Genomic DNA, 288,358 nt, shown 5'->3' with positions numbered 1-288,358 from the left:
ATTGTCCCTGTCCATGGTTACTGGTCCACGCATTGGTGGTCAGGTGGACCTTGCTACTGACGGCATTTAGTAGCGCATGTTGTATTTTTCCCTCCACATGTTTTTGCAGGGCAGGGACGGCTCTCCTGCTGAAATAAAAGCGGCTCGGCACGGTGTATTGTGGGACTGCTAATGCCATCAAGTCCCGGAAGGTGTCAGTCTCCACCAGCCTGAATGACAGCATTTCAAGTGCCAGTAGCTTGGCAATGCCAGCATTCAGAGCCTGTGCTCGGGGATGGTTTGCCGAGTATGGCCGCCTTTTATCCCATGCCTGTGCTACCGATGGCTGTAGAGTAGCCTGGGAGTGTGAGGAGGACTGGGAACGTGGTGCTGTGGGTGGAAGTTCACTGGGTCTCCGGACAACAGTGCCAGAGGTTCTTCCTTGGCGATCCTGTGAGGAAGCCGAACCAGCTGTGTGTGAGCTGGAGGAAGAGGCCCCAACACGAGCTGAAGAGGTGGTAGGTGGTGCTGTACGTTGGCCTACATCTTCAGTGTGTCTGTGTAACTCCACCTCGTGCTTGGTCCACACATGTTTCCACATATTTGTGGTATTGAGGTTGCTGACATTTTTCCCTCTTTTGACTTTCTGATGACACAGCTTGCATTTGACAAAGCAAATGTCATCTGCAACTGTGTCAAAAAAGGACCACGCACTGCAAGTCTTGGGAGCGCCCGTTTTGCCTTTTGAAAGAGGAATGCTCCTACCGGGTGCCGAAGTGGAGGCTACAGGCAACCAAGTCTGCCCCCTCCCTCTCCCTCCTGTTTTGGCCGTTCGGGGAATCTCTTCCTCAGAGCTGCTCCCACCACCTTCCTGTTCCTCATGCCATGATGGGTCAAGGACCTCATCATCTACACTCCCCTCTTCAAATACCTGCTTCTCCTGGGTTGTCTCACCAGCACCGTACGCACCAGAAAGTGGTAACTGAGTCTCGTCATCATCTGATGCGTACTGAGGTGTGCTGACCATAGGCACTGGCCCACCCGCCTCTTCAGATTCCGAGGGACAAAGAAGTTGTGCATCACTGCATACTCCCTCTTCTTCACATTCTTGAATGCTGCTTGGCTGGCCCCCTCTTTCCAAGCAAACAGATTCAGAGAACAGAAGTAGAGACTGTGATGGCTCCTGTCCAGGGCTCTCTGACTGCCTAGGCAATTTGGCAGGTGGTGAAGAGACTGATGGTTGCTCTTCGGTGCTCTGTCCCTGAGAAGACGTGGAAGTCATTGAAGTCGATGCGTTAGCTGCCATCCATCCGACAGCGGCTTCAATTTGTTCCTCCCGTAGCAGTGGGGTACGGCGAGGTCCTACAAAGCTGCGCATAAAGGACTGTTGCCTGCCAAAACTGGGGGATGCTGACTCACTGGTGCCCGCAGCAGGCACAGAATCCCCACGTCCTCTCCCTGCAGAATCCCCACGTCCTCTCCCTGCAGAATCCCCAAGTCCTCTCCCTGCTGAAACTCCACGCCCACGTGCCTTATTCCCTGCCTTCTTCATCTTGCTAGACTGATAAAGATAGGCAGAAAAGTACAAAGGGGGGGCATAGTGTGCTTATTCCTGAACAGCTGGTAACAGGTATAAGAAACACTAATTTTATGAAGTGTGTGTGTGGACTACACTTTAATAGGAGCTAATGTGGCCTACACAACTGTCAAATGTAGTGTTTGGTGAACTTTATTTTGATTTTTTTTTTTGAAAAAAAACTAAAAGGATGTGACCAAAGATTTGAAAGTGATAGTATCACAAACTTTTTGGAGCTATTACAATGCAGGCAGGTAACCTACAATGCAAAAGATGAGGCTCCAAAAAAATTGGGTAATACTAATCTGGCTGCAGCTGAAGGGCACAAGCCAGAAAAAAGGCTCCGCTATCTACACCTATATAGTGTTTGCAACCAACCAATGTAGATGGATACAGATGGATGCACACTAATAGTAGAATAAAAAATTAGCTGCTATAAAAGAAAAATATGTGTGAGGCAGTGACGCACGTTGAGCGGCCTACAACCAGACGTAGCTGCAGGACACACTACTCAGCGTGAGCTGCACTCACACACAGTCAGAGACCTCTCAGACAGCCGTGAACAGTGCAGAGAAGTGGGCACTAGCACTGAAAGGCTGCAGAAAGGCTCCGCTGTCTACTACTAGTGTTTGCAACCAACGTATATGGATACGGATAGAAGCACATTAGATAGAATTTATGAAAAATAAACAGATAGAAAAGAAAAATATGTTAGAGGCAGCAGTGACGCACGCTGGGTGGCCTACAACCAGACGTGGCTGAAGGACCCACTACACAGCGTGAGCTGCACTCACACAGCCCTTGCAGACAGCTGTGAACACTGCTGCTAGGCAAATGAAAGCTACAGTGGTGGTTTATGTAGCCTGGGTAAAGCACAATATTTTTTTGAGAATCGCTATTTCTAACTGTCCCTCACAGTCTTCAACAGCAGCCTGTCCCTAACTGAATTCACAGCAGAGTGAACAGAAATGGCGGCGGCGGCTTTTATAGTGCATCATAACATCATTTCAGCAGCCAATCACAGCCATGCCAATAGTTAACATGCCTACAAGCCTAACAGGATGTGCCCACACTTCTGAGGATTCCCATTGGCTGAATCAAATCGAGCGGGCTCATAGCATTATGGGAACTTCCAATTCCGGTATTCGATATGAAAAAAGTATCGGAACTAAGTATCGGAATTCCGATACAGCTAATATCGGCCGATACCCGATACTTGCGGTATCGGAATGCTCAACACTACTCTTAGGCCTCTTTCACACATCAGGTTTTCGCCGTCAGGCGCGATCCGGCGCTTTTGACAGAAACCAGATCCGGCGAAATGCAATGCCGGATCCGGTTTCCCCCCCATTGACTTGCATTTGCGCCGGATCGCGCCGGATGGCCATGCGTTTCATCCGGTTTTCGCCGGATCCGGCAATGTGTCGCGATCCGGCGTCTGAAAAAACGGCTACTGTAACGTTTTTTGTCTCACACAATGAAAGCCTATGAGCGCCGCAATGCGCCTGATCCGGCGAAAGCCGGATCCGGTAGCCGGATCCGGTTTTTTTGGTCTGAGCATGCTCAGTAGCTCTGCCCACAAGACATATATAAAAGCAAGACAGTGGGACCCACAGCCAAACCCAACATGCCACCCAAGAAAGCAAACAAGCGCAGCAGGAGAAGGCAGGAGACCACTGCAGCACCATCAGCACCACCACCACCCCAAATGGAGCAGCAAATGGAACATGCTGAGGAGGGGAGTCCAGCAGCAGATGAGAGACGGTAATTATCAAATCCCCCATTCCTCCAAACTAGGGCCATGGAATATCAAGATATTCATTGGCCCTTTGTTTCTCTTTATTCAACAGCCGCCAAAGAGATGCAGCAGCAGCAGCAGCAGAAAAGGCATCACTGGCAGCAGCAACAGCAGCAGCAATACCCACAGCCATGGAGTCTGGCCATCAACAGGACAGCACATCTTCTTCTGGGAGCCCTCCCTCGCATCGCCAGCGTTTGACGGTAAGTTTTTATTTCCAAAATCCATCATCTCTGTAATATATGTCTATTCATTGCCTTTTATTTCAAAACAGGAATCACAAGATGAAGAGGAGCTCCCAGAAGAAGAAGGAAGGGGTGGACAGACACCTGGAGTGGGCTCACAATTGGTAAGTTTTTTGCATCAAACGCAGAAACACAACATCACACTATACACAACACATAGAAAACAATGTTCTGCAGACCACACACAGCAAACAAATGCCTACATCCAAAGACATAACATTTTTTGTTTTCTTCTGTAGTCTTCCCAATCTGGTGCTCGGCCAAGAGGTCCTCGCAGTGCCTCCCAGGGTCTTCGGCGACAGCAACGCGGCGGTCACCAGCGTGTAAGTATAAATATTTTTGCTTTGTTTTTTTGCACTTTTTATTTCATTTCTTTTGTGGAGGCTAATTATGTTATTTTTGTCTTTTTCTTTAACAGCCTTCACAGCGTGCTCCCGACTCTGATGGTGAGGATGGAGGACTCGATGTGGACCACCTCATCGATCTCGTCAGAGAAAGGGAGCCGCTCTGGAATATGGCTGACCGCCGCCACGCTGACCTTATCGTTACCCGACGACTCTGGGAGGAAATCTGTTCACTCCTTGTGGGCCGCTGGGAGGACCTCGATGTTCGGGCCCAGATTAAAGAGCGTAAGTATATACAGTACCGGTTGCTTGATGTAAACCAGTGTTTCCCGAACTCCAGTCCTCGTGGTCCCCACGGATCATGTGTTCAGTATTTCTATTTACTATGGAAATCCTGAAAACATGACCCCTGGGGACCATGAGGACTGGAGTTTGGGAAACACTGATGTTGTATACTAACCACTCCTTTCTCGTTTCAGGGAACAGAATTGTGAATCGGTGGCGGTCTGTGAGGGATCGTTTCAAGAAGGAGTTCAATAAAGAGATGCGGGCCCCGAGTGGATCTGGAGGACGCAGGAGCAAGTACAAGTACGCACAAGCCCTGTCGTTCCTCCGGGAGACAATGCTCACCAGAAGGTAAATATTACACACCACATGTGACAAAAAAATGTTTAGATGTAACTTTTTTTTTTCAGCCAGGGCCATACCATGTCACTATTTTAATTGTTTTTTTTTCTCTTTATTCCACAGCACGGTGAGCAGCACTCGGGAGCCTGCACGATTGGACCCTTCTGAGGCGATCCCTGAGGAGACCGGCACCGAGGGACACTTCGACCGCCCCGGTACATCTGCACCTTCCCAGCCTTCCCACACATTCGACCCATCTGTCCCATCCACCAGCACAGGAGCATTGTGGCCGCCTACATTACATGAAGCTGCTGGTGAGGAGATCGCTTTCCCTTTACCCCACCCTTCTGCCCCTGCCACCTCTAGTACACCTGCGGGTACTGGGCGACAGCGGCAGAGGGGTCAGGAAAAGAGTTATGCGCAAGAGTTCTTGCATCTGAATGCATCTTTCCAGAACTGTCTAAAAGTCTTGTCAGAGCAAATCTCCGCAGGCTTTCAGCAGATCAACTCCAGCATTCTGGAGGTGAAGACACTTCTGCAAACCATGCATTCAGAAGCAAGATCTTCGCCAAACCACACCTTTTTCAGGTCTGTTGTGGAGCGCATGGCAACACTATCTCCAACCCAGCAGATGCATGTAATGCATTCGTGCCACGGTGCTCTACAGCAGGTTACCTCCCAACCTCCACCTCCCACCACTGTAGTTCCTCCACCTGCACCCCCTCCAGCCACTTTCCATCCTCCCCCTCCTATTACATCTGCACCCCCTCCAGCCACTTTCCATCCTCCCCCTCCTATTACATCTGCACCCCCTCCAGCCACTTTCCATCCTCCCCCTCCTATTACATACCAGCAACCTCCCCAGTACCAGACATCTCCCCACTTCCAGCAACCTGCCCCGTACCAAACTCCTTCCCCGTACCAAACTCCTTCCCCATACCAAACTCCTTCCCCATACAACTTTCCATCAACATCATCTGCTCCTACAGTCCCTGCCCAACCCTCCACTCCACCGCCCACCACCTCTTCTGCCTCCCACATGTCCACCCATTCTGTAGCTTTTTCCACACCTTCACCTCTAACTGTTCCTTCCCCACCACGATCCCAGTCCTCTCTCCACACACCCAGTGTCGAAGTGTCCCGCAGCCCCTCCAGCAGTATTTCCACCCCACACTACACAGATTTGTAATGTGTGTTTTTTAATAAAAATGCCCATTGGGTTTAAAACCTTTATTAAAAAAGTTTTTTGCACTTTAAAAACATTTTACAAAAAAACAAAAAATTTTAAATAAAAGTTAAATTATCGTTTCACAATGGTTGTCTGTCATTTCTTTCTGCGGCGAACTATGTTTAAAAAAAAGGTTAAATACAGGGTATTTCAAAGGTAAAAAGGTATTCAAAACCAGGTATATAACTGTGGGTAAATTTTAGCTTTTTGCCACAGTTGTGTTCCTGGTTGTGTTTGAAGCAAAGTATTTCACCTAAAAAGTTGTGTTTATTGTTGGTGATTTCCTAACAATGTACACAACTTTTGTTAAAAGGTGAAATACTTTGCATAAAACACAACCAGGTACACACCTGTGGCCTAAAGCTAAAAATAGTAAGACCATGACAAGATAGCCAACTTTGGTTGGCAAAGGTATATACTGTTGGTCCAGAAGGTACACAAGTTTGGTTAGGGCACAAATCTTTCACACTCTGTCATCCTGCCAGTGTACTCTGCCTTGAGGTGACATAAAGTATAATGCAAAATTGTCCCTCATTACTGAAACCGTCACAGAACTTCTAGTGGTAATGTCATGGTAATCTTGCAAGGTGGTTTCTTCAGAGGTGTCCTCAATGGAAATGGGTTCCTTGCAGATAACAAAATTGTGGAGTACCACGCACGCTTTGATCACCTCGTCCACAGTTTCTGTCTTGAGGTTGAGCGCAGTCAATAGGACCCGCCATTTGGCTGTCAGAATACCAAAGGTACATTCAACCATTCTTCTTGCTCTTGTGAGGCGGTAATTAAAAATGCGTTTTGGTCTTGTCAATCCTCTGCTAGCGTACGGTTTCAAAAGGTGTTCTGACAGCTGGAAGGCTTCATCCCCTACACAGACAAATGGCATAGGTGGACCAGATGTTTGCGGCAGCGGTCTAGGTGGTGGGAACTGGAAGGTGTTTCCATACAGTTTACTCCCCATGGCAGACAGTTTGAAAACTTGAGAGTCATTGGAGCGGCCATAGGCCCCAATATCAACCGCAATAAATTTGTATTCCGCGTCAGCGATGGCCATGAGGACAATTGAAAAATATTTCTTGTAATTGAAATATTCCGATCCCGATCCAGCTGGCTTTACAATGTTTCCCGTCCACAGCGCCCAAGCAGTTTGGAAACTGACATATCTGTTGAAAATTGTCAGCAATTTCAATCCACCTCTCTGTTGTGGGCTCTGGTAAAAACTCTTCAGCTAAGGAGTCCCACAGTGCACGGCATGTGTACTTCACAATTCCAGATATGGTGGAAATCCCGAGTCTGTACTGGAAATGCAGTGATGAAAGGGATTCTCCAGTTGCAAGAAATCTGTGGGGAATTAAAAAACAATAAATTAGTTTTAAATCACAGCATTACATACCAAAACTGAGCTATAACACTTGGAGATACAAACTACCACCAACAAGATTGCAGTGAAAGTGTGCTCTGATGCGATCACATCCAATAAATGTGGCTTACCTTAAAGTCACCATCAGACGTTCTGCGGGTGAAACAGAGAAGCGGCAATAGGTGTCCGCTTTTCTTATGAGGTGTGCAATGCGCTCCACCAAGTAATCAAAATTCTCCATTTTCATCCGAACATATCCAAAAAATTTATCCGGGTTTCGTCGAAGGTCCATGCAGAGTGTAGAATAGACCCCACGCGTCATTCTCTTGGCTGTGATGGGTGGATCCACAAACGTCGTCTACGATGCCTGATGCGCTGCTGTCTCGCTCTCTCCTTCTCCAGAACAATCACCCTCAAACGATTCGCCTCCGCTATAAAATCCGCCAAATTCTTCAAAATATTTCCAATGACAACATCCATCTTCGCCAGTAACTTGCTCTTCTCTCCAACCTGCACTTTCTCCTCTACAACCTGTCAAAGAAGGGCTGTAGGAACATGCTATATATAGTTTTCCAGTAGCCAATCCCGTTCGGAAGGCCACAAGGGTCAATTTTAAAAACCGGATCCGGCATAATCTGTCGAAAAACGGATAGAAAAACGGATGTACCGGATGAGACGGATCCGGTTTTGTCTGTCAAGAAAAAGATGGATCCGGCAGAAAACCGGATCCGTCATATCCGGTTTTACTAAACATTTGCCGGATCCGGCGTTCCGGCACGACGCCGGATCGCGCCTGACGCCGAAAACCTGATGTGTGAAAGTAGCCTTAACCATTTAAATGCCAAATCTCTGACAGTGGAGTTGAACATACTTCAGAGATTGTGTGCAGCGGCTCACATCGGTGTCACTTCATGCAATAGCGGTGCACCGATGTGTTGCTATGTTCTCCTCTGAAGCTTGGCTATTTGCTTCATATGAGTTTCAAAGGAGACAGGGCTTTACATTATATACTGCAGTTCCATAGTATTGCAGTATGTAGTATACTGTAAGTGATTGGACGATCACAGATTCAAGTGCCCTGTGTGGGGAAGGTGACTTGACGGACATATGTGACTCGTAGTAGGAGAGGACGGTTTGTGCACCAAGAGACGGAGATTGACAGGATAGAAGGGTGACAGCTGGGAAAGGTAAATAGGAGGGTGTAGTACCAAGAAATGACCACAAGATGGCAGGAGAGAGTAGTTGAGGACTGAACAACAGCTTATGGCTCAAGAAACGCTTAGTCATGGGGGGCGGGGAGATAGGAACCCAGGAGGGGAATTCCCCAGTGAGAGAGGGGATAAATAGAACTGGTTGGGGTTCCAGACGAGTCTAGTCACGGGAGGAGCTCAGGAAAGGAAGACTCAGGACAGAAGACCGGAAACAGTGGAAGAGCTTGACCAGGGGACTGACAGAGAAGAGACAGTCAGGGGGGTGGCCCTGACCTGACGGACCGCAGGACAGACGAGACCCCGGGGGTACCGATTGGACGACGACCTCGGGCAGGTGAAGCGCTGGCGGTAGATTGGTCTAGGACAGCCCCAGCGAAAGATCCGCGAGGGACTTTACTTCGACTGGAGCAAAGGTGCAGGTACCCGGGCTTGGAGATAGAGTGCTGTAAAGAAGCTGTGGTGCATGGTTGTGGTCGTCAGGAGGACGATGAATAAAATCCGGAACTGTTACAAGCGGAATCTGTCTCCGTCTCATCTTTGCCTCATCTTGTAAGCAGCGGTCCACCCCCCAAGCCCGGCCCCTACCACACCTGCATGGACTAAAAAATAAATTAAAAGATAAAAAAAAGTTTTAAAACTTTAATATATATATATATATATATATATATATATATATATATACAGCAAAATTGTTCTTTTATTCTATAAACTTCTGACAACATGTCTCTGAATTTCCAAGCAATTGAATTTTGTATTTCTTTTCTAAAAATGAGAAATGGTCAAAATTAAATAACAGGACCAGTGCTTTCAGACCTCAAATAACGCAAAGAAAACAAGTTCATAATCATTTAAAAGCAACAATACTAATGTTTTAACTCAGGAAGAGTTCAGAAATCAGTTTTGTGGAATAACCATGATTTTTAATCACAACTTTCATGCGTCTTGGCATGCTTTCCACCAGTCTTTCACACTGCTTCTGCTGCAAAAATGTAAGCAGTTCTTCTTTGTTTGCTGGCTTGTGACTATCCATCATCCTCTTGATTACGTTCCAGAGGTTTTCAATGGGGTTCAGGTCAGGAGATTGGGCTGCCCATGACAGGGTTTTGATGTGGTGGTCTCTTGATTATTAATCACACACCGATAGAGGACAAAAGACACATAGGGTATCATGACCAGCACATGTGCATTACTAAGCCATGATGAGTATGTCTTTATAGCTTATTTGGGCTGCTTTCTATGTACATTCAGCACAGTTTTACCTTTGCGTATCCCTTTCCATGAATACCACCATTTTTTACTATGTGTCTTTTGTCCTCTATCAGTGTATGATTTATATGACTTGACCTTCTTATGGTGATGTTTTGTGGCTGTTTCAGGCGTGTCGGAACCTATGCATGCAACTTTGCATATACATTATATTGGGGTTCTTCCATGTCTGTGTCAACCACTTCCACTGCTGTAGTAAGACGTTACTGACTTGATATATTTTGGGCGAAGTGCAATAATTTATACAACAGTATAAAAGTGAGGGATTATTTTGTCATTTTAGGATTTATTTTCTGCTCTGATGCACTAATGTATTATTGACTTATTTACCCCTCAGTAGGCTATCCATTTGGATGTTATGGTCTGTGTTGGTCTGTTTTCTTCTATTGGTTCTGGGCCATTCATTCACATGATGCCTTATGTATTAATACATTAAACTCGTCTTGTTTTCTCATATGTGTCTTTTTGCTACAATAAAAGTTTAACTTTATTCTAATAGTTTTTGACTCCATTTTTCTCCTGTTTTTTATTTAAAGCTAAGGAGTCGTCTCTATTGCAAATATTATTGAGGCATATTAATGTATTTACAGGTGATGAATTGAAAATGTCTTTTTGGAGTATCTTTTTCATTGACTTCTGACCTGCCCATCCATCTTCCGTTCCTGTTTTGGATTGTTCTGTCTGGCTCTGACCTTTGGCGTGTCTCTGGCTGTGTTTTCATCTCGTCCTCTTGTTACCACGCTCCCGACTGGCTTTTTGACCTCTGGCTTGCTTCAGACCTTGCTCCTGCCTTCCCCTCTGATACTGCTTTCCCGGTTGTTGCTGATTTGGCTTGTACGACCTCTCTACTGCCGCCCAGCAGTGTTTTCTCAGCTCTACAGGTCTTTGCTTGAGGTGAGCTGCTGTTACCTCCCTTCCTCGCTCTCTGATGGTTGTCCCTGTATTGCACGACAGTTCCCTTAACTTAATATTTTCTTGTACAACATTTTGAGGCAATCACTGCAATCAAATGATTCCTGTAACTGTCAATTAAACTTCTCACAGGTATTTTGGCCCACTCCTCAAGAGCAAACTGCTCCAGTTGTCTTGTGTTTGACGGTTGCCTTTTCCAGATGTTTCAGCTCTTTCCAAAGATGCTCAATAGGATTTAGGTCAGGGCTCATAGAAGGCCATTTCAGAATAGTCCGATGTTTCCCTCTTAGCCATTCTTGGGTATTTCTAGCTGTGTGTTTTGGGTCATTATCCTGTTGCAAGACCCATGACCTGCGACTGAGACCAAGCTTTCTGACACTGGGCAGCACATTTCTCTCTAGAATCCCTTGATAGTCTTGAGATTTCATTGTATCCTGCACAGATTCTAGACACCTTGTGCCAGATGCAGCAAAGCAGCTCCAGAACATGACAGAGCCCCCAGAATGTTCCACAGTAGGGACAGTGTTCTTTTCTTGATTTCCTTCATTTTTCCATCTGTGAACATAGCGCTGATGAGCCATGGCAAAAAGTTTCATTTTTGTCTCATCTGTTCATAGAAAATTCTTCCAGAAGCTTTGTGGCCTGTCAATATGTAGTTTGGAAAATTCTAGTCTTGCCATTCTATGATTTTTTTTCAATAATGGTGTCCTCCTTGGTTGTCTTCCATGAAGTCCACTTTGGCTCATACAATGACCGATGGTGCGAACTGACACTGACGTTCCTTGAGCTTGAAGTTCACCTTTAATCTGTTTAGAAGTTTTTCTGGGCTCTTTTATTACCATTTGTATTATCCATCTCTTTGATTTGTCATCAATTTTCCTCCTGTGGTCACGTCCAGGGAAGTTAGCTACAGTCCAATGCATCTTAAATTTCTGAATAATATGTGCAACTGTAGTCACAGGAATATCAAGCTGCTTGGAGATGGTATATAACTTTTACCTTTAACATGTTTGTCTATAGATTTCTTTCTAATCTCCTGTCACAACGCTTTCCTTCGCTTCCTCTAGTCCATGTTGAGTGTGATACACACCATGTCGCCAAACAGCACAGTGAGTATCTGTAGCCCTCTATACAGGCCCATTCACTGATTCCAAGATTGTAGACACCTGTGATGATAATTAATGGACACACCTTGATTTAACATGTCCCTTTTGTACCATTATTTTCAGGGGTACCATCATTTCTGTCCAGGCCTATGTCATGAGTTTTATTTTTTTTTAAATTCTGTGGAAGCATGGTTGAAAAGCAATGTCTGACTTTCATTTGTTCATTTTCATAGAATTTTTATTTATTATTACTTTTGTCATATTCAAGTTATTTCTGTGACTATTATGGGTTTTTCTGACAACGTGTGTGCATATATACATAAAGATCACCCCTCATTCTATTTAATAGAATATTATTGCATTCATAAAAGTCCAATAAAAGTTAAATATAAAATAAATTAACTGGTAAAAAAGATTTAAAAAATTTGAAATATGAGCTTTTTTCCCGGTCACTACCATTTCTCCCTAGGAATAATGCTATTAAAACAGATCAAAACGCCATATCTATACCAAATCTAAACCAAATTAACAACAATTATATCATCAGCTCGTCACACAAAAAACATGCCCTCAGCCAGCTCAATCGGTGGAAAAATAAATAGACAAAACCCAAAAAACATGGCTAAATTGAATTTCTTCACTATTTCACCACATTTATATTTTTTTCTTGTTTTCTAATACACTGGATATTTTAAAAATGATATAATTCAAAACTAAAACTTGTGCTGCAAAAAAACAAGCTCATTATTATTTTTTATTGTAGCTCCATTTACTCCATGGCGTTTTACATGTGAGGAGGGGTGTGCATAATAAAAGTCTGGTATGTTGTGGTAGAGAGTTCCAAAGTAGGGGTGAGGCGCAGGAGAAATCTTGTATGCGATTGTAGGAAGAGGAGATAAGAGGGGAGTACAGAAGGAGATCTTGTGAGGATCGGAGGTTGCAGATCTCATATAGCTATGTTGATGGAAAAATTAAAAGTCATTGTGCATAGAGAAAGGGGAGGAAAAAACTAAAGCACAAATACGAAAATTGGCTGCAAATGGAAGAACTACGTGTTTTGTACCCGTTAGTCTCTTGAGGTTACTATGGCAGTCGTCGTAGAAAGTGAGCTTCAGATAAGACCAGGAGAAATTCTACAGACAGCAATATGTCAGTAATGTAGTATATAGTACTACTTGACTGCCAGCCTCTATGCTGTGTGACTTCAGGCAAGGGAGCAATCAGTCAAGCAGGAGGAAGCGGAAATGGGCAGGAAAAATAGCTGGCGTGACAGAAGCTCTTTAGCTTCATTTGCAAATCAATTCAAACGCTGATTTTTCAGTAATAGAGGAATGGTCTAGCCATGTATTTGCACATGTAGCTATTTCAAGGTTTAGTCCAGATATACTTTATCTGGACTAAACCTTGAAATATCTACATGTGCAAATATATCGTTTGGGAGGGGAAGGGGATGAAATTCTGTTAACAAAATTATTCTCTTTAAAGGGAATCTGTCATATTTTTTTGGCCTTTCAGCTGCCGGCATAGACATCGGGGGCTTATCTACAGCATTCTGTAATGCTGTAGATAAGCCTCCGATATAACCTGAAAGAGAAGAAAAACACGTTATATTATACTCACGGAGGTGGGCGGTCCAGTCCGATGGGTGTCGCCGTCCCATCTGGCGCCTCCCTTTTTCATGCGATGACGTCCTCTTCTCCCGTTCTGAACTGGCTCCGGCGCAGGCACATTGCTCTGCCCTGTTGAGGGCAGAGCAGAGTCCAGCAGTGCGCAGGCGTCGGGAGAGGTCTGACGCCTGCGCACTGCAGAATTCTGCTCTGCCCTCAATAGGGCAGAGCAATGCGCCTGCGCCGGAGCCATTTCAGGACAGGAAAAGAGGACATCATTGCATGAACAAGGGAGGAGTCGAACCAGACCGCAACACCCATCGGACCGGCCCGCCCACCTCGGTGAGTATAATATGATGCGTTTTTCTTCTCATTCAGGTTACATTGGGGGCTTATCTACAGCATTACAGAATGCTGTAGATAAGCCCCCAATGTCTATGCCAGCAGCTAATAGGGCAAAAAAAGGTGACAGATTCCCTTTAAGAGCTCTCTCTGGAGTGTTTCAACCCCCCCGCGCTGAACACTCAACCTTTTCTCCACAGATAATATTTTGGAAGATAAAGTTTCAAGTTGGCAGAACAATGTTGATGTCACATTAAAGAAAAAAAAAACTATGTTTGGCTGGTTTTACACTAGCGTTCGATCGCGCAGCGCATTGTGCGCTATCGGGCGCACGCGCAATGTTCCCCTATCTTTAACATGGTGATGCAGGGTCTTGCGAATGTACGTGCTCTTCAGCGTTTAGTGTGCGCTGCGCATTTTACAGGTGTGCTCCTAGACGTGCCGAACGCTGCATGTTGCATTTTTTATTCCGCCTACATACTTAAAAAAATTGCGCGTGCACGTGTGCGCTCAGTGTGCACCCAAAAATAGCATTACAGTCTATGTGATTACTGATAAGCACTTGGCACCGCGCACGTCAGCGCCTTGTGCGCGCACGCGCTTTGAGTAAACAATGTCTAGACACTTGTCTAAAACTCCCTCTAAACAAGCAACATTGTTTGGGAGGAGTGTAGATAAAAGAAGGTGTCTTCAGGGTCAGACAATTACTCTACAGACAGCCTTGCAGAGGACAGACAAAAGCCCAGAAGAGCCTTCCAAGTGTGGATTCAAGCTTCAGGAGCCAAAATGTGAGTATTCGTCAACATAATGTCTGTATGTCCTGTACAATTTTATAATGTACTAATGTTTATTTTGTTTTCTTTTCAGCATGTCTTCTTCTGGCTCAATGTCTTCGTCATCTCGGCAAGAACTGGCCCAAGCTGATCGTGAGGTAAGAATCTTGCTGCCTTTGGGTAAGTATAGCTGCCTCTAGAAATGTGTTTTAACTTTTTATTTCTTTACAGACATCGGACACGGGCAGTGAAGATGGAGTGTGTGAGCGGTTTGAGCGGGAGCAGTCTGAGCGGGAGGTTTCAGAGCAGGAGCAGCGTAGTCAAGTTGTGGCGAGGAGATGCAATGTGAGTATATAATGTGCCTTTTTTTTCTGTCTTATTTTCATCTTTTATCTTGCTTCTTCTCTGCTTCTTTTTCTATTTTTTTCATTCTCCAAAATTACAAACATTCTAATATATTTCTTTTTTTCTAGGTTCCACAACGGGATGATGAAGAAGTCTACATAGACAACGAGCACCTGATCCGCCTTGTTGAGGAGCGTATCCCGCTGTGGGACAGCCGTGACCAGCAGTACAAAGACACAGTGGTGACCCGGCAGCTACGGAATGAGGTGGCTGCAGCGATGATGGATGGCTGGGACAGTGCCTCTGCAGCTTCCAAAAGGGCATTCAGTAAGTATAAAGATGCTCTGTGATACTGCATTGATTTTTTTTGTCCTGATGGTGCTGGTGTTTTTTTGGCAAGATATATTCTTGCATTGAAAACACCAATGCCATGTGGCACACTGTGATTGATTTTGGTCTTCAACTGCAGCATTGACTTATGGTCCTGATGGTGCTGGTGTTTTTTGGGCAAGATATATTCTTGCATTAAAAACACCAATGCCATGTGACACACTGTGATTGATTTTGGTCTTCAACTGCTGCATTGATTTATGGTCCTGATGGTGCTGGTGTTTTTTTGGCAAGATATATTCTTGAAACACAACAAGAAAGCACAAAATGACAAATTTGCAAAAAATACTCTAAAAAAGTAAAAAAACATGACAGTAATCAGCAAGTGCTGTATAAAAAATACAGGGTATTTAGTCGATATGTTTTTTGCAAAAAATATATACCAAGCTGCTTCACCACGTCACAGTAACCCTTCACGAAGCAGTCCCTATCTAATGTATTTAAAACCTGAACAAGTGAACAGTGTCTAAATGAACAGGACACAGACAGGCGCCTCCTAGTATATGGGCTTGTGGTGCAAGACAGCTCATTTATGTGCATGTCACACAGGAGAGGGGTGGGGTCTCCCAAACCATGCTGAGCACGGAAAAAACGGATTAAAAACATATGTAACATGCACAAGTGTGAACAAGATATATTCTTGCATTAAAAACACCAATACCATGTGGCACACTGTGATTGATTTTGGTCTTCAACTGCTGCATTGTTTTATGGTCCTGATGGTGCTGTCGTTTTTTGGGCAAGATATATTCTTGCATTAAAAACACCAATGTCATGTGGCACACTGTGATTGATTTTGGTCTTCAACTGCTGCATTGATTGATGGTCCTCATGGTGCTGGTGCTTTTTTGGCAAGATATATTCTTGCATTAAAAACACCAATGCCACGTGGCACACTGTGATTTGATTTTGGACTTCAACTGCTGCATTGATTTATGGTCCTGATGGTGCTGGTGTTTTTTTGTCAAGATATATTCTTGCATTGAAAACACAAATGCCATGTGGCACACTGTGATTGATTTTGGTCTTCAACTGCTGCATTGATTTATGGTCCTGATGGTGCTGGAGTTTTTTTGGCAAGATATATTCTTGCCTTAAAATCACCAATGCCATGTGGCACACTGTGATTGATTTTGGTCTTCAACTGCTGCCTTGATTTATGGTCCTCATGGTGCTGGTGCTTTTATGGCAAGATATATTATAGTGAAAAGTTCAATCTGTTGTGTGTGCTGATAATTAAGTTGCCTTAAGTGCATTTTATAATTTTTTTTTTCCCAACAGTGAACAAAATACGCACACGTTGGCGCTCGATGAAGGACCACTTCAACACTGATGTTCATGCTGAGGTACAGGTTCGGAGTGGTTCAGCGGCAAGGCGCAGAAGAAAGTACCGCTACTATCGAGAGTTGGCTTTCCTGAGACCGGTCCTTGCCAGCAGAGCGTAAGTATTTTTTTTGTTTTGTTTTGCTATTACTATGTGCTTTTCAATTCAACAGGTGATGCTTCTTGTAAATACATGATACTAATGTTTTCCCTTTCTTTCCACAGCACTTGAAGCAGCACCCTGCAACCTGTCCTGGGAGCAGTTCTTCATCGATCGACCTCGGACCCGTCCCAGCCATCCGACAGCCAGGAAGCATCTTGCAGGTCAGCAACACTGACAGCTGGTGACCAGGAGGCTGGTCAGTCAGGTGTTCCCTGTCCCAGGTCTCTGTCACTTGTTATGCGGGCACTACCCACCAGCGGCAGAGGGCCTTGGACAGACCTGTCATGCCCGAGTTCATGCTCTTGAGCGAGGCCTTTAAGGGCAGCCTCAAGGCGCTGTCCGCCAGAATGGAAAGCGTTTTTTCCCTGATGGAACGTGGTTTTAACCACATGGAACACCGCTTCCACTTTGTCGACCAGCGCCTTGACCATCTGGAGGCCGACCTCAACAGACCGGAGCGCCATTTTTTCAGTAAAATTGAACAGGGCATGGCGGAACACCTTAGTCCTGAGCAACAGCTGAGTGTGTTACAGGTCTGCAACACTGCTTACTTGCAGGCTATGCAGCAGAATCGGTATGTTGAGCAGTCAGTGGTGTCATTTCCAACAGTTCCACCGCTGACTCGCTTTACCACACTACCAACTTCTGCTGCATACCACTGCACGGCCACCTGCATTCCCAGCAAAGCCGGACACCACTACACCACCCCAAGTCTGAGTGCTGCTGGACACTCCTCCTCCACCACCACTATGTCAAGCGCTGCTCCTGTATGGAGCGCCACCACCGCCAAAGCACCACCAGCTTGGAGCCAAACCACCACAGAACCTGCTTGGGCCACTGACACCACCAGTCAACACCAAAGGAGCACCGCCAGCACTCCTCAGGAACAGAGCACCGCCAGCACTCCTCAGCAACAGAGCACCGCCAGCACTCCTAAGCAACAGAGCACCGCCAGCACTCATCAGCAAAAGAGCACCGCCAGCACTCCTCATCTAAGGAGCACCGGCAGCACTCCGCATCAAAGGAGCACCACCACCACTCCTCATCAAAGGAGCACCACCACCACTCCTCATCAAAAGATAACCGCCACCAAGTCTCCTCCTCAGAGTCCCCAAAGAACTTTGGCTGAGATCCCAGACAGGCAGCCTCCTGCTCAGAGCACCGACCCAACTTTCTCCCCTTTTAGGAGCACCGCCACTGCCACTTCCAGCAGCACCGCCACTACAGAGCAGCAAAGTGGGGATCCGCATTCCCTTTTTTACAGGGCAACGCCACAGTCCACCGTCACCAGGCGGTCAACAAAAGTAAGGCATTCACAGGCTGCCAGTCAGTCCGGGCAGGATATTCCTGCGCCAAAGAAAAAGAAAAAAAAAACTTTGTTCGTCCATCCACCCTCTCCTCCTAATGTCACTCAACATGCCTCCTTGTCCATTCCAGAGCTCCCTTCCCCCAGTACTTTCGTCGCCCCTTCTCCTAGAACCCCTTCCTCAACCTCCAGTCGTTCCTCGTCTCTCCACACACCCAAAGTATCCCAAACTTCCCCCAAAGGTCATTCCTAATAAAATATTTTTTTTTTGTTTGTTACAAAATAAATGTGCACTTGTACTTTCACAAAATCTGGATTGTTTACTGTGTCTATCGCCAACTTCACACACTGCGCCGTACACACACTGCACCGTACACTTAGCGTTTTTGCCACCAGATATCTCCATTACTGACATGTTTCTTGTGTCAGTCTTGGAGATACAGTTGTGGCCAAAAGTATTGACACCCCTGCAATTCTGTCAGATAATACTCAGTTTCTTCCTGAAAATGATTGCAAACACAAATTCTTTGGTATTATTATCTTCATTTAATTTGTCTTAAATGAAAAAACACAAAAGAGAATGAAGCAAAAAGCAAAACCTTGATCATTTCACACAAAACTCCAAAAATGGGCCAGCAAAAGTATTCGCACCCTCAGCCTAATACTTGGTTGCACAACCTTTAGCCAAAATAACTGTGACCAACCGCTTCCGGTAACCATCAATGAGTTTCCTACAATGCTGTGCTAGAATTTTAGACCATTCTTCTTTGGCAAACTGCTCCAGGTCCCTGATATTTGAAGGGTGCCTTCTCCAAACTGCCATTTTTAGATCTCTCCACAGGTGTTCTATGGGATTCAGGTCTGGACTCATTGCTGGCCACCCTAGAAGTCTCCAGTGCTTTCTCTCAAACCATTTTCTAGTGCTTTTTGAAGTGTGTTTTGGGTCATTGTCCTGCTGGAAGACCCATGACTTCTGAGGGAGACCCAGCTTTCTCACGCTGGGCCCTACATTATGCTGCAAAATTTGTTGGTAGTCTTCTGACTTCATAATGCCATGCACACGGTCAAGCAGTCCAGTGCCAGAGGCAGCAAAGCAACCCTAAAACATCAGGGAACCTCAGCCATTTTTGACTGTAGGGACCGTGTTCTTTTCTTTGAATGCCTCTTTTTTTCTCCTGTAAACTCTATGTTGATGCCTTTGCCCAAAAAGCTCTACTTTTGTCTCATCTGACCAGAGAACATTCTTCCAAAACGTTTTAGGCTTTTTCAGGTAAGTTTTGGCAAACTCCAGCCTGGCTTTTTTATGTCTCGGGGTAAGAAGTGGGGCCTTCCTGGGTCTCCTACCATACAGTCCCTTTTCATTCAGACGCCGACAGATAGTATGGGTTGACACTGTTGTACCCTCGGACTGCAGGGCAGCTTGAACTTGTTTGGATGTTAGTCGAGGTTCTTTATCCAACATCCGCACAATCTTGCATTTAAATCTCTTGTTAATTTTTCTTTTCCGTCCACATCTAGGGAGGTTAGCCACAGTGACATGGGCTTTAAACTTCTTGATGACACTGTGCACGGTAGACACAGGAACATTCAGGTCTTTGGAGATGGACTTGTAGCCTTGAGATTGCTCATGCTTCCTCACAATTTGGTTTCTCAAGTCCTCAGAAAGTTCTTTGGTCTTCTTTCCTTTCTCCATGCTCAATGTGGTACACACAAGGACACAGGACAGAGGTTGAGTCAACTTTAATCCATGTCAACTGGCTGCAAGTGTGATTTAGTTATTGCCAACACCTGTTAGGTGCCACAGGTAAGTTACAGGTGCTGTTAATTACACAAATTAGAGAAGCATCACATGATTTTTCGAACAGTGCCAATACTTTTGTCCACCCTCTTTTTTATGTTTGGTGTGGAATTATATCCAATTTGGCTTTAGGACAATTCTTTTTGTGTTTTTTCATTTAAGACAAATTAAATGAAGATAATAATACCAAAGAATTTGTGTTTGCTATCATTTTCAGGAAGAGACTGAGTATTATCTGACAGAATTGCAGGGGTGTCAATACTTTTGGCCACAACTGTATGTGTTGTCAACGCAAAAAATCTACATGACTTGTCTTTTCCACAGCAATCTCTACATTCTTGTAATATTGCACGGTTCCCCAACTCTAGTCCTCATGGGCCACCAACAGATCATGTTGTATGGAATCCTCTTTTTATTTCATTACAACATGATCTGTTGGTGGACCTTGAGGAGTGGAGTTGGGGAACCCTGGTGGATCCAGTCTGTGCAATATACAAGAATGTAGAGACTGCTGTTGAAAAGACAAATCATATAGATTGGTTTAAAAAAAAACCAAACCAATCTACATGACTTGTCTTTTCCACAGCAATCTCTATATTCTTGTAATATTGCACGATTCCCCAACTCCAGTCCTCATGGGCCACCAACAGATCATGTTGTATGGAATCCTCCTTTTATTTCATTACAACATGATCTGTTGGTGGACCTTGAGGACTGAAGTTGGGGAACCTTGCTGTATCCAGTCTGTGCAATATTACACGAATGTAGAGAGTTACCTACTCAGGAGTATTAGTGAATTCATGATGTACAAAACACAGCATCATAAATTCACTGATACACCTGGCTACTTGCTAATGGTATTGGGAGTGTGAAAACAGAGAATGCACTCAGTACAGGTATCAAAACAGATTTTTTTATTAACATACCAACAACATGCAATAAAATTTTTTTACAACATTTGCTCTTGCCATTCCACCCGTCCTACAGTTGAAGTATGCCGCAAATTGGTCCCTCATTTGGCCAACTTCAAAGGATGACCTGAGAGGGTGCTGTGTAAATTCTGGCAAAGGATTATGAGCAACATCATCAAGATCAAAGTTCAGGTGCTCTCGAGAAATTACAAAATTATGTAGAACAACACAGGCCTTGACCACCTCATCCACTGTTTCCAGTTTAAGATTATTAGCTGTGCCAAGAATGCGCCATCTCGATACAAGTATACCAAAAGCACACTCTACTGTTCTCCTGGCCCTTGTCAGCCTGCAATTAAACATTCTTTTTTGTAGGTCCAAGTCCCAGCTGCAGTAGGGTTTGAGGCGGTTTTGGCACATCTGGAACGCTTCATCACCAACCATTTCAAATGGCTGTGGCGGACCTTCGGTGTTGGGAAGAGGATGTGGCATGGGGAAATCGAAGTTGTTGCCATACAACCTCCTGCCCATGTCCGATGTCTTAAAAGCCTGGGAGTCATTCCCACGGCCAAATGCCCCAATGTCCACTGCAATAAACTTACAGTCTGCATCCGCAATGGCCATCAGTACAGTAGAAAAGTACTTTTTGTAGTTATAGAACTCAGAGCCAGTTCTTTTGGGCTTGATAATCCAGATGTGTTTCCCATCCAACACTCCTAAACAGTTTGGGAAATTGCATACAGTCCAGAATCTTTCGGCGATTTCCAACCACTTTGCTGCAGTGGGCATGGGCATGAATTCAGGACAAAGAACGTTCCAGAGAGCCCGGCAGGTGTCCGCTACAATTCCAGAGAACGTGGAGATTCCAATCCGGTACTGGAAGTGCAGTGACGAGAGGGTCTCTCCAGTAGCCAGGAATCTGTAACACATAGAAAACAATAATTAATATTTGTGTATACGTAATTTATTTACACACGTTTAATTAAAACCCCCCGAAAAAAAAAAATTTTGCAGCCTTTGGTTCAATACATGCCATGAAAAAATTACCGCAGCTTTTATTAGTTAACGACATGGTAGAACTGTAATTCTGCAAGATTTGGAAGAGTACATGTCACTCACAACCAAGAAAAATCAGCAGCCATTGGTTTATGAAAACTATGTACCTTAATGTGACCAGGAGCCGTTCCTCAGGAGTAATCGCACGCCGGAGCTGCATGTCCTGTCTCCAGATGACTTCTTTTACCCGAACAAGCAAATAGTGAAAGGTTTCTTTGGTCATCCGGGTATAATCTGTAAATTTCTCCGGGTTTGCCTGGAGCTCGCTGTAGAGGGTGTGGTACGCTCCACGGCTCTCCCGAAGTTCAATAATGGGATGTATCCACATACGCCGCTGCTGCCGTCTTCGCTGCCTTTCTCTCTCTCTCTCTCTCTCTCTCTCTCTCTCTCTCCCTCTGTTCATGGCAAGCAACGGCATAAGCCTGAGCCATCCTCATGTCCAGATCCAAGTCAAAGTAAAAGCTCTTCCAGCGCAGATCCATGTTTCTCAAGTCAAATGCAAGCAAATGTGAAGAATTCAGCTGTAAAAAGGGGCTATATAAAGAATTTCCATAGACACACCCACTGCTTTCCCATTTCTTGAGTGTGTTGCAAGAATTTTCCAAGGATTTTTTCTCTAGTTTATTGCGCATAAAAAATGCAAACGCATGAAAAACGCTTACAAACGCATAAAAACGCTGCGATTTTTTGTCGTTATGCGCACAATAATGCTACAAAAAACGCAGCGTTTACAAGCGTTTGTATGCGCTTTTCACATGCGTTTCATGTGCGCTCCTAACGCAGCGCAAAAAAACGCTAGTGTGAAACTAGCCTAAATGCCATAAAAAACAGAATTTATTAACAAAATGAGACGGAGGTGAACGGGTCTTGTTGAGAAACATTTGTGTAAATAATACAAGGACATCTGATCTGCTCCCTCAGCCGCCCCCTTATCAATAGAAAGAGAGGTTATAACAGGCGAACAGCAGCTGGATGAGACGCTCTTCGTATGGTGCCTAGTGAGAAATGAGGATGACTCCTCAAGTGCTGCTATGTCTCTGCCTGTTGGGTAAGTACATGTTCATACAAGCTCTTAATGGAATATGCCAATTTGTTAATTGCATATTTAAAATATTGTTTCTGGAAAGAGATTTTTGTATTCAGGTTATCTTATTTTCCGGTTGGGTTCATCAGCCACTGGATCTCAACAGTAATAACTCCACTATCCGCTGTTATTTGTGGGGCTGTTGCTGAGCAATTACTCATGTAGCGAGCTAAAGCCTGCAAAAATATTCATAAGTATTAGGGATGAGTAAATCTGACGATATTTGAAATTGGCTTTGCTTGAATTTTGCTAGAAAATTAGGTTTACACTCAAAGCTAATCAAATATACAGTATATTATTGTGCTCTGATGTCTTTTCAGAACATAGTGAACATATATAAAAAATGTTAAAAAAAAACATTATACTCACCAAGCCCTCACCTGTCCTACTGTGCAGCCCTGAACTTCTCTTCAGTTTGGTAAGGTGTGATCTTCTGTACTTTCTGGCACCAGGCATCTTTGGCATCTTCCGACCATACCCTTGATCGGACCAAAGATAGGTGAGAGCCGGATAAGTATTAATTTTATTATTTTTTTTGTTTTTTTTCACTGTCTCTTTGAATCCAGAAAAATGTCAGATGGCTAGTGGCAATTTTGTTGGATTAGCGATTTAATGAGAATCTAATGGCTAAAAAATTCAGATTCTGATGAATCTTAAGATTTGTCTTAAAATTTAATAAATATATATTTGTGCTGTCTTTGTATGTGACGTGTTTCAGAAATAATGTTCAATTTCAAACAATAAACTTCAGGGCCTCCTAAATGATCATGATCCTCTGTACTTCTGTTGAGTGCTGTGTCCCTTCTCAATAACTCGTTCTCCTGACAGTGAGTTGGCAAATACCTGAAAGCAATAGATTGATCTCAACATGGAGAGTTATTTATTTATATGGATGAGGTGAAGACTGATAGTTTTGAATATAGTGACTGTCATCCATTATTTGACAAGTATTCATTACTATTTACAGACGCCACATTTCATTGGTAGCTCATGATTATTCTCTCCGTTGCATACTGTACATAGCAGATATGAGCATAGAATAGCTGAGCTGTACTACAACTTAGTTGTCAGAGCAATAAGGATACTGTAGGAGGAATGGGATGTTTTATTTTTTTTAGGAAAGGGTCATAGGTGCATCTGTTTTTCATGAATTAGACAGGGTCATTAGGTGTAAACATTGCTGGTATCAGTGGGATCTTCAGCAAAGCATTAGCTGAGCTTTACTTGCAACACTGATGTTAGATATTTTAATAGACAGGGTCATTAGGGGCATCTGAGCATACTTAATTTACAGCACTATGATAGGGTTCATGTAGCTGTGGGGAATCATCATAAAACGGTTATAGGATCAAATCAGTGCAGATTTAAAAATAGGTCTTATTGGCACACATGACGTGACTACAATATGATTTTGTGAATAACCCTTCAGGTGTCACGCAGAGTGTAGGAAAGACTATGTGCAACACGAAGAGATGAGGGGAAAGGAGCCCAGCACAAGGGAAGGGGGGAGTGGAGACCCCTAGCCACCTATCACCGAGCAGGAACCTTATCCTTGCCTGACCCTGGCAATAAGCCCTGCTTGGGGAAGGACAGGGTAAGCACTAGTCGATACCCAAGGACACCACGGATCTTCTCCGGATCCATCCGAAAACCTGAAGATGACAACAGGTACCCCAAAAACTGCACCTCTTGGATGGCGAAAACACATTTTTCTAGTTTGGCATATAATTTGTTATCTCTTAATATTTGCAGCACCTGTATAACATTCCCCCGGTCAGTCTCCAAATCAGGAGAGTAAACCAAAATATCATCTAGATAGACCACCACAAACCTACCCACCATATGATGGAAAATATCATTGATGAAATGCTGAAATACCACAGGTGCATGGTCAGACCGAAAGAATGATCAGACTCTCGAAATGACATTCAGGGGTATTGAACGCCTTCTTCTATTCATCTCCTTCTCTGACTCTAACCAGGTTGTAGGCCCTCATTAATTCCAAATTAGAGAACATCTTAGCTCCCACAACCTGGCTGAACAGATCAGGAATCAGAGGAAGAGGGTATGGATCTCAAATGGTAATTTGAATTAATTCCCGGAAATCTAAACAGGGACGAAGACCGCCATCGTTTTTCTTCACAAAGAAGAACCCTGCTACCACGGGCGAAGATGTGGGTCTGATGTGTACATTCTCAAGCCTCTCCGCAATGAAATCCTTCATGTCTTGTCTCTCATTACCAGAAAGATTATACAGTATGGAGTTCGGTAGTTTAGCTCTGAGGGTCAGGTTAATAGGGCAGTCATATTCACAATGAGGAGGCAAATCATGGCACCCCCTCTCAGATAAACCGTCCTTAAACCCTGACAAAAATCTGGGTAAGTTTTCTAGAGAGACTGTGGAAAGGGAAATATTTAAACAGTTCTCATGGCAGTAATCCCCCCACTCAATGATCTCCCTGGCTTGCCAATCCACCAATGGATTATGTTTCATCAACCAAGGAAGACCCAATATAATTGGGGTGGGAACACCATCCAGGACTTATTAAGGAATTATTTCAGAATGAACTGACTCCACCCTCAGTCTTATATTCTGTACAATTTGAGTGAGAGAATTTTGTACAAGTGGCGCTGAGTTGATGGCATAGATGGGAATGGGCTTAGCTAAAATACAGCAAGCCAGCCCGTGAGTTCTGGCAAACTCAGCATCAACCATGCTAACTCCAGCTCCACTGCGAACAAACACAGAAATCTCCTTGATTTTGCTCTCCAGCACCACCTCTGCTGTCAGGACAAACCAGGAACTGCAGGATGATGATAGATGCACCCCCTGATTATTCCACTCTAGACTACCAAGTATTAAACAAGTCTCCTTTTGTTTGAGCATCAAAGGACAGGCCCCAATAAAATGTCCCTTTTTTCCACAAAAAAAATCACACACTTTTTTTGTCAACATCTCGGGAAATGTACGATGCAGAGGCACCTCCTAAATGCATGGGTTCCTCCATCCGCTCCCATAGGGGTTCACCGCTAGACTACTCCCCTGGCAAAGGGGCAATAGCCTGAAAAAGTGGCTCTGGAGAACGTGGTATTATGCGTCTGTCAACACGTAACGACATAGCGGCCTCCAAGAACTCAGAGGTTTCATACACTGCCAAGGCATCTTTCAGCCTTTCAGTGAGACCCTGAAGAAATTGGCTTCTGAGAGCTGGGTCATTCGACTTAGTGTCAGTTGCCCACCTGGGAATTCGGAGCTATATGTCTCCACTGAACGATACCCCTGTTGAAGGCGACGCAACTGAACTCAGCCAAGGCGACTCGGTCAGGGTCATGATAGATAAGGGCTAGAGCCACAAAAAAAATCCCTTCATAGGCTGGAGAGAAACCAAATCCTGCGGCAAAGAAAAAGCCCAGGACTGCGGCTCTCTGTGTAGTAGAGAAATTACAACATCAACTTGTTGCTCTATTTCCAGAGGAGTGCGAACAAAGTTTAAAATAACGTTTACAAGCTTCCTTAAACTCAAAAAACTTGTCTCTTCCTCTGGAAAATGTGTCTAGGAGGGCAACCTTGGGTTCAGGTTGGACCAGCCTAACATTAGCAACTTGCAGCCGCTGTCGCAGCTGCTGAATTTCATATCGGAGGTCATTCACCTCCAAAGACAGGCAGCGTAGCTGCTTTGTCAGCCCTGCGACCGGATCCATTCCAAGGGAGAAAAGGAAAAAAAAAGCTGACCCGAAAAACACACACGTGTCAGTTTTTTTCCCCTTAAATATGCATGGCCAGTGATAATGTCACGCACAATGTAGGAAAGACTAAGTGAAACACGAAGGGATGAGCGGAAGGGAGTCCAACACTAATGAAGGGGGAGTAGAGACCCCTAGGCAGATCTAAAGTCACCCTGTCTGCCCAAAATGTCCCTATATAGGTTCTGTATCTATCACCGAGCAAGAACCTAATCCCTGCCTGACCCTGGCAATAAGCCCTGCTTAAGGAAGGACCAGATAAGCATTAAGCCCCCGTTACACACTGCGATATCGCTAGCAATATTGCTGTAAAGTCACCGATTTTGTGACGTTACAGCGATATTGCTAGCGATATCGCTGCATGTGATACTTACCTCCGACTGGCTCCCCCGCTGGTTATCGCTGATCGTGCGAGAAGCTGCTGGACCATTCCTCGTCGGTCACTTTCTGCTGCGCTTCCTGCTGTGACGACGAGCGACGCGTGGAGCCGGGCGGGAGGACGCAGGATAGCCGCGTCTGACAGGTAAGTAGCGACCCCCGTCCCCAGCGATGTCGCTGATGAGATCTGCCTGAGTGGCAGCTCACTAGCGACCACCTAGCGATTCACCAGCGATCCTGACCGCGTCATATCACTGGTCGGGATCGCTGGTGAGTCGCTAGGTGTAACGGTACCCTTAGTCGATACCCACTACTACTAAAGACAGATGAGATATACAAACAAGGGTAACAATTATCTTGAGTAGACTCAGAGATGTAACACAGACCTCCTCCAGCAACACCAAAGAGGAAGATAGCCAACTGCTATAGCTCCAAACCTCATCAGGGGGAACTGGAAATATCACCAACGATTCCCAGCAGCAGGCTGGGAGTCTATAAACACCCAGGTCCAGGTTCAATTAGAGCTGGAGAAAGATAGTCACTAGGTCAAAGAGTCAGAAGGGTTAGGAAGGTGTCTGCAGAGTCAAACACAGAGACCTTCTGCAGCTAGATGCTGTACGACTGTCTGCAGCTTCTGACATATCTGTGACATCAGGTCAATGCAGATTCTGGAAAATCAGAACTTCTGACACTATAAATCAGGTTTGGATTTATTAGAACAGTTCATTTTTAGGAATAATATTTTATTCCCTTGATTAACCCTTAATCTGCAATTTTTCAGCTCTGAGCTCTGCAGCCACCAGTGGAAGAAACGTACGTTGGTGTGTGACCTCAGATACTGAAGAACAAAAGTGCAATGATCTGGTGACCTCTTGTCATGTGGATGAGATTCTACTCACGTGTGTGAAAAAATCCAGCGCCGAGGACTGTGTGAGAGCGATTAGTGTGAGTACATCATCATGGAAGTCCACTTTAGACAATGTCTACTTGCTAGAAGGGTCCATTGACAATTAAAATGAATGGTCTGTCTGTGTGATGCAGGAAAGGACAATTCCTCCAGTGCAAAAGACCATCTTTATAGCTACTCTCCATTCTGGCCAAAGATGAAATTGGGTATATAAAAATTAGTTGTCTAAATTATTATTTTCAACTCTCCTAGAACATCTGGTAAGTTCATGGAAAAAAACTCATGAATTTCCCAGGAGAATTGGCAAATCTCACAGGCACAAGCCTAATCCCCTTAAAACTTTCTACTGTAATGTGAAATTGAGTGGAGACCTCCCTGACAATAACAATTTGAGCTGTCACCCACAAGACAATTGGCAAGTCATCATTTAGAGAGAAGATGACTACAGAATACTACCCTTTGCCATTTCTTTAGTAGATAAATACATTAACTATTCATTCATTTTGTTTCCTTGAGGAAATTGTGATTCTTTAATTATTAGAAATAAAACCTTAAATGCTCAAAAAGTGAAGATCTGATGTATCTGGTGTGTTCACTGTCTAGTTAATGATGGCCAAGAAATTAAAGAGATTTTCTGATGTAAGAAAGCTATTTAAAAATAACCTATCTAGGTAGTTTAATACAGCAGATCAGGAATATATTAGCCAAGGCACAGAATGGCTAAAAAGAGCAGCACTTATTTAATGACTGTGCAATATTTCATATATCCTCTTGGGGTGCTGCAGGAAAATCAAGCCTTTATTGTTGAATTCACCCATAAATTCACCTGATCGCTACGGATTGTTGTGGTCACCTTATAGTCGGAGACCCTCTTAACAAAAGTGAATAGAAGAAGTCAAATCATTCAGAAATCAGTAATAACCCTATTATTTTTCAGAATGGAGAAGCAGATGCCATCTCTCTGGATAGTAAAGACGTTTACAAAGCTTCATTAGATCCATTTAATTTGAAGCCCATCATGACTGAAGCTTATTCTGAGAGAGGTGAGTGATATAAACTTAGTAGTCAACTGTAATCATTGCTGTGAAATAACTACATTATTTTTATTGATATACTAGCTGAAGCGCCCGGCGTTGCCTGGGCATAGTAACCAACTGTGGTTAGTTATAACAAATTATAATGATTATATTGCACATAAAAACATTTCACATCATATATTCAACACTACAGATTTGCAACACAAATTAACTAAACGATTACCCACTTATTGATAGTATTTTATTTTCAACTCATTCAAGAGCCTTTTGATAAACAACATTTTTGGTTATTCCATTCGGTGCAAACAAGAACAGATTTTTGGCAGTTCCAACTCTTGAACAGATCACCTAAAGTTGACCTTGAGAAAAACATGGAGATTGCAAATCGATCCCTACTACTTAAATCGATCCCTACTACTTTCAAGGACTGTCCCTGAGCATTGTTAATGGACATTGCAACTAGCAGTTGAACTGGAAACTGGAGGCATTTAAAATCAAAAAACAAATTAGATGGAATTCTTGGAATGAAAATGTCCTCTCCTTTGGCACATCCTTTATCTGAGCTGTGTATCTAACTCTATCCTGTGTGATAATGTCTACTGAGCTGTGTACCTAATCCTCTCCTGTGTGATACTTTCTGCTGAGCTGTGCATCTAATCCTATCATGTGTTACTGACTGCTCAGCCGTATATCTAATCCTATCCTGTGTGATATCGTCTGCTGAGCCATGTATCTAACCCTATCCTGTGTGATACTGACTGCTGAGCCATGCACCTAATCCTATCCTGTGTGTTACTGACTGCTCAGCCGTGTATCTAATCCTATTCTGTGTGATACTGTCTGCTGAGCCGTGTATCTATTCCTATCCTGTGTGATACAGACTGCTGAGCTGTGTATCTAATCCTATCCTGTGTGATACTGACTGCTGAGCTGTGTATCTAATCTTATTCTGTGTGATACTGTCTGCTGAGCTGTGTATCTAATACTATTCTGTGTGATACTGTGTACTGAGCTGTGTATCTAATCCTATTCTGTGTGATACTGTCTGCTGAGCCGTGTATCTATTCCTATCCTGTGTGATACTGACTGCTGAGCTGTGTATCTAATCCTATCCTGTGTGATACTGACTGTTGAGCTGTGTATCTAATCCTATCCTGTGTGATACTGACTGCTGAGCTGTGTATCTAATCCTATCCTGTGTGATACTGACTGCTGAGCTGTGTATCTAATCCTATCCTGTGTGATACTGACTGCTGAGCTGTGTATCTAATCCTATCCTGTGTGATACTGACTGCTGAGCTGTGTATCTAATCCTATCCTGTGTGATACTGACTGCTGAGCTGTGTATCTAATCCTATCCTGTGTGATACTGGGCTCCCCCTGCAGTCTGTGTCAGAGGGTGGTCTGTGTAGGCACGGTAATAAATTGTTATTTCCAGTTTTACAGAAGGACGATAACACCATAGAAATGATAAGAATAATAGGCCTCAGTTACTACAACTGTCTACAAAGAAAACTTTTGCTGATAGCAACCAATCACAGCTCATTTTTCATTTTTTAAACAGCTCTGGGACAGCGTTGCAAGTTTTGAGTGGCAACTTTTGTGTTTCAACTTTTATGTGGCGAGGTTGGTGTATGTGTGGTAAAATGTGTGCTTAGGGTGGTATATGTGTTGAAGCACGTGGTAGTGTGTAGCGCATTTTGTGTGTGTGTTCATATCCCCGTGTGTGGTGAGTATCCCATGTTAGGGCCCCACCTTAGCAACTGTACGGTATATGCTCTTTGGCGCCATCGCTCTCATTCTTTAAGTCCCCCTTGTTCAAATCTGGCAGCTGTCAATTTGCCTCCAACACTATACCTTTCACTTTTTCCCCATTATGTAGAGGCAAAATTGTTTGGTGAATTGGAACGCGCGGGGTTAAAATTTTGCCTCACAACATAACCTATGACGCTCTCGGGGTCCAGACGTGCGACTGTGCAAAATTTTGTGGCTGTATCTATGACGGTGCAGATGCCAATCCCAGACATACACACTTACATACATACACACATACACACACACCCACATTCAGCTTTATATATTAGATAACTGATAAAACCAAACTGAAAAGTCAAGAGTGGCATCAAGGAGGTTTCCAGGACTCTTTAGCAGAGGTCATCAATATCAAATAACTGGCGGTCCAGCTTCTGCCTACCCCACCAATCTCACTGCGTAGTAGATGTGAATGTTACTGCAGCTCCTTTCAATGGAGTGCAGAAGAGCGTGTACAACCAGACAGGATGACAACACGATGTATGCAGTGGTGCCAGTTCCTTTGCACAGTAGGCCTCAAATCAGCTGATCGGTGGGAGAACCTACGGTATATGTGTTACTTAAGCCCTTAAGAAATGGATGATTTTTCATTTTTGTGCTTTCATCTTTTCCTCTCCCTCTTCATTCTGAGAGCTTGTTTTGTGCTGCTGGTTGCAATTTTTCACATAACCAATTATGTTAACAAATAATGTACTGGAAAATTCAAAAAACAATTCCAGAGAGGTAGTATTGCGCAAAAAAAAGCACAATTTACCTTTTGTTGTTTGTTAGATTTTTTGTGGTGTTCATAGTGCAGGAAAAATGATCTTGAAATATGATTCTGCAGGACAGTAAGATTGCGGTGACACTAAACTTGCATAGTTTTCTTATATTTAATTTAAGTGTTGAAAAAAATTCAGAATTTCGTCAAAAGAAAAATAATTGGTTCTGTGGCCCTTTTTCAAGACTTACCACTCTTTTATTTTGTATTTGATGGAGCTGTTTGAGGGCCTTTTTTTCGCAAAGGGAGACCTGGTATTTTTATTGATATTATTTTGGGATGAATCCTACATGTTCATCTTTTCTCATAGCATTCTTTGAGGAGTTGTGTCAACCAAAATACTGCAATTCTGACGTTTCTATTGTTTTACTCTACACAGTGTCTATCAATGGGGTTAATTAATTTTATATTTTGATAGATCAAACTTTTATAGATGCAGCACTACACATGTGTATCTTTTTTAAATCAATACAAGATCTTTATTTTAAATGGGGGCAAAGGAAGGGTGATTCTTTTTTTAAACCAATTATTTGTATTTTGTTTGTTAGTTCTCTTTGGGGACGTGAACCTGCAATCATCAAATCACTTGTATTATATACAGCAATATCACAGTACTGCTGTATATAGTACAAATCACAGTCCCTCATGAACACCAGCCATAGCCCAGGGGTCCCACTAGCTTATCACTTCATCAGATGCAATCTGCTAATGCCAGTCAGCTCTAGCTTTGCTGCAATTGTGATCCGAGTGTGAGTGCTCTGTGCTCCGGTCCTCTTGCATGAGAGGATCAAAGCACAGCTGCGGAGGAGTCAGAGAAAATAATTCCTCCATCTCCTCTGCTACCGGCGACCACGGGTATCGCATCAGGTGATGTTCGAGTGCAGTGCGATGTTTCACACGCACCTATAGACTTACACATGTGCGTTTGATCCGAATTTGGCATGCAACTGAAGCATGCTGTGTTTTTTTTCCTGTCCAATCACGATACGATAAGAGCAGGAGCAAAAACACCATTGAGAAGAAAGGCATAGGATTAAATTGGTACGAGTGCAATCCGATTTTTAATCCGTTTTAATCGCAAGTGGGAGTGAGCCAACAAGCTAGCATTCACAGGAATAGTGTCATGATAGGCCAGCGAGGCTTTCAGCAGATCCCCGGCCATCATGACTACCTATCAGCATCCCGTAATCTAGTTGTGGGGTACTGGCGATATGTAGATAGATAATGAAAGCTAACATTTTTTTTTTTTTAAAAAGGGTAATACAATTAAAGTTAACATAAAGGTTAAAAATTCACCACAACCCAGTTTTCTTATCTAGCATGTACTCTAAACCCAAGGCTACAGTATGTTCATTTTATGTTCAGGCCACATGTCAATGTCTCTGTCGGGGCTTCTGTTTGAAGCCCTGAAAAATTAGATCCAGACAGAACCTATGAAGGAGTTGTAAGGCAGACATACTCAGGCCCCACCATCTGGCTCTGTATTACTGTGGAGTTATTTACTTCTTACATTAGTATCATAAGAACATATTATGTAGATCCTAAAGACCAAAGAAACTTCAATCCACCACAAAACATAATCATCTCTAATATTGGAATAGTATTTATTGTCTAATCAATGTTTTTTATTTGGATAGAACAGGTACTCTTTGTATGAGGCATCGCCAGAGTGTGCTCGGAGGAAAAAAAATGAAAATAGGGGCATTTGTACCAAAATGTGATGAAAGGGGAAACTACGTTACAAAGCAGTGTCATGGCTGCACCGGTTATTGTTGGTGTCTTAATGAAAATGGTGAAGAGACTGAGGGAACAAGAACTCCACCAGGCACTAAGAGCTTAACATGTGAAGATACAGGTATTAATCCATTCCATAAGTGTTTTGACCTCATTGTCTACAATGGGTTATTTATGCCTTTGTAAGAAGGTGGCGGAGAACCTTGTTGCTTCCCCTCTCTCCTAGGTGCTGGTCCCGTGCACTTTAAGCGGTACCCAGATGGATGGTGTACCTGTATGCTAACATCATAATGTTCTGCTATTGTTCAGTATTGTGTAATGCTATGTACCACTTATGCCTTAATGTTATCTACTTGTGTTTTACACTATTAAATGTGCTGTGTATGCCATGTATTACTGTTGTGCTGTGTTTGTTATGCACATGCTAGAGGCAGGGACTGCAAAGAGTTAACGTGTGGGCTGGACTAGAAGCCAGAAAGACAGGAAGCTCCTGCTTCCAGTCAGAGCCCAGGCAGGAGTGCCTGAGGCAGGGTGTGTATCCCCGTCTGGGACAGAAAGGACCCCTGTCTGGGGCCTAGTTGCGTCCCCGCTTGGGACAGAAGGAGTCACCATCTGGGGCATATGTGCATCCCAGTCTGGGACAGAGTGAGTGCCCGTGCATGTTTACACAAGGCAGGTGCTCAGCTGCGGCTGGAAGTTTGCCGGACCCCTGGAGGGGGACAGAGACTGCTGCCCCGGACCGACGGGCAGTGAAGTTGGCACAGGACTGCGTGGTGCCCCACTGAGGACTACAAGAACTCAGAAGTTGGACTGGGGACTGTCATTGTGGACTGTGTTATGGTTGCTGCCACTGATAAGGTGATGAAGAGTAAAAGTGAAAGAGCAGAAAGTTTTACCATATTTACTGCAACTGGGTCACCCTCCCAGAGCTGTGGGGTACTCGGTACTGGGCCAGTGTCAGGGGAACGTGTCACAGCAGCGGTGACCCGGACCGTGGCCCTGGGCACCCAAGTCAATGGTGGAATGTAATGTAGTTTATGTGGAATGGAATAGTTCATGACGCCACCTGTGGTGCTCGGCAAGTGAGGTGTTAAGCCAACGCTGCAGACAGATCCTCTGGGACAGATGGTAGGATGCAACAGTGATGGTATAGCCCTCCACAGGCAGGGCTGACGTCCCAGGGCAGTGTAGTGGTAATGGTGGTGGAAAGGCGCAGGCAGTGTAAAGGCTGGTACCCAGATGTAGCGGTGCTGAGCAGGTTGGCGCAAGAATGAATGGAGGACACCGAAGCTTGCAGTTCCAAAGCTTTACTCACAGTCTGCGGTACACAAGGGTGCCTGCCTCCGGGCCGTGTCCTTCGGATCATAGACTCAGCCAACCTCCAGGCCAGATGGGAAGCTCCTCTCCAACACTCCGCCAACATGTACCTTTCCTGACTCCTCTATTGCTCCTTAAAGTGTGAAGATCTCCAGTACAGTGGTACTCTGGAGTTCCTCCTGTCAGATGTTCCTAACAATTCTACTCGTATGGCAGACAGCCGTAGCCTCTCTCGGGGACTCCTTTCTCCGGAGTCCTGGCTCTCTATTCAATTGCTGTTGTGCCCCAAGTCTTAGTTGGGAGTAGTGCATTTACAGCCAACTACTCCACCGGTGTCTGCTGCAGAACCATAAGTGTCCATACAACCTCGGGGACCGGGCCCCGGCCTTGCGCTGAGAACCTATAGGCAGGGTTCCTCTTCCAACCCATGTCTCCTCTCTGTTCTCCTACTCCTTCGTTCTGTACTGATCCTTCTCTCTCTTATGGAAGCTTAGGTTGCAGTTCTACGTCTTTCTCCTTCTGTTCCTTTCCCGTGCGGCTCAGATCACTGAGGCAGCTGCAGCACTCCTTCCTCCATCCTTTCTTCCAGGGATCCTAACTCCTGTCTGAGTGACTTCTGGTGTGAATTCATTTTCCCCTTCACTACTGAGGCCCGAGCAACTCCCTCTTCTGGTAAAGAAAGGTAGTGAGTCTGATTATCAAACACCTGAGCCTGATTATGATGACTGGCTGAGTGGAGTTACTGACTGGATATAAGGCTGCCGACGCCCTTCTGCCCTGCGGGTGATTTCTCTGTGGGATCCTTGGAGACCAGTCTGAATTCCTGCTCTTCTAAAGCTAAGTTTTCTGCTCGGCTTTTTGCATTTGTGCTTTGACTTTGTTTTGCTTTGTTTTTCTGGATTTCTGCCATTCCCTGCTGGGGTGTGCTGAATTCCTTTAGCTCTGTCTTCTGAAAATACCTGAGTGCTGATTTAGTTTTTGAAGCCTAGCTGCTTCAGGGTCTTTTTCCATATCAGCTTATTGGCTTATGTCTTTGATAGGGTTTTGGCAGATTGCAGACAGCAACCTTCCTTTCTTGTTCTGTTTAGTTAGCTTGGGCCCCATCGTTTGCTCAGCCTATCTTTCTATCTGTGTGAGTGTTTTTTCATCTTGCTTCACCGTCATTATATGTTGGGGGCTGCCTTTTACTTTGGGGTCTGCTCTGGGGCAGTTTAGATTTCCTTTTCTGTCTTTAGGCTATTTAGCTCTCCAGCCGTGATCGAGGGGTCTAGGGCATCGTAGGAACCCCCCACAGCTACTGCTAGTTGTGTTGATAGGTTCAGGGGTCTGCAATCTGATAGTTGCCAACTTCTCTGGTTTTCTGGACGTAGCTTCTATTTTTGTGTCTGCCTCCTACGGTGACTCAATCATAACAGACTTCTTACCCGCCTGACCTTCTGCCAGACTGAACCCCTCTTCCTACACTTTCCCACTCTTTTATATATCTCAACTCCACCCACCTCCCAGCACATCCAGTGTTCCATGCAGGGAACCACCAGAGGTGCTCTGCTACTCTCTAAGCACTGAGCCGCAATGTGGTTGTGCAGAACTACCCTGTTGTGTGGGGTGCGAGTGTTAGAGTGTGGAAAGGAGTTCCCACCTTACCTGGATGGTGGGGCACTACACCTTAGGAGAAGGTGCAGTACCTCTGTGGCGACCGAGCCTCAGGGGCGTCACACAACTACCTTTCCTACTTTTTTCTACCTCATTTATACTAACAATTAATAGTTTCCCTGTTGTATTATAACTGTGTTCCTGGATCCTAATTGCCTGTGCTGCAGTGACTGTGGAGAAGAGGTAAATCACCTGGGGTTGCATCTGTCCTGTTTGTATTTCATGTGCAAGGGGCCAGGGTGTTTGTGGAATGTTGCTTTAAGTAGACTCTCCCGCGACTACCACCCAGTGCCACCTTGTTACACCCTTACTTACTATAAGTTGCTATTCTTTACAATCGGGAGTCTGTTAAGTCAGATAAAATAGTAACAGAAGTCAATTTTATTAAGGTTGGGAAAAACATATTCTGCATAAAAAATAGCAAGTGGGTGTGAGTAGTCTTTTCTACAAAATTTGTTCTGCTCCATGGTTTTTGGGCGAACACATGAGAAGTTGTAAAAAGTTTTTTGTCTTAGCTGCAGTTGAAGTTTGTCCAAGCACAGTGGAGAGAGCAAAGACATACAGTGGGGAGTCAAGAGGTTTATTACTCGGAGCGAAGAGTGAATCAGCCATTAGAACATAGATTAGCCAACAACACAAGGGGAAGAAGTTGCCATACTAAAGGGAGCCTGAATCTTGTTGCCTGAGTGTAACATTTGAGGTCCATACTTTTTCTTATATCAATCATTGACTGTATCTGCTGTGAAAGAAATTCATAATTGGACTCCTTACTGAAAATTTTTATGGTTCCAAATATTCTCTGTTGGTTTTCGTATAAAATAATATTGCTCTTAAGGAGAACATATCCAGGCACAAGGAGCAGTGTTCAAAGGATGTATCTTCTCTTTACTATGCTTAGCGGAAGCTTTCTAGGTTTTAGTTCCTGTAACCAGTGCATGTGCTATTGGTAGCGTTATTAATTCTGCCTCTTCTTAAGTTTTCATGTGTATATACCTCGCCTGTTTATCACCTGAGTTGATTCTAACAATATCAGTGTATGTTTCATGTCACTTTGGATGTATTGCAATAAACTTTGCTGTCTATTTTATCTAGTGGACTTTGTACTCCATGTTTCTTGTAGGACTTATTCACTTCAATTCATTTCAATTCAAAGAAGCTTTATTGGCAGGACTAAATACACATTAGTTTTGCCAAAGCAAATGTACAGAAGGGAATGGGGATAGGGACTGTAGGGATGTTGGGTAGGGGTTGTAGGAAAGGTGGATGGTGGTAGATCCAAGATGGGGCTATAGAAGTCCATGGCATAGGGAAGGTGGATGGGGGGATGGGGGCAGATCCAGGATGGGGCTATAGAAGTCCATGGCATAAGGAAGGTAGATAGGGGGATGGGGGCAGATCCAGGATGAGGCTATAGAAGTCCATGGCATAGGGAAGGTGGATGGGGGGATGGGGCAGATCCAGGATGGGGGCCATAGAAGTCCATGGCATATTATAGTTCTCTTTCTCGCAGTCTATGACATTCGCTCACATATTGCGCTGCTATCTCCACTGCTCTCTCTTCTTCCCCCAGCAGGATATATGTTTTCTCTTCCTCCTTCATGGTGATGAAATCCGGGAAGAGATGTGAGAGTCTCCCGAAGTGAATGTCCCTCACTACTGAGTACTTGGAGCAGTGTAGCAGAAAGTGGGTCTCATCCTCCAGGGCCTCCTGGTCACAGTATTGGCACAGTCTTTCCTCCCTGGGCTTGTAGCTCTGCCTGTGTCGGCCGGATTCGACAGCCAGACTGTGGGCACTGAGTCTATACCGGCTCAGGATCTTGTGGTCTCTGGGGTCCGGGAGTTTCTCCAGTTATGGGGCCAGTCTGTAGTCTCTCTGTAGACTCCGGTACATGGTCAGTTTCTGTGAACTGATGATGTCATTCTTCCAGTCACTTACGTACCTCTCCTGGCCTTCGTCTACCATCTTCCTGATTCCGGCTTTTGTCAGGTTGCTGTGATTGGTGTTCTGGTCAGTTTGGGTTTAGGTGAGCTGTTCCGAGGGTCCTGGTTTTTCTGTTTCACCTACATGTGTCAGGGCTTTATGGTGGTGGGAGCTTGGATTGCTCCTACGTAGGTGAGCCCGGAATGACAGTGCCCTCTTTAAAACCGTTAGGTGTAGAGGGAATCTGCACAGCTCGGCCCGGCAAGCACTGTTGGAGGTGCTCCGATGGACTTGGAGAAGGTGCTTGAAGAATTCCAGTCGGAATATTTCTGTTGGGCTTGAATCCCACCTTGACCAGTCTGGGTAGGTGTGAGGACCCCAGACTTCGCTGCCATACAGGAGGATTGGGGCGATGATAGAGTCGAAGATTTTTAACCAGACCCTCACTGGTGGCTTTAGATGGTAGAGTTTCCTTCAGATGGCAAAGAAGGTTTTGCATGCCTTGTCTTTCAGGGTCTCTATGGCTTGTTTGAAGCTCCCTGACCGGTGAATCTCTAGGCCTAGGTAGGTATATTTGTTCGTTCCTGTAAGGGCGCAGTTGTTGAGGACAAATGAAGGGTGCTGGTCTGATTTTCTCTTTCTCTTCTGGAACACCATGATGTTGGTTTTCTTTAGGTTGACCGGTAGTGCCCAGGTGGAGTTGAATTTCTCTAAGATTTTCAGGTTGTCTTGGAGGCCTTTCTCGGTTGGTGACAGAAGCAGCAGGTCATCTGCATACAGCAGAAATTTCACCTGCGCGTCGTGGAGGGTGAGACCTGGTGCTGTGGAAGATTCCAGAGCGGTAGCCAGCTCGTTGATGTAAATGTTGAAGAGTGTTGGGCTTAGACTGCAGCCTTGTCTGACTCCCCGGCTCTGCTGGAAATAGGCCGTTCTTCTGCCATTCACACTCACACTGCAGAGGTTCTCGGTTTAGGAGCTTTTGATAACATCGTAGGTCTTTACTCCTATTCCGCTCTCCAGCAGTTTCAGGAATAAGCCTGGGTGCCACACCGAATCAAAGGCCTTTCTAAAGTCCACGAAACAGGCGTATATCTTCCCGTTCTTTGTATTGTGGACGTGTTTCTGAATGAGGCTGTGCAGGGTGTAGATGTGGTCAGTTGTGCGGTGGTTTGGCATGAACCCTGCTTGGCTCTTGCTGAGGACGTTGTGCTCGGTGAAGAAACTGAGGATCCTCTTGTTCAGGATGCTGTTGAACAGTTTTCACAGGTTGCTGCTGACACATATGCCTCTGTAGTTGGCTGGGTCACACCTGTCCCCATTCTTGTGGATGGGTGTGATGAGGCCTTGATTCCAGGTACGAGGGAAGTAGCCGGCATTTAGCACAATATTGAAGAGTTTAACCATTGCAGCCTGTATTTCTGGTGGGCTGTACTTCAGCATTTCTGGTAGGATTCCGTCCAGGCCACCGGCTTTTCTACATCTTAAGGAAGAGATTCTCTCTACTACTTCTTGTAATGTAATAGGTGCATCCACGGGGTTTTGGAAATTTTTTATCAATAAATATGAATATGTACTGTACAATACTGGTAATGTGTTTCTATCATTCAGTCTTCATCAAATCTTACTTATCATATATCCATTTTTAGCAAACAAATCTCCCTGCTTGAAGGAACGTCAAAAACTGCTCAGTGCTAAACCTTCACCAACAGTTTTTGTACCAGAATGTGATGAAAAGGGCAACTATCGACCTCTACAGTGCCATGGCTACTGTTGGTAACATAACATAGTAACATAGTTTTGAAGGCTGAAGGAAGACCTTATGTCCATCTAGTTCAGACTATTTTTAGTGCAGCTCTTCTGCACTGTGGTCCTGGGGAAGGCAAAAAACCCACAGAGTAGAAGCCAATTTTCTCCATAGGGAAAAAAATTCCTTCCCCTAAGCTGGGTCAACCATCTACCTATAATATTCTGTTATTCGTAACCTTCAATACTGTTACTCACAAGAAAAGCATCCATTTATTTCTTAAATTCATTCAGTGAGTTGGCCATCACCACTTCCTCAGGAAGAGAATTCCAGAGCCTCACTGCTCTTACCGTGAAGAACCCTCTTCTATGCTGGTGCAGAAATTGTCTTTCCTCCAAACGAATGCCCCCTTGTTCTTGTCACAGTCCTTGGTACAAACAGTTCATTGGAGAGATCTCTGTATTGCCCTCTGATATACTTGCACATATATATTAAGTCTCCCCTAAGTCTTCTCTTTTCTAGAGTAAATAGACCTAATTTTGATAACCTTTCTGGGTATTGTAGTGAACCAACTCCATTTATCATTTTAGTAGTCCGCCTTTGAACCCTTTCAAGTTCAGTAATGTCTTTCTTGAGCACCGGCGTCCAAAATGGCACACAATACTCCAAGTGTGGTCTGACGAGTGATTTGTACAGAGGGAGAATTATGTTTTCATCTCGTGTCCCCAGACCTCTTCTAATGCATCCCATGACCCTATTTGCTTTGGTGGCAGCTGCCTGACACTGGGCACTCCAATTTAGCTTCTTATTGACTAAGATGCCTAAGTCTTTTTCCTTGTCTGATTTCCCCAGCAGTTTCCCATTTAGTAAGTAATTATAGCATCTGTTTCTCCTTCCCATGTGCATAACCTTACACTTATCTGTGTTAAACCTCATTTGCCATTTTTCAGCCCAATTCTCCAATTTACTCAAATCTGTCTGTAGTTACAAACTGTCCTCCTTTGTGTTAACTACCTTACATAGTTTTGTATCATCTGCAAATACTGATATTTTACAGTGTAAGTGTTAGCAGCGGATTAATCAGCGTAACATCCAGAGTCAGCAACACAGAATGTAGATTTATTCATATCCAGGTTGAACAGCTTACAGCATGAAATGTGATCAGTCTGGTATCTGCTGTGGCTTGCAGCATGGGAGCATTACAACAACAAGAAGGGAAGAGAAGGAGGGGGCATCCTGTCTGTTTTTTTTTTTTTGTCACTGAACTTTGTTAACAATCTCACAATATGCACAATATATAAAACAGTACAGTAGTAGTTGTTGCAATACATACAGATCAATATGCATTATTCCAACACCCCCACTCAACAACTACTTATCCTCTTAGTCCCAATCTGCATCTACATAGCCGGTGAGTTCTAGATCTCCCGTTGCAGACAGCTTTAAATTTATATCTTGCGTTTCTTTTAAATATCGGAGAAGTCTCTTAACAGCATTCCAGTCTCTTTGGCGTGGTTTTTCCACATATCTGCAAAGGATTCCAACTGTTGTTGTGATATCCGGTCGAGTCATAGTTGATATGTATAGAAGTGCCCCCACTGCCTGACGATATTTCTCATTGTTTGGCAACAGGTCATCTTCTCCTTCCAGCTTCAGGTAGGATGGTTCCATTGGGGTTGATATACCTTTGGCGTCTGACATTCCAAACTGATTCAAAATCGAATTAATTTTTGCACTTTGGTTTAGAAGAAAACTTCCATCTTCCTCTCTCTGGATTTGGATTCCTAGATAATATCTCACATTTCCAAGGTCTTTCGTTTCAAAATGCTGGTTCAGAATTTCAGCCATTTTTCCAATTTCTGCGTCTTCCTGATGAACTACAATCACATGGTCCACATATAAGAGAATATACATCCACTTTCCATCTGTATATTTTGTGTATAAGCATGGATCCGTTTGACCTCTTTTAAAACCTTCTTCCAACAAGACCTTATTCATCTTGGTATTCCATGCTCTTGCTGAATGCTTAAGACCATAAAGGGATTTTTGTAGTTTGCAAACAAGATTCTCTTCACCCCCTTTTACATAACCTTCAGGTTGAGTCATGAATAAGTCCTCCTCAATGTCACCATTTAAAAAGGCAGTTTTTATATCCAAATGTCTGACATTCATCTTTTGTACAGCAGCTACAGCTAACAAAGCTCTGAACGTGGTCTGTTTAGCGACTGGAGCAAACGTAGCATCGTAATCTTCGTAATACTTTTGAGAATATCCTTTTGCCACCAACCTTGCTCTAAATCTGTGGACTTTACCTTCAGAGTCATATTTGGTTTTGAAGACCCACTTGCACTTGATTGCCTTTTTGCCCTGTGGCAGCTTGGTGAGTTTCCAAGTTTGAAGTTGATGAAGCGATTTGCTTTCCTCATTAGCAGCATTAATCCTCTTTGTTCTTTCATAGACAGGTAGTTCTTGTATTTCATCCCATGACTGCGGCTCTGATTCAGGTTGTGTCTTGACTATGGAGGATAGACGTTTAGCTGGTACGCCTCTGTTTGATCTTGAAGATCTCCTGATTTCAGATTCACCTGATTTTTCTGTTGTTCCTTCAGTGGTTGAAGAATCCAGCCAGACCTCTACATCCTCCTTGTTATTGTCTTGTAATTGTGACTTCAGCTGGACTACTGGCGTGATGTCACAAAACTTGGGGGACACAAAGTTCTCATCAATCACTACATCTCTACTTATTGTGACCTTGTTTGTTTCTGGGTGTAGACTCCAATAACCTTTCTGGGTTTCACTGTAGCCTACCAGGATCCCTTCCTTAGCATGAGATTCCCACTTAGTTCGCCTTTCTTTGGGAACATGTACAAGCGCTTTACTTCCGAATATTCTTATATGATGTAGCTTTGGCTTTCTGCTGTTCCATTGCTCAAACGGAGTTTTCTCTGTAGCTTTACCTGGTAGTCTGTTCTGAAGATAGAAAGCTGTCATGATTGCTTCACCCCAATATGCTGTGAGCAGATTTGCATCAAACAACATACTTCTTCCACTTTCACAGAGTGTTCGGTTCCTTCTTTCCACGACACCATTTTGCTCAGGATTGTACGGTACAGTGGTCTGAAATAGGATTCCATTTTTCTTTAAAATACTCTGTGTCTCATTACTTGTGTATTCAGTCCCATTATCTGCACGTAGAATCTTTGGCATTCTCCCAAATTTATTATATACCTCAGCTAGATATACTTCAAGTTTCTCTGGAACTTCTTTCTTGCTGTGAAGCAGATGGACAACGGTATATCTTGAATGATCATCAATAAATGTGAGAAAATATCTCTTCTTCCCAGGAGTCTGAGTGCTCATTGGACCACAGACATCTGTATGTATTAAATCTAGTGTCTGTTCTGTTCTTGTAGTACTTCTCTTAGGAAAAGCTTTTCTAGACATTTTCCCTTTGATGCAGCTAGTGCATTTCATTATCTGGTTACATAGATCAATTGTAATGTCCTCAGCTAGTTGCTTTTGAACTAACTTCGTTATTGCTTCTGGGTCTCTGTGTGCTAGGTGCCTATGCCATACATGAATGCAGTTATTGTGCCTTTCTTCCTGAGCAGTATACACACTCTTTGCATTTAAGCTGGTAAAGTTCATTTGTGATTTTTCCTTCTGCTAGTGTGTGGCCCTCTTTTGAGATGATGCAGCTATCATGATTAAATGTAACTTAATTTCCTTGTTTTGTGAGTTTCTTCACAGATAGTAAATTGCTCTCAAGACTAGGCACATAGAGCACATCTTTTACTGGAATCTTCTTGCTTTGTGTTGGTGAGATTCGACAATCAATATAACGATCTCCTATACCTTGTGAAGTCATGTACTGACCATTAGCCATAATCACTTTCTCTGACTTACTTTGGTTAAGCTTAGAAAAGAAGTCCCTGTTATTAGTCATGTGACTAGTTGCTCCAGAGTCTATACACCATGCATGCTTTGATGTATTTACACTGACAGTAAATGCAGTTTCAGTATTCACAGAATCATTTTCTGTAGACACAGCACTTTTAACCCTTTGAAGACTGCTTTGCTTTTTCAGCTGATTCATTCTAGCTTTCCAGACTCTGCAGTCGGCTTTCAAATGTCCTGATTTCTTGCAAACAAAACATTCACGTGTTTCTTTTAGATGCTTTCTGTTATCATTTAGAATTTGTGTCTGTAAAGCAGATTCTGTATCGCATGTCCTGCTGTTTACACCTTCCGCTTTCCGCTTATATTCATCTATGAGCTTCCCTCTGACATACTCCAATGTAAGCTCATCATCTGGGCGCGCATCTAGTGCTGTTACAAGTGTGTCATAGTTTTCTGGAAGACCACTAAGCAGTAATGTGGCTACATGAAAGTCCTTCAAATCTTCCCCAATGCTTCTCAGGCGTTCTACAATCTCTAGAATGCTTGTTATGTAGTCCTGCATAACCTGGCCATTCTGTAGTTTAGACTGGTACAATTTTCTCATGAGATAAAGTTTATTGCTTAAATTTATCCTCTCATGCACCTTTTGCAGCTGCTCCCACATTTCTCTTGCAGTTTCACTTTTACACACATGCACAATCTGATCATCATCTATACTGAGTGATATGGTACTTTGTGCTTTCTGATCCATCTCTATCCACTCCTGTGATACTGGGTCAGGTTTAGGCTCCTGTGTGTATTTCCACGTACCTTCTCTTATCAGCAGCATTTTCACTTTGAATTTCCAGGATTGATAATTCTGGTTAGTGAGACTTGGTACTGTAAACTTCATGGAGTTGCTGCTACTGGTGGCCATCTTTGCTGTCTTCCTTTCTGTTCTTTTCTCTGTGCTCTGGGGATCTGGGACTCTAGGACTCTGGGTCCATAACCTGTTAGCAGCGGATTAATCAGCGTAACATCCATGAAATGTGATCAGTCTGGTATCTGCTGTGGCTTGCAGCATGGGAGCATTACAACAAAAAGAAGGGAAGAGAAGGAGGGGGCATCCTGTCTGTTTTTTTTTTTTTTGTCACTGAACTTTGTTAACAATCTCACAATGTGCACAATATATAAAACAGTACAGTAGTAGTTGTTGCAATACATACAGATCAATATGCATTATTCCAACAGTAAGCCATCCACTAGATCATTAATAAATATATTAAATAGTAGGGGGCCCAATACAGAACCATGTGGTACCCCACTAGTAACCCTGGCCCAATCTGAGTATGCACCATTAATAACCACTCTTTGTATTCTATCACTAAGCCAGCTACCTACCCATCTACACACATTTTCCCCTAGCCCAAGCTTTCTCATCTTACTTACCATTCTTTTATGTGGGACAGTGTCAAATGCTTTAGAGAAGTCGAGATAAATGACATCCAATGATTCTCCTTGGTCCATTTGAGAGCTTACATCCACATAGAAGCTGATCAGGTTAGTTTGACAGGAGCGATCCTTCATAAATCCATGTTGATATGGAGTTAAACATGGTGCATGGATGAATATGGGGAAGAGATTTTTGCTACCAGAACTTTCCCTGGAAAACCTCCTAAAACATGTGGAGCTTCTGGTAAGTATCTACTCTATTGTTCCATCTCCCACAGTATATTGTAATAGTGACTCTCACCACACGGCATCACTATAATGATTTATCACTGATAATAATACATAGTGTCACTATCATTATGTAATGTCATGAAAACCCATTGTTGAGCTCCTTGTTATTATATGTTGAAATGACAGAGAACAAGGATGTAAGCTCTGACTACATCAGCTCTCATGCACCAAGAAATATTTGATGAAAGTACAGGATGAAGTTCATTTTACAATATTGTCATAAATAAATATTGTCTTCTATATTTGTTGTATCAGGTGAAATGCCCTGCTTAAAAGAACGTAATAAAGTCCTGGGTGCAGCAGAACCTTTACTCGGAGCCTTTGTACCTGACTGTGATGAAAAAGGCTACTTTAGTCCATCACAGTTCCACGGCAGCACCGGATATAGTTGGTGTGTTACCAAGAATGGTGAAGAGATAAAAGGTACAAGGACTAGACCGGGGCAGACACCCCATAAATGTGAGGTCACAGGTGAGGAACTACAGAATATGTGTCATAAGGTTGTTGCAAGTAGCACCAATTGTCATGGCCTGCTCAGAAGATCCCTGAATGCAGCACCCATAGAAGTGAGGAAGAGGTGTGGATTTCTGGATTTCTGAGGGAGTGCAGGGCGCAGGCGCGGGATTGGGATAGTATTATAATGAAGACAGAATGCTGGGATTTCTTCCAGGCACCACATGTCCCAGAGCCTGGAAGAAATCATTTGAATATAGAAAGAATATAACATTTCTCAACAACAAGACCGTTAATATCAGGCATACAGGTAGGACTACAAAGAACTGGAAGCATATAGTCCTAAATACCAAATATCTCAAGATTGCAAGATGCAAGTAAAATACACTGCTCAAAAAAATAAAGGGAACACTCCAATAACAAATCCTAGACCTGAATGAATGAAATATTCTCATTGAATACTTTGTTCTGTACAAAGTTGAATATGCTGACAGCAAAATGAGGATCTCATCTCGGTACCTAATGGCAGTCAGGCTACGTTTGGCGAGCACATGGAGGGCTGTGCGGCCCTCCAAAGAAATGCCACCCCACACCACTACTGACCCACTGCCAATCCGGCCATGATGAAGGATGTTGCAGGCAGGCTCTCCATGTCACGTCTGTCACATGTGCTCAGTGTGAACCTGCTTTCGTCTGTGAAAAGCACAGGGCGCCAGTGGAGAATTTGCCAATCCTGGTGTTCTGTGGCAAATGCCAAGCGTCCTGCATGGTGTTGGGCTGTGAGCACAACCCCCATCTGTGGACATCGGGCCCTCAGCCCATCCTCATAGAGTCGGTTTCTAACCGTTTGTGCAGACAAATGCACATTTGTGGCCTACTGGAGGTCATTTTGCAGGGCTCTGGCAGTGCTCCTCCTGTTCCTCCTTGCACAAAGGCTGAGGTAGCGGTCCTGCTGCTGGGTTGTTTCCCTCCTATGGCCCCCTTCCTGTCTCATGGTGTACTGGCCTGTCTCCTGGTAGCGGCTACAGCTTCTGTACACTACGTTGACAGACACAGCAAACCTTCTTGCCACAGCTCGCATTGGTGTACCATCCTGGATGAGTTGCACTACCTGAGCCACTTGTGTGGCTTGCAGAGTCCGTCTCATGCTACCATGATTGTGAAAGCACAACCAACATTCAAAAGTGACCAAAACATCAGCCAGTAAGCATTGGTACTGAGATGTGGTCTGTGGTCCCCACCTGCAGAACCACTCCTTTATTGAGGGTGTCTTGATAATTGCCAATAATTTCCATCTGTTGTCTATTCCATTTGCACAACAGCAAGTGAAATCGATTGTCAATCAGTGTTGCTTCCTAAGTAGACAGTTTGATTTCACAGAAGTTTGATTTACTTGGAGTTATATTCTTTTGTTTAAGTGTTCTCTTTATTTTTTTGAGAAGTGTAGTATTTTATTGGAATGAGAATGAGATTAAAAACAGGACACACAGCAAAAACAGTAATATACACGTGGCTGTAGGTGAGGATACAAAATAAATTACCCGGAGGTGTAATCCAGCAATTGAACAGATATTGCACAGAATCCTTAAAGGGAGGCACAGATTCCCTAAGGTACAGAAGTCAAATATCAAGAAATCTTGGGTCAGGTTCCGCTGCTGATGGAAAATATTGAACAATAATAACATATGGTATGAGTAACTTAAATCATATCCATATAAATATGAAGCACAGCAGAAACTGAGAGAAGATAAGCATATATATCAAACCCATTTGGTACAAAACAAGAGGGAAAAAGGCCACAGTCAAAAAGAAGAGGAAAAAAGAAACTGTCATTAGGTAAGACTTATTTCTTCTCCTAAAGTGCAGGAAAGTGTGCAGGAAAAGTGCAAGTAGTGCTTACCCATGTGGGGAAATATGCTGGATACCCATCCTGCACCGTGCCCAAACGCACGTTTCGCTCGTTGGGCTTCTTCGAGGGGGAAGTATAAGGTGGTATCAGGTGTACCTCTTCATAGTACAATGCCCAGGTGTGTGAAACTAACGCTCTGCGGTTGAATGGCGCATGAGCGATGGGAGTCCCATCGCATCAACATCACTTCCGGCCATCCAATGACGATGCGGGTCAAGGAAAGTTTCCTGTGATGTCAGTGACCCGCATCACCATTGTCTGGATGTGGATGACTTCAGCGACGCAAGCGAAAAGGAACAGCACACGCATGCGCACCCCGCCGTCGGCATTGCACAGGAGGGCAAGGGGTATGGGCAATCGTCTCCAGGAGCCGAGGAACGTGTGATCAAGAGATAGTGTGTGAGCATTAAGACAGAGGAGCGGACGGAAAAGATGAAGTGAGTATACAATAATCCAAAACAAATAAATAACAGTAACAGGGTCAGTAAGGGAGGTAAAGAGAAAAACGGAGGGTAAGGCCTCGTTCACACGTAACTTTCCGCATGTGGCTGTGCACACCATGCGAAAAGTAAGCAGAACATTTGCGGATGGTACCCATGGTCCGGAGGAGAGGAGACTGTCCTCCAGGCTTTGGGTACCATATCCCTGTAAAAAATAGAATTTAAAATAAAAAATATTGTTATTCTCACCTTCTGACGTCCCGCGCAGCCTTCCCGCCTCTCTCCACGCTCCCGGTCCCAGTAAGCCTTTGCGAGCGATGACGTCCATTCTCGCGGGATCGCGAAGTCTCGCGGTCATTCGCGCGATGTCATCGCGAATGACCGCGAAACGTCGCGAGCCCGCGAGAACTGACGTCATCGCGGTCATTCGCGCAAAGGATTACTGGGACCAGGAGCGTGGAGAGAGGCGGGAATGCTGCGCGGGACGTCGTAAGGTGATAATAACAATATTTTTTTATTATTGTTATTTTTTACATTCTATCTTTTACTATTGATGCCATATAGGCAGCCTCAATAGTAAAAAGTTGGTCACACTCGTCAAACACTACATTATGTTTAACAAGTGTGACCAACCTGTCAATTAGTTCTCCAAGCGATGCTACAGATCACTTGGAAAACGCTAGCAATTCTGCAAGCTAATTATGCTTGCAAAATGCTAGTTTTTCCATGGGAAAATCGCGGGAATTTAAAATGCGATTTTCCCACGGAATGAAATTCCGGAATTCTCGCGGTAATTTCCGTGAGAGTTCCGCTACGTGTGAACCCAGCCTAAATGTCTCTCCATAGGGCATCTATGGCCAAACACCAGGGGGCAGATTATGCAGTCTATATCTGTCTTGGTATATCTGTGCTCTGTCCTCCCTTCACATGAAAATAGTGTCCATTACGCGGCATACCTGTGGCTTCACTTTCTTCGCCATCATGGTCCTCTCTGCTTTGCTTAAGGCTCCCTATAGACGGTTCCACATGAATAGAGACACAGTCCATTTCAACTTTCAAAGGAACAACTTTACTGGTTTCTTTATACAGCACATCCATAATCTTCACAGCATTAACCACATGCTCCACATTGCACAGTTCTTTCTCTTTCCCTGCACTTTTCTCACTCCCACACAGCATGTACCCAGGTCGGACCATCTCATATGGTTCCTCAGCGTCCTCGTTGTTCAGCTCTGCTAAGGTTAGACATTCTCTAGTCTGTTTCACCCCAGACATGAGAGCATCAGCCTCCGAAGTCAGTTGCCACCTGGCGAGCGACCTGCCCTTCTGTACTGTCTCCTGTGATGACACAGCATCCTCCCAGGCCGAACTCACTGCATCTGGGAGTTCCCTCAGCCGTTTTGCCCCGGATCTGAGGGCATCAGCCCATGCGGTAAGTTGCCACCCTATAGAGCCACCTGCGTCTCCGTGTTGCCACTGTTTCTGCCTTAAGCCTCTGTTCCAAGTCTGTTGTGGTCCCCTGCTGTAAGGGCTTGCTGCTGTGAATGGCTGGGTTTCTCCCTTAAATGTTGCATGATGACTGCTATCTTTTCAGGCACGTAAGCCCTTGCAGGCAGTTTGGGCACTGTGGCCCGACTGACTCCAATCAGGAAGTCCTCCCACTCTTAGCTGCAGCTGACCCCTCCTAAGTTAACTATTTACTGCCTTTTGTATCCCTTTACATGTATGTTCTTCTTATACATAGCCTCGTCCTTAATTAAATAGTTTCTTTTATTACTAATTGAGCAACAATGTATTCCACAGCACTGTACATTTATTATCACTCATATCAGTCCTTGTGTTAAGGGCTGGCGGAACGCACCCAATAATAAAGATGGTAATAGTATTTGAGGTGCGTTCACAGCCCGGGGTCCACCGTGCAGAGGTGATAAGCTGCAGCTAAGCAATGAGGAGAGATATAAAGTATGAGAAAGCCGGACACTGGCAGGTAACCCCTGAGCCGGTGCTTGCAGAAGCAGACTCTGTCCACGGAGTCCACACCAGCCGGCGTGTCAGCGAGACCTGTTAATGTCACAGGTCACTGCTATATGTAGCACTGCTCAGAGCCAATGCAATGTCTGCCCTGGTGATATCCACCAACCAGCCTAACAATTGTGCTGGTAAGCACACGCAACAGAGCGCAGCGCTGCTCTGGCAGACACAGCTGTAGCAGCGGTACGTAAGGCCTGTACTGGCCGACACCCAAAGGCACTAGAGAATGGTGAGAGACTAGACTGTGGCGCTAAGCAGTGCTAGAACTGTGGTACTACTCTGACTCCTGAACCCTAACTCATACGTATTGTCAGAAACACCGCACTGCACTTGCTCACTGAGCAGGTGCGCGTGTCCTGAGTAAGACAAACTGTGCTCCGAGATACTGTGGAGCAGGCAGCAGCAGAGAAGATGCGTGCTTCAGACCCGCAGGACCTGAAGCATGTGACTGCTGGGGGCATGGCCTAAACTCCCGAGAGTTAGGAGCTGCAGGAAAACTCCTAGAATGGTAACTACGGAACAAAGTTACTAATAGGCATAGACAGGGAAATTATCCAGATCAGGCCGGGGTCAAAGCACGAGATAGCACGACAATTACCAAAGGGCAAGACAGAACGGATAGTCAAGACGTAGCCAAGAAGTCAGAAACCAGAGAAGCAGATATACAGTACAGAATCAACGGGCAAACTCACAACGGGGGACAGAACCGGATCAGAACCATATAAGCAAGCTATAAGACAACGAACAGGCACACAGGGGTCACAACACTCGGCCAAAGGCAAAAGTATAACTGACAGGGATTGGAGTATCTCAGGGCAATTAAAAGCTCTGCCTAAACCAAAGAGAGGCCACAATAATTAACCCCAGGTGTGCAGGTCATAGCCTGCACTGAGCTCAAGACATTAACCCCTGACGTGCAGGTCAAAACCTGCGCTGGGATCATGACACGTATCAGAGGAGGGGGAATCTTAATGAGTCAGTCACCAGAGTCATACATCCGTCATCTCACACACACTATGCGTTATAGCATCAGAGTCAATCATAGCGCATGTCGGGGCGGCCATGCAAACCTTTTATAGCCGTGTCCTTCCGGGACCCCCCTGATGGTCCAATCCGAGCTGGAGAAGGACCTGAAGATGTGACCTCCGATCTCCAATGAGAGATCGTCCCACGGGCATCTGGGGTCGTTCACTGCTAGCCAGCATGCGCTGCTATAGCTGGACCAGAGGTGGCAGCAGCAACCAAACCTACAATGCTGGTGTGAGCAGAGCGCTGGGATCGACGAATCTGCTGAGCAGGCTCCACTGCGGCCGGAGAGGAAAGGGAGACCGCCGAAGGCAAAGCTCGGGATTCCTACTGTGCAGCGACCGGAACCTGATGCCTAACATTATCCCCCCTCCTAGGGCCCCCTCCTCTCTTAGCCTCGCTACACTCAAATGCCGCAATAAGGAGCAGAGCGTGGATGTTCTCCACTGGCTCCCAGGTCCAAGCCTCTGGACCATGACCCTTCCAATCCACCAAATAAAACTTTTTGCCCCGCCTCACCTTGCATCCCACAATGGCATTGACCTCAAACTCGTCCGAAGACAGGTTTGATGTCCCAGCAGATGACTCGGAGAACCAGGACAAGTGAACAGGCTTAAGGAGGGACACGTGGAAGGTGTCACAGATAGCCAAGTGTGGTGGAAGGGCCAGGCGGTAGAACACTGGATTGATCTGCTCAAGGACCTTGAAGGGGCCAATGTAGTGGACTCGGCCAGAGAGGAATGGGAGACCGCCGAAGGCAAAGCTCAGGATTCCTGCTGTGCAGCGACAGGAACCCGACGCCTAACACCCTGTCTCCAATGACGCTCATAATTTCTTTACTTGAGGGCAGTTTCACACATCTGACATTCACGATCCGAATATGGTCCATAATATCTGAACATTCAGCAAGCGTCTACTCCAACTAATGTGTAAAAAGGAAAGATATAGAAAATCGTTTGTTCCGACAGCTGTGGGGATGTTTAACAAATGTATAAGTGTAAAGCATCCCAAGACTAAATGAAGTTCAAAGTGTATGGGGGGGAATTGGTGAGTTACAAGTACCAGTCTATCCGCATCTGCTGTCCATATAGACTTATTTTGTAAAGTGTGTATTGTTCTTGTAATGTTCTTGATCTTTGTTCTGCTGCTGTAATACTGTAATTTCCTCCGGGATCAATAAAGTTTATCTAATCTAATCTAATCTAATCTAACTGGCATATATGAACCTGGTGAATTTGATTCAGGAGACCTGCGACCAGTCCAGACATCTTTGTCCTTATTAGGACCATGATGAACGGTTGTGTGAAACAGGCCTTAGACTCTCACATACAGGCCAGTTTCATAGGAAACCAAAATCCTATAAGTATATTGTTTATGGAATGTGGGAGGAAACCAGAGAATCCAGAAGGAAACCAATACAGACACAGGAGAAAAAACTCAATGCTGATGTTAATCTTGGACAAATTAATACCTAAAACTCCAGCTCAACAGGTACTGAGGAAGCCAATTTTATAGCAACATTTCTTAGACTGTGGTTACATCTGCATTGAGGCTCCTTTACATTTGACAAAAATGAAAAACAAACGTCTCCATTCACTGCTTTTTTCTTCACCATAATTACAAACACCCCATTACTGCATGAGAGAACTCATTAGATACTTTTGGGACTTTGATATCTGTTTTATAATGGACTAGCTGAAGAGCCTGGTGTTGCCCAGCCATAGTAAACTAACTGTGGTTAGTTATAACAAATCATAATGATTATCCTCCATCCCATAGTCCAGTGCCCATATACCCATCACACATCCTCCATCCCATAGTCCAGTGCCCATATGCCCATCACACATCCTCCAACCCATAGTCCCATGCCCATATACCCATCATACATATCCTCCAGCTCATAGTCCCGTGCCCATATACCCATCACACATCCTCCATCCCATAGTTCCGAGCTGGGTGGCGCAGGAGATGTGCTGTTATGTAACCTGGCAGTGCACACAGTTCTGTATGCAGCCACTGATGATGCGATTTTCTACGACGATAACAATACAGCGTGGCAGTAATAGAGGAGGGGGTGATTCATTTCTGTCATGTGCTCTCTGTTCCTTTCTGGAAGTGCAGACAATGGCTGGGAGCTTATATTTCCAGGGATGCTAGATTTCTCCCACCTGGTCAGTGTCTGCTGAGGTGTTGTGGAGTGGGAAAACTGTGGCTCATAGCAACCAATCACAGCTCAGCTTCTTTTAAACAGCTCTGGTGAAATAAAAGATGCTTAGTGACTGGGTGGGGCTATGTGGAGTGGGCGTGGCTGATACACACACACACACACATACATACACTCATTTTTATATATATAGATAGGACTGTGTTGTAGTTTGTATTTTAAAATGAATAGTGTTTAAATGGGTATTTCTATGCAACCAGGGGTAATCTTTTTTTCAAATTTTCATGAAGATGTAAAAATAAGTATTAAAAGTTTATAACATTCTTATACATTGCTACACCATTAATTATGCATTTCAGCTCCTGTGACGCTGCACTATGCCGTTGCTGTGGTGAAAAAATCAAGTACTTTCCAGCTTGATCAATTGAAAGGCAAGAGATCTTGTCATTCTGCGGTGGGAGAGACAGCAGGTTGGGCCGCTCCTTTGAACATACTCCTTAAGAAGAAATTACTGATGTTGGAAGGACCTGAACAAAAATCAATTGAAAAAGGTACAAGAGAGTATAATTACAACAGAGAATGAGTGAAATGCTATCCTCAAAGTTTGAGTCACCGTTCTATATGTTAATAGGTAGAGATGAGCTGTTCATTCAAACTTCAAATTTGCCAAATTTTCCCCTAAATTTTAATTTGTGCAAAATCAAATTGCCATGAATTGCAATGCTGAAAATCCTCTAATTACCTGGAAAATAGGTGTATAACACCTGAGGTCTGCTAACTCAGCATTGAACTATTTGGCTAGGTTTAAAGCAAATGATAACAAGCGTTCAGTAAAAGGCTACTTAATAACTCACTGCATTATCAGACTTGTTAGCATACTTTAAATTGTATAAATGGTCCAAAAATTATCGCTTTTTGGGGGAAGATACTTGCCTTGGTGGTGTTTATACACAGGTAAACGGGAGACGCTGTGGCTTTATCACAATAACATAGTAACACAGTTTTTAAGATTGAAGGAATACTTTAAGTCCATCTACTTCAACACATATCCTAACCTAACATGCCCTAACATGCTGATCCAGAGGAAGGCAAAAAAAACCCCATGTGACAAACACTAAGATCCACATTGGTGAAAAAAATTCCTCCCCGACTCCACATACGGCAATCAGACTAGTTCCGTGGATCAACGCCCTATCAAGGAATCTTTTGTATATAACCTGTAACATTACACTTTTCAAGAAAGGCATCCAGGCCCCTCTTAAATTTTAGTAGGGAATCACTCATTACAACATCATACGGCAGACAGTTCCATAGTCTCACTGCTCTTACAGTAAAGAATTTGCATCTGAGATTATGATTAAACCTTTTTTCCTCCAGATGTAGAGGATGCCCCATTGTCCCCGTCTCAGGTCTAAGAGTATAAAGATCATTAGAAAGGTCTTTGTACTGTCCCCTCATATATTTATACATTGTAATAAGATCACCCCTTAGCCTTCGTTTTTCCAAACTAAATAACCCCAAGTGTAATAACCTGTCTTGGTATTGCAGACCCCACAATACTCTAATAACCTTGGTCACTCTTCTCTGAACCCGCTTTAGTTCAGCTATTTCTTTCTTATACACCGGAGACCAGAACTGTGTGCAGTATTCTAAGGGTGATTTCACACGACAGTGGCTCCGGTATGTATAGTGACAGTTTCCTCATGCACCGGAGACACTGACACACGTAGATCCATTCAAATGAATGGGTCTATGCATATGTCAGCGTGTTTTCACGGACCGTGTGTCCGTGTGCAAAACACGGAGACATGTCAGTGTCTGTGGGAGCACACGGTCCGCAAAACGTGCTGAACACGTGCACACGGAGAACAGTTCACACTGGCCGCCGGGGAAGAAGCGCTACGGTAAGCGCTGTTCCCCTGCGGCTGCTGCTGGACGCGGCTGTCATTCTTCTCTCCTGCTCTGCTGGCAACAGTGCGAGCAGGAGAGAATGAATGAAAGAAAACCCGATGTGGGGTATTCTCAAGCTGGTAAGGGGCCATTGATCTTGTCCCCCCAGCATAAAATACAGCAGCCCGTAGCTGCCCAGAAAAGGTATTAGATGCACCTATTCTGGAGCTTTGTCGGGTTCTTCCCACTTGCCCTGTAGCGGTGGCAAGTGGGGTTAATAAGGGGTTAATGTCACCTTTCTAATGTAAGGTGACATTAAGCCCGGGTTAGTAATGGAGAGGTGTCAATAAGACACCTACCTACTGTATTACTAATACTAGAGTTATTCAAGGGTTAAATAAACACACAATACGGACAAAGTATTTTAATGAAAGAATACACTACACAATTTTAAAATCTTTATTATACACCTAATCCCATATTAAAGCCATTGATCTCCTTTAAAAAAATAAAAAAATAACAAACCAACAATATAGCATACCTGTCCGGCACTCAGTCAAGTCCCACGGTGTAAATCCATCTGGGGGTTAATCAGTTTACAGCCGGAGCGCTGCTAATACAGCCGCTCTGACTGTAAACTAGTGGGAAATGAATGGAAGCAACGGCGGATGCTCAGTAACTAGCGATGACATCACTGCTCTTCACTGAGCCTGTGTGCGCTGCTTCCATTCATTCCCCAGTAATTTACAGTCAGAGCGGCTGTATTAGCAGCGCTCCGGCTGTAAACTGATTAACCCCCGAGATGGATTTACGCCGTAGGACTTGTCAGAGCGCCGGACAGGTATGCTATATTGTTGGTTTGTTATTTTTTTATTTTTTACAGGAGATCAATGGCTTCAATATGGGATTAGGAGTATAATAAAGATTTTAAAACTGTGTAGTGTATTCTTTCATTAAAATACTTTGTTATTAATGTGTGTGTTTATTTAACCCTTGAATATCTCTAGGATTAGTAATGGAGAGGTGTCTTATTGACACCTCTCCATTACTAGCCCGGGCTTAATGTCACCTTACAATAGCAAGGTGACATTAGCCCCTTATTAACCCCACTTGCCAACTCTACAGGGCAAGTGGGAAGAACCTGACAAAGGTCCAGAATAGGCGCATCTAATAGATGCGGGCTGCTGTTTTTAGGCTGGGGTGGGCGAAGATCAATGGCTCCTTACCAGCCTGAGAATAGCAGCCCCCAGCTCTGAGTTTTGCAAGGTTGGTTCACAAACAGAGAGGGACCCAACGTCGGATTTTCATTCATTCATTCTCTTCTGCTCACTGTTGCCGGCAGAGCAGCAGAGAATGACAGCTGCATTCAGCACCAGCCACAGGGGCACAGCACTTACTGTAGCGCTTCTTCCCAGCGGCCGTCCGTGTGGTCCTGATGCGGCACACAGTTGCCACACGTGTACCACACGGATGTACCACGTATCCACACGGACATGGATAGCTCCGGCACCGGAATTATTTGGACATGTGAGACTGCCCTAAGTGTGGTCGCACTATTGACTTGTATAGAGGTAAAATTATGTTTTACCTAACACTGGCCACTAAATGAGAGTTTGTCGTCCACCCATACACCCAGGTCTTTTTCAGTGACAGTTTTGCACAGTGTTTTACAATTAAACACATAATTATACATCTTATTTATTCTGCCCAAGTGCATGACCTTACATTTGTCCCCATTAAAGCTCATTTGCTATTTATCAGCCCGAGTTTCTAATTTACATAAATCGTCCTGTAATATAAAATTGTCCTCCTCTGTATTGATTACCCTGCAGAGTTTAGTGTCATCAATAAATAAAAAATATTTATTTGGAAAAATGTGATTATTTATTTTCACAGCTCTACATAATAAACTTCTGTGAAACACCTGGGGGTTCAAAGTGCTCATCACACATCTAAATAAGTTCCTTGAGGGGTCTAGTTTGTAAAGTGGGGTCACTTGTTCGGGATTTCCTCTGTTTAGGCACATCAGGGGCTCTCCAAATGCAGCATGGCGTCCGTTAAAGATTCCAGAAAATTTTGCATTCAAAAAGTCAAATGGCGCTCTTGCTTTTGCGATCACTGCTATGCATCCAAGCACTAGTTTGCTCTAACATATGGGATATTAGCATGCAAATGAGAAATTGCACAACAAAATGTATCGTCCATCTTCTCCTGTTACCCTTGTGAAAATAAAAAATAGGGGTCTAAATTAAAATTTTTGTGAATAAAAAGTTAAATGTTCATTTTCTTTTTCCACATTGCTTCAGTTCCTGTGAAGCACCTGAAGAGTTAATAAACTTCTTGAATGTGGCTTTGAGCACCTTGATGGGTACAGATTTTTAGAATGGTGTCAGTTTTTGGTATTTTCTGGATTATAGACCCCTCAGATTCACTTCAAATGTGATGTGGTCCCTAAAAAAATGGTTTTGTAAATTTTGTTGTAAAAATGAGAAATTGATGAACAATTTTTATTCCTTTTAACTACCCAACAAAAAAATACATTTAAAAAATTGTGCTGATATAAAGCAGACATGTGGGAAATGTTATTTATTAATTATTTTGTGTGACACCACTCTGTGATTTAAGGGCAAAAAATTAAAAGTTTGAAAATTGCAAAAAAAATTTAAAATTGTCATCAAATTTCCTATTTTTTCACAAATAAATGCAAGTCATATCGAAGAAATTTTACCACTGACATAAAGTACAATATGTCACAAAAATAATCTCAGAATCAGTGGGATTCATTGAAGCGTTCCAGAGTTATGACCTCATAAAGTGACACTGGTCAGAATGATAAATTGGGTTTAGTCATGAAGATTAAAGCAGGCTCGGGGGAGAAGGGGTTAAGATACTGTTCCTGCAGTATCTCACAGATCAATCAATTCACAGTCACACTGAGTGACCATAGAAGTACAGCTCTTCCAAATACATCACTTGAATCATTGGATTTGCATTGAGACTGAAAGTATCACACCAATTTTCAATGTGATTCAGTAAGGAAGTAGCACACTACAATCAGATCAGGCCATTTTCTATCCCTACGATCTCCTATCCATATACTGTACAAGCATAAAATGGCACTTATTAAACGGCTGACATTTTTTATAATCTAAGTCAGTTTACTTTGCATTAAAAAAAAACACAGTGGGCATGACATTTCAATAAATCTCATCCAATTTTCTGAACCTGTAAGGCTAGTTTCACACTAGCATATGGAGGAGCTGTGGAGGGATGCGGACTTCCTCCATGAAGCTCTGCCCACGGCAGCACCTCCTCTCGTCAGCTCCGCCTCCGTTGGCATGCGGCCTGCGTACCCTATCTTTAGCATCGTTTTGACGGCGCGGCGACCTGTGCCGAACGCAACGTGTTGCATTTTGGTGCTGTCACCGCATCGTCAAAACGACGCATGTGGAGGCATCTGCATACATCGGCACGGCCTGTGTACCTAATACCTAATGCTAAAGATAGGGTATGCTTGCCGCATGCCGACGGAGGTGGAGCTGACCGGAGGAGGTGCGGCAATGGGCGGAGCTTCATGGAGGAAGTCCGCATCCCTTCGCAGCTCCTCCATACGCTAGTGTGAAACTAGCTTAAGACACTATGTATCATGAGAACTAACCCTTACAGTTTGTATTTGCTGATGGAAAAGTTCTTTTTGTGGACTGATTTTCTCATTATTTTTCAATATATTTTAAGTAGTTGATCACCTTCGATCTCTACTGGTGACATAATCTCTGTAAGTTGACTGCACTCAGTTTCCACCATAGTTGCCTCAGAGATCTTCTCAGCGAGCTGTGCCCCAGGAGCCCAAGAGGCGAACCTGTGTGAGCAGTGTGCCGGTCAGGAAGATAAGTGCACACGTGGTTCTGGAGAGCCGTACTATGGGGATGAAGGCGCCTTTAGGTGAGTTACAATGTAGCGTCCTAAATTGGAAATACATGTAGGTAGCAGGTCCTCAATAATGACTGTGGGATCGAAAAAGCTGGCTAAGTGTTGTACTCCATATATTCTGTGGATAAGTGATAAAAATAGTTTTTGGAGAAGCTAACCCTTAAAGCATGACATTAAATTATAATTTTTTTTTACACATACTGTACATTTTATGCCATAAACTCTCATGTATCATATGTCATTTACTAAACATCTCCAACTTCTATAGAGATGATAGCCCTGATATGATAAAACACTTGTACATTTATTTCACCATACAGTGTGTACGGAAAGTATTCAGACCCCTTTAAATTTTTCACTCTTTGCTTCATTGCCGCCATTTGGTAAATTCAAAAAAGTTTTTTTTTTTTCTCATTAATGTACACTCTGCACCCCATCTTGACTGAAAAAAACAGAAATGTAGAAATTTTTGCAAATTTATTCAAAAAGAAAAACTGATATTCAGACCTTTTGCTCAGACACTCATATTTAAGTCACATGCTGTCCATTTCCTTGTGATCCTCCTTGAGGTGGTTCTACTCCTTCATCGGAGTCCAGCTGTGTTTAATTAAACTGATAGGACTTTATTTGTAAAGGCACACACCTATCTAAGACCTCACAGCTCACAATGCATGTCAGACCAAATGAGAATCATGAGGTCAAAGGAACTGGCCAAGGAGCTCAGAGAGAATTGTGGAAAGGCACAGAACTGGCCAAGGTTACAAAAGAATTTCTGCAGTACTCAAGGTTCCTAAGAGCACAGTGGCCTCCATAATCCTTACATGGAAGAAGTTTGGGGCCACCAGAAGTCTTCATAGACCTGGCTGTCCAGCCATACTGAGCAATCGTGGGAGAAGAGCCTTGGAGAGAGAAGTAAAGAAGAACCTCAAGATCACTGTGGCTGAGCCCCAGAGATGCTGAAGGGAGATGGGAGAAAGTTCCACAAGGTCAACTATCACTGCAGCCCTCCATCAGCGGGAGCGTGCAGCTGACACCAGGAGGGAGAGTGCGCCAGAGCGCCCGTGCAGATGCTCAGCGGGGAGCGCGGGCAGAAGACTGGGGCCGGGCAGGAGCAGCGGTGCGGGAGGCGGCGGACAGGCAGCAGAAAGGCGGGAGCCCGGGGAGCGGGACGCCCTAACAAGTGTCCAGTGTCCAGACATAGCCATAGTGTCTCCAAAAATTAGCCCAAAGGGGCATGATACCATGGTTGATGAAGGAAGAAGGGTCTCACTCTCATCACAAGTGCCTCCGATGGGAAATATTAATTAACGTAACATTGTTTTTAGCTTATTGACCAAGAGGTACATGTGGCAGAAGCAGGATTTTAAAACATGTGTAAGAAGAAGAAAAGGGGCTTGTATGGGAAGGGATGGACGTGACTGATCACCAATTTAAAAAAAAAAATAACGTTTTGGGTGACTTTAGGTTGGGATACTAGCACTCAACTTAAAGGTATTTGTAAGGCGGTTTATTGTAGTACACGAAAAAAGACGTTTCGGTCAATGTGACCTTCTTCAGAAAGGACGATGGTGCTTTAGGCATTGAGGAGAATGATCTCTCTAAGGTAATGAGCATGTCAGTATATAGGATCATTCTCCTCAATCCCTAAAGCACCATCGTCCTTTCTGATAGATGCCTATAAGCTCTACACAATCTATATACCACACTTAACTGAAGAAGGTCACATTGACCGAAACGTCTTTTTTCGTGTACTACAATAAACCGCCTTACAAATACCTTTAAGTTGAGTGCTAGGTTTATATTTGTTGCTTTAACGGTTTGGGAACCTAACCTTAGCACCATCTTGAGTTGTGCTCACGGTGTTCTTTCTTTAGGTTGGGATACTGTCATCTGGAGGTCTTAAATACTGTTGCGAAATCCAGTCCTTGTTAAATTTTGTGAGTCAGCCTGTCTGCATTCTCTGTAGTCAACCATGTGCATGTATCTGTGATGATTGCCCCAGCGGCACTGAAAACACGCTCTGACATCACACTAGTAGCAGGGCAGGCCAGCACCTCCAAGGCATATAAAGAGAGGTCTGGCCAACTATGCAGCTTGGATGCCCAGTAATTAAACGGAACTGAAGCGTCAGGAAGGACGCAGGTATGGTCACTTAGTCGTTGACCATCTTGTTCAACTTCTCCCTCCTTGACATTGTTTCTGTTCCAGCTAGTCCTTGGTGATGAGACGGTTTATTGAAGATGGCCCAGTTTGTGGACATTTTACCACCACCTCTTTTGGACCTGCTTGGCGTATCTCTCCTCATTAATGCATGCTGTTGCACAGAGCTGGTACCTCTGCTAGCAGTGGTGTCTGAGGGTGCTGTTACCATCAAATGATAGACAACGGCTTGAAATCTTGCTCCATACCCAGCTGCTGGGCACACAAATATTCCATTTTTTGATTCTGCAGCGATTTTTTTCAGCAGACATAGCATAGGGATGGTTACGCTGATAGCCTGATCACCGCTCACAAGCTTGGTGCAGTACTCCAAGTTATCAAGCACCTCACAAATATCAGTGATCCACACCCACTCGACAGTTGTTATGTGTATTGGCTGAGTCTCAGTGTGACGGGCATGTTTAAGCTGGTATTCAGCAAGTGCTCTCTGCTGCTCACTTACCCTGGCCAACATATGATATGTTGAGTTCCACCGTGTTGGCAGAATAAAGAATGGAATCTCCAGCGCTGGACTTCAGTTAAAAATACATCATTTATTGTAAATTCTTAAAATAGAACAGAAAAAAGTATGGATAAGGACATACAGGCAGATGGGGTCTCTGGTGGTCTCCAACCAACGCGTTTCGACCTAGAGGGTCTTACTCATGGTTCACACTAGACCAATACTGACGACTACAAATAGTACAAAAACTAATAAATCACAGGTGTTGGAGAAAAGAATTAATGAAAATAGGGAGTATCCCTACCAGTTAACTCTTGCAAACACTCAGCCTAATGTGGAGCTGAAACAAAAACTTGTCGGAAAAACAAAAAAAAAAAAAAAAATAAAAAAATAAAAAAATCTAATAAAAAGATATCATAAGATATTAGTTTTTGTACTATTTGTAGTCGTCAGTATTGGTCTAGTGTGAACCATGAGTAAGACCCTCTAGGTCGAAACGCGTTGGTTGGAGACCACCAGAGACCCCATCTGCCTGTATGTCCTTATCCATACTTTTTTCTGTTCTATTTTAAGAATTTACAATAAATGATGTATTTTTAACTGAAGTCCAGCGCTGGAGATTCCATTCTTTATTTTGCTTCAGTCAACACCCCTGATCAAGGTGACTCCGTGCGCAGGAGGATTATGGATCGCAACCGAGACTGGTGAGCTGACCTCCCTTCATTTTCCCTATCCTTCTATAATTATACCGTGTTGGCAGGTCGCAAATGAGTCTGTGGTTTGGCAAATGAAATTGCTTTTGAGGTGCTGCAAGACCGGCAACAGCGGTTGAGGAATGGTGGAAATGGGCGCAAATACGGCGCACCTTCTCAAGTAGGTACGGCAAGTCAGGGTATGGTTTTATAAATTTCTGCACCACTAGGTTCAGCACGTGAGCCATGCATGGCACGTGTACCAGCTTCCCGAGCGTTAAAGCCGTTACCATGCTACACCCATTGTCACAGACAACCAGACCAGGTTGGAGTTGCAGTGGGGAGAGCCACTGATCAGTCTGTTGTTTTAGTCCTTGCCACAGCTCTGCTGCAGTGTGTGGTGTTTCACCTAAGCAGATCAGCTTCAGCAGAGCGTGTTGCCGCTTTGCCGATGCGCTGCTGCCCAGCTCCCAACTTGGGAGTGATGTGGAGGGTAATTCAGCATAGGATGACGAGGAGGAGGAGGAAACGGGGAGACTAGACGTATTTGATGAGGAAACCCTGATTGAGGTTGGGCCCGTTATTCGTGGCGTGGGTAGGATATGTGATGATGGTCCAGTTTGAGACTTTGTCCCACCCTCCACCAGGTTGAGCCAGTGTGCCGTGACAGAGATGTATCGCCCCTGGCCACAAGTACTTGTCCACTTGTCTGTTGTAAGATGGACCTTCCCGGTTACGGCATTGGTGAGAGCACGCTTTAGATTGTTTAAGATGTGCTTGTGTAATGTGGGGACGGCACAATGGGAAAAATATCACCGGCTGAAAACCAAGTATCGTGGGGCAGCCACAGCCAAAAGATCACAGAACGACTGCGTCCCCACAAGCCTAAACGGCAAAATCTCCACGGCCAGCAACTTGGCAATGTGCGCATTCAGTAAATTCAGTATTTGTGCTTGTGGGTGCGTGGCTTGGTATTTACTCGTCCTTTCATACATCTGGGGCACGGACAATTGGACACTTTCCTGGGACAAACAAGTGGATGAGCTGGTTGTGGCCTGTCTGTGCAACCGCAGCTTGTGAGCAAGAGGTATGAGGTATGATGATCACCTGCTTCCTGCCCAGCAGATTGGAAAGGACGTATCAAAGGCGACATGGCAGTGGTTTGACCGGCAGTCACAGACACTGATTTGGTACTGTGAGGTAGCGCTGTCATTCAAGGTTGGAGGATACTCGCTTGGCAGCAAATAAATCACATCCGGTACGGGTTTTACATAAAACCATATCAGTCCATGAGGTTTATTATTCAGCATAAACCAAAGGAAGCACTACAAAGTTCATATCAGCATAGCACCCATTATATAGGCTATTCAGCCTCACCATTATCTCACCTGTCAGGGTTCCTTATGCGGCTTCACCATCACATACGTTAGTTCCCTCCAGGGAGCTCTCAGGCACACATCGCCAATGCTCACACAGCCGCTCCACAGGCTGTTAGCCAGGAGATCCTTCTCCTCACGGGACCTTCCAAACTGGACCAATCAGGTCCCAGCATTCACACCTTGTGACCTACCCTGGCCACCTTATATGGTCCATAGCCACGCCCACTGGGTCACATGGCTATGACCTCATCACAGGTCCTTCACACACTTACAAAGCCTTTTACTATAAGTGTTTTCAGACACACCCCTGGGTGTATTTGTAGGTAACCAGAACCTGCCCATCTCTCTAGTTACCTGAAGACTTCTCCTTTACACTTAGAAACAACACCTCAGCAATGATATTGCTGATCACACATACACAAGTCTCCATCTCAAAGCCACCCACTTTGAGATGCATAACTACCCTTCAGGATTCTGCCACTCATCCGTTCTCTTGGGACATCCACACAGTGCCCCCTAGCGGACACTGTGGTCATTACACCACAGTACCTTGTTGTTCAGCCCGCCGACTAGGGTGCTTGGCTGCCATGTGTTTCTGCATACTGGTGGTGCTTTGGTTGCCTTTGCCCTGGCCTCTGCTCAGCTTCATATGGCAGATGCTACAGATGACAACATTTGGTTCAGAAGGACTATCGGAAAAAATTTCCAGACAGCGGCTGAACGCACCCTTGCCTTGACTTGGAGCACAGAGGGATTGCTCTTGGCAACAGTTGACACACTTTGCACTCTGCTCAAACCAGTAGCCCTTCGTGCCTTTGTTGGTGCTACGTATCCACCTTCTTCCTCTGTGCTGCTGTGATGACTATGCGTGCCAATGGTCCAGGTCGGATCGTTGGTCTCATCATCGAGCACCTCGCCGTCCACGTCATCCTCCTTCCATGTTGACAGGGGCGTAACTACCAAGGTCTCAGCAGTCGCCACTGCAACCGGGCCCGGGGGGAGTCAGTGGTCCGGCAGGTCAGACCATGTTATCTCCCAACCTTCCCAATTCTCAATTCCTCCTGTCAGATGTTCCTATGAACTCTACTTGTACAGCAGACAGCTGTAGCCTGCTTCGGGGACTCCTTGCTACTAAGTCCCGGCCCACTCACGATGCTGTTGTGCCCCCAAGTCTTGTGTGGGAATAAAGTGGTGACAACTTCTATTCCTCCGGTGTCTGCTCCAGGACCATTATTATCCATACAACCTCGGGGACCGGACCCCGGCCTTGCGCTGTGAACTTGGGAAGGGTTCTCTATTCCAACCCTGATCCTTAGTCCTCCTATTCTCCTTACGTTCAGTACAAATCCTTTCCTTCTTATGGAGAGTCAGGCTTTCTATCAATGTTCCTTTCCTGTGTCAGCAGACCCAGATCACTGAGGTCGGCTGCAGCACTTCCTTCCATCCATCCCACTCAGGGGATCTTCTCTCTCTGACTTCCCTGTCAGACTGACTTAGTCAGACTCACTAAATCCTTAACTCTTCCCGCTCTTTTGAGTGCAAACTAAACTCCACCCGCCTCCCAGCACGCTTGTGTTCCAACGAGGGAGCCACCAAAGGGTGCTTTGCTACACTACTATGCTGTGTGGGATGCAGGTGTTGGAGAGTGGTCAGGTGTCTCCACCTTACCTGGATGGTGTACCACAAATCAGGAGGCGGTGCAGTACCTCTGTGGCGACTGAACCCTCAGGGGTGCCGCATAATCTCTGCAGCTGAGTCATGGCTGGAGAAGTTGCCATGGTGTTCTGGGCCAGATGGAAAAGACAGGAAAAGTGAACGATTCCATCAGAAAGAACATAAGCTGTAAGTCACCATCTATAACTGTACCTTAATCTCTCATGTGTCCTGCAGCACTGATATCTACCACTATATGGTCACCATATGGCGGTAATATCAGGGTTGCTCTTTGTGGAGTTTTTTTTCAGTTACAGCAGGGTAGTATTTGTATACTACAAATATAAAAAAACTGACCAGCACATCTAAACAGCCACAGAATAAGATGTGGTGGGCATTAAAGATACCTGGCTGGACGAAAACTATCCAAGAAAGAAAAAGAAGGTCCAGCTCCAGAAGATAAAATCCATAATTTTTATTGAATCACGCTGTGTGGAGGTTCCAGGAGAAAGGATGAATGGCAGAATATTGAATGGCCGTTTGATATCTCAAAGTGGGTGGCTTTGAGATGGAGACTTATAGGTGTGTGATCAGCAAGGACTTTGCTGAAATGCTAATTTAATATGAGAGGGAGAAGTCTCCAGGTAACTAGAGAGATGGGCGGGTCTGGTTACCTATAAACCCACCCAGAGGTGGGTCTGAAAACGCCTGTAGTAAAAGGCTGTGTGAGTGTGTGAAGGACCTGTGGTGAGGTCATAGTCACGTGACCTGGTGGGCGTGGCTATGGACCATATAATGTGGCCAGGGTAGGTCACATGTGGTGAATGCAGGGACCTGGTTGATCCAGAGCGGAAGGTCCCGTGTGCAGGATTGTCTCCTGGTGAACAGCCTGTGTGTCTGTGTGTAATGGCTGCCAGAACCTGAAAGTTCTCTGGAGGGATATGGACGTCTGCAGCATGAGTGACGGAACCATGTGGAGACCCTGACGTGGGTGACATAAATGAGGCTAAGAGAGCCTGTATGCGGGACATTGAGCAACCTGTGTGAACACTGGGTTTACAGAGAGAAGCTATAACGGACGCTCTGCTGTTTATGTGAAGTTTTGTTGATTGCTTCTATCGGTTTATGCTGCATAATAAACCACATGGACTGCTATGTTTGATGGAAAACCCGTGCCGGATGTGTTTTGTTCACTGCCAAGCGAGAATTCCCTAAGTAAATGACAGCGCTACCTCACATTTGGTGGAGAAAGCAATGGGCAATATTGTAGCCTTGTTGCTGGGAGCAACGGAAGAGGACTGCAAAGTCGGTTGCTAAGGGCAACGGTTTCCAAAAAAGCGTATGTTGCAGTGCTGGCAACACTGAGTCAGGACGGCTAACGGTTGGGGAAGCCACTGCCCGGCTGTGGTTCTGGAACCGTGGGGCGGCCTAGTGAGTAAGGCACTGTCCGAATCGGTGAGCCCAGTGCCGCCGTTTCCTCAGGAGAAAGAGACTGCTGTTTACTAGGATACCTCTGCTGTAGAGGGGTCCGAGAACCTGTGCGGCCAGCAGGTGACGGTCGTGAAAAACGTGTTTTACTGACCAGGGTCAGGGGGAAAGAATGTGTTCCTGGAGGGTTGAGTGAGCAAGGTCCTAGAGGGTCAGTGTTGGGAAGATCCCTGGAGCACGTGGTATGACCTTGGACCTGGTGAGGCGTAAGTGTTGGGCAGTCTCAGGCCGAGACGGATATCCTGAATAGCACCCGCTAAGCCCCTGGACCTGGTGAGGCTGGTGTGTTGGGAAACCCATGAAAGAGGGTTGGCTCCCTGAATAGCACCCAGTGCGCCCTTTGTGATGGGCGGTCTCAGGTGGAGACGGTGCATCCTGAATAGCACACAGACAGGACACGTGAGTTTTGTGTTGGAGTGGCCGTTGTGTTGGGAAACCCTGGGAGGAGGGTCGCTCCTTGAATAGCAGCCGGTGCACCCTGTGTGTTGGACGGTCTCAGGCGGAGACGGTACATCCTGAATAGCACACAGAAAGGACACGTGAGTTTTTGCGTTTTTGTGTGATGTTTTTTTCTTTTCTTCTTTTCTCAACTCAGCCTGCGGTGGCTCAGTGGGAGTCAAGAAGGTGACAAGCGGCTTGATGTGGCTCAGTGGGGTCACGAAGGTGACAAGCGGCTTCCGGTAACTCGGCGGGGTTACGAAGGGGACAAGCGGCTTCCGGTGGATCGGCGGGTCCACGAAGACGGCGCAGCAGGAGCTGCAGTGACTCCAGCCACTGTGTGTGAACAGCAGCCGGTGGTGTCGGTGATCGGTGACAGCAGGAGCTGTGGTGGTGCCACAAGGACTTGTGTGGTATCGTTAAGACATAAACTGTGTTGTGTGAACTGTGGTCCGAGAAGACCTGTAAAACGGACATGGGGAAATCCCGAAAGGGGACGGTGGCCCAAATCGGGGTGGTAGCCCAAAAGGGGGTGGAGTCCCAGAAGGGGGCGGTGACCCAAATTGGGGTGGTAACCCAAAAAGGGGTGGTGTCCCGGGAGGGGGTGGTAACCCAAATTGGGTTGGTTCAGGAAATGGCAGCACTGGTTGACACAGTGGGTATGTCTGCAGTACCACAGTGTATGTGTATGTCTTGGGAAGAATGTGAGATATCCTTTCCTGGTAGTAATGACGGGCCCCAGGTGTGTACCGTGATGCTGTACCAGGAAGGAGTCTCTGGTAGGCTGGACTCCAAGAGTCAGGTGACTCTGACAGAAACTCCGCTCGTTTTATCTCTGACCGAGAAAAACGTCAGAGTTCGCTGCGTCCACGGGGGCATTGTGAATTATAAGGTGGACAGAGTCCTGATTGAGATGAAAAAGGGGGAGTGCCAAGGCAGTAGGATACCACCAAACTTAGTGCATACCTTTGAGAAGCGCCGGGACTTTGTCATACTTGATGATGTGGGGGAGGAGGATAGAGACGTTTCTATTGTAGGGCTAGCAAACACTGAGACGCTGACGCCTGCTAACGTGGACAGGCCAGACGTAGGGGCGACCGGAGAAAGAATGGCGTTGGACGAATTTACTGACCTGACGTCACCTGAAGGGTATATCAGTGTGAATGAGAAGGGTGTGGTAAACAAAAAGAGCGGAGCTGACACACTGATAGAGAGTGTCTTGGGGGTTTACCGTACGGGGTGGTGTGACTGTGACGTGTTGTTGCCAGTAGCCACCACTAGAACAGAATCTAGTGCTGTGCTTACTGAAACTCGTGACAGGACTGATGGTAACCTGATCGAGAAGATAACGGGTGTAGAGACACAGTCAGAGGGTAACTGGGGGGTTCACTCGACTAACGGGACTAACCCAGGGGTACCTTTTGACGATATAATTAAAGAAGTAATGGTGCAACACATACTGGCCAAAAGAGATCTAGAGCAGGAGAAACAGTTAATAAAAGAGACAGTGAAGGAACATCTCGAACGAGAAAGTGTGATGAGACAAATGGCCGAGCACAGAGTGGAGGAGCTCGAGAAATAAGTCTTGAAGCTCAGAGGTCCCCTGTCAACGTGGCACAGCGTGAACAACACCTTAAGAGTGAAGGTGAAAGGGCTTGAGAAAGAAGTCTTAGAGCTCAGAGGTCACCTGTCAATGTGGCAAAATGTGAACAAGGCCCTTAGGGAAGAAATGGAAGAACTCAGAGGAGTAGTTAAAAGTCTTCTGCGGGAGAAATTGGACGAAGACTTACCGCGGGTGAGCGCAAGTGATAACAGGACAGAATGGCCAGTAACCCTCGTGGCAAAGGGTCATGAAGTGATCAAATCGTGTGAAGTTGGTGAGTTAAGAACAGAAGAAGACAGTCACCCGGTCGGGTCAACTGTAGTGAGGGAAGTGTCCGTGGTAAAGCTAGAGCCTTCGGTCCAGGAAGAGAGCAAGACCACAACCTTCCAGTTTGTGATTGATGTACCAGAGGACATGCAAGAAGCCTGTGCGGAGGAAGGTGTGCATGAGGCTTTCAAGGAAGCGGTCAAAGCGTGTAAGGTGCGCGGGGCACCTGAGACTCGGCAGTTGGTGATAGTATCGGACAGAGAAGATGCATCAAACCGAGTAGCTGTCCTGAAAGAGATGCATCTACAATGTCTCCACACCAAACAGCGGGTCAGGCAGAGTAATGTGAAGGCTGCTTGACGCCTAGAGTTAGCAAGGGAGGCTATGAATCAGCTGGGTTTGCGGAAAGATGTGGTGCCGGTACCCAAAGCTCTGATTGGGAGAATCATTGGAAGATCCTGGAAGGTAATGCAAGACCTTGTGAATATCTCCAGTGTGGTGAGAGTGAGGATCCCTCCTGATGATGAAGACCAAGTATCCAGTGAAGTGGGTAGGATTCCCATCCTGGTGGTTGGCTCCATGGAGAGCCTGAGAGACTTTCGGATGCTCTTGGAGTATCGAGTGGGGTACCTGCAAGAGATTGAGCAGTTGAGGCAGGACCGCCGGCGAATTAATAAAGAAGTATGGAATACCAGGTGGCGGCCGCCTGCAACCCAACAAGATGTAAGGACCCGAAGAGTTCCGCAAAGAAGTGACAGGGCAGATGGCCGAAGAATGTCAGCAAGTGGTAGTTCGACTGGCAGGATGACGTTGAGGGACCGTAGTTCCTGTGAGACCCTAAATGGGTCAGACTCGGGCCAGACAGTAGGCTCAACTAAGACTGATGACCGTACCAACCGAGGGAGCTGGTTGGGGAACGGAATAAACAGAGAGAGTAAGGTGGTGACTAGACAGTGTCTGATGATGCAGACAGACTGTAACTGGAGGACCAAAGATGAGGACCGATATTCTGACCGCTGGGGGCGGGGGAGGCCAAACTTAGAGAGGAGGCGTATGACAGATGGAAAAGGTTCTCTCGACCTGTGGGGCAAGGAGTGATGAGTGCTCGGTCTCGAGAGCCTGATGTAATGTTGTGTGTTCAACCCCACAAGTTTGAACAGAGGGGCGAGGTATGTGGTGTAGTAACTACTGTGTCCGCTAGGGGGCGCTGTGTGGAGGTTCCAGGAGAAAGGATGAATGACATAATATTGAATGGTCGTTTGGTATCTCAAAGTGGGTGACTTTGAGATGGGGACTTATAGGTGTGTGATCAGCAAGGTCTTTGCTGAGATGCTGATTTAATATGAGAGGGAGAAGTCTCCACGTAACTAGAGAGATGGGCGGGTCTGGTTACCTATAAACCCACCCAGAGGTGGGTCTGAAAATGCCTGTAGTAAAAGGCTGTGTGAGTATGTGAAGGACCTTTGGTGAGGTCATAGTCACGTGACCCAGTGGGCGTGGCTATGGACCATATAATGTGGCCAGGGAAGGTCACATGTGGTGAATGCAGGGACCTGGTTGGTCCAGAGCGGAAGGTCCCGTGCGCAGGATTGTCTCCTGGCGAACAGCCTGTGTGTGGCTGTGTGTAATGGCTGCCAGAGCCTGAAAGTTCCCTGGAGGGATATGGACGTCTGCAGCATGAGTGACGGAACCATGTGGAGACCCTGACATGGGTGAGATAAATGAGGCTAAGAGAGCCTGTATGCTGGACATTGAGCAACCTGTGTGAACACTGGGTTTACAGAGGGAAGCTATAACGGATGCTCTGCTGTTTATGTGAAGTTTTGTTGATTGCTTCTATCGGTTTATGCTACATAATAAACCGCATGGACTGCTATGTTTGATGGAAAACCCATGCCGGATGTGTTTTGTTTGCTGCCAAGCGAGAATTCCCCAAGTAAATGACAGCGCTACCTCACAGTACATTTGAATGACAATAATGGAAAGCTGTTTTAAACCTCCTAATATAGCTGAACAGGTAGATGCTGAAATGCTGGAACAATTGGAAAAGGCAGCAAATAATCATATTATGGGGGATTTTAACTATCCAGACATTCAATGTGACATAGAATTGTCTGCTTGTGTTAAAAGATGCAAGTACTTATCTGCAGTTCAGTTACCGCTCTCAGTTGGTAGATGAACCAATAAGGGGAGGTAATTTGTTGGATCTGGTCCTGCCAAATAGACCAGATACAATTTCTGATCTACAGGTTTGGGAGCATCTGGGAAACAGTGACCATGAATTGGTAAGTTTCAATGTAATACTCAATAAAACATTTCAAAGATGAAATGTAAAAACCTGGAACATTAGGAAAGCTGATTTCCACAAACTAAGGGAAGAGCGTAATCATTTTAGGTTTAGAGTCCCAACAAAGGGGTACGCATTGTCACTGGCTGTTGGACTCACATGAATTGACTAATTTGTGCGTCAAGTACCTCCACTTTTAACATGTTTTCTAGATATTTTAGCCTTTCAGAGTGCAGATTTCATTTGTTAATTACTAAGTTATGTGAGGTAGCTGATTTGTCAAAGTATATTCTTTATACCTCACTGGCACTGCCAACATGACATGCTTTCAGTACAGGTCTTCAGACCATGGAGACTAATCTGAAAGGAGAGTCCCTTTAAATGACAGATAAAATTTACAACTGTCACAATATACTGAAATGCTTATCACTATCAAGAGATTCATGGATAATATTCTTGAGTTCAGTTTTCTGCTTCATCTTATCACTTGTTTAATAGATAAGTATTGTGACCAACAGTTTTTAAACCGTAACTTATGTACTCGAGTAATGATCATATTTCACTAATCACACCCTGTTATCAGACCTTAAGCAATAACGTTAGATAGTAAATATAAAAAAAATACTTGTGAAAAATAAAGTGAATACATTTATTAACCTCTTCATCAGAGGCACCAACTTTTTTTTACCTTGTTAGTCACATTTAACTTTGACAGATGGCCGGGCACCATATTCAAAAATATAGGAGAAACATGACATGGACAGATGATACCCCAAACCTACTCATGCATCATAATGTACCTATTTTTTTTATTGATATAATTTTGGGGTAGATACATTTTTGCTCACCTCTTATTATATATTTTTTGTGTTTTTTGAAATTTTCTTTTCCTCTCTACGTTGTTTACCAATCTGATTCATTTATTTAAAATTTTCATAGAAGGGACATGTTCGAACACAGAGATATTAAATATGTGCACTGTTTTTATTTTTTTTTATTTCTCATTTTTTAATAGGTGAAAAGGAGGGTGATTTTAACTTTTATAATTTTTTTTCAAAACTTTTTTTTTCTACTTTTTACTGTATTTGTTTGTCCCCTTGGGGACTTGAACCTGCGCCCATTGCTGGCACACTGCTCCGCTCCAACCATGACTTTTATAAGCAGGTGATGGGTGATTTTTAGCAATTCTATATTTTCTTAATCAATCACTCTATTGGTATGTTTCTAATATGCATTATGTTCATCAAGCTTGACATTATTTAATGCTATTTCTGCTTTAATTTATGACAGTATCTTATACAAAGCCTTGAAAAAGCATTCATATTCAGTGATCTTTTTCACCTTTTTTCTCGTTACACTTACAAACTTACATCTATTTAATTTAGATTTTTATGATATACCAACATGTTGTGCACTCTCTTAATCTGACTTTTGAGGCAGGGCTCCCTCTGTTGGATACTACTGGTAGTGGCGCTGGTCAACATGATGTTAATCCAACAGCTGCAGAGGATGATTGGAGGAGTGGGGGTAGTGACTGGGAGTACATAAGCGAGCAGGCTTCTCTCAGTGGCTGCCGGGGATACTCTTTTCTGTGCTTAGTGAGGATATCTGTCTCCTGCCTGATCCTGCATTTTTCAGCTAAGTGTCATTTGTAAATCCTTTGCATTTGATTTTGCCTTGCTGTCAGGGGTCAGCTTGCTCCCCCAGGGGCTGCTGGCTCCTGCCCTGTATTTTTGTATCTTGTGTTTGTTTGCTCAGTCCCCTGCTGTATTAGCCTGTTGCTAGCCGCCAGTTCACACCTGAGTGCTGATATAGTGGTAGCGAGGTTGTTCAAACCTCAGTATTTTTGTACATCAGTCGTGTTGGAATTTTTAGGGGTTTTGCGTGATTGCAGACAGTGCCTTTTTTGTCCTGTCCTATCTAGTCAGTGTGGGCCCCATCATTTGCTCAGTCTATTTTCTGTCTGTGTCTGTGCTTCATCTTGTCTCACCGACAATATATGTTTGGGAGCTGTCTATTCCTTTGGGGATCTGCTCCGGGGCAGTTTAGATTTAACCTTTCTGTCTTTAGGCTTAGTTAGTCCTCCGCCTGTGACGAAGCATCTAGGGCAGCGTAGGAACGCTCCATGGCTACTGCTAGTTGTGTTAAGATCAGGGGTCTGCAATCCGCTGAGTGACCAACCTCTATGGTGTTCTGGTGGCATAGCCTATTGTGCTCTCCTCCTCGGTGACCCATTCATCACACCAACACAAAGTTGCGAAGCAAATATTTGTGAAATGTAATGAAAATAAAAATTGTGATTTGCATTTGTACTCAGCCCCCTGTAGTCTGATAGTTCTAAATAAATTACTAAGTGACTAATTACTTCCAGAAGTCACATAATTAGTAAATTAAGTCCACCTGTGTGTAATTGATTCTCAGTATACCTACAGCTGTTCTGTGAAGGCCTCACAGTTTCGTTTGAGATCATTAGTGATCAAACAGCATCATGAAAATAAAGGAACACACTAGATAGGTCAGGGATAAAGTTGTGGAGAACAGTAAAGGGGGGTTAGATTATAAAAAAAAAATAGCCCAAGCTCTGAACAACTCACGGAGCACTGTTCAATCCAGCTTTCAAAAATGCAATGAGAATGGCACAACTGAAAACCTACAAAAACATAGCATTCAACCTAAATTGACATCCCAAGCAAGGAAAACATTATTTAGGGAAGCAGCCAAGATGCCATGATCACTCTGTAGGAGCTGCTAAGATCCACAGCTCAGGTGGGAGAATCTGGCCACAGAACAGCTATTAGTTGTGTACTCCACAAATCTGGCCTTTATGGAACAGTAGTAAGAAGAAAGCCATTTTTTAAAGCAAGCCATAAGAAATCCAATTGTTAGCTTGCAAAAAGCCATATAGGGGACACAGGTAACATGTAAAAGAAGGTGCTTTGTTCAGAGAACTTTAGAGGCTAAACGCTATGCGTGGTGGAAAACAAATACTGTACATGAAATTGTCCTGGTTTGGGTGGGAGTCTTATTATTGCAACCACGAAAGGTAGCACAGGCAGGTGGCACAGTCATTGGGAAGCCAATAGTCGGTACAGAAGTGTGAGCAAGTTGCAAGATGCAGTAACGTGTCGGAAGCAGAGCAAGGGTTAACGTGTTGTTTAATTTAATAGGTATTCTCCTCGCAGGGATAAAACAGGGAAAACAGTATAAAGGAACACAGGGTACGTAACTCAGGGGAAACGGGTGGGAAGAATACGGTAGAAAGTTCAAGAATAGCAAACTTATCAGTCTGACGACTTCAGAATGTGGTTAGTTCAGAATCTGGACTTTGGCGTCAAAGCAGTGGCACGCAAGGGGTCCAGTATGGTCCTAGAAAGTATGGCATCCTGGATCCTGGCAGTGGCGGTGATTCCTTGTGGTCCGGTGTAGCCCTGGAAAAGATGACGTCTTAGCTCCTGGCGGTGACGGTGATTCCTCGTGGTCCGGTCGGTGATCAACGAGCCGGACAGAGCACAGTCTTTCCCCCTGTCAGCGTACAGAGACAACGAGCAACTTGATTCAGGTACAAAGGGATACCCCTCACAGCGGGTGTCTCAATTCTCCCATCGGTGCGTGCTCGCGCTTATGTCCTGACTGGGCGTCCTGTCACTCACGGTCAGCGATGTCAGCGGGGACCAGGTACATCGTTGTTGGCAGTCTCTGTTAGCAGCTTTTAGCCTCTGCTGGCTTAGGCCTGCTCTGGCAATTGGCTTTTCCGCAGAAACCCTGACACTGCCCTCCTGCGTGCTGCACGTTCCCGCGGCAATTAACTGATTTCCTGCACATTGTGGCCCTTTTATCTTAGCCATGCCCCCTACTCCTAGGTGCAGAGGTCGGTCCAGGGCCTTAAGCTTTCCCCCGTGAAACCTGGTTGACAGCCCTGACAGTTCCGGATGCGTAATGGAGTAGGTAGGCCTGGTCCGTGTCTTCTTACGCAAGAACAGCGGGTAGCATTGTCAGTGGGAATTCAGAGGTCAGTACAAGGACACAGCAGTATATAATGGAGGAGCAGGTTATGTTGCCAGCGGGCAGCCAGAGGGTGGTACATGGTTACAGCAGTACAATATGAAGTACCATCAGGTACAGTGAGAAAGATTGACTAAAGACCGTGAAAACAATAATGTCGCAATGCCAGGCTTTAATAGGGTGTTCAATCAGGAAATTACACAGTAGAGTCAATCAGGTACAACATTAGCAAGCACTTGTCCAGCGAGCTGAATAGCTCAAAGGAAAGAAGAACTGCTGCCCGGTGAACAGAAATTGCTAAAAAAAAGTCCTCACCATGAAACATGGTGGAGTAGCATCATGCTGTTGGGATGCTTTTCTTCAGCAGGGACAGGGTAGCTGGTTAGAGTTGATAAGAAGATGGATGGCGGTAAATACAGGGAAACCCTGGAGGAAAACGTGTTAAAGGCTGCAAAATACTTAAGACTGAGGCATAGGCATTACCTTCCAGCAGGACAACTGCCCTACATATACTACCAGAGCTACAATGGAATAGACTGTATCATTGCATAGTCATGTATTTGACTAGTCTAGTCAAAGTCCAGACCTAAATCCGATTGATAAACTGTCGCAAGACTACAAAATTGCTGTTCTCAGATGTTGTTTATCCACTCTCAGCAAAGAAAGGTGGTCCTACCAGGTATTCACTCAAGGGATCTGAATACAAATGCACATCACAATTTGCAGATTTATATTTTTAAAATCAGATATCATTTTCCTTACATGCTACAAATACTTGCTACTTTGTGGTGATATAGCACATGAAATCCAAATAATAGACATTTTAATTTGGGAGTATAATGTGGAAAAAAGCTTTGAAAAGTTGACAGGATCTGAATGCTTTTTCAAGGTACTGTATATGTTTATTTGTTATGATATTCTAAATATTTCAAATCAAACAAAGAGAGTGTATTTAGTACATAAAAATAATTTTATCCATATTATATTAAAACAGAACGTCTGGCTTCCGGGCCTGTGAAAAAAAAGGCATCCCATAACACCTTCAAATTAGTTTTTGCCTTGAACAACAACTCCCTTACAAAGTTATCTAAGTGGGCATTATGGATTTCAGTTTTTATTCTCCACATGCAGAGTTCTTTACAAATGATTGATATGGATCTACAGCCAGTGGATTTGTCAAGTAGAAATCTTTTAAGATTGTTGCTCTTTACGGTATCACCGCTCTCAGTGGACTATTTGGCTCTGTTCCCTTGTTTTATCCCTAATTTCCCCTTTGTCCTACCTTATCCAAGTTCTCCTCTACCCCTCCCCCTTTTTTCTTCCCTTTTTTCTCTTCTTTTCCCCATTATCCTGTCTAATGTTGTGTTATTATCCTTCATATAGTTTATATGGTATTTTTCATCATACTCCAATAATATTATATATATTGAATTACAGCTCATGTTATATGGTCGTATATAACCTATTCCCCTACCCTGATATTGTAAAATTATTGAAACAAAACATCAATCTTAATCATTTTACTAAAGAAAAATAAACCAGAGGCTTTGTAATAAATACATGTTAGGGGCATAATAATGGAAAAAGCTTGCATGAAATGACCACTGCTGTGTGTGTTGTCTCCACCACCCCAATGCATGTTCGATGGCTACTGATGAAGGTTACATTGAAAAGTGTGTTGGGGCGGTGGAGACAACACACACACAGCAGTGGTCGTTTCAAGTAAGTTTTTATCTTTAGTATGCTACCATGCATTTGTCTCCTGAATGTATTATGGAAGGATTGAATTACTAAGCTAGACTATGGTACATAAACCAATATCTGGAATTGTTATGAATTCTTATCAACTTGTGTATAAGTGTTTCAATGTCTCTACCTAAGGACAGCAGCCTCTGCTTTATTGGTCTTTAGTAAATTGATTAAGATTGATGTTCTGTAGAGTTGAGCGACTTTTGGTTTTTTAGGGTCGCGTTTCGTTTCGTGAAACCCGACTTTTCCAAAAGTCGGGTCGAGCAAGATCGTCTGATTATAGGGAAAAGTCGGGGTCGTCCCGAAACACAAAACCCAATGTAAGTCAATGGGGAATAAAAGTCGGCAGTGAGAGGAGGACAGGAAACACACCTACAGTGCCCATTTTAATGCCAAAAGCATCAATTCTTCTTTCTTAAGCTTGTCAACCTTAATTAACTTCATAATACAAGTTACGCACTGAAAAATGGGGGTTATTTGGCTAAAGTTGTGGGGGGGAGGGCTGGCTGCAGGTTTTCATGTGCCCTGGGCGAAAGAGCGCCCCTTTAACACATACCACAACTCATCATGCTCCGATACGGCAGAGAAATAGCGATATAGTACAATGAAAAATACCTCACTTTTTACATCTCATGACGAGGCCCATCTATTTCTCCATACAGAATCATTGGTCCCATATAATGTTTGAAACAGTATATGATGAGCTCCACATAATGCTACAGTATATGTTGGTCCCCATGGATGAAGCTCCACTGTCTTATGGGCCCAAATAATGCTCCAAACATAATGGGCCCCATTTCTAATGCTCTAGTGTATAATGGGCCCTGTAAATGCTGCTCCAGTGTCTGATGTCCACCTTTGGAATGTTCCAGTGTATGGTGGGCCCCATCTATCATTCTCCAGAGTATAGTGGTCCCCAAAAATTGCTGTCCCAACATTGAAAACAATCAAATAAGTCTCCTCGCTAGGGAATCCCTGTACTTGTCTGGACTCCTCGTCGTCCCCATCTTCCATCTCACTGCACAGTATTTCAACTTTGCAAGTGCTGTGATCCTGGGCAAGCAGGGGGGGCCCACTCGTTGGCGACGGCACTGGCACAGGGCCCCTGATAGTACGGTGGTGTGTCTGATGGCGGGTGGGCCGAACCTGCACTTTCATCTGCAGCTTCCTCTTTGTCACCGTGTAAGATGGAACTGTATATGGGAAGGGTAACCTGAGTTTCATCAGGGTCAAATTCAGGTCGTGTAGCGTGCAAGGGGAATGTAGTGGTCTGGGTCAATGTACCAGCAGATTCATCGAGCAGTGGCTGGGCAACAGTGCACTTGTGTCGCCCCCAGGAGTACGGTCGCCACAGTGGCATTACCTTCTTCCTAGGGAGTGTGATGTCATGCTTGGGAGCAACGAAGGATCTCTCTAGCAGGTTAACTGATTGGGCGGCGTTATTCCCACGAGTCATGACCCTCCAAACAGCGTTCATGAAGGCAAAGTGTTTGTTTTACGTGGGCAGTATGGTTGCAAAGCTGAACCTTAAAGGAATGTCCAGAAGGGCACCACCAGGAGTGGAGCCTACGGTTAAATTCGACTCCACCTGGGAAACCTCAACCATGCCAGCTACAGAACAGATGCACACATTGCAAGCTTAATTCCGTTAACGAACGAGACTCCGTCATGCCCCGCGGTCCGAGTCCGGCTTACTAGAGGGACACGTGAGGCTCTGGCACATGAGATTGGCCAATAACTGGTGTGTCATGCCCTTACATGTCCGTGGCTGCATGTGCGCTACACTGAAAAGGCCAGCGTTTGTCGCTTACAGGTGCAGATAACCCGTTGAACAACGTTAGTGATGGGGATCACTGATTACAATTATTACATGCGAACAATGATTTCCCAGTAAGTGCAGGTCAACCGCAGTTCTGGAATTAGGCCTAACCGTCATTCCTGAAAAAATGAAAAACTTACGTGTGCAAACCACAGATGCTGTAGCTTGCTTAACAGCTCGCCAGCCATTCTCACGCCCAGTATGGATTACACGTGATTGCACAAAGGTGAGAAAGGGTACCGTATCCCCAGATAACATGTATGGATAGCGTACACATTCAAAATATATGTCTATACATCAGGAGGCAGGCTCAGACGGTGTTAGGCCCAGTATGGATTGCACGTGATTGCACAAAGGTTAGAAAGGGTACCGTTTCCCCAGATAACATGTATGGATAGCGTACACATTCAAAATATATGTCTCAGGAGGCAGGCTCAGACGGTGTTAGGCCCAGTATGGATTGCACGTGATTGCACAAAGGTTAGAAAGGGTACCGTTTCCCCGGATAACATGTATGGATAGCGTACACATTCAAAATATATGTCTATACATCAGGAGGCAGGCTCAGACGGTGTTAGGCCCAGTATGGATTGCACATGATTGCACAAAGGTTAGAAAGGGTACCGTATCCCCAGATAACATGTATGGATAGCGTACACATTCAAAATATATGTCTCAGGAGGCAGGCTCAGACGGTGTTAGGCCCAGTATGGATTGCACGTGATTGCACAAAGGTTAGAAAGGGTACCGTATCCCCAGATAGCATGTATGGATAGCGTACACATTCAAAATATATGTCTCAGGAGGCAGGCTCAGACGGTGTTAGGCCCAGTATGGATTGCACGTGATTGCACAAAGGTTAGAAAGGGTACCGTTTCCCCGGATAACATGTATGGATAGCGTACACATTCAAAATATATGTCTATACATCAGGAGGCAGGCTCAGACGGTGTTAGGCCCAGTATGGATTGCACGTGATTGCACAAAGGTTAGAAAGGGTACCGTTTCCCCGGATAACATGTATGGATAGCGTACACATTCAAAATATATGTCTATACATCAGGAGGCAGGCTCAGACGGTATCAGGCACAGTATGGATTTGACGGCCCAGATTACACAGCGGAGGAGCAGGGAGAGGTAAAGATTGCAAATGCTGGGGCCCTGCCCAAGCAAGGGGGGCCCACTCGTGGGCGTCGGTACTGGCACTGGGCCCCTCATAGTACAGCGGTGTGTCTGACGGCGGGTGTGCACCACCACCGTCAGAGACACTTGATTGCACTATGAGGGACCCTGTGCCAGTGCCCGCGCCCAAGTGTCGGCCTACCCACCTGTCCAGGGCAACGGCACTCGCACGGGGTCGTGCGCTAGGTGGTGACCCCGGCCATGGGGGGAGGCAGCACAGTTAGGGAGTTTTAGAAAGTGGCATATGTTGATGTTGGACATTCAGCTGATGCAAAAGGCGAAATAGGTGAAGTCCCAGGAAGAGGTGGACCAAAGCAAGCCATTTTTCTGTCACCCTATGTGTCATCGGGGAAGGTGGGACAAAATCCTTGGAAACCCATGCATGGTTCATTTTAATGAAGGTTAGATCATCCACATTTTGGGTTGACAGACGGGTCCTTTTATCTGTCAGGATTGATCCAGCTGCACTGAAGACTCTTTCCGATAGCACACTTGCAGCTGGGCAAGCGAGCTCCTGTAAGGCATATTGGGGCAATTCAGGCCAGGTGTCCAGTTTAGCGGCCCAATAGTCAAAGGGGAATGACCTGTGTGGGAGAACATCGATATGGGAGGAAAAGTAGTTTGTAACCATAGTTGACAACTGCTGTCTCCTGTCACTTTCCATCGATGCAGTATTACCAGTTGTGTGAGCGGTATTTGAAAAATCAGTCCACAACATTGTCATGAAACCCCTGTCTCCAACGCCACTTCTGCTGTGTGCACCACGAACACCTCTGCCAAGCTGCCCCCGGCCCATATGGCTCGTGTGAGAACCATCACCGCTGCTGTGTGCTGGGAATGCCTCAAGCAACCGATTTACCAGAGTTGCTTGTTTATTAGCCAATATTAGGTCAAGGTTCTCCTGTGGCATGATGTTTTGTAATTTGCCTTTATAGCGTGGATCCAGGATGCTGGCCAACCAGTAGTCGTCATCGTTCATCATTTTGGCAATGCGGGGGTCCCTTTTTAGGATCTGCAAGGCATAATCTGACATGTGGGCCAATGTTACCGGTGTCAATGATGCACTGCGAGTGCTGGGTGGAGGAGCACTTTCTGGCAAATGCACATCCCTCCAGTCACGCACAAACCCTGTACCAGACCTTGCCATGCCAACATTTTCACTTGCCCCACGAGATGCATCCTCCTCCCCTAAGTAATCATCCCCATCATCATCCTCCTCCTCCTCTTCTTCCTCCACCTCGTCCAGGAGAGGTCCCTGAGCAGACAATGGCTGAATGTCATCAAGGATTCCCTCCTCCTCTTCCTCCTCATCAACATTGGCTGCAGACGCCTGCTCCTTAAGGTGCGTCAAAGTTTGCATGAGCAGACGCATAAGTGGGATGCTCATGCTTAGGATGGCGTCGTCTGCGCTTACCAGCCGTGTGCATTCCTCAAAACACTGAAGGACTTTACAAAGGTCTTTCAGCTTCGACCACTGCACACCTGTCAACTCCATGTCTGCTCTCAAAGTGCCTGGCCGTGTATCCTCCCACAAATGCATTATGGCCTGCCTCTGCTCGCACAGCCGCTCCACCATGTGCAGGGTGGAGTTCCACCTTGTTGCAATGTCGATAATGAGGCGGTGGTTGGGAAGGTGGAGCAATCGCTGCAGCTTCTGCATATGAACGGAGTGTACAGGCGACCGGCGGATGTGCGCGCACAGTCTTCGCACCTTCTGGAGCAGGGCTGTTAACTCCGGATAATTTTTGAGGAAGCACTGCACCACCAGGTTCAAGGTGTGAGCCAAGCAAGGTATGTGGCTGAGTTTTGAAAGGGCTATGGCTGCCACAAAATTACGGCCGTTATCACTAACTACCTTGCCTGCCTCAAGATGTACACTGCCCAGCCATGACTCAGTTTGTCGCTTCAAGTACTCGGCCAGCACCTCGGCGGTGTGTCTGTCGCCCAAACACATCATCTGCAACACAGCCTGCTGACGCTTTCCACTAGCTGCTCGATAGGGGGACACATCGTGTGCAACAGTGGCAGCTGCAGCTGGAGTGCTCGTACGACTGCGCTCTGTGGACGAGCTTTCGCTTCTGAAGGAGGAGGAGGGTCGAACGCCTACAGCCAACTGTTTCCTATACCGTGGGCTAGGCAGCACTGTCCCACCACCGCTGTCCCCTGTGGACCCTGCATCCACCACATTAACCCAGTGCGCAGTGATGGACACGTAACGGCCCTGGCCATGCCGACTGGACCATGCATCAGTTGTGAGGTGCACCTTTCCGCTCACTGACTGCTTGAGTGCATGGACAATGCGGTCTTTCACATGATGGTGGAGGGCTGGGATGGCTTTGCGAGAGAAGAAGTGGCGACTGGGTAGGTTATAGCGTGGTACTGCATAGGCCATGAGTTCGCGGAAAGCTGTGCTTTCCACCAACCGAAAGGGCATCATCTCAAACGAGATTAGTTTGGCAATGTGGGCGTTCAAACCCAGTGTACGCGGATGAGAGACTGAGTACTTTCTTGACCTACTCATAGTGTCTGGGAGGGTGAGCTGGACTTGAGAGCTGCATATGGTGGAAGTAGCGGTGGACAGGGCGGACTGAGAGAGGGTTGATGATGGTGATGGAGTTGGTGTTCTTTCTGATGGCCTAGAATCAGTCTTTCGTTGATATAACAGTGGGATTCCCTGACTGCTGTGGCCTTGCAACGACACCTCAACATTTGCTGCTGTGCTAACCGGTGGGCTTACAGTGGGGGAAACAATGTAGCGTTGCTGACTACCTTCGTTGTGATCAGTTGCACATGTGGCACTTGAGGTTTGGTGTTGTGTCCACGCTTGCAAGTGCATGCTGGTTAAATGTCTAAGCATGCAACTGGTATTCAAATTTTTCAGATTTTTCCCTCGGCTAAAGGTCTTTGCGCACTTCTTACAGATAACCTTGGCCTGATCATGAGGATTTTGTTCAAAAAAGTGCCACACTGCACTCTTCCTACTTTGGCAGACATTTTGCGGCCTAGCACGCTGTGATCTTTTGACCCTCTGGACAAGCTGTCCAGCAACTCTTTTGATGTTTGGAACCTGTCTTTGGAGTGCTCCGGGCCTGCCAGATAACAGCTGTTGCGATGTCGATGTCTGCTGTGGATGCTCCTCATCTGAGCTATTGGAAGCAGCACCCTCTTCCCCCAATGGATGCCAATCTGGGTCAACAACTGGGTCATCCATCAACTCCTCTTCTATGTCATGTGCACCTTCCTCTGTGTCACCGTGTATGGTGGTATAGTGTGCGGGAAGGGGCACCTGAGTCTCATCAGGGTCAGAATCTGGCTCTGTACACTGCGAGGACAATGTAGTGCTCTGAGTGAATGTACCAGCAGAATCATCCATCAGCGGCTGTGCATCAGTGCACTCCATGTCAGATTCATCTTGGCCTGGGTAATTCACCATTTCACTTGATAATCCAGGCATGGTATGTGAAAACAGCTCCATGGAGTAATCAGTAGTATGGCCTGCGTCATCCTTCAATCTTGGTTGGGGTGAAGGACACAAGGAAAGGTGTGGTTCATGAACATGAGCCTCCAATGACGACTCAGTGCTTTTACTTTTTACAACTGAAGAAGAGGAGGCGATAGAGCTGGAGGCTGAGTCAGCAATGTAAGACAAAACTTTTTCCTGATGCTCTGGCTTTAAAAGCGGTTTGCCAACTCCTAGAAAACTAAGCGTTCGAGGCCTTATGTAGCCAGACGATGACGCAGGCTCAACACCTCCTGCATTCGGTCCTATTTTGCTCTTGCAACTACCATCAGATCCACCACCAACACCATCATTACCAGCTGCCAACCCCCGCCCAATTCCACGGCCTCTTCCACCAGCCTTCCTCATTTTTGGTAGAAATGTAGACAAAATCCAACAAACTATATAGTAATGTAAAACAAGGTACAAGGTGTCTATAGGACAGGGGAGATTTTGAATTTCTGCAGACACTTGTGGACACTGGACATTTTGGATTGTGTGAGGCCCACTGATATCTGAGCGCTATGTCACAGGCTCGATGGCACAGCTGTGACCAAAGTGACTAGAGGATAAGGGAGATTTTGAATCTCTGCACACACTTTTGGACACTGGACACTTTTGGATTGTGTGAGGCCCACTGATATCTGAGCGCTATGTCACAGGCTCGATGGCACAGCTGTGACCAAAGTGACTAGAGGATAAGGGAGATTTTGAATCTCTGCACACACTTTTGGACACTGGACACTTTTGGATTGTGTGAGGCCCAATGAATATCTGAGCGCTATGTGACAGGCTCGATGGCACAGCTGTGACCAAAGTGACTAGAGGATAAGGGAGATTTTGAATCTCTGCACACACTTTTAGACACTGGACACTTTTGGATTGTGTGAGGCCCAATGAATATCTGAGCGCTATGTGACAGGCTCGATGGCACAGCTGCTGTGACCAAAGTGACTAGAGGATAAGGGAGATTTTGAATCTCTGCACACACTTTTGGACACTGGACACTTTTGGATTGTGTGAGACCCACTGATATCTGAGCGCTATGTCACAGGCTCGAAGGCACAGCTGTGACCAAAGTGACTAGAGGATAAGGGAGATTTTGAATCTCTGCACACACTTTTGGACACTGGACACTTTTGGATTGTGTGAGGCCCACTGATATCTGAGCGCTATGTCACAGGCTCGATGGCACAGCTGCTGTGACCAAAGTGACTAGAGGATAAGGGAGATTTTGAATCTCTGCACACACTTTTGGACACTGGACACTTTTGGATTGTGTGAGGCCCAATGAATATCTGAGGGCTATGTGACAGGCTCGATGGCACAGCTGTGACCAAAGTGACTAGAGGATAAGGGAGATTTTGAATCTCTGCACACACTTTTAGACACTGGACACTTTTGGATTGTGTGAGGCCCAATGAATATCTGAGCGCTATGTGACAGGCTCGATGGCACAGCTGTGACCAAAGTGACTAGAGGATAAGGGAGATTTTGAATCTCTGCACACAATTTTGGACACTGGACACTTTTGGATTGTGTGAGGCCCAATGAATATCTGAGCGCTATGTGACAGGCTCGATGGCACAGCTGTGACCAAAGTGACTAGAGGATAAGGGAGATTTTGAATCTCTGCACACACTTTTGGACACTGGACACTTTTGGATTGTGTGAGGCCCACTGATATCTGAGCGCTATGTCACAGGCTCGATGGCACAGCTGTAACCAAAGTGACTAGAGGATAAGGGATATTTTGAATCTCTGCACACACTTTTAGACACTGGACACTTTTGGATTGTGTGAGGCCCAATGAATATCTGAGCGCTATGTGACAGGCTCGATGGCACTGCTGTGACCAAAGTGACTAGAGGATAAGGGAGATTTTGAATCTCTGCACACACTTTTAGACACTGGACACTTTTGGATTGTGTGAGGCCCAATGAATATCTGAGCGCTATGTGACAGGCTCGATGGCACAGCTGTGACCAAAGTGACTAGAGGATAAGGGAGATTTTGAATCTCTGCACACACTTTTGGACACTGGACACTTTTGGATTGTGTGAGGCCCAATGAATATCTGAGCGCTATGTGACAGGCTCGATGGCACAGCTGTGACCAAAGTGACTAGAGGATAAGGGAGATTTTGAATCTCTGCACACACTTTTGGACACTGGACACTTTTGGATTGTGTGAGGCCCACTGATATCTGAGCACTATGTGACAGGCTCGATGGCACAGCTGTGACCAAAGTGACTAGAGGATAAGGGAGATTTTGAATCTCTGCACACACTTTTGGACACTGGACACTTTTGGATTGTGTGAGGCCCAATGAATATCTGAGCGCTATGTGACAGGCTCGATGGCACAGCTGTGACCAAAGTGACTAGAGGATAAGGGAGATTTTGAATCTCTGCACACACTTTTGGACACTGGACACTTTTGGATTGTGTGAGGCCCAATGAATATCTGAGCGCTATGTGACAGGCTCGATGGCACAGCTGTGACAAAAGTGACTAGAGGATAAGGGAGATTGGATTGCTTTTAAAAAAGCAGTTTGTGGAGCAGTGGGTAAACAGCAATGCCAGCCTGTCAGGAAGCCTTAAAAGGCAGCCCAACAACCAACACCACTGATACACCACAATATAGCCTCCCCTTGCACTGCACACACAGTGACTGGTGTGTTGTGCAGGCCAAATTGCTAGCAGCAGAAGCAGTTTTTTTTTTCTTCTCAGCAGGACAAAAAAAAAAAAATTGGGATTGCTTTTAAAAAAGCAGTTTGCGGAGCAGTGGGTAAACAGCAATGCAGGAATGTCAGGAAGCCTTAGAAGGCAGCCCAACAACCAACACCACTGATACACCACTATATAGCCTCCCCTTGCACTGCACACACAGTGACTGGTGTGTTGTACAGGCCAAATCGCTAGCAGCAGAAGCAGTTTTTTTGTCTTCTTCCCTGCCTAACGCTCTCCCTACAGAATCAGCAGCAACCTCTCCCTATACTGAGATCGGCAGAAGTAAGATGGCGGTCGGCGTGCACGCCCTTTTATACCCCCTGTGACGCCCACCAAAGCAAGCCAATCACTTGCATGCCCTTCTGAAAGATGGTGGTGACCCCTGCCTATGTCATCACGTTGCCCACAGTGTCCGTGGATCCTGATTGGCTGAAAAAGAGCGCAAAACAAACTTTTGAAACGCGACTTTGGCGCGTAAGTCGCCGACCTCGTGGCCGACCTCATCCTAGGGTCAGGTTTCGTTTCATGAAACCCGACTTTGCCAAAAGTCGGCGACTTTTGAAATTTTTCGACCCGTTTCGCTCAACTCTAATGTTCTGTATTAATATAAATAAAAGTTTTTTATGGGCTAAATACATTCTGTTTTCGCTTGATTTAAAATATATACAATTAATTTATTTATATAATATTTTTAAAAATATAATATAGTAGAATTACAACATTTGAAACTGATATGACATAGTTGTTATGCACAGAAATTTTATGTTTCTCTAGTGATGTCATGAAGAGACTTAAGTTAATCTTTGATTATCTGTTCTGTTTTTTTGTGACTATAGGTACTGTCACACTTAGGCCTCTTTCACACATCAGGTTTTCGCCGTCAGGCGCGATCCGGCGCTTTTGACAGAAACCGGATCCGGCGAAATGCAATGCCTGATCCGGTTTCCCCCCCATTGACTTGCATTTGCGCCGGATCGCGCCGGATGGCCATGCGTTTCATCCGGTTTTCGCCTGATCCGGCAATGTGTCGCAATGTGTCGCGATCCGGCGTCTGGAAAAAACGTCTACTGTAACGTTTTTTGTCTCCGGCGAAAAAGCCGGACACGCCGGATCCGGCGCGTCCGGCTTTTTCACACAATGAAAGCCTATGAGCGCCGCAATGCGCCGGATCCGGCGAAAGCCTGATCCGGCGGCCGGATCCGTTTTTTTGGTCTGAGCATGCTCAGTAGCTCTGCCCACAAGACATATATAAAAGCAAGACAGTGGGACCCACAGCCACACCCAACATGCCACCCAAGACAGCAACCAGGCACAGGAGAAGGCAGGAGACATCTGCAGCAGCACCATCAGCACCACCCCAATTGGAGCAGCATGCTGAACAACACAACGGGAGGGGAGTCCAGCAGCAGATGAGAGACGGTAATTATCAAATCACCCATTCCTCCAAACTAGGGCTATTGAATATCAAGATATTCATTGGCCCTTTGTTTCTCTTTATTCAACAGCCGCCCAATAGATGCAGCAGCAGCAGCAATGGCAGCAGCTGGAACACCACCCACAGGCATGGAGTGTGGCCACCAGGAAGACAGCACATCATCTTCTGGGAGCCCTCCCTCGCATCGTCAGCGTTTGACGGTAAGTTTTTATTTCCAAAATCCATCTTCTCTGTAATATATGTCTATTCATGGCCTTTTATTTCAAAACAGGAATCACAAGATGAAGAGGAGCTCCCAGAAGAAGAAGGAAGGGGTGGACAGACACCTGGAGTGGGCTCACAATTGGTAAGTTTTTTGCATCAAACGCAGAAACACAACATCACACTACACACAACACATAGAAAACAATGTTCTGCAGACCACACACAGCAAACAAATGCCTACATCCAAAGACATAACTTTTTTTGTTTTCTTCTCTAGTCTTCCCAATCTGGTGCTTGGCCAAGAGGTGCTCGCAGTGCCTCCCAGGGTCGTCGGCGACAGCAACGCGGCGGTCACCAGCGTGTAAGTATAAATATTTTTGCTTTGTTTTTTTGGCCTTTTTATTTCATTTCTTTTGTGGAGGCTAATTATGTTATTTTTGTCTTTTTCTTTAACAGCCTTCACAGCGTGCTCCCGACTCTGACGTTGAGGATGGAGGGATTGATGTGGACCGCCTCATCGATCTCGTCAGAGAAAGGGAGCCGCTCTGGAATATGGCTGACCGCCGCCACGCTGACCTGATCGTTACCCGACGACTCTGGGAGGAAATCTGTTCGCTCCTTGTGGGCCGCTGGGAGGACCTCAATGTTCGGGCCCAGATTACAGAGCGTAAGTATATACAGTACCGGTTGCTTGATTTAAACCAGTGTTTCCCGAACTCCAGTCCTCGTGGTCCCCACGGATCATGTGTTCAGGATTTCTATTTACTATGGAAATCCTGAAAACATGACCCCTGGGGACCATGAGGACTGGAGTTTGGGAAACACTGATGTTGTATACTAACCACTCCTTTCTCGTTTCAGGGAACAGAATTGTGAATCGGTGGCGGTCTGTGAGAGAACGTTTCAAGAAGGAGTTCAATAAAGAGATGCGGGCCCCGAGTGGATCTGCAGGACGCAGGAGCAAGTACAAGTACGCACAAGCCCTGTCGTTCCTCCGGGAAACAATGGTCACCAGAAGGTAAATATTACACACCACATGTGAAAAAAAATGTTAGATGTAAATTTTTTTTTCAGCCAGGGCCATACCATGTCAGTATTTTAATTGTTTTTTTTTCTCTTTATTCCACAGCACGGTGAGCAGCACTCGGGAGCCGGCACGATTGGACCCTTCTGAGGCGATCCCTGAGGAGACCGGCACCGAGGGACACTTTGACCGCCCCGGTACATCTGCACCTTCCCAGCCTTCCAACACATTCGACCCATCTGTCCCATCCACCAGCACAGGAGCATCGTGGCCGCCTACATTACATGAAGCTGCTGGTGAGGAGATCGCTTTCCCTTTACCCCACCCTTCTGCCCCTGCCACCTCTAGTACACCTGCGGGTACTGGGCGGCAGCGGCAGAGGGGTCAGGAAAAGACTTATGCGCCAGAGTTCTTGCATCTGAATGCATCTTTCCAGAACTGTCTAAAAGTCTTGCCAGAGCAAATCTCCGCAGGCTATCAACAGATCAACTCCAGCATTCTGGAGGTGAAGACACTTCTGCAAACCATGCATTCAGAAGCAAGATCTTCGCCAAACCACACCTTTTTCAGGTCTGTTGTGGAGCGCATGGAAACGCTCTCTCCTGCCCAGCAGATGCATGTAATGCATTCATGCCACGCTGCTCTCCAGCAAGTTACCTCCCAACCTCCTCCTCCTCCTCCCACCACAGTAGTTCCTCCACCTGCACCCCCTCCAGCCACTTTCCATCCTCCCCCTCCTATTACATCTACACCCCCTCCAGCCACTTTCCATCCTCCCCCTCCTATTACATCTACACCCCCTCCAGCCACTTTCCATCCTCCCCCTCCTATTACATACCATCCACCTCCAGCCACTTTCCATCCTCCCCCTCCTATTACATACCATCCACCTCCCCAGCACCATCCACCTCCCCAGCACCATCCACCTCCCCAGCACCATCCACCTCCCCAGCACCATCCACCTCCCCAGCACCAGCCACCTCCCCAGCACCAGCAACCTCCCCAGCACCAGCAACCTCACCAGTACCAGCAACCTCCACAGTACCTGCAAACTCCCCAGTACCAGCAACCTCCCCAGTACCAGACATCTCCCCACTTCCAGCAACCTGCCCCGTACCAGACATCTCCCCACTTCCAGCAACCCGCCCCGTACCAGACATCTCCCCACTTCCAGCAACCTGCCCCGTACCAGACATCTCCCCACTTCCAGCAACCTGCCCCGTACCAAACTCCTTCCCCATACAACTTGCCATCAACATCATCTGCTCCTACAGTCCCTGCCCAACCCTCCACTCCACCACCCACCACCTCTTCTGCTTCCCACATGTCCACCCATTCTGTAGTTTTTTCCACACCTTCACCTCTAACTGTTCCTTCCCCACCACGATCCCAGTCCTCTCTCCACACTCCCAGTGTCGAAGTGTCCCGCAGCCCCTACAGCAGTATTTCCACCACACACTACACAGAATTATAATGTGTGTATTTAAATAAAAATGACCAGTTTTATGGTTTCAGTTTTATAGTTTCAAATTTTTATTAAACATGTTTATTAAAATTTTAAAAAAGTTTACTAAAAAAAACATTTTTCAATAAAAGTTAAATTATTTTACACTGGTTGTCTGTCATTTCTTTCTGCGGCGAAAAAGGTTAAATACAGGGTATTTAAAAGGTGAAATGGTATTCAAAACTAGGTATATAACTGTGGGTAAATTTTAGCTTTTTGCCACAGTTGTGTTCCTGGTTGTGTTTGAAGCAAAGTATTTCACCTAAAAAGTTGTGTTTATTGTTGGTGATTTCCTAACAATGTACACAACTTTTGTTAAAAGGTGAAATACTTTGCATAAAACACAACCAGGTACACACCTGTGGCCTAAAGCTAAAAATAGAGACCATGACAAGATAGCCAACTTTGGTTGGCAAAGGTATATACTGTTGGTACAGAAGGTACACAAGTTTGGTTAGGGCACAAATCTTTCACACTCGGTCATCCTGCCAGTGTACTCTGCCTTGAGGTGACATAAAGTATAGTGCAAAATTGTCCCTCATTACTGAAACCGTCACAGAACTTCTAGTGGTAATGTCATGGTAATCTTGCAAGGTGGTTTCTTCAGAGGTGTCCTCAATGGAAATGGGTTCCTTGCATATAACAAAATTGTGGAGTACCACGCACGCTTTGATCACCTCGTCCACAGTTTCTGTCTTGAGGTTGATCGCAGTCAATAGGACCCGCCATTTGGCTGTCAGAATACCAAAGGTACATTCAACCATTCTTCTTGCTCTTGTGAGGCGGTAATTAAAAATGCGTTTTGGTCTTGTCAATCCTCTGCTAGAGTATGGTTTCAAAAGGTGTTCTGACAGCTGGAAGGCTTCATCCCCTACACAGACAAATGGCATAGGTGGACCAGATGTTTGCGGCAGCGGTCTAGGTGGTGGGAACTGGAAGGTGTTTCCATACAGTTTACGCCCCATGGCAGACAGTTTGAAAACTTGAGAGTCATTGGAGCGGCCATAGGCCCCAATATCAACCGCAATAAATTTGTATTCCGCGTCAGCGATGGCCATGAGGACAATTGAAAAATATTTCTTGTAATTGAAATATTCCGATCCAGATCCAGCTGGCTTTACAATGCGGATATGTTTCCCGTCCACAGCGCCCAAGCAGTTTGGAAACTGACATATCTGTTGAAACTTGTCAGCAATTTCAATCCACCTCTCTGTTGTGGGCTCTGGTAAAAACTCTTCAGCTAAGGAGTCCCACAGTGCACGGCATGTGTACTTCACTATTCCAGATATGGTGGAAATCCCGAGTCTGTACTGGAAATGCAGTGACGAAAGGGATTCTCCAGTTGCAAGAAATTTGTGGGGAATTAACAAACAATAAATTAGTTTTAAATCACAGCATTACATACCAAAACTGACCTAACACTTGGAGATACAAATTACCACCAACAAGATTGCAGTGAAAGTGTGCTCTGATGCGATCATATCCAATAAATGTGGCTTACCTTAAAGTCACCATCAGACGCTCTGCGGGTGAAACGGAGAAGCGGCAATAGGTGTCCGCTTTTCTTATGAGGTGTGCAATGCGCTCCACCAAGTAATCAAAATTCTCCATTTTCATCCGAACATATCCAAAAAATTTATCCGGGTTTCGTCGAAGGTCCATGCATAGTGTAGAATAGACCCCACGCGTCATTCTCTTGGCTGTGATGGGGTGGATCCACAAACGTCGTCTACGATGCCTGATGCGCTGCTGTCTCGCTCTCTCCTTCTCCAGAACAATCACCCTCAAACGATTTGCCTCCGCTGTAAAATCCGCCAAATTCTTCAAAATATTTCCAATGACAACATCCATCTTCGCCAGTAACTTGCTCTTCTCTCCAACCTGCACTTTCTCCTCTACAACCTGTCAAAGAAGGGCTGTAGGAACATGCTATATATAGTTTTCCAGTAGCCAATCCCGTTCGGAAGGCCACAAGGGTCAATTTTAAAAACCGGATCCGGCGTAATCCGTCGAAAAACGGATAGAAAAATGGATGAACCGGATGAGACGGATCCGGTTTTGTCTGTCAAGAAAAAGACGGATCCGGCAGAAAACCGGATCCGTCACATCCGGTTTTACTAAACATTTGCCGGATCCGGCGTTCCGGCATGACGCCGGATCGCGCCTGACGCCGAAAACCTGATGTGTGAAAGTAGCCTTAGCGATGTACCAGCGATCCCGACCAGCGATATGACGCTGTCAGGATCGCTGGTGCATCGCTAGGTGGTCGCTAGTGAGCTGCCACACAGGCAGATCTCTCCAGCGACATCGCTGGGGACGGGGGTCGCTACTTACCTGTCACACCAGGCGATCCTGCATCCTCCCGCCCGGCTCCACGCTCGTCGCTCGTCTCCACAGCAAGAAGCGCCGCAGGAAGCTGACGACGAGAAACAGTCCAGCCTGTTCTCGCGTGATCAGCGATAACCAGCGGGGGGAGCGGGTCGTAGGTAAGTATCAGACACAGCGATATCGCTAGCAATATCGCTATAACGTCACAAGTTATAGCGATATTGCTAGCGATATCGCTTAGTGTGACAGGCCCTTTAGTCAAGAACAGCTAGTCCTAGAGACCTGAAACATGATATAAAGCCTCCTCAAGTACCTGATAACGTTTTCAGCGGTACCATGGATATTTATATGCGTCTTTTTGATCACGCGTTATTGCACTTTTTGTTTGGCGTTATGATAATAAATCATTATTTTTTGCTTCGCTTTTTATTTTTATTTTTTAAGGGGTTCACTAAAGGGGTTAACTAATGGGACAGTTTTATAGGGTGGGATATTGCGGACGCGGCGATACCAAATATGTGTACTTTTATTGTTTTTTTTTTTTCAAAAAATGAATTTATTAGGATTTTTTTTAAATTTATTTAGCGATTTTTTTTTTTTTATAAACTATTTTTACACTTTTTTGTTTTTTTAACTTTATTACAATGTCCCAGGGGGAGACATAACTGTCATGTGACAGATCGCTGATCTGTCACATCACAGATCGCTGTGACAGATCAGTGATTTGTCACAGGCACTGCTGCAGGCTTCCTCATGCCTGCGCTCTGCGGGCAGTGGGGAAGCCAGCTCCCTGCAGGCCCCCGAAGGTCCCCGTCGCCGTATTGGATCCAGGGACCTGCAGGGAGGGAGGCCCCCGCAGCAGCGCTGCACATTGCGCTGCTGTGGGGGTCTCAGGGAAGCACGGAGGGAGCCCCCTCCCTGCCGATGCTTTCTTTAACCCCCGGTACACCACGATCATTTTTGACCGCGGCGTGCCAGGGGTTAACATGTCGGGGGTTGTCCGTGACTGCCCCTGACACATAGTGCCGGGTGTCAGCTGTGATAATCAGCTGACACCCGGCCGCGATCAGCGCAGCTGATCGCACTAGACATACTATTCCGTCCTTGGGACTTAGGTCCCAGATCACATGGACGGAATAGTACATCTAATGTAGGAAAGGGCTTAAAGAGAATCTGTCATCAGGTTTTGCTGTGAAATCTGAGGACAGCCTGATGCAGGGGTTGAGACACACATTTCAGCGATGTGTCTCTTATTAGACTGTTTGCTGTTGTTTTAACACAATTGATGTTTTTTCACCAGGAGATCATCACTGCTTGGACAACAGCTCGTGTGAGCCCCGGTTCGACCATGCCTCCTCCTCTGATAAGCAGTTCACTGTCAATAGATTATGTATATAAAGAGTCTGGTGTGGGCGCAGTTGGCTTTCTGAGCTGTTACATGCTTCATCTAAAAACTCTGATTGTGTAACAACTGCTGCACCAAGTAATTTAAGTGATATATCACTGAAATCAGGGTCTCTTTTCTGACATTTTGCTGCTCACAGATGAGGTGGCAAAAACCTGGTGACAGATTCTCTTTAGGCCCATAATGCCTAATAATGAAAAGAAAAGCAGAACACACAGTGTACCCAAAACAATCTGGCTCAGAACATCTAGATATGATTCAGTCACCTAGGAATGGAACACAAACTTCTAGACTAGGTCTCAGCTGCTATTTTTACTGTTTAGTAGCTTTCTCTCCCTTGATCACAAAAATGTTGTGACTGACAGCAATACAAAATATATAAGAAGTTAAAGGAAGACATTTCACCAGTTTGAGCATGTTAATCTGGCCACATCCCAGTATAACAGCTTCTATTCTCATATCTGTTGTGCAGATATTAACTACCAAAGTTTCAATACTAATTTTCCATCCAACTAAGGAGGCATTAGCAGAGATTTGTCTCTAGGGGTGTGTACCTTTTCTCCTGCATGACATTGTCCAATCATGGTCCGGAGGTGTTTTGCAGTGGGGAGGAAAATGCCCCCTAGAGAAGTTTAGAGCAGGTTTTCTCCTCTGAGATGTAATGACACTCAGCCATGCATCTTCCATGATCTCTACACCTGATTAAGGGTAGAACAGAACTGCATGTCAATACAAACAACTTCTGCAAGATTCATCTCACGGCAGTGAGTGTGGTAGGAGGATGAGTACAGCAGAGCTGACAGTGCCCTGAGATGAAGGGCACTAGTGACTAGCTTCTAGTGACACATATATGCAGAGATCAGGGACGGAAGCAAGGCTGAATGTCAGTACATGTCTCACTGACCTGACACCTCATGCTTATTATTCATCAACATCAACATCAAGGAGGGGAAAAAATACGCATCTTCCAGAGATGAATCTTTGCTAAAGTACCTTGATTGAAGAGGAAATTATAATCTAAACTTTACAAGCTCAAATATTGGCAACCAAGATTCAAATTAGAGGAATAAAAATGACATTGCATTCAGCTGTGCAGTCACTGTTCAATGATGTGACGAGTTTAGCATACTAAAACTGGTTATTAGATCTTGGTTAGCCAAAAGACAAACTAAAGAAGTCCCACTACTTACAGATTAAATTACTCAGCATTCTCAGCTTTATTATAAAAGAATTAGTAAAACATGTTTTAAAATCAAATCCACATATCTAAAAAAAAGTTTTTGGAAGATATCTCTCAAAATTGTAATAACTGCTTACTTGAAACAATGTGGATTCCCTTAAATAAAGAGGACCATTTCAGACCAAATAAATTCAAACAATTTAATTTTATTGAATATACAGTAATTTTCACTTTCACATGCATAGAAACCCAAATGAAAGATTACTGTTAGCATGTTTTTACATATGCAAGTAGTGGTATGTCTGTGTATAGGTGCCTGTTTCCAAATAAAACTTATACATTTTTTTTTAAGAGATCCAACATGCTATTCATGAGAAATCTATTGTAGAAACTATGTGCAAATCAGGCTGGAAAAGCTCTGGTGTGCGACAATGCAATTCCTGTGTTTCTTCCAGGTGCATTGACACGTCCTGGCATACAGGTGCATGCATAGAAATCATTGGTCCCCATAGTATAAGTTCTAATTGGACCCCAGCCAAAAAGTAATAATATTCTGCAGGCTCATAAAGGAGCATATCTCACAACTTTTCAGTCTTTATAAAGTAATGTTCCTCCTATTGAAGCCCCTAGATTCCCCTTTCATTGCCCCCATAAAGTACAATGCCAACAAAAGTATCCTCCCCAAACACAGTATGATACCCCCAAAGTGAAATCTTCCACAGTACCCTCCACACAGGGCCGGCATCAGTAATTAGCGCACCCGGGCAAGTGCCGGGGCCCTGAATAGGTTGGGGGGCCCACTCGCCATCGGGGACACCAGCGTGCTAAGGGGGCCTGGTGCCGGCGCTTGAGAGGGGGTCCCCCGCTTGTTCTGGGTCCCAGCACTTGCGATACTCACCTCTCCTTGTTCCAGCACTGCAGCGTCTTCCACATCCTCTGACTGTGATGTTCAGGTTAGAGGGCATGACGGAATCACATCTGTGCGCCCTCTGCCTGAATAGTCACAACCAGAAGTCGGTGACACTGAGGAGTCTGGAGCAGATCAGTGGCCAGCAACGAGAGGTGAGTATTTCTTTTTTCTCTTTGTTTATGTTTGGAGCAATATGTGGGGACCATCAGAAGGGACTTGTTATATATGGAGCATCTTATGGGGCCAATTCTATATGGAGCATCTTGGGGGGGCCAATTCTATGTGGAGTATCTTATGGAGCCAATTCTATATGTAGTATCTTATGGGGCCAGATACATATGGTGCATCTTATGGGGCCAGTTACATATGGAGCATCTTATGGGGCCAACTACATATGGAGCAGTATATCAGGCTAATTACATATGGAGCAGTATATGGGGCTAATTATTTTTGAAGCATTAAATGGGGCCCATTCTGTATGGAGCAATATATGGTGCCCATCAAGTACTGAAGCATTATATGGGGCCCATCATATATTGTATGAAGCATTGTATGGGGCCTATTCTGTATGGAGCATTATATGGGGCCCCAATTCTGTATGGAGCAAAATATGGGGTTACTCATTATACTGTATGGAGCATTATATGGGGCTCATTATACTGTATGGGACCCATGATATACTGTATGGAGCATTATATGGGGCCCAATATATATGGAGCAATATATGAGGCCCATCATTTACTGGAGCATTATATGGGGCCCATTCAGTTTGGAGCATTATATGGGGCACATAATATACTGTATGGAGAATAATATGGGCTCCATTACTCTGTTTGGATCAATATATGGGATTATTATACTGTATGGAGCAATATATGGCGCTGATTATACTGTATGGAATAATATATGGGGCTCATTATACTGTAGGAAGCATTATATGGAGTTCATTACACTCTATAATGCATTATATGGGGTCCATTATTCTGTATGGAGCACTATGTGGTGCCCATTATACTGTCAGGTTTCTGATCAATTGTAGAATTTACAATAGATATTACTTGTGTAATGTAAGAAGTAAGTGAAATCTTTGACATGTACTATACCTATATTTCTCTGCAGTATTTGTGCTTCATGAATTGTGGTGTGTATAAAAGGGTCCCATTGAGACTATTTTGTCCAGGGCCCACGAAAATCTGGAGCCAGCCCTGCTTCCACTGCTCTGAATGATGACCCTACTCCACCCCTGTCAACACAACGGGGCAAGTATGGTGACCCAAATACTGTATGATATTCAAATGTGATACCCACACATCCCACTATGCAATATAACTGAACCCATACAACCCCAGCACAAGCCTCCACACTGTGTAATGGCCCGAACGAGCCCTTCCAAACAGTATAATAGCCACCACATCCTTTTAAACAGCATAATGGCCCACACACAGCACTCCACATAGTATTATGGACCCACACAAACCTTCACATTGTATAATTGCTCACATACAGTGTAATGGTCCCCCACCTAGCCCTGTAAACAGTATAATGGCTCCCCAAATAGCCCTGCAAACAGTATAATGACACCCCACATCGCCCTGCAAGCAGTGTAATGAAAACCCCAACAGTATAATGGACCTTCAAACAGGCCTGAAAACTGTGCAATGGCCTACCGCATATCCCTGCAAACAGTATAATAGCCCCCACATAGCCCCTCATAAAGTATAAAGGCTCCCACATAGCCCTCCAAATCATATAATTGCCCCCATAGCCCTCAGAATAGTATAATGCCCCTCACGTAGCCTTCCATACAGTATAATGGACTCCACATAGCCTTCCATATAGTATAGAGGACTCAACATAACCCTCTATACAGTATAATGGACTCCAAATTGAATTCCCCAAAGTACAAAAGGCTCCATATTGCCTTCCTTACAGCATAATGGGCTCCAAATAGTCCTCTGTACAATATAATGGGCCCCACATTATCTTCCATATAGTATAATGGGTCCACAATGTCTTTCATACAGTATAAAGGGCTCCATATAGTCCTCCATACAGAATAATGGGCCCCACAATGCCTTAAATACAGTATAATGTGCCCCACATTGTCCTCTGTACAGTATAATGAGCCCCACATTGCCTTCCATACAATATAATTGTATAATTGGACCTACATAGCCTTCCATATAATATAATGCACGCAAACAGTTTGATGGCCGCTACAATGTTGTCATTGATTTAAAAAAGAAAAAAGAAGAATACTCACCTCACCTTGTTCCCCCACAGCTCTGGTCTCTGTAGCATGCGTTATGAAGCTCTTCACTGCCCAGGACAGTGGGTGCAATGTAGTGATGCCATCACACACACTGCGCTAAGACATCAGAGCTCAAACGCAGAAGGAAAATGATGGAAGAGGGAGCTCCCTATTTCACTATTGCTTTTAGCTGTATCAGCATCCAGAATCCCGACACAGTTGAAAGTGTGCCGCCGGGCCGTAGGTAGGGGGCCTGGTTCCCCTGCTTACAGCAAGACTCCCGGACTCAAGGGCCCCATATATGCATCTAGCTAGTTTAATAGATTATTACTGACTGACACACCAGTTCCCTACACAAAATGAATCATTTTTATTGGTGGACAAACACATATACTACCATATTTACACTCACAGACTGCAAACTCAAAATGTTGTAAAAAACTTACACTGTCACTGACAGCAAGCAAAAAATATTAAAAAAGGGTGAAGAATTGAAATGTAAAGCAAATCAGAAAATGAAATGAAGTATAATATTCATATAAGCTGGGAAATCCTCTTACAGAGCTGAAGAGGAGAAACAGCACAACCAGGAAACATTATCTACAAAAAGGAAAGAACAGCACTCAAGCCACCCAAATAACTGGTGTGAACACCATGAGATTGCTGTGGATTTGGTTTTGTGCCTCTGCTGTCTGTTTTGCTTCATCCAGTGTCAATTTTCATGGGTAAATTTTTTACAGTATTTCTAAATGTTGATGGAACCAAGAAAACTTTACAGAGTAATTTACAAAATTCATTCCAGGCACAAAGTGATTCAGACTGAGCTGGAGACGGAAGAACATGTGATGATTATTAAAAGTATGGACAAGACATTTAATGTAAGTAGTCATATTGAGAGACGTATATGAGAAGCTTTGCTGAGGTCTGATTAAAAATATATTTTCCGACAGTGATTTTCATGATTCTGGGTCTTTAACAACAATTTTTCAATTTCTTCCAAGTAGCAGTAAAATCAATCACCTAGATCTGTTTTTGTTTTTTCGTTTTTTTTTGTTTTTTTTTAGAATAATAGCTTATGTAATATTATGTTACCATTTTAGCCAAATAGCGATTATGGGGGGCTTTTTTTTTTAGCAACATTGTCCTTATAGTGTGTGAAAAAAAGTGAAATAACTTTTTTCACATTCAATATTTTTCTAAAGAAGTGAAATAAAAATCCTGAAATAAAATTTGTGCTTTTTCCCTTATTGTGAGACAATTATTATGATATATTAAATATGCTCTAGTTAAAGTCACTGTATCTGAGCCATGGCTTTGTTTGTCATTGACAGATGGTTTTTTTCAATAACATGTATGATTTTTTTGATATTGTACTTTTTACTGCTATTTTATTTTTTATGATGTGTCACTCAGCAAGTCAGAAAAGACCTCTGATTTGTTTTTAGATAATCGTTTCCTATAACTTAATTCCCCTATAATTGTAGCTTAGAAAGCAGCATCAGATTAAGAGTAAGTTAGCGCTGAAACCTGTATCTCTCAGGTCTGTGCAGACTAGTGATCTTGTCATGCAATCTTTTACCTGGCAATTTTGTGATTGCTGGAGCAATAGATGTTTCAGTAGCACCGCTGCCTCTTTATGCATAGTGCTCTTACGAATGCTGTGTCTACAAAGATAATGCAAAAATCCCTTTTATGGCTTGTTTTATTGGAGTCCGACTGCCTCCAACAGCCTGGCACCTAACCCAACCTTGCACAATCTCCTGCGTAACCCAACCTTGTACAATCTCCTGCGCAGCCATTATGGTACCTAACCCAACCTTGTACAATCTCCTAGGCAGTCATTATGGCACCTCACCCAACCTTGTACAATCTCCCATACAGCTATTATGGCATCTAACCCAACCTTGTACAATCTCCTGTGCAGACATTATTGCACCCAACCCAATCTTGTACAATCTCCCATGCAGCCATTATGGCACCTAACCCAACCTTGTACAATCTCCTGCGCAGCCATTATGGCACCTAACCCAACCTTGTACAATCTCCCATGCAGCCATTATGGCACCTCACCCAACCTTGTACAATCTCCTGCACAGCCATTATGGTACCTAACCCAACCTTGTACAATCTCCTGCGCAGCCATTATGGCACCTAACCCAACCTTGTACAATCTCCTAGGCAGTCATTATGGCACCTCACCCAACCTTGTACAATCTCCCATACAGCTATTATGGCATCTAACCCAACCTTGTACAATCTCCTGTGCAGACATTATTGCACCCAACCCAATCTTGTACAATCTCCCATGCAGCCATTATGGCACCTAACCCAACCTCGTACAATCTCCTGCGCAGCCATTATGGTACCTAACCCAACCTTGTACAATCTCCCATGCAGCCATTATGGCACCTCACCCAACCTTGTACAATCTCCTGCGCAGCCATTATGGCACCTAACCCAACCTTGTACAATCTCCCATGCAGCCAATATGGCACCTAACCCAACCTCGTACAATCTCCTGCGCAGCCATTATGGTACCTAACCCAACCTTGTACAATCTCCCATGCAGCCATTATGGCACCTAACCCATCCTTGTACAATCTCCAATGCAGCCATTATGGCACCTAACCCAACCTTGTAGAATCTCATGAGCAACCATTATGGCACTTAACCCAACCTTGTACAATCTCATGTGCAGCCATTATTATTTCGCATCACAGAAGCAGAGTACTCTGGCACTCTAGAGAAACGCCATGGCTGGCAGCAGCTCTCTCGTAGAGAACACAGATGCGCTTGTCAGAATGAGCGCTCCTGTTTATGAGAGAGCTGGGCGAGATAGCTGATACGTAAGGTGTGTGTGGGGGTCTTTAAACCACTACATTTGCTTTATCTCCACAGTTTGCAGCACTAACCTTATCGTATTTTGTATATTTTTTATAAGTTCGATTTTTGGAGCCCAGATTCATCATTGCACATTGCACCCGGGATGACCGTGGATTTCCATATTCATGCCAATCAGACTGAAACTGTACTTCATCTTTTGAATCAGCATTCTGTACCCCATGAGTAGGTGTCATTCTATGATGAGCAGATATTTCAATGTAAACATTTAATTTTGCTTATTAATTAATATGTTGTCACTCTTAAAGGGAACCTGTCACCCCCTGGACGTTTTTAAGTAAAAGAGCCATCTTCAGCAACACTAAGGCTGCACTCTGTGAAGGTGGCTCTTCCATTTCTGACCCCCAGTAACGCCAAAATATTAACTTTTATAAATAGGTCCTCATAACTGTTATGCGTCCCATAGGTATGGCGTCTTCCCTGAAGCAGCCACCTCCCCGCCGTCAATCATGTCTCTATAGCATCTGGGCCCCGCCTCCCATAGCCGTCCATCATGCCCCTGTGCTGCTGTCTGGGCACTGCCTCCCATAGCCATCAATCATGCCCCTGTGCTGCCATCTGGGCCACGCCTCCTTCTGTCTCCTATGGCGGCGCCTGCTCTGTGAAAACAGTTCTCAGGCATGCGTAGTGTGCGCTGCCCGTGAATTGACATCAGTCAATCACGCCTGCGTGTTGTGGAGGCCCCAGGTCCTGCGCCGTAGTGTGTGTGTTATGATGTATTCACACTGCGGGGCGGGATCTGGGGCCTCCACAACACGCAGGTGTGATCGCCTGATGTCAGTTCACGGGCAGCACGCACTGTGCATGCCCGAGAACTGTTTTCATAGAGCAGGAGCCACCATAGGAGACAAAAGGAGGCGTGGCCCGAACGGCAGCACAGGGGCATGATTGACATCTATGGGAGGCGTTGCCCAGACGGCAGCACAGGGGCATGATGGACGGCTATGGGAGGTGGGGTCCAGACGGCAGCACAGGGGGATGATGGACGGCTATGGAAGGCGGGGCCCAGAAGCTGCTTCAGGGGGACAGACCATGCCTATGGGACGCAAAACAGGTATGAGGACCTATTTATAAAAGTTAATATTTCTGCATTACTGGGGGTCAGAAACGGAAGAGCCACCTTCACAGCAGCCTTAATGCTGCTGAAGGTGGCTCTTTTACTTAAAAACGCCCAGGGGGGTGACAGGTTCCCTTTAAAGGGAGCGCATCAGAAGGATTTCACCCCCAAGCCTGTAGCTCTTTTAAAAATAAGTCCAGCGATATATTTGCATGGCCAGTCCGTTATTCCATTACTGAAAAATCAGAGTTTGAATGAATATGCAAATAAGGCAAAAGATCTGAAACCTCTGTCATTCCAGGTCTATTCCCTGCTCAAAGCTGCCTCCTCTGCTTGAGTGACGGCTCCTTTGCCAGAAGTCACACAGCATAGAGGCTGTCAGTCAAGCAGGAGGAAATGGTTCTGGGCGGAGAATAAAGCTGGAGTGACAGAGGTTTCAAATCTTCAGCCTTATTTGCATATTAATTAAAATGCTGATTTTTCAATAACAGAGGGAGGATTGACCATGTAAGATATTGCTGGACTTGTCTTTGAAAGAGTTACATGCAGATGACAATAGTTTTGGGGGAAATCCTGCTCACAGATTCCCTTTAAATATCCTGCATGTAGATATTCAGTGCTAGAGAGCTGAATTATAAAGGGAGGGGGGTGATTTGTTTCTTCTCTAGACTAGATCACTAAACTATAGGTTAACTTTGCCCTCCTTGTTATCTACTGCGGAACCCTATTAAAAGTTATTATTAGTAAATAATTATTTTTCTTTGTCCCTTCCAGTTTCATAATTGTGATGTTATAGGGTATATGCACACGATCCTGAGTTGCTGCGGAGTTGACGCTGCCTATTTATGCAACATTAAACACGCAACTTACAGATGTTACAGCATAGTATGCCCACTATGTGTCCACAGGTGCCTGAATCTCACCCATGGAGACAGACATGCGACATGTCTCTCCAGACCACGCATGTTAATTTCTCTTGCAGAGACGCAAGTTTCCGAAAGAGAAATTTCAGCAATAGAATGTATTGGACGCAGTGAATCAGCACAGTTCCGTGAACACATGCGATAGACGGTAGCGCTTTGGATGCAGCGAACACATGCTGCATCCAAAGCACGGCTACTTCTGGATCTTGGGCACCCAACCATAAGGTGCATACAGTTGTGCTCATAAGTTTACATACCCCGACAGAATTTTTGCTTTCTTGGCCTTTTTTGAGACCATTTGAATGATAACGCCAAAACTCTTTCTCTATTCATGGTTAGTGGTTGGGTGAAGCCATTTATTGTCAAACTTCTGTGTTTTCTCTTTTTAAATCATAATGACAACCCAAAACATCCAATGACTCTGATCAAAAGTTTACATACCCTGGTGATTTTAGCCTGATTAGGCTGGTTTCACATTAGCGCATTTTCAGCGCGCGCACGGCCGGGGGTAGCTCCGCCCCCGAGCCGGCTCTCTGCCCGGCGTGCCCGCCCCTTGCTTGTAGCGCCGCCTACTAGCGGACAGCGGCGCCTGCGATCGGCGCACCCTATCTTTAGCATAGGGTGCGCAGATCGTGCGCAGGCCGTGCGCTAGTTGCGCTTTGACCTGCGCTGCGCACTTTTGACGGTGCGCCGTGCGCGCCAAAATCCGAAAAGTTTTATTTTGGCGCGCACGGCGCACCGTCAAAAGTGCGCAGCGCAGGTCAAAGCGCAACTAGCGCACGGCCTGCGCACGATCTGCGCACCCTATGCTAAAGATAGGGTGCGCCGATCGCAGGCGCCGCTGTCCGCTAGTAGGCGGCGCTACAAGCAAGGGGCGGGCACGCCGGGCAGAGAGCCGGCTCGGGGGCGGAGCTACCCCCGGCCGTGCACGCGCTGAAAATGCGCTAATGTGAAACCAGCCTAACATGCACAGAAGTTGACACAAATGGGTTTGAATGCCTACTAAAGGTAATATCCTCACCTGTGACCTTTTTGCTTGTAATCAATGTGTGTGCATAAAAGCTGAGTGAGTTTCTGGGATCCAGACAGACTCTTGCATACAGCCATTGATGTTTCTGGATTGTGAGTCATGGGGAAAGCAAAAGAATAGTTAACGGATCTACGGGAAAAGGTAATTGAACTGTATAAAACAGGAAAGGGATACAAAAATATATCCAAGGAATTGGTCATGACAGTTAGCAGCGTTCAAACTGTGATTAACAAATGGAAAATCAGGAGCTCTGTTAAAACAAACCCAGGATCAGGTAGATCAACAAAAATTTCATCCAAAACTCCCAGGAAAATTGTTAGGGATGCAAAGAAAAACCCACAAATAAAATCAACTGAAATACTGGACTCTCTGAAAACTAGTGATATGGCTGTTACAAGATGCACAATAAGGAGGTACTTGAAGAAATATGGGCTGCATGGTCAAGTAGCCAGAAGAAAGCCATTACTGCGCAAATGCCACAAAGTATCTTGCCTATAATATGCAAAACAGCACAGAGACAAGCCTCAAAACTTCTGGAACAAGGTTATTTGGAGTGATGAGACCAAAATTGAAATTTTTGGCCACAACCATAAACGTTATACTTGGAGAGAGGTCAACAAGGCCTAAGATGAAAGGAACACCATTCCTACTGTGCAGCACGGAGGTGGATCGCTGATGTTTTGGGGATGTGTGAGTTTCAAAGGCACAGGAAACTTGGTCAAAGTTGAAGGAAAGATGAATGCAGCACGTTATCAGAAAATACTGGAGGCAAATTTGCACTCATCAGCCTGGAAGCTGTGCATGGGACGTATTTGGATGTTCCAACATGACAACGATCCAAAACACAAGGTCAAGTCGATCTGTCATTGGCTACAGCAGAACAAAGTGAAGGTTCTGGAGTGGCCATCTCAGTCTCCTGATCTTAATGTCATTAAGCCACTCTGGGGAGATCTCAAGCGCACAGTTCATGCTAGACAGCCCAGGAATTTACAGGAATTGGAGGCTTTTTGTTAATAAGAATGGGCAGCCTTTACCTTCTGAGAAAATAAAGAACCTCATCCACAACTACCACAAAGGGATTCAAGCTGTCATTGATGTTAGAGGGGGCAATACACAGTGTCATGAATTACCAGCGAGGATATATTCGTATATCCCACCACTGCCACCAATTTGTCACCTACCCGCTTCTCAGCACGTGACTTACTCCTCTCACTCAGTCCAGCACTCAGCCTCTGTTCTATGCTGCAGTGGGAGCATAAATCACACCCCAAGACAGACAACACCCACCGCTCATACTTGCTGCCATCACCCACCGAACACACAGGCGATGAGTCCCAGAAATACTATTACTATGTGCCAATCACCAGGACAAAACACTCTAAGGCTATGGATTCTTTGGAGCAACAAGGTTCAGACTTATTAAAGTTTTAAGCTTTAATATAAAAGGTTCAGTGCTTCAATAAAAAGGATATAAAAAGTGACGTATAAATATGCAACAACAGTCATATGTCTCATAGATAGTGTTAGGCGTCGTGTTCCTGTCGTTGCACAGCGGGAATCCCAAGTCTTGCCTCTGGCGGTCTCCCATTCTTCCCCAGCCGCAGAGGAGGTTGCTCAGCAGACTCAACGGTCCCAGCGCTCTGCCCAGACCAGCTCCGTGGGTTTGCTTGCTGCTGCCATCTCTGGCACAGCTTTGGCAATGCATGCTGCTCAGCAGCGAGTTTCTCCAGGGACTAAGTGTCCATGTCGTGCCCCTGAGCATGCCCGTGGAGTGATCTCCCATTGGAGATCGAAGGTCACGTGCTCAGGTCCTGCGCATGTTCGGATTGGCCCATCCGAGAAGCCAGGAAGGTCCCAGACGCGCACGGCTATAAAAGGTTCGCATGGCCGCTCGGCCATGCGCTAGGATACACTGTATTTTCAGACTATGAGGAGTGAGTGGTGTATGCACGTACGAATGTCTCTGGTGACTGACTCATTATAAAACCCCTACCCTTGGTACGCATGTGTTGTGCTGCCTAGCCTGCTAGCGCCCAGGATTAGGTGTAGGTAGGGCAGAGTCAGAGTCAGGCATTAGTCCCCATCAGTGACTCAGCACGCCTCAGTGCACGTGCTCCACACTCCGTAGCCAGCGTCTATAGCGGCGTTCGCGGCAGCGACGCCATGCGCTCAGAGGGCCTAGAGGAACTCTAACCCCGTGTCCTTGGGGAAGAGTTCTATGGCCGCTTTCTGTGCGCTTTTTGGTCGGGCTCTGTGAGCTAAACAGGCTCCGGTATTTGCGTTCAGCGGTTTTGCGGCTCTGTGAGTCAATAGAGTTCGCTCCTGTTCACACTGGGTGACGTAACCCATGTGTGACTATTTTCACGCCGCTCTATTCTTCCGCCATTACCTAGCAGCAGTGTACCACTTCTGGACGGTGGACCCCAGGCTGCAAACGCACCTACTATTATTTATAATTTGGTGCGTTCCGCCAGCCCTAACAGATAGATAGTGTCAGGTTGCAATTGGCGTCACTCCATCCAAAGAGCTGGAAGGTGTGAAATGTTATCACTTTGTGGTTCTCAGTAAAGCCCCCTGTTGAGATTGGAGACAGGAGACTGCCTTCTCAGGATAACATGAGGTCATGACCTGTGTGGAGTGCTGCAGTCTAAGGATAGATGTTAATTTACTGCTGGTCATACATGCATACGTATACATATTTCACTACACACAGTATTAAGAAATTGGCTACGTAAACTTTTGATCAGGTTCATTTGGATGTTTTGGATTGTTATTATGATTTAACCCCTTTCCGACATCAGGCGTACATATACGCCGATGTCTGACTCCCTCCCCTTGATGTGGGCTCTGGCGGTGAACCCACATCTTTCCTGGGACATGTCAACTGTTTTGGAAAGCTGACATGTGCCTGCAATAGCTGCGGGTGGAATCGTGATCTACCCGCAGCTATTAACTAGTTAAATGCCATTGTCAAACACTGACAGCGGCATTTAAATGATGCTTCTGGCAATCACCCCAGAAAAACGCACACCGGTGACCCTGTCATGTGATCACGAGTCACCGGTGTGTCGGCATGTCAACCGGAGGTCTCCTGTGGTCGGTGCTCATAGCAAGTGAGTAAATCTGGTACATAGAGGCAAACTGATCATCGCATTTATGCAGCAGTGCCGATCAGGTTTTGGCAGCTTCTAGTCTCCCATGGAGACTATTGAAGCATGCCAAAAGTAAAAAAAAAAAAATGTTTTTAAAAATATGAAAAAAAATAAAAATATAAAAGAACAAATCAACCCCCTTTCGCCCCATTCAAAAAAAATAAATAAAAATAAAATAAAACATTCATATTTACTATCGCCGCATTTAGAATCGCCCGATCTATCAATACAAAAAGGATTAATCTGATCGCTAAACGGCGTAGCGAGAAAAAAAGATCAAAAAGTCAGAACTATGTTTTTTTTTTTGGTCGCCGCGACATTGCATTAAAATGCAATAACGGGCGATCAAAAGATCTTATCTGCACCCAAATGGTATCATTAAAAGCATCAGCTCGGCACGCAAAAAATAAGCCCTCACCAACCCGAGATCACAAAAACTGGAGACGCAAAGGGTATCGGAAAATGGCACAATTTTCTTTTTTTTTTAAACAAAGTTTGGAATTTTTTTTCACCACTTAGATAAACAAAAAACCTAAACATGTTTGGTGTCTATGAACTCATAATGAACTGGAGAATCATAATGGCAGGTCAGTTTTAGCATTTAGTGAACCTAGCAAAAAAAAAAAACAAGTGTGGGATTGCACTTTTTTTGCAATTTCACCGCAGTTGGAATTTTTTTCCCGTTTTCTAGTATATGACATGGTAAAACCAATTGAGTCGTTCAAAAGTACAACTCGTCCTGCAAAAAACAAGCCCTCAAATGGTTATATCGATGGAAAAATAAAAAAGTTATGGCTCTGGGAAGAAGGGAAGCGAAAAATGAAAACGCAAAACCGAAAAAAGCTCCGGGGGTTAAGGGGTTAAAAAGAGAAAACACAGTAGTTTGACAATACATGACTTCACCCAACCACTAAGGATGAGTAGAAAAAAAGTTTTGGTGTCATCATTCATCTTGTCTGAAAAAAAGGCCAATAAAGCAAAAAATTCTGCCGGGGTGTGTAAAGTTTTGAGCATAACTGTATGTATAGAAAACAAATATTAACAGTATCTGAATTAAATGCAATGTAGGGGAATAAATTAGGCAATGACAATTGGAAAGTAACATATATCACTCATTCTTTTGTATTAGGGTTTTATTCCATGACCTCCAAGCAGGAATTGAAGCTCAGCGGGACAATTCTAGGCTTTGGACATCTGGGAAGCATAAATATAATAAGTACAATGATTGGGAAACTGTAAGAACATTAACATATTGCACATAGATGTTTGGTATCTGGCTTTGCAATGACTCAATGTTATTTATTTTTTGTGCTTATTTTAACAGTATACTGAGTAGTCCACTATCACCTTCCTCCAGCCTGTAGGCATGCGGATGTTGAAAATAGCAAATCCAGCAATACTCAACCTTCTCATGATCTTTCACTGCCTCTCCGTCGTCGCTTCCACTCATTGTGTAAAGACATCACGATTACAAGTAACCACTGCAGCCACTCACTAGACCAGGCCCCAGAATAAGTACAAGCTCCAGACAAGCCCCAAAAATAAAAGCAGTACCTCAAACCCCTTCAAAATACAGAAAAAATGAATTTAAACACTAAGAGCCCAAAATTAAAACTGACCCCAGACCAGACTCCTATAACAGTAGAGATCCCAATCCACAGCCTAGAATAAATAAAGACCCGAACACACCACATACACAGACACTTAACACACTAAATCACAAACCTGGTCAAAGTTTACAATGAAAAGTATCACCTATAAATATAAATATATATATATATATCTATATCTATATATATATACCACAGGATTGACCATTCACAACAGCGGCTGGTCATAGCTGACCTCCCCCCTCAGTCCAATCACCTGTGCACAGATCAGAGAAAACTCTCCCACAGAGGTCTATGGATCAGAACCAATCTCGTTTGGCTATGGTCTACTCCAAACACTGTTAACAGAAGCTCAGACAAAATTCTTCTTCCTCCCATAATTATGCACAAGAAATAGAATTTAATAAAATCTAAAAAAAAAAAATAATTATATTAAAAAGAATAAATATTTCACCATCTGAATTTAACTATTCAACAAATATAGGTGATGCATTTCTTTATAAGAAAAACTCCAAAAAATCAAAATATAAATTTTATGCTTAGAGCAGAATATGAGGATGCAGCGCACCACTGACAGACCATGACTATAGCTACATCAGGATTAATACTTTAAGGGGAACCTGTCACCAATTTTTAGTGTTTGAACAAATACCTCCAGCTTTTACATCTCCTGTACTGCATTCCTCAAATGTGTCTATTGTCTCCTGACACTCCCTTTATACGCACAAAAATACCTTTTAAATTGTTCCCGCAATGTAGGTAAATCAGATGTTTCGGTCCATTGGGCGTAATTGCTGTGGTGTCTATGCCTCCTCTCTGCTCCTAATGGCCATCCTCCAGCTTTGATTGATGTGGATGACATGTCCTGTGTCATCCACATAGCCCAAAGAAATCTCTTGCGCATGCGCAAGCGCAATTTGCTCTGCCTTACTACAGGCAAGACATGAAACATAACTACTCACGAGTCGAGATATGTCATTCCGGAACCAGTAGAGCAGGGCAAAGTGCACCTTCGTGAGCTGGCGATGCTACTGCACAGGTGTGTGACTTCTCTGAGCTATGTGGATGACACAGGACATGTCATCTACATCAATCAAAGCCAGAAGACGGCCATTTGGCTCAGTGGAGGCACAAACACTGCAGCAATGAAGCCCATTGGACCAAAAAATCTGATTTACATACAGCACAGGAGCATTTCAAAAGGTATTTTTGGGGTTATACAAGGAGAGTCAGGAAACAATAGACAAAATTGTGGAATGTAGTACAGGAGATGTAAAAGCTGGAGGCATTTGTTCAGACACTAAAAAGTGGTGACAGGTTCACTTTAAAGACTATGAAGATCTTTGACATACAGTGGGTATGGAAAGTATTCAGACCCCTTTACATTTTTCACTCTTTGTTTCATTTCAGCCATTTGGTAAATTCAAAAAAGTTCTTTTTTTTCTCATTAATGTACACTCTTCACCCCATCTTGACTGAATAAAACAGAAATGTAGAAATTTTTGCAAATTTATTAAAAAAGAAAAACTGAAATATCACATGGTCATAAGTATTCACACCCTTTGCTCAGACACTCATATTTAAGTCACTTGCTGTCCATTTCCTTGTGATCCTCCTTGAGATGGTTCTACTCTTTCATTGGAGTCCAGCTGTGTTTAATTAAGCTGATAGGACTTGATTTGTAAAGGCACACACCTGTCTATATAAGACCTCACAGCTCACAGTGAATGTCAGACGAAATGAGAATCATGAGGTCAAAGGAACTGGCCAAGGAGCTCCAAGACAGAATTGTGGCAAAGCACAGATCTGGCCAAGGTTACAAAAGAATTTCTGCAGTACTCAAGTTTCCTAAGAGCACAGTGGCCTCCATAATCCTTAAATGAAAGAAGTTTGGGATCACCAGAAGTCTTCCTAGACCTGGCTGTCTAACCAAACGTGGGAGAAGAGCCTTGGTGAGAGAGGTAAAGAAGAACCTCAAGATCACTGTGGCTGAGCTCCAGAGATGCAGTAGGGAGATTGGAGAAAGTTCCACAAAGTCAACTATCACTGCAGTTCTCCACCAGTCGGGCCTTTATGGCAGAGTGGCCCGACGGAAGCCCCTCCTCAGTGAAAGACACATGAAAGCCCGCGTAGAGTTTGCTAAAAAAACACATGAAGGACTCCCAGACTATGAGAAATAATGTTCTCTGGTCTGATGAGACGAAGATAGAACTTTTTGGTGATAATTCTAAGCAGTATGTGTGAAGAAACCAGGCACTGCTCATCACCTGCTCAATACAATCCCAACAGTGAAACATGGTGGTGGCAGCGTCATACTATGGGATGTTTTTCAGCAGCAGGGACAGGACAACTAGTTGCAATTGAAGGAAACATGAATGCAGCCAAGTACAGAGATATTCTGGATGAAAACCTTTTCCAGAGTGCTCTAGACCTCAGACTTGGCCGAAGGTTCACCTTCCAACAAGACAATGACCCTAAGCACACAGCTTAGGAGTGGCTTCAGAACAACTCTGTGACCATTTTTGACTGGCCCAGCCAGAGCCCTGACCTAAATCCAATTGAGCATCTCTGGAGAGACCTGAAAATGGCTGTCCACCAATGTTCACCATCCAAGCTGACGGAACTGGAGAGGATCTGCAAGGAAGTATGACAGAGGATCCCCAAATCCAGGAGTGAAAAACTTGTTGCATCATTTCAAAGAAGACTTATGGCTGTACTAGCTCAAAAGGGTGCTTCTACTCAATACTGAGCAAAGTGTCTGAATTCTTATAACCATGTAATATTTCAGTTTTTCTTTTTTAATAAATTTGCAAAAATTCCAATATTTCCATTTGTCTTTCAGTCAAGATTGGGTGCAGAATGTACATTAATGAGAAAAAAATGAACTTTTTTGAATTTACCAAATGGATGCAATGAAACAAAGAGTGAAAAATTTAAAGTGGTCTGAATACTTTCCGTACCCACTGTAGAACAAAATGTTTTACCTACAGGTATGTAAATGTTAGGCCGGGGTCATACTTGCGAGAAACTCAGACGAGTCTCGCGTCTTAATACCCGGCACTACTGCCGGCACTTGGGACCAGAGCGCTCAGCTGCATAGAAATACATGCAGCCACACACTCCGGTCCCCAGTGCCGGTGGCAGTGCAGGGTATTGAGACGCGAGACTCGTGCAAGTTTCTCGCAAATGAGACCCCGGCCTTAGATTCAGTCTGCAATCTTCACTCCTTCCTCATTTTCAGACCCCCCTGAAATGCAGTCTGCAGCCTAATGTAACTTTCAGATTTTTCTCTTACGGGAGAGTCTCTCCCTGTAATACAGACTGATGTGAGTTCTGTGAGTATCCAGAATGCTGCTGTCTTCACTTGCAGCACCAAAAAGGAGCACATTTTTAATGAAGTCTATTTAGGAAGCTTCTTAATTTGTATTTGGAACGCACATGAACAATGAAAAAAAATCTGTGCAAAGGTATGTAAGAGGAGAAAGCAGTTCGTCTGATGCAGTGAGTAACCGGGGACAGAGAAGGGTTAACAGTTTTTACTAAACAGTAGTTCACAGCAATACTCCTCGCAAGGAGGCAATGAAATAGGGTAACAGAAATATACAAAATAAACAGTGCATTTATCGGTTGAATCTCTGGCAGGGGGTAGGCTGGTATCTCTAGGCGGCGTCGCAAGCTCTGTTCCGCAAGAACGAATAGCACTGTCGCCCGACAGTGCCAAAGGATGCAGTCCTCTTTGTCTTTAATGCACTGTAGCATGAAAACAATCCTCTGGATGAATCTCACAAAAATGGTGCCGGGCACGGGCTGCAAGCACGTGCACTGTCCACAACAGTTTGCGGTCTCTCAGAGTAGTCTCTAGGCTGTGCCAATGGTATCCTAACCGAAACAACAATATCCGCTGGTTTGCTTGCAGACTGTATCTCAATAGCGTTAGGGATAATCTCTAAGTCAGCACATGGAGGCCTGGACCAGATGGTTTCTCCCTCCAGGGGGAAATCTCCCCCGCTAGCAGTGGTGACAGCCTCGATAGTTCCAGCCTTAAAGGGCACCGCACACCGCTGATTCTGTCTTGTCTCATCTTCTTACAGCCTTTAGTGATTTTGGCACATTCACTCTTTTAGCTTGCTTTATTCTACATGTGTATTAGGTTGCATTAAGAAAGTTTCCTTTATTGATGCTAAATACCTTTTTTCCTTTATATCTTTGACCCAGATTGTTCATTGGATGGACAAGATGACTACTAAGCATTCAGATCTTGTCAAACGCATTACAATTGGTAAAACCTATGAAGACCGTGCAATGTATGTTCTTATGGTGAGAAAATATTAAAAATATGACTTATTCTGGAAATTTCTATAGCCCTGTATGAAAATGGAATAACTGAGATGTCCACCTCTTACCAGCAGCTCCTTAAAGGGGGTTGCTACCTCTTTTATATTGATGGCCTATTATTAGGATAGCCATAGGCCATCAATATTTGTTCGGTTGGGGTTGCGACAACCGGCAGCTGTTACTGGTGGCAATGGCCAGAAGTTCTTGGATGCTGCTGAAACACAGCAGCTTCACCATTTCTATATTGGTCATGGCAAGGTACTGCAGATCCACCCCCAACTCAATTTGATGGAGTTGTTTTTGTTAGGCATCGGGTTCCTGTGGCTGCACAGCGGGAATCCCAAGCCTTACTTACAGTGGTCTCCCATTCCTCTCCAGCCGCAGAGGAGGTTGCTCAGCAAACTCGTCGGTCACAGCGCTCTGCCCAGACCAGCTCCGTGGGCTTGCTTGCTGCTTCCACCTCTGGCACAGCTATGGCAATGCATGCTGCTTAGCAGCGAGATTCTCCAGGGACTAAGTCCCCATGTCAGGCCACTGAGCATGCCCGTGGAGTGATCTCCCATTGGAGATCAAGGGTCACGTGCTCAGGTCCTGCTCGTGTTCGGATTGGTCCATCTGAGAAGCCAGGAAGGTCCCAGACGCTCGCGGCTATAAAAGGTTCGCATGGCTCGGACTATAAGGAGTGAGTGGTGTATGCATGTCTCTGGTGACTGACTCATTATGAAACCCCTACCCTTGGTACGCATGTGTTGTGCAGCCTAGCCTGCTAGCGCTCAGGCTTAGGCGTAGGTAGGTCAGAGTTTGAGTCAGGCATTAGCCATCATCAGTGACTCGGCACGCCTCAGTGCCCCATGCTCCACACTCCATAGTCAGCGTTTATAGTGGCGTTCATGGCAGTAACGCTGCGCGCTCAGTGGGCCTAGAAGGACTCTAGCCCCGTATCCTTGGGGTAGAGTTCTGTGGCCGCTTGCTGTGCACTCTTTGGTCGGGCTCTGTGAGTTAAACCGGCTCCGGCATCCACGTTCAGCGGCTGTGCGGCTCTGTGTATTAACAGAGTCCGCTCCTGTTCACATTGGGTGACATAACCCACGTGTGACTGTTTTTACGCCACTCAATTCTTCCGCCATTACCTAGCAGCAGTGTACCACCTCTGCCTGGTGGACCCCGGGCTGCGAACGCACCTACTATTATTTTATAATTTGGTGCATTCCGCCAGTCCTAACAGTTTTGATGAAGCTGTTGTGTTCCAGTAGCATCTGAGAACTTCCTTCCCAACAATCAGATATTAATGGTCTATCCTCAGAATAGGCAATCAATTGAAAATTAGTGACTAACCCCTCTGACTCTAGTCATCTCATACATATAGCAGATAACAGGGTTGATTTAGAGGTCAGATGCTTTTGACCATTCTAAAGGGGTTGTCCACTTTATCTTTATATTAATAAAATATGTAACATAACATAGTAACATAGTTTTGAAGGCTGAAGGAAGACCTTATGTCCATCTAGTTCAGCCTATTTTTAGTGCAGCTGTTCTGCATTGTTGATCCTGGGGAAGGCAAAAAAAACCCCCAGAGTAGAAGCCAATTTTCTCCATAGGGAAAAAAATTCCTTCCCCTAAGCTGGGTCAACCATCTACCTATAATATTCTGTTATTCGTAACCTCCTATACTGTTACTCACAAGAAAAGCATCCATTCCTTTCTTAAATTCATTCAGTGAGTTGGCCATCACCACTTCCCCAGGAAGAGAATTCCAGAGCCTCACTGCTCTTACCGTGAAGAACCCTCTTCTATGCTGGCGCAGAAATTGTCTTTCCTCCAAACGAAGAGAATGCCCCCTTGTTCTTGTCACAGTCCTTGGTACAAACAGTTCATTGGAGAGATCTCTGTATTGCCCTCTGATATACTTGTACATATATATTAAGTCTCCCCTAAGTCTTCTCTTTTCTAGAGTAAATAGACCTAATTTTGATAACCTTTCTGGGTATTGTAGTGAACCAACTCCATTTATCATTTTAGTAGCCCGCCTTTGAACCCTTTCAAGTTCAGTAATGTCTTTCTTGAGCACCGGCGTCCAAAATGACACACAATACTCCAAGTGTGGTCTTACGAGTGATTTGTACAGAGGGAGAATTATGTTTTCATCTCGTGTCCCCAGACCTCTTCTAATGCATCCCATGACCCTATTTGCTTTGGTGGCAGCTGCCTGACACTGGGCACTCCAATTTAGCTTCTTATTGACTAAGATGCCTAAGTCTTTTTCCATGTCTGATTTCCCCAGCAGTTTCCCATTTAGTAAGTAATTATAGCATCTGTTTCTCCTTCCCATGTGCATAACCTTACACTTATCTGTGTTAAACCTCATTTGCCATTTTTCAGCCCAATTCTCCAATTTACTCAAATCTGTCTGTAGTTGCAAACTGTCCTCCTTTGTGTTAACTACCTTACATAGTTTTGTATCATCTGCAAATACTGATATTTTACTGTATAAGCCATCCACTAGATCATTAATAAATATATTAAATAGTAGGGGGCCCAATACAGAACCCTGTGGTACCCCACTAGTAACCCTGGCCCAATCTGAGTATGCACCATTAATAACCACATTCCTAAGAACCCTGTGGTACCCCACTAGTAACCCTGGCCCAATCTGAGTATGCACCATTAATAACCACTCTTTGTTTTCTATCACTAAGCCAGCTACCTACCCATCTACACACATTTGTTGTGGACATAATTTTGTGAGACTTAATTTCAAATTATTGCAGGTTTTCATACTTTCTGAGTCACCTCTTCATTGTTAGTACAGTCTTCCTTACAGACTGCGTAAGGAGGTGGACAGATTGTCCATCATTCATCCTTGAAGAACACGTGTAATGTTATGCTGTGTAATGTGAATTATGACTTGTGTTAATGAGGTTAATGTTGTATGCTGCCTGACAGTAGAGAAAGCAAGAGCTAATGGTTGGGACTAGCCCAGAGTGGGAGGTTTAAGCTGAGGCGACACAGGTAGTTTCATGTAAGAATGTTATAAAGGGTTTATAGTACATAGAAAGAGCACCTAAGGTCAGGTGTGAGCAGTGCCACAAGATGTGGGTGTCCCTAACTAGAGAGGAAACAGAGACAAAAGATAGCAAGATCCTAGAGGGGAGAAGTGACTTGTGGCGTGGGTGAGGTTATAAGAAGCTCAGCATTCTGAGCTCTGCTAAATCTACCAGAGAGAAAACTGTGATACTATTACAACTACGCAGTAAACTAAGTGATACATCGCTGGAATCACGGTCTCTGACCCAATATTATACTGCTGTCAGATTACATAGCATAAGGCTGCTGATATATTCACTTTAAGCTCCAAAATATAAGTGGTATTGACTGATTAAATATTTAATGATCATGTAATCACTATACGAATATGGATCTATTTAATTCAGTATTTTACCTTCTGAATCAATAAAGTGGCTTTCAAGACACAACTTGGTGCCATCATTTTCAGACCACACATAATGCACAGCTAGGTCAGTTGCTGCATTATGAATGACACTATTATGTAGCGGACATTTTTAATCATGGAAATAATTTAAATTATGCAAACTGTGTATTTGAGAGCAGGGAAAAAATCAAGAGATTGATGGATAACACAGGTCTTTTGTTCTAAGTAATCAGTCCAATAATGCTGCAAAAAATGTAATATCTGCTTGTAAGAAAAATCCTGTGTTATAGATTATGAAGCAAAGGCTTAGAAGAGATAACAATAGAAAATACTTGTCATGTTTTGTACAGTATAATACTTATATTGTGTTTTTATTGTCTGGAAAGGTTGGGAAATCGAGCATCGAAGGCCCGGCCATCTTCCTGGATTGTGGTATACATGCCAGAGAATGGATCTCACCTGCCTTCTGTCAGTGGTTTGTTAGAGAGGTTAGTAGAAGTGGAAGTATCTATAGGTGCAGTGGCTCATACATTGCAAGGTAGCGCAATACACTCTCCTTGCAATACAGGGGTCTTTCCAAAATAATTTTCCAATATTGATAAATATAAGGACCTTTTTCTAGAAACAGTGCAATTTTAATCCACAGGCTGTGTCTGCTATCAAGGTATACTATCAGATGAATTCATGACTGTAAGTGGTGATGTTTCATGAAAAAAAAACTTTTTTCATCATCTCCCTGAGACAATCCCTCTAACAGGTTGTTTTAACAGAGCAACTCCTTTACATATGTTTAGTTAGGGCATATAGTCATCTGAGAGGGTTACCCTGCTCAAGACCTTGTCTATAAGACACAGGAGAGCCACTAACATATTAATACTGTATTCCTCCTCTCCAGGCAACCACAGAGAGAATGTGTGGCTGTTAAGTCTCAATCAACAGGGTGTCCTCAATTTATAAGACCTCCTTTACACGTCTTGATATTTCCGGTACTGAAAAACAGTACCTTGTGCTCTCCAGGTCTGTTTGTCTGTGTGCTGTCTGTCTGCACCATCCATGTGACACATACTGGAATGGAATGCAGAATAGAAAAGAGAGATGTTTATGTGTTAGATGTGCAAAGATAGAGTTGATAGGTAGATAGATAGATAGATAGATAGATATCCATGAGATATATAATTAGTGCTTTGCATGTATATTTTACTGTACTTGTATTTTATAAATAATAAATAAATGAATGAAAAAAATAACATGTGGTCCCCCGTAATTTTCATTATCAGCCAAGGTAAAGCAGACAGCTGTGGTTGATGACAACTTTGATTTGTCAAAACCACTTTTTTGTATAAAGACTCCCACACTTAATCCCTCACCAATTTATTAAAAAAAAAATAAAAAATTTAAAAATCCCCTGTAGGTCCTCAGCAATCCACCAAATCCGAAGTAGTCCAGAAAAGGATACCTGAAAAACATAAAAAGACAGAAATAGACACAAGAGACATTCACCAATTTATTATTCAAAATGTTCCCACAAAGCTCTGTCGTAGTCCACATTCCTAAGAATCTGGCTCCGGCAAGTATGAAGAGCAATAAAGTAACCGCTATTCACAGGCCCTGGGAAAGTGATGTCAATGCTCATCACCATTGCTGGGACTCGGCAGCTCTGATGAACAAAGTAGTCAGTATCCACTGCGCACCACTGTTCAGAGCCGCAAGGTCTGATGAAGCATAGTGTGAGCTGGCGTGTTTGATGAGTGGTGAAGTCAGTACCCGGTGACTGTGAATAGTAGTAACATTACCAGGGACTGATTCAGGGAACACTGGACTATGTCGGACTTTTGTGTGTATGTTCTTTCTAATAAATTTGTGCTTGTTGCACTTATTTCCAACGAGCCAGGGCAATTGGAAAAAGCTAAGGCAAAGCGATTGCCCTGATTGCATGTGATATGCCATTTCTGGGGCAGCTGCAGGCTGGTATTTTTAGGCTGGGAACGGCTCAATAACCTGGCACCTTCCAAGCCTGATAATACCAGCTCTCAGCTGTCTGCATTACCTTTGCTGGTTACCAAAGGCTAAGGGGGACCCCATGTCGGGTTTTTTAATTATTTATTTATTTATTAGTTTAGACAAGACTAAACACCCTTTAGAGCCACATGAAAGACGCTATAGAGTGCAAGTTTATTATACAGTATGTAGGGGGCTTGTGAACTTACATATCTGCAGGATATCTATCTATTTTTTCTATCTATTCTATCTATCATCCATCTCTTCCGATTTTTATAACTGTGAATTTACTGTACTTGGGTGAAAAAATTTTGGATTCCTTTGAGGTATGTGCATATAAATTGGACGACATACGCATGGTCCATGTACCATTCGTTTTTTTTCTCAAATCCCTTTACTTGCATTGGCGATTCTCAGGCGTTTTACGCCTCCATATGCACCATGCTGCGATTTTTTTCCTCAACCCGATTCCAGCTGAAGAAAAACTTGCAGATAAATACTGCTTCATTGACTAACATGTGTGCGAGTGCAATGTGATTTTTATTACATTGCACTTGGTACATTTGTACGCAGATGTGAGTGAACCCTTAGTGGTGGACATAGACATAAAGGGACCTTATGTAATAGTTTATTGGCCCCACTTTGTGTCTGTATCAGGAACTGCTTGCTGATTTGAAGGTGAAAATGGGACCCCTTACCCAGTGGCGTAACTACAAAGTTATGGGCCCCGATGCGAACTTTCAAATGGCCCCCCCGATGCCAAAATACATACGCATCTCCGCTCCGTACACCTCGTACACACGCGGCTCCATACACCTCGTACATGCGCGGCTCTGCTCCGTACACCTCGTACACACGGCTGTGCTCCGTACACACACGGCTGTGCTCCGTACACACACGGCTCTGCTCCGTACACCTTGTACACACACGGCTGTTCTCTGTACACACACAGCTCCGCTCCGTACACCTCGTACACACAAGGCTGTGCTCCGTGCACACACGGCTCCGCTCCGTACACCTTGTACACACATGGCTCTGCTCCGTACACCTCGTACACACACGGCTGCGCTCCATACACACACGGCTCCGCTCCGCACACCTTGTACACACAAGGCTGTGCTCCGTACACACACGGCTCCGCTTCGTACACACATGGCTCCGCTCACCTCATGCACACACGGCTCTGCTTCGTACACCTCGTACACACATGGCTGTGCTCCATACACACACGGCTCTGCTCCGTACACCTCGGACACACACGACTCTGCTCACCTCGTACACACACGTGTCAGGACTCTAATGTCAGGACCCTGTCAGTGTCGGCAAACTGCCAGGCAGGGCGGGGTGACTTACCCACACTATAGGAGAGCACGATGTCCAACACTGTAGTGCTGGTTTAAGCAGACAGGACCTGCGGCACTGAAAATAGTAAGGAGTCCCAGTACCTACGATCATGTGACTGCAGGGGGCGGGGCTTAGCATCCTACTGCTGCAGATGATGTAATGTACCTACTGCAGGGCAACTGTTGTAGAGGAGAGGAAAACGCAGGTCAGACAAGCGAGGGTCATACACGGAGAGGGCTGTGTTGTACCAGAGGGGCGAGCAGAGAATAGTCAGGTCACAGGCAGAGGGTCATACACAGAGAGATAGCGCAGAACTCGTAACAGGGACAGAACCGGATCAAGACCAAACAAGCAACAAGTTATCAGGCACAAGGCACACGCACGCACGAGGTCACCTAACTCAGCCGAGGGCAGGAGTATAACTGACACCGGACCTTGGTCGAGTGAGCTTTAAATAGCCGTCCTCTGCCAGAGAGATGCAAAGCACAAGCCGCGGAGACACCATCACATGTTTCTCAACGCAAGCAATGACTAGCCAGGTCTTTCCCCGGGAAGAACAACCATGGGAAGGGCAGTCTCCAATGAAGGAAACCACCTATGCCTGTGGATGGATACCATATTTTGGCATAGGTGGTTTCCTTCATTGGAGACTTCCCTTCCCGTGGTTGTTCCTTCCCGGGGAAAGACCTGGCTAGTCATTGCTTGCATTGAGAAACATGTGATGGTGTCTCCGCAGCTTGTGTTTTGCATGTTTTTACATATTTCCCATAAGGGATGAGGGCATTGCTCTAGAATCACTGCGTTGAGAAACATGTGATGGTGTCTCTGCAGTGTTGGATGTTGATCTCCATGAGTTCATTCATCCTCATTTTTCACACTCTGCCAGAGAGAGGCAGAAACAATTAACCCCTGTCTGACCTGGACGGGCTAAAGGCAAGCCCGGACGCCTGCCCCAAAGGGGCTACAGGGAGGGCGCACATGACTAAGGAGGGATGCTAGGCCTGAGGGTTAGTGAAGGGTAAGGTGTAGTGCTTTTGTGTTTGTGGGGAAGGTGTGGGTTGGAGCTATGGGGCTTATGGTGCAATGTGAGTTGGCAGGGAGTGGTCAGTAGTGCTTTGTGTTTGTGGGGAAGGTGTGGGTTGGAGCTATGGGGCTTATTGTGCAATGTGAGTTGGCAGGGAGTGGTCAGTTGTGGGATGGATATATAGGGCAGAACTGTGGGGGGATGGTCATTCCTTACCTTGCAGACGTCCGGAATCGTCAGCTCCTCACATCTGGGACTTCAGCTTGAATCTTTGGATCCAGAAGATGGAATACCTCGTGGCACAGATGAAGAGGATGATGGAGCAGCGCGGCCAGCAGTGGATGAAGGAACAGCTGCAGCGATGGTCTGGTGATGGCGACGGCGGAGACGATGGGACCCCTCTGCCTCCGAAGCGGCAGCGACAATCACGGCCTCCTGAGCACCTCGGCCCGGAGTTAAGTTTGCAGCAGTTTGGAGGATGAGCCCCATTAGCAGACCTGTTGCAGAAGACATCGCGGGGCCGGAGCCAGAAGTCGAGAAGCAGGCAGCAAGGTAACGGGGCGGTGAGTGACGTGGCCGGCCTCCCCTCCATTTCGGATCGCGGCACACAGTGGTGACGCGCACGTCGCGGCCACGTTACCCGGCGTGGTCACCTGTCCAGGCGCGGTCATCGGCATCGGTGGACGGCGGTGACATGATGCGGCAAGGAGCCCGGTGGCGAGGTGGTGTGTGACTTCACCGGCCTCATTTCCTTTCTCGCGGCGCTGGGGGGAAGCGGGCGGTGGCTCGGTCATGTGGCCACCCTTCAGCTGCCAAGGGCCACAGGTCATGTGGTCCGGCGTCACGTTCCCCCGGCGTTGGGTGCCAGATTCAGGAGGTGTTGCCTGCGGCTGGAGTGCCAACCTCCCCCCCTGTTTGAGGCTCCGAGCCGGTGACTTTTTGCCATGCGTTCCTGGACGGACAGTCGGTCTGGGCGTTGGTGCTGCGGCCCAGGAGGGCTGCAGTCGGCGTAGATCCATGGAGAAGATCGCAGTTGCGGTGCTCGACGCGGAGGACACGTGACGGCTGTTCCGTGGGGTTCCGCGGAGTCAGCCTAGTAAGTGAGGCTCACTTAAACCTTTATTAATGTCCAGATTATATTGGTTGGGAAGGGTGTTGCTATGTATGGTTTCGCACTAGGGTAGTAGGTTCGTCACAGGGTTTCGGAACGATGCACGGCTGGTCCATGTAGCCAGCGTTCAAATCTGCGAGGGAATGGTTGCTTTGTGGTCCAGGAGGCCGTTTTGTGCACTTCATGAGTGTTGGGTGTTTTTTTTTTTATTTTTCATGCTAGTTTGTTTTCATGACAGTGGGTATATCTATAGTAAGTAAGGCTCACTAAGGCACACTTAAACCTTTATTAATGTCTAGATTATATTGGTTGGGAAGGGTGTTGCTACGTATGGTTTCGGGTGTTTGTCTGGGGGTTCGGAAAGATGCGCGGCTGGTCCATGTGGACAGCGTTCGAATCTGTGAGGGAATGGTTGCTTTGTGGTCCAGGAGGCTGTTTTGTGCACTTCATGAGTGTTGGGAGGTATTTTTTAATTTCATGCTAGTTTGCTTTTATGATAGTGGGTATATCTATAGGTGACGACATCATTTTATTTTGGTTAGTATAATTGTGCTTGCATTCTCTGGGTGTTTGTGTATGACTGGTGGTGATTCCATGGCGGTTTGTGAGTAATTCGGGTGGTGATACGGATATTGGCAGAGCGGTGGTGGATAGCCATATCCATGCCGGTTTTATGGTTTATTGTTATAGGCATGGGGTCTTTGGGCTGGAGGATTATCGCCGCGCCTAGTATTTGATAAGGGTTTGATGGTAGTTCACTGATGTGGTGAGCTGTTTTATCGCCGCGCCTAGTATTTGATAAGGGTTGATGTTAGTTCACTGATGTGGTGAGCAGTTTTATCGCCGCGCCTAGTATTTGATAAGGGTTTGATGGTAGTTCACTGATGTGGTGAGCAGTTTTATCGCCGCGCCTAGTATTTGATAAGGGCTTGATGGTAGTTCACTGATGTGGTGAGCAGTTTTATCGCCGCGCCTAGTATTTGATAAGGGTTGGATGGCAGTTCACTGACGTGGTGATCTGTTTGGGTAGTGCATCGGGCGGCTTAATCTTTCACGTTACAGTGGGGTGTGTTCTATTGCTGGTCAGAGGTGAGGGGGTAGGTGGTCGAGTTTTTCATTACGGTGTGTTTTATTTATATGCCGGGTTCGGTTCTCCAATAGGGGCTTTGAGTGTACTAAGGGTTTTCATGTTCACTAGGGGCATTTTGGTTTGTTGCGGCAGACGTTCTGGTGAGGTCGAGATGCTTGGGACGGCAGATCTTTTGGGAACCTGCCTTTCTGGCAGCAATGGATGACATTTCCCCTGGGGGGGCTTGGAGTTGACCTTTTACCGGATTTGTTTTCCTGGTTAATTTCTGGGGGTACGTAGATATGGCGTGGAGCTGGGGTTTTATGGTTGGTCAATGTCCGGTTGATGAGGTCCGTGGTTTGGTTTCTGTGTGGTAGTCGGGGATTATCTGGTATTAGGGATGGTGCAGTGCTTATTTTCTGTTCATGGTCCAACCTGGGACTACTATCTGGTATTAGGGAAGGTGGTGTGCTTATTTCTGTTCATGGTCCAACCCTTGACTACTTTGGGTTTCTTCATGCTCAGGGCATAGTTGCGGTTATCATGTGTTTGGATAAGTCAAAGTGTTTGATTCACCTGGGGCCCTATGTCTAAGTCAGGTTAGGTTAACGAGTACATCGTGTCAGGTCGGGGGTCGTTATTAGGTTCCCGTGTATATCGCGCTGCTGTTTTGGGGGGTTGATTTTGGTTATTGAATACGTGGGGCTACGATCCACTGGGGTTTTTTTGCATGATCTGCAGTCATATGGCGTTCTTACGGTAATTTGCTGGTCGTGGCTGCCCTGGGGCAGTTTTAACAACTTTTGTACGTAAGGACTGGTGGGTTCTCACTGCGGTTCTTTAGGGTTGCCGATTGAGCTTTTGGCAGACTGTATCGGGTGGTATTTGTTACAGCCGTTGATTGCAGCTACGTAGGAGTTTATTATACAGAGTGGATAGTTTTTCGTTACGATGGGCTAGGAGGTTTATTGTGGGTGCAGCTGGTCCTGCTTTGCCTTCTGGGTATACAGCTCTCCTTAGAGTCTTTTCTTTTTGGGTGCCCCCGGACGGGGGGGCCAGGGTGAAGTGTTGCGCAAGGATGATGCAACATTTGAGTTGGGTAACCCAGCGTGTGCTTTACTGGTCTCGGGGGTCATGGTTGGTGAACGGTTTGGTTATCCAGCGGGAGTTGTTCCATTTGTCAGGAATTCTGTATAGAGCATGAGGCAGGACATGTTGTTTCGATGGCCGTGTGAATGGTCTCCCGCGTGGGTGTAGCCCGTCCGGCAATACATGGCTATGTCATTTATTCCGTTATGCGCACTTGTCAGGACCGGCTGGTATTATGGGGACACGGATGTGGTGCAGCGCTGCTGCGGGGGAGGTGTACTTTAGGTATTGGGTGAGCAGGTTGCAATTATAACATTACTTTCATTAATGTCGGGCTGGTGGTACGCTGTGGCAGGGGAAGCTAGTGCGATGTGCATTGACTTTTAATGATTCTAAGGACCTGGTAATCGTCTGGGGCTGTGCTCCATTTGGGGGTGCTTTTTGCGGTGCTTTAAGGCTGAGTGGTGGACAAGCATCGGGCACCGGTGAGTGCAATGTTTTGACGGATGGCCCGGGTTTATGGTGTCTGGGGTTTTCGGGAGACGTGATGTGTGTCTGAGTTTTCCTGGACTTCAGGTGGTGTGGAGTCGCTTTTCTTTCTTTTGTGAGTAGTGTCGAATCCGCAGTTCAGCGGGGAATGGGTGCGGAGTACATCTCACTTTTGGTAAGAGGGTGGCAACAATAGTGTTGTGATTCTGGGTTCGAAGTGCAGGGGTGATGCACACAATTAATTCGTTCCGGGTCGTGGTGATTATGGGGTGGATTGGTTTATGTTTTCTAGTTGGGTGGATATTTTAAGATAGATGCTATCATGCAGGGTTGACGGGACCAACAGCGTTTTGGTACTGCACGTGTGTGGTGGAGACTTGGTCGCTGGGGCGTCAAGGGCGTTGGGTCACAGCGGGGCATGTTAACGTGGGTCCCTGCTGGGCTGGGTCCCAGCAGGACATTGGTTGGGCAACACTCGGCTGGGTGTCCTCGAGCCGGTGTGGTGCGGCTGAGGGCACGTGGTGGAGCTGGTGTTGCAATCATGTACGATGGACTCTTCATTTCCCCCCCCTCCTTTTTGCTGGTGGTTATGTTTATGGAATATTTCTACGTTTATGGATAAAATGTTATTGCTTGTTTGGTGTTAATAAACGGGGCTGCTGTGCCCTTTTACATCCAATGTCATGCAGTCGTGTCTTATTTAAGTTAAGAAGGGGTAAGTGTGGGTTTTGGGAGGGGTCATTACAGTGAAGCCGTCAGTCAGACTTTCCTAAGTCAAGACAAACACCATCCTGGATCATGACACACGGCTCAACTCCGTACAGCTCGTACACACATGGCTGCGCTTCGTACACACACGGCTCTGCTCCATACACTTCATACACATGGCTGCTCTCCGTACACTTCATACACATGGCTCCTCTCCATACACTTCGTACACATACGTTTCCCCACACCTCATACACACACGGCTCTGCTACATCCACCCTGTAAACCCCTCACCCAACACATAAACTTACCCACATCCTCAGACAGAGGCCCCTGATCATGTGACCTCTGACTCCTCCCCTCCTGTGACCTCATCACAGGTCCTGTGCGCACAGAGCAACCAGTTGCAGCCAATCAAAGAGCGGAGCTGCACAGCCAATGAGTGGCTTCAGCTCCACAATTGGGCCTCTGAGGACTCTGGGCCCCGTCGCAGCTGCGACCGCTGCGACCGCGGTAGTCCCGCCCCTTCCCTTACCTCTAGGGTCCCTGTACGGTTGCACACATTTCACCAATAATATGTCCGTTCCTGGTTACACTGATCTTACTGTCTGCATCTATTGTGAAAACAAGCAGAGAAGGAGACATAAGGCAGCTCTGCAGCCACTATTCAGTGATGTGGCTAGTTTAACATGCGGACACTAATCAAAGGTCCTCTTTAAGCAGGATCTCTATGAGACTGTCATGGGGTTACCGCAACAGAGAGGAGCCAGAAGACCGCAGCATCTGATTGCTCCTACTCCAGCACTGAAAAGAAGCACTTCTTTTTAAATGGTGCCGATTTCTTTTGGCAGAACAAGGGTTAATCGGCCATGTTGGAAACTCTGGGAGTATGAGCTTTCAGCTGAGCTTGGTTAGCCACTCCCATACCCTTTATAATCTGGGCCCTGATTTAAATCCATGTCAGAGCTGGCTTTTGCTGCATAACTTGGAGGAGAGTTGTTTAAATGAGTAGTTTGGAGGAGTTATCTTTGATTGTTGCATGTTTTCTAAGTGTGATAATTCCCTTCCCTCCTCTTACTTTGGTTTTTCCCCCATCCTACACTCCCTGGTGCATTCCTTTGTTATATGTGAAAGAATATTTGTATGCTTGGTATTTTCAGTTTACCCTTGTTTGTGCTGCCTTGTTCGTCAGGTTGGTGTACTACGGTGAACAGTAGCATCTCTCTTCCCTGGGGAAAGAACAGATGGAGGGCTGATTCAAGAGATAAGGCAAGGGTGGCATCTTCACCTTCAGAAGTATTCCAGGGAATAGGGAAAGCTAGGGTGCCCCCTAGTGGTAGTGACAAGAAAGGTGCACCTGGTCATGGGTCATCTGACAGCTGGGTTGTGACAGAGACAACCTGTTATGGTGATCGTAAAGGTAATACAATTTTTAACAATTTAAATACAAATAACAGTCAGTGGCAATCAATATGTTTATAACAGTTAACTGATTAATGATGATTTTATTGATAATAATGTATAGAATTTATTTAAAAATTTTCATAGATGAAACCATCATCACATAGAAACCCATTCTTACTCTTTTAGGCATCTTTACATGATATATTAATGTAAAAAAATTAACGGACCATTGGCCACTTGATATGATTAAATCTTTTGTAATTCAAATTTGCCAGGATCTTTTGAATTTTTTTCCAAAAATTTGGTTTGGATTAAATCCATTCACCCTAAAACCTAATATAGAAAAGCCTTCAATCATCCTGTTAAGATGAGTGTAACACTATGTAGTCACGTAGGACTGTTTCTAACCCTCCAGAAGCTCATTAACACCAACACTGTCATAGTTATGTCAGTGTGACCTCATGGTCCAAAAATTATCCTTAGTCATGTGACATTAGACAGACCATTCTGTGCTTAACAATAACTGAAACTGACTGTGTCGCTATCAGAGGTAACACCATCCTCCTATGACTGAGATGAGTGATATGACATATATTCCTTAACATCCTATGCTTCCCCCCACTAATGCACTTGCTGGGGGTAAAGGAGGCCAATTGTGACATGCTTAGGTAGTTCTACTGCCCAGATTACTATTGCCATTGGTGATAATGGCGCTTCTGCCTCTGGTTGTGGCTCCCGCATTCTTTTACTATACGTTTTATATAACAATATAATGAACTTTTTATATTTTTTTAGCCTGTTATTCAGCCCCTGCCAAAAAGGATACAATAAGAAATGTTAGGTAGTTAGTTACACATATTGAATTAAAATGTGTTAAGAAGCCACAATATAAGTGTAGCGCACAAGATTGTTAATTTCTTTTTTTATAACAGGGCACTTTATTGGTGTGGTGTGCACAGGATGTAAAAATTGACTAGTAAAACAGACGTGCAAAAAAAGTCTTGTGACATACACACTTTGTGAGGTAAACAGTTGCAGTTCAATTTTGGAGAAATTTGTTATTGCATTTAAATAAAATACCCCCCTTAATAAAACAGATTACATAAGAAATTAAAAATATTGTGACTAGCAATCACACCGCTTCCAACTAATCCTGATTTCATATTTTTCTCTAAAAAAATATTGTGTTGGCTTGGTGCAGCTGGTGCTTTGCAGTGTATTATGAATCATTAAAAAAGGTGTAGTAGGAATTCAAATGTAGATACAGTAGATGCTACCTATACCAACTCACTAGTCAATCACTAAGCCTGGCACTACTGCTGGCACCTCTCCTATTTTTCTCCCCATATCAACTGAATCTCTATTACTCTCTTCTTTGGATTGCCCTAGTTGTTCCACATATTACTGTCTGGAATATTCTTCTAATATTTTAGGACTTTCTCTTTCTGTCTCCTCTGAGGTTGTCTCACTATCCTAAAACAACCTAAAATTGTTATACAAGCTATGATAGTCCTTCCTGATTGGTTGCGATATACCATGTGATGTGATAGCTGCAAGGCCTTAAAGGGAAACCCGCACCGCTAAGGCTCAGGTCATGTCAGCCTTCTGTGGGTAATGTAATGTTCTGCAATGTGTAAAGCATTAATAAATTGCATGAACTGAATCACAAATTGCTCAAATTTGCTGGTAAATTCACATTTAAATTGAACCTGTCAATAGGATCAACCCTGCTAATCCGTCTATATATGGACATGCAGGTCATAGAAAGCTGAATAAAATGATACTGTGACGCGCGTCAGCTTACGCTGAGTCGTTTTTTCCCTTTTGAGTGGACCTTCTGGGCCGTGGCACCCACCCACCTAGGGCGAGCTGACCTAGTGAGAATTCACCCCCTATACAGGGAGTGTCAGGGGCAAGACCAAGGGGGCCACCACAGCAGCTGGACAAGACGGCCAGCTCAGGAAGACACTATTGAGTGTCTGGCAACAGGACGGACAGGATACAAAACACAAAGCAAAGTCACAGGGTTTCTTCTGCAAAACGTGGTTACACTCTTTATTCAGGTGCAAGGCATAAACAGGGAATCAGGTACAGGGCACAAACGGTGAAACACAGCAAGGTGCGTGCAAGGGCACGCCAAATGTTCCAGACATAACACATGCAGAAAACATACCAGGGTCCAGGGCAGGGTACGTGTTAGGGTTCACACCAGAGTTCCTAGGAAGGATGCGTGCTAGGACATGCTAGAGTCCAAGACAAGGTGCGTGCTAGAAGACACGCCAGAGTCCAAGGCAGAGTGCGTGCAAGGAGACACGCCAAGGTCCAAGATGTTAGGAGTCACATTTCTGCGGTTACTATGCAGGAATCCAGACCCTCACATTCTGCAGTCTCCTGCACTTTATCTACTGCAGAAGAGATTGCAGAGGAGATTGCCTTGCAGCAAATCTCTCCAGAGGCTAAGTTCTTCCATCTGCCTTCTGAGCATGCTCATGAGACGATCTCCCATTGGAGATCGTGAGTCATGTGCTCAGGTCTCGCTCCAGATCTCATTGGTCCATCTCAGAGGTCTGGAAGCTCCTGGAAGGTCCCGGCTGCTATAAAAGGCTGTTCCGCCATGCGCTAGTATAGTCATGCTTGCTGCTGTGTGAATGAGGATGGATGCATGATCTGGTGAATGACTCATTTGAAACCCCTACCCTTTGATAATACGCTTGTGTGAGAGATTGAGTTATTGCCAGTACCAGCGCTAGCGCGCTATTGCTCCATAGCCACAGCTGCTAGCGTCCGACATTGTGCTTGCGCCATAGCGGTGTCGTTGAGCGGCGGTATCCTCGCTGCGCTGCAGTAGCAGTCCTCTTGAGCGTTCGTGGCTGTGACGCTATACATGCGGACACACACGGTAGGTCTAGAAGGACTTAGGGCCGCCATCTTGGGCTAGTCCTGTGACCATTTACCGTGAGTGTTATTTCTCTGAGTTCCTGTGACCCTAACAGGCTCAGCAATTTATGTTCTGTGGCATCTCTGTGACTAAACAGGGACTGCTCTGCGCACCTGGGTGAAGGTTAACCCCGTGTGCACCTCCGCCATATTGCTCTGCCACCAGCTAGCAGCGGTTATACCATCTACCGCATGGTGGACCCCGAGCGGCAAACGCACTTTATTTATATTTTTATTTAGTGCGTTCCGCCATTCCTAACACAAGACATTGTACGTGCAAGAAGATAGGCAAAGGCACGCTGGCATCGGACTCCGGCCATCTGGCAATGATAGACATGATCAGGGCATCAGGCTGCGGACATCAGCTCCGGACATCAGGCCGCAGTCATCAGGCTTACGATCTCTGGCAGCGATTGGCAGGTTCCGGGCATCCGGCAGCCAAACCAGGGTTCCATGCAAGGAGACAAAACAAGTTAGAGACACGGTGCGTGTTGAGGAACACGCCAGGGTCAGGCGAGACAGAGTCCTGCGCGTGCAGAGAAGCACGCCAGGGTCAGGCAAGGCAGAGTCCTGCGCGTGCAGAGAGGCACGCCAGGGTCAGGCGAGGCAGAGTCCTGCGCGTGCAGAGAGGCACACCAGGGTCAGGTGAGGACAGGGTTAGGACCTGTGCATACAAGAGGGCACGACAGGGTACATGGCAAGACCTGCGCGCACTTTTACAGAAGCACAGGGAGGTATGCCAAGGAGCAGGCGAGGGTCTGCGTGTGCTTTAGAGAGCACGTAGAGCGCAGTGCAGAAACAGCGTGAGGTGCAAGGGAGCACGGCTGGGGCACTGGCCAGCTGATCGGGCTGCGGCACTGACAGACGGGCAAGACTCCAGCGAACCCGGCTGAGGCATGGCAGGCGACACAGCTGTCACTGACCGACGAGCACGGCTGAGGCACAAGCAGGCGGGCACGGCTAAGGCGGGCACGGCTGAGGCACAAACAGGAGGCTAGGAAGGCCAGGCACGTGCAAAGAGCACACGAAGCAACAAGGCAAGGCGAGACGAGAAACAAGACAGAGCTGAGGCAGAGTACGGAACCAGGAACGGAAGCATAGGCAGAAACACGGAATCAGATCAGAGCAAGAACAGAGCTAGCAGCAGAGCGTAGGCCGAAGCCCAGAGCCGGGCCAAGGCAGAGCCTTGAGACTAGACATGGAAAAGAGCACCAAAAGTAGGAGAGGAGGAATGGTGCGTGTGCCAGGGAGCACTACAGAGCACCATAGGAGAGAGCGAGGCAGAGCAAGCAAAGACAGAGACCATAGGGAGGAACAAGGCAGAGCAAAGGCAAGGTACAGAACAAGGAACTGAAGCTAGACTGAAGCACAGAACGGAATCAGAGCAAGGAAGGACTACAAGGCAAAGCAGAGCAGAGACAAAACATGGCACGAGGGACAAACATGTCAGGGACACCGCACTACACTTGCTCATAGAGCCAGTGCGCGTGTCCTGAGTACAGAAGCAGTGCTAAACGAGGTACAGGAGGGATAAACAGACGGGAGGTCAGACAAAGCCAAAGGTCATACACAGGATCACAGTACAGTACCAGGGATGAGACAGAGCGGATAATCAGGGCCAAGCAGAGATCAAAACCAAACAGACATAGGAGGTACCAGGCAGAATCCAAAGCGATATCCAGGAAACAGACTGAGTCATACACAGAGAATCAAGTAACCAGAACACAGCACTAACACACTCAGGGGTCACCACACAATGCCAAGGGCGAAAGTATAACTGACAGGGATGGGAGCGTCCTGAGGCTATAAGAAGCCTCCCCCAGAACCAGGGAGAGGCCACAATCATAGCCCCATGTGTGCAGGTAAGCCTGCACCGGGATCACAACCTTTAACCCCAGAAATGCCAGTCATCAGTACTGGTTCCATACATTAACCCCACGTGTGCGAGTCAAACCCACACTGAGATCATGACAGTACCCCCCTCTCAGCGGGGGGCCTCTGGACCCCCAGGCTTGCCCGGGTACTTAGCATGGAAAGCCCGCACCAGGCGATCAGCATGCATCAACCGGGCCGATACCCAGGACCTGTCCTCCGGTCCATACCCCTTCCAATGAACCAGGTACTGTACCGACCGCCGTACCAACCTGGAATCTACGATATGACCAACCTCGGACTCCACCTGCCCCTCGACCAAAACAGGAGGAGCAGCAGGCTCGGAGTCTCCCCGGACTGCTTCAAAAGGTTTCAGTAGAGATTTGTGGAAGACGTTAGGGATCTTGAAAGAGGGTGGAAGGCACAGCCTATACGCCACTGGATTGATTTTTTTCCACAATCTTGTACGGGCCAATGAATTTGGGTCCCAACTTGGCTGAAGGAACCTTCAACTTAATGTTTCGCGTGGAGAGCCAAACTTTCTCTCCCACCCGAAACATGGGACCAGGTGTTCGTTTCCTGTCCGCGAAAAACTTATACCTGCCTTGAGACCTAGATATACGCCGCTGGACTTCTGCCCATGTATCTTTTAACCGCTGAACAGAGTCCTCAGCCCCGGAACACCCCGAATCTAGACGAGAAAACTCACCGAAATGAGGACTGAACCGATAATTGATCAAAAAAGGAGTCATACCCGTGGATTGACTCACCCGACTATTGAAGGCAAATTCAGCCAATGGCAGTGCATCGCACCAGTCATTCTGTCTAGCAGAGGTTAGACACCTGAGGATCTGTTCCAGGGACTGGTTAGTGCGCTCCGTCTGCCCATTGCTCTCAGGATGGTATGCAGACGAAAAGGACAGAGACATACCTAATTTTTTGCAGAAAGCATGCCAAAACTTAGCCACAAACTGCACACCACGATCAGACACCACATTCAGGGGTACCCCATGCAACCGGATCACATGCTGCACAAACAACCTGGACAACGTCTCAGCTGACGGTAGTGCGGACAGGGGTACAAAATGAGCCTGCTTAGAAAACCTGTCCACCACTACCCATACCACTGTATTACCCTTAGATGGAGGGAGATTTGTAATAAAATCCATGGATAAGTGAGTCCATGGCCTTTCGGGCACTGCCAAGGGTATCAGCTCCCCTGCCGGCCGGCTATGAGAGCTTTTAGAATGAGCGCAGACCCCACAACCAGCAATGAATTTTTTTATGTCCGAACCAAGGGTAGGCCACCAAAAGATCCTAGCCACCGCCAGACGTGTGGCCGAAATACCAGGGTGAGCACTCAGCTTGGATTCATGGAACTCCTGCAAGAGTTTCAGGCGAAGTTGCTCTGGGACAAACAACTTCCCCTCCGGCTTGGCCGCCGGGGCCAGCGACTGGGCTCCCTGAATCTCCCGTTCCAATTCAGATGAGACCTCTGCTATCACAACCCCAGGGTGAAGAATGGAGGACGGTGGCTCAGGGGGCGACACTGGCTGAAAACTGCGTGATAAGGCGTCAGCCTTGACATTCTTAGACCCTGGACGAAATGTAATCATAAACTGAAAACGGGAAAAAAAAAGTGACCAACGGGCCTGTCTGGGCGTTAGTCTTTTAGCAGACTCAATGTACGACAAATTTTTGTGATCCGTGATCACCGTAACCGGGTGACAGGCCCCCTCCAAAAAGTGCCTCCATTCTTCAAACGCCAATTTGACCGCAAGAAGCTCTCTATTGCCTACGTCGTAATTTCTTTCCGCAGCAGAGAACTTCTTGGAAAAGAAAGCACATGGCCTGAGGTTGGTTAGAGTGGCAGGCCCTTGGGACAACACCGACCCCACCCCCACCTCAGAGGCGTCCACTTCCACGACGAATGGTTTGGACGGATCTAGCTGCACTAACACAGGAGCAGACATAAAACATTTTTTCAGCGTTGCAAAGGCCTCTTTTGCGAGCGAGGACCAATTTCTCACATCCGCACCTTTGCATGTTAGATCCGTGAGAGGTTTGACCACTTGCGAAAACCCCCGGATAAATTTGCGGTAATAATTGGCGAACCCCAAGAAGTGCTGAAGACCCTTAAGATCTCGGGGTTGCACCCAATCCGCAATGGCCTACACCTTCTTGGGGTCCATGCGAAAACCCTCACCGGATACAATTAACCCCAAAAAGGACAACTCTTGTACACAGAATACACATTTCTCCAATTTGGCATACAAATGATTTTCTCTAAGCCTTTGGAGCACAGTTCGTACATGTTCCAAATGAGAATACTTGTCGGGGGAATATATCAAAATATCATCTAAGTAGATAACGACAAAACGACCAATGAGATCTGAGAATACCACGTTGATGAAATTCTGAAATATGGCAGGGGCGTTGGTAAGACCAAACGGCATGACTACATTTTCAAATAGTCCCTCGGTCGTGAGGAACGCGGTTTTCCATTCATCCCCCTCCCGGACCCTTATCAAATTATATGCCCCCCGAAGGTCCAGTTTAGAAAACCACTTTTCCCCTGATAGTTGGTTACATAAATCGGGAATCAACGGAAGGGGGTACGTATTCTGTACAGTAATTTGATTAAGCTCCCGGAAGTCGAGACAGGGACGTAACCCGCCATCTTTTTTCTTTACAAAAAAGAAACCTGCCGCCACAGGTGAGACTGAAGGACGTATGTGTCCTTTGCGCAGACTTTCAGTAATTTACTCCTTCATAGCCAAGCGCTCAGGACTGGACAAATTAAACAGACGGGCTTTGGGTAATTTAGCCCCCGGGACCAGCTCAATAGCGCAGTCAAAGGGTCTATGTGGCGGTAACGTCTCGGCCTCGTTTTCGGAGAATACATCTTCGAAGTCCTTCAGGCATTCCGGAATACCTTCCAGCTCGACAGATGATACAGACACAGATTTAACAGGTTCAACCAGCAGTGCGGATTTATCACATAACTCAAAATCATTAAACCCCATTGAACAATCTCCCCCATTTTCCAGTTAATAACTGGGTTATGGCGTTGTAACCAGGGCATGCCCAACACCAACCCTGCAGGTAGATTGTCCAGCACAAAACAACTTATGTTTTCCACATGAGTAGCGCCCACTCTGAGCGAAAACACATCAGACATAAAGCGAATTCCCTCCTTAATGAGGGGAGATGAGTCAATGGCCATCACCTTGATCGGAACCTTGAGCCTAACTGTCCCTATCTTGCAGTGTGTGACCAATTGGGAGTCAATAAGATTAATAGATGATCCGCAGTCCACGAAGGCTGTAGAGGAAAAAGAACTACCATCCACAAACAGTTCCACAGGCAGTACTACTTTAGAAAACGAGGAAAATGGTACCTGAGGGTCTGAGCAGCCTCCCCGTTGACTACCCAGACCTAGTCGTTTCCCGCCGACCGGGTTTGGAGACGGGCAATTCGGGCACTCCCTTTTCCAATGTCCCGTTTTACCGCAGTAAAAGCATAACTGCTTGTCCTTCCGGCGTTTCCTCTCCGTATCCTTCAGGGAGAGGGCGCCTACATCCATGGGCTCAGGGGCAGTCTCTTTTCCACTGGGGAATAATGGAGTATCCACCTGCATCAACCCTCTGGCCCGCAGCCTGCGGTCCATCCGGACGGCCTGGGTCATGGCGTGCTCGAGAGAGTTAGGTGGGGGATGTAACGCCAAGGCATCCTGCAGCCGCTCGGACAAGTCTCTGCGAAAGTGTCCTCGGAGTGCGGCGTCGCTCCAGGAGACCTCTGCGGCCCAGCGGCGGAATTCAGAACAAAACCACTCAGCTGAGTGTTTCCCCTGACAGACACTCATCAACATGTCCTCTGCCAATCGCACTCGGTCAGGTTCATCATAAATGTGCCCGAGGGCCTCAAAGAATGCATTCACTGACATACGTTCAGGAGCAGAGGAAGACAGAGAGAAAGCCCATGCTTGCGGAGCCCCCCGAAGTAGGGAAATAATGACCCCCACCCTCTGGAACTCATCCCCGGAGGAGCGGGGCCTTAGAGGAAAAAAAAGCTTGCATCCTTCTCTGAAAGACCTGAACTCCTTTTTATCCCCTGAGAAAAGGTCTGGCAATTTGACCGGAAATTCGGGGGACGCTAATGACACATCCCTACCCCCAGAACTAGAAGCCCCTGCATCGACAGCCCCCTGCACAGTAACCACCAACTGTTGCTGGGTCTGGGCCATTGTGCGTTGTTCCACATTGAGCTTATGGAACATTTGGGTCAAGTGCTTGACCTGATCAGCCAAGGCTTGTATGGGATCCATGAGGATAACACACACTTTTTTTTTTTTTTTTCCCCTCAGAGAAAAAAAAACAAACTGAAATGGTCAGTTATAATGTCAGGGACACCGCACTACACTTGCTCATAGAGCCAGTGCGCGTGTCCTGAGTACAGAAGCAGTGCTAAACGAGGTACAGGAGGGATAAACAGACGGGAGGTCAGACAAAGCCAAAGGTCATACACAGGATCACAGTACAGTACCAGGGATGAGACAGAGCGGATAATCAGGGCCAAGCAGAGATCAAAACCAAACAGACATAGGAGGTACCAGGCAGAATCCAAAGCGATATCCAGGAAACAGACCGAGTCATACACAGAGAATCAAGTAACCAGAACACAGCACTAACACACTCAGGGGTCACCACACAATGCCAAGGGCGAAAGTATAACTGACAGGGATGGGAGCGTCCTGAGGCTATAAGAAGCCTCCCCCAGAACCAGGGAGAGGCCACAATCATAGCCCCATGTGTGCAGGTAAGCCTGCACCGGGATCACAACCTTTAACCCCAGAAATGCCAGTCATCAGTACTGGTTCCATACATTAACCCCACGTATGCGAGTCAAACCCGCACTGAGATCATGACAAAACACTAGACAAGGCACGGGACAAGAGACGGAGTACAAGCACGGAGCGTGTGCAGAGACGCACGACAGAGCAAAGTGCAGGGGCACAGAATAGAGGGAGCGACCCAGCAGACCAAGCAGCCATGCAGGGAAGCAACACAATACTGTTGGTCTGATATAGGGCATTAGGCACCTCCACTTCCGGGTCAGAGCCAGGGGAGAACTTCCAGTTCAGTCCTCCAGGATCACAGTGAGCGGTCACATGATCAGGGGTTTCAGACATGCAGAGATGATTGCAGAACCAGACAATGCTGGAACCTAGGAAGGGTCACAGGGGTCATGAGGCAAAACAGACATGGCAGACATAACAGACATGGCGAGCATGACAGATACCTTGATAACTGCTATCCACTGTCTTATTCCAGAGAAATCTATGTTTTTCTTATATGTAAATGAGCTGTTCAGGACTGTGGAGCATACACTGATCTGCATGATAATCTGCCCCCAGAGATTATTTTACATGAAGGGGCAGTTACCAGCGTGATGTATAACGGCCACTCTGCTTTCCTGATCTCACGGAAGAGCTGTGTGTGATTATACCTGACACATCTGCAGGTTCCGCTCAGCTCCATCTTCCATCTTACAGGCAGTCAGGGTTGCAATAGTTTTACAATACAGCAGAGCTCAGAGAAAAGCAAAACCTGTGTTTGCAAAAAAAACTGTTTATTTTTTCTATTCTGTGTTAATTACATGTCTCACCCTGGTTACGGCGGCAGTTAATGGAACTTATTCCTCAGCACCGCTTTTTAACAGTGCTGAGGAATAATTTTATAACGACCCCCAGTGTCGGAAGTTCTCCAGGGTCTCAAATACCAGGGGTAGCTAAGACCCCAGAGAACATGTTTTGGGTTGGTTTTACCAACCCCAGTGTTGCGATCACCGTTATTCACGGAATAACGGTGACCGCAAAAAGTCTGATTTCCCATTTAATTTCTCTCACCTCTGATGTGATCTAGCACATCAGAGGAGAGAAAAATGAGGTCCCAGAGGACCTAAGGTACCTCTGGTGTCTCGGTAACTTCCTACTTCCCCCGGTCCTGTCCCTCGGCCGCCAGCACCTTCTTCTGTGAAGAAAATGGTGGGTGCATGCGCAGTGCTCTGCCAGCTCGCACCTGGCAACAATAAGAAAGTTTTCCTATCGGTTGATTTTGATCACTGTGATAGATCCTATCACAGTGATCAAAATAGAAAAATAGTAAATCACCTCCGAGATGATAGGGCAGCCAGGAGGGTTTATGGGGTCTTTGTGGATTTTGGGGAGAAAATCAAAAAAGGGATTTTGTACCTAGAAATATTAAGGAATTTGAACTCCTTTTTGTTCAGGAAACCCTCCTGGCTACCCTATCATCTCGGGCATCGACTCTGTAACAAGCAATCTTTCACACTACTGTATGTAGACATATTTCTGCAAAAATATGTTTTTGAATCTTGATTCTTACCTTAGAGACTCAGCCCATCTAATTGATCTCCTACAATCATTACCCAGTACCCCCAATTGTTATCTATTGACTATGGACGTTCAAGCCCTCTATTCTAACATCCCCCATGAACTAGGCCTTGAAGCGGTGCTTCAATTTTTGTTGAAGGATGATCAATTACTTCCTTTACAAATCGACTTTCTCAAGAAAGCGATAACATTTGTTCTCACTAACAATGTTTTCTCTTTTGAGGGCGCTTTCTACCATCAGGTGAGGGGCTGTGCGATGGGGACGAGATTCACCCCCAGTTATGCTAACTTGTATATGGGGTGCCTTGAGTCAGTCTTCATTGCGCAGTCCCCTCTAGCAGCGGGTAAGATATCCCTTTACCGCCGCTTCATTGATGATCTCTTCCTTATTTGGACTGGTTTCAAATCAGAGGCCCTAGATTTTGTCCAATCTCTTAATAACAACACTTGGGGTTTGAAATTTACGGCCAATATTTCTAACACAACAATCCAATTTCTAGATCCTATGATTCAAGTTGACTCATTTGGCTGTTTCTCAACCTCCACTCATTTCAAAAGGGTTGATGTAAATAGCTACCTCAATTTTAGCAGTGGCCATCTCCCCAAATGGCGCTATATAAATGCATAATAATAATAATTATAATAATAATTTCAAACATCCCCTACGGACAGTACTGGAGGATATGGAAAAACTGCACAAAAGACAGTGATTTTCTTAGAGAAGCCGTTACTTTGAAAAATCGTTTTAAGAACAAAGGGTATCCCAAAGAATTGTTCTCTGATGCATTTACAAAAGCAAGAGCTCTTACACAAAAAGATTGCATTGATGAGCGTATTAAAGATAGGAAAAGTAGGCTTGATGATTCCCCTGATTTTACTAAATAGAGTTTTATCTCCACTTTTAATCAATCGCATGGGGTGGTACGCAACCTTTTGAAAAAATATTGGTTCATTTTAAGAGCAGACCCAGTTTTATGAATGCACATTCCTGCACAACCAAGAACCATTGTTAGAAATAATCGCACCCTTTGCAACCTTGTTGCCCCCAGCAACACAACTCGTAGACCCTTAACTTCTTCTCATCTCCAGACACTTCCCAATCCTGGCTGTTTCATGTAAAACAGCCAAATGTTTATGCTGTATGTCCATTAACCCCTTTCCTACATTGAACGTAATATTCCGTCCATGTGACCTGGGCCCTAAGTCCCATGGACGGAATATTACGTCTAATGCGATCAGCGGCTGGGTGTCAGCTGATTATCACAGCTGACACCCGGCACAATGTGTCAGGGGCGGTCACGGACCGCCCCCGACACGTTAATCCCTTGCATACCGCGATCAAACACGATCGCGGTGTACCGGGGGTTAAAGGGAAGCATCGGCAGGGAGGGGGCTCCCTCCGTGCTTCCCTGAGCACCCCACAGCAGCGCAATGTGCAGCGCTGCTGCGGGGGTCTCTTTCCCTACAGGTCCCCGGATCCAAGATGGCGATGGGGACCTTCGGGGGCCTGTAGGGAGCTGACTTCCTCAGTGCCTGCAAAGCCCAGGCATGAGGAAGTCTGCGTCTATGCCTGTGACAGATTGCTGATCTGTGATGTGACAGATCAGCGATCTGTCACAGGACAGTGATGTCTCCCTGGGACAACCTAATAAAGTTAAAAAAATAAAAAAATAAAGAGTAAAAATAATTTTAAAAAATCGCTAAATAAATTAGAAAAAAAAAAATATTCCCAAATAAATTCATTTTTTGGAAATAAAAAAAAACAAAACAATAAAAGTACACATATTTGGTATCATCGCGTCCATAACGACCTGCCCTATAAAACTGTCTCATTAGTTAACCCCTTTAGCGAACCCCTTAAAAATTAAAAATAAAAAACAAATCAAAAAATAATGATTTATTATCATACCGCCGAACAAAAAGTGCAATAACACGCGATCAAAAAGACGCATATAAATATCCATGGTACCGCTGAAAACGTCATCTTGTCCCGCAAAAAATGAGCCACCGAACAGCGTCATCAGCGAAAAAATAAAAAAGTTATAGCTCACAGAATAAAGTGATGCAAAAATAATTATTTTTTACATAAAATAGTTTTCATTGCATAAAACCGCTAAAACATAAAAAAAGACATAAATGAGGTATCGCTGTAACCGTACCAACCCGAAGAATAAAACCACTTTATCAATTTTACCGCACGCGGAACGGTGTAAACGCACCCCCCAAAAGAAATTCATGAAACGCTGGTTTTTGTTCATTCTGCGTCCCAAAAAGTATTAAGTTACGTACCGGTAACGGTATTTTTCGGAAGCCCATGACAGCACCACGAGAGAGGGGATCCGCCCTATAGGAACAGGAAACCTACAGATACAAAAGGGCGGCACCTCTCCCACGCATCAGTTGGATTACAGAGCTTGAGAGGCTACCATGGTTAGTACACAACATATGATATATACAACCTATCTACTCTATTTAACAGAATTATTTCATACCATCTCCCACATAAGGTGATTCTATAAACAATCTTCTAAAGGAGTGCACCTCTATACGTGAACAAGGGAGGGAACTAAGGGTGCTGTCATGGGCTTCCGAAAAATACCGTTACCGGTACGTAACTTAATACTTTATTCGGACTCCCATGACAGCACCACGAGAGAATTACAGAGATGTAAACTAACTTAGGGAGGGACTACAGCCTGCAGCACCCTTAGCCCGAAGGTGAGGTCTGAGGAGGCACCCATGTCTAACCGATAGTGGTTAAAAAAGGTGGAAGGAGATGACCAGGTGGCCGCCTTACATATTTGATCAATTGATACTCCAGATCTCTCCGCCCAGGATGATGCCATGGCCCGAGTGGAATGTGCCCTCAGGTTCTGTGGAGCCGGACCGCCACCTGCTGTGTAGGCAAGAGAGATAGCCTCCCTAATCCACCTTGCTAATGTGCGTTTTGATACTCTGTATCCTTTCCTGGAACCTTGGAAGGATAGGAATAATGCGTTCTCCTTCTTCCAAGGATCCGTGGCTGCTAAATATGTCAGTAAGCATCTTCTAATATCTAACGTCTGGAGTTTCTGCTCTTTAGGGTTGGTTGGGTTAGGGAGGAAGGAAGGCAGAACTATCTCCTGTGTCCTGTGGAATTGTGTTGCTACCTTGGGAAGGTATGCTGGATCTGGCCTTAGGATCACTCTATCCTGTAAGAACTCTGTGTAAGGAGGCAATCTGGAGAGTGCCTGTATGTCGCTCACCCTACGTGCGGATGTTATTGCTACCAGAAATGCTGTTTTAAGGGATATAATCTTTAGTGAGGCGGAATCTAAAGGTTCAAACGGACTTTCTGTCATGGCTGTAAGGACTAAGTTTAAGTCCCACGGTACGCATCTGTCTTTGTGTATAGGTCTCGATCTGGCCGCTGCTCTGATGAACCTTGCTACCCAATAATCTTTTGCAATATCAGCTGCAAACAGGGCCCCTAAGGCTGAAACTTGTACTTTTAGCGTGCTTGTGGAGAGACCCAATTCGAAACCTTTCTGGAGAAATTCCAGAATCTGTTTCGTGGGAATTCCATCTCTGATGTCAAAGTGAAAGGTGGACAGGAAGCGTTTCCAGGTCCTAGCATAGATATTAGTGGTGGTTAATTTTCTGCTTCTTAGGAGGGTGTCAATTAAGTTCTTGGAGAACCCTCTATTTTTTAACAGTGACCTTTCAAATACCACGCCGTCAAATGAAGTCCCGCTACTTGTGGGTGGCTGACTGGCCCCTGGTAGAGGAGATCCGGAAGGTTCGGCAATACCCAGGGATCGCCTATCGACATGGTCCTCAACCATGCGAACCAGGTCCTCCTGGGCCAAAAGGGGGCAATCAGTATGACTCTTGCCTGATCCTCTCTGATCTTCCTGACTACCAGAGGAAGAAGATTCAATGGTGGGAAGGCGTATGCCAGAGAAAAATCCCATCTTATCAGTAGGGCATCCACCGCCAGGGGATTTTCCCTGGGGTTCAGAGAGCAGAACAATCTTTCTTTTCTGTTTTTCCTGGTGGCAAAGAGGTCTACCTCTGGCTGGCCCCATCTGCGGACAATCTGGCGGTAAATATTTTTGTTCAAGGCCCATTCTCCTTGTCTTAGAGCCTTGCGGCTTAAAAAGTCTGCTCTTACATTGTCTTTTCCGCTGATGTGGAGCGCGGTCAAAGATAGACAATTTTCCTCTGCTATCTGGAGGAGCCGTTCTGTTATCTGCATCAGAGAGCTGGAGCGGGTTCCACCTTGGTGGTTGACATATGCTACCGCTACCTGGTTGTCCGAGTGTATCCTCACATGATGGCCCTGCAGGTAGATAATGAGTTTCTTGACTGCCCGCTCTATCGCCAATAGTTCTCTCTGGTTGGATGAGATTTCAGAATTAGAATCCCACTGGCCCTGTACCACTATGTCCCCCATATGGGCTCCCCAACCGAAGGAACTTGCGTCTGTGGTTATAATACGGGTTATCTGTGTTATCCAGGGCACCCCTGACGCTAGGTTCTCGCTCTCAAGCCACCATCTCAGTGATGTAACAGTTGAGGGGCTTAGACACATCCGACCTTGTAAGGAGCCTCCAAGGGCCCTGCTATTAAACAAGACGTCGTTTTGAAGGGTTCTGGTATGGAACTGTGCCCACCTTACTGCTGGGATGCATGAAGTTAGAGAACCTAACAGGGACATGGCCTGTCTGAGGGTCATAGATGGATTATCCATTGCCCGAAGGACCTGCTCCTGTATCTTTTGTATTTTATCTAGTGGTAGCAGGCACCGCTGAGTGTTTGAATTTAGTATCAACCCTAAAAATTTCTGTATCTTTAAGGGTTGGAGTCGGGATTTTTCGTAGTTTAAAATCCATCCCAGGTTTTCTAACCTGGATTTAGCTTTTTCTATCTGGGATTTACAATGACCCACCGATTTTCCTACAATCAAGAAATCGTCTAAATATGGAATGATTAAGACGTCCACCTCCCGTAAGTGAGCCATAACTTCGGCCACTAACTTTGTAAAAACCCTGGGTGCTGCTGAGAGACCAAAGGGAAGGGCTCTATACTGAAAATGACGTACTGTGCCCTCTACTGACACTGCCACCCTCAGGAACTGCTGGAAGTCTGTATGGATAGGTACGTGATAGTACGCGTCTTTCAAATCTATGACTGCCATAAAACAACCTTTAAACAATATTTTTATTGTTGTATTAATGGACTCCATTTTGAATTTATGATTAATCAAAAACTCGTTAAGGGAACGAAGGTTTATAATCGTTCTGAATGTGTTATCAGGCTTCTGGATTAGAAACAGGGGAGAGTAAAACCCTCTTCCTCTTTCAGCCTCTGGAACCTCTACCAGAACATTTTTCTGACATAGGCTCAAGACTTCCGCTTCTAAAGCCGCTTGTTCGAGATGAGAAGATCTTAAGGGGGTCAGTTTAAAGGTGTTCCGCGGGATCTGGGTAAACTCCAACCTAAGCCCGGTGGATATTACCTTACGCGCCCAGTCACTATTCGTAATCTGTGACCATGCCGGGAAGAAGGATGACAGTCTACCCCCTACGGGAACCGCTAGTCATTGGTTTGGTTTCTTTTGATCTCTCGACGAGCGTGTAAACATATAGCCCGTACCTCGTCTCCTTCTGTCTTCCCATCTGGGTCGATCTCTAACAGGCGAAGAGTTGCGCCTTCTCCCCTGGCCAAATCTCCTTCTACCAAATGGGCGACGGTAGGACGCTGATGAAAGGTTTGGAAACTTTTTCTTGTCGTCCCCCGCCTTTTCAAGCAACTCGTCTAGGACAGTCCCAAACAAATATTCGCCCTCACATGGAATCGCACAGAGCTTTGCTCTGGACTGGATGTCTCCCTGCCAGCACTTTAGCCACAGGGCTCTGCGAGCTGCGTTAGAAAGACCTGCTGCTCTGGCGGCCATTTTCACTGCATCCGCTGAGGCGTCTGCCAGGAAGGCTGCTCCCTCTTGGATGGTCGGTAGGGCCCCAAGAATTGTCTGTCTTGATGTACCCTGCTTTAGTTGTGACTCCAACTGGTCCAACCAGACCATCATGGACCTGGCCGTGCACGTTGAAGCCACTGCTGGTCTTAAGGACCCGGCCGCCATCTCCCAGGTGCTTTTTAGGAAAGTATCAGCTTTCCTATCTAAGGGATCTTTAAGGGCTCCCATGTCCTCAAATGGGAGCGAGGATTTTTTTGATGCCTTCGCAATGGCAGCGTCTAATTTGGGGGCTCTGTCCCAAGAACTTACTGCCGGATCGTCGAAGGGGTATCTCCTTTTGAGGGCGGGTGGTAGCGACCCTCTTTTGTCCGGTTTTTTCCACTCTCTGTGGATCAGATCCTGTATTTTTTGATTCAACGGAAAGACTCTCCGCTTCCTCTGTTCCAGCCCACCGAACATGACATCCTGCATGGATAAATGGGGCTTAGGCTCCTCTACCTCCATTGTCCCTCTGACTGCTTTGACCAGCTTATCTACCCGGTCAAGAGGCAGACAAAATCGCCCCGAGTCCTCTTCTCCTGAGGAGGACGAGGGAGATGAAGCCTGGGAGTCTCTGCTTTTTCTCCACTCTATCGAGGAATCAGATTCCGCCGGGACCTCGCCCCTTAGACTTTGCGGCTGAGACAAGGACTTTAGGGTTTCCCTCATTTCTACCCTGACAATGTCTCTCAAACTCGCCGCTACTGCAGGCGACTCATCTGCCACCGTCTGCTGAATACAAGGGGGGCACAATCTTTTGAGGCATGCATCCGGTAATGGGCATGCACAGAGTGCGCATTCCCTATGCTTATTTTTAGTTGTAGCTTTCTTTCCCTAGAAAAGAAAAAACACAGAAGGGGGGTCCCGTCACTGAGTGAACTTTCACGAAGATCACTTACCAGTGCCACAATCAAGTACCGGAGAACGAGGGGGATTTCTTTCGGTCGATGCTCCTGTCTGCCTGGAGGAGCTCTTACGAGTGGACTGGTCACTTCGTCCCGCATTACTGTCACGGGACCCTTTCTTTTTCTGTTTGACCTGCCGAAGGTCATCCAGGGGCGGCAGTGATGTTTGCCGCTGCTGCCCTTGCTTCTGCCGCTGCTCTCGATCGCTTTCCATTACCACTGCTGCTGCTGCACACTGCTGCATGTAGTAATGTGGCCAAGGCAAGGAACCCTGCCCGGGTCCCGCCTAAATACCCCCTCCTCCGGTCAGCAGTATCCATGCCGCGCCCCTCCCCCCCCCTAACGGAGCTCCCTACCCCAGCTGGCGCCCGAACTCGCGCCATCGGTGTTTCCGATGGGCGCCGCCATCTTGGAATTGCCGCGCATGCGCAGTGGCGCGCTGACCCGGAAGCGCCTCCTCCGCCCGCCCCCTGACGTCACCGCTACCCCGGAAACGCTGGAAGCCCCGCGGGACGCCCGGGAGCTTCAGAGCAGCGCCGGTCGCAGCACCCTGCACAGCGCTGCCACCCATGTGCGCCGCCGGAGCCGGAAATCCCCGGGGGGGGTATACTTACCGGCGGCGGCTAATTTCCTGGAGACGGCCATCCTCCGGACGCCGCTCCCTGCTGTCCACGCCACCGCCGTGACACCCATCCTGGGCCACCGTGGCGTCTTCCAGGAAATCCGAACCAGGCCGAGGTAGGAGACCCCCTCGCTACCGGTGTCGGCTGGCCGGCCTGGGATCCAAATCTTCTGTAGGATCCCGTCCCCTCAGGAACAGGAAACCAACTGATGCGTGGGAGAGGTGCCGCCCTTTTGTATCTGTAGGTTTCCTGTTCCTATAGGGCGGATCCCCTCTCTCATGGTGCTGTCATGGGAGTCCGAATAAATTGGAATAAAAAGCGATAAAAAAAAGTCACGTGCCCGAAAATGATACCACTAAAAACATCAACTCGTCCCGTAAAAAATAAGACCTCACATGACTCAGTGGGTCAAAATACGGAAAAATTATAGCTCTCAATATGTGGTGATGCAAAAGCTATTTTTATAATAAAAAGCGTCTTTTAGCGTGTAACAGCTGCCAAAAATAAAAACCGCCATTAATAGTAAATCAAACCCCCCGGTTATCACCCCCTTAGTTAGGGAAAAATAATAAAATTAAAATTTATTTCCATTTTCCCATTAGGGATAGGGCTAGGGTTAGGGCTGAGATTAGGGTTAGGGGTGTGTTGGGGTTAGGGTTGGAGTTAGAATGGGGGGTTTCCACTGTTTGGGCACATCAGGTGCTCTCCAAATGCAACATGGCGTCGGATCTCAATCCTGGCCAATTCTGCGTTGAAAAAGTCAAATGGTGCTCCTTCCCTTCCAAGCTCTGCCATGCGCCCAATGTTTTACCCCCACATATAGGGTATCAGCCTACTTAGGATAAATTGCAAAACAACTTTTGGGGTCCAATTTCTCCTGTTACCCTTAGGAAAATAAAAAATTGGGGGCAAAAATATCATTTTTGTGGAAAAAAATGATTTTTTTATTTTCACGCCCGGGCGTTATAAACTTCTGTGAAACACTTGGGGGTTCAAAGTGCTCACCACACATCTAGATAAGTTCCTTAGGGGATCTAGTTTCCAAAATGGGGTCTCTTGTGGGGAGTTTCAATAGTTTAGGTACATCAGGGGCTCTCGAAAAGCAACATGACACCCGCAGACCATTCCATCAAAGTCTGCATTCCAAAACGTCACTACTTCCCTTCCGAGCCCCGACGTGTGCACATACAGTAGTTTTCTCCCACATATGAGGTATCAGCGTACTCAGGACAAATTGCACAATAACTTTTAGGGTCCTGTTACCCTTGGAAAAATAAGAATTGAGGGTGAAAAGATCATTTTTGTGGAAAAAATATGATTTTTTAATTGTACGGCTGTATGTTATAAACTTCTGTGAAGCCCTTGGGGGTTCAAAGTTCTCGCCACACATCTAGATAAGTTCCTTGGGGGGTCTAGTTTCCAAAATGGTGTCATTTGTGGGGGATTTCCACTGTTTAGGTACATCAAGGGCTCTCCAAACGCGACATGGCGTCCGTTCTGAATTCCAGCCAATTTTGCATTGAAAAAGTCAAACGGCGCTCCTTCCCTTCTGAGCTCTGCCATGTGCCGAAACAGTGGTCCCCCCCACAGATCAGGTATCAGCGTACTCAGGACAAATTGCACAATAACTTTTGCAGTCAAATTTCCCCTGTTACCCTTGGTAAAATAAAAAAAATTGAACCTGAAGTATTTTTTTGTGAAAAAAAGTTAAATGTTCATTTTTTTAAATATTCAGAAAATTCCTGTGACGCACCTAAAGGGTTAATAAACTTATTGAATGTGGTTTTGAGCACCTTAAGGGGTGCAGTTTTTAGAATGGTGTCACTTTTGGGTATTTTCTATCATATAGACCCCGCAAAGTTGCTTCAAATGTGATGTGGTCCGTAAAAATAAAATGGTGTTGCAAAAATGAGAAATCGCTGGTCAATTTTTAACCGTTATAACTTCCTAACAAAAAAAAATTTTGGTTCCAAAATTGTGCTGATGTAAAGTAAACATGTGGGAAATGTTACTTATCAAGTTTATTGTGTACTGTATCTCTGTGATTTAAGGGCATAAAAATTCAAAGTTGGAAAATAGCGAAATTTTAAAAATTTTCGCCAAATTTCCATTTCTTTCACAAATAAACGCAAGTTATTTGAATGAAATTTTACCACTATCATGAAGTACAATATGTCACGAGAAAACAGTGTCAGAATCACCGTTGATCCATGGAAGCGTTTCAGAGTTATTACCTCATAAAGGGACAGTGGTCAGAATTGCAAAAATTGGCCCAGGAGTTAACGTGCAAACCACCCTTGGTAGTGAAGGGGTTAATATTTGAACATTAGTTTTTCGGTCACACACCACGGGTTCAAGTTTCACTATCAATTGCCGTGTGAACTGTCAGTCCTGTTATGTTGTATACCTGATTGAATGCGGTTGCGGGCTGCAATATGTTGGGAGAACCTTACAGACTATGCATGCGAGGATGAACAAACACCGCCAAAATATCCGTAATGGATATCTAATGCATAGTCTGTCAAAACATTTCCTTGAAGCACATGACAAAGACTTAAGTTCTTTAAAACTCACTATAATTGATCAGATACCAGCAGAGACACCGGACCGTTATGCGGCTTTAATAAGCAGAGAGAGCTACTGGATTTTTAAACTCGGCACTTTAGCACCTGAGGGGTTAAATCTTATTATTGAAAAAGTCATTTAACTATACCCCTTTTTTAGTATATTTTAATATAATATTTTATTCAGTATTTTCATATATTGTCTCAATTTTTCTCAAACTGAACATGGACAAAACAGAATTCATCATCTTTCCCCCATCTCACTCTACCCCTCCACCAGACCTATCCATCAATGTCAATGGCTGCTTTCTTTCCCCAGTCCCGCACGCTCGGTGCCTTGGGGTGATCCTCGACTCTGCACTCTCTTTCAAACCACATATCCAAGCCCTCGCCTCCTCCTGCCGCCTCAAACTCAAAAATATTTCCCGGATCCGCTCATTCCTCAACCACGAAACCACAAAAACACTAGTGCATGCTCTTATCATCTCCCGCCTCGACTACTGCTACCTCCTACTCTCTGGCCTCCCCTCTAGCACTCTGGCTCCGCTCCAGTCCATCCTACACTCTGCTGCCGGACTAATCCACCTGTCTCCCCGCTATTCCCCAGCCTCCCCCCTATGCCAGGCCCTTCACTGGCTTCCTATTGCCCAGAGGCTCCAATTCAAAACCCTAACCATGACATACAAAGCCATCCACAACCTGTCCCCTCCATACATCTGTGACATGGTCTCTAGGTACCTACCCGCACGCAACCTTCGATCATCTCAAGATCTCCTTCCCTACTCCCCCCTTATCTCTTCTTCCCACAACCGCATACAAGACTTCTCCCGTGCTTCCCCCATACTCTGGAACTCTCTGCCGCAACACATCAGACTCTCACCATCAACGGAAACCTTCAAGAAGAGCCTGAAGACCCACCTGTTCCGACTAGCCTACAGCCTGTGTCATAGCTGTTTTCATTCTGACCAAAGTCAGTTCTGCCAGATCACCAGTGAGTCCGAATTGTGAGGTTTTTCGCCCTTTCTGTTGCAAGTGCTTGGAGACAAAGAGACTTCAACACACAAGCCGTGGTCAAATCACTTTATCTGATGTAATGAAATACAAGGAATGTTTTTATACCATTTACAGCAATAAGTGACTCTATGGAGCTCATTTGGCCCCAACCATCACCTCAGGGTCGTACCTTGTTTACAATGTACCCAGAACACATTGTTGAGAACACATATGATAACAAGTATAGTTTCCTTGAAGACAGAGACTAATAGTCTACATAAGAATAACACATAGCAATAATAAGGCAAAAGGCAATTGAAGTCTTAAAGACAATTAAAGGGATATAAAGGCAAACCATTAACTCTTCTATATCAATTTCCCCCTTTTGTAAATGGTATAACCTTTGCCACAGGGTCAGCTGATATCCACAAAGGAGCTACTGTCTCATGGGTCTAGTACCAATAAGGGGGCTTCCTACCTGCTTCGCCAATCCACCCTCAGTGTGGACACTCACTTTCCCCATCAGCAATGGCCACCTGGGGTCTATGATACACTACAGAAGGTTCAGCCTTAGATTCTTTTTTCACACATACATTATTCAGTAGCTTAAGTAATACATATATTAGCGCTTCTATGGCTACATAAAATAATAAGCAAAACAACAAAATTTGCATACAAGTCTGTACAATGCCAAAAAATCCATCCTGCTAAGCTATTAAACCAATTTGCTGGATTTAGGAAAGAGAATGTGTTACCCCACCAGGAGTCTCTGTTTGCAGTGTGGGGTTAATACCTCCTGTGGCTCCAGAGGTAAGGCTAAGTACGGCATAGTCCTCGCAGATACAGGTCTGTGTGTACAGATCCAACAGTCCTTCGGTTTCTGTCCTTTATAAGAAGAGCATGATGCCGAATAAGTTTGTTGTCCCAGTCAGCATTTAAGAGTTTATCCTGTGTCTCTGTAGAGTGCAGTAACCCTGTCACTGCCAGCAAGGTGATGAGGAGTACAGTCATTCTACTGGTGAAAGGACCTTCTTGCAGTGACTGGCGTGGATCCAGGTGGGTTTTCTCTCAGGTTTTACGGAGGTGGATGTGGTCAGCTGGACTTGGAAGGGGCCGTCAAATCGTGGGTCCAGGCTTCTTCTCACGTGTCTGCGTATAACCACCCAATCACCTGGATTCAGCTGATGCACATCTGCACTGGCATTAGGATCTGGAATGGATGAGAACACATGTTTATGCACCACATTAAGTCTTCTCTGCAAGGCCTGGACGTAGGCTGTCATAGACCCGTGTTGCATTTGCAGCACCTGTGGGAAGTACAGACCAGTCTTTGGTGCACTACCAAACAGGACTTCAAAGGGAGACAAGCCTGTCTTTCTATTTGGAGTGTGTCTGGAAAGAGTGCAAGAGGCAAGCACTCTACCCAGCTCTTTCCTGTGTCTGCCATTGCCTTTTGAATTTTTAGTTTAAGTGTCCCATTTAGTCTTTCCACTACCTTGTATGAAGTATGGTGTATGAAATGCTTGGTGTATGAAATGCTTGCTGTACACCCGGGGCCTGCATGACTTCCCTCATTATTTCTCCCGTGAAGTGTGTACCCCTATCTGTTTCTGTGGTTTCTGGGACACCATACCTGCAGATCAGTTCTTTCATCAGTTTGTCTGCAGTCGTTTTAGCATTTGCACATTTTACCGGATAGGCTTCCGGCCAACCAGAGATCTACACATACTTGGATATTTGCATACACTCCTACCTTGGTAGCTGTATGTCGTCAATCTGCAGTCTCTGAAACGGGTAGAGAGGCCTAGGAGTCGCTTTCTTAGGGACTTTTATTGTTTTACCTGGGTTGTGCTGTGCACAGATGAGGCATGATTGTACAAGTTTCGCGGCTGCGTAACTGAAACCAGGAGCGATCCAGAAGGCATCTACCATGGCACACATGTGACTTTTTGAGGTGTGAGTGGGGCCATGCGCTGCTTGCACCATGATTGGGAACAGGGACTTTGGTGGGCACAATTTATCCTTATTCTCCCATACTCCATTTGAGTTCAGCTCAGCTCCCAGTCTCCCCCGGTGTACCTTCTCTGTTTGGGCAACCTTTTGCCGGAAGGATTTCAGGACATCTAGACCCAATGTGGCTGGAATACGCTGACTCCCTGCCACCGTCCACTGCTCTCTCTAGGCCGCCTTGTGCTACTTTAGCAGCCTCGTTCGCCCTTCTGTTGCCCTCTACCTCCATGGAGTCACCTTTGTGTGTGCTTTTACCTTGACAATGCCAACCTGGACTGTTAACATCAATGCCTCCATCAATTGTTTCACCAGCTCTGCATTTTTAATGGGCTTCGAATCTGTGAAAATATTAGCGACTTTACCTGCAGCGGCTCTACACGCCTCAGTGAGTGCCTTCAACTCTGCCTCCTGCGCCGACATGTGAGGAGAGTGGTTCCGCTCGGATTACCTCATGTGAGGATACTACTGCATATCCAGCGTAGAATCATCCGGAGCCATCTACAAAAAAAACTCAAAGTCTGCATTAGGAACAGGGTTTTTTCATGAACGTGTGCAAAACCAACTGTCTCCTGACTCATCAGTTCTATGCAGTCATGTTCATGCGTCATGTCAAAGTATCCTTCCTCACTCGCTAATACGGTCACCAATTCCCCCTTTTTCTGAATCCACAGGCAGGAGGGTGGCTGGATTCAGAACGTTACATCTTTTGAGGGTGACATACTCAGGAATTAGTAGGGCACACTCAAGTCGGAGCTGTCTGGCCATAGACCGATGTTTTGGTTGAACTTGTACGAGTATGGCATGGATGTCATGTGGGTAATAGATTGTCAAAAGAAACGTCAGTGTGATCTCACATGCCTTTCCTAGTAGTAGTGCAGCTGCTCCTACCCCACAGACACAATCAATTGTATTTTGTGTGAGGTCATACGGGTCTGATGACAAGCAGTCATAAAGTGGTTGGGATATTTGTGAAGCAGATCTTATCCAAGGCCTACTGTAGGTCACTAAACCTAGGAAAGTGCATAGATGCTGATGAGACCTGGGTAGAGGGAGATTTTGAATTGCCTGTTTCCTGTCAGGTGTCTGGCACCTTCGGCAATACAATGTCCCAACAAATGTCACCTTTTGTTTGTAATACTGTAATTTGTCATGTGAGACCCTGCAACCCTTTCTTGAAAAAAAACATAGCAAGGAAACCATAGCTTCCCAGCAGGACCTCTGGTCCAGGCAGAACAGCAAAAGGTCATCCACGTACTGTAATAGTACAATCAGCAGATGAGGTGATTGCCACTACTCAAGGACCCCTGCCATCGCTGCTGAATAGATGGCAGGGGGTTTCTTTCCCCCTTTGTGGGAGGACTGTCCAACAATATTATTCACCTTTATGAGTAAAGGAGAAAGATAATGAAAGTCAGGGTGCAGGGGTACAGAGAAAAATAAATCAATGACTGTGAAACATTTTGACATTACTGGGATCTGTGACAGATGTGTGTGTTAGGGACGATTGAGGTCACACTCACTGTATCATCAGTAATAGCCCTTAAGTCATGAACCTTTCTGTAAGTGTCAGCAAACCCTTGAGTCTTTTTTTTTTCCTAATGGGATACAAAGGGGTGTTGCAGGGGGAAGATTTTTCCACCTGAACCCCTGCCTTAACATACTCTTCAATATCTCTGCTTAGGGCCATTGATTTGGCTATGCTCAAGGGGTATTGCTTTAAACAAGGAGGAGTGGTTCCTTTTTCCAATTTAATCATGACAGGGGGAATGGGCAGCCGACCCACATCAGTTTTTCCCCTTGCCCAAACAGTGTCGGGCACCCAGGCATTTTGGTGTCAGGTGTTAGTTTCACAGCTTTTGTCATATATACCATTACCGCAATCTTACACAAATGTTTATCTGAGAGGGGACTTATGACTGTAATACCCTCTGGAGAGTACTGTATGGTGGCCTGGATCGCACTCAGCACATCTGCTCCCAGTAAATTCATAGGGGTATTGTCAATTAACAATAAGTTTTGTAAGTACCACAATTCCAGCACCTCACTGTTTCTATGTCCTTAGGTCCCTTATTACGTCTCCACTTTTTTACTTGTGCTCCAGCATACATGACAGGTCGTCTTATTGTCCTTGTTTGCTCAACTTCTTTAGCTACCGTAAAGAGGTCTTTCCGGATCTACATATCTCCATTCAGGTCTGGTTGTCTGTACTGCGTCTCGTAAGTCTTTGTTCATACCGTCAATGAATGCATTCACCAGTATTCTAACATCAAGTGGGTTTATGCAAATGTACCCCATGTCTGCCCATTTCAGCTGTAACCGTCCAAAGTACATCTCTACACTCTCTCCTCTTTGCTGTGTCACGTTAGTCAGAAGTACAGACTGCTCTGATTGTTCCACTGTAGCCCACTGTTTTAGTGACTCACAGTACGTCTCCCCAGACCGTGCAGATTTTTTCATCCATGCCCCAAGCCTGATTCTTTGTCACATCTGTGTGTGTCTTAATTATATGTCTTAGTGCGTCACCTGCCTTTAAACTCACCAACCTCTCTAGGTCTGCCCAGGTACACTTATATGTCTGCTGTACTTCCTTTATGTGTCTGTAAAACGGGAATGGTTGGTCTTCAGGGTCAGGCAACTGCTTCAACAAAGCTAGCTGGTCCGAGGGGCTCCAGGGATAATACGCCTGCATCTTTCTTATTCTAGTCGCCCTTCTAGGTCCTGATGTGGTTGGTCGTCTGATGTCTACTGTCAGCTTACTCCTCAAAGGTCAATGTCCCCACTACCCACCAACCACACTATTATGTCAGCTTCTTATGATTTTGTCTGGATAGGATTTAGTGCAATTTGCTTAGGTCAGTAGCACAGGTCACACAAGTAGCTATTCAGTCTGGGTTTGTCTGAGTCTGATCACAGTGTTTACAAGTCCATCTGTTTTGTCTGGGTCTCTGGGTAAATTTTGTCAATCAAAACATTCATAATACACCTTCCTTAATGCTGCACTTTCATTCTCAAGCATTTATTCACTTGCTATTTTCTTCCCTTGTCTGTGCCTTTTTGCACATCCAAACATTCACACTCTGGTATTTTTGCCTTTTTCAGTATCGGTCCCACCTGTTTCACTGCTTTCCTTTCTTCTCTGTCTTTTACAATTTGCATAGCTGTCTTGGATCCCATTGGGGGCACCTACTGTACACAGAAAAAGTTGCCATGGCTTCAACCTTTTTCTACCGACAGCTCACCTTTATTCTGAAATGCCCCTCTAGTGTGCCTAACCATATCTACGGGCGGCCACACGTAGCAAGTCAGAGCGAGCCTACCAAGGTGTAGCGGGAATGCTCCTTGCCTCTCACCCGGTAGACCTACAGGATGTAACGAGAAGGCTCTCTGCCTCTCACCCGTTAGATCAACTGGCTAGAAAAGGAATAGGCCTTTTACCTTCTAGCCCAGCTCCATGGATTGTGGGAAGGCTACTTCAACTTAGACAGCTCACCTTTATTCTAAAATGCCCCTCTAGTGTGCCTAACCATATCTACGGGCGGCCACACGTAGCAAGTCAGAGTGAGCCTACCAAGGTATATCCAGAGGGCTCCTTGCCCTCGCCTCTCACCCACAACAAAAAAAACTCGCTGACTAAAGTAAGAAGGCCCAGGTGTGATAGGCCTCTGACATACTTTATCATCCATACAGTCGGCTACTTCCTTTGTTGATCCACAATTTGCTATACAAATCAATCACACACTAGAAGCAGGTTCAAAACACATTAATGACCAAACAATCACTTACAATTTCCTTCTAAATTAGGCACCATATTTTACTTTCAATTTCAACTTCCAACTTACAAAATTTCATTCCACTTTAATTAAGTACTGTTGCTTTAAAATGCACAAATCTTATAGCGAGTATTTCAGAACCACAGAGAATCTGAGCACAGCTCTGTGAATCCTCTTATTAGACACTCAGCAGAGATAAGGGGAGAAGAGAAAGTGCGCAGCTTCATCCTTCCCCCTCCCATCAGAATGTAGTGTCCTTCAACTACCAGAATGCCGTAGCTCCTTAGACTTATCAAAATCAATTTCTATAAAGAAAACTCAAAATCATGGGATTTCACTGTAAGAGCAGATAAATGTACAATGAGATTAACTGAGTCTTGCCCTTTTTCTGGCCAAATGCATTCAGGAAGCTTTACAATGTAATGCCACATATAACACGAGCTATGTCATTACTCAATTCATTCAGTCTCAGATGTAGATTTGAAATATCTATAAACGCATCTGTCCGGGATTCCACAACTAGAAAGGTAACAAATCTCGACACAAAAATGATGTGTGACGATTCATTCATACGTGCTCATTCAGGGATTTTTTTCTTTCTTTCACTTTTCAACGGTCATTTGATTTTACAAAGAGAAGATAACAAAAATCCCTTATCTCAATCACTCACTCCGCCTAATTCAGCTCAAAGTGAGTTGAATAATGTCCTCTGTCACATACAGAGGACTACTTCTAACGGAACCCATCAATCAGGGATTTATTTATACTCAATTACTCATCTCATTCAGAGGTTCTCATAGGCATACATACAAGGATTCACACAGCCTGCCTATCTTGCAATTTGGATTTGATTGATACTTTAACTTACAGCAGTGTCCACTGACACTGTGAGAACACCAAAGCAAACTTCTTAAACAACAAGAAACATTGAAAACCAGGCCAACCAAAAACCACAGCCCTATACAAAATACAGCCTCATATAATTTACTGCCAATCCAAAACAGACGCTGCACAGAGTCTATCCCAGACTTTGTGCTACACAGTACACCAGTACACAACCAGTTAGTATATTAGTATATTACCAGAACAGATTAACAGATAATACAGATGACAATTATTATCTTATTACTCTATTATTCAACTCTCATACAGACATACTCACCACTCACTGGTGATGAGGGTTCTTTTAAATCGTGTTTGTACAGTCTTACCCAGAGATATGTAGACATCCTTAGAAAGGTTGCAGATGCAGAATCAATGTAAGAATAAATATTCTCACCTGCTGCAGCCTGGATTCTGCATATTCAACCTCCCAGGAAGCTCCCACATACGGATTCCGAATAGGCTGGTTTCCACGGCCCCACGTTGGGCGCCAAAAACTGTCATAGCTGTTTTCATTCTGACCAAAGTCAGTTCTGCCAGATCACCAGTGAGTCCGAATTGTGAGGTTTTTCGCCCTTTCTGTTGCAAGCGCTTGGAGACAAAGAGACTTCAACACACAAGCCGTGGTCAAATCACTTTATCTGATGTAATGAAATACAAGGAATGTTTTTATACCATTTACAGCAATATGTGACTCTATGGAGCTCATTTGGCCCCCACCATCACCTCAGGGTCGTACCTTGTTTACAATGTACCCAGAACACGTTGTTGAGAACACATATGATAACAAGTATAGTTTCCTTGAAGACAGAGACTAGTAGTCTACATAAGAATAACACATAGCAATAATAAGGCAAAAGGCAATTGAAGTCTTAAAGGCAATTAAAGGGATATAAAGGCAAACCATTAACTCTTCTATATCACCTGCAATGATCCTCGGTCTACTGAACCACCGCACGACCTGCTCTACCCTCTCCTACTGTATCCTCATCCATCCCTGTAGACTGTGAGCCCTCGCAGGCAGGGTCCCCTCTCCTTATGTACTTGTGTGTCCCTTGTCTTACACGTTTATTATACTTGTCTATATTTCCCCTTTTCACATGTAAAGCGCCATGGAATAAATGGCGCTATATAAATGCATAATAATAATATATTTCCCTTCATTTTATTGTTGTAATTGTGTTTTATATTATGCCCGTGTAATTGCTCTTTTCCTCCTTTTATTTTAATTATGCCTCCTACTCAAGTGTCCCAAACGATTGCACCTTAATTGTGATTGGCTGTCAGCCCTTTTTATGCTCCCTTTCCCCCCACTTCCTGTACTTGCTACCTGATGAAGATGAAGGTTATCCGTTGAAACGCGTAGTGGAGCTAATAAAGAACACATTTCAAGCTTCTCCCTTTCCGCTCCCCTGCGATCGGGTTACCCTGCTTCCCATGTTTTAATCCTCTCTAGAGGCACCCAACAGGAGCAGCATCGGATTACATTTACCAGCGCCCTGGGACCTGTCAGCCTGGCGCTGCATATATCTGCTGTTTACATTTTTTTTCTTAATTTATATATTAAGAAAAATGTGGATTTCTCTGGAATAAAGGGCTTGTCACACTAAGCGATATCTCTAGCAATATTGCTATAACTTGTGACGTTATAGCGATATTGCTAGCGATATCGCTGTCTGATACTTACCTACGACCCGCTCCCCCTGCTGCTGATCGCGCGAGAACAGGCTGGACTGTTTCTCGTCGTCAGCTTCCTGCGGCGAGACAAGCGACGAGCGTGGAGCCGGGCGGGAGGATGCAGGATCGCCTAGTGTGACAGGTAAGTAGCGACCCCCGTCCCCAGCGATGTCGCTGGTGAGATCTGCCTATGTGGCAGCTCACTAGCGACCACTTAGCGATGTACCAGCGATCCTGACCGCGTCATATCGCTGGTCGGGATCGCTGGTGCATCGCTAAGTGTGACAGTACCTTTAGACTTCGGATCACAGATACCAAGATATCATTTTATTCAGCTTCCTATGACCCACGTGGCCATATAAACGGCTTAGAAAGGTTTATCCTACTGAAAAATTACTTTTAGTAAAATTTTATCAAATACATTTGCTCATTTTGGCCAAACCTTCTCAACTCTTATTTGCTTTATGTCTTCAGATCTGTGTTCCATAAATATTTTTTGTCATAATAATGGAAATATTTTTTGTTCTTATTTGCGGCAATGTTTGTCCTGGTGTATTGTTGGTAAATAACAGCACATGTGCCAAGTCTGGGAAAATAAGTATTGCTCAATGAAAATACCAATCGCAAACACAGCGCTTACTGACATTACACTTCTTACCCTTCCATAAGTGAAAAGATTTGTTGGATATGTGTTACTCTTATCCAGAAGTTACTAGCTTGATCATGGATAATGCTTTCTAACATGTTAATAGAATGTCAGCTGCCCTTCCAACAAACCATGGTCAAGGTCTTGCTAAATTCTTCTAGAATCTACTTATGGGTAATTCCCAAAATAACATGATATCCCTTATCTATGGTATAGGAAATAATCTGCTGATCATTAGGGTTCTAACCTCATGGACCTCCAGCGGTTCTGAGATTAAGGCTCTTGAACCCTGAGGACAGACTTATACTGCATGGGGTGGAGGTGCTCATGCTCGGCCTCCAATGCATCCATTGTCAGTGGAACTGCTGGAAATAGTCAAGTACTGCACTCAGCAGTCCTGTAGACAATAAATGGAGAAGAGGCCAAGAATGCACACCTCCGCTGTGATTTCTGAAATGTTGGGGGTTCAACAGGTAAGGCTAGGTTCACATTTGTGGATGGCCGAGCTGCGGAGGGCTGTGGACTTCCTCTGTGAAGCTGCGCCCACTGACGCACCTCCTCCGGTCAGCTCCACCTACGTCCGCATGCGGCCTGCGTACCTATATTTAACATTGGGTATGCAAGCCGTGCTGATGTATGCGGATGCCTCCACATGCGTCGTTTTTACGATGCGGCGACCGAATCAAAATTGAAACTTGTTGCGTTCGACGTGGGTCGCCGCAGGGTCAAAACGACGCATCCGCATACATCTGCAAGGCCTGCGTACCCAATGTTAAAGATATGTATGCAGGCCGCATGCGGACATATTTATGCAGCGTCAAAACCACAGCAACCAGATGTTCCAGCATAGTGAATGGGATTTGTAGAAACCTCATGTCCACTGTGCGTCTATGTGCACCTGGAGATCACCCACGGAAATTGACATGCAATGACATCCACAGCATGTCATTGCATATCCGTAACAGAAATTTCCACAATAGAATGTACTGGACGCAGTAAATCCGCATGGTTCAGAATACGATGCATCCAAAACGCTGCTCCTTCCGGATCGTGGACACATAGCCTCATGAGTATGTTTCATGTATGTAGGTTGGTTTACCAAAATGTATTGAGTTGTGGTTAGATATCTAGGAAAAATTTTAATAATCTTATGACTGTGTAAATCATTCCTCTTCAGCTTGTTTCAGGTTATTCCAAAGATAAAGGAATAAAGAAACTATTGACAAACTTGAACTTCTACATTCTCCCTGTAATTAACATAGATGGTTATATTTATACCTGGACAAAGGTAATAACTTCTTAAAACTAATGTCGAGATCACATACAATTGGCCTCGACCAACACAAACATATAATCTGTAAAAACAAAAATACATTTTATAGGATCGTATGTGGAGAAAGAATCGCTCACCAGCATCAGATGGACCCTGTATTGGCACAGACCTCAACAGGAACTTTAACATCTCATGGTGCGGTAAGAAACCAATATATAATTCATAACAAAGTTCTTAATCATTTGTATGGGCAAAGAGAGACACTTATGGTCACATCTCTGCCCTCAAACAGCTTTTTGTCTGCATATCAGCACAAAAATCATCTGAATTTAGAGATATTTACTGTTAAAATATCTACAAATCATGAAGTAATATACCCTTTACTGTATAATATATAGATATAAACCAAGCAAATGCTTTCTGGAGAGATATGATAAATTAATGTAAATCTAATAATCAAGTGAAAAAAGTGACAATTTGGAAGCAAAGATGAATGGAGCAATCAGCATCAAAAGTAGGAACTAGAGATGAGTGGAACGATTCGCAGGACCCTGTTCCAGCAACAAGGTCAAAATTGTGTGGCCGCTTGAGGGAGCCCTGCAAACCGCCTCCAACCTGATGGAACCATGGCTCCTCTTTTTGATAAGCCAGCCTGGCACAATGTCATCGCTGCGTCATGAAGCACACAGAACTTCGTGCCAGACAGCTAATCAAAAGAGGATGCCTGAAGATGAGGCGGTTCCCAGGGCTCCCGTGCAATGGCCACAGAATACCCACCTGGTTGCCAGACCACAGTGAGGACAGTTTCTCCAAAGCAGTCAGTTGGGAGGTATGGACAGTGTAATGCATAATTTGGCACTGTACAAAGTTTTACTTCAATGTCACCAGCTTCCTGGCTGTGCATTAACACACTGTAAGGCATGCCCTCACAGGTGTCTGATTCCACTGTGCAGGTGCGAGATGTTGAGCTGGAAGAGCAAGAGATAGATCATGCCCATATATAAAGGAGCACCTCAATTGTATATAAAGAATAGTGAAACTTTATTAGACAATATTACAAAAATAAAAAAGCACACAATACATATTAAAAACATTTAAAATACAAAAAGGACCTAAAATGAGTCATGCCTTATAGAAGCAGTGACTTACCACACCGACTAATCTCCCCAGGAACAAGGTAAGTACATTAAAGCTACTGTCAAAGGTATTACACATATATATAAATGACCAAGAATAAATCCTGTATAGCTGAAGAAGCAAAAATATAACACATATGTAACAGCATCAGATAATTCCTCAGTGGCTATACAGTGCATATAAGAAATACCATATGGGCCCAGAGAACCACAGAAGAAAAAAAAAAGGTATATGAGAGGAGAGTAATTAGCCTGTTAAATACAGGTCCCTCAACAATGGCCAAAAGTAAAGAACTAATAGCACACAGATTTTAGAAAAGATGACAAAAATCCTCAATGGCTATAAAGTGCATAAAAGTAGTACCATATGGGCCCAGAGAAACACAAGAAAAGGCATATGAGAGGAAAATAATTAGCCTGTTAAATACAGGTCCCTCAACAATGGCCAACGATGGAAAACTAGTAACACACAAATTTTAGGGAAGATGACAAACCCATTCTTGGGCTGAGGTACGCTCACACACCAAAGTGAGTGTGGATCATAGAATCTGAGCCAGGGCCCTGGAGATAAGGAGAAAGAAAGTGTGGGATAGGTTCCCACACGTATCGCCACAATTGTGGCTTCCTCAGGGAAAAAAAATAGCGTATGGCTGCCGTCATTATTAGAGGTTCCCATCTAGTTTTGTAGATGGATGCAGTGACATCAAGTTCTACCTTGTCCCGGAGATATTCTATAGAATACAGATCTATGGACTAGAAGAAAAAATTTGTTGTCATGTGTCTTGAAGCAATATAGCCCTTGTGGCATGGTGCACTGTCCTGATGAAAGGGTTCTCCTGACATAGAGTAAACGGCTGCTATAAAGGCATGAACTTAGTTGGTCACAATGATTAGTAAGGCCCTTCTGTCCAAATATTCTTCCACACAGGTGCTTAATGACTGTGTTCGCCGCTGCAACCAAGCCCGGAGGATCAGGGGCCCGCCGACGCTAGCAGAAACTTCAACTGGATGTGCGTCCTAAGAAGTGTATAGATGTATTGCTGTGGACAGTCCCATTGGGTCAGTCCTTGCAATACATGCTGCCAGCCATTCAGAGGCCAGCAGCTGATGTTGGCATGCCGGGGTGCATGGCAGTGACATCATATGCTCCCGTTCCGCTCCGAAGTCAGCTGCCAACAGGATGCACATGGCACGGGAATGAAGGGAAGGTGAATAGAGTATTTATTTATATATTTTTTTTAAATAAGTGGTCATACTGCTATATATGATTATAGGATGCATTATACTACTGAATATCACTAAGAGGTACATTATACTACTATATATGATTATGGGATGCATTATACCACTATATATGACTATGGGGTACATTATACTACGATATATGAATATGGGATGCATTATACCACTATATATGACTGTGTGCATTATACTACTATATATGATTATGGGGTGTATTATACTACTATATATCACTATGAGGTGCATTATACTGCTATATAGCTCTGGCAAAAATTAAGAGACCACTGCAAAATGTTCAGTTTGTCTGATTTTTCTCTTTATAGGTATATTTTTGAGTAAAATGTAAATTGTTCTTTTATTCTATAAAAAAAAAAAGAGAAATGGACAAAATTAAATAAATTAACCAGTGCTTTCACACCTCAGATAATGCAAATAAAACATGTTCACAGTCATTTAAAAACAACAATACTAATGTTTTAACTCAGGAAGAGTTCAGAGATCAATATTTCGTGGAATAACCATGATTTTTATTCATAGCTGTCATGCATCTTGGCATGCTTTCCACCAGTCTTTCACACTGCTCCTTTTGCAAAAATTAAAGCAGTTCTTCTTTGTTTGATGGCTTGTGACTATCCATCATCCTCTTGACTACATTCCAGAGGTTTTCAAAGGGGTTCAGGTCTGGAGATTGGGCTGCCCATGACAGGGTTTTGATGTGGTGGTCTCTTAATTTTTGCCAGAGCTGTATATGACTATGGGGTGTATTCTGGGAAAGTTGCTGCGTCCGGGACCTGCAACAGAAGCAGTGTGAGAGAGTCTCATGTCAGACTGAACTAAGATAAGCTGCCAAGAGGAGTTTTTTCAAGGGAAGTGACTGCTGGAAGCATAGAGGCAGTCAGGAAAGCCAGGAGCGATCATTGTTGCTTCAAGAGTGTGAGAGAGCCGACACCAGACTCATCCCCCCTCCCTTGCTCCACCTCACTGCATGATGAAGGTAAAGTGCTACTCTGTGTAAAGACACTGTGTGAAGAGAAATTGTGTGTCTTGATCGGGGTAAGGCGTACCACCAAAGTTGTGTCGAAGAATCCAATAGACCCTTGAAAGCATTCATCACACTATTGGGATATTACGAATCCATATGTATATCATTTGGGCTCAGCTCTGCTCTGGCAGAATTCCAGAGGAGTATGGAAGCATGTCTAGGGGTGTTAAGGGATGATACTTGAAAGCCTTACCTAGATGACACTATGGTACAGTGCAAGTCCTTCGCCGAGGGTGTTGAACACGTGAGAACTGTGCTCCATCAGCATCATGGAATCAAGCTAACCTCAAAGAAGTGTGAACTGTTCAAGAGACAAATTTAATTCCTGGGATCCAGGGATGAAAAATCATCTCCGGAGATGGATACATCATGGACCCAGCGGAAATTGCTCGGTTAATGGCCTTAAAAGACAAGCATCCATCTACTGTGGAGTAGCTGAGGAAGATCCTAGATTCCTCTTGTCCTACAGAGCTTACATCAAGAACTTTTCCCGGATTGTAGCTTCATTGTAACTCCTCTTGGGGGGAGGGGGGCAACAAATTCAGGAACATCAGTGGAGAAGAAAAAGAACATGGGTAGGGTTTGGCTCAAAGAAAGAAACACAGTTTCTGCTCAGCAACCAATTATCTGGAAGTATTGGAAGAACTAGTGGACTACTTTGTAACATAGATGCCTCTCAAGTGGGACTTGAAGCTACCCTGTATCAGCACTAAAATGGCAAATTGAGAGTCATCAGCTACATTCCAGAATACTGACAGACTCTGAGAAGAATTACCATCTACATTCTGAGAAACTAGAATTCCAGTTCTTGAAATGGGCTGTCAACCATTTAGAGTTTATCTTTTTAACAGTCAAGAGTTTGCTACAGGTCAGAGATGGATAGCTGAACTAGTTGACTTCAACTTCAGCATCAAGTACATGCCAGGAAAATGCAATACGGATGCAGATGGATTCTTGAGAATGCTGTTAGAGCCTGAGGAGTTCATGCAAGACGGCTCTGAAGTAGTCAGTCTAAAAGCTATTGTGAGCACCCCTAAGCAGTACAAGTCCAGCATGGGGAATGCACATCACAGTGGAATCCGTTGACTGTGGCCACTACCGTGAAAGAGAATGTCCAAAATAAATGATCCAGGAATCACAACAGGAAGACCAAATAACTGGCAGATTTCTACCTTATATGGATAAAAATCGGTTTCTGAGGAGGTGAGAGAGAGGTACTGAGTCACCAGCAGTAGCTGTCTTATTTAAGGAATGAGCTAAGCACTACCTCAGTGCAGATGGTATCCTGTATCCTGTATCACAAAAGAGGACAGAAACAACAGTTAGTACCACCTGGAACATACAATTGATTGGTTTTCAAAGAACTCCACAAAAATATGGGACATTTAGGAGTAGAAAGGACTACGAACCTGGTTTGTGAACATTTCTTCTCAATGTATATGCAGAAAGATATCAAAAGGTATGTGACAAGAGAGTGTGTTATTGTTTGAAAGACAAGTGCCCTAATGCAACATCTTGGACACCTATGGGCAATATTCAAATTACCTACCCATTTGAGATGGTTTCAATAGACTTTTTGCATCTCGAGAAGTCCAAGGGTGGATATGAATACACCTTAGTGGTGTCCATTTTACTCGATTTGCTCAAGCATATGCAACCACAAATAAGTCAGCCATGGAGAAAACCTTCAATGACTTTATGACTTTGCTCTGGAGTTTGGGTAACCAACAAAATTACACCATGACCAGGAAAGAGAATTTGAGTACCAGCTCTTTGCCAAGTTAGGGAATGTTTCAACCATACATGGCTGTCAAAACTTCTCAGCATCGACAGTAAATGAGAAGAAGAACTGGTAGAGTTCTCTATCAAAAGTGGTGCATGCCTACAATTTTACCATGAGCGAAGCAACAGGTTATTTACCATTCTTCCTGTTGTTTGGTCAATCTCCAAGACTACCAATCAATGTAATGATTGATACTCCGGTTTCAGATACTTAAAAGACATACCCTGAATAGGTTCAGAAATGGAAAGAACATATGACAAAAGTATACTGCAAATCATCAAAACAGGTCATGGAAGTGTAGCAACGGGGCCCGGGGGGTAGTTGCGGCTGGGTTATTTAAAGGTACTGTACATAGACAGAGTCCACTGAGCAAATGGTCAGTGAGCTCCCCACCGGGTCCTTGTACATAGACAGACGGTACCAACGCAGCTTTTCCCCACAGGTTACCTTCTCTTCCTCTGGTCACAGCAGTCCAGGCAATTAAAAATCCGGAATGCAGCTGTACTCCAACAGGGAAAAACAACTTTTATTGAATAATTATGAAGGATGGACAAAAATACAATTTCAACACTGGCTTCCTGCTGTCTCCCTGACTCTTGCTGCGGTGTACCCACAACGTCCACAGTGGCCGAGATTCGCAGTAGTACAATTGCTGGCATCTGGGCGCTTGAGACCCCTTCAGCACAGGCCCTTCCCAAGTCCTTGTGGCCTGTGTTGTAATCCCTCAGTCCATATAAATCCTTGGTCCGGGACAGCAGATCTCTCCCATCCCGGGAGTCTGGCAATGCCCCTTCTGTCACCAACATCTGCCCTCGCCAAAGTGCCAGGGCTTTCTGACTGGGAAGCAGCAGCTTCATCTTCCCTCGAGGCTGCTGACCCAGTCCCTTAAGTTACTTAGCTCTTTCCCTAATTTTAAAACAGAGCTACATACAGTACATTACAATAGTAAACATTAGGACCAGGCAAACATAGCACAATACATTAAGAACACATAACATATTTATATAAGGTGCACGGGGGGGTCACACGGAAAGAGGAGAGGGCACAACTTAGGGGACCTGCCACCCCCGTACAGAAGGGCAAAATAAGAGAAAATAATACTATGATCGAAAATGTCATGGAGCAGAATTGACACCTGGAATTTGTGTGTTTGTCAAGCATGTATGTGAGAAAGGTGATCCAGGAATATTTTGTTCATACTGGGAAGACAAGGTGTATGTGGTCGTTAAGTGGAAGTCCGATGACAGCCCAGTTTATGAAATCAAATTGGAAACGGAAGACAATAAAACAAGACTAGTACATCAGAATTTGCTATTACCCTGTGATTACCTCCCACCACAACAAGACATCCTGGAAGTGGATTAACGTCGACCAAGATCAACTGAGAGACTACCACAGACCGAAGCTTCTGAGATAGACAGTGATCTTGAGAGTTCAGATGAAGAATACCATACTTTTGTACTTCGCATACCGACAAGAAGTGATACTTACCATCCTCATGAAACTGAACTAAGCCCTGAAGCTCCAGAGTTCATACCAAGAAACACAACTGAAATTCATTTCAGGTCTAGTGATCAAACACTAGTTGCCAAAGATATCGTTAGGAACCTAGGAATATTGGAATCACCAGACCTTACAGAAACAATGTTTCGACAGAAGGACAAAAACATGAACCAACGGATATAGTTCCAAAAGCATCGAAGGAAGTACTGGAAATGAATGTGGAATCTGGAAATGAACCCCCGTAACTGAAGAATCCGTATTATCAGAGAAACAATCCAGAAGGAGGGCTTTGACTCGAGAAGTGAGAAGACCAATGATGCTGACCTAAGATACACTAGGTCAGGGGTCTCAAACTCAGTTTACCCAGGGGCTCGCTGGAGGTAGAATCTGGGTGAGGCTGGGCCGCATCAGGTTTTCCACAAGAAAAGCTCTTACAAAAACATTCCGAGAGCAATATGCTGCCCCGCCCCACCGCTCATTCTGAACAGGGCGCACCTGAGTCTGTGGCGCGGTCCGGTCCCTGCTCGGCTGCTCCTGCTGCATGTGTTGTGAGTGTGACTCATATGCCTTGCCTGCTGACAGCAGGCTGCTGTGACTGTCTAGCCATCATCATACTCACCTCCTCCTGATGCAGATCCGATGGTCCAGCGCCAACATCTTCTTCCTGTATGAGCGTGCGGTCACACGTCACGTGGTACCACTCATTAAGCTCATAAATATGGGCGCCACACCTATGAGAGTGGAGTGGCGTCCATAGTCATGACCTTAATGAGCGGTACTGCGTGTGACTGGGATTTCACATGCGAGACTCGGCCGTGTTTCTCGCATATGTGATCCCGGCCGAGGTGAGGACCGCAAACTATTGTCCCGAGGGCCGCAGTTGGCCCGCGGGCTGCGAGTTTGAGACCCCTGCACTAGGTGAACCAAGTAAAGTTCCAAGGTCTGTCAAGTTGAAACAGGTATTGCTGCCTACTGATTATGTAAGCCAACCTGAGTGGTATCTGCCAGCAATGTACTTTACAGAAGACTTTACCTTAGTGAATATATTCTTTGCCTTAACTTAAACTAAAAGACTTTGTAGTAACAAAGATTGGTAAAAGTACTTGATACTAGCTAGCCTGAGCTGTTTGAAGATGGAAGAAGAGCTCCAGCTGAAGACATGCTGATTGTTTAAGTTGTTTGAGACCTTCAAGCAAAAGTTGGAATAAGGTTGTTGTTGTTAATGTTTTAAAATTTAATGCCAAATTAACAATGTTTAACATGTACACAGGATTACACAGCATTCATTGCCTTACCCAAAAGGGTAGTTACAGGGGAAAACAGTTGTCAGAACCAGTGATACTGAAACCTTGGGTCTGGTAGACATCCCACAGCAAGGAAAAATTATAGATGCCGACCTTGGATGACTAAGGGAGAACAGCTCCTAAGGACTGGTTAGACCAACCAGAACAAAGAGGAATGTCAGGGATGACATTAAGTTAGTAGAGTGTGACAAATAGAAGCTGCATTCATGATTTAGAATCATCCAGCAACTAGGAGGGTGAAAGTGGTTACAGGAGAGCAGGAGTGGTTAGCACAGCCCTGGGGGTTTCTGGGAAAGTTTTTGGGGACCTGTAGGAAGAAGCAATGTGAGAGTCTCCTGTCAGACTGAACTATGGTAAGCAGTCAAGACTAGTTCTGTCAGGGAAGTGACTGCTGGAAGCATAGAGGGAGTCAGGACAGCCAGGAGCAATCACTGTTGCTTCAAGATATGAGTGTGAGTGAGCAGACACCAGACTCATCCACCCCCTGGCCTTCACCTCACTTCATGATGAAGTTATTGTGGTTTTCTGTATGTAGACAGTGTGTGAAGAGAAATTGTCCGTTAAGAGACTTTCATACTGTATATGTTTGCTGGAAGCATTGTATGGAGAGAAGTGATTCTGTTTAATGGAAAGAAGCTTGATTAAAACCTTATAATGAACCTCTGCCTGGAAACTGTTACTCCCATCCAATTTGAACCATTCTGGTTAATGGTCGCCTTGAGTAAAATCCCTTCAAGATTCCAAAGAATGTTTCTTTGTCCTGTCTCGATATACTGAGTGCAGACATACAACACCAATATTTGAGGTTTACTGTCAACCGTGTTGCATGAGAAAACCCCACAAGGTAGTTTTGAACAACTGGCCCAGGCTAATCTAGCACTGATGACCTTGCCTCATTCTAAGTCTGTCAGATTGTTTGATTTTGCCATTCTAATGTGGATTCATACTGAAGATGATCCACAGAAATCTTGCTCACTTGATTTTATGTTGCTCTCCTCAGGTCACAGACTCTCCAATAGTGAAATGGCAGGTGCCTCTGATAAAGTGGCAAAATTACTCAAAATATATTTCACATGATCCAAAATATTAACAGAAGTTCATTTGTGTCTTGTAGAGATTGGATCGTCAGATTTTCCCTGCACTGAAATCTACTGTGGAAAGTCACCAGGGTCTGAGGAAGAAACAAAGAATGTAGCCAATTTCATCTCCAACCGTCTAAAGTCAATCAAAGCCTACATAAGTATCCATTCATACTCCCAGCTGTTACTGTACCCCTACTCCTACACCTTTGACCCAGCCCCAAATTCGAAGGAACTGGCAAGTAAACTGTTAACATAACTAACTTCATTGTGGAGCCAGAGTTATGGAAAAAAAACCTAGGGAAGAATCATTTTTCATTGTCTATACTTATCTACTGTATAGTGATGAGCGAATGTGACAAAATTTGATTTTATCTGTTCACTTGAATTTTGTTACAAATTTATTTTGTATGAATCAATTTGATATTATTCTTGGAGGTCTCTCCAGTGTACTAATCCGGTCCCCATCTGTCCCACCACGCAGCCCTACCTCAGCCTTGTCCTTTTCTTTGACTGTAACAGATAAGGTCCTGGAACATCATTTTCATGGATTTGTGCAAATTAAGGCTATGCTCACATGTTGCATTTTTGCTCCTTTTTTATACAAACTTTAAACCCTGTCCGACATCAGGCGTAATACTGTAGTACATCCGTCCCTTTGATGTGGGCTCTGTTGGTGAGCCCACATCTTTCCCAGAACATGTCAGCTGTTTTGAACAGCTGACATGTGCCCGCAATAACCGCGGGTGGAATCGCGATCCACCTGCGGCTATTAACCGGGTAACATTCTGACAGTGGCATTTAACAAGCGTTTCTGGCAATCACGCCAGAAATACACCCACCAGTGACCCGCGTCACGTGATCGCGGGTCACCGGTGTGTTGGCATGACAACCGGAGGTCTGGAAACGTCTATGGTTGTTAGTGCCAGCTTGCTATGAGCGCCACCCAGTGGTCGGTGCTCATAGTAAGTGAGTAAATCTGCTATATTGAGGCGATCTGATGATCGGTTGTATGTAGCAGAGTCAATCGGGTTGTGGCAGCTTCTAGTCTCCCATAGAGACTATTGAAGCATGCCAAAAGTTAAAAAAAAAAGTGTTTAAAAATATTAAAAAAATGAAAAAAATATAAAAATTCAAATCACCCCCCTTTCGCCCCATTCAAAATAAAACAGTACAAATAAAATCAAACATAAACATGTTTGGTATTGTCACGTTCAAAATCACCCGATCTATCAATAAAAAAAGGATTAACCTGATCGCGGAATGGCGTAGTGCGAAAAAAAGTCAAAACGCCACAATTATGTTTTTTTGATTGCAGTGACATTGAATTAAAATGCAATAATGGGCGATTAAAAGATTGTGTCTGCACTAAAATGGTATCATTAAAAATGTCAGCTCGGTGCACAAAAAAGTATTAAGTTACGTACCGGTAACGGTATTTTTCGGAAGCCCATGACAGCACCACGAGAGAGGAGATCCGCCCTTCGGGAACAGGAAACCTACAGATACAAAAAGGGCGGCACCTCTCCCACGCATCAGTTGGATTACAGAGCTTGAGAGGCTACCATGGTTAGTACACCGCATATACACAATATATACAACCTATCTATCCTATTTACAATTCTTTAAACCATCTCCCACATAAGGTGAACTCGCAAAAACAATCCTCTAAAGGGGTGCACCCTTCTACGTGAACAAGGGAGGGAACTAAGGGTGCTGTCATGGGCTTCCGAAAAATACCGTTACCGGTACGTAACTTAATACTTTATTCGGACTCCCATGAGAGAGCACCACGAGAGAATTACAGAGATGTAAACTAAATTAGGGAGGGACTACAGCCTGCAGCACCCTTAGCCCGAAGGTGAGATCTGAGGAGGCACCTATGTCTAACCGATAGTGGTTAAAAAAGGTAGAAGGAGATGACCAGGTGGCCGCCTTACATATCTGGTCAATTGATACTCCCGATCTCTCTGCCCAGGATGATGCCATGGCACGGGTGGAATGCGCCCTCAGGTTCTGTGGAGCCGGACCGCCACCTGTTGTGTAGGCAAGAGAGATAGCCTCCCTAATCCACCTTGCTAACGTGCGCTTTGACACTCTATACCCTTTCCTGGGACCTTGGAAGGATAAAAATAATGCGTTCTCCTTCCTCCAAGGATCTGTGGCTGCTAAATATTTAAGTAGGCATCTCTTAACATCTAGAGTCTGAAGTCTTTGTTCTTTAGGATTAGTTGGATTAGGGAGGAAGGAAGGCAGAACTATCTCTTGTGTCCTATGAAAATGAGATGCTACCTTGGGAAGGTATGCCGGGTCTGGCCTTAGGATTACTCTATCCTGTAAGAATTCTGTGTATGGAGGTAATCTGGAAAGTGCCTGTATGTCGCCTATTCTACGTGCAGATGTTATTGCTACCAAAAAGGCTGTCTTAAGTGATATCATCTTTAGTGAAGCAGAATCCAGAGGTTCAAACGGTTTCTCTGTCAAGGCTGTCAGGACTAAATTTAAGCCCCAAGGCATACACCTATCTTTGAGTATGGGTCTTGATCTGGTAACTGCCTTAATGAATCTCGCTACCCAATGGTTACCGGCAATGTCGCATGCAAATAGGGCCCCTAAAGTTGAAACTTGCACTTTCAATGTGCTAGTGGAAAGGCCCAACTCGAGAACCCTCTGGAGGAATTCTAGGATCTGTTTTACAGGTATTCCATCCCTGATATTAAGCTCACAGGTGGACAGGAATCGCCTCCAGGTTCTAGCATATATACCTGTGGTGGTTTGTTTCCTACTTTTTAGGAGTGTATTGATTACATTTTCTGAGAACCCTCTATCCCTCAATAGTGTCCTCTCAAACACCATGCCGTCAAACGGAGTCCCACTACTTGTGGGTGGTTGACTGGCCCCTGGTAGAGGAGATCTGGAAGGTTCGGCAGTACCCAAGGATCGCCTACTGACATGGTCCTCAACCATGCAAACCAGGTCCTTCTGGGCCAGAAGGGGGCAATCAATATGACTCTTGCCCCGTCTTCCCTGATCTTCCTCACTACCAGAGGTAGAAGGTTCAAAGGCGGAAAGGCGTAAGCCAGCGAAAAGTCCCATTTTATTAGGAGGGCGTCCACTGCCAGTGGATTTTCCCTGGGATTTAGGGAACAGAAAGTTTTTTCCTTCCTGTTTTCCTTGGTGGCAAAGAGGTCCACCTCTGGTCGACCCCATTTGCGGACAATCTGATTGTAGATGTCTGAGTTTAAGGCCCATTCTCCCTGCCTTAGGGCCCTGCGGCCTAGAAAGTCTGCCTTCACATTGTCTTTTCCGCTGATGTGGAGCGCGGTTAAAGATAGAAAATTTTTCTCTGCTATCTGAATAAGAGAAAACAAGGGCGGGGGCGCAGACATAGGGCTTCACCTGGTATAAATCAATTAAAATATAAAAGTACTCTGGAGTACTCACCCTTTATGGGTTGTGTTCAGACACAACCACTCTCAACGTTTGTTGCAGTCATATAGCTGCTGCAGAGCTCGTGCAGGTGGACAGCGTCCACTAGGTATCATAAGTTGAGGATCCAAGAAAAGCACTTCTGAGCATCCGCGCTGCTTTAGTGATAAGTATTCTTCAGAAATCCATATAAATCTTTCAAGTTCTTTATTATATGTACATATAATAAAGAACTTGAAAGATTTATATGGATTTCTGAAGAATACTTATCACTAAAGCAGCGCGGATGCTCAGAAGTGCTTTTCTTGGATCCTCAACTTATGATCTCTGCTATCTGAAGGAGACGTTCCGTTATCCGCATCAGGGCGTTGGAGCGGGTTCCACCTTGGTGGTTGACATAGGCTACCGCTACCTGGTTGTCCGAAAATATCCTCACATGATGGCCCTGTAGATACATAATGAGTTTTTTAATAGCCAATTCAATCGCCAGCAGCTCCCTCTGGTTAGATGAGATCTCAGCATCGGAGTTCCACTGTCCCTGTACCACTATGTCCCCCATATGGGCCCCCCAACCCCAAGGACTAGAGTCTGTGGTTATTACGCGGGTTATCTGTACCTCCCAGGGCACCCCCGAGGCTAAATTTCCGACATCGAGCCACCACCTAAGAGATGTAATAGTTGAGGGGCTTAGCAATACCTGACCCTGCAAGAAGCCCTCTAAGGTTCTGCTATTAACCAGGACGTCATTCTGAAGGGCCATAGTGTGGAATTGTGCCCACTTGACCGCTGGGATACATGAGGTTAGGGAGCCTAACAGGGACATGGCCTGCCTGAGGGTCATGGAGGGTCTATCGATTGCCCGAAGAACCTGCTGCTGTATCTGCTGTAATTTATCTACGGGTAACAGACACTGCTGGGTTTCTGAATTTAACAGCAAGCCTAGAAACTTCTGGACCTTTAAGGGCTGAAATCGGGACTTTTCGTAATTTATAATCCATCCGAGGTTCTCTAATCTGGACATAGCTTTTTTAATCTGAGATAGACAATGGTCCACTGAATTTCCCACAATCAAAAAATCATCCAAGTATGCAGCGTCGGACTGGAACACCTTGGGCCCACCAGAGAAAATCATTCTTGGGGCCCACTATGTAGCTGCATAGAGTTAAATACCAGACCACCAATTGTGCGGTAAAACACACTAATATCTGGGTATAATATAAGGTTGTACATGTCTTAATTATGTAGCAGGAGTTGGGGTAGCCCCCTCATAGACTATAAAGCAGCCCCCTCATAGAATATAATGTAGACCCCTCATAGAATATAATGCAGCCATCTCATAGAATATAATGCAGCCATCTCATAGAATATAATACTGCCCCCCTCATAGGGTATAATGATAGTGTATAATGCACCCCCTCATAGGGTATAATGCACCCCCTCATAGGGTATAATACTGCCCCCCTCATAGGGTATAATACTGCCCCCCTCATAGGGTATAATGATAGGGTATAATGCACCCCCTCATAGGGTATAATGCACCCCCTCATAGGGTATAATACTGCCCCCCTCATAGGGAATAATGCACCCCCTCATAGGGTATAATGCACCCCCTCATAGGGTATAATGCACCCCCTCATAGGGTATAATGCACCCCCTCATAGGGTATAATACTGCCCCCCTCATAGGGTATAATACTGCCCCCCTTATAGGGTATAATACTGCCCCCCTCATAGGGTATAATACTGCCCCCCTCATAGGGAATAATGCACCCCCTCATAGGGTATAATGCTGCCCCCTCATAGGGTATAATACTGCCCCCTCATAGGGTATAATACTGCCCCCCTCATAGGGAATAATGCTGCCCTCCTCATAGGGTATAATGCTGCCTCCTCATAGGGTATAATGCTGCCTCCTCATAGGGAATAATGCTGCCTCCTCATAGGGAATAATGCTGCCCCCTCATAGGGTATAATACTGCCCCCCTCATAGGGAATAATGCACCCCCTCATAGGGTATAATGCTATATATATATATATATATATATATATATATATATATATATATATATATATATATATATAGAGTTAGATAGATATAGATAGAAAGATAGATGTAGAAATAGATAGATATAGAGATAGATAGTAGATAATGGATAGAAAGTAGATAATGGATAGATATAGATAGAAAGATTCATAGAGATAGATAGAGATAGATATAAAGATAGATATAGAAAGAAATATAGATAGATAGATCGATAGGTAGATAGATATAGAGATAGATAGAAAATAGATAATGGATAGATAGATAGCTATAGATAGAAAGATATAGAGATATATAGATAGAGATAGATAATAGATAGAGATAGATAATAGACAGAGATATACAGATATAATAATAATAATAATAATAATAATAATAATATAGACATATATAGATAGATATAGAGATAAATATATATAGATAGATGGCTATAAATAAAAATAGATATAGCGATATATATAGAGATAGATAGATATAGAGATAATAGATATAGAGATAGATAGATATAGAGACAGATATAGAAAGATAGATATAGAGATATATATATAGAGATAATATCTAGATATAGAGATATGTATAGAGATAGATAGATATAGTTAGAAAGATAGATAGATATAGAGAGATATAGAGATAGATAGAGATAGCTAGATAGATAGATGGATAGATAGATATAGATAATAGAGATAATAGATAGATATAATAGATAGATATAGAGATAGGTATAGAGATAGATGGATAGATCAATAGATAGATAAAGAGAGAGAGATAGAGATAGATAGATAATGAGATATAGAGATAGATATAGAGATATGGTGTTAGATAGAAAGATAGATATAGAGATAGATAGATATAGAGATAGATATGGATATAGAGATAGATATGGATATAGAGATAGATATGGATATAGAGATAGATATGGATATAGAGATAACAGATAGATATAGAGATAGATAGATAGATATAGAGATATATAGATATAGAGATAATATATAGATAGATAGATATAGAGATAATATATAGATAGCTATAGAGAGAGAGATATAGAGATAGATATAGAGAGAAATAGATATAGAGATAGATATAGAGATAGATAGGTAGATAGATATAGAGATAATAGATAGATATAGAGATAGATAGATATAGATATAAAGATAGATAGAGATAGAGAGAGCGGTAGATATAGAGAGAGATAGATATAGAGAGAGATAGATACAGAGATCGATAAATAGATAGAGAGATATAGATAATAGATAGAGATAGATAGATAAAGATAGATAATAAATATAGAGATAACAGATAGATATAGAGATAGAGTAAGACAGAAAGATATAGAGATAGGTAGATATAGATAATAGAGATAGCTAGATAGATAGACATAATAGATAGATATAGAGATAGATAGAAAGACAGATATAGAGATAGATGTAGAGATAGAAAGATAGATATAGAGATAGAGCGATAGATAGATAGAGATAGATATAGATAATAGATAGAGATAAATAGATAGATAGAGAAAGATAGATATAGAGATAGAAAGATAGATAGATATACAGAGAGATAGATATAGAGATAGAGATAGATAGATATAGAGAGAGATATAGAGAGAAATAGATATAGATATAGAGATAATATATATATATATATAGAGATAGATATAGATATAGAAAGAGATAGATACAGAGAAAAGATATAGAGATAAATAGATAGAGAAAGATAGATAGATATATAGATATAGAGATAGAAAGATAGATATAGAGATAGAGCGATAGATAGATATACAGAGAGATAGATATAGAGATAGATAGAGATATATAGATAGATAGCTATAGAGAGAGATATAGAGATAGATATAGAGAGAAATAGATATAGAGATAGAGATAGATAGAGATAGATATATAGATATAGATATAGAGAAAGATATAGAGATAGAGCGATAGATAGCGAGAGAAATAGATATAGAGATAGATAGATACAGAGAAAAGATATAGAGATAGATAACGGATAGATAAATAGATAGATAGGTATAGAGATAGATAGATATAGATATTAGATAGAGATATATATAGATAAAGATAGATAGATATAGATGGTAGCTAGATAGATAATAAATATAGAGATAATAGATATAGAGATAGATAGAGTAAGATAGATAGATATAGAGATGGATAGATAGATAGATATAGAGATAGATGTAGAGATAGAAAGATAGATATAAAGATAGAGCGATAGATAGAGATAGATATAGAAATAGATAGATATAGATAATAGATAGAGATAGATATAGAGATAGATAGATATAGATAGAAAGATAGATAGATATAAGAGAGATAGAGAGAGATATATAGAGATATAGAGATAGATAGAGACAGATAGAGAGAGCGAGAGAGATATAAAAAACAAAACAAAACACAATACTCACCTCTCCTCCTCGCTCCCACGCTGATTCCGGCAGCCGGCTTCAGTGTCAGGAGCTGCCCCCTCTGCCAGACACACAGCGGGTGCGCGATGTAGTGACGTCATCGCGCACTGGCTGTGAGCCAGGAGCAGAGAGGACTGAGGGCGGCGCCGGCCCTGATTTACAGCTGTAGTCTGCAGAGCAGCTTACTGGGCTGGGGGCGGGGCCTCTGGGGGTGTGGAGACCTGAAATGAGATTCACTGCTTCGCAGTGAATATTCATTTCTCTTTAGCAGCGGGGACAGGGGCTCCTGCCTCCTGACACCCGCTGCTGCTCCGCTGGCAGGGGCCCCCATAGCAGCTGCATGGTGTGCGACACACCACTGACTGGGGGCCCCTGGAGCAGCGGGGGCTCTAGGCAACTGCTGGCCCTGTATGCCAGCAGGTGCCAGGGCCCACCAGATGCCAGGGCCCACCGGAGAATCCACCGGTTCTCCGGTGGGCCAGTCCGATGCTGCAAGTCTGGGATAACTAAGATGTCAACTTCCCGTAAATGAGCCATAACCTCGGCCACTATTTTTGTAAATACCCGGGGCGCTGCTGAGAAACCAAAGGGAAGGGCTCTATATTGATAATGACGGATTATACCGTCTATTGATACCGCCACTCTCAGGAACTGCTGGAAATCTTCGTGGATGGGCACATGATAGTACGCGTCTTTTAAGTCCACTACCACCATAAAACACCCTTCAAACAGCATCTTTATTGTAGAACTAATGGATTCCATTTTAAAGGTGCGTTTAACCAAAAATTCATTAAGGAAACGTAAATTAATAATCGTTCTGAATGTTTTATCCGGCTTTTGGATTAGGAATAAGGGAGAATAGAATCCTCTTCCTCTCTCAGACTCTGGAACCTCTATCAGAACGTTTTTTAGACACAGGTTCAAGACCTCTGCTTCTAAAGCCGCTTGCTCGAAGGGTGAAGACCTTAAGGGTGTTGGTTTAAAGGTATCCCGTGGGACTTGAGTGAACTCCAACCTGAGTCCGGTGGATATCACATTCCGCACCCAGTCACTATTGGTGACCTGTAGCCATGCTGGGAGGAAGGATGACAGTCTACCCCCCACGGGAATTGCTAGTCATTGGTTTTGTCTTTTACGCTCTCTCGACGAGCGTTTGAACATGAAGCCCGTACCTCTTCTCCTTCTATCCTCCCATCTGGGACGGTCTCTATTAGGTGAAGGGTTACGTCTTCTCCCTTGACCGAATCTCCTCCTATTAAATGGACGACGGTAAGATGCGGCCCAAAGGTTTGGGAATTTCTTTTTATCATCCCCGGCCTTCTCCAGTAATTGGTCCAGGACTGCTCTGAATAAATATTCCCCCTCACACAGGATAGTACAGAGCTTCGCCCTGGACTGAATATCTCCCGGCCAGCACTTCAGCTACATGGCTCTCCGAGCCGCATTAGAGAGTCCTGCTGCCCTGGCGGCCATTCTGACTGCATCAGCCGAGGCATCCACTAGGAAGGCTGCGCCATCCTGGATTATTGGAAGGGCCCCCAGGATTGCCTGTCTAGATGTTCCCTGTTTTAACTGCAACTCTAACTGGTCCAACCAGACCATCATGGACCTGGCCGTGCAAGTCGATGCTACTGCTGGTCTTAAGGAACCGGCTGCCATCTCCCAGGTATTTTTAAGGAAGGTATCTGCCTTCCTGTCTAGAGGATCTTTAAGGGACCCCATGTCCTCAAAGGGTAGCGAGGATTTTTTCGATGCTTTCACAATAGCTGCATCTAATTTGGGGGCCTTGTCCCAAGTATTCATTGCTGTGTCGTCAAAGGGATATCTCCGCTTGAGGGCTGGTGGTAGCGACCCTCTTTTATCTGGCTTTTTCCACTCTCTGCGGATGAGATCCTGGATCTTTTCGTTTAGTGGGAAGACCCTACGCTTCCTCTGCTCCAGCCCCCGAACATCACATCCTGCATGGATAATTGAGGCTTCGGCTCCTCCACCTCCATTGTTCCTCTGACCGCTTTTACCAATTTGTCTACTCGGTCGAGCAGCAGGCAAAACCGACCAGAGTCCTCTTCTTCTGAGGACGAGGGAGATGAAATATGGGAGCCCTTACTTCTCCTCCACTCTGTCGAGGAATCCGACTCCACCGGGTCCTCACCCCTTACACTCTATGGTTGGGACAGGGATCTTAGGGTTTCCTTCATCTCTGCCCTTACTATACACTGCTACTGCGGGCGATTCCTCCGCCACTGTCTGCTGGATACAGGGGGGACATAACTTTTTGGGGCATGAATCTGGTAACGGGCATGCACAGAGTGCACATTCCCTGTGTCTGGTTTTACTCGTAGCTTTCTTCCCCTAGAATAAAACACAGAAGGAGGCCCCGTCACTGAGTGAACATTCATGAAGATCACTTACCAGTGCCACAATCAAGTACCGGAGAATGAGGGGGATTTTTCTCAGTCGATGCTCCTGTCCTCCTAGCGGAGCTCTTATGACTGGACTGGTCACTTTGTCCCGGACGCTCCTTACTGTCACGGGCCTCTTTCTTCTTCTGTTTGACCTGCCTAAGGTCATCCAGGGGCGGCAGTGAAGATTGTCGCTGTTGCCGCCGTTGCTGCTGCTTCGCTCTCCATTACTGGCTTGCAATAATGTGGCCAAGGCAAGGCACCCATCTAGGGTCCTGCCTATATACCCCTCCTCCGGACAGCAGATATCCTCCTGCCACGCCCCCCCTAATAGGGCCCCCCTCCCCAGCTGGCGCCGCTTTCGGCAGGGGAACCGGCGTTTACCAGCGTCCTCCCGATGGGCGCCGCCGACCCGGAAGGGCCCCGAGGCTCCACCCCTGACGTCACCGCGACTCCCGACGTGACCGGAAGTCACGCGGGACGCCCGGGTACTGCACTATGGAGCGCTCCCCGGCCCCAACGCTCTGCAGCCGCGCCGCCCCCCCCGACCACCGCGATCGCGCCGCTGGAGTTAGGAGTCCCAGGGGGTATACTCACCAGCGCGGTCTGCTTATGGAGACGGACCTCCTCCGGACGCCGCTCCCTGCTGTCTACGCCACCGCCGTGCCACCCATCCTGGGCCACCGTGGCATCTTCCAGGAGCTCCGCACCAGGCCGAGGTAGGAGACCCCCTCCTCGCTACCTGTACCGGCCGGCCTGGGATCCAGTCATCTGCAGGATCCCGTCCCCTCAGGAACAGGAAACCAACTGATGCGTGGGAGAGGTGCCGCCCTTTTTGTATCTGTAGGTTTCCTGTTCCCGAAGGGCGAATCCCCTCTCTCGTGGTGCTGTCATGGGAGTCCGAATAAATAAGCTCTCACCCAACTTGAGATCACGAAATATGGAGATGCTGCGGGTATCGGAAACTGGTGCAATTTTTTTCTTTTTTTAGCAAAGTTTGGAATTTTTTTCACCACTTAGATAAAAAAGAACCTAGACATGTTTGGTGTCTATGAACTCGTAATGACCTGGAGAATCATAATGTCAGGTCAGTTTTAGCATTTATTAAACCTAGTAAAAAAAAGCCAAACAAAAAACATGTGGGATTGCACTTTTTTTTTACAATTTTACCGCACTTGGAATTCTTCTCCCATTTTCTAGTACACGACATGGTAAAACCAAAAGTACAACTCATCCCACAAAAAATAAGCCTTCACATGGCCATATTGACGAAAAAATAAAAAACTTATGGCTCTGAGAAGGAGTGGAGCAAAAAACGAAAACGCAAAACCGAAAAAAAGCTCCGGGGGTTAAGAGGTTAAGCTGCAGTACAGTACCATCAAAGCCTATGAGATCTCCGAAATCTCATGTGCACACACATTGGTTTTATTTTCCTGACTTATTTCGAAAACTGCTGCATTTTTTAAAACTGCAGCATGTCACTTCTTTCAGCGTTTTTGCAGTGCTTTTTCACCCATAGGGAACAATGCATAAGTGCAAAAACGCAGGAAAGAAACTAGCAAAAACGCAGGCATCAGGTTTTGCTGCATTTTTGGTGCAAAAAACTTAAGCAAGTTACATTATGATTTTTTTAGGGCCTAAACTTTATCAGCATGCATGGGAGGCAACAAAAACACAACAAATACACAGTAAAACCTGCTTTTTTTAGCAGCTTGCCTACAGAAACGAAAATGCAGCAAAAACACAGCATGTGAATATGGCCTAAATTTTAAAAAATTTGGATTTTTGGAAAAGACAAAAAAAAATTGTGAAATTCAAGGCTAATTGAATTTGATTCAAAGCAATTCGCTCGTCTCTACATACCTGTTTATATGACAATAAATTCATATATAGCACGACATTGATGATCCAGTAATGGATCCCTGACTGACGTTATTATTCCATTGGATAACTTTACACTTTACAATTACTTCTGCACTGAGACTGCAGACCACCCCAACATGTCTGTGATAGAAAGGCACAACAAAACAATGTTCTGAAAATATTTGACTGTTTTATTACAATAGTAAAGAAAATATTCTGTTTTTACTCAGGATGAAATAGCTAAAGGAGCCATATCAGAATTATCCAGTCTTTATAAAACATTATACGTGTACGGACCCTCCGCTTCCACAATTTGTAAGCCACTCATTTTCTAATTTTTTTATTTTAATTAATGTTGATTTTATATTTGCTCTCCATTCCTTTTAGCAGTAAGAGAAAACAGAAAAAAAGGCTTCATTTCTGTAATATTGTGTAATAGTAATATACATTAGTAACATTGGAATATATAGTATATAGTAACATAAAATAGATTGTCAATGCCAGAGACTAACTCTGGAAATATTATTATCATTCTAAAAGATAATATACTGTTTTTGTCATAAGACGTACAGAAAATGGACAAGAGTGCACAAGAGATTCCTTTCTACAAAAATAAGACAGCCAAAATGCGATATTATAAAGGGTTAAGCGGATGTGACAAATTGTAACAGCATAATACTGTGAGATAGCGCTCTCTGAGAGTGTTGGGGGACACTTGCTTGGCAACAGGATGAAGGCACACAGGAACGATTTATCACAAAAACAGTCTATTTGGTTTATTTACTCAGCATGAACCGCATAACAAAGTCCATTTCATTACACCCACGAACATATCATGACCACCAGTCTGTTCATGTAGCAGATAAACCACTTTGCTGTTTTTTACAACCCCTTTGTTTGAGGTAACCTTCCAGGAGCTCCACTCCACATGCTGACTCCTTGTCAGTCCTTGCTTCCCCAGCACAATTAGCCATCACAGGCTCTGCAGATACATGGTCTCACCACGTGCTATTCAGGAATCTGTTCCACACGCAGGACCTTCCAACACAGACCATCCAGGTACATGGCCTCACCATGTGCTCTTCAGAAATCCGGTCCACTCACAGGACCTTCCAACAAACAGAGACCTGTCCTCTCTCAGGACCTTACAACACAGATCATGTGACCGCACCACAGTCTCATTATAACGCATAAGACACACCCCTTGATAGGAGGTAGGTGGTTGGCTAGTCCCATCCAGCTCTCCAGCCAACCCTGTAAGCCCAGCCCCTTACAAGGTAAACAAAACTTGTGGAACTACAGGTTCCAGAGCAACATTTCAGGCTTACAACACAGAGGACCTCCTCCTCTGCAACACATACAGGCCATTCACAACAATGCCAGTCACTGTCTCACAATACTAATCAAGGTGAATAGGAAATATTGAGGAAGTCAGAGTTTCTTGGAATTGATTAAACAAGATAAATGAGAATGTTGCTATTTTAAGAATGAGTTTTACAGGATAGGTGCAGCACAAGAGAAAACCTAAAATTGTGTGTAGAGAAGGTGATAAAAGGAAATAAATACAAAATTACAGGAGTGAAGAAAATAGGGGAGCAGTTATGGTTAAATAGGTTGTCTACTTTTTCTTATTTAAATGCATCAAATTGGGGTTAAAAATTATTTTAGTGACTGGGTTTATGTCACGATTCCTCCGCTCAGTGATTGTCATGCTGTCTTAAGGAAACTGGATCATGCTGAGTTGTCAGTGTTTTGATTGATGGCTTGGCTGTCTAACCTTGTGATGGGCGTGCTGAGCTGCTGGTGCTTTAATTGGCAGCTCGGCTGTCCAATCTGTGGCTGCGAGGTGCTGGATTTTCTCCAGGTGTTCAGTGTTCTTGAGACTGCCCAAGCTATTTAACTGAGCTGTCTGCCCCGATCCCTGGAGTTTATATGTCTTTTTCTGAACTCCCATAAGCTGATTTATGAAACAAAGAAGCTGTAAAAGCAAAATGGTGCAACATTTTTAATGAAACCCAGTTACAAAAATACATGTATTTAAGTCTTAAGAGAAATTAATGAATTAAAAACATGGTAGACAACCCTTTTATGGTCTGACATGTAGGGGTGTAAGTGACCCTTATAGCTTCTTAAACAGTTCATAAAGATTGATGGGAGGAGTAGAAAGGTCTTGCAGCAGAGATCTTTATAGACTGTACATTGTAGAGATCAGACAGAATATTTTAGTAATAAATGGTCGCAAACATCAGTGTGAGTACAAACATTAGAAATCAAGAAAGTTGATATTTTGGGGTGGCAAAGGAATATTCCGGTCCACAAAAATTGGCTAGCTGTAAGATTGACGTGGGTGGAACCCTCACTGATCACGTGATTTGAGATCTCTTCAGTTTTTTCCACTTTTTTCTTCTGGCTGCAAACTGGAGTTAATTTGAGCTGCGGATCATACATGTGCCTTAGACATCAAGATAGCCCAGTAGATTTTTTTATGAATCGTCAGGGCTTCTGCATGACCTGCTACTTCATTCAACTGCTTCAGGCCGAGGTCTTGTAGTAAGGGAAGAACAGGGACAAAATTCCCTGGTTTTGGCCATCAGTGGGTATCTCAGCAATGGAAACCACACAGATCTAACAATTACCACCTATCTAGCAGGTACGAGTAAACCAGACCTCTCCTTTATACAAGTGGAAACAGAACACATTAAAATACATTGTGGAGTGGAGGAAAAGAAAGCGTGGGCTAAATGAATGGCTAAATAAAGATGGCTGACTTGTAAAGAAATTCAGCGAGTGCATTTCCAGTTAAGGACATGTAGGCTGTTTTTCTCGTCAAGTAGGCTGTTTTTCTTCAGGAATTGGCTTCTGTTTATGGCAAGGGAAGCAAAAAGAGATGTATAAAATTACAACATAACAAGACAATGCTATTAGCAAATATAATAACATTAACATAATGAAATTACATCTTCTAGATCCCACTTCTGGATCTTCAGATGACTGGGCCTATGCACAAGGAATCCAGTATGCCTTTACCTTCGAGCTGCGGGACACGGGCAAGCATGGCTTCCTCCTCCCTGAGTCTAAGATAAGAGCAACCTGTAAAGAAACAACACTGGCCATAAACTACATTGCCAATTATGTTCTGTCGCACATTTCCTAACAAGTCTTGTCACATATATTGTATTCTTCACTGAGCATAAATCATAACAATAAATGGCTTATCAGCAGCTTTGTCATTGGGAGACGTTGATTTATAAGGTATATGCAGGTACTGGAACAATGAGGGGTTTTTTACTACTGGAAAATGTAATATGGATTCTGCTGTGATGGTGATTAGTCCTATATTACCATATATGAAGAATTTTGGAAGTAGCAAACTCAAACCAGAGAAATTAACCTAAGCAGACATCATAAAGGAAATAGAATATAATACATGAAGCTCAAAACTATATGAATATTCTTCTAATCACAGTTTTCATTTATAAAGAGGGATGTTCCATAATGAATTATTACTTTTATGCTGCATCGGAAAAAAACAGAAACATTTTTAATGTGGTATAATTAGAAATAAAATGTTCCTGTGTCCAGACTGTTAGGGCTCACCTGGTGAGGTGGATTCACAAAGCCATTGCTCAGTGAGAAATGCATGGACTGGGAGATGTTATTGCAGTGGAACTGGACTTGACATGGCCAACAGACCACAATATATAAGACGGCATTTGGATCAGTGGAGCTGGAAGAACAAGATTTAGCAGACAGCGCCTTGATGCAGGAGTAAGAATGACACATAGAAGCAGCAAAGTTGATTTGTATAGGAAATCAAGCATCTTCTTTCAAGAGTGTGAATAGCACACAGGAACGGAAGAGGTGAGTAGGCAATCAGGCCCATTTTAGGATGCGGATCGCACAGGAACAGCAGTGTTGAGTAGGTGATCAGTTACTTTATTTCAGAAATGCGGATAAGCAGAGGAACAACAGAGTTGTATATGTAAATGAGTAATTTGTTGAGTATATAGCCACCTGATTGCAGCAGTGTGAATTGACCCCATAGAAAGCACGTGACACAGGTATTGTCAATTCTCCGATGGGAACCCTCCCTTATCTCAACCTCTCCAAGTTGAATACCCAATCACCTCTCCTCGACCCTGGCCCCAAAATTAAAACAAAGACACCATAATTGGATAGTTTTGGCCACAGCAGCCTTTATTTATACAACATAAAATTTTTAACAATATTGTAAATTAAACACTTGTCCTTGAAGCTCCTAAGGTTCCATTGTCCATTTAAACCCTGGGGATCTGACAAACCATTGCTGAAGATCCCACCAAAATCACCAGACCAAAATCATAATATATTACCAGTTGGGGAATCCACATACCCATTGATCCCCTAGACCAAAATAGCACCAACTTCAAGGACCTCCCCAACCACCACAACTCCATCATGACCCAGTAATTAAATCTACCAAACCCCACAGGACCAAAAATAAAATTAAGGCGAGCTGGTGGGACTGCTGTTCACCTCTAGGAGCGGCAAACTGAAGTACCCCCACCTCTAATCGTCCCTATAAAAAACCCCTTTAGTATAACCCCACCCCACTAACCCTGTCCCACCCCCACCAACCCATTGTCATGCCGGCACCTGCATATGCCGTGGGGAGGGAGGGGGCGGCTTGCTCCGGCCTCTACTTGACACTGGTATTATTGATGCTCCGGTTTGAACCCTTCCTTAACTTAACCCTCCAAGTTGAATACCCAATCACCTCCCCGCAACCAGGGCCTCAAATTTAAAACAAAGACACCATAAATTGGATAATTTTGGCCACAGCAGCCTTTATTTATACAACATACAAATATTTAACAATAACATAAATAAAACACTGGGAGGGTCCCTAAAGCTCCAAAAATCTAGTGATTAAACAAACAAAAAACTGCGGACATAATAACAGACCATAAATTACTGCCAGCCGCTATCCCAACGGCTCGGCAGCACCAATACCCTGAGTAGTTCCATTGTCCACTTAAACCCTGGGGATTCGACATACCATTGCCGAAGATCCCAAAATCTCCAGACCAAAACCATAATATGTTCCCTATTGGGATATCCATATACCCATGGATCCCCCAGACCAATTTAGCACCAACTTCAAGGACCCCCCCACAACTGCCACAATGAAGGCCTTTGACCACCTCAAATGCCTGAGACCCCCTCACAACGAAATGCTATGGCCCTTTTGATCCCGTCCTGTAAGCCTAGCGCCCAAATATCACTGCTTACAGCGTTCAAATGTACCCCATTTGACAACCAAAATTCCTTGTCACCTTTTTCCAACTCAAAGTGATGAACCGACCACACTCCCCCGCCGATGATCACAACCACCTGCCTCTGAAGCCAGCCGGGTGGCTGAGACTCCGTTGTCAACTAGAGACTTTCCATGATCTGCGCTACCGACGCCATGGTAAGCACAGCAGGGTGACAAGGGGACCATGGTTCACCTCTAAGAGTGGAAAACTGAAGTATCCGCACCCCAACCATCCCTATAAAATACTCTTTAGCATATTCCCACCCCACTAACCCTGTCCCACCCCCTCCCACCCATTGTTATGCCAGCATCTGCCTACGCCTCAAGGGGAAAAGGGGGCAGCTTGCTCCAAAATTTACTCTATAGCAGTGTACACTACTACCTGAATACTCAGGTGGCTGCCTTAACCGGCTCTAGATGATGAAATTAAGATGTCAAAATTAGGTTACAATAGTAACACAGTAAAGTTTAGCACAGAGAGTGCAAACCGTAGAGAAACGGAGAAACAAAGCTTGGAATAGGTAAGCAAGAACCAGGACAGATGAGTAACAGATAATGCTGTTAAATTCTTGTCATGGCACCCGATGATGTTGTTTTGATTTCCTTATATGAACATCCACCTAACACCAGATGTACTTTTTGGTTGTACTGAGAAAGAATCAAAAAAATCATGAGGCCCCATAAGTATACTTGACACCAGAAAATCTAGCCATACAGTAGAAGCACTTGGAAAAAAATCCAATTACACTGCTTGATTTTTTTGCACCAAATTCATCTTTCATTTGCATCTTTTTTGTAGTCTATTTTATATGGGGTTTTTTTGTTTATCACTGTGGGCAGGGTTTAGGGATTTCAGATGTTTTCTCCTGATTTCATCATTTGTGACTGTATTATACGATCTCAGAAGTAGATTATTCTGAATGTTGCCCACTAGAGGGCGATGATGCTTCACATTCAAAAGAATGAGCATTATTGCTCTACGCAGGCTCCGCATCACATTGTGATCATTCACAGTTTGAAGTATTCTACCTAACAAAGTAATTCTAATTGTACTAGAGAATGTAATAGAGAATGTATAATTAATTTATATTAAATACATACAGTCATGGTGGAAAGTGTTGGCACCCTTCAAATTGTTCCAGAAAATGAAGTATTTCTCCCAGAAAATTATTGGAATTACAGGTTTTGTTATACACCTTTATTTCGTCGTGTGTATTAGAACAACACAAAAAAACAGAAAAAAAAGCAAATTGGGCATAATTTAACACAAAACCCCAAAAATGGGAGTCAGATAATTGTTGGTATCTTTCTAGAAATGTCGATAAACAACTTTGTTCTAAGCATGTGATTCTCGTTCAAACTCACCTGTGGCAAGTAACAGGTGTGGGCAATACAAAAGCTAGAACAATTTCAAGTGTGCCAACACTTTCGGCCTTGACTGTAATATGGAAAGCAGTTATCCTCTTCAATAGGTGCCCATTAAACAGTTTATTAAATACTTTTATATTTAATGACCAAAGTTATCACCCATGCACAAAATAGTAATTGCTGTCTTTACTTTAAAGGGATTGTCTGGGATAGAAAAAAATTGTACTACAGCATCACTCCACTCCAATGCTTCAGTCATGAAGTAATATTAAAGAAATATAATAGCTGGTGTTGTGAACACTTTTAACCTGGCTTCTGAGTCTGGGCTCCCTCTGGTGGTTGCCGCTGGTAATGGAGCTGGTCTAGCTGACAGAAGTCAATCACTTGAGCTGGATGATTGGAGGTCAAGTGTTACAGACTGGGGAGATTTAAGTGAACAACCTTCCCTCAGCTCTTGCCGATGATTTGGTTTGCTTCCTGAGCATATTTTGAAGTCTGCTTGTCTCCTGCTCCGTCCTGCATCTTTCAGATAAGTTATTTGTCTTTTTTTTGCATTGGATCCATTTTGCTTGTCTCTGATTTTTGCTTAGCTGGTGTCTGTTCAGCCTGGCTCCCTGGTGGGAACTGTGCTGGACTCTGTTCCATATACCACAGCGTATGTTAGTCTTTTTAGTAACCAGTTCACACCAGAGTTCTGATTTAGTGGGGGAGAGGTCATGTGGCCTCAGCATTTTTGCATATCTGTGTGTTGGATGTGTTGGATTTTTCTTAGGGTTTTGCATGATTGCAGACAGTAACCTTTCCTGTCCTGTTCTATCTAGACAGTTTAGGTCCCATCATTTGCTTACTCTATTCTCTGCCTGTGTTTTGCGCTTCATCTTGTCTCACTGGCAATATATGCTCGGGGGCTATCTACAGTTGTGGCCAAAAGTATTGACACCCCTGCAATTCTGTCAGATAATACTCAGTTTCTTCCTGAAAATGATTGCAAACACATTTTTTGGTATTATTATCTTCATTTAATTTGTCTTAAATGAAAAAACACAAAAAGAATTGTCCTAAAGCCAAATTGGATATAATTCCACACCAAACATAAAAAAGAGGGTGGACAAAAGTATTGGCACTGTTCGAAAAATCATGTGATGCTTCTCTAATTTGTGTAATTAACAGCACCTGTAACTTACCTGTGGCACCTAACAGGTGTTGGCAATAACTAAATCACACTTGCAGCCAGTTGACATGGATTAAAGTTGACTCAACCTCTGTCCTGTGTCCTTGTGTGTACAACATTGAGCATGGAGAAAAGAAAGAAGACCAAAGAACTGTCTGAGGATTTGAGAAACCAAATTGTGAGAGAGCATGAGCAATCTCAAGGCTACAAGTCCATCTCCAAAGACCAGAATGTTCCTGTGTCTACCGTGCGCAGTGTCATCAAGAAGTTTAAAGTCCATGGCACTGTGACTATCCTCCCTAGATGTGGACGGAAAAGAAAAATTGACAAGAGATTTCAATGCAAGATTGTGCGGATGTTGGATAAAGAACCTCGACTAACATCCAAACAAGTTCAAGCTTCCCTGTAGTCCGAGGGTACAACAGTGTCAACCCGTACTATCCGTCGGCGTCTGAATGAAAAGGGACTGTATGGTAGGAGACCCAGAAAGACCCCACTTCTTACCCCGAGACATAAAAAAGCCAGGCTGGAGTTTGCCAAAACTTACCTGAAAAAGCCTAAAACGTTTTGGAAGAATGTCCTCTGGTCAGATGAGACAAAAGTAGAGCTTTTTGGGCAAAGGCATCAACATAGAGTTTACAGGAGAAAAAAAAGAGGCATTCAAAGAAAAGAACACGGTCCCTACAGTCAAACATGGCGGAGGTTCCCTGATGTTTTGGGGTTGCTTTGCTGCCTCTGGCACTGGACTGCTTGACCGTGTGCATGGTATTATGAAGTCTGAAGACTACCAACAAATTTTGCAGCATAATGTAGGGCCCAGTGTGAGAAAGCTGGGTCTCCCTCAGAGGTCATGGGTCTTCCAGCAGGACAATGACCCAAAACACACTTCAAAAAGCACTAGAAAATGGTTTGAGAGAAAGCACTGGAGACTTCTAAGGTGGCCAGCAATGAGTCCAGACCTGAATCCCATAGAACACCTGTGGAGAGATCTAAAAATGGCAGTTTGGAGAAGGCACCCTTCAAATATCAGGGACCTGGAGCAGTTCGCCAAAGAAGAATGGTCTAAAATTCCAGCAGAGCACTGTAAGAAACTCATTGATGGTTACCGGAAGCGGTTGGTTGCAGTTATTTTGGCTAAAGGTTGTGCAACCAAGTATTAGGCTGAGGGTGCCAATACTTTTGTCTGGCCCATTTTTGGAGTTTTGTGTGAAATTATCAATGTTTTGCTTTTTGCTTCATTCTCTTTTGTGTTTTTTCATTTAAGACAAATTAAATGAAGATAATAATATCAAAGAATTTGTGTTAATGCTGAGTTTCTTCCTGAAAATGGTTGCAATCTGACAGAATTGCAGGGGGTGTCAATACTTTTGGCCACAACTGTACATGTATGTTATGTGTTTTGTTACGTGTTTAGCACTGTACAATTGTGCTCGGTGGCCGAAGGGCCTACTCTCCAATCCCATAGCCGGATGGGAGCAGCAGGGCCATGCGGCAATTGAGCACAATTGTCGCACTACCGTCGCATGGAGACACACACAGACAGACACATACATACATATATGCATACATACAAACATACATACATACCAAGTCTATCAAACGTCCCACGTCCATCTCCATGCGACGGTAGCCCTCCATCTTCCATGAAATAAGGTGACTGCACACTATATTCCGCCCACACACTACGCTTTCTCCCACATGTCATCATTTCACCCCATTCTGCGGCGGTTTTTACACCCAATCCGCACGAAAAATCTGCGGATTTTGCATAAGCAATGAAAGTCTATGGGTGCAGAACCGCACAAAGAATTGACATGCTGCGGGAAAAAAAACGCAGCATTTCCGCGCGGTTTTTTCCACAGCATGTGCACAGCGGTTTTAATTCTCATAGACTACAATGGTACTGTACTGGTTCCGCAGGCCAAAAACCGCTGCGGAACCGCAGCAGAATCCGCAGCGTGTGCACACACCCTTATGGTGTTTGTCTGCTACATGGCAGTATGTTTACATATTTACCTTGTAAGTCTGTATTGGACATGTATCTCCTTTTAAAGTGTTTTTATATTTTTGCTATTATGCAGCAATAAAGGCTATCTATTTTATGGCTAAACTTCTTTTGCCTTGTCGGAGGTTTTCTTTTTTTTAGTTTGATCATCACTTAATTTTCTTTTTCTTAAGTTTATATTTTTTACATTTTTAAGAATGTATACAGTTGAAACAAGAAGTTTACATACACTATATAAAAAGACATATATGCGTGTTTTTCTCAATATTTGACATGAAATCAGAATAAACCTTTCCCGTTTTAGATCAGTTAGGATTACCACAATTATTATTTGCCAAATGCGAGAATAATGAAAGAGAATGTTTTAAGGTATTTTTATTACTTGGTTTATGGTTAACACACTGGCGCCAGTCCACTTGAAGAAAGAAAATAAGTCAGATACTCCCAGATGCGGCTGGTGGAAAACATGCTCTGTGCCGGTGCCTGTTAAAAAGAAGCTAGAGCTGATATATAAAGAAGTACACCGCGCTATACTGGGAAATAGAAAAATCCAGTTACTTACTTGATAATATGTGAAGGATCTCGTGGTTAGAGATGTATAGCGGTAGCCAAGATGATTTTTATTACTTACTGCAAAGTCAACCGTTTACATACACTAAGATTACTATGCATGTAAACAATTCTGGACTGCCCATAGGATGATGTCATGAATTTGGAAGATTCTGAAAGTTTTTTTGGCAATATCTGAGTAAATTAGAGACACACGTGGATGTATTTTAATGCACACATTAAACACACTGCTTCTTTGTGTAGCATCATAGAAAAGTCTAAAGAAATCAGCCAAGATATCAGGAAGAGAATTGTGGACTTGCACAAGTCTGGCTCATCGTTGGGTACAATTTCAAGATACCTGAAGGTGACTCGTTCATCTGTACAAACAATTATACACAAGTACAAACAAGATGGGACTGTCCAGCAATCATACGGTTCAGGAAAAAGACAGGTTCTGTGTCCCAGAGATAAACGTGCTTTAGGCTATGTGCCCACGTAGCGTTTTATTCCGGACACTAAAAAACGGACTCCTTCCCAGAAATCGTGCATTTTTTTCCCGCGCGATTTCACCGCGATTACATTCGCGATTTTGCCATGATTTTCGCGTGCGATATTCTAGCACTTTCCAAGCGATTTGAAGCATCACTTGGAAAGTGATTGACAGGTTGGTCACACTCGTCAAACATAGTGTTTGACAAGTGTGACCAGCTTTTTACTATTGAGGCTGCCTATGCGGCATCAATAGTAAAAGATAGAACGTTAAAATGCTAAAAAAAATAAAAAAATCGGGGTATATTTACCTTCCGGCATCATGCGCTGCATTTCCGGCCTCAGCGTTCCCAGTAATGCCTTGCGAGACCTGTGATAACGTTGGTCTCCCGTTGCTATAGCGATCTCGCGAGACCACGTCATCACAGGACCTTGCCGCAAGGCATTACTGGGAACACTGAGGCCGGGAATGCAGTGTGTGACGCCGGAAAGTAAATATACCCCGATTTTTTATTTTTTATTCTTTTTTTTTTTTTCACAGGGGTATGGTACCCAGGGCCTGGAGGACAGTCTCCTCTCCTCCACACCGTGGGTACCAACCGCACATGAGACGCTTAACTTCGCGCATGGTGGGCATAGCCACATGCGGGAAGTAAGCGATTCTCATGCATTCCTATGGGTGCGGAATCGCGGCAATTCTTTGCGATTCCGCACAAAAGAATGACCATGCTGCGATTTTTTCCGTGATGCGATTCCGCCGCGGAAAAAAGCGCAGCATTAGCACAGCATGTGCAGAATGCCATAGGAATGCATGGGGGGCGTTCTGTACATGATTTTTAAACGTTTTTGCGCCGAAAATCGCGGCAAAAACGCTTAAAAATCGCTTTGTGGGCACACAGCCTCAGTCCTACATGTGCATATCAACCCAAGGACAAAAGAAAAAGACTTTGTGAAGATGATGGCGGAAGCTGGTAAGAATGTCAATATCCACAGTGAAATTAGTACTGTATCAACATGGGTTAAAAGACTACTCTGCCAGGAAGAAGCCACTACTCCAAAAGAAACATAAGTTTTGGAGACATGTCCTGTGGTCTGATTAAACTAAAATTGAACCTTTTTGGCATAATGGCCATCATTACGTTCGGAGGAAAAAGGGAGAAGCTTGGAAGCCTAAGAACATGATCCCAACTGTGAAACATGGGGGTGGCAGGCTGGCGGCATGATGTTGTGGGGCTGTTTTGCTACAGGAGGGACTGGTGCACTTCACAAAATAGATGGCATCACCAGATTAGAAGATTATGTTACCAGGGCTGCCACTAGGAATTTCGGGGCCCCATACTGGCAAAATTTTCGGGGCCCCCTTGAGACACCGCCCAGGCTCCACCCCAGCCCCACCGCTCTCGGAAAAACTCCACTTCTCACCAATCACACATTAACAGTTTCCATCTCCAGATCACACACATATCCAGCAGCTCTTGTTATGGCCAAAAGATTTTTTAAATCTGCCACCACAAGGTAGACTCTTTTGGCTGGGCCCTACTCTACTCTAACCTATTAAACATTTGCTAAAATATCCAATACAATTTAGGTACATTTTTTATTTATTTTCCAATTTTTAAAATGACCAATAATATCACATCCAAAGGGACAAATACCACCACACCATGCCCAGACACCATATTACCACCACATGGTGACCAATAATACCACAGAGAAGGAACAAATACAGCCATACCATGACCAGACCACATATTACCACCAGTGACAGAATAATAGCACATACAAGGGACAAATACCACCGCACCATGACCAGACCACATATTACCAGCACATAGTGACTGGATACTACAATACTGATCATTAATAAAAAACATATGGTGATAGTAATAAGTGCCATTATACACAGGATATCTGTACTTAGTATGTAGTGTGTGTACAGGTAATACAATGATCACCAGTGACATTATACACAGGAGCACTGTATATAGCGTCAGTGTACAGGTAATACAGTGATCACCGGTGACATTATGCACAGGACCTCTGTATATAGTGCCAGTGTACAGGTAATACAGTGATCACTGGTGACATTGTACAAAGGCGCTCTGTATATAGTGCACAGTCATTGTACAGGTAACACACTGACTCACCAGTGACGTCTCTAGGTAAAGTCCTTCATCTTTGCTTTTCATCTTTCATCCAGCACAGATCACCATCACATCTTCCAGCCAGTGCTCGTCTCTGCAGGAAATAACACAGTTATCTAGAGCTCCACTTGCAGAACACATTACTTAATTTTTTTCCCAACATCTACACTACACCAGATGAAGAAAAAAAGGTGACATAGTGTCACTCTGCACAGTAACAGAACCTCCCCCCATTTAAGGCCTCTTTCACACATCCGGTTTAAGGGTTCCGGCGGCGTGCAGGGGAAAAGCCATGCCGCCGGAACCGGCCTGTAGCGGAGACACTGGATGTGAATGAGTCGCCAGATGCGGCCTGGATAAAATTTAAAGGAGCTGCAGCACCGGGCGACGAGAGCCAGCTGTAGAGACGGGAGCCACAGCGATGAGAGCCATCTGGAGAGAGCGGGGAGACGAGTGAGTCAGACAAAGAAAGGTATGGAAGGATAGAGAGAGAGTTGCGCTTGCCGGGCACCTGTGGGGTTAAGTCACACAGTGTCCGGGCATGCGCACTTTAAAAAGCCGTTCCGGCGCTGCCAAAAAACGTTGCAGGGAACGTTTTTTGCAGATGCCGGACGGCGCATTTTTGCCGTATCCGGAAAGAACCGGGGCCGCCGCATGTACATCCGGCACGATGCGGCGATCATTACTTTCTATGTGACAAAACCGGATCCGATTTTCACACTTTTCGCCGCATCGTGCCGGATTCAAAAAGACGGATGTGTGAAAGTAGCCTAAAACAGTATCCTCAAAAAAATTAAAATAAATACAATCACTGCAGTAATAATATTCCTTAATTAGCCCCTATGGTAATAATATCCCCCATCCTGGCTCCAGCCATATTTTCTCTTATCCTGCCCTCATGAGTATTCATTCTGCCCCCACATGATCTCCAGATCCTGCCCCATCTGTCTACATCGTATCCATCCTGCCCAATGATCCTGCACCATGTGTCTCCCATCCTTCCCCGTGTCTCACATTCTGCCCCCTCCTGTGTCTCACTGTCACATTCTGCCCCCTCCTGTGTTTCACTGTCACATTCTGTCCCCTCCTGTGTTTCACTGTCACATTCTGTCCCGTGTCTCACTGTCACATTCTGCCCCCTCTTGTGTCTTACTGTCACATTATGCCCCCATGTCCATTCTGACCCCGTCTCACATTCTGCTATGGTCATTCTTCCCCCGTGTCTCGCATTCTGCCCCCTCCTGTGTCTCACTGTCACATTCTGCCCCCTCCTATGTCTCACTGTCACCATTCTGCCCCCTCCTGTGTCTCGCCGTCACATTCTGCCCCCTCCTGTGTCTCACCGTCACATTCTGTCCCCATGTCTCACATTCTGCCCCCTCCTGTGTCTGTCACATTCTGCCCCCTCCTGTGTCTGTCACATTTTGCCCCCTCCTGTGTCTCACTATCACATTCTGCCCCCATGTCTCACATTCTGCCCCCTCCTGTGTCTCACTGTCACATTCTGCCCCCTTCTGTGTCTCAATGTCACATTCTGCCCCCTCCTGTCTTACTGTCACATTCTACCACCATGCATGCATTCTTCCCCCATGTCTTGCATTCTGCCCTCATTTCTCGCTGTCATATTTTGCCCCCGCCTGTGTCTTACTATCACATTCTGCCCCCATGTCTTGCATTCTGCCTCCATGTATTGCATTCTGCCCCCGTGTCTCACATTCTGCCCCCATGTCTCGCATTCTGCCCCCATGTCTCGCATTCTGCCCCCATGTCTCGCATTCTGCCCCCATGTCTCGCATTCTGCCCCCATGTCTCGCATTCTGCCCCCATCATGTCTTCATTCTGTCCCCATGTCTCGCATTCTGCCCGGCCGCAGCGCATACTTGGGGCCCGACCGCAGCGCACACTTGGGGCCCACCCGGCGCCCCTATAACGCACAGCACTTGGGGCCCGATGACTGGCAGCACAGGAGCGGGGCCCCTGATCTGCGGGCCCCCTTCTGTACTGCTGTTCACCAGGCCCCATACAGCAGTAAGGGCTGTCATGCCCTGAAGGCGGCCCTGTATGTGACAATACTGAAGCAACATCTCAAAACATCGGCCAGGAAGTTAAAGCTTGGTCGGAAATGGATCTTCTAAATGGACAATGAACTGAAGCATACTGCCAAAAATGGTAACAAAGTGGCTTAAGGATAACAAAGTCAATGTTTTGGAGCCATCACAAAGCCCTGATCTCAATCCTATTGAAAATTTATGGGTAAAGCTGAAAAGGCCAGTGCGAGCAAGGAGACTTACAAACCTGGATCAGTTACGCCATTTTTGTCAGGAGGAATGGGCCCAAATCCCACCAACTATTGTGAGAAGCTTGTGGAAGGAGATCCCAAACATTTGACCCAAGTCATTCAGTTTAAGGGCAACGGCATGAAATATTAATGGAATGTTTGTAAACTTTTGACTTTGCAGTAAATAACAAAAATGCCAAAAAACATTTTCTCTCTCAATATTCTGGCATTTGGCAAATATTAATAATTATGGTAATCCTAACTGACCTAAAACGGGAAAGGTTTATTCTGATTTCATGTCAGATATTGAGAAAAACATGCATATGTATCTTTTTAGATACAGTAGTGCATGTAAACTTCTGGTTTCAACTGTATGATGGGTAGCAATTTCTGGCTCACAAATAAACCTCAGTGTGTGCCAACAATTTAAAAAAGCCATCAAATGATGAGGAGCGGATCGGCAATGGAAACCGGGGCCGACGACAATCAGTGAGCATATTAATGCACCTACACTCTATATGCTGTACAATCACACAGGTTTAGTCCACAAAAATATTAATGGGAGTTCTTCTTTATTGTTTTTCATTTATACGCCTGGTGTTTTTGTTTAATTTATTCACAGTGATTTTTCCTATTATGTAGGTCTCAGATTCCAGGATCTTAGTGTGAATCATCCTATTTGGGCAGGGCCCACATTGACTATTTTATCTTTCAAAGCTGGAATGTAATCCCAATATTTGCTTCCATTTAGTCTCTCTATGGACGGACAGGATCCCAGAAGGACATATTTAATTTGTTTTCGTCAAGTCACGGCAAAAACCTCCTCTTCAGGGATGGCACACAATGCTTGGTTGAGTTTGACCGGATGCTGGATAGAGACATTGTGGATGATTTTTTCGGCAAACCCTTTCATAAAATTGTATTCCAAGATAACAAATGCCTATCCAGATCAGGTATGTTTTCTGATTTTTAGGTTTATTTCCCATTATATACAAACATTATAAGGTCTGAACTATAGTGTATGAGACATGATGAATTTACACTTCCCAGTAAAGACGTCACCACTTTCCAGCATAGTGAGTAAAAATTGGAAACAGCTGAGGACTTTACTGGGTTGGTTACACATATTTTGGTCATTGTTGGACTCACACTAAGCAGATATCTATGGCATATCCAATAGATTCTGCAAGGACAAAGGGGAGGACATTTAATAAGGGACGGCCGTCTTTTATACTTCTACGTTTGACTGGTTTTATATCATATAATCAGTTTTCCTCTTGTTTTTATCTACAGCCTTGGCCACTGCCTGCTTATACCATCACTGATGAGAAGACTTAAAAATGGACACATGGTCATCAATCCTGCAACATTCTTCATTTATTTGTTTCTATTGCTACATTTTACTAATTTCAGCATTTCTAATAAATAGCTTCAATTTACCGAACAGGTTTTCTTTTATTCAAGAGGATGAGCAGATAAACCATGGGGCTTTGCTGCAAAACAATATTTTATTATTTTAAATCCATTCCAACGGTTATCTGGAAAAAAATGATGGAAGAATTTATCAAGAGCCATATACCACATTCATACAATAAGAAGAGTAGAATATTTTTAGCATACCCTTTTTGCTGCTGTTTTCTTGGTGTTAGTAGAGGAGGCAGGATAACATATTCCAATTTCTGCTGTACAGATAAAGATGCGCCAAATTAAGTAAGAGTCCTGTGCATCCGTATAGATATATTACTGCATCCTCCAGGGTTATTATGGTTTAAAAATTGTATATTAAAAGACAATTTTTATTAATGCCCTGCAATGTGCATAAATTATGGGCGGGTGAAGGCGTGAATATTTTGCATTTACATACACTTGACTTCCCGGCACATATGTAAAATAAATATTCACCCCTTCCGGCCGGCATCACTGATGGGTGCGCACAGCAATCCTCGGACTGGCCGTCTGCTATGCTGACCTGAGCGTGACAACATGTATTTCTATGCAGCTGTCACTATCAGGTAAAAAGAGCTGACGGTCCGTCCAAGGATTGCTAAACGATCCTAAGGTATGCAGCAGTCTGACTGAATCAGTGCAGAGGGTTGGGTGGGATTATGGGTGGGGGAAGGGGTGAATATTCAGTTTCCACTTTCATATGCTTGACTTTCCGGCATGAGACAATAAAATTATCCAGGGCTTACAGCAACACAACGGGGCCACGGACCTAAATAAAATTACACATCGAGAAAGGGTTGCCCAAGCCCTATTTCAGGATACTATTAGTATACTATACAAAAATGACTTAACAGAATCCCTTTAACAACATTGGCAAGCTCCGGAGGTTCCCCTACATCCACTATGATTAGGGTGTGCCCCTGTAGTTATAATGAAGGTTATCTAGGTTAGGGGCCTGCTCAGATGTGTTTTGCCCCCCTCTGGTGCCAAACCTCTAGCTCTGCCACTATACCCATTTATTGCACCTGTGATTGAATGCATGTGTCGCCGGGGCCGTATTTGGCGTTCATGCTGCCATAGGCACCCTAAGTAGTCATGCCCCTACTAGTAACAATTTTTTCCAGCTGTCATCCTAGTACCTTCTGCTATTTCTCTTCCGCTCTTTTCCACTGAGGAGGTGCTTGCTCCTAGCCAACAAAAAACCCTTTGGAAAGTTACGTTTTTATTCAAGTTTATCACTACCAGATCATTGAGACATAAATGCAAAATGGAAGAAAACTGGATCCACATAGACTTCAATGGCCGAGTCAGATCAGCACAACATCAGAAGAGAGTAACACCTGCTCTGAGTCACAAGGATCTCACTCTCAGATCCATGATTTTAACAGATGTGGGAATACATCCATTCTATACTGTGGGATAGAGTGCTGCCGAAGGGAAAAGTAACTAGACAGCACTCAGACTTGTCACCCAGATGTGTGAACGTAGCCTAAGATCCCACAATGAGTATTTGGTGAATTTTTGATCTTGCAGATTTTCTGCACCAATTAGATAAATTAGGTTATTTTTTACATGTGTTGTTATGATTTTTTTCTGTCCTCTGTCTCTTCTTGGTTTGTCATGCTTTAAATAAAACTTACTTTGTTTTGGATAAATCCTGTTATTAGGCTTTGATATAACTTAATTAAAAAGTAATTTGTGGATTATATGCATCTTTGTTATATCTCCACTTCAGAAATGCACTAAAACACACACATACATATTATAATATGTATGTGTGTGTTTTAGTGCATTTCTGAAGTGGAGATATAACAAAGATGCATATAATCCACAAATTACTTTTTAATTAAGTTATATCAAAGCCTAATAACAGGATTTATCCAAAACAAAGTAAGTAAATATATATACATACACACAGTATATATATAGTTAGTGGTTGGATGAAACCATTTATTGTCAAACTGCTGTGTTTTCTCTTTTTAAATCATAATAACAAACCAAAACATCCAAATGGCCCTGATCGAAAGTTCACATACCCTGGTGATTTTGGCCCGATAATATGCACAGAAGTTGACACAAATGGGTTTGAATGGCTACTAAAGGTAACATAGAATCATAGAATCGTAGAGTTGGAAGGGACCTTCTGGGCCATCTGGTCCAACCCCCTGCTCAAAGCAGGATTCGCTAAATCATCCCAGTCAGATGTCTGTCCAGCCTCTGTTTGAAGACTTCCATTGAAGGAGAACTCACCACTTCTCGTGGCAGCTTGTTCCACTCATTGATCACTCTAACTGTCAAAAAGTTTTTTCTAATATCTAATCTGTGTCTCCTCCCATTCAGTTTCATCCCATTGCTTCTAGTCTTTCCTTGTGCAAATGAGAATAAAGTTGATCCTTCAGCAATGTGACAGCCCTTTAGATATTTGTAGACAGCTATTAAGTTATTAAGTCTCCTCTCAGTCTTCTCTTTTGCAAACTAAACAATCCCAAATCCTGCAACCTTTCCTCATAAGACAGGGTTTGCAGACCGGTCACCATTCTGGTTGCTCTTTTCTGAACTTGCTCCAGTTTGTTGATGTCTTTTTTAAAATGTGGTGCCCAAAACTGGACACACTATTCCAGATGAGGTCTGACCAAAGAGGAGTAGAGGGAAATAATGACTTCACGTGATCTAGACTGTATGCTTCTGTTAATACATCCTAGAATTGCATTTGCCTTTTTTGCTGCTGCATCACACTGTTAACTCATATTCAGTCTGTGATCTATTAGTATACCCAAGTCTTTTTCACATGTGCTGTTGCTTAGCCCTATTCCTCCCATTCTGTATATGCTTTTTTCATTTTTATTGCCCAGATGTAGTACTTTGCATTTTTCCCTGTTAAAAACCATTCTGTTAGTTGCTGCCCACTTCTCCAGTTTATTTATATCTTTTTGAATCCTCTCTCTCTCTTCTCTAGTATTAGCTATCCCTCCTAGCTTTGTGTCATCAGCAAATTTAATCAGTTTACCCTCAATTCCTTCATCTAAATCGTTAATAAAGATGTTGAACAATACAGGGACCAGGACAGAGCCCTGTGGTACCCCACTTGAGACATTCTTCCAACTGGATGTGCAGCCATTTACGACCACTCTTTGGGTCCGATCGCTAAGCCAGTTATGAATCCACCTAACAGTTGCCTTGTCCATTCCATACTTAGTCATTTTTTCAATAAGGAATGTATGAGATACTTTGTCAAATGCTTTGCTGAAGTCAAGATATACTATATCAACAGCATTTCCTTGATCCACCCAATCAGTGATTCCATCACAGAAGGAAATTAAGTTAGTCTGACATGACTTATTAGTTACAAACCCATGCTGACTCTGTTTAATCACTTCATTCTTATCCAGGTACTGACATACATGTTGTTTAATAATTTGTTCAAAGATCTTTCCTGGTATAGAAGTCAGACTCACCGGCCTATAGTTGCCTGGGTCCACCTTCTTCCCCTTTTTGAAGACAGGAACAACATTTGCTCTTCTCCAGTCTTCTGGGACTTCTCCTGTTCTCCAAGAATTTTCAAAGATTATGGAGAGGGGTTCAAAAATTTCTTCTGCTATCTCCTTCAGTACTCTGGGGTGTAATTCATCTGGACCTGGAGACTTGAATTCATTTAGGTTAGCTATGTGTTTCCTCACTACCTTTCTGTTTATAGATATCCTGGATTCTTCTATTCCCTTAATAGGACAGTGAAGAACAGTTGATGTTACATTTCCTTTCTGAGAGAAAACAGATGCAAAATAGGAATTTAAAAGTTCGGCCTTCTCAACATCCTGTCTTACCATTTCATCATTTTCATCCTGTAAAAATCCTATAGCATCTTTGACTTTTCTTTTACTTTTGACATATCCCCAAAATCCTTTATTATTGCTTTTGACATCTCTTGCAAGCCTCAATTCATTGTCAGCTTTAGTAATCTGATTTGTGCCCTGCAGGTTCTGCAGTCAGCATTATATTCTTCTTTAGATATGCCTCCCTCTTTCCATTTTATAAACATTTTTTTCTTCCTTTTTAGCATGTGCTTGTGTTTATCCATCCTGGCTTCCTTAAATGCTTCCTATTCTTCCCTCTTTTCGGAATTGTTAACAATTGTGCTTTGAGAATTTCATATTTCAAGATTTCCCATCCTTCCTGGACATTTTTGTCTTTAAGGATATCCAGCCATTGGATCCCTCCAATTCTCTTTCTGAATCCCTTAAAATCTGCCTTTCTGAAATCTAACCTTGAAGTCTGAGTCTTCACAGGTCTTCCTCCTCTAGTTATCCAAAATTCTAAAATAGCATGGTCGCTACTGTGATGTACAATGTCTGCAAGATATGTTTTCTGTTGCAATGTGCTAACAAATCCTCCATCCTAGGACATTGTAAACTGTCAGTAGTAGGAATTCCTTCCCCCCAGGTTTTACCAACCCTGCCACTTCCTCTGGAAGAGCAGGAATGTTAATTAGCTAGACCATCTTCCCCACACCATTTGGCTTCTCTCAGCTGAAAGAGAAAAATGCGGGAAAAAGGTCTTTGTTTGAAATAAAACTTTAAGAGCCTGCCCTGCGAAAACCGTACCAAGTAGAGATATGAAAATCATATTTTTGTAACCTGAGAGGTCCCAGCTTCGAGACCGCGTATGTTTCGAAGTTCTACCCTGTCCAGAACATGAGATAGGATTTGCGCCCAAATGGATGGTCATATCGCATAGATGTTTGATGTTTTCTTGATAGGCTCATTACGCTGGGAAACATGATACCACTGATGAGTCCATACCAGCTTCTCCCATAAAGTTATAGCTAATCTAAGTTTTGTAGCCAAAACATAACTCGGATGAGAGAGGAGGGATCAACCCAGAATGCATCTCTCCGTGATGTCACAAAGCAAAGCCTATAAGGCCTTCCCTGGGCAAACCAGCTCAGAACAGCTGCAGAGTCCGTGCTGACAAGAACTCAGATGAGCGGAGAAGTGCAGCTCCGCCTCCACCCACCTTAAAGCCACATGGTCTGCCTAAGGAACAATATGGAACTGTGAGTGTAATCTCTTTGTTTTCTCCACTTTTATTTTATACCTGTACTGTACATATTTTATGTCTCAATTTTATAGCAACTTTTATCTGTAATCACTGTCCTCTTTCGGAAAATAAATGAAATAATTATTTAGATCTGTCTCTATGCTCTAAGACTCGAACTATATGCCTTTGATAGATAATCGCTACTAATTCAAGGGGTTTGCCACGGACCCTCTTAATTTAACACTGTGAATTAAGTAACCGTGACTGGTTGCAGCGCGTTGTGTACGGCTATTACGGCTTGCTGGCAGTCTAGAAGGGTCTTATATTGCTGAGTAAGGGGCTTCAGCCACAGCATTGATAATTCCCTTACTGCAGAAGCCTAATTGCCGGTTCACAACAGGCAGCCCGTCCGGCGACCAATTATCCTAGGTGCAGTTCCCTGACTGACCTGAGGGTAAGGGGGGGCGCCGGAGAGCTGCGAGTTCCAAAGTGGAACTGAGAAAGTGGGATATACATAAATCCCCGCAGTGCTTGGAAGATTGATAGCAGTGGTGGGGCATCCAAATTAAACTCCCCCTGCGGCAAATTGTAGAGCGAGATTAGCTTGCTGGATATTTTTGGTCACATGGTGCCAGTGTTGGGATAACTAAGATAAGCCCCACTGCGCCTGTGATAGCCGTGTGCCGGCATTGTGTCACGCCCCTCCGTCCGCTGATACACCCGTGTCAGTGGTGGGACTGTGACATAGTGGTGACACAGGGTCCGCTGTCCGTCACGTTTTGGTGGCAGCGGGACTCCCGTTAGTGTCGCCCGTAAGTGGACGAACGGCGGTGGGCTGTTCGTCACATATTGGTGGCAGAGCGGTGGGATAATCCTAGAGCATTAGTGATTTGGTTTGAGCAATCATTCCTCACTAAAAACTTGCACGGTTCCTGCGGGAATCCTGCATCATAGGTTTTGGAGAACAGACTCAGTGGTTACTAGTCCTGAGACATTAGTGTGTACTTGCAAGTATCCCCCTCCCGTTTCTTCGTTTTTCTTTTTCTATCTTTTATTTGGCAACCATGGCGGCAAAAGGAGAACCTTGGTACAACCGGCAGACAAAGGAAGTTCTTGCTGCGTTATGCACGTACCAAGGCCTTGACGCCACGAACAAAAACAGAGCTCAAATGATCGCGGCTCTAGTGCAGCTGGACAACGACCAGAATCCAGCGAGCGCAGAAGTTGGCCCAAGTTGCAATGGGGCTGCAGCAGAGGCTCCACTCCTGAGCGCTGGCCCCACATTCAACCAGAACGGGGTGGACCCCTATCTGCAAATGGCCTTGGACGAACTCCCCGCCGAAGACAGGGATGGGCGGGTGAGGCTGATCCAGCAATATCGGCAGGAGGCCCAAGCCGAACGTGAGCGCCAAGCTGAGGCTGAGAGAGCAGAGCAGCGAGCCGAGAGGGAGGCGCAGAGGGCCCATGAACTGGAGGTACTCCAGCGGGGTGGGAATGCCCCCACAGCCCGAAGCAGTGAGCCCAGCAGCGTCCAGACTCCTAAACCCCGGCCAGAGCATTTTCCCGTGATGGAAAAGGATGGGGACTTGGACACATTTCTGCGAGCCTTTGAGAAAGCCTGCAGACAGTACCAGCTGCCTAGAGACCAATGGGCAAGGTACTTGACCCCAGGGCTAAAAGGCAAAGCCCTGGAGGCATTTGCTTCTCTTCCGCCAGAAGCCGATGACGACTATGACGCCATAAAGCAGGCGCTGATCGCCAAATACCGGCTGACACCTGAGGTATACCGAAAGAAGTTCCGACACCTCCAACGTGGCCCACACGATAGCTACAGTGATGTGGTGCAAGGACTCAGGACCCACTTTGACCAGTGGATCCATGGACTGTCCGTTGAAACCTTTGAGCAGCTACGGGACCTGATGATCAAAGACCAGTTCCTGCGTCTCTGCCCAGCTGAGGTCCGACAGTTCATCCTGGACCGCGAACCAACGAACGCGGACAAAGCGGCGCAGATCGCCGACAACCACGAGGCCAACCGGAAGCCCGAGACGCGGAGGCCAGTCGCCACCAGCTGGAAAGGGGGTAAGCCAGCAACCAACCCCAATGCCCCAGCTAGCCGTCCCTCCGGAGGCCCTGTCCCTGTTGCCAACAACAGGCCGGCTACTGACAGTCGCCTGTGTCACCACTGCAAGCGGCCTGGTCACTTCTCTTACACCTGTCCGGATAGGCCGAAGAACCCCCCAGCCAAGGCCCCCGGGCCCAACGCCTCTGTTCTTTTGGTGGGAGGTGTGGTTGGGAGGGCTGACGACAACGTTCAACCTGTTCAGGTGGGGGCCCGTCTTGCTACAGGCCTCAAGGACACTGGGGCTGAACGAACCCTCATCCGTCCTGGACTGGCGGCCCCTGAAGAGTTTGTTGAGGGGAAAACCCTGACTGTCACCGGGATTGGAGGCACCCGTTGTCCCTTGCCAGTGGCACGAGTTTTTCTTGACTGGGGTACCGGGAGCGGGTTGAGGGAGGTGGGAGTGTCTGAAAATTTGCCCACTGATGTTTTATTGGGGACTGACTTGGGGAGGATGGTTGCATACTATGTCCCTGACACCCTTCCCCAAACTGATAATAAGGGTAACGTTAACCCTGATGATGATGATGATGACGGGAAACTGAATGTGTTACCTGCTAATGCCTTGATGAGTAATGATGCAACTAACAACCATTCTTTCCCCAGGTACGATGCTGATGCTGATGTGAATGTACCAAAGCAAACTGATAACCATTCTTCTCCTAGGAAGGATGATGATGATGTTGATGTATCTGTGCCGACTGAACCCGTTAACCCTTTCTTTGAAGCGGTAGATGTGTCCACAGGTACCGAAGTGCTCAGCCCCGTCACTCTGCGGAGTGAGACGGCTGAGGAACCCCTGGCAGGAGTAAGCAACGGTGCTCAAGGAAATGGGGAGGTGCATGGGGACCATGAGGAAGGTAATGCCATGCAGCTGACCAGTGCCACCGAGGAAGGTAACTGGCCCATAAGTAGCACTGCTCCTAAAGTGTTGGGGGTGGAAGGGGAGGTAGAGCCCAGGGCAGCACCAGCTGGTGGGTCTGTAGAAATCCCCAGGGAGACAGCATACATAGCAGCTGTCACACGCAGTCAGAGTGCCCAGATCGCAGGTAACGCACTGTCTTCTGGACCCTCTGCTGCTACAGGAGAGACTGAACCAGAGGTGAACCCAGAGCCGGTTCCAGAGGGTCCCAGTAAAGAGGGGACCCTGACGTCACTTCTGGCAGCCTCCAGCATGGAGTTCCAGGCTGCTCTGCACTCAGATGCCAGCCTGGAGAAATTGAGAGGTCTCGCCGAGACGCCCACCTCCAAGTCTGATAAGGAGAGGGTGTTCTGGGAACGAGGAAGGTTGTACCGGGAGACAGTACCCGGAGATCCTAAAAAGGAGTGGTTGAGGGAAAGACAGCTGGTCGTCCCCTATCAGTTCAGAACTGAGTTGTTGCGGATTGCCCATGAGATTCCACTCGCTGGACACTTGGGGATCAGCAAAACAAAGGCACGGCTGTCTCAACACTTCTATTGGCCCAAGATGGGGACAGATGTAACACACTACTGCCGCTCCTGTGCCACCTGTCAAAAAGTGGGTAAGGCGGGGCCTGCTCTTAAGGCTCCCCTTATTCCTTTGCCGGTGATAGAGGAGCCTTTCCAGAGAATCGCGGTGGACATTGTAGGACCGCTGTCCGTCCCCAGCAGCTCCGGAAAGCGATACATTCTCACCGTGGTAGACTACGCTACCCGGTACCCAGAGGCAGTAGCTCTGTCTTCAACCAGGGCAGATAAGGTGGCTGACGCACTGGTGACCATCTTTTCAAGAGTAGGATTTCCCAGGGAGATGCTTACCGATCAAGGGCCCCAATTCATGTCTCGCCTAATGGAGGCTCTCTGTGAGAAAATGCAGGTGACGCAGCTGGTATCGAGTCCGTATCACCCACAGACTAATGGTTTGTGTGAACGCTTCAACGGTACCCTCAAACAGATGCTCCGCATACTGGTTGAGACCCAAGGGCGCGACTGGGAGCGGTACCTCCCACACCTGCTGTTCGCTTACAGAGAAGTTCCGCAGGCCTCAACCGGGTTCTCCCCCTTCGAGCTCCTGTATGGCAGGCGAGTCCGGGGACCCCTTGGGTTGATAAGAGAATCCTGGGAAGATGAGCCAAACCCCACAGAAGTGTCCATCGTGGATTATGTCATGCGCTTCCGTGATAAGATGCAGACCTTGACGCAGTTGGTGCATGACAACATGACGCAGGCTCAGGCTGACCAGAAGCGCTGGTACGACCAGAACGCCCGGGAGCGGACCTACCAGGTGGGTCAAAAGGTGTGGGTGTTGGTCCCGGTACCAACGGATAAGCTTCAGGCAGCCTGGGAAGGCCCGTACGTCGTCCACCAACAGCTCAACCCGGTCACCTACGTGGTCACGCTTGACCATGCTCGGGGTAGGCGCAAGGCCTTTCACGTCAACATGCTGAAGGCGCACTACGAACGTGAAGCTTGCATCCTACCGGTCTGCAATCTGCCAGAGGATGGGGAGGAAGATTCCCTCCTGGACATGCTGGCCCAGGCCAAGGCCAATGGGTCCATTGAGGACATGGAGATAAGTGGTTCGCTCACCGTGTCCCAGCGGTTGCAGTTGATGGCCACCCTGGAACTCTTCCGGCCCGTGTTCACCAACTGTCCTGGGAGGACGGAGTTAGCGGTTCATGAGGTGGACACCGGGAATCATGCCCCATTACGGCGAACACCTTATCGGATCTCTGAAACGGTGCAACAAGTCATGCGCCAAGAGGTCGATGAGATGTTAAGGCTGGGAGTGATTCGACGGTCAAAAGGTGCGTGGGCTTCACCTGTAGTCCTCGTGCCTAAAAAGGATCGAACCACCCGGTTCTGCGTGGACTACAGGGGGCTCAACGCCATCACAACCTCTGATGCCCACCCAATGCCGCGCATCGAGGATCTGCTCAAGCGGTTGACAAACGCCAACTACATATCCATCATGGATTTGAGTCGGGGATACTGGCAGATTCCCCTGAGCCCTGAGGCGCAGGAGAAATCCGCCTTTATCACCCCCTTTGGACTGTACGAGTCCACGGTCATGCCCTTCGGCATGAAGAATGCCGAAGGGCATGAAGAATGCCCCTGCCACTTTCCAGCGGATGGTCAACCACCTGCTTCGGGGACTGGAGGAGTACGCGGTGGCGTACTTAGACGATATTGCCGTCTTCAGTTCCACCTGGGAGGAACACCTTCAGCACCTCCAGGAGGTGCTCAAGCGTCTTCACCAGGCAGGCCTGACCATCAAGCCGGGGAAGTGCCAGATAGGCATGCGCAAGGTCCACTACCTGGGACACCAGGTAGGCGGGGGTTCCATGAGTCCAGAGCCAGAAAAAGTGGACGCAATCGTGTCCTGGCCCACCCCCAGGACCAAGAAACAGGTGAAGTCCTTCTTGGGCACTGCAGGGTACTATAGGCGGTTTGTACAGGACTATAGCGCCCTTGCCAAACCCTTGACTGACCTCACCAAGCAGAGGCTACCCCAAACAGTCAACTGGACAGATGACTGTGAGGCGGCTTTCCAAGCTTTGAAAGCAGCCCTGTGCAACTCTCCAGTGTTGAGAGCAGTCGACAGCAGTCGCCCGTTTCTGGTACAGACCGACGCCAGCGAGTTTGGCCTCGGTGCTGTGCTTAGCCAGGTCGACTCGGGGGACCAAGAGCACCCCGTGTTGTACCTGAGCCGGAAACTTTTGCCGAGGGAAGTGGCATACTCGACCATCGAGAAGGAGTGTCTGGCAATGGTGTGGGCACTGCAGCGTTTGCAGCCCTACCTGTATGGGCGCGCCTTCACGGTGGTAACCGACCACAACCCTCTGAGCTGGTTGCACACAGTGTCCGGAACCAAAGGAAGATTGCTCCGCTGGAGCCTTGCCCTTCAACAGTACGATTTTACTGTAAAACACAGGAAGGGCAGTGAAAACGGCAATGCCGATGGGTTGTCCCGCCGGGGCGAACCCGCTGAGGTGCGCATGGCCGATTACCGAGAGGTAATGCCTCCTTAGCGCCCTCTTAAGGGGGGAGGTGTGATGTACAATGTCTGCAAGATATGTTTTCTGTTGCAATGTGCTAACAAATCCTCCATCCTAGGACATTGTAAACTGTCAGTAGTAGGAATTCCTTCCCCCCAGGTTTTACCAACCCTGCCACTTCCTCTGGAAGAGCAGGAATGTTAATTAGCTAGACCATCTTCCCCACACCATTTGGCTTCTCTCAGCTGAAAGAGAAAAATGCGGGAAAAAGGTCTTTGTTTGAAATAAAACTTTAAGAGCCTGCCCTGCGAAAACCGTACCAAGTAGAGATATGAAAATCATATTTTTGTAACCTGAGAGGTCCCAGCTTCGAGACCGCGTATGTTTCGAAGTTCTACCCTGTCCAGAACATGAGATAGGATTTGCGCCCAAATGGATGGTCATATCGCATAGATGTTTGATGTTTTCTTGATAGGCTCATTACGCTGGGAAACATGATACCACTGATGAGTCCATACCAGCTTCTCCCATAAAGTTATAGCTAATCTAAGTTTTGTAGCCAAAACATAACTCGGATGAGAGAGGAGGGATCAACCCAGAATGCATCTCTCCGTGATGTCACAAAGCAAAGCCTATAAGGCCTTCCCTGGGCAAACCAGCTCAGAACAGCTGCAGAGTCCGTGCTGACAAGAACTCAGATGAGCGGAGAAGTGCAGCTCCGCCTCCACCCACCTTAAAGCCACATGGTCTGCCTAAGGAACAATATGGAACTGTGAGTGTAATCTCTTTGTTTTCTCCACTTTTATTTTATACCTGTACTGTACATATTTTATGTCTCAATTTTATAGCAACTTTTATCTGTAATCACTGTCCTCTTTCGGAAAATAAATGAAATAATTATTTAGATCTGTCTCTATGCTCTAAGACTCGAACTATATGCCTTTGATAGATAATCGCTACTAATTCAAGGGGTTTGCCACGGACCCTCTTAATTTAACACTGTGAATTAAGTAACCGTGACTGGTTGCAGCGCGTTGTGTACGGCTATTACGGCTTGCTGGCAGTCTAGAAGGGTCTTATATTGCTGAGTAAGGGGCTTCAGCCACAGCATTGATAATTCCCTTACTGCAGAAGCCTAATTGCCGGTTCACAACAGGCAGCCCGTCCGGCGACCAATTATCCTAGGTGCAGTTCCCTGACTGACCTGAGGGTAAGGGGGGGCGCCGGAGAGCTGCGAGTTCCAAAGTGGAACTGAGAAAGTGGGATATACATAAATCCCCGCAGTGCTTGGAAGATTGATAGCAGTGGTGGGGCATCCAAATTAAACTCCCCCTGCGGCAAATTGTAGAGCGAGATTAGCTTGCTGGATATTTTTGGTCACATGGTGCCAGTGTTGGGATAACTAAGATAAGCCCCACTGCGCCTGTGATAGCCGTGTGCCGGCATTGTGTCACGCCCCTCCGTCCGCTGATACACCCGTGTCAGTGGTGGGACTGTGACATAGTGGTGACACAGGGTCCGCTGTCCGTCGCGTTTTGGTGGCAGCGGGACTCCCGTTAGTGTCGCCCGTAAGTGGACGAACGGCGGTGGGCTGTTCGTCACACTGAAATCTAACCTTGAAGTCTGAGTCTTCACAGGTCTTCCTCCTCTAGTTATCCAAAATTCTAAAATAGCATGGTCGCTACCTCCTAGGGTCCCAGCCACTTTTACCTCATCAACCATTTCCTCCCTGTTTATAAGGATTAGATCCAAGGTAGCAGATCCCCTTGTTTTCTCCCCTACCTTTTGAAAGATAAAGTTGTCAGCAAGAGAGGATAAGAATTTCCTTGACCTGTTAGTTTTGCCCGAGAGAGATTCCCAACAAATGTCTGGATAGTTGAAATCTCCCATGACAACTATGTCATATTTTTTGGAGAACTTGGCCATTTGATGAATAAAGAGTTCATCCATATCTTCAGCTTGCACAGGCGGCCTGTAGTAAATGCCTACAATGGTGACCTTTCCATTGTTCTGTCCTTGTATTCTTACCCAAACAGTTTCCACAGAACTCCCAGCCTCTGAAGCTTCAACCTCTGTGCAGATATACGCGTTTCTAACATACAGTGCGACACCTCCTCCTCGTTTATCAAGTCTCATCCTCACCTGTGACCTCTTTGTTTGCAATCAGTGTGTTTGCATAAAACCTAATTGAGTTTCTGGGATCCAGAGAAACTCTTGCATCTTTCATCCAGCCACTGACGTTTCCAGATTGTGAGTCATGGGGAAAGCAAAAGAATTGTCAGCGGATCTACGGAAAAAGGTAGTTGAACTGTATAAAACAGGAAAGGGATAAAAAATGATATCCAAGGAACGCAGCTTACTACATATGTGGACTAATTTAAATAATGTCTTAACTTGTGCCACGGCCAGAAATTCGCATCCACTGCAGTAACTGCGATGAGCTGAGCTGACCGCGAGAACTGCTGTGCACGTGACCGCTGGGGTTATCTCCCGTCACTAGGCAAGTTCTCATGGTCAGCTGACCGAGTTATCTCCGGTAGTCATCTACAAGCTCCACTGTGTCTGGATGTCAGGATGGATGGTGGCATAATGCCACTGTTCAGGCTGACATCCAGATGTGGCAAAGCTGGACTCATTGTGGGACAGGATGTATATCTTCTCGGCGGACAGGTATGGTATACTGTTGCTTTTTTATTTTATTTCTTTTACAGGAGAGGAGGGCTTTGGTGGAATAGGCCTTTAAAATTAAAGGAATTTGTTCTAGCTGCGTCTTTATTTATCATACCACTACAGGATTAGTAATGCATAAGTGTCTTATTGATGCTTCTGCATTACTAAGCTGTGGGCTTGATGTCACCGGACAGTACAAAGGTGACATCAACCCCACAAATATTATCCTACTTGCCACCGCTACAGGACAAGTGGGAAGAGTTGGGTAAAGTGGATGCACCAATTGTGGGGCAGCTGCAGGCTTCTATTTTTAGGTTGGTGAGGGCCAAAATCCATGCACCTCGACAGCTTGAGAATGCCAGGCTGCTGCTGGCTGTTTTTTCCTTGGCTGGTGTTTTTGCCAACCATCCAAGGTAAGCAGACTGCTGCAGTCTGGTATTATCAGGCTGGTGAGGTTCATGGATATTGGATCCTTACCAGCCTGAAATACTAGCCCCAGTTGTCTGCTTTACTTTGGCTGGTTAACAAAGATAGGGGGCCACAAGCCATTTTTTTAAAATTATTATTTATTAAAAAGGAGGGGACCTCTCACTGTGCTTTCCTCCACTTCCTGTGTCATGTACGTCCGGCTGTGTCACAAGATTCACCATTATGTAAATGAGTACACATGTGTAGTAGCTGCGTTCCCACACTTAATATGCATGTGAATAGGAAGATAATGCGGTTTTTACCGCATCTAATGAAAGCGTATGGGTAATTTACGCAACGTCTCCACTACATAAATTGACATGCTGCAGTCTGGAAAGACGCGTCGCATGTCGGTCTCTGCGGGTGAGCCGCAGGCATTGGTGCCCACATAGTGGACATGGGATTTCTTGAAATCTCATCCACTATGCAGTAACAGCTGGGCACTGCAGGTTGGACATTGCGGATGTACGCAGCGTCCAACCCGCAGCATTTACTGACCGTGGGAACATACCCCAACATATCTGCAAACAGGAAATCAAAAATGTTTCCCTTCCCAGAAGCCAAATTTCAATTAGCTTTATTTCAAGTAACAAAAAAACACATGCAGAAAAAACACATCAAAAACGCATGAAAAAAAAAGCATCAAAAACGCAGGTGACCTGCCAGTAACCTCAGATGCAGATTTCACCTGCGTCAAATCCTGATCAAATACTGAGCCATTCTGACCGTGGGAACATACCCTTAGAAGTGTGCAGCTCAAGACACAGGAGCCTATGGCTGTTCACTGCATCCGCTCTCTGCTATTTGTGCTCCTGTTGACTGAGATTAGAAACTTCGAAGACATCTATTGAGCAATTGGTGGGGGCCTCTGAACCTGGATTCGCACCAATCTGGTCAGAATTAATGAGCCAAAAAACGTGCAAAAAAAACTCCCAAATGTTTAGCTACTATGTAAAGTGCAAAAAAAATAGAAGAGAAAAACTCTGGCACTGTTACCATGCCCAAATCCAGGAAAGACATGATCAAACCAAAGTTTTTCATACCCGATTGTCAGCTATTGCGGGGCTCAGCTTGGATAACTAAAGTAGATCGTACTCACGCAAAACAGCTGTTGGTCAGTCATCTGAGGTCTCCTTTTACAGAAATGCCTGTGGAGACTGCCACTATCTACTACTTACCGATTACTCTGTAAGGCCAGGGTCACACTTGCGAGAAACTCGCACGAGTCTCGTGTCTCAATACCCGGCACTGCCGCTGGCACTCGGACCGGAGTGCTCAGCTGCATAGAAGTACATCCAGCCGCACACTCTGGTCCCGAGTGCCGGCGGCAGTGTAGGGTATTGAGATGCAAGATTCGTGCGAGTTTCTCGCAAATCTGACCCCGGCCTAAAGAGCATTTACATTGCAGTCGATAATCAGAAAACAAATATCGTCATTTCTTAACAGACTGTCAATCACCCAGTGTACCAGCAAAATATTTGTTTGTTGGGTGAAATAACTGTTAAGCTTGCTTAAATATCATTGTTCTTGACATGTCTGTGTAGACATGTGAGGCTGAGAGCAATGTTATTCTATGCACACCGAACGATGACATTAAGGACTGTTCCATGCACAAGAAAGTGTGGTCATACGGTCTAAACAGGCTATTAAACAACTGTCGATCGGCTTCATTTATCCAATAGGCAGTTATTGAGGTGTCGTGACTGACCAGTGTACATGCACCCTTAGTGCAAGGAACTTTATAGGTGACATCTTCTGTGATTGAAATTGTTCTCATCCTTTCCTTTTTCATCTGGTCCTGATTCCCGCGTAAGTTTTCACATCCACAGCTCGTCTTCGCAGACATCCCTCTTCTCCGGTGTTCTGTAGCACATTCCGACACAGTGCCCTTAATATAACAGTGTAATTATAATGCCGCCTGAATAACAAATTGCCACAAATGCCATTCTCTAAATAAGACCTATGCTGTGCCCCTGAAGAAATAAGTCCCCTTCACTGTTCTCCCTGCCCAAAAAGTGTCACTCCCAAGATACATGGCTTCCTCCCCAATAAAATATTGCTTCCACACATTCCACCTTTTATGTATTTTAACTACCACAGCCAGGGGTGAACCTAGCCTCTCTGCTGCATGAGGCAAACTGCAAAACGGCGCTCCCCCATAGAAAATTTTTTAAATCAGTAAAAAATGGCGCGGCTTCTCCAACAGACCACACCTCCTTGTCCCGAAACGCTTAGCCAATCACAAGTGCCGCGCACAGGGTTGTCCGGGGCTAATAGCAGGGGCCTTCCCATTGGGTTTAGCGAGGGATATGGGAGTGGGAAGGGGGACGAGCGCCACCAACCAACTGCTGCTTGGGAGAAACATGACTGGATGCCTGTATGTACCGAGGGGCGACATTGGACGTGATGTGTAAGTTATGGCCTGTCAGTCCTGCAGCAGAGGCTTATGTGAATGGTTCAATGAATCCTGCAGCAGGGGCATAGATAGAAATTATGGGCCCCATAGCAGAAGTTCTAATTGGGCCACCCCCCACCAGACTCCACCGGCCCACGTACCGTATTGCGCCCCTCCAAATTTCTACATTCCAAAAAAATGGTAACACCACTACTTAAAAAGGAAGTCTGTCACCCACATGATGCATATTAAGCTAGCTATATAGTGGTATAAGGGACTTAGCTCCAGTAAAATACATACTAGAACAGTACAATTTCCTGAGAAAATTATTTTAAAGTAGAAAAAAACCAAAAAAAAAACAGGAACAAATACAATATTTAAAATGAAGAACAAGTAAGTCAACAAACTTACCGGTACTTCAATGGGAACTATGGGCCTGCTTTTGGGTAATGAGATGGTCAATGTCCGGCTCCATATTTGTCTCTGCTAGTCGTAACAAGTGAAGCAATTGTTCTCTTTCTTGATATCATGGTTTCCTGGGGATTCCAAATTGCTATTAGTAAAATACCAATATATACACAGCACTACAAAAACAATATACCAGCAATAAAATTGCCCACATAGAGACATACAGACTGCACTGTCGATCAATGCAGACTGATAAGTGCCCATCAATATCATTACAGCCTCATCAGTGCCCATATTGGTGGAACTCCGCTTTTACCTCAGGCTCAGACCGATGTGGTGAGAGTCTCCCCAATAGGCAGATAAATGTCCCCAACAGGCAGCATAGGTCCCCAATAGGCAGGTAAATGTCTCCAATAGGAAGGTAAATGGGACGCCCTCCCAGGGCTGTGGGGTATCGGTACCGGGCCGGTGTCAGCGGGACGTGTCACAGCAGCGGTGACCCGGTCCGTGGCCCTGGGCGCCCAAATCAATGGGGGAATGTAGTTAATGGAATAGTTCGTGACGCCACCTGTGGTGTTCGGCAAGCAGGATGTTAGGCCGACGCTGCACGCTGATCCTCTGGGGCTGGTGGTGTGTTGCAGCCTAGATGGTGTAGCTCCTCACAGGTGAAGCTGTAGCCCCAGAGCAGCGTGGATGCAATGGAAGAGGAGAGGTGCAGGCGGTGTGGAGAATGGTACCCAGCTATAGCGCACAAATGAAGGGAGGACACCGAGGCTTGTAGTTCCAAAGCTTTACTCACAGTCTGTTGTACACATACACAGGTGCCTGCCTCCGTGCCGTGTCCTCCGGGTCAGAGACTCAATCAACCTCCGGGCAAGTTAGGATTCTCCCCTCCAACACTCCGCCAACATGTACCTTTCTGAACGACTCCTCTATAGCGCCTTAAAGTGTGAAGATCTCCTAGTACTGAGTTACACTGGAGTTCCTCCTAACTGATGTTCCCAAGAACTCTACTTGTACGGCAGACAGCTGTAGCCTGTTTCGGAGACTCCCTTCTCCTGAGTCTCGGCTCTCTATCCAATTGCTGTTGTGCCCCAAGTCTTAGATGGGAGTAGTGCATTTACAGCCAACTACTCCACCGGTGTCTGCTGCAGAACCATAAGTGTCCATACAACCTTGGGGACCGGGCCCCGGCCTTGCGCAGAGAACCTATAGGAAGGGTTCCTCTTCTAACCCACGTCCTCTCTGTTCTTTCTACTCCTTCGTTCCATACTTGTCTTTCTTTCTTATGGAAGCTTAGGTTTCAGTTCTACGTCTTTCTCCTTCTTTTCCTTTCCCGTGCCAGCTGGCTCAGATCACCGAGGCAGCTGCAGCACTCCCTCCTCCATCCCTTCTTCCAGGGATCCTCACTCCTGTCTGAGTGACTTCCTACTCGACTGACCTTCTCTCAGACTGACTCTGTCATCCTACACTTTCCCACTCTTTTATGTATCTTAACTCCACCCACCTCCCAGCATGTCCAGTGTTCCAAGCAGGGAACCACCAAAGGTGCTCTGCTACCCTCTGAGCAAGGAGCCGCAATGTGGTTGCGCAGAACTACCCTGTTGTGTGGGGTGCGAATGTTGGAGTGTAGAAAGGAGTTCCCACCTTACCCGGATGGTGAGGCACTACACCTTAGGAGAAGGTGCAGTACCTAAGTGGCGACTGAGCCTCAGGGGCGCCACATAAATGTCCCCAATAGGAAGGTAAATGTCCCAAATAGGAAGGTAAATGTCCCAAATAGGCAGGTAAATGTCCCAAATAGGCAGTATAGGTCCCCAATAGGCAGCATAGTCCCCAATAGGCAGCATAGTCCCCAATAGGCAGGTAAATGTCCCCAATAGGCCGCATAGGTCCCCATTAGGCAGCATAGTCCCCAATAGGCAGGTAAACGTCACCAATAGGCAGCATAGGTCCCCAATAGGCAGCATAGTCCCCAATAGGCAGCATAGGTCCCCAATAGAAATACATGCCTCAGCACGCTCCGTACCAAGTGCTGGTGGCAGTGCCGGGTATTGACGTGCGAGACTCGTCCGAGTTTCTCGCAAGTATTACCCTGGCCTAATAATTTAGTCAAACAAAAAAAGAGACTTTGGTCGCCCACACAGACCTGACATGATTCTCAGTCAGAGAGGAACCTAAACCAAGACTCATCCCTACATCTAAATATAGTGAAATAACCGTGGTCACCAGTGTCTGGACTATTAGGTCCATTGCTAGAATGACCAGAACAATATGTCACTGCAGAGCTTTGAAATCATGCACGAGCCTCCAGGAGATGTTACACAGAGCGAACATTGGAGCTGAGGTGTGATGTGAGGCTCAGAGGAGCGAGAACTGCAGAACATACAGGTGTTGGGTACCAGAGTGCACAGCGCCCATATGTAGATATGGCCGCTCTGCACTGACAGCATCACATATACACTAGCACCGCACTGCCTGCACCCCAGCACATTACTGATAGCATCACATACACCAGCACCGCATCGCCTACACCCCAGAACATTACTGATAGCATCACATCCACCAGCACCGCACCGCCTGCACCCCAGCCCATTACTGATAGCATCACATACACCAGCACCGCACTGCCTGCACCCTAGAACATTACTGATAGCATCATATGCACCGCACCGCCTGCACCCCAGCACATTACTGATAGCATCACATCCACCAGCATCGCACCGCCTGCACCCCAGCACATTACTGACAGCATCACATATACCAGCACCGCACCGCCTGCACCCCAGCCCATTACTGATAGCATCACATACACCAGCACCGCACCGCCTGCACCCCAGCACATTACTGATAGCATCACATCCACCAGCATCGCACCGCCTGCACCACAGCACATTACTGACAGCATCACATCAATCAGCATTGCACCGCCTGCACCCAAGCACATTACTGATACCATCACATCCACCAGCACCGCACCGCCTGCACCCCAGCACATTACTGATAGCATCACATACACCAGCACGGCACGGCCTGCACCCCAGCACATTACTGAAAGCATCACATCCACCAGCACCGCACCGCCTGCAGCCCAGCCCATTACTGATAGCATCACATCCACCAGTACCCCACCGCCTGCACCCCAGCACATTACTGAAAGCATCACATCCACCAGCACCGCACCGCCTGCACCCAAGCCCATTACTGATAGCATCACATACCCCAGCACATTACTGATAGCATCATATGCACCGCACCGCCTGCACCCCAGCACATTACTAATAGCATCACATCCACCAGCATCGCACCGCCTGCACCCCAGCACATTACTGACAGCATCACATACATCAGCATCGCACCGCCTGCACCCCAGCCCATTACTGATAGCATCACATACACCTGCACCGCACCGCCTGCACCCCAGCACATTACTGATAGCATCACATCTACCAGCACCGCACCGCCTGCACCCCAGCACATTACTGATAGCATCACATACACCAGCTCCGCATCGCCTACACCCCAGAACATAACTGATAGCATCACATCCACCTGCACCGCATCGCCTGCACCCCAGCCCATTACTGATAGCATCACATACACCAGCACCGCACCGCCTGCACCCCAGCACATTACTGATAGCATCACATACACCAGCACCGCACCGCCTGCACCCCAGCACATTACTGATAGCATCACATACACCAGCACCGCAAAGCCTGCACCCCCAACACATTACTGACAGCATAACATACACCAGCACCGCACCACCTGCACCCCAGCACATTACTGATAGCATCACATACACCAGCACCGCACCGCCTGCAGCCCAGCGCATTACTGATAGCATCACATCCACCAGAACCCCACCGCCTGCACCCCAGCACATTACTGAAAGCATCACATCCACCAGCACCGCACCGCCTGCACCCCAGCCCATTACTGATAGCATCACATACCCCAGCACATTACTGATAGCATCATATGCACCGCACCGCCTGCACCCCAGCACATTACTGATAGCATCACATCTACCAGCACCGCACCGCCTGCACCCCAGCACATTACTGATAGCATCACATACACCAGCTCCGCATCGCCTACACCCCAGAACATAACTGATAGCATCACATCCACCTGCACCGCATCGCCTGCACCCCAGCCCATTACTGATAGCATCACATACACCAGCACCGCACCGCCTGCACCCCAGCACATTACTGATAGCATCACATACACCAGCACCGCACCGCCTGCACCCCAGCACATTACTGATAGCATCACATACACCAGCACCGCAAAGCCTGCACCCCCAACACATTACTGACAGCATAACATACACCAGCACCGCACCACCTGCACCCCAGCACATTACTGATAGCATCACATACACCAGCACGGCACGGCCTGCACCCCAGCACATTACTGAAAGCATCACATCCACCAGCACCGCACCGCCTGCAGCCCAGCCAATTACTGATAGCATCACATACCCCAGCACATTACTGATAGCATCATATGCACCGCACCGCCTGCACATTACTGATAGCATCACATCCACCAGCATCGCACCGCCTGCACCCCAGCACATTACTGACAGCATCACATACATCATCATCGCACCGCCTGCACTCCAGCACATTACTGATAGCATCACATACACCAGCACCGCACCACCTGCACCCCAGCCCATTACTGATAACATCACATACACCAGCACCGCACCGCCTGCACCCCAGCCCATTACTGATAGCATCACATATACCAGCACCGCACCGCCTGCACCCCAGCACATTACTGACAGCATAACATACACCAGCACCGCACCAACTGCATCCCAGCACATTACTGACAGCATCACATGCACCGCACCGCCTGCACCCCAGCACATTACTGATAGCATCACATCTACCAGCACCGCACCGCCTGCACCCCAGCACATTACTGATAGCATCACATACACCAGCTCCGCATCGCCTACACCCCAGAACATAACTGATAGCATCACATCCACCTGCACCGCATCGCCTGCACCCCAGCCCATTACTGATAGCATCACATACACCAGCACAGCACCGCCTGCACCCCAGCACATTACTGATAGCATCACATACACCAGCACCGCACCGCCTGCACCCCAGCACATTACTGATAGCATCACATACACCAGCACCGCAAAGCCTGCACCCCCAACACATTACTGACAGCATAACATACACCAGCACAGCACCACCTGCACCCCAGCACATTACTGATAGCATCACAGCCACCAGCACCGCACCGCCTGCACCCCAGCCCATTACTGATAGCATCACATGCACTGCACCGCCTGCACCCCAGCACATTACTGACAGCATAACATACACCAGCACCGCACCTCCTGTACCCCAGCACATTACTGACAGCATCACATCCACCAGCACCGCATCGCCTGCACCCCAGCACATTACTGATAGCATCACATCCACCAGTACCGCACCGCCTGCACATTACTGATAGCATCACATACACCAGCACCGCACCGCCTGCACATTACTGATAGCATCACATACATCAGCACCGCACCGCCTGCACCCCAGCACATTACTGACAGCATCACATACATCAGCACCGCACCGCCTGCACCCCAGCACATTACTGATAGCATCACATACTCCAGCACCGCACCGCCTGCACCCCAGCACATTACTGACAGCATCACATACATCAGCACCGCACTGCATGCACCCCAGCACATTACTGAAAGCATCACATCCACCAGCACCGCACCGCCTGCACCCCAGCCCATTACTGATAGCATCACATCCACCAGCACCGCACCGCCTGCACCCCAGCACATTACTGATAGCATCACATCCACCAGCATCGCACCGCCTACACCCCAGCACATTACTGATAGCATCACATCCACCAGCACTGCACCGCCTGCACCCCAGCCCATTACTGATAGCATCACATACACCAGCACCGCACCGCCTGCACCCCAGCATATTACTGATAGCATCACATCCACCAGCACCGCACCGCCTGCACCCCAGCCCATTACTGATAGCATCACATACACCAGCACCGCACCACCTGCACCCCAGCACATTACTGAAAGCATCACATACACCAGCACCGCACCGCCTGCACCCCAGCCCATTACTGACAGTATCACATCCACCAGCACCGCACCGCCTGCACCCCAGCACATTACTGACAGCATCACGTCCACCAGCACCGCACCGCCTGCACCCCAGCACATTACTGATAGCATCACATACACCAGCACCGCACCGCCAGCACCCCAGCACATTACTGATAGCATCACATCCACCAGCACCGCACCACCTGCACCCCAGCACATTACTGATAGCATCACATACACCAGCACGGCACGGCCTGCACCCCCGCACATTACTGAAAGCATCACATCCACCAGCACCGCACCGCCTGCACCCCAGCCCATTACTGATAGCATCACATCCACCAGCACCGCACCGCCTGCACCCCAGCACATTACTGATAGCATCACATGCACCGCACCGCCTGTACCCCTGCACATTACTGATCGCATCACATCCACCAGCACCGCACCGCCTGCACGCCAGCACATTACTGACAGCATCACATACATCAGCACCGCACCGCCTGCACATTACTGATAGCATCACATCCACCAGGATCGCACCGCCTGCACCCCATCACATTACTGACAGCATCACAAACATCAGCATCGCACCGCCTGCACTCAGCACATTACTGATAGAATCACATACACCAGCACCGCACCGACTGCACCCCAGCACAATAATGATAGCATCACATCCACCAGCATCGCACCGCCTGCACCCCAGCACATTACTGACAGCATCACATACATCAGCATCGCACCGCCTGCACTCCAGCACATTACTAACAGCATCACATCCACCAGCACCGCCTGCACCCCAGCCCATTACTGATAGCATCACATACACCAGCACCGCACCGCCTGCACCCCAGCACATTACTGATAGCATCACATACACCAGCACCGCACCGCCTGAACCCCAGCACATTACTGATAGCATCACATACACCAGCACCGCACTGCCTGAACCTCAGCACATTACTGGATGTGATGCTACACATCCACCAGCACCGCATTGCCTGCACCCCAGCACATTACTGACAGCATCACATACATCAGCATCGCACCGCCTGCACCCCAGCACATTACTGATAGCATCACATCCACCAGCACCGCACCGCCTGCACCCCAGCCCATTACTGATAGCATCACATACACCAGCACCGCACCGCCTGCACCCCAGCACATTACTGATAGCATCACATACACCAGCACCGCACTGCCTGCACCCCAGCACATTATTGATAGCATCACATACACCAGCACCGCACCGCCTGCACCCCAGCCCATTACTGATAGCATCACATGCACCAGCACCGCACCGCCTGCACCCCAGCACATTACTGAAATCATCACATCCACCAGCACCGCACCGCCTGCACCCCAGCACATTACTGATAGCATCACATACACCAGCACCACACCGCCTGCACCCCAGCACATTACTGATAGCATCACATCCACCAGCACGGCACGGCCTGCACCCCAGCACATTACTGAAAGCATCACATCCACCAGCACCGCACCGCCTGCAGCCCAGCCCATTACTGATAGCATCACATCCACCAGCACCGCACAGCCTGCACCCCAGCACATTACTGATAGCACCACATCCACCAGCACCGCACCGCCTGCACCCCAGCAAATTACTGATAGCATCACATACACCAGCACCGCACGGCCTGCACCCCAGCACATTATTGATAGCATCACATCCACCAGCACCGCACCGCCTGCACTCCAGCACATTACTGACAGCATCACATCCACCAGCACCGCACCGCCTGCACCCCAGCACATTACTGATAGCATCACATACACCAGCACCGCACCGCCTGCACCCCAGCACATTACTGACAGAATCACATCCACCAGCACCGCACCACCTGCACCCCAGCACATTACTGATAGCATCACATGCACCGCACCGCCTGTACCCCTGCACATTACTGATAGCATCACATCCACCAGCACCGCACCGCCTCCACCCCAGCACATTACTGATAGCATCACATACACCAGAACGGCACCGCCTGCACATTACTGATAGCATCACACACACCAGCACCGCACCACCTGCACCCCAGCACATTACTGATAGCATCACATGCACCGCACCGCCTGTACCCCTGCACATTACTGATAGCATCACATCCACCAGCACCGCACCGCCTCCACCCCAGCACATTACTGATAGCATCACATACACCAGAACGGCACCGCCTGCACATTACTGATAGCATCACACACACCAGCACCGCCTGCACCCCAGCACATTACTGACAGAATCACATCCACCAGCACCGCACCGCCTGCACCCCAGCACATCACTGACAGAATCACATCCACCAGCATCGCACTGCCTGCACCCCAGGACATTACTGATAGAATCACATGCACCGCACTGCCTGCACCCCAGCACATTACTGACAGCATCACATACATCAGCATCGCATCGCCTGCACTCCAGCACACTACTGATAGCATTGCATCCACCAGCACCGCACCGCCTGCATCCCAGCCCATTACTGATAGCATCACATACACCAGCACCGCACCGCCTGCACCCAAGCACATTACTGATAGCATCACATCCACCAGCATCGCACCGCATGCACCCCAGCACATTACTGATAGCATCACATCCACCAGCACCGCCTGCACCCCAGCACATTACTGATAGCATCACATCCACCAGCATCGCACCGCATGCACCCCAGCACATTACTGATAGCATCACATCCACCAGCACCCCAGCACATTACTGACAGCATCACATGCACTGCACCGCCTGCACATTACTGACAGCATCACATGCACTGCACCGCCTGCACCCCAGCACATTACTGACAGCATAACATACACCACCACCGCCTGCACCCCAGCCCATTACTGATAGCATCACATGCACTGCACCGCCTGCACCCCAGCACATTACTGACAGCATAACATACACCAGCACCGCACCAACTGCATCCCAGCACATTACTGATAGCATCACATGCACCGCACCGCCTGCACCCCAGCACATTACTGATACCATCACATCCACCAGCACCGCACCGCCTGCACCCCAGCACATTATTGATAGCATCACATACACCAGCACGGCACGGCCTGCACCCCAGCACATTACTGAAAGCATCACATCCACCAGCACCGCACCGCCTGCACCCCAGCACATTACTGATAGCATCACATCCACCAGAACCCCAGCGCCTGCACCCCAGCCCATTACTGATCGCATCACATACACCAGCACCGCACCGCCTGCACCCCAGCACATTACTGAAAGCATCACATCCAACACCGCACCGCCTGCACCCCAACCCATTACTGATAGCATCATATCCACCAGCACCGCACGGCCTGCACCCCAGCACATTATTGATAGCATCACATACACCAGCACCGCACCGCCTGCACCCCAGCACATTACTTATAGCATCACATGCACCGCACCGCCTGCACCCCAGCACATTACTTATAGCATCACATGCACCGCACCACCTGCACCCCAGCACATTATTGATAGCATCACATCCACCAGCATCGCACCGCCTGCACCCCAGCACATTACTGACAGCATCACATCCACCAGCACCGCACCACCTGCACCCCAGCACACTACTGACAGCGTCACATACACCAGCACCGCACCACCTGCACCCCCGCACATTACTGATAGCATCACATACACCAGCACCGCACCGCCTGCACAATACTGACAGCATCACATACATCAGTACCGCACCGCCTGCAACCCAGCACATTACTGACAGCATCACATACATCAGCATAGCACCGCCTGCACCCCAGCACATTACTGATAGCATCACATTCACCAACACCGCACCGACTGCACCCCAGCACATTACTGATAGCATCACATACACCAGCACCGCACCGCCTGCACCCCAGCACATTACTGATAGCATCACATACACCAGCACCGCACCGCCTGCACCCCAGCACATTACTGATAGCATCACATACACCAGCACCGCACCACCTGCACCCCAGCACATTACTGATAGCACCACATCCACCAGCAACGCACCGCCTGCACTCCAGCACATTACTGATAGCATCACATACACCAGCACCGCACCGCCTGCACCCCAGCACATTACTGACAGCATCACATCCACCAGCACCGCACCGCCTGCACCCCAGCACATTACTGATAGCATCACATACACCAGCACCGCACCGCCTGCACCCCAGCACATTACTGACAGAATCACATCCACCAGCACCGCACCGCCTGCACCCCAGCACATTACTGATAGCATCACAAGCACCGCACCGCCTGTACCCCTGCACATTACTGATAGCATCACATCCACCAGCACCGCACCGCCTCCACCCCAGCACATTACTGATAGCATCACATACACCAGAACGGCACCGCCTGCACCCCAGCACATTACTGACAGAATCACATCCACCAGCACCGCACCGCCTGCACGCCAGCACATTACTGACAGCATCACATCCACCAGCATCGCACCGCCTGCACCCCAGCACATTACTGATAGCATCACATCCACCAGCACCCCAGCACATTACTGACAGCATCACATGCACTGCACCGCACCGCCTGCACCCCAGCACATTACTGACAGCATCACATACATCAGCATCGCACCACCTGCACTCCAGCACATTACTGATAACATCACATCCACCAGCAACGCACCGCCTGCACCCCAGCACATTACTGACAGCGTCACATACACCAGCACCGCACCGCCTGCACCCCAGCACATTACTCACACCATCACATACATCAGCACCACACCGCCTGCACCCCAGCACATTACTGACAGCATCACATACGTCAGCATCGCACCGCCTGCACCCCAGCACATTACTGACAGCATCACATACATCAGCATCGCACCGCCTGCACTCCAGCACATTACTGACAGCGTCACATACACCAGCACCGCACCACCTGCACCCTCGCACATTACTGATAGCATCACATCCACCAGCACCACACCGCCTGCACCCCAGCACATTATTGATAGCATCACATACACCAGCATCGCACCGCATGCACCCCAGCACATTACTGAAAGCATTACATCCACCAGCACCGCACCGCCTGCACCCCAGCACATTACTGATAGCATCACATACACCAGCACCGCACAGCCTGCACCCCAGCACATTACTGATAGCATAACATACACCAGCATCGCACCGCATGCACCCTAGCACATTACTGACAGTATCACATACATCAGCATCGCACCGCCTGCACCCCAGCACATTACTGACAGCATCACATACATCAGCATCGCACCGCCTGCACCCCAGCACATTACTGACAGCATCACATACATCAGCATCGCACCGCCTGCACTCCAGCACATTACTGACAGCGTCACATACACCAGCACCGCACCACCTGCACCCTCGCACATTACTGATAGCATCACATCCACCAGCACCACACCGCCTGCACCCCAGCACATTATTGATAGCATCACATACACCAGCATCGCACCGCATGCACCCCAGCACATTACTGAAAGCATCACATCCACCAGCACCGCACCGCCTGCACCCCAGCACATTACTGATAGCATCACATACACCAGCACCGCACAGCCTGCACCCCAGCACATTACTGATAGCATAACATACACCAGCATCGCACCGCATGCACCCAAGCACATTACTGACAGTATCACATACATCAGCATCGCACCGCCTGCACCCCAGCACATTACTGACAGCATCACATACATCAGCATCGCACCACCTGCACTCCAGCACATTACTGATAGCATCACATCCACCAGCACCGCACCGCCTGCACCCCAGCACATTACTGACAGCGTAACATACACCAGCACCGCACCACCTGCACCCTCGCACATTACTGATAGCATCACATCCACCAGCACCACACCGCCTGCACCCCAGCACATTACTGATAGCATCACATACACCAGCATCGCACCGCATGCACCCCAGCACATTACTGAAAGCATCACATCCACCAGCACTGCACCGCCTGCACCCCAGCACATTACTGATAGCACCACATCCACCAGCACCGCACCGCCTGCACCCCAGCACATTACTGATAGCATAACATACACCAGCATCGCACCACATGCACCCTAGCACATTACTGACAGTATCACATATACCAGCACCGCACCGCCTGCACCCCAGCCCATTACTGATAGCATCACATACACCAGCACCGCACAGCCTGCACCCCAGCACATTACTGACAGCATCACATACATCAGCATCGCACCGCCTGCACCCCAGGACATTACTGATAGGATGACATCCACCAGCACCGCACCGCCTGCACCCCAGCCCATTACTGATAGCATCACATACACCAGAACCGCACCGCCTGCACCCCAGCACATTACTGATAGCATCACATCCACCAGCACCGCCTGCACCCCAGCACATTACTGAAAGCATCACATCCACCAGCACCGCACCGCCTGCAGCCCAGCCCATTACTGATAGCATCACATCCACCAGCACCGCACCGCCTGCAGCCCAGCACATTACTGATAGCATCACATACACCAGCACGGCACGGCCTGCACCCCAGCCCATTACTGATAGCATCACATCCACCAGCACCGCACCGCCTGCAGCCCAGCACATTACTGATAGCATCACATACACCAGCACGGCACGGCCTGCACCCCAGCACATTACTGATAGCATCACATGCACCGCACCGCCTGCACCCCAGCACATTACTGAGAGCATAAAATACACCAGCACCGCACCACCTGCACCCCAGCACATTACTGATAGCATCACATCCACCAGCACCGCACCACCTGCACCCCCGCACATTACTGAAAGCATCACATCCACCAGCACAGCACCGCCTGCACCCCAGCACATTACTGATAGCATCACATACACCAGCATCGCACCGCCTGCACCCCAGCACATTACTGATAGCATCACATCCACCAGCACCGCACCGCCTGCACATTACTCACACCATCACATATATCAGCACCACACCGCCTGCACCCTAGCACATTACTGACAGCATCACATACATCAGCATCGCACCGCCTGCACCCCAGCACATTACTGACAGCATCACATACATCAGCATCGCACCGCCTGCACTCCAGCACATTACTGATAACATCACATCCACCAGCACCGCACCGCCTGCACCCCAGCACATTACTGACAGCGTCACATACACCAGCACCGCACCGCCTGCACCCTCGCACATTACTGATAGCATCACATCCACCAGCACCACACCGTCTGCACCCCAGCACATTATTGATAGCATCACATACACCAGCATCGCACCGCATGCACCCCAGCACATTACTGAAAGCATCACATCCAACAGCACCGCACCGCCTGCACCCCAGCACATTACTGATAGCATCACATACACCAGCATCGCACCACATGCACCCTAGCACATTACTGACAGTATCACATACATCAGCATCGCACCGCCTGCACCCCAGCACATTACTGACAGCATCACATACATCAGCATCGCACCGCCTGCACTCCAGCACATTACTGATAGCGTCACATACACCAGCACCGCACCACCTGCACCCTCGCACATTACTGATAGCATCACATACACCAGAACCGCACCGCCTGCAGCCCAGCCCATTACTGATAGCATGACATCCACCAGCACCGCACCGCCTGCACCCCAGCCCATTACTGATAGCATCACATACACCAGAACCGCACCGCCTGCACCCCAGCACATTACTGATAGCATCACATCCACCAGTACCGCCTGCACCCCAGCACATTACTGAAAGCATCACATCCACCAGCACCGCACCGCCTGCAGCCCAGCCCATTACTGATAGCATCACATCCACCAGCACCGCACCGACTGCAGCCCAGCACATTACTGATAGCATCACATACACCAGCACGGCACGGCCTGCACCCCAGCCCATTACTGATAGCATCACATCCACCAGCACCGCACAGCCTGCACCCCAGCACATTACTGATAGTATCACATACACCAGCACCGCACGGCCTGCACCCCAGCACATTATTGATAGCATCACATCCACCAGCACCGCACCGCCTGCACCCCAGCACATTACTGACAGCATCACATCCACCAGCACCGCACCGCCTGCACCCCAGCACATTACTGATAGCATCACATACACCAGCACCGCACCGCCTGCACCCCAGCACATTACTGACAGAATCACATCCACCAGCACCGCGCCGCCTGCACCCCAGCACATTACTAATAGCATCACATGCACCGCACCGCCTGTACCCCTGCACATTACTGATAGCATCACATCCACCAGCACCGCACCGCCTCCACCCCAGCACATTACTGATAGCATCACATACACCAGAACGGCACCGCCTGCACATTACTGATAGCATCACATACACCAGCACCGCCTGCACCCCAGCACATTACTGACAGAATCACATCCACCAGCACCGCACCGCCTGCACCCCAGCACATCACTGACAGAATCACATGCACCGCACTGCCTGCACCCCAGCACATTACTGATAGAATCACATGCACCGCACTGCCTGCACGCCAGCACATTACTGACAGCATCACATCCACCAGCACCGCACCGCCTGCACCCCAGCACATTACTGATAGCATCACATACACCAGCACCGCACTGCTTGCACTCCAGCACATTACTGATAGCATCACATACACCAGCACCGCACTGCTTGCACCCCAGCACATTACTGATAGCATCACATGCACTGCACCGCCTGCACCCCAGCACATTACTAACAGCATAAAATACACCAGCACCGCACCACCTGCACCCCAGCACATTACTGATAGCATCACATCCACCAGGACCGCACCACCTGCACCCCAGCACACTACTGACAGCGTCACATACACCAGCACCGCACCACCTGCACCCCCGCACATTACTGAAAGCATCACATCCACCAGCACAGCACCGCCTGCACCCCAGCACATTACTGATAGCATCACATACACCAGCATCGCACCGCATGCACCCCAGCACATTACTGAAAGCATCACATCCACAAGCACCGCACCACCTGCACCCCAGCCCATTACTGATAGCATCACATACACCAGCACCACACAGCCTGCACCCCAGCACATTACTGACAGCATCACATACATCAGCATCGCACCGCCTGCACCCCAGCACATTACTGATAGCATGACATCCACCAGCACCGCACCGCCTGCACCCCAGCCCATTACTGATAGCATCACATACACCAGAACGGCACCGCCTGCACCCCAGCACATTACTGATAGCATCACATCCACCAGCACCGCACCGCCTGCACCCCAGCACATTACTGATAGCATCACATACACAGCAACGAACCGCCTGCACCCCAGCACATCACTGACAGCATCACATACATCAGCATCGCACCGCCTGCACCCCAGCACATTACTGATAGCATCACATCCACCAGCACCGCACCGCCAGCACCCCAGCCCATTACTGATAGCATCACATACACCAGCACCGCACCGCCTTCACCCCAGCACATTACTGATAGCATCACATACACCAGCACCGCACCGCCTGCACCCCAGCACATCACTGATAGCATCACATGCACTGCACCGCCTGCACCCCAGCACATTACTAACAGCATAAAATACACCAGCACCGCACCACCTGCACCCCAGCACATTACTGATAGCATCACATCCACCAGCACCGCACCACCTGCACCCCAGCACACTACTGACAGCGTCACATACACCAGCACCGCACCACCTGCACCCCCGCACATTACTGAAAGCATCACATCCACCAGCACAGCACCGCCTGCACCCCAGCACATTACTGATAGCATCACATCCACCAGCACCGCACCACCTGCACCCCAGCACATTACTGATAGCATCACATACACCAGCATCGCACCGCATGCACCCCAGCACATTACTGAAAGCATCACATCCACCAGCACCGCACCACCTGCACCCCAGCCCATTACTGATAGCATCACATACACCAGCACCACACAGCCTGCACCCCAGCACATTACTGACAGCATCACATACATCAGCATCGCACCGCCTGCACCCCAGCACATTACTGATAGCATGACATCCACCAGCACCGCACCGCCTGCACCCCAGCCCATTACTGATAGCATCACATACACCAGAACGGCACCGCCTGCACCCCAGCACATTACTGATAGCATCACATCCACCAGCACCGCACCGCCTGCACCCCAGCACATTACTGATAGCATCACATACACAGCAACGAACCGCCTGCACCCCAGCACATCACTGACAGCATCACATACATCAGCATTGCACCGCCTGCACCCCAGCACATTACTGATAGCATCACATCCACCAGCACCGCACCGCCAGCACCCCAGCCCATTACTGATAGCATCACATACACCAGCACCGCACCGCCTGCACCCCAGCACATTACTGATAGCATCACATACACCAGCACGGCACGGCCTGCACCCCAGCACATTACTGAAAGCATCACATCCACCAGCACCGCACCGCCTGCAGCCCAGCCCATTACTGATAGCATCACATCCACCAGCACCGCACCGCCTGCAGCCCAGCACATTACTGATAGCATCACATACACAAGCACGGCAAGGCCTGCACCCCAGCACATTACTGAAAGCATCACATCCACCAGCACCGCACCGCCTGCACCACAACCCATTACTGATAGCATCACATCCACCAGCACCGCACGGCCTCCACCCCAGCACATTAATGATAGCATCACATCCACCAGCACTGCACCACCTGCACCCCAGCACATTACTGATAGCATCACATCCACCAGCACTGCACCACCTGCACCCCAGCACATTACTGATAGCATCACATACACAAGCACCGCACCGCCTACACCCCAGCACATTACTGATAGCATCACATCCACCAGCACCGCACCGCCTGCACCCCAGCACATTACTGATAGCATCACATACACCAGCACCGCACCGCCTGCAGCCCAGCACATTACTGATAGCATCACATACACCAGCACGGCACGGCCTGCACCCCAGCACATTACTGAAAGCATCACATCCACCAGCACCGCACCGCCTGCACCACAACCCATTACTGATAGCATCACATCCACCAGCACCGCACGGCATCCACCCCAGCACATTATTGATAGCATCACATACACCAGCACCGCACCACCTGCACCCTAGCACATTACTGATAGCATCACATCCACCAGCACTGCACCACCTGCACCCCAGCACATTACTGATAGCATCACATACACCAGCACCGCACCGCCTGCACCCCAGCACATTACGGATAGCATCACATGCACCGCACGGCCTGCACCCCAGCACATTACTGATAGCATCACATCCACCAGCACCGCACCGCCTGTACCCCAGCACATTACTGACAGCATCACATCCACCTGCACCGCACTGCCTGCACCCCAACACATTACTGATAGCATCACATCCACCAGCACCCCAGCACATTACTGATAGCATCACATCCACCACCACCGCACCACCTGCACCCCAGCACATTACTGATAGCATCACATCCACCAGTACCGCACCGCCTGCACCACAGCACATTACTGATAGCATCACATCCACCAGCACCGCACTTCCTGCACCCCAGCTCATTACTGATAGCATCACATACACCAGCACAGCACCGCCTGCACCCCAGCACATTACTGATAGCATCACATACACCAGCACAGCACCACCTGCACCCCAGCACATCATTGACAGTATCACATCCACCAGCACCGCACCGCCTGCACCCCAGCACATTACTGATAGCATCACATACACCAGCACCGCACCGCCTGCACCCCAGCACATTACTGACAGCATCACATACACCAGCACCGCACCGCCTGCACCCCAGCACATTACTGATAGCATCACATCCACCAGCACCGCACAGCCTGCACCCCAGCACATTACTGATAGCATCACATCCACCAGCACCGCACGGCCTGCACCCCAGCATATTACTGACAGTATCACATTCACCCGCACCGCACCACCTGCACCCCAGCACATTACTGACAGCATCACATCCACCAGCACCGCACCGCTTGCACCCCAGCACATCACTGACAGTATCACATCCACCAGCACCGCACCGCCTGCACCCCAGCACATTACTGATAGCATCACATGCACTGCACCGCCTGCACCCCAGCACATTACTGATAGCATCACATCCACCAGCACCGCACGGCCTGCACCCCAGCATATTACTGACAGTATCACATTCACCAGCACCGCACCACCTGCACCCCAGCACATTACTGACAGCATAACATACACCAGCACCGCACCACCTGCACCCCAGCACATTACTGATAGCATCACATCCACCAGCACTGCACCGCCTGCACCCCAGCACATTACTGACAGCATCACATACACCAGCACCGCACCGCACCGCCTGCACCCAAGCAAATAACTGATAGCATCACATCCACCAGCACCGCACCGCCTGCACCCTAGCACATTACTGATAGCATCACATACACCAGCACCGCACCGTCTGCACCCCAGCACATTACTGATAGCATCACATACACCAGCACCGCACGGCCTGCACCCCAGCATATTACTGACAGTATCACATTCACCAGCACGCACCACCTGCACCCCAGCACATTACTGACAGCATCACATCCACCAGCACCGCACCGCTTGCACCCCAGCACATCACTGACATTATCACATCCACCAGCACCGCAGCACCTGCACCCCAGCACATTACTGATAGCATCACATACACCAGCACCGCACTGCCTGCACCCCAGCACATCACTGACAGTATCACATCCACCAGCACCGCACCGCCTGCACCCCAGGACATTACTGATAGCATCACATGCACTGCACCGCCTGTACCCCAGCACATTACTGACAGCATCACATCCACCAGCACCGCACCACCTGCACCCGAGCACATTACTGATAGCATCACATACACCAGCACCGCACCGCCTGCACCCCAGCACATTACTGATAGCATCACATCCAACTGCACCCCAGCACATTACTGACAGAATCACATCCACCAGCACCGCACCACCTGCACCCCAGCACATTACTGATAGCATCACATCCACCTGCACCCCAGCACATTACTGACAGCATCACATCCACCAGCACAGCACCGCCTGCACCCCAGCACATTACTGATAGCATCACATACACCAGCACCGCACCGCCTGCACCCCAGCACATTACTGATAGCATCACATACACCAGCACAGCACCGCCTGCACCCCAGCGCATCACTGACAGTATCACATCCACCAGCACCGCACCGCCTGCACCCCAGCACATTACTGATAGCATCACATCCACCAGCAGCGCACTGCCTGCACCCCAGCACATTACTGATAGCATCACATACACCAGCACCGCACCGCCTGCACCCCAGCACATTACTGATAGCATCACATCCACCAGCACCACACCGCCTGCACCCCAGCACATTACTGATTGCATCACATACACCAGCATCGCACGGCCTGCACCCCAGCATATTACTGACAGTATCACATTCACCAGCACCGCCCCACCTGCACCCCAGCACATTACTGATAGCATCACATCCACCAGCACCGCACCGCCTGTACCCCAGCATATTACTGACAGCATCACATCCACCAGCACCGCACTGCCTGCACCCCAGCACATTAGGCCTGTTTCACACTTCCGTTTTTTCAAATCCGTCAAAATCCGTTGTTTTCCGTAAAAAAACGGATCCGCCATTTTTTGCAGGATCCGTTTTTTTTGTCCCATAGACTTCCATTACGGTTACCGCGGATCCGTCAAAAAAACGGATCCGTTTTTAAAAAACGGATCCGTTTGCATCAGTTTCCGTCAAAAAAACGGAAACGGATCCGTTTGGCGGACACAAAAACGGAAGTGTGAAACAGGCCTTACTGATAGCATCACATACACCAGCACCGCACCGCCTGCACCCCAGCACATTACTGATAGCATCACATGCACCGCACCGCCTGCACCCCAGCACATTACTGAAAGCATCACATACACCAGCACCGCACCGCCTGCACCTAAGCACATTACTGATAGCATCACATCCAACTTCACCCCAGCACATTACTGACAGAATCACATCCACCAGCACTGCACCACCTGCACCCCAGCACATTACTGATAGCATCACATCCACCTGCACCCCAGCACATTACTGACAGCATCACATCCACCAGCACAGCACCGCCTGCACCCCAGCACATTACTGATAGCATCACATACACCAGCACCGCACCGCCTGCACCCCAGCACATTACTGATAGCATCACATACACCAGCACAGCACCGCCTGCACCCCAGCGCATCACTGACAGTATCACATCCACCAGCACCGCACCGCCTGCACCCCAGCACATTACTGATAGCATCACATCCACCAGCAGCGCACTGCCTCCACCCCAGCACATTACTGATAGCATCACATACACCAGCAACACACCGCCTGCACCCCAGCACATTACTGATTGCATCACATACACCAGCACCGCACGGCCTGCACCCCAGCATATTACTGACAGTATCACATTCACCAGCACCGCCCCACCTGCACCCCAGCACATTACTGATAGCATCACATCCACCAGCACCGCACCGCCTGTACCCCAGCATATTACTGATAGCATCACATCCACCAGCACCGCACCGCCTGCACCCCAGCACATTACTGATAGCATCACATGCACCGCACAGCCTGCACCCGAGCACATTACTGAAAGCATCACATACACCAGCACCGCACCGCCTGCACCTAAGCACATTACTGATAGTATCACATATACCAGCACCGCCCCGCCTGGACCCCAGCACATTACTGATAGCATCACATATACCAGCACAGCACGGCCTGTACCCCAGCACATTACTGATAGCATCACATGCACCGCACTGCCTGCACCCCAGCACATTACTGACAGCATCACATATACCAGCACCGCACCGCCTGCACCCCAGCACATTACTGATAGCATCACATACACCAGCACAGCACCGCCTGAAACCCAGCACATCACTGACAGTATCACATCCACCAGCACCGCACCACCTGCACCCCAGCACATTACTGACAGCATCACATATACCAGCACCGCACCGCCTGCATCCCAGCAAATTACTGATAGCATCACATCCACCAGCACCGCCTGCACCCCAGCACATTACTGATAGCATCACATGCACCAGCACATCACCGCCTGCACCCCAGCACATCAGTGACAGTATCACATCCACCAGCACCGCACCACCTGCACCCCAGCACATTACTGATAGCATCACATCCACCAGCACCGCACCGCCTGCACCCCAGCACATTACTGACAGCATCACATGCACCGCACCGCCTGCACCCCCAGCAGCAGTGTATTCAATAATACACTGAAGAATGCCCTAGATGAAGCAGCACCTTCTATACGCAGAAAGACCCGACACAGACAACGGCAGCCCTGGCACACAACGCAAACACGCTTTCTTCAGCGCTGCTCGAGGTGTGCAGAGCGGCAGTGGAGAAAATCTCTCTTAGCAGAAGACTTCATCCACTCTAAGTTCATGCTCAAAACCTATAACTCTGCCCTTCATCTGGCCAAACAATCCTACTTCACCACCCTCATCACCTCACTATCCAACAACCCAAGACGACTTTTTGAAACCTTAAACTCCCTCCTGAAACCTAAAGTACAGGCCCCCATCACCAACCTCAGCGGTGAGGATCTGGCCACTTATTTCCTAGAAAAAATCAACCACATACATCAGGATATCTCAGCCCTATCTCCTCAGTGCCTGAATCCCCTTCCCTGCCGCACCTCAAGCTCACTAGACATCTTTGAGCCTGTTTCAGAAGTTTCCAAGCTCCTCGCTTCTGCTCGGCCTACAACCTGCAACAGTGACCCTATTCCTTCACAGCTCCTGCAGTCTCTCTCACCAGTGGTCACCACTCACCTGACTAAAATATTTAACCTCTCTCTTTCTTCAGGTATATTTCCCTCCTCATTTAAACATGCCATCATAACCCCTTTACTTAAAAAGCCATCCCTGGACCAGAACTGCACTGCTAACTACAGACCTGTCTCTAACCTTCCCTTCATCTCTAAACTCCTGGAACGCCTGGTCCACTCCCGTCTAATCCGCTATCTCTCGGATAACTCTCTTCTCGACCCCTTACAATCTGGTTTCCGCTCTTTACACTCTACTGAAACTGCCCTCACTAAAGTCTCTAATGATTTAATAACAGCTAAATCGAAAGGTCATTGCTCCCTGCTGATTCTACTGGATCTCTCTGCCGCATTTGACACTGTGGATCACCAGCTCCTCCTCACTATGCTCCGCTCTATAGGCCTCAAGGACACAGCCCTCTCCTGGTTCTCCTCCTACCTCTCTGACCGCTCCTTCACTGTATCTTTTTCCGGCTCCTCTTCCTCTTCTCGTCCCTTTACTATCGGGGTCCCGCAGGGCTCAGTCCTAGGCCCCCTCCTCTTCTCTTTATACACTGCCCCTATTGGACAAACAATCAGCAGATTTGGGTTCCAGTATCATCTCTATGCTGATGACACCCAATTATACACTTCTTCCCCTGACATCACCCCTACCCTAATTCAAAATACCAAGGCTTGTCTGTCTGCTGTCTCTAGCATCATGTCCTCCCTCTATCTGAAACTAAATCTCTCTAAAACTGAACTTCTTGTGTTTCTCCCCTCTACTAACCTCACTCTACCTAACATCGAAATAACCCTGGATGGTTAAACTATAACTCCCAAGCAGCATGCCCGCTGTCTTGGGGTCATATTCGACACTGAACTTTCCTTTACTCCGTACATCCGATCACTCAGTCGCTCTTGTCACCTGCATCTTAAAAACATTTCCAGAATCCGACCTTTTCTCACCTTTGAAACTGCTAAGACGCTTACTGTCGCTCTTATTCATTCTCGTCTGGACTACTGCAACTCTCTTCTGATCGGTCTCCCTCTTACCAAACTATCTCCTCTCCAATCCATCTTGAATGCGGCAGCCAGGGTCATATTTCTGTCCAGCCGCTTCACCGATGCCTCCATCTTGTGCCAGTCATTACACTGGCTACCTATTCGCTACAGGGTCCAGTATAAACTCATCTCTCTCTCCACTGTTCTGCACCGCCTTATATCTCCTCTCTCGTCTCTGTCTATCGCCCTACACGTGCCCTCCGTTCTACAAATGACCTAAGACTAACATCCCCCGTAATCCGAACCTCGCACCTCCTTCTCCAAGACTTCTCTCGTGCTGCTCCAGCTCTCTGGAATGCACTTCCCCAGACGATCAGACTGATACCTAGCCCTGACCTATTCAAGCGCGCTTTGAAAACCCATCTCTTCAAACAAGCCTACCACATCAACTACTCAGCAAGCTAACTTTGCCCTGTTCACTCCTTCCAAATATTATTCTGAATCTGCACCCTACTATTCATCTGTCTCCACACCCTTCATGCACATGATAACTGCACTTGATACTTGTCTATTGCACTTAAACACACGGGCTGATGACCGGATCATGCAGCTTTATATGAAAATCCCTATTATAATTGCCAGACCTGAATTAACAAGCATTTCTCACCTACTGTGTCCCCCCATTTCCTTGTAGATTGTAAGCTTGCGAGCAGGGACCTCACTCCTAATGTCACTGTTTGAATTGTCTTAACTTGTATTGAATTTATTGTCTGTACATGTCCCTGCTTAATTGTAAAGTGCTGCGGAATATGTTGGCGCTATATAAATAAAAATTATTATTATTATTATTATTATTATTATTATTACTGACAGCATAACATACACCAGCACCGCACCACCTGCACCCCAGCACATTACTGATAGCACCACATCCACCAGCACCGCACCGCCTGTACCCCACCACATTACTGACAGAATCACATCCACCAACACTGCACTGCCTGCACCTCAGCACATTACTGTAGGCATCACATCCACCAGCACCGCACGGCCTGCACCCCAGCATATTACTGACAGTATCACATTCACCAGCACCGCACCGCCTGCACCCCAGCACATTACTGATAGCATCACATATACCAGCACCGCACTGCCTGAACCCCAGCACATTACTGATAGCATCACATCCACCAGCACCGCACCGCCTGTACCCCAGCACATTACTGATAGCATCACATATACCAGCACCGCACCGCCTGAACCCCAGCACATTACTGATAGCATCACATCCTCCAGCACCGCACCGCCTGCACCCCAGCACATTACTGATAGCATCACATCCACCAGCACCGCACCGCCTGTACCCCAGCACATTACTGATAGCATCACATATACCAGCACCGCACCGCCTGAACCCCAGCACATTACTGATAGCATCACATCCTCCAGCACCGCACCGCCTGCACCCCAGCACATTACTGAAAGCATCACATACACCATCACGGCACGGCCTGCAACCCAGCACATTACTGAAAGCATCACATCCACCAGCACCGCACCGCTTGCACCCCAGCACATCACTGACAGTATCACATCCACCAGCACCGCACCGCCTGCACCCCAGCACATTACTGATAGCATCACATACACCAGCACCGCACCGCCTGCACCCAAGCACATCACTGACAGTATCACATCCACCAGCACCGCACCGCCTGCACCCCAGCACATTACTGATAGCATCACATGCACTGCACCGCCTGCACCCCAGCACAATACTGCCAGCATAACATACACCAGCACCGCACCACCTGCACCCGAGCACATTACTGATAGCATCACATCCACCAGCACTGCACCGCCTGCACCCCAGCACATTACTGACAGCATCACATACACGAGCACCGAAACGCCTGCACCCCAGCACATTACTGACAGCATAACATACACCAGCACCGCACCGCCTGCACCCCAGCACATAACTGAAAGCATCACATACACCAGCACCGCACCGCCTGCACCCTAGCACATTACTGACAGCATCACATCCACTAGCACCGCACCGCCTGCACCCCAGCACATTACTGATAGCATCACATGCACTGCACCGCACTGCCTGCACCCCAGCACATTACTGATAGCATCACATCCACCAGCACCGCACTGCCTGCACCCCAGCACATTATTGACAGAATCATATCCACCAGCACCGCACCGCCTGCACCCCAGCAAATTACTGATAGCATCACATCCACCAGCATCGCACCGCCTGCACCCAAGCATATAACTGATAGCATCACATACACCAGCACCGCACCGCCTGCACCCCAGCACATTACTGACAGCATCACATACACCAGCACCGCACCACCTGCACCCAGCACATTACTGACAGCATCACATCCACCAGCACCGCACCGCCTGCACCCCAGCACATTACTGACAGCATCACAGATACCAGCACCGCACCGCCTGCACCCCAGCAAATTACTGATAGCATCACATCCACCAGCACCGCACCGCCTGCACCCAAGCATATAACTGATAGCATCACATCCACCAGCACCGCACCACCTGCACCCCAGCACATTACTGATAGCATCACATACACCAGCACCGCACCGCCTGCACCCCAGCACATTACTGACAGCATCACATACACCAGCACCGCACCACCTGCACCCAGCACATTACTGACAGCATCACATCCACCAGCACCGCACCGCCTGCACCCAAGAATATAACTGATAGCATCACATCCACCAGCACCGCACCACCTGCACCCCAGCACATTACTGATAGCATCACATCCACCAGCACCGCACTGCCTGCACACCAGCACATTACTGATAGCATCACATACACCAGCACCGCACCGCCTGGACCCCAGCACATTACTGAGAGCATCACATATACCAGCACCGCACCGCCTGCACCCCAGCACATTACTGATAGCATCACATCCACCAGCACAGCACCGCCTGCACCCCAGCACATAACTGATAGCATCACATACACCAGCACCGCACCGCCTGCACACCAGCACATTACTGATAGCATCACATACACCAGCACCGCACCGCCTGCACCCCAGCACATTACTGATAGCATCACATGCACCGCCTGCACCCGAGCACATTACTGACAGCATCACATACACCAGCACCGCACCGCCTGCACCTAAGCACATTACTGATAGCATCACATATACCAGCACCGCCCCGCCTGGACCCCAGCACATTACTGATAGCATCACATATACCAGCACAGCACGGCCTGTACCCCAGCACATTACTGATAGCATCACATGCACCGCATTGCGTGCACCCCAGCACATTACTGATAGCATCACATATACCAGCACCGCACCGCCTGCACCCAAGCATATAACTGATAGCATCACATATACCAGCACCGCACCGCCTGAACCCCAGCACATTACTGATAGCATCACATCCACCAGCACCGCACCACCTGCACATTACTGATAGCATCACATCCTCCAGCACCGCACCGCCTGCACCCCAGCACATTACTGATAGCATCACATCCACCAGCACCGCACTGCCTGTACCCCAGCACATTACTGATAGCATCACATCCACCAGCACCGCACCGCCTGCACCCCAGCACATTACTGAAAGCATCACATACACCATCACGGCAAGGCCTGCAACCCAGCACATTACTGAAAGAATCACATCCACCAGCACCGCACCGCTTGCACCCCAGCACATCACTGACAGTATCACATCCACCAGCACCGCACCGCCTGCACCCCAGCACATTACTGACAGCATCACATACACCAGCACCGCACCGCCTGCACCCCAGCACATCACTGACAGTATCACATCCACCAGCACCGCACCGCCTGCACCCCAGCACATTACTGATAGCATCACATGCACTGCACCGCTTGCACCCCAGCACATTACTGCCAGCATAACATACACCAGCACCACACCACCTGCACCCCAGCACATTACTGATAGCATCACATCCACCAGCACTGCACCGCCTGCACCCCAGCACATTACTGACAGCATCACATACACGAGAACCGCAACGCCTGCACCCCAGCACATTACTGATAGCATCACATCCATCAGCACCACACCGCCTGCACCCCAGCACATTACTGACAGCATCACATACACTAGCACCGCACCGCCTGCACCCCAGCACATTACTGACAGCATCACATCCACTAGCACCGCACCGCCTGCACCCCAGCACATTACTGATAGCATCACATGCACTGCACCGCACTGCCTGCACCCCAGCACATTACTGATAGCATCACATCCACCAGCACCGCACCGCCTGCACCCCAGCACATTACTGATAGCATCACATCCACCAGCACCGCACCGGCTGCACCCAAGCATATAACTGATAGCATCACATCCACCAGCACCGCACCACCTGCACCCCTGCACATTACTGATAGCATCACATACACCAGCATCGCACCGCCTGCACCCCAGCACATTACTGATAGCATCACATCCACCAGCACCGCACCGCCTGCACCCCAGCCCATTACTGATAGCATCACATACACCAGCACAGCACCGACTGCACCCCAGCACATTACTGATAGCATCACATACACCAGCACCGCACCGCCTGCACCCCAGCACATTACTGACAGCATCACATACACCAGCACCGCACCACCTGCACCCAGCACATTACTGACAGCATCACATCCACCAGCACCGCACGCACCCAAGCATATAACTGATAGCATCACATCCACCAGCACCGCACCACCTGCACCCCAGCACATTACTGATAGCATCACATCCACCAGCACCGCACTGCCTGCACCCCAGCACATTACTGATAGCATCACATACACCAGCACCGCACCGCCTGCACCCCAGCAAATTTCTGATAGCATCACATCCACCAGCACCGCACCACCTGCACCCCAGCACATTACTGATAGCATCACATCCATCAGCACCGCACCGCCTGCACCACAGCACATTACTGATAGAATCACATCCACCAGCACTGCACCGCCTGCACCCCAGCACATTACTGACAGCATCACATACACCAGCACCGCACCGCCTGCACCCCAGCACATTACTGATAGCATCACATGCACCGCACCGCCTGCACCCCAGCACATTACTGATAGCATCACATCCACCAGCACCGCACCGCCTGCACCCAAGCATATAACTGATAGCATCACATACACCAGCACCGCACCGCCTGCACCCCAGCACATTACTGATAGCATCACATATACCAGCACCGCACCGCCTGCACCCCAGCACATTACTGATAGCATCACGTACACCAGCACCGCACCGCCTGCACCCCAGCCCATTACTGATAGCATCACATACAACAGCACCGCACCGCCTGCACCCCAGCCCATTACTGATAGCATCACATGCACCGCACCGACTGCACCCCAGCACATTACTAACAGCATCACATACACCAGCACCACACGGCCTGCACCTCAGCACATTACTGATAGCATCACATCCACCAGCACCGCACCGCCTGCACCCCAGCACATTACTGACAGCATCACATATACCAGCACCGCACCGCCTGCACCCCAGCCCATTACTGATAGCATCCCGTACAACAGCACCGCACCGCCTGCACCCCAGCACATGACTGATAGCATCACGTACACCAGCACCACACCGCCTGCACCCCAGCACATTACTGATAGCATCACTTATACCAGCACCGCATCGCCTGCACCCCAGCCCATTACTGATAGCATCCCATACAACAGCACCGCACCGCCTGCACCCCAGCACATTACTGATAGCATCCCATACAACAGCACAGCACCCCAGCACATTACTGATAGCATCACGTAAACCAGCACCGCACCGCCTGCACCCCCAGCACATTACTGATAACATCACATATACCAGCACCACACCGCCAGCACCCCAGCACATTACTGACAGCATCACAAACACCAGCAGCACACTGCCTGCACTCCAGCACATTACCGATAGCATCACATCGACCAGCACCGCACCGCCTGCACCCCAGCACATTACTGACAGCATGACAAACACCAGCAGCGCACCGCCTGCACCCCAGCACATTACTGACAGCATCACAAACACCAGCACCGCACCGCCTGCACCCCAGCACATTACTGATAGCATCACATACACTAGCACCGCACCGCCTGCACCCCTGCACATTTCTGACAGCATCACAAACACCAGCACCAAACCGCCTGCACCCCAGCACATTACTGACAGCATCACATATACCATTACCGCACGGCCTCCACCCCAGCACATTACTGATAGCATCACATGCACCGCACCGACTGCACCCCAGCACATTGACAGCATCACATACACCAGCACGGCACCGCCTGCACCCCAGCACATTACTGACAGCATCACAAACACTAGCACCAAACCGCCTGCACCCCAGCACATTACTGACAGCATCACATACACCAGCACCGCACCGCCTGCACCCCAGCACATTACTGACAGCATCACAAACACCAGCATTGCACCGCCTGCACCCCAGCACATTACTGACAGCATCAAATCCACCAACAACGCACTGCCTGCACCACAGCACATTACTGATAGCATCACATCGACCAGCACCGCACCGCCTGCACCCCAGCACATTACTGACAGCATCACATCCACCAGCACCGCACCGCCTGCACCCAAGCATATAACTGACAGCATCACATCCACCAGCACCGCACCACCTGCACCCCAGGACATTACTGATAGCATCACATCCACCAGCACCGCACCGCCTGCACATCACTGATAGCATCACATACACCAGCACCGCACCGCCTGCACCCCAGCACATTACTGATAGCATCACATCCACCAGCACCGCAACGCTTGCACCCCAGCACATTACTGATAGCATCACATATACCAGCAACGCACGGCCTGCACCCCAGCACATTACTGATAGCATCACATGCACCGCACCGACTGCACCCCAGCACATTACTGACAGCATCACAAACACCAGCACCGCACCGCATGCATCCCAGCACATTACTGACAGCATCAAATCCACCAGCACCGCACCGCCTGCACCACAGCACATTACTGATAGCATCACATATACCAGCACCGCACGGCCTGCACCCCAGCACATTACTGACAGCATCACATGCACCGCACCGCCTGCACCCCAGCACATTACTGAGAGCATCACATACACCAGCACCGCACCACCTGCACCCCAGCACATTACTGACAGTATCACATACACCAGCACCGCACCGCCTGCACCCCAGCACATTACTGATAGAATCACATCCACCAGCACCACACCGCACCGCCTGCACCCAACCATATAACTGACAGCATCACATCCACCAGCACCGCACCACCTGAAACCCAGGACATTACTGATAGCATCACATCCACCAGCACTGCACAGCTTGCACCACAGGACATTACTGATAGCATCACGTCCACCAGCACCGCACCACATTACTGATAGCATCACATACACCAGCACCGCACCGCCTGCACCCCAGCACATTACTGACAGAATCACATCCACCAGCACCGCACCGCTTGCACCACAGCACATTACTGATAGCATCACATACACCAGCACCGCACCGCCTGCACCCCAGCACATTACTGAGAGCATCACATACACCAGCATCGAACCGCCTGCACCCCAGCACATTACTGATAGCATCACATACACCAGCACCGCACCGCCTGCACCCCAGCACATTACTGATAGCATCACATACACCAGCACCGCACCGCCTGCACCACAGCACATTACTGACAGCATCACATCCACCAGCACCGCACCGCCTGCACCCAAGCATATAACTGATAGCATCACATACACCAGCACCGCACCGCCTGCACCCCAGCCCATTACTGATAACATCACGTACAACACCGCCTGCACCCCAGCACATTACTGATAGCATCACATATACCAGCACCGCACCGCCTGCACCCCAGCACATTACTGATAGCATCACATATACCAGCACCGCACCGCCTGCACCTCAGCCCATTACTGATAGCATCACATACACCAGCACTGCACCGCCTGCACCCCAGCACATTACTGATAGCATCACATCCACCAGCACCGTACCCCAGCACATTACTGATAGCATCACATCCACCAGCACCACACCGCCTGCACCCCAGCCCATTACTGATAGCATCACATACACCAGCACCGCACCGCCTGCACATTACTGATAGCATCACATCCACCAGCACCGCACCGCCTGCACCCCAGCACATTACTGATAGCTTCACATCCACTAGCACAGCACCGCCTCCACATTACTGATAGCATCACATACACCAGCACAGCACCGCCTGCACCCCAGCACATTACTGATAGCATCACATACATCAGCACCGCCTACACATTACTGATAGCATCACATACACCAGCACCGCACCGCCTGCACATTACTGATAGCGTCACATCCACCAGCACCGCACCGCCTGCACCCAAGCATATAACTGATAGCATCACATCCACCAGCACCGCACCACCTGCACCCCAGCACATTACTGATAGCATCACATACACCAGCACCGCACCACCTGCACCCAGCACATTACTGACAGCATCACATCCACCAGCACCGTACCGCCTGCACCCAAGCATATAACTGATAGCATCACATCCAATAAGCACCGCACCACCTGCACCCCAGCACATTACTGATAGCATCACATCCACCAGCACAGCACTGCCTGCACCCCAGCACATTACTGATAGCATCACATACACCAGCACCGCACCGCCTGGACCCCAGCACATTACTGATAGCATCACATATACCAGCACCGCACCGCCTGCACCGCAGCACATTACTGATAGCATCACATCCACCAGCACAGCACCGCCTGCACATAACTGATAGCATCACATACACCAGCACCGCACCGCCTGCACCCCAGCACATTACTGATAGCATCACATACACCAGCACCGCACCGCCTGCACCCCAGCACATTACTGATAGCATCACATGCACCGCCTGCACCCGAGCACATTACTGACAGCATCACATACACCAGCACCGCACCGCCTGCACCTAAGCACATTACTGATAGCATCACATATACCAGCACCGCCCCGCCTGGACCCCAGCACATTACTGATAGCATCACATATACCAGCACAGCACGGCCTGTACCCCAGCACATTACTGATAGCATCACATGCACCGCACTGCCTGCACCCCAGCACATTATTGACAGCATCACATATACCAGCACCGCACCGCCTGCACCCAAGCATATAACTGATAGCATCACATCCACCAGCACCGCAACGCCTGCACCCAAGCATATAACTGATAGCATCACATACACCAGCACCGCAACGCCTGCACCCCAGCCCATTACTGATAGCATCACGTACAACAGCACCGCCTGCACCCCAGCACATTACTGATAGCATCACACACACCAGCACCGCACCACCTGCACCCCAGCACATTACTGATAGCATCACATACACCAGCACCGCACCGTCTGCATCCCAGCAAATTACTGATAGCATCACATCCACCAGCACCGCACCACCTGCACCCCAGCATATTACTGATAGCATCACATCCACCAGCACCGCACCGCCTGCACCCCAGGACATTACTGACAGTATCACATCCACCAGCACCGCACCGCCTGCACCCCAGCACATTACTGATAGCATCACATGCACTGCACCGCCTGCACCCCAGCACATTACTGACAGCATAACATACACCAGCACCGCACCACCTGCACCCCAGCACATTACTGATAGCATCACATCCACCAGCACCGCACCGCCTGTACCCCAGCACATTACTGATAGCATCACATACACCAGCACCATACCGCCTGGACCCCAGCACATTACTGATAGCATCACATCCACCAGCACCGCACCGCCTGCACCCCAGCACATTACTGATAGCATCACATCCACCAGCACCGCACCGCCTGCACCCCAGCACATTACTGATAGCATCACATCCACCAGCACCGCACCGCCTTTACCCAAGCATATAACTGATAGCATCACATCCACCAGCACCGCCTGCACCCCAGCACATTACTGATAGCATCACATACACCAGCACAGCACCGCCTGCACCCCAGCACATCAGTGACAGTATCACATCCACCAGCACTGCACCACCTGCACCCCAGCACATTACTGACAGCATAACATACACCAGCACCGCACCACCTGCACCCCAGCACATTACTGACAGTATCACATTCATCAGCACCGCACCGCCTGCACCCCAGCACATTACTGATAGCATCACATATACCAGCACCGCACCGCCTGAACCCCAGCACATTGCTGATAGCATCACATCCACCAGCACCGCACCGCCTGTACCCCAGCACACTACTGATAGCATCACATCCTCCAGCACCGCACCGCCTGCACCCCAGCACATTACTGATAGCATCACATCCACCAGCACCGCACCGCCTGTACCCCAGCACATTACTGATAGCATCACACCCACCAGCACCGCACCGCCTGCACCCCAGCACATTACTGAAAGCATCACATACACCATCACGGCACGGCCTGCAATCCAGCACATTACTGAAAGCATCACATCCACCAGCACCGCACCGCTTGCACCCCAGCACATCACTGATAGTATCACATCCACCAGCACAGCACCGCCTGCACCCCAGCACATTACTGACAGCATCACATACACGAGCACCGCACCACCTGCACCCCAGCACATTACTGACAGTATCACATTCATCAGCACCGCACCGCCTGCACCCCAGCACATTACTGATAGCATCACATCCACCAGCACCGCACCGCCTTTACCCAAGCATATAACTGATAGCATCACATCCACCAGCACCGCCTGCACCCCAGCACATTACTGATAGCATCACATACACCAGCACAGCACCGCCTGCACCCCAGCACATCAGTGACAGTATCACATCCACCAGCACTGCACCACCTGCACCCCAGCACATTACTGACAGCATAACATACACCAGCACCGCACCACCTGCACCCCAGCACATTACTGACAGTATCACATTCATCAGCACCGCACCGCCTGCACCCCAGCACATTACTGATAGCATCACATACATCAGCACCGCCTACACATTACTGATAGCATCACATACACCAGCACCGCACCGCCTGCACATTACTGATAGCGTCACATCCACCAGCACCGCACCGCCTGCACCCAAGCATATAACTGATAGCATCACATCCACCAGCACCGCACCACCTGCACCCCAGCACATTACTGATAGCATCACATACACCAGCACCGTACCGCCTGCACCCAAGCATATAACTGATAGCATCACATCCAATAAGCACCGCACCACCTGCACCCCAGCACATTACTGATAGCATCACATCCACCAGCACAGCACTGCCTGCACCCCAGCACATTACTGATAGCATCACATACACCAGCACCGCACCGCCTGGACCCCAGCACATTACTGATAGCATCACATATACCAGCACCGCCTGCACCGCAGCACATTACTGATAGCATCACATCCACCAGCACAGCACCGCCTGCACATAACTGATAGCATCACATACACCAGCACCGCACCGCCTGCACCCCAGCACATTACTGATAGCATCACATACACCAGCACCGCACCGCCTGCACCCCAGCACATTACTGATAGCATCACATGCACCGCCTGCACCCGAGCACATTACTGACAGCATCACATACACCAGCACCGCACCGCCTGCACCTAAGCACATTACTGATAGCATCACATATACCAGCACCGCCCCGCCTGGACCCCAGCACATTACTGATAGCATCACATATACCAGCACAGCACGGCCTGTACCCCAGCACATTACTGATAGCATCACATGCACCGCACTGCCTGCACCCCAGCACATTATTGACAGCATCACATATACCAGCACCGCACCGCCTGCACCCAAGCATATAACTGATAGCATCACATCCACCAGCACCGCAACGCCTGCACCCAAGCATATAACTGATAGCATCACATACACCAGCACCGCAACGCCTGCACCCCAGCCCATTACTGATAGCATCACGTACAACAGCACCGCCTGCACCCCAGCACATTACTGATAGCATCACACACACCAGCACCGCACCACCTGCACCCCAGCACATTACTGATAGCATCACATACACCAGCACCGCACCGTCTGCATCCCAGCAAATTACTGATAGCATCACATCCACCAGCACCGCACCACCTGCGCCCCAGCATATTACTGATAGCATCACATCCACCAGCACCGCACCGCCTGCACCCCAGGACATTACTGACAGTATCACATCCACCAGCACCGCACCGCCTGCACCCCAGCACATTACTGATAGCATCACATGCACTGCACCGCCTGCACCCCAGCACATTACTGACAGCATAACATACACCAGCACCGCACCACCTGCACCCCAGCACATTACTGATAGCATCACATCCACCAGCACCGCACCGCCTGTACCCCAGCACATTACTGATAGCATCACATACACCAGCACCATACCGCCTGGACCCCAGCACATTACTGATAGCATCACATCCACCAGCACCGCACCGCCTGCACCCCAGCACATTACTGATAGCATCACATCCACCAGCACCGCACCGCCTGCACCCCAGCACATTACTGATAGCATCACATCCACCAGCACCGCACCGCCTTTACCCAAGCATATAACTGATAGCATCACATCCACCAGCACCGCCTGCACCCCAGCACATTACTGATAGCATCACATACACCAGCACAGCACCGCCTGCACCCCAGCACATCAGTGACAGTATCACATCCACCAGCACTGCACCACCTGCACCCCAGCACATTACTGACAGCATAACATACACCAGCACCGCACCACCTGCACCCCAGCACATTACTGACAGTATCACATTCATCAGCACCGCACCGCCTGCACCCCAGCACATTACTGATAGCATCACATATACCAGCACCGCACCGCCTGAACCCCAGCACATTGCTGATAGCATCACATCCACCAGCACCGCACCGCCTGTACCCCAGCACACTACTGATAGCATCACATCCTCCAGCACCGCACCGCCTGCACCCCAGCACATTACTGATAGCATCACATCCACCAGCACCGCACCGCCTGTACCCCAGCACATTACTGATAGCATCACATCCACCAGCACCGCACCGCCTGCACCCCAGCACATTACTGAAAGCATCACATACACCATCACGGCACGGCCTGCAATCCAGCACATTACTGAAAGCATCACATCCACCAGCACCGCACCGCTTGCACCCCAGCACATCACTGATAGTATCACATCCACCAGCACAGCACCGCCTGCATCCCAGCACATTACTGACAGCATCACATACACGAGCACCGCACCACCTGCACCCCAGCACATTACTGACAGTATCACATTCATCAGCACCGCACCGCCTGCACCCCAGCACATTACTGATAGCATCACATCCACCAGCACCGCACCGCCTTTACCCAAGCATATAACTGATAGCATCACATCCACCAGCACCGCCTGCACCCCAGCACATTACTGATAGCATCACATACACCAGCACAGCACCGCCTGCACCCCAGCACATCAGTGACAGTATCACATCCACCAGCACTGCACCACCTGCACCCCAGCACATTACTGACAGCATAACATACACCAGCACCGCACCACCTGCACCCCAGCACATTACTGACAGTATCACATTCATCAGCACCGCACCGCCTGCACCCCAGCACATTACTGATAGCATCACATATACCAGCACCGCACCGCCTGAACCCCAGCACATTGCTGATAGCATCACATCCACCAGCACCGCACCGCCTGTACCCCAGCACACTACTGATAGCATCACATCCTCCAGCACCGCACCGCCTGCACCCCAGCACATTACTGATAGCATCACATCCACCAGCACCGCACCGCCTGTACCCCAGCACATTACTGAAAGCATCACATCCACCAGCACCGCACCGCCTGCACCCCAGCACATTACTGAAAGCATCACATACACCATCACGGCACGGCCTGCAATCCAGCACATTACTGAAAGCATCACATCCACCAGCACCGCACCGCTTGCACCCCAGCACATCACTGATAGTATCACATCCACCAGCACAGCACCGCCTGCACCCCAGCACATTACTGACAGCATCACATACACGAGCACCGCAACGCCTGCACCCCAGCACATTACTAATAGCATCACATCCACCAGCACCACACCGCCTGCACCCCAGCACATTACTGACAGCATCACATACACCAGCACCGCACCGCCTGCACCCCAGCACATTACTGACAGCATCACATCCACTAGCACCGCACCGCCTACACCCCAGCACATTACTGATAGCATCACATGCACTGCACCGCACTGCCTGCACCCCAGCACATTACTGATAGCATCACATCCACCAGCACCGCACCGCCTGCACCCCAGCACATTACTGATAGCATCACATCCACCAGCACCGCACCGGCTGCACCAAAGCATATAACTGATAGCATCACATCCACCAGCAACGCACCACCTGCACCCCAGCACATTACTGATAGCATCACATACACCAGCACCGCACCGCCTGCACCCCAGCACATTACTGATAGCATCACATACACCAGCACCGCACCGCCTGCACCCCAGCCCATTACTGATAGCATCAAATACACCAGCACAGCACCGACTGCACCCCAGCACATTACTGACAGCATCACATACACCAGCACCGCACCACCTGCACCCAGCACATTACTGACAGCATCACATCCACCAGCACCGCACCGCCTGCACCCAAGCATATAACTGATAGCATCACATCCACCAGCACCGCACCACCTGCACCCCAGCACATTACTGATAGCATCACATCCACCAGCACCGCACTGCCTGCACCCCAGCACATTACTGATAGCATCACATACACCAGCACCGCCTGGACCCCAGCACATTACTGATAGCATCACATATACCAGCACCGCACCGCCTGCACCCCAGCACATTACTGATAACATCATATCCACCAGCACCGCACCGCCTGCACCCCAGCACATTACTGATAGCATCACATTCACCAGCACCGCCTGCACCCCAGCACATTACTGATAGCATCACATCCACCAGCACCGCACCGCCTGCACCCCAGCACATTACTGATAGCATCACATCCACCAGCACCGCACCGGCTGCACCCCAGCCCATTACTGATAGCATCACGTACAACAGCACCGCCTGCACCCCAGCACATTACTGATAGCATCACGTACACCAGCACCGCACCGCCTGCACCCCAGCACATTACTGATAGCATCACATACACCAGCACCGCACCGCCTGCACCCCAGCCCATTACTGATAGCATCAAATACACCAGCACTGCACCGCCTGCACCCCAGCACATTACTGATAGCATCACATCCACCAGCACCGCACCACCTGAACCCCAGCCCATTACTGATAGCATCAGATACAACAGCACCGCACCGCCTGCACCCCAGCACATTACTGATAGCATCACATCCACCAGTACCGCAACGCTCGCACCCCAGCACATTACTGACAGCGTCACATATACCAGCACCGCACCGCCTGCACCCCAGCACATTACTGATAGCATCACATGCACCGCACCGCCTGCACCCCAGCACATTACTGACAGCATCACATCCACCAGCACCGCACCACCTGAAACCCAGGACATTACTGATAGCATCACATCCACCAGCACTGCACAGCTTGCACCACAGCACATTACTGATAGCATCACGTCCACCAGCACCGCACCACATTACTGATAGCATCACATACACCAGCACCGCACCGCCTGCACCCCAGCACATTACTGACAGAATCACATCCACCAGCACCGCACCGCTTGCACCACAGCACATTACTGATAGCATCACATACACCAGCACCGCACCGCCTGCACCCCAGCACATTACTGATAGCATCACATACACCAGCACCGCACCGCCTGCACCCCAGCACATTACTGAGAGCATCACATACACCAGCATCGAACCGCCTGCACCCCAGCACATTACTGATAGCATCACATACACCAGCACCGCACCGCCTGCACCCCAGCACATTACTGATAGCATCACATACACCAGCACCGCACCGCCTGCACCACAGCACATTACTGACAGCATCACATCCACCAGCACCGCACCGCCTGCACCCAAGCATATAACTGATAGCATCACATACACCAGCACCGCACCGCCTGCACCCCAGCCCATTACTGATAACATCACGTACAACACCGCCTGCACCCCAGCACATTACTGATAGCATCACATATACCAGCACCGCACCGCCTGCACCCCAGCACATTACTGATAGCATCACATATACCAGCACCGCACCGCCTGCACCCCAGCCCATTACTGATAGCATCACATACACCAGCACTGCACCGCCTGCACCCCAGCACATTACTGATAGCATCACATCCACCAGCACCGTACCCCAGCACATTACTGATAGCATCACATCCACCAGCACCACACCGCCTGCACCCCAGCCCATTACTGATAGCATCACATACACCAGCACCGCACCGCCTGCACATTACTGATAGCATCACATCCACCAGCACCGCAACGCTTGCACCCCAGCACATTACTGATAGCTTCACATCAACTAGCACAGCACCGCCTCCACATTACTGCTAGCATCACATACACCAGCACAGCACCGCCTGCACCCCAGCACATTACTGATAGCATCACATACATCAGCACCGCCTGCACATTACTGATAGCATCACATACACCAGCACCGCACCGCCTGCACATTACTGATAGCATCACATCCACCAGCACCGCACCGCCTGCACCCAAGCATATAACTGATAGCATCACATCCACCAGCACCGCACCACCTGCACCCCAGCACATTACTGATAGCATCACATACACCAGCACCGCACCACCTGCACCCAGCACATTACTGACAGCATCACATCCACCAGCACCGTACCGCCTGCACCCAAGCATATAACTGATAGCATCACATCCAATAAGCACCGCACCACCTGCACCCCAGCACATTACTGATAGCATCACATCCACCAGCACAGCACTGCCTGCACCCCAGCACATTACTGATAGTATCACATACACCAGCACCGCACCGCCTGGACCCCAGCACATTACTGATAGCATCACATATACCAGCACCGCACCGCCTGCACCGCAGCACATTACTGATAGCATCACATCCACCAGCACAGCACCGCCTGCACATAACTGATAGCATCACATACACCAGCACCGCACCGCCTGCACCCCAGCACATTACTGATAGCATCACATACACCAGCACCGCAACGCCTGCACACCAGCACATTACTGATAGCATCACATACACCAGCACCGCACCGCCTGCACCCCAGCACATTACTGATAGCATCACATGCACCGCCTGCACCCGAGCACATTACTGACAGCATCACATACACCAGCACCGCACCGCCTGCACCAAAGCACATTACTGATAGCATCACATATACCAGCACCGCCCCGCCTGGACCCCAGCACATTACTGATAGCATCACATATACCAGCACAGCACGGCCTGTACCCCAGCACATTACTGATAGCATCACATGCACCGCACTCCCTGCACCCCAGCACATTATTGACAGCATCACATATACCAGCACCGCACCGCCTGCACCCAAGCATATAACTGATAGCATCACATCCACCAGCACCGCAACGCCTGCACCCAAGCATATAACTGATAGCATCACATACACCAGCACCGCAACGCCTGCACCCCAGCCCATTACTGATAGCATCACGTACAACAGCACCGCCTGCACCCCAGCACATTACTGATAGCATCACGTACACCAGCACCGCACCGCCTGCACCCCAGCATATTACTGATAGCATCACACACACCAGCACCGCACCACCTGCACCCCAGCACATTACTGATAGCATCACATACACCAGCACCGCACCGTCTGCATCCCAGCAAATTACTGATAGCATCACATCCACCAGCACCGCACCACCTGCACCCCAGCATATTACTGATAGCATCACATCCACCAGCACCGCACCGCCTGCACCCCAGGACATTACTGACAGTATCACATCCACCAGCACCGCACCGCCTGCACCCCAGCACATTACTGATAGCATCACATGCACTGCACCGCCTGCACCCCAGCACATTACTGACAGCATAACATACACCAGCACCGCACCACCTGCACCCCAGCACATTACTGATAGCATCACATCCACCAGCACCGCACCGCCTGTACCCCAGCACATTACTGATAGCATCACATACACCAGCACCATACCGCCTGGACCCCAGCACATTACTGATAGCATCACATCCACCAGCACCGCACCGCCTGCACCCCAGCACATTACTGATAGCATCACATCCACCAGCACCGCACCGCCTGCACCCCAGCACATTACTGATAGCATCACATCCACCAGCACCGCACCGCCTTTACCCAAGCATATAACTGATAGCATCACATCCACCAGCACCGCCTGCACCCAAGCACATTACTGATAGCATCACATACACCAGCACAGCACCGCCTGCACCCCAGCACATCAGTGACAGTATCACATCCACCAGCACTGCACCACCTGCACCCCAGCACATTACTGACAGCATAACATACACCAGCACCGCACCACCTGCACCCCAGCACATTACTGACAGTATCACATTCATCAGCACCGCACCGCCTGCACCCCAGCACATTACTGATAGCATCACATATACCAGCACCGCACCGCCTGAACCCCAGCACATTGCTGATAGCATCACATCCACCAGCACCGCACCGCCTGTACCCCAGCACATTACTGATAGCATCACATCCTCCAGCACCGCACCGCCTGCACCCCAGCACATTACTGATAGCATCACATCCACCAGCACCGCACCGCCTGTACCCCAGCACATTACTGATAGCATCACATCCACCAGCACCGCACCGCCTGCACCCCAGCACATTACTGAAAGCATCACATACACCATCACGGCACGGCCTGCAATCCAGCACATTACTGAAAGCATCACATCCACCAGCACCGCACCGCTTGCACCCCAGCACATCACTGATAGTATCACATCCACCAGCACAGCACCGCCTGCACCCCAGCACATTACTGACAGCATCACATACACGAGCACCGCAACGCCTGCACCCCAGCACATTACTAATAGCATCACATCCACCAGCACCACACCGCCTGCACCCCAGCACATTACTGACAGCATCACATACACCAGCACCGCACCGCCTGCACCCCAGCACATTACTGACAGCATCACATCCACTAGCACCGCACCGCCTACACCCCAGCACATTACTGATAGCATCACATGCACTGCACCGCACTGCCTGCACCCCAGCACATTACTGATAGCATCACATCCACCAGCACCGCACCGCCTGCACCCCAGCACATTACTGATAGCATCACATCCACCAGCACCGCACCGGCTGCACCCAAGCATATAACTGATAGCATCACATCCACCAGCACCGCACCACCTGCACCCCAGCACATTACTGATAGCATCACATACACCAGCACCGCACCGCCTGCACCCCAGCACATTACTGATAGCATCACATACACCAGCACCGCACCGCCTGCACCCCAGCCCATTACTGATAGCATCACATACACCAGCACAGCACCGACTGCACCCCAGCACATTACTGACAGCATCACATACACCAGCACCGCACCACCTGCACCCAGCACATTACTGACAGCATCACATCCACCAGCACCGCACCGCCTGCACCCAAGCATATAACTGATAGCATCACATCCACCAGCACCGCACCACCTGCACCCCAGCACATTACTGATAGCATCACATCCACCAGCACCGCACTGCCTGCACCCCAGCACATTACTGATAGCATCACATACACCAGCACCGCACCGCCTGGACCCCAGCACATTACTGATAGCATCACATATACCAGCACCGCACCGCCTGCACCCCAGCACATTACTGATAACATCATATCCACCAGCACCGCACCGCCTGCACCCCAGCACATTACTGATAGCATCACATTCACCAGCACCGCCTGCACCCCAGCACATTACTGATAGCATCACATCCACCAGCACCGCACCGCCTGCACCCCAGCACATTACTGATAGCATCACATCCACCAGCACCGCACCGGCTGCACCCCAGCCCATTACTGATAGCATCACGTACAACAGCACCGCCTGCACCCCAGCACATTACTGATAGCATCACGTACACCAGCACCGCACCGCCTGCACCCCAGCACATTACTGATAGCATCACATACACCAGCACCGCACCGCCTGCACCCCAGCCCATTACTGATAGCATCACATACACCAGCACTGCACCGCCTGCACCCCAGCACATTACTGATAGCATCACATCCACCAGCACCGCACCCCAGCACATTACTGATAGCATCACGTACACCAGCACCGCACCGCCTGCACCCCAGCACATTACTGATAGCATCACATACACCAGCACCACACCACCTGCACCCCAGCCCATTACTGATAGCATCAGATACAACAGCACCGCACCGCCTGCACCCCAGCACATTACTGATAGCATCACATCCACCAGTACCGCAACGCTCGCACCCCAGCACATTACTGACAGCGTCACATATACCAGCACCGCACCGCCTGCACCCCAGCACATTACTGATAGCATCACATGCACCGCACCGCCTGCACCCCAGCACATTACTGACAGCATCACATCCAGCAGCACCGCACCGCCTGCACCCCAGCACATTACTGACAGCATCACATATACCAGCACCGCCTGCACCCCAGCACATTACTGATAGCATCACATCCACCAGCACCGCACCGCCTGCACCCAAGCATATTACTGATAGCATCACATCCACCAGCACCGCACCACCTTCATCCCAGGACATTACTGATAGCATCACATCCACCAGTACCGCACCGCCTGCACCCAAGCATATAACTTATAGCATCACATCCACCAGCACCGCACCACCTGCACCCCAGCACATTACTGACAGAATCATATCCACCAGCACCGCACTGCCTGTACCCCAGCACATTACTGATAGTATCACATACACCAGCACAGCACCGCCTGCACCCCAGCACATTACTGATAGCATCACATCCACCAGCACCGCACCGCCTGCACCCCAGCACATTACTGATAGCATCACATACACCAGCACCGCACCGCCTGCACCCCAGCACATTACTGATAGCATCACATACACCAGCACCGCACCGCCTGTACCCCAGCACATTACTGATAGCATCACATCCACCAGCACCGCACCACCTTCATCCCAGGACATTACTGATAGCATCACATCCACCAGTACTGCACCGCCTGCACCCAAGCATATAACTTATAGCATCACATCCACCAGCACCGCACCACCTGCACCCCAGCACATTACTGACAGAATCATATCCACCAGCACCGCACTGCCTGCACCACAGCACATTACTGATAGTATCACATACACCAGCACAGCACCGCCTGCACCCCAGCACATTACTGATAGCATCACATCCACCAGCACCGCACCGCCTACACCACAGCACATTACTGATAGCATCACATACACCAGCACCGCACCGCCTGTACCCCAGCACATTACTGATAGCATCAGATCCACCAGCACCGCACCGCCTGCACCACAGCACAATACTGATAGCATCACATCCACCAGCACCGCAACGCTTGCACCCCAGCACATTACTGATAGCATCACATCCACCAGCACAGCACCGCCTGCACATTACTGATAGCATCACATACACCAGCACAGCACCGCCTGCACCCCAGCACATTACTGATAGCATCACATCCACCAGCACCGCACCGCTTGCACCACAGCACATTACTGATAGCATCACATCCACCAGCATCGCACCGCCTGCACCACAGCATATTACTAATGGCATCACATGCACCAGCACCTCACCGCCTGCACCCCAGCACATTACTGATAGCATCACATACACCAGCACCGCACCGCCTGCACATTACTGATAGCATCACATCCACCAGCACCGCACCGCCTGCACCACAGCACATTACTGATAGCATCACATCCACCAGCACCGCAACGCTTGCACCCCAGCACATTACTGATAGCTTCACATCCACTAGCACAGCACCGCCTCCACATTACTGATAGCATCACATACACCAGCACAGCACCGCCTGCACCCCAGCACATTACTGATAGCATCACATCCACCAGCACCGCACCGCCTGCACCCCAGCACATTACTGATAGCATCACATACATCAGCACCGCCTGCACATTACTGATAGCATCACAAACACCAGAACCGCACCGCCTGCACATTACTGATAGCATCACATCCACCAGCACCGCACCGCCTGAACCACAGCACATTACTGATAGCATCACATCCACCAGCACCGCACCGCACCGCCTGCACATTACTGATAACATCACATACACCAGCACTGCACCGCCTGCACATTACTGATAGCATCACATACACCACCACCGCACCGCCTGCACCCCAGCACATTACTGATAGCATCACATCCACCAGCACCGCACCGCCTGCACATTACTGATAGCATCAGATACAACAGCACCGCACTGCCTGCACCCCAGCACATTACTGATAGCATCACATCCACCAGCACCGCACCGCCTGCACATTACTGATAGCATCACATACACCAGCACCGCCTGCACCCCAGCACATTACTGATAGCATCACATCCACCAGCACCGCACCGCCTGCACCACAGCACATTACTAATGGCATCACATGCACCAGCACCGTACCTCCTGCACCCCAGCACATTACTGATAGCATCACATGCACCGCACCGCCTGCACCCCAGCACATTACTGATAGCATCACATCCACCAGCACCGCCTGCACCCCAGCACATTACTGATAGCATCACATACACCAGCACCGCACCGACTGCACCCCAGCACATTACTGATAGCATCACATACACCACCACCGCACCGCCTGCACCCCAGCACATTACTGATAGCATCACATCCACCAGCACCGCACCGCCTGCACATTACTGATAGCATCAGATACAACAGCACCGCACTGCCTGCACCCCAGCACATTACTGATAGCATCACATCCGCCTGCACCCCAGCACATTACTGATAGCATCACATCCACCAGCACCGCACCGCCTGCACCACAGCACATTACTAATGGCATCACATGCACAAGCACCGTACCGCCTGCACCCCAGCACATTACTGACAGCATCACAAACACCAGCACCGCACCGCCTGCACGCCAGCACATTACCGATAGCATCACATCGACCAGCATCGCACATTCCTGACAGCATCAAATCCACCAGCACCGCACCGCCTGCACCACAGCACATTACTGATAGCATCACATCCACCAGCACCGCAACGCTCGCACCCCAGCACATTACTGACAGCGTCACATATACCAGCACCGCACCGCCTGCACCCCAGCACATTACTGATAGCATCACATGCACCGCACCGCCTGCACCCCAGCACATTACTGACAGCATCACATCCACCAGCACCGCACCGCCTGCACATTACTGATAGCATCAGATACAACAGCACCGCACTGCCTGCACCCCAGCACATTACTGAGAGCATCACATCCACCAGCACCGCACCGCCTGGACCCCAGCACATTACTGATAGCATCACATCCACCAGCACCGCACCGCCTGCACCACAGCACATTACTAATGGCATCACATGCACCAGCACCGTACCGCCTGCAGCCCAGCACATTACTGATAGCATCACATGCACCGCACCGCCTGCACCCCAGCACATTACTGATAGCATCACATCCACCAGCACCGCACCGCCTGCTCCCCAGCACATTACTGATAGCATCACATACACCACCACCGCACGGCCTGCACCCCAGCACATTACTGATAGCATCACATACACCACCACCGCACCGCCTGCACCCCAGCACATTACTGATAGCATCACATACACCAGCACCGCACCGCCTGCACATTACTGATAGCATCAGATACAACAGCACCGCACTGCCTGCACCCCAGCACATTACTGATAGCATCACATACACCACCACCGCCTGCACCCCAGCACATTACTGATAGCATCACATGCACCGCACCGCCTGCACCCCAGCACATTACTGATAGCATCACATCCACCAGCACCGCACCGCCTGCACCCCAGCCCATTACTGATAGCATCACATACACCAGCACTGCACCGCCTGCACCCCAGCACATTACTGATAGCATCACATCCACCAGCACCGTACCCCAGCACATTACTGATAGCATCACATCCACCAGCACCACACCGCCTGCACCCCAGCCCATTACTGATAGCATCACATACACCAGCACCGCACCGCCTGCACCCCAGCACATTACTGATAGCATCACATGCACCGCACCGACTGTACCCCAGCACATTACTGATAGCATCACATCCACCAGCACCGCACCGCCTGCACCCTAGCACATTACTGATAGCATCACATCCACCAGCACCGCACCCCAGCCCATTACTGATAGCATCACATACACCAGCATCGCACCGCCTGCACCCCAGCACATTCATGACAGCATCAAATCCATCAGCACCGCAACGCTCGCACCCCAGCACATTACTGACAGCGTCACATATACCAGCACCGCACCGCCTGCACCCCAGCACATTACTGATAGCATCACATCCACCAGCACCGCACCGCCTGCACCACAGCACATTACTAATGGCATCACATGCACAAGCACCGTACCGCCTGCACCCCAGCACATTACTGACAGCATCACAAACACCAGCACCGCACCGCCTGCACATTACCGATAGCATCACATCGACCAGCATCGCACATTCCTGACAGCATCAAATCCACCAGCACCGCACCGCCTGCACCACAGCACATTACTGATAGCATCACATTCACCAGCACCGCCTGCACCCCAGCACATTACTGATAGCATCACATCCACCAGCACCGCACCGCCTGCACCCCAGCACATTACTGATAGCATCACATCCACCAGCACCGCACCGGCTGCACCCCAGCCCATTACTGATAGCATCACGTACAACAGCACCGCCTGCACCCCAGCACATTACTGATAGCATCACGTACACCAGCACCGCACCGCCTGCACCCCAGCACATTACTGATAGCATCACATACACCAGCACCGCACCGCCTGCACCCCAGCCCATTACTGATAGCATCACATACACCAGCACTGCACCGCCTGCACCCCAGCACATTACTGATAGCATCACATCCACCAGCACCGCACCCCAGCATATTACTGATAGCATCACGTACACCAGCACCGCACCGCCTGCACCCCAGCACATTACTGATAGCATCACATACACCAGCACCACACCACCTGCACCCCAGCCCATTACTGATAGCATCAGATACAACAGCACCGCACCGCCTGCACCCCAGCACATTACTGATAGCATCACATCCACCAGTACCGCAACGCTCGCACCCCAGCACATTACTGACAGCGTCACATATACCAGCACCGCACCGCCTGCACCCCAGCACATTACTGATAGCATCACATGCACCGCACCGCCTGCACCCCAGCACATTACTGACAGCATCACATCCAGCAGCACCGCACCGCCTGCACCCCAGCACATTACTGACAGCATCACATATACCAGCACCGCCTGCACCCCAGCACATTACTGATAGCATCACATCCACCAGCACCGCACCGCCTGCACCCAAGCATATTACTGATAGCATCACATCCACCAGCACCGCACCACCTTCATCCCAGGACATTACTGATAGCATCACATCCACCAGCACCGCACCACCTGCACCCCAGCACATTACTGACAGAATCATATCCACCAGCACCGCACTGCCTGTACCCCAGCACATTACTGATAGTATCACATACACCAGCACAGCACCGCCTGCACCCCAGCACATTACTGATAGCATCACATCCACCAGCACCGCACCGCCTGCACCCCAGCACATTACTGATAGCATCACATACACCAGCACCGCACCGCCTGTACCCCAGCACATTACTGATAGCATCACATCCACCAGCACCGCACCACCTTCATCCCAGGACATTACTGATAGCATCACATCCACCAGTACTGCACCGCCTGCACCCAAGCATATAACTTATAGCATCACATCCACCAGCACCGCACCACCTGCACCCCAGCACATTACTGACAGAATCATATCCACCAGCACCGCACTGCCTGCACCACAGCACATTACTGATAGTATCACATACACCAGCACAGCACCGCCTGCACCCCAGCACATTACTGATAGCATCACATCCACCAGCACCGCACCGCCTGCACCACAGCACATTACTGATAGCATCACATACACCAGCACCGCACCGCCTGTACCCCAGCACATTACTGATAGCATCACATCCACCAGCACCGCACCGCCTGCACCACAGCACATTACTGATAGCATCACATCCACCAGCACCGCAACGCTTGCACCCCAGCACATTACTGATAGCATCACATCCACCAGCACAGCACCGCCTGCACATTACTGATAGCATCACATACACCAGCACAGCACCGCCTGCACCCCAGCACATTACTGATAGCATCACATCCACCAGCACCGCACCGCTTGCACCACAGCACATTACTGATAGCATCACATCCACCAGCATCGCACCGCCTGCACCACAGCATATTACTAATGGCATCACATGCACCAGCACCTCACCGCCTGCACCCCAGCACATTACTGATAGCATCACATACACCAGCACCGCACCGCCTGCACATTACTGATAGCATCACATCCACCAGCACCGCACCGCCTGCACCACAGCACATTACTGATAGCATCACATCCACCAGCACCGCAACGCTTGCACCCCAGCACATTACTGATAGCTTCACATCCACTAGCACAGCACCGCCTCCACATTACTGATAGCATCACATACACCAGCACAGCACCGCCTGCACCCCAGCACATTACTGATAGCATCACATCCACCAGCACCGCACCGCCTGCACCCCAGCACATTACTGATAGCATCACATACATCAGCACCGCCTGCACATTACTGATAGCATCACAAACACAAGAACCGCACCGCCTGCACATTACTGATAGCATCACATCCACCAGCACCGCACCGCCTGAACCACAGCACATTACTGATAGCATCACATCCACCAGCACCGCACCGCACCGCCTGCACATTACTGATAACATCACATACACCAGCACTGCACCGCCTGCACATTACTGATAGCATCACATACACCACCACCGCACCGCCTGCACCCCAGCACATTACTGATAGCATCACATCCACCAGCACCGCACCGCCTGCACATTACTGATAGCATCAGATACAACAGCACCGCACTGCCTGCACCCCAGCACATTACTGATAGCATCACATCCACCAGCACCGCACCGCCTGCACATTACTGATAGCATCACATACACCAGCACCGCCTGCACCCCAGCACATTACTGATAGCATCACATCCACCAGCACCGCACCGCCTGCACCACAGCACATTACTAATGGCATCACATGCACCAGCACCGTACCTCCTGCACCCCAGCACATTACTGATAGCATCACATGCACCGCACCGCCTGCACCCCAGCACATTACTGATAGCATCACATCCACCAGCACCGCCTGCACCCCAGCACATTACTGATAGCATCACATACACCAGCACCGCACCGCCTGCACCCCAGCACATTACTGATAGCATCACATACACCACCACCGCACCGCCTGCACCCCAGCACATTACTGATAGCATCACATCCACCAGCACCGCACCGCCTGCACATTACTGATAGCATCAGATACAACAGCACCGCACTGCCTGCACCCCAGCACATTACTGATAGCATCACATCCGCCTGCACCCCAGCACATTACTGATAGCATCACATCCACCAGCACCGCACCGCCTGCACCACAGCACATTACTAATGGCATCACAAACACCAGCACCGCACCGCCTGCACCCCAGCACATTACCGATAGCATCACATCGACCAGCATCGCACATTCCTGACAGCATCAAATCCACCAGCACCGCACCGCCTGCACCACAGCACATTACTGATAGCATCACATCCACCAGCACCGCAACGCTCGCACCCCAGCACATTACTGACAGCGTCACATATACCAGCACCGCACCGCCTGCACCCCAGCACATTACTGATAGCATCACATGCACCGCACCGCCTGCACCCCAGCACATTACTGAGAGCATCACATCCACCAGCACCGCACCGCCTGGACCCCAGCACATTACTGATAGCATCACATCCACCAGCACCGCACCGCCTGCACCACAGCACATTACTAATGGCATCACATGCACCAGCACCGTACCGCCTGCAGCCCAGCACATTACTGATAGCATCACATGCACCGCACCGCCTGCACCCCAGCACATTACTGATAGCATCACATCCACCAGCACCGCACCGCCTGCCCCCCAGCACATTACTGATAGCATCACATACACCACCACCGCACGGCCTGCACCCCAGCACATTACTGATAGCATCACATACACCACCACCGCACCGCCTGCACCCCAGCACATTACTGATAGCATCACATACACCAGCACCGCACCGCCTGCACATTACTGATAGCATCAGATACAACAGCACCGCACTGCCTGCACCCCAGCACATTACTGATAGCATCACATACACCACCACCGCCTGCACCCCAGCACATTACTGATAGCATCACATGCACCGCACCGCCTGCACCCCAGCACATTACTGATAGCATCACATCCACCAGCACCGCACCGCCTGCACCCCAGCCCATTACTGATAGCATCACATACACCAGCACTGCACCGCCTGCACCCCAGCACATTACTGATAGCATCACATCCACCAGCACCGTACCCCAGCACATTACTGATAGCATCACATCCACCAGCACCATACCGCCTGCACCCCAGCCCATTACTGATAGCATCACATACACCAGCACCGCACCGCCTGCACCCCAGCACATTACTGATAGCATCACATGCACCGCACCGACTGTACCCCAGCACATTACTGATAGCATCACATCCACCAGCACCGCACCGCCTGCACCCTAGCACATTACTGATAGCATCACATCCACCAGCACCGCACCCCAGCCCATTACTGATAGCATCACATACACCAGCATCGCACCGCCTGCACCCCAGCACATTCATGACAGCATCAAATCCATCAGCACCGCAACGCTCGCACCCCAGCACATTACTGACAGCGTCACATATACCAGCACCGCACCGCCTGCACCCCAGCACATTACTGATAGCATCACATCCACCAGCACCGCACCGCCTGCACCACAGCACATTACTAATGGCATCACATGCACAAGCACCGTACCGCCTGCACCCCAGCACATTACTGACAGCATCACAAACACCAGCACCGCACCGCCTGCACATTACCGATAGCATCACATCGACCAGCATCGCACATTCCTGACAGCATCAAATCCACCAGCACCGCACCGCCTGCACCACAGCACATTACTGATAGCATCACATCCACCAGCACCGCAACGCTCGCACCCCAGCACATTACTGACAGCGTCACATATACCAGCACCGCACCGCCTGCACCCCAGCACATTACTGATAGCATCACATGCACCGCACCGCCTGCACCCCAGCACATTACTGACAGCATCACATCCACCAGCACCGCACCGCCTGCACATTACTGATAGCATCAGATACAACAGCACCGCACTGCCTGCACCCCAGCACATTACTGATAGCATCACATCCACCAGCACCGCACCGCCTGGACCCCAGCACATTACTGATAGCATCACATCCACCAGCACCGCACCGCCTGCACCACAGTACATTACTAATGGCATCACATGCACCAGCACCGTACCGCCTGAAACCCAGCACATTCCTGACAGCATCAAATCCACCAGCACCGCAACGCTCGCACCCCAGCACATTACTGACAGCGTCACATATACCAGCACCGCACCGCCTGCACCCCAGCACATTACTGATAGCATCACATGCACCGCACCGCCTGCACCCCAGCACATTACTGACAACATCACATCCACCAGCACCGCACCGCCTGCATGCAAGCACATTACTGACAGCATCACATATACCAGCACCGCCTGCACCCCAGCACATTACTGATAGCATCACATCCACCAGCACCGCACCGCCTGCACCCCAGCACATTACTGATAGCATCACATCCACCAGCACCGCACCGGCTGCACCCAAGCATATAACTGATAGCATCACATCCACCAGCACCGCACCACCTGCACATTACTGATAGCATCACATACACCAGCACCGCACTGCCTGCACCCCAGCCCATTACTGATAGCATCACATACACCAGCACAGCACCGACTGCACCCCAGCACATTACTGACAGCATCACATACACCAGCACCGCACCACCTGCACCCAGCACATTACTGACAGCATCACATCCACCAGCACCGCAACGCCTGCACCCAAGCATATAACTGATAGCATCACATCCACCAGCACCGCACCACCTGCACCCCAGCACATTACTGATAGCATCACATCCACCAGCACCGCACTGCCTGCACCCCAGCACATTACTGATAGCATCACATACACCAGCACCGCACCGCCTGGACCCCAGCACATTACTGATAGCATCACATATACCAGCACCGCACCGCCTGCACCCCAGCACATTACTGATAACATCATATCCACCAGCACCGCACCGCCTGCACCCCAGCACATTACTGATAGCATCACATTCACCAGCACCGCCTGCACCCCAGCACATTACTGATAGCATCACATCCACCAGCACCGCACCGCCTGCACCCCAGCACATTACTGATAGCATCACATCCACCAGCACCGCACCGGCTGCACCCCAGCCCATTACTGATAGCATCACGTACAACAGCACCGCCTGCACCCCAGCACATTACTGATAGCATCACGTACACCAGCACCGCACCGCCTGCACCCCAGCACATTACTGATAGCATCACATACACCAGCACCGCACCGCCTGCACCCCAGCCCATTACTGATAGCATCACATACACCAGCACTGCACCGCCTGCACCCCAGCACATTACTGATAGCATCACATCCACCAGCACCGCACCCCAGCACATTACTGATAGCATCACGTACACCAGCACCGCACCGCCTGCACCCCAGCACATTACTGATAGCATCACATACACCAGCACCACACCACCTGCACCCCAGCCCATTACTGATAGCATCAGATACAACAGCACCGCACCGCCTGCACCCCAGCACATTACTGATAGCATCACATCCACCAGTACCGCAACGCTCGCACCCCAGCACATTACTGACAGCGTCACATATACCAGCACCGCACCGCCTGCACCCCAGCACATTACTGATAGCATCACATGCACCGCACCGCCTGCACCCCAGCACATTACTGACAGCATCACATCCAGCAGCACCGCACCGCCTGCACCCCAGCACATTACTGACAGCATCACATATACCAGCACCGCCTGCACCCCAGCACATTACTGATAGCATCACATCCACCAGCACCGCACCGCCTGCACCCAAGCATATTACTGATAGCATCACATCCACCAGCACCGCACCACCTTCATCCCAGGACATTACTGATAGCATCACATCCACCAGTACCGCACCGCCTGCACCCAAGCATATAACTTATAGCATCACATCCACCAGCACCGCACCACCTGCACCCCAGCACATTACTGACAGAATCATATCCACCAGCACCGCACTGCCTGTACCCCAGCACATTACTGATAGTATCACATACACCAGCACAGCACCGCCTGCACCCCAGCACATTACTGATAGCATCACATCCACCAGCACCGCACCGCCTGCACCCCAGCACATTACTGATAGCATCACATACACCAGCACCGCACCGCCTGTACCCCAGCACATTACTGATAGCATCACATCCACCAGCACCGCACCACCTTCATCCCAGGACATTACTGATAGCATCACATCCACCAGTACTGCACCGCCTGCACCCAAGCATATAACTTATAGCATCACATCCACCAGCACCGCACCACCTGCACCCCAGCACATTACTGACAGAATCATATCCACCAGCACCGCACTGCCTGCACCACAGCACATTACTGATAGTATCACATACACCAGCACAGCACCGCCTGCACCCCAGCACATTACTGATAGCATCACATCCACCAGCACCGCACCGCCTGCACCACAGCACATTACTGATAGCATCACATACACCAGCACCGCACCGCCTGTACCCCAGCACATTACTGATAGCATCAGATCCACCAGCACCGCACCGCCTGCACCACAGCACATTACTGATAGCATCACATCCACCAGCACCGCAACGCTTGCACCCCAGCACATTACTGATAGCATCACATCCACCAGCACAGCACCGCCTGCACATTACTGATAGCATCACATACACCAACACAGCACCGCCTGCACCCCAGCACATTACTGATAGCATCACATCCACCAGCACCGCACCGTTTGCACCACAGCACATTACTGATAGCATCACATCCACCAGCATCGCACCGCCTGCACCACAGCATATTACTAATGGCATCACATGCACCAGCACCTCACCGCCTGCACCCCAGCACATTACTGATAGCATCACATACACCAGCACCGCACCGCCTGCACATTACTGATAGCATCACATCCACCAGCACCGCACCGCCTGCACCACAGCACATTACTGATAGCATCACATCCACCAGCACCGCAACGCTTGCACCCCAGCACATTACTGATAGCTTCACATCCACTAGCACAGCACCGCCTCCACATTACTGATAGCATCACATACACCAGCACAGCACCGCCTGCACCCCAGCACATTACTGATAGCATCACATCCACCAGCACCGCACCGCCTGCACCCCAGCACATTACTGATAGCATCACATACATCAGCACCGCCTGCACATTACTGATAGCATCACAAACACCAGAACCGCACCGCCTGCACATTACTGATAGCATCACATCCACCAGCACCGCACCGCCTGAACCACAGCACATTACTGATAGCATCACATCCACCAGCACCGCACCGCACCGCCTGCACATTACTGATAACATCACATACACCAGCACTGCACCGCCTGCACATTACTGATAGCATCACATACACCACCACCGCACCGCCTGCACCCCAGCACATTACTGATAGCATCACATCCACCAGCACCGCACCGCCTGCACATTACTGATAGCATCAGATACAACAGCACCGCACTGCCTGCACCCCAGCACATTACTGATAGCATCACATCCACCAGCACCGCACCGCCTGCACATTACTGATAGCATCACATACACCAGCACCGCCTGCACCCCAGCACATTACTGATAGCATCACATCCACCAGCACCGCACCGCCTGCACCACAGCACATTACTAATGGCATCACATGCACCAGCACCGTACCTCCTGCACCCCAGCACATTACTGATAGCATCACATGCACCGCACCGCCTGCACCCCAGCACATTACTGATAGCATCACATCCACCAGCACCGCCTGCACCCCAGCACATTACTGATAGCATCACATACACCAGCACCGCACCGCCTGCACCCCAGCACATTACTGATAGCATCACATACACCACCACCGCACCGCCTGCACCCCAGCACATTACTGATAGCATCACATCCACCAGCACCGCACCGCCTTCACATTACTGATAGCATCAGATACAACAGCACCGCACTGCCTGCACCCCAGCACATTACTGATAGCATCACATCCGCCTGCACCCCAGCACATTACTGATAGCATCACATCCACCAGCACCGCACCGCCTGCACCACAGCACATTACTAATGGCATCACATGCACAAGCACCGTACCGCCTGCACCCCAGCACATTACTGACAGCATCACAAACACCAGCACCGCACCGCCTGCACCCCAGCACATTACCGATAGCATCACATCGACCAGCATCGCACATTCCTGACAGCATCAAATCCACCAGCACCGCACCGCCTGCACCACAGCACATTACTGATAGCATCACATCCACCAGCACCGCAACGCTCGCACCCCAGCACATTACTGACAGCGTCACATATACCAGCACCGCACCGCCTGCACCCCAGCACATTACTGATAGCATCACATGCACCGCACCGCCTGCACCCCAGCACATTACTGACAGCATCACATCCACCAGCACCGCACCGCCTGCACATTACTGATAGCATCAGATACAACAGCACCGCACTGCCTGCACCCCAGCACATTACTGAGAGCATCACATCCACCAGCACCGCACCGCCTGGACCCCAGCACATTACTGATAGCATCACATCCACCAGCACCGCACCGCCTGCACCACAGCACATTACTAATGGCATCACATGCACCAGCACCGTACCGCCTGCAGCCCAGCACATTACTGATAGCATCACATGCACCGCACCGCCTGCACCCCAGCACATTACTGATAGCATCACATCCACCAGCACCGCACCGCCTGCTCCCCAGCACATTACTGATAGCATCACATACACCACCACCGCACGGCCTGCACCCCAGCACATTACTGATAGCATCACATACACCACCACCGCACCGCCTGCACCCCAGCACATTACTGATAGCATCACATACACCAGCACCGCACCGCCTGCACATTACTGATAGCATCAGATACAACAGCACCGCACTGCCTGCACCCCAGCACATTACTGATAGCATCACATACACCACCACCGCCTGCACCCCAGCACATTACTGATAGCATCACATGCACCGCACCGCCTGCACCCCAGCACATTACTGATAGCATCACATCCACCAGCACCGCACCGCCTGCACCCCAGCCCATTACTGATAGCATCACATACACCAGCACTGCACCGCCTGCACCCCAGCACATTACTGATAGCATCACATCCACCAGCACCGTACCCCAGCACATTACTGATAGCATCACATCCACCAGCACCACACCGCCTGCACCCCAGCCCATTACTGATAGCATCACATACACCAGCACCGCACCGCCTGCACCCCAGCACATTACTGATAGCATCACATGCACCGCACCGACTGTACCCCAGCACATTACTGATAGCATCACATCCACCAGCACCGCACCGCCTGCACCCTAGCACATTACTGATAGCATCACATCCACCAGCACCGCACCCCAGCCCATTACTGATAGCATCACATACACCAGCATCGCACCGCCTGCACCCCAGCACATTCATGACAGCATCAAATCCATCAGCACCGCAACGCTCGCACCCCAGCACATTACTGACAGCGTCACATATACCAGCACCGCACCGCCTGCACCCCAGCACATTACTGATAGCATCACATCCACCAGCACCGCACCGCCTGCACCACAGCACATTACTAATGGCATCACATGCACAAGCACCGTACCGCCTGCACCCCAGCACATTACTGACAGCATCACAAACACCAGCACCGCACCGCCTGCACATTACCGATAGCATCACATCGACCAGCATCGCACATTCCTGACAGCATCAAATCCACCAGCACCGCACCGCCTGCACCACAGCACATTACTGATAGCATCACATTCACCAGCACCGCCTGCACCCCAGCACATTACTGATAGCATCACATCCACCAGCACCGCACCGCCTGCACCCCAGCACATTACTGATAGCATCACATCCACCAGCACCGCACCGGCTGCACCCCAGCCCATTACTGATAGCATCACGTACAACAGCACCGCCTGCACCCCAGCACATTACTGATAGCATCACGTACACCAGCACCGCACCGCCTGCACCCCAGCACATTACTGATAGCATCACATACACCAGCACCGCACCGCCTGCACCCCAGCCCATTACTGATAGCATCACATACACCAGCACTGCACCGCCTGCACCCCAGCACATTACTGATAGCATCACATCCACCAGCACCGCACCCCAGCATATTACTGATAGCATCACGTACACCAGCACCGCACCGCCTGCACCCCAGCACATTACTGATAGCATCACATACACCAGCACCACACCACCTGCACCCCAGCCCATTACTGATAGCATCAGATACAACAGCACCGCACCGCCTGCACCCCAGCACATTACTGATAGCATCACATCCACCAGTACCGCAACGCTCGCACCCCAGCACATTACTGACAGCGTCACATATACCAGCACCGCACCGCCTGCACCCCAGCACATTACTGATAGCATCACATGCACCGCACCGCCTGCACCCCAGCACATTACTGACAGCATCACATCCAGCAGCACCGCACCGCCTGCACCCCAGCACATTACTGACAGCATCACATATACCAGCACCGCCTGCACCCCAGCACATTACTGATAGCATCACATCCACCAGCACCGCACCGCCTGCACCCAAGCATATTACTGATAGCATCACATCCACCAGCACCGCACCACCTTCATCCCAGGACATTACTGATAGCATCACATCCACCAGTACCGCACCGCCTGCACCCAAGCATATAACTTATAGCATCACATCCACCAGCACCGCACCACCTGCACCCCAGCACATTACTGACAGAATCATATCCACCAGCACCGCACTGCCTGTACCCCAGCACATTACTGATAGTATCACATACACCAGCACAGCACCGCCTGCACCCCAGCACATTACTGATAGCATCACATCCACCAGCACCGCACCGCCTGCACCCCAGCACATTACTGATAGCATCACATACACCAGCACCGCACCGCCTGTACCCCAGCACATTACTGATAGCATCACATCCACCAGCACCGCACCACCTTCATCCCAGGACATTACTGATAGCATCACATCCACCAGTACTGCACCGCCTGCACCCAAGCATATAACTTATAGCATCACATCCACCAGCACCGCACCACCTGCACCCCAGCACATTACTGACAGAATCATATCCACCAGCACCGCACTGCCTGCACCACAGCACATTACTGATAGTATCACATACACCAGCACAGCACCGCCTGCACCCCAGCACATTACTGATAGCATCACATCCACCAGCACCGCACCGCCTGCACCACAGCACATTACTGATAGCATCACATACACCAGCACCGCACCGCCTGTACCCCAGCACATTACTGATAGCATCACATCCACCAGCACCGCACCGCCTGCACCACAGCACATTACTGATAGCATCACATCCACCAGCACCGCAACGCTTGCACCCCAGCACATTACTGATAGCATCACATCCACCAGCACAGCACCGCCTGCACATTACTGATAGCATCACATACACCAGCACAGCACCGCCTGCACCCCAGCACATTACTGATAGCATCACATCCACCAGCACCGCACCGCTTGCACCACAGCACATTACTGATAGCATCACATCCACCAGCATCGCACCGCCTGCACCACAGCATATTACTAATGGCATCACATGCACCAGCACCTCACCGCCTGCACCCCAGCACATTACTGATAGCATCACATACACCAGCACCGCACCGCCTGCACATTACTGATAGCATCACATCCACCAGCACCGCACCGCCTGCACCACAGCACATTACTGATAGCATCACATCCACCAGCACCGCAACGCTTGCACCCCAGCACATTACTGATAGCTTCACATCCACTAGCACAGCACCGCCTCCACATTACTGATAGCATCACATACACCAGCACAGCACCGCCTGCACCCCAGCACATTACTGATAGCATCACATCCACCAGCACCGCACCGCCTGCACCCCAGCACATTACTGATAGCATCACATACATCAGCACCGCCTGCACATTACTGATAGCATCACAAACACCAGAACCGCACCGCCTGCACATTACTGATAGCATCACATCCACCAGCACCGCACCGCCTGAACCACAGCACATTACTGATAGCATCACATCCACCAGCACCGCACCGCACCGCCTGCACATTACTGATAACATCACATACACCAGCACTGCACCGCCTGCACATTACTGATAGCATCACATACACCACCACCGCACCGCCTGCACCCCAGCACATTACTGATAGCATCACATCCACCAGCACCGCACCGCCTGCACATTACTGATAGCATCAGATACAACAGCACCGCACTGCCTGCACCCCAGCACATTACTGATAGCATCACATCCACCAGCACCGCACCGCCTGCACATTACTGATAGCATCACATACACCAGCACCGCCTGCACCCCAGCACATTACTGATAGCATCACATCCACCAGCACCGCACCGCCTGCACCACAGCACATTACTAATGGCATCACATGCACCAGCACCGTACCTCCTGCACCCCAGCACATTACTGATAGCATCACATGCACCGCACCGCCTGCACCCCAGCACATTACTGATAGCATCACATACACCAGCACCGCACCGCCTGCACCCCAGCACATTACTGATAGCATCACATACACCACCACCGCACCGCCTGCACCCCAGCACATTACTGATAGCATCACATCCACCAGCACCGCACCGCCTGCACATTACTGATAGCATCAGATACAACAGCACCGCACTGCCTGCACCCCAGCACATTACTGAGAGCATCACATCCACCAGCACCGCACCGCCTGGACCCCAGCACATTACTGATAGCATCACATCCACCAGCACCGCACCGCCTGCACCACAGCACATTACTAATGGCATCACATGCACCAGCACCGTACCGCCTGCAGCCCAGCACATTACTGATAGCATCACATGCACCGCACCGCCTGCACCCCAGCACATTACTGATAGCATCACATCCACCAGCACCGCACCGCCTGCTCCCCAGCACATTACTGATAGCATCACATACACCACCACCGCACGGCCTGCACCCCAGCACATTACTGATAGCATCACATACACCACCACCGCACCGCCTGCACCCCAGCACATTACTGATAGCATCACATACACCAGCACCGCACCGCCTGCACATTACTGATAGCATCAGATACAACAGCACCGCACTGCCTGCACCCCAGCACATTACTGATAGCATCACATACACCACCACCGCCTGCACCCCAGCACATTACTGATAGCATCACATGCACCGCACCGCCTGCACCCCAGCACATTACTGATAGCATCACATCCACCAGCACCGCACCGCCTGCACCCCAGCCCATTACTGATAGCATCACATACACCAGCACTGCACCGCCTGCACCCCAGCACATTACTGATAGCATCACATCCACCAGCACCGTACCCCAGCACATTACTGATAGCATCACATCCACCAGCACCACACCGCCTGCACCCCAGCCCATTACTGATAGCATCACATACACCAGCACCGCACCGCCTGCACCCCAGCACATTACTGATAGCATCACATGCACCGCACCGACTGTACCCCAGCACATTACTGATAGCATCACATCCACCAGCACCGCACCGCCTGCACCCTAGCACATTACTGATAGCATCACATCCACCAGCACCGCACCCCAGCCCATTACTGATAGCATCACATACACCAGCATCGCACCGCCTGCACCCCAGCACATTCATGACAGCATCAAATCCATCAGCACCGCAACGCTCGCACCCCAGCACATTACTGACAGAGTCACATATACCAGCACCGCACCGCCTGCACCCCAGCACATTACTGATAGCATCACATCCACCAGCACCGCACCGCCTGCACCACAGCACATTACTAATGGCATCACATGCACAAGCACCGTACCGCCTGCACCCCAGCACATTACTGACAGCATCACAAACACCAGCACCGCACCGCCTGCACATTACCGATAGCATCACATCGACCAGCATCGCACATTCCTGACAGCATCAAATCCACCAGCACCGCACCGCCTGCACCACAGCACATTACTGATAGCATCACATCCACCAGCACCGCAACGCTCGCACCCCAGCACATTACTGACAGCGTCACATATACCAGCACCGCACCGCCTGCACCCCAGCACATTACTGATAGCATCACATGCACCGCACCGCCTGCACCCCAGCACATTACTGACAGCATCACATCCACCAGCACCGCACCGCCTGCACATTACTGATAGCATCAGATACAACAGCACCGCACTGCCTGCACCCCAGCACATTACTGATAGCATCACATCCACCAGCACCGCACCGCCTGGACCCCAGCACATTACTGATAGCATCACATCCACCAGCACCGCACCGCCTGCACCACAGTACATTACTAATGGCATCACATGCACCAGCACCGTACCGCCTGCAACCCAGCACATTCCTGACAGCATCAAATCCACCAGCACCGCAACGCTCGCACCCCAGCACATTACTGACAGCGTCACATATACCAGCACCGCACCGCCTGCACCCCAGCACATTACTGATAGCATCACATGCACCGCACCGCCTGCACCCCAGCACATTACTGACAACATCACATCCACCAGCACCGCACCGCCTGCATGCAAGCACATTACTGACAGCATCACATATACCAGCACCGCCTGCACCCCAGCACATTACTGATAGCATCACATCCACCAGCACCGCACCACCTTCACCCCAGGACATTACTGACAGCATCACATCCACCAGTACCGCAACGCCTGCACCCAAGCATATAACTGATAGCATCACATCCACCTGCACCGCACCACCTGCACCCCAGCACATTACTGATAGTATCACATACACCAGCACAGCACCGCCTGCACCCCAGCACATTACTGATAGCATCACATCCACCAGCACCGCACCGCCTGCACCCCAGCACATTACTGATAGCATCACATCCACCAGCACAGCACCGCCTGCACATTACTGATAGCATCACATACACCAGCACAGCACCGCTTGCACCACAGCACATTACTGATAGCATCACATCCACCAGCACCGCACCGCCTGCACCACAGCATATTACTAATGGCATCACATGCACCAGCACCTCACCGCCTGCACCCCAGCACATTACTGATAGCATCACATCCACTAGCACAGCACCGCCTCCACATTACTGATAGCATCACATACACCAGCACAGCACCGCCTGCACCCCAGCACATTACTGATAGCATCACATACATCAGCACCGCCTGCACATTACTGATAGCATCACATACACCAGCACCGCACCGCCTGCACATTACTGATAGCATCACATCCACCAGCACCGCACCGCCTGCACCCAAGCATATAACTGATAGCATCACATCCACCAGCACCGTACCGCCTGCACCCAAGCATATAACTGATAGCATCACATCCAATAAGCACCGCACCACCTGCACCCCAGCACATTACTGATAGCATCACATCCACCAGCACAGCACTGCCTGCACCCCAGCACATTACTGATAGCATCACATCCACCAGCACCGCACCGTCTGCACCCCAGCAAATTACTGATAGCATCACATCCACCAGCACCGCACCACCTGCACCCCAGCATATTACTGATAGCATCACATCCACCAGCACCGCACCGCCTGCACCCCAGCACATTACTGACAGTATCACATCCACCAGCACCGCACCGCCTGCACCCCAGCACATTACTGATAGCATCACATGCACTGCACCGCCTGCACCCCAGCACATTACTGACAGCATAACATACACCAGCACCGCACCACCTGCGCCCCAGCACATTACTGATAGCATCACATCCACCAGCACCGCACCGCCTGTACCCCAGCACATTACTGATAGCATCACATACACCAGCACCATACCGCCTGGACCCCAGCACATTACTGATAGCATCACATCCACCAGCACCGCACCGCCTGCACATTACTGATAGCATCACATCCACCAGCACCGCACCGCCTGCACCCCAGCACATTACTGATAGCATCACATCCACCAGCACCGCACCGCCTTTACCCAAGCATATAACTGATAGCATCACATCCACCAGCACCGCCTGCACCCCAGCACATTACTGATAGCATCACATACACCAGCACAGCACCGCCTGCACCCCAGCACATCAGTGACAGTATCACGTCCACCAGCACCGCACCACCTGCACCCCAGCACATTACTGACAGCATAACATACACCAGCACCGCACCACCTGCACCCCAGCACATTACTGACAGTATCACATTCACCAGCACCGCACTGCCTGCACCCCAGCACATTACTGATAGCATCACATATACCAGCACCGCACCGCCTGAACCCCAGCACATTGCTGATAGCATCACATCCACCAGCACCGCACCGCCTGTACCCCAGCACATTACTGATAGCATCACATATACCAGCACCGCACCGCCTGAACCCCAGCACATTACTGATAGCATCACATCCTCCAGCACCGCACCGCCTGCACCCCAGCACATTACTGATAGCATCACATCCACCAGCACCGCACCGCCTGCACCCCAGCACATTACTGAAAGCATCACATACACCATCACGGCACGGCCTGCAATCCAGCACATTACTGAAAGCATCACATCCACCAGCACCGCACCGCTTGCACCCCAGCACATCACTGATAGTATCACATCCACCAGCACCGCTCCGCCTGCACCCCAGCACATTACTGACAGCATAACATACACCAGCACCGCACCGCCTGCACCCCAGCACATCACTGACAGTATCACATCCACCAGCACCGCACCGCCTGCACCCCAGCACATTACTGATAGCATCACATCCACCAGCACCGCACCACCTGTACCCCAGCACATTACTGATAGCATCACATCCACCAGCACCGCACCGCCTGCACCCCAGCACATTACTGAAAGCATCACATACACCATCACGGCACGGCCTGCAATCCAGCACATTACTGAAAGCATCACATCCACCAGCACCGCACCGCTTGCACCCCAGCACATCACTGATAGTATCACATCCACCAGCACCGCTCCGCCTGCACCCCAGCACATTACTGACAGCATAACATACACCAACACCGCACCGCCTGCACCCCAGCACATCACTGACAGTATCACATCCACCAGCACCGCACCGCCTGCACCCCAGCACATTACTGATAGCATCACATCCACCAGCACCGCACCACCTGTACCCCAGCACATTACTGCCAGCATAACATACACCAGCACCACACCACCTGTACCCCAGCACATTACTGATAGCATCATATCCACCAGCACTGCACCGCCTGCACCCCAGCACATTACTGACAGCATCACATACACGAGCACCGCAACGCCTGCACCCCAGCACATTACTGATAGCATCACATCCACCAGCACCACACCGCCTGCACCCCAGCACATTACTGACAGCATCACATACACCAGCACCGCACCGCCTGCACCCCAGCACATTACTGACAGCATCACATCCACTAGCACCGCACCGCCTGCACCCCAGCACATTACTGATAGCATCACATGCACTGCACCGCACTGCCTGCACCCCAGCACATTACTGATAGCATCACATCCACCAGCACCGCAACGCCTGCACCCCAGCACATTACTGATAGCATCACATCCACCAGCACCGCACCGGCTGCACCCAAGCATATAACTGATAGCATCACATCCACCAGCACCGCACCACCTGCACCCCAGCACATTACTGATAGCATCACATACACCAGCACCGCACCGCCTGCACCCCAGCACATTACTGATAGCATCACATACACCAGCACCGCACCGCCTGCACCCCAGCCCATTACTGATAGCATCACATACACCAGCACAGCACCGACTGCACCCCAGCACATTACTGACAGCATCACATACACCAGCACCGCACCACCTGCACCCAGCACATTACTGACAGCATCACATCCACCAGCACCGCACCGCCTGCACCCAAGCATATAACTGATAGCATCACATCCACCAGCACCGCACCACCTGCACCCCAGCACATTACTGATAGCATCACATCCACCAGCACCGCACTGCCTGCACCCCAGCACATTACTGATAGCATCACATACACCAGCACCGCCTGCACCCCAGCACATTACTGATAGCATCACATCCACCAGCACCGCACCGCCTGCACCCCAGCACATTACTGATAGCATCACATCCACCAGCACCGCACCGGCTGCACCCCAGCCCATTACTGATAGCATCACGTACACCAGCACCGCACCGCCTGCACCCCAGCACATTACTGATAGCATCACATACACCAGCACCGCCTGCACCCCAGCCCATTACTGATAGCATCACATACACCAGCACTGCACCGCCTGCACCCCAGCACATTACTGATAGCATCACATCCACCAGCACCGCACCCCAGCACATTACTGATAGCATCACATCCACCAGCACCACACCACCTGCACCCCAGCCCATTACTGATAGCATCACATACACCAGCACCGCACCGCCTGCACCACAGCACATTACTGATAGCATCACATCCACCAGCACCGCAACGCTCGCACCCCAGCACATTACTGACAGCGTCACATATACCAGCACCGCACCGCCTGCACCCCAGCACATTACTGATAGCATCACATGCACGGCACCGCCTGCACCCCAGCACATTACTGACAGCATCACATCCAGCAGCACCGCACCGCCTGCACCCCAGCACATTACTGACAGCATCACATATACCAGCACCGCCTGCACCCCAGCACATTACTGATAGCATCACATCCACCAGCACCGCACCGCCTGCACCCAAGCATATTACTGATAGCATCATATCCACCAGCACCGCACCACCTTCATCCCAGGACATTACTGATAGCATCACATCCACCAGTACCGCACCGCCTGCACCCAAGCATATAACTTATAGCATCACATCCACCAGCACCGCACCACCTGCACCCCAGCACATTACTGATAGTATCACATACACCAGCACAGCACCGCCTGCACCCCAGCACATTACTGATAGCATCACATCCACCAGCACCGCACCGCCTGCACCCCAGCACATTACTGATAGCATCACATACACCAGCACCGCACCGCAACGCCTGTACCCCAGCACATTACTGATAGCATCACATCCACCAGCACCGCACCGCCTGCACCACAGCACATTACTGATAGCATCACATCCACCAGCACCGCAACGCTTGCACCCCAGCACATTACTGATAGCATCACATCCACCAGCACAGCACCGCCTGCACATTACTGATAGCATCACATACACCAGCACAGCACCGCCTGCACCCCAGCACATTACTGATAGCATCACATCCACCAGCACCGCACCGCTTGAACCACAGCACATTACTGATAGCATCACATCTACCAGCATCGCACCGCCTGTACCACAGCATATTACTAATGGCATCACATGCACCAGCACCTCACCGCCTGCACCCCAGCACATTACTGATAGCATCACATACACCAGCACCGCACCGCCTGCACATTACTGATAGCATCACATCCACCAGCACCGCACCGCCTGCACCACAGCACATTACTGATAGCATCACATCCACCAGCACCGCAATGCTTGCACCCCAGCACATTACTGATAGCTTCACATCCACTAACACAGCACCGCCTCCACATTACTGATAGCATCACATACACCAACACAGCACCGCCTGCACCCCAGCACATTACTGATAGCATCACATCCACCAGCACCGCACCGCCTGCACCCCAGCACATTACTGATAGCATCACATACATCAGCACCGCCTGCACATTACTGATAGCATCACATACACCAGAACCGCACCGCCTGCACATTACTGATAGCATCACATCCACCAGCACCGCACCGCCTGAACCACAGCACATTACTGATAGCATCACATCCACCAGCACCGCAACGCTTGCACCCCAGCACATTACTGATAGCTTCACATCCACTAGCACAGCACCGCCTCCACATTACTGATAGCATCACATACACCAGCACAGCACCGCCTGCACCCCAGCACATTACTGATAGCATCACATCCACCAGCACCGCACCGCCTGCACCACAACACATTACTAATGGCATCACATATACCAGCATCGCACCGCCAGCACATTACTGATAGCATCACATCCACCAGCACCGCCTGCACATTACTGATAGCATCACATCCACCAGCACCGCACCGCACCGCCTGCACATTACTGATAGCATCACATACACCAGCACTGCACCGCCTGCACATTACTGATAGCATCACATACACCACCACCGCACCGCCTGCACCCCAGCACATTACTGATAGCATCACATCCACCAGCACCGCACCGCACCGCCTGCACATTACTGATAGCATCAGATACAACAGCACCGCACTGCCTGCACCCCAGCACATTACTGATAGCATCACATCCACCAGCACCGCACCGCCTGCACATTACTGATAGCATCACATACACCAGCACCGCCTGCACCCCAGCACATTACTGATAGCATCACATCCACCAGCACCGCACCGCCTGCACCACAGCACATTACTAATGGCATCACATGCACCAGCACCGTACCTCCTGCACCCCAGCACATTACTGATAGCATCACATGCACCGCACCGCCTGCACCCCAGCACATTACTGATAGCATCACATCCACCAGCACCGCCTGCACCCCAGCACAATACTGATAGCATCACATACACCAGCACCGCACCGCCTGCACCCCAGCACATTACTGATAGCATCACATACACGAGCACCGCACCGCCTGCACCACAGCACATTACTGATAGCATCACATCCACCAGCACCGCACCGCCTGCACATTACTGATAGCATCAGATACAACAGCACCGCACTGCCTGCACCCCAGCACATTACTGATAGCATCACATCCGCCTGCACCCCAGCACATTACTGATAGCATCACATCCACCAGCACCGCACCGCCTGCACCACAGCACATTACTAATGGCATCACATGCACCAGCACCGCACCGCCTGCACCCCAGCACATTACCGATAGCATCACATCGACCTGCATCGCACATTCCTGACAGCATCAAATCCACCAGCACCGCACCGCCTGCACCACAGCACATTACTGATAGCATCACATCCACCAGCACCGCAACGCTCGCACCCCAGCACATTACTGACAGCGTCACATATACCAGCACCGCACCGCCTGCACCCCAGCACATTACTGATAGCATCACATGCACCGCACCGCCTGCACATTACTGACAGCATCACATCCACCAGCACCGCACCGCCTGCACATTACTGATAGCATCAGATACAACAGCACCGCACTGCCTGCACCCCAGCACATTACTGATAGCATCACATCCACCAGCACCGCACCGCCTGGACCCCAGCACATTACTGATAGCATCACATCCACCAGCACCGCACCGCCTGCACCACAGTACATTACTAATGGCATCACATGCACCAGCACCGTACCGCCTGCAGCCCAGCACATTACTGATAGCATCACATGCACCGCACCGCCTGCACCCCAGCACATTACTGATAGCATCACATCAACCAGCACCGCACCGCCTGCTCCCCAGCACATTACTGATAGCATCACATACACCACCACCGCACCGCCTGCACCCCAGCACATTACTGATAGCATCACATACACCAGCACCGCACCGCCTGCACATTACTGATAGCATCAGATACAACAGCACCGCACTGCCTGCACCCCAGCACATTACTGATAGCATCACATACACCACCACCGCCTGCACCCCAGCACATTACTGATAGCATCACATGCACCGCACCGCCTGCACCCCAGCCCATTACTGATAGCATCACATACACCACCACCGCACCGCCTGCACCCCAGCACATTACTGATAGCATCACATACACCAGCACCGCACCGCCTGCACCCCAGCACATTACTGATAGCATCACATACACCAGCACCGCACCGCCTGCACCCCAGCACATTACTGATAGCATCACATACACCAGCACCGCACCGCCTGCACCCCAGCACATGACTGGACAGGACTCCGGATACTCAGGGGAGCTGACAGGTTACACCAGAGGTCTCAAACACGCGGCCCGTGGTGCACCACATGTCTCATCCCCTGAGGCAGGTAGAAGGGAAAAGGTACGAATTCAGGATCGTGCGATGGCTGCTATGTGTGTACAGGACCTGTGATGAGGTGACAGGAGGAGGGTCACATGATCAGGGGCCTCACTGTATGTTGGACGTTGCTGGTTGTCATTGTGCTGGATGCGGTAAGTTTATATGTGGGGTCAGGAGGGGTTTACAGGGTGAATGTAGCAGAGCCGTGTGTATATGAGGTGTATGGAGCGGAGTTGTGTCTATGAAGTGTACGGAGCGGAGCCATGTGTGTACGAGGTGTACAGAGCAGAGCTGCGTGTGTACGAGGTGTACGGAGTGGAGCCGCCGTGTGTGTACGAGGACCGAGGTGTACGGAGCGGAGCCATGTGTGTACGAGGTGTACAGAGCAGAGCTGCGTGTGTACGAGGTGTACGGAGTGGAGCCGCCGTGTGTGTACGAGGACCGAGAGTGGAGCCATGTGTATACGAGGTGTACAGAGCGGAGCCGCGTGTGTATGAGGTGTGCTGAGCGGAGATGTGCGTGTATTTTGGCATGAGGTGAGCCCAATTTGAAAATTTGCACCGGGGCCCATAACTTTGTAGTTACGCCACTGCTCACACTAGGAGTGATCCGCTCCGTAGTAGCTGCGGCCCTGCGTGATGACATCCCTCTGGCGCTGTGTAATGACATCACGCCAGAGTGCAGGCGTGACTTTCCCCCCATTGCTGGATTTTGCAGGTGACTGTGGCAGTGCGTGTACAGCGAGATGATAGCGCAGGCTCACATGCAGAGCCGACACTATCATCCACTGAGGTAAGCTGTACATCGCAGCTGACAACCTATTTTAACGGCCACGATCGGTATTAGCATCAATTGCAGCCGTTTCACCCCAGAGATACCGCTATCAATCATGACTGTATTAAGTTGTAGATTGTAAGCCTGCGAGCAGGGACCTCACTCCTAATGTCACTGTTTAAATTGTCTTAACTTGTATTGAATTTATTGTCTGTACATGTCCCTGCTTAATTGTAAAGTGCTGCGGAATATGTTGGCGCTATATAAATAAAAATTATTATTATTATATTAAGTTTGAAAGGAATGCGACCCGCCAGCTTAAATTTTTTTTTATGTGCAGCCCCTTTACTCTGCCGAGTTTGAGACCCCTGTGTTACACAGTGCTGCATATATGCAGGGGAGGGGATTGTTTTTTGGGTGGATTTGTTATGTGGGATCCTGCCAAGCAGAGACAATTGTGGGTTCAGGCCTGATCATACTGAAGAATCACAGAGTATATCCATATATACAGAGAAACACATACCATACACTACATACTATAGATACATACACAGGAAACCATACACAATACACAAATTACATTCCATATACTCGCGTGTGCTGCAGCACAGGCTTCTCAGAGGTTAGTGCTCCACATCGGCCCCAGCACAGGAGGACTAGGGAGCTGCTGCCTCCATTGAGTCTTTGCAGACAGGATGTCCCCCTCCCTCTCCTCTTGGTCCGACTGCATCCTGGAATTGATCTCAGGATGGCAGCTGCAGGGGAGTTATGGAGGGGACAGTGTACAGAGGCACCAGCAGGCAGGGGCAGCAGCTATTCTCAGGAATGATGGGGGCTGAGGGTTCTTCCTGCAGTGGAGGGAGCAGCACTACATCTGGAGTTAGGATGGAGCAGCATCAGTTTGTGACACTGCCACCTACTGGCCACTATAATTTCACACACTGAGGAGATTTCTGGCCCTTTCTGGCTCCGAGCTCCTTCTGCTTTGTCCCTCATTAGCCGGAGGGTGAGGGCGACAGAAGACAGAGGAGCCAGTGCTGTAGGCGGCACCGAGCTCTCCACAGAAGCAATGCTC

At 47.6% G+C, this 288,358-nt stretch overlaps 1 long non-coding RNA gene and 1 pseudogene across 4 annotated transcripts; one reads left to right on the top strand and one right to left on the bottom strand.

Moving 5' to 3' along the window:
- Positions 1–99,408: 99,408 nt before the first annotated feature.
- LOC141095197 (carboxypeptidase B-like) lies at positions 99,409–184,614 on the top strand (annotated as a pseudogene).
- LOC141095199 (uncharacterized) lies at positions 183,381–288,048 on the bottom strand. 4 transcript variants are annotated; one of them, XR_012233330.1, is made up of 7 exons: positions 287,864–288,048; positions 215,202–215,326; positions 214,104–214,283; positions 198,317–198,378; positions 198,137–198,234; positions 184,421–184,483; positions 183,381–184,252 (listed from the first exon to the last, which is right to left on the bottom strand). It is a non-coding gene; the product is annotated as an uncharacterized lncRNA (long non-coding RNA). The 4 variants fall into 4 exon arrangements; XR_012233331.1 differs by having other exon boundaries at positions 184,351–184,483; positions 198,317–198,375; XR_012233329.1 differs by having other exon boundaries at positions 198,317–198,375.
- Between the last annotated feature and the right edge of the window lie 310 nt (positions 288,049–288,358).

Source organism: Dendrobates tinctorius, unplaced genomic scaffold, assembly GCF_039654945.1.
Source record: "Dendrobates tinctorius isolate UK_male_01 unplaced genomic scaffold, ASM3965494v1 ptg000069l, whole genome shotgun sequence".
Taxonomy (NCBI): Eukaryota; Metazoa; Chordata; class Amphibia; order Anura; family Dendrobatidae; genus Dendrobates; species Dendrobates tinctorius.
This window is presented reverse-complemented; position numbering and strand designations above follow the sequence as displayed.